Below are 288,358 nucleotides of genomic sequence, written 5' to 3' on the forward strand. Positions count from 1 at the left end.
TGGTCCATTGAAATTTGAACACTTACTAACAAGTAAAGAAAATGAGATGACACTTCAACGGGGTCGACGAATTTCTATTCGTACACTCCAAGCAGTTGTGTTCCTCCAGGACCACCGACTATGCCGTCAGTTAGTCTGAAACGTCGGAGAGGAAGACGACCTCTGTCAAAAAGTGCATACTAGAGCCGGAGGAGTTAAAGAAAACAGCCCAGGCCAATCCCCTCAAGTCCCTGAGGGGTCATGCAAGAAATCTCGAGGTTTCACACTAGACTATTTAAAGAGCTATAAAAAAAGTAGGTGGAAAGATCCTTCTGAGGGTGGAGAGGCTACTTTTGACACCAGACATGATAGAAACCCATATCCTCCATTGCAAGACTATTTTTAATCAGTTTTAAATAAGTCTTTTGTGTTCTTTTGAAATCTTTTTTTACAGTTTTGGCGCCCTCACAGAACTGATACCAAACCTCTTGATAATACCTTTTGTGTTAATTTTAAAGGGAAGGCCTGTTAATCAAACATCCAAACCCTCAAAGCTTTTTTTTGGGTAGGAGGGATAAAAAAGAAGTTATCAGGTAAGATGTATCCCTCTTCAACTTATTTTTGACTCTTTATACTAATATGGGCTTGAATCTTGATCAGGATCTATTGACAGGGGATAAATTAAATAATGACTACGTCATAAAAAATAACCTTACATTTTATTATCCATCAGTAACATTTAGTCTAAAAAGTGGGGGATTTTTATGTTTCTGATGGCACTGATATAGACAATCAGGGGTTGTGCACTGTACATAAAATTGAGAAACTAGTCATCGAAAAATAACTTGAGTTGCCTTTGAGATAAAGTACTACCACAGTAAAGAATTTTAATTACATTCAAACGGCATGCTACTTTGTTATGTTTATATAATGATCATTTATTAATAAAGTTTGTTAAATTATATTATTCCACAAAAAATACGCTATTAATTTACCTATATGGGATGACACATTTCTATTGTACTATGTATAGTAAGTTAGTAAAGCTAAGAGTTTTAGAAAAATATATATTTATCATAATATCGATTTAAATTGAATTTAAATATGGAACGGCATAAATAAATAAATATGCAAAATGTCCAAAATTGTTCATCATTAATTTTTTTTTTAAATAGTCCTTGAACCAAATATTTCATAGTGTCTAATTAATTCATTAGATCAGGTGGATGTTTCTTTTTAGTGGGTGGATTTTCTTTTACTCTATATTGATTGTGAATATAATTAAAACCTCTTTTGAATATCCTAAAAAAATACTTCTTGCCAGGATTTTGGAGGATAAAAGTCAAAGGAGGTTGTATGTGGCGTAGGAGAAGTTATAGTATTTATATTTTTTTGAGGACAACCCTTTTTATACATAGTATGATATTTTGTACTGTTGATTAGGTCTTGTTACAAAATTTATGAAAAAACTTTCTGCGTCCGCCAATGTTTATATATTTTGACAACATGTCATTCAAATAAATCAATGACCATCAAACTAATAAGAGATACGAGCAGAGAGATCAACTGCTGACAATCAATACATAAAACCCCTTCCAATAAACAAATCTTGTGGTCGCCCTTGTAAAAATATTTTTACAATATAACACTCAAGTTAAGAAATCAACAATCATCATACTTAAAAGAGACAACAACTTAGGGGGGTAGACAGCGAAGAAAAAAATACTTTAGAATGGTTGGTGGTTAAAATTCCTTGGTACTTTAACTCATCCAACATTTGAGGAAATTCTCAAAAATCGACGGAGCTCGAATGTTGATATATTGAACTAGACTCGATCCAGAACAAAAAAAAAAAAATCAAACTCAACCGAATTCAAAAACTTTCTATCAAATGCAGCACCCAGATATTTAGTACACTAAATACCAATTTAACTGGATTTCAAGATATTCTACACTGAAGATCTGGCTTATTGGGGTTTAGTCTATTTAGTATCCAGGTATTTCATAACGTTGGATTCAATATTAAGTTTTCGAGTTCGGTTCCACTTTATCAAAGTAATTATATACTCTATTTTAAATAATTGAGGGCATCCAATAAATGTCAACTTTAACCCGTATTTAGCATGTCCACCTTAACACCGACAATTCTTGTCAGTAGTTTTGACTTCTGAACAATTTGACATTCTTTATTTGTATAAAAAAAAGATAATTGAATCATTTTGTTATCCTTTTTACAATAATATTGCAAACATAGACCGACAGGATTTATTGCCAATCAGGAATTTAAAAAAAAGGTTTTTACATTAATCAAAGAGCCCAATTCACAAATCACAACACAATATGATTAGTTAAAATAAAAAAACTTTTTCGGCAAACAATAATAAAAAGTACATATAACTTTGTTTGAAAGTTTTTTTGCCATAATTTTTCCCTTCCAATAAAATGTGTTTCTGAGGGTATAAAAAATAATTGAAAAAATTATTTAAACGCATATAAACCCTTAGGAAAATATTTATAAACATGTCAAAATAGTGCTTCACCTCTGTATTTTTCTTTTTGATGACAAATAAATATTTTAATGTCTTAATAGAAATCTGGACACTCGCCATTAATTGGTTAAGGAAGTGTCACTGATTTTTTGGAATACGCTCGTATTTTGAAAGTTAAAAATTTAATAAAGAAATAGATTTTTTTGAAATAAAAGAATTATAATAGTTCATCTTATTTCAACTTTTTATTAATTTTTCTTTTACCATATTTGATTGATTTCCTGCTTGTACGAATATATTATATATATTTACACGAAGTAAATAATAAATGAAATTTTTTGCGAAACAATTAAAATTTTTCTGTTAGATATACCTTGATATCTATAGCTTCTAAAATATATCTAGAACATTTTCAAACAAAGACAATTAGACGAAAACTGAGCATAAGCGTTGTGTACTTATTATTATTATCAAAATGGCATACTACAAATTTGAGCAAAGATTGGTCTTTCTCTCATTTTTGAAAATTACAAATCTCAACTAAACCAATGACTAACCACGGATATCAATTCATGTTTATATTTGTAAAGAATTACCAACGAAAAATGTATTTGAATAGAAATTATTCACTAAGAACTGTAAGTGTAAAAGTATCTATTGGATGTGATAAAAATAAGTCTATAATTATTTCAAAAGATGGCTTTAGTAATGTTTATCTCGCGTTTTATAAGTGTAATCGGTTTGCACTAGATAGCTTTAGAAAGATAAGATTTCTTATTACAAGCTTATTGGACAATTTTGTAATTGTTTGAGCTGGTGTCAAAAATGGACACCATTAAAGAGAAAAATTAACATTTTTTTACAGTTTTTCTTCGATAAAGGTGTAAAGTAGGTGGCTAAAAAGGATATGGTGTTTAAGATCCTAATACTGTAACAACTAATTGTTGGTTTTTTTGCGTTAATATAGATGTCAAAAGATGCAATGCCCTCTGAAAGGCTGCTTGTCGAAAATGTAGATAAAAGAATGGAAACCGTCGAGTCTGGCCGTCATTTAAACACTGTTTTGATTGCTAAAGAGATAAAAAATTACTAAGGGAGGGAGAAACCCATTCAAATAATGGACTTCTTCTTACTTAACTTATTATCAGAATATGGATCTATGACAAAATGACGCCGATTGACTTCCATGTATCTAGAACTCCATGGCTCACGATATTTGGGCTATAGTCGTATACAAAAAGATGAAATGAATAGAATAGCGTAGCTCAATGGACAGCACACATAGGAACAATCATGAACACAATAAGTGTATGTTCGTGCCTCAGTTGTTCCGGCAATATACTTATATATATGGACTTCAAAGAAGATTCATAGGCCACATTGAGTAAATGTAATAATAATTTTTACTTATACTTAATCAGTGCAACTCCATTTGGCAATTAAAGGAGTTTATTAAAATATATATACACCAATATATATATTTTTTAAATTAAATTATATGAGAATGATAAAAAAAGGATAAAAACGTAGAATATTTTATTTCTCTCATTTGTTGTAGCATTGGGTTATCAATTATAAGAAGATCACAATTCAAATAATAGAAGTTTATATTTAAATCAAACTTTGTTTCTATCAAATCTATAAACACTATTATATTCTATTATTATTTATCGGCAACTGCTATGTCTCAACGTGCCCAGAGCTCTTTCAAAAATGGCCACCATGAGGTACAATTAATATTGGTTTCTAAATTAACATTATCTCTATTATCCAAATGGTTGGATATTGTTGTTAGCCTTGTCAATTATCCCTTCTACAGGCTGAGTAATGTTCCAAAAAATAAATTTCATGTCAACTAGTCCAAGGACTACTAAAGAAAACGAGAGCGCCCCTAAATAGCGAGTATACAAACTCAGGGCTATATTTTAAAATAATAAGGAAAAAGGTAATTAGTAATGAAGCGTAGTAATTTGCTCAAGATAATTCATAAAAATATATTATTTTTATAGCATATTTCTTAATGTTAGACTTCGGTCTTGAAATCTTAGACCGGTCTGAGACCATTAAATTTTTTGTTGGACCGAACTAATTCAGTTTAACAAAAGGTTCTATCTAGACCGGTCAAATTCGGTCTAGATCAGTCCAAAGGAAAAATTCGGTCTAGTTCGATTACAAAAAATATAATCGGTCTAGACCTATTTTACATATAAATTGCTTATAACATGTCATAATGTGTTTTTTCAAGTACAATGACTATATACAAAGTTTAAACAGCGATAGCTCGGATTAATTTTCCTCCCGGCGTGACTTATATGTATACAGTAATGGTACTCTGAAGTTGGTTCCTATCGGTCATTTGGTGGAAGAATGAGATATTTTGGCTAATGTAGAAAGTATTCTCGGTCTTTTTAAGTAAATTCCCGATGATGATCCTTAGAACATGGATGAACCATAACGGATTCGAATTTTTCATTGATCTTATAAGAGTATCTCTCAATTTTGCAATACATAATAAATAATAATGTGAACCACGTGCTTCTCAACGTGTTCAATCAAACATTTTAATAAACAAAGAAACAAAAAACAGCTATATACAATAATTTACTTTATGCCTAAATTCGTAGAAATAAAAAGGAGAAACCACTCTGTCTTCCTATTAAATGTTCTTGACAGGCCTTTATTAAATTATATATTTCCAAGTATTAGAAATAGTTCAATTTTTATTTAAATTTTGAATAAAAAAAGTTAAGTATTCATGCAAATGATACATTCCTTATTTATATAAAGTGTTTTCCAATAATTCCTCCTATTTTCATATTAAAATAAGAATGGCATTTTTTTAGATAAATGATCAAGTGTTTATTTCAATATAAAGAGAAAGGTATGCTATTAATAATGGAAAACAATCTCAGCCAAATACCCGCCAGAAGTGGCTGTTTTATGCCCTAAAATAGCTTCACGAATTCCATCTTTGAGGTCTATAAACGACGCTTGGCTGTTGGAGTAGGCCTTATTTTTCACATGTCAAGTTGCAAGGTGTTAAATCATAAGATATCGGTGGCCAATTGCGATCACCTCTTCGAGATATAACAAGGTTTAGAACAATTTCCCGTAATAGAACGATGGTTTTGTTTTACGTGCCATGTGTGGCACGTAGCACCATCTCGTTGAAAGTAAACATTGACAACTTATTCGAAAACGAGGCTGGAGCAACAGGTACGGTGCTTGGTTTGTGCTATCGAGCGATGATTAATGATTTTTTATGTCCGGAATTGGATGGTATTGATCTGGACGACGTTTACTTTACCACCTTGCGACTTTTTCTTTTGGGACCACGTGAAAGATAAGCCCTACGTCAATAGCACAGCGTCAAAATGGAGTTGGTATTAATTTTTATATTATTCGACAAATAAGAAATTGTTATTTCTATCAACATATTATTCTAATTAATCCTTTGAAGGCGTCGCAAATTCCACTTAAAATTGCATAAGTTAATCGTCACATACAATTAAAGAGTTATAAATTGAAGCTTCTATTTGGAATATAATATCAGAAAAAAACAAAGTCTCATAAACCAAATGAAAGTTATAAGTCATATTTTAACTCATCTAACAAACATGAATACAAAGTGTGAATATAATATTAAGCTGTATTTTTATATCCTCAAAAAAATAAATTGGACTTTTCAACTTTTATTGATTTTTTTTTGTTAACACATAATATATAAATTTTTTGCCAACAGTTTGAAAACTTTTCAAAGGGATAAAAATTATATTAACAAATATCAATCTTTATTTTGTACAACGATTAATCCCTATAGGAAAATAAAATACCATTACTGTATACAAATAATAATACTGAACATGAAAGTTTCATTATAATTTGTTAAAAATAGTAACTACGTCATACAAATATTGTATCCTACTTTACCTATTCAACAGCACTCGTAAATATCAATTAAAATGCATAAAGAAACTTGTTTGTATATAAGACAGCAAGAAAAAATAAAGTTTTTTTTTTTGTAAATAATCCTTAAAATATGAGCTATAATATTTATATTATTCATTTAGTAAAAACTTTTTTATTGTATTGAAAAATATTTACGAAATTTTTAATTCTTAATACAAATTTCGAAAAATCAAATTAGTTACACATCATTGTATTTTATCATTAATATTAGCAACATTATCGAATATTCGTAACTACAATTGTCCTTCTCATTCATAGAGATAAATAATTTTTTATTTCCATTGCCTCAGTCCTCACATAAAAAAAAATAACAATCCAAAAATAAACTTTTATTAATTGCAGACCCATTTTTTAAATTTGTTGTGGGGTCTTATGTATACATAATATATGAATGTATATATATGTTTGTTATTAGTATAAATATTATAAGGTCATTCAAAAAATAAAACATTAACTAATTTAAAAAAAGTTGAAAGGAAAAATCAAAGAACGACTTTTATCTCAAATAAAAAAGTTAATTAAATTAATTAAAACTCGATTTAAATGGATATATATATGAATAAATCCTACACAAGGGATTATCAAGTTAATATAGAATGAACACTAGGTAGAGCACCAATCTCCACCTATGGTCTTTTTCCTAAATTGGAGTTTCATGATATGAAGCAACTTAATTAAACCTACACAATGACACCAATTTGAGCTCTGTAGAGTAATATGTCCCAGAGTAATGGTCGATTATGCATTTTTAACGTTTTGAGCTACTTCCACTCTGACATCTCGGTAGTAGGTTAAAACGTCGACCAACAGAACGTTGATCGTCAGAGTGTCGAATGGACAAAACGTCGACCAGAATATATTACATTTCAAAATATGAAAAACAGTAGTTGCGTTGGATTTCATCCCATTTTGGGACTCGGTGGCATCCCAAAACAACCCCCAACATTTGGGGTGTAATTGAGAGTTTGTGAGGGTGGTCTTAGTGGTTCCTTAAATTGTGGTGGTGGGGTTTATACCATTTTTTGGCCAGGCTGTACCCAAAAACAGCCCCACCATCTTGGTTGTGTAAGGGGGTTGGGAGGGGCCCTTACTGGTAGTCTATACAGGAAGGGTGGTGTTGGGGGCTATGTTTCAGGAGGTAAATGTCTGAATGGGATATATTGCAACACCATTTTAAATTTTATGGTCACCGTTTTGTCCACGTGCCTACATCTCAGTTAGATCAGAATTAATTTGAAACTTTGTAGTAAATATGATGGCAAACTGACAAAAAACAGAGGTAATAACATATTATCCGTTCAATTTCGTTGGGGAGGTATTAAAGTGGTGTATATAATCTAATATAATGTTGCATGAGCATATTGAAAATTACTAGTGATTAATTGTAGCTTCAAAGGAATAAAATACATTTTTATAAGGCTTGGGGTGTTTTATATTCCAGTTTATTAACACAAGGTTAAAAATAGCTCTGCTATTTGTTCGCCATGTACACCAAAAAAAGAAAAAGAAGGTGGAGTTGTTCGAAGTTTGAAAGGCTGTAAAAACACAATAGAAATCAGATTATTCTTTTTCAGCCGAAAAAACATTCACTATGAACCTAGTTGTTTGCTTTGACAGTACCACAGGAGGGTCCTCAGGGGGGAGCTGGAGGCCCTGTAGCCCCCCTTCAAATTGAGGATTTTTTTTCCAAAGTATTTAATATTTCTAATTTAATTATTTAAATTTTTTTTTACAAAAAAAAATATTTTTATTCTAAAAATCAAGCCCTCCCCAAAATATATTCCTGTGGACGCCCTTGTACCAGCAACAACATTAAGACTGTCATCTAAACCATGCAACTGTCCTTTGTGGTGATTTGAGAGATAAGAGCCTCAATAGTAAAGAAATCTTGGTTTTCCTGGCACTTACCAAAACGGCTTTGTAAAATCATATTTCTTCCAACTATATATTATTTTGCTGCTTTTCATTATATTCTATATATTCAAACTAGTTTAAACATTAATTTTTTTATTTATTTTCTTTTGCTAACGACGCTCAAGATGATTTATATAATATCATATCATATTTGTATTTTTCTTAAATGTAAAGTACTTTTAAACACTGATATTTGTAGCTTTTTTCATGGGATTTCCCTAAAAAATAGTGGGCCTGAATGTATATAGGATACTTCTTTTTTTTTTTTTTTTTTTTTTTTTTTTGAAACATGAATAATTATTTTACAAGTTCTATTTTTAGTTGTACTTTTTATTAACTATAAATTGGGTTTAACAAAAAAAAGTTATTTTTGTTTTATAATCATAAAAATTTCTTTATTTTAAAACAAAGATACATTTACACTGGTCTAAAATAGATCAATATTTGTGGTATTCTTAGCTAGTACATTTTTCACAGGGATATGTTGGCTAGTGGCTAACTTTAACGACCGTTAAGCCCTGGAGTACCATTACCTTCGTCCTGAAATTAGTGCTAAAATTAGTTAAATATTATTTAAAGCAAAGCAGATCTCAACATCACTTTTACATTCAAGCTGAATACCAAATATAGCAAAAAGTGAAAAATGTGTCCACAAGCTCCCTCATTTCTATATTTAGATAAAAGATAAATATAGCTCATCAGATTTTAATCAAAAAAGAAACATTATTTTGAGTGATATATTTTTCTCCTTTGATAAAAATTTGCTTTCACTTTTTTAAATCATATTTTTGAATCTAACTCCATTATAGTCCTCGTATAGTTGGGAGGGAGTTAAAGCAAATAAAAAGACCCATGTGGAACGAAGAGACTACTATAGTGTACTAAATACTACTGTTTCTACAATAACAATAACAAAAAAGCAAAGAAGGAGAATAGAAGGAGCAAAATCCGAAAAAAAAGAAAGGCATTTTTTTTCCATTCTATAACGACTCAACTCACTACCATATATATATATATTAAAGGGGCTCTGGAAAAAAATACTGCAGTTGAATGACGGAGCTCCATCAAGGGACAAGAAAAAGCTCTCATGACATGAATGTCATCATTTACGTACTCTATAGTGTTAGTGGTAATGAACAATAACTTTATTGATTGATTGATCACATTATAAGTGAATAAAGAGAGATACAGAGTGAAAGACGTATAGAAAGAAGAAAAAATAAAACCCCCCAAAAAACAAGCAATAAAACTGTGTAAAAATATTGTGATGCTGATTTCCGGATCCTTTTCCAAGTGTAGTTTATAGGTATGGAGATCCCCATTCCACATTTACCCCACAGCAGCACTGCTCAAGGAGATTCCACGTTTGGAAAGCTATCTTCACAGGATCGAGCCTTTTTTGGAAGCTTTTGGACGTCAAGAGGCCCAAGAGCTACATGGAGTTCCACGTCCAAGCCCTGTGGATCCTACAAGTCTATTAGGACAGCTTGAGCAAGTGACTGTGAGTGGATATCGTGCATTTAGGCCAAATGTCCCTGGATCGACTTCTTCTACTTCCGGATCTGAGCCTTCATCTGTGAATAATTCAAGTCAACCACGGAGGCATGATGTTGTTTGCGAATTAGCTGCAGAGGAGGTAGGACTTTATATCCTTGCATTTTTTTATTTTTTTTGTGTGTGTGTGCATTCCTCATGATGATTATCATGAATTATTTTTACATTCCTCTTCTCCCACTGTTTCCTCCTTTACTCCCACGTCTCTCATAAAGCATGAAGGCAGAAAAAAGCAAATCGTTCTCCTTAGAAAGCAGGTAAACATGTTCCCTTTAGTGACCCATTCGTTTCATGTTTATGTTGGACATATACATGTATACCTTTCAAAAATATATTATCTATTTACTTACACATGAGGATACAATATGAACAAACCCAAACACTTTAAGCTCTCGCCCATTCAGAAAGAAAGCCTTTTTTCAATAGTCTTTATTTTCTCCCTCTTCTTGCTATGGGTATTTTTATTCATTTATGTGCAAACACCCCCATAAAAAAACTGATTTTTATCTTTAAATATTATGTACCTACTAGTTAGGTTTAGTATTTTTAGTTCTTGCATAGTAGGAAAACACATATATACAAATACATACTGCTTTTATCAACTTTTATCGAATTAAAGTTAATCCCATGACACAAACCCATTAGGAATCAATCATCTACTTTTTTTTTAGAATTAAAAAAAAAATCAATTACTACCCAAGATAATTACCTACCTCACACAAAAGTTCAATAAATTATTTTGACTTTTTAATGGGCCCACCTAGTCTCCAAAGACTTTATACATCACATATTTCTCAAAAAGTCTCTTGTCTGAAATATATATGTTGACAAACTCACGTTAGTTCCGGCTAGTACTATCCTTTAAAGAGTACATTGCATTCAATTCTGACTGTTAGTTTAGAGGATACAGTTGTTTTAGTTAACCTAGTTTTGTAATTTTCAAGACAATGGATATAAATGGATTTTGAGTGTTGATTAAACAATGCTTTTTACTAGGGAAAAAACTGTTAAAGCCAAATGGTGGCTGCATAACTATTATTTGGACTCTACAGCATGGAATTAATCTATTATGGACTTTAACTTTGCGGAATTTAAACATAGTTGCACAAGTACAAAAATTTCTGAATACTCTCGACCCCCAAAATCGTGAGTTATTTTGGAAAACAAATTTCATGGCCAAAAGATATTGTTAAAAAACTGTTAAATTGAGTTGTGTAAGGTAGCTGATATTTTGAAGGTCAAAAGTTTGTGTAGTTACAATTTTAAATAAAAATATTGTTACATTTTTTTTCCTCAATAAATTTGATCACAATCTATCATGTTTTATTATTTTCAATCTTGTTATTTATGTAATATTTACCCATAGCCATCATTAGTAGACTAATTGATTATTTGGATCATGATATGAGTATATGCAATAGCAAATCAAACATAATGAAAATGTTTTTTCTTCACTAGTAAACGGCCAATATACACATCATTAAGATAATGATTTTTAGACTATTTTACAGAATTAATTTCCCGTACATCCAATATTTACATTGTAACCATTTATTGACAACAAATACCTTTGTTGCATTTGAATATACCAGAAAGTCAGGCATACACTGTTTTAAAGATAATTGATCAAGCATATTAATAAAATATTATCAAATTTTCTTAGTGCGTATTTAAAACACATGAGTTGAGAAGTCCCGGGCTTAAAAAAGAAATTAACTTTTTTTTGGGTTCAAGATTAAGATTTGTAATATTATCATTAATATTATTCTATTTATGGAGAAAAGTCTCACAACCCTTTTCAAACCATAATTACTTATGAAATAAACAGTATATGGGGAATTTTTTATATTTTCTTTTCTTGTAGAGATTTTTTTGTACAGACAAACTAAATATATCTGCTTATAACATGAATATTTTTATGTGTAACGTTTTTCTCTTAAATCACTTACAAAATAAAATGTTATTCAAATTATACATACAATTAATTTAAAAATGACTCAGGAATATGAGATTGTAAAAAAAGAACTCCTTTAATTCTATATTTATGTTTGCCTATATCTATATACATAATAAAACGCTTGGCTTGATATTTGTTTGATGTTAATTTAAATCAAATTGTTTATATTATATTTTGACCATGAAATACGAAATTGTGTGTGTGTTTTCTTGTTGTTACAAAACTTTATTAAAATATAGTATTTTTTCTCTTTTTCGCATAATGTTATATGTACAATAAATACTGTACAACGTACATTAAATTTGTATGAATAATGATTTTAGAGGGAGATAAATTTCTTATGTATTAATACAACATAAAAATAGCCTTAAAATACATTTTGTGTAGGTATACAATGCGAGATGCGAAAAAGAGAAATTCCAGGCGAGTGAGGTTTAGTGTGCAAGATGTATAAAAAGAAATCTATTTTCCAAATAGATAGTTTTAGTAATGTGTATCTCGCGCTATATAAGAATAATTGGATTATGCTAGATGGTACTAGAAAGATAATATTTCGTACCAAGAATATTTTTTAATCCGTTTTATAATTATTGCACTCAGGTTTGTTTAAGCGGACGTTATAGATGGACACCAGCAACGAGAAAATAAGATACATTTGACGATTTTTCTATTATAAAGGCCACGATGTAAGCTCGCTAACATATCAGCTGATATATTATCTTTCAGAGGTAGTATATTATTTATGACATCCTTTCGAAAATGTTTTCAAATAAAAAGCAGTATTGACTATTTTTCACATCTCTATAAATAAATAATAATAGAAATGAAATCAATTGACATTTAAATACTCTGCCTGTTGAAAGTTTGCATTTCCTAATTTGCAAACGTCATAAATAATAAATGCGATATTTGTAAGGGAAAAAAAGTAATTTCAAATAGATGTACAATTATAATCTTACATTGAATTTATAGCTATACAGTAAATGGAGGTTGGTAATCCTGACAATTTGAGAAAAGACCAACTTAGGAGTCATGATGTTTCCTTAGATTAGCTACAATCAGCTATGAGAGAAGGAAATAAACACAAATTAGCCTCTCTCTATCTAATTAAGACATGGTTAGAAATTGGTGCATGGACAAAACGTCAACTGATAAAACGTCTACCGACAGAACGTCGACCATAGAATATAAAATAAGGGGCTCCTTCAAATTTTGTTGTGATATATCCCATTAAGACATTTCCAACACAGAAACATACCACCACTCTATATAAACTACCAGTAAGGGCCCTTCTACACCCTCTTATACAACTCGAATGTTGAGGCTGTTTGTTTTCGATTACTGTCGGCCCCCAAAATGGAATGAAACCCACTGACGCAACTTAAATTAATCCCCCCTCCATTTATCCTACAATGGGGCCCCTGGAAATTTGAGACTGTTTCGGATTTCCTTTAATTATGGCAGTTGGCGGTGTACAATGCAGTCACAACTTCCTGGATTTAAATTGAGGTGTTGAGAGTGGGGTTTGATGGTAACTTATCTATTGGTGATGGGTTTCCTCCCTTTTTGGGACCCGGCGATATATGAAAACATCCCAATTTTTGCGTTATAATTGGTAGGGGTTGAGGTGTCATTAATGTTATTTATGTAAAGGGGGGGGGATGTATCTTTTATATGTATAGGAAAATAACAGAATAAATAAGAATATTTAATGTGTATTTACAAAATAACTAATTACTTTTTGTGGAAAAAATTAGGGTGTTGAGAGGGTCCTTTAAAAGTAATCTAATTAACAGCAGTAGGTTTCATCTCATTTTGTAGCCCAGCTGTACCCGAAATGGCTAAAAAATAGGAAGTATAAATGGGGGTTTGTTTACTTAAGTAGAAGTGGTGGTGATAATATCTATCTAGGGCGGGAAATGTCTGGAGTGAAATGTTGTATAAACTGTTTTTCATTTTTTGGAATGTAATATTTTTTTGCTCGACGTTTTATCGTTCGACATTCTGCCGGTTGACGTTTTGTCTTTCGAGTTTTTGACCTTCTACAGAATCTAAGAAGTGATTCCTTTATACAAAGATATTCTATTATCATTTATGAAAGACTAATTACATCAGTTTAAGAAGAAAAAAAAAACATTGTCCAGAATAATCTCGCACGCAAGAACATAATTAGAATTTACAATTCTTTGTTAGATATAGAACTGGCTTGGACATGGATACAAACTACTCGGGAACGGTATAAGTAAACGTGAATTTTCCGAAAAGATCTGTGATATTTGTTTTGATATTTTTAAAGCCTGTAAGACTAATGATGTCAGCCTAAGAATATATATGACAATCATTGTCTACAAATATCTTGCACACATGAACATAATTAAAGTTTACGACTCTATGTTAGATATAGAACGGATCTTGAACCCGGATCCGAAGTACTCGGGAACGGTATAAGTAAACGTATCTTATCTGAAAAGATGTGTGATATTTGTTTTGATCGTAAAAGCCTAGAAAGACTAATGATGTAAGCTTAAGAAAATTTAAAGACAAACATTATCAAGAAAAATCTCGCACGCGATAATATAATTAAAATTGAAAGCTCTTTGTTGGATATAGAACGGGGTTTGAATCCGAAGAACTTTGGTACGGTGTAAGTAGACGTTTATTATCCGAAAGGATATGTGATATTTGTTTTGGATCTTAAAAATCCTAAAATATTGGCTTATAAAGATTGGGCGGGTCTTACTACATATGATCCAAAGTACTCTGGGGGTTGTGTAAGTAAATTTGTATTATTCGCGACTCTAACAGTTTTCAGGTCCTTTAACTTTTACGGATCTTAAAAAGCGTTTAGCAATGCTTAATATTTTAATCCAAGTTATAAAAAATAACACTTTGCAAATCAAATAAAGCATCTCTATTTATCTTGTTTAGTGCTTGGAGTTACATTTACATAAGCAATTGCATCACGTGGCTATTCTAATGTTATTATGACATTAATTCTAATAATAACGTATGATTATTTTCTAACAGTTATAATATTGGGTTATTCTTTGTTTCAGCCTCAATTATAAATAAAAATGTAATCCTTGTTTATTTAGGTCCAAAATTTTTGGTTCAATACTGATAAAATTTGAGACAACTATCTGTTTAACATTGGTTTCGGATCTGAATCCAAAAGTTCTGGTACCCAAAATTTGACAAAATATTTACAAGTAAAGATCTGAACCTACCCGGAACATGTGTATCCGTCTTATCTTTACTCTGTGTCTATTAGGACTATGCACATAGAGGGTGCGATAAATTGGGACTATCTGAAAATTCAACCTGCTTGATAAAAATGGAATTTGGAGTGTATTTGTTAATATGAAAAAGTTAGACATGATATTAAACAATAATCAACATGTCCTCCCTCAGCAGCCACCATCTTCTCCATCCTACCCCTAAAGGATTTGCATGCCCAGATGACTTCTGCAGAATCGACAGCATTCCACTCCCTCGTAATGGAGCCCTTCAGGGCTGCGATGCTCTTGTGGCTGACCTTGCACACCTCCCTCTCCAACTTCCCCTACCAGTAGTAATCACACAGATTGAGGTCGGGTGAGTTGGAAGGCTAGGTGTTGCGATCCCAGAAAGAGATGTCGAGGGAATTGAAGAGGTTAATGGTCCTCATGGGGATGTGTGCGGGCGCTGAGTCTTGTTGGAATATGAACTCCCTCCCAGCAGCTGTATCCTTCATCCAGGGGATGAAGAACTCCTCAATGACTTCGCAGTACCTTATCAAGTTAACCCTTTCCTTGGGATTGAAGAAGAAAGGGGGCATCACCTCACCGGTGCTGCAGATTACACCCAGGGTCGTCACGGAGGCCGGGAACTTTGTGTTGAAACCCGCAGGGACCTCTTCTCTCTCCTTGGCAAGCCACCTGTCATTCTGGAAGTTGTAGCTTCTATCGACAGTCCAGTTCTTCTCGTTGGAGAAGAAGATGATTCTTCCTCCATGACTCTTCAAGTCATTGAGGAGACGCCTGGTGGCCTTCATGGATGCTGTGAGGATGTGTTGTTGAGCCATTCGGTATGACCTGTACCCGAGGTCCTCATTCACAGCCTTGGAGACCAGCTGCTTGCTCACTCTACGATTCTGGGCCAACCTGGACAAGGAAGTCCCCGGCGAAGCCTTGATGGAGTTCCGGAGGCCTTCAAGGAAGCGGGAGTGCGGATTCGGTCACTTCTCATGTTGTGGGCCTTGCGGCAGACCTTCACCTCAACCTCCCAGGCATTGAAGATCCGGTACACTGTGGTTTTGGGGTAGTTAAGAAGCTTGTAGATAGCAGAGGGCTTGTGTCCTGCGCGAGCCAATTCGAGGATGGCGTCTCTCCTTGCTTGTTCCATGACGACTATTGTTTGTTGTCAAAACAAGTGTGGTGGAAGTTATAGTGTATTGTTCACAAAACCTTTTATATTAGTATGATTTAACCCCGACTATCCACATTATGGATCGGGATGAAGTTTAAAGTAGTTCCAATTTATCGTGGACACCCTGTAGATCATTAAATTTGATAATTTGCATTATTCCTTATTTCTTAAATATTGAAATTATGAGTTTTTCTCCTCCTACTACGCAAAGAATGAACTGATATATCCAACTATACGTATAATCAGTTTCCTACGTATAATCAGTTTCCTACGTTTAATCTATAAAATACACATATACGAATAAGGGGGAATGCCTTCAACCCATATGCAGTATACAACCATAGATGGAGAAATGTCAATATAAATTATCATGAATTACTCGTTTATTCAATTTCAATCTATTTTTTTGTTTTCCTTGGAAAAGTTTCTTACATAAGTATGGAAATAAAAAAAAAGAAACATCAGATATAAAACTTTAATTTAAGCTTCTAGATTATCAGCATTTTACATTAAACTTACCTACTACATAGTATTCTGTGTGTTGAATAAAAAATACTACATATAAATCAATCCCTACGTTAGTTTCCCTTCAAAATCCTAACATGAATAAATTTCTGGGAGTTTCACTACCCCAACAGAATGTAACTATCTGAACCATGGATTTCCAACCCGTTGTATATAGTCTGCATTGAAACCTGTTTAATGTTTAATACTACTGATTCTTAATACAAGTGGCAAAATTGTCAAAATATCATAGAAACGCCTAATACGTACAAACATTGAAAAATATTTCAAGTAGCAATATCCCCGTTATATTAGAAAATCCTAATATTGAACTTTTACTTCGTATTTCGTGTAATATGACAAGGTTGGACATCCCAGAACTAGACAAAATATTGTGTTAGCTGATTTTGAGATACTAGTTCCATATATGTATATATATATACATATACATTTTGTTAGTTTCAGTGTTTTTTTCAACATATAAATACATACCCAAAGGCTAAACTTTCGCTATAATATAAATACGTAGGTACATAAACGATTTAATAATTAATAAATGTGGCAAGAATTCATAAAGTTTGATGCAGTTGTACCTACATAATTAAAACACAAAAAAAGCAAGGTAATTATTCTATAAATATTTTCTATTTGATCTAATGAGAAGATAACGTTTAGTAATTTAATTGATTTTTGTTAGACCAGTCACAATGATAAAGAAAAGGATAAAACATATTAAAGGTTCCCCATGATTTCTTGAACCGAAGTGAATATATTGCATTCTCTACAGTTGGACAGTGAATGAAGTAATGACCATTTGGACATAGTAATAGTAATGTGAAAACGTTCTTGGGGGTTTCCCTACCCCAACATCCAAAAAACATATTAGAATATTTTAAAAAAGGAGTTTTCTTGACAAGATAACATTGTATTTGTATTGACATAATTTTAATTTATTATCTCATTTCATTTTGATAAAAATGTTTTGTTTTTTTTAAATATATAATACTATGCAAATATTAATACAATATTTAAAATTGCCTTCAATTTAAGGGTTTCCTACTTTTTTTGATTAAATAGATAGACGTAATGGTTGCTAAACTTTTAAATGAGTTGTAATTTTAAAACTAATTCCATAATTTATTAAGAAGTTCTTTGTGTATATTATTATTTTCCACTTTCACCTTTTTTAACAAGCAACAACATTAATTATACTGAAATATTATATATATACATTTTTCACAAATTCTCAACCAGAAAGAGAATGGATAGGGCTAGTCAACAAAATTTATAAACTTTTTTTTGCCCTTGGGTTTGCATAATGTTAACATGAAAACGATCTTTATAAGACGAAATTTCAAGTGGTGTGGCATACAAAGTGATTTTTGTATGTGTTTAGTTACCAAGGCTTATTGATACAACATAAAATGTTGCTCTCGGTAGACCACAAAAACATAAATGAGCAAGAAAACACTATTTAATCCGAAAGGAGGAAATTTTGTTGACCACAGTAATCAATAATCCTATAATAAAGAAAACTATATGTACAATATCAACATAAAAGTAAGCAAGAATGACTTTTTTAAATGACGTTTGCTTCATATATATTAAACAGATCTCATTCTAATATTTTATTATTATATAAAAAAAAATACAATTTCCAATTATTAATTATGGTCATTAAAATATATTTAAAAAAACACATCTATATTCATTTTTTGTAAAAAAAAATAGGCATAACAGGAAAGAAGACGGGAGATAAATAATAGGAGCAGAGGGTGAGAAGGCGCACCCGAAGCCTTGATGCCAAATATTTCTGTCAAAGTTATTTATATAAATTATTCTTCGTTTTTTTTCCTCCTGCACAGACTATGTATTTGTCCTCCATCCTCACCTTACATAATACATAAACCCACAGACTGACAATATTAATGCATAATATAAACAGTAGGGCGAGCCGGACGTAAACAAGACTAGAGACACACTAATTATCATTAAACAGGACCTGGTCACATCTGGTTCTTCGAAGGGGAACCCAGAATCCTCGAAATTCTTTACTATGTCTATCTGGTGAGACACGCGAGCTTCTAGGCATGATGGATTTTTTCTTCCACCAACCTTCATCGCATACATAATTACCTGGACTTCAAAGTTTCGTTATGCTTGGAGGATGTTGGAATAAGCAATTGCGGGTCGCAAGACCACGTTATAAGCTCCAGAAATCATACCCTTGACCATTCCAATAAGGGGAAGTATTTCCGGGCAGTAAAAGAGAAGATGGAAAAACGTTTCCAGCTCCGATTTACACAAGTGCTCCTTGACACCAACATTTGGTATATTTGTATAAAGAAAGGATGTGGAAATTATATACCGCAACCATTTCTGTGTGAGTCAGTGAACGGGTTCAGTGAAGGATTTTTCTTAAAATTGAGCATAAGTTACATTTTTATTTTTGGAGAAATCATCGACAATTTATAGAAGAAAAATATTTTATTAATCCTATGAGAGCGATGCAAATCTCACTTAAAGCAGAAAAAGTTGATTTTTACAATAAAAGAATTAATATTGATTGATTTTATTTGCAAGGGCCCTATCGGGGCCATTATAAGTTTCATAAGTCAAATAAAGATTCTCAACTAAAGCTAATATTCTCGAGTATCTCACTTCATCCCACAAAATTGAATATAGAATATTTTGCTTGTATGTGAATATGAAGAAAAAAATATTTTTTGATTGTGTAAAATTGTTTTTATGTTCACAAACTGGGGTCCCAAAGACTCCAGGAACGTATTAAAGTCGTTTTTTTAAATATACTTTGCTGATAGTAGATTATTGGATATTATGAGTACCATTAAAGTCATTTGTTACTTTAAATTCCTCTAGTGGGTTCAAAAGTTTAACATTTTTTCGAGATTCTTTCAATAAGTTTGCATATTCAATTATGTTACCATCATATGTATATTTTAGTTGGCCTGTTTTTTTTTGGAATTGTTAATGTGAAGAAATAGCTTTCATTTCTTTAGGTGTTGTCATTAGTATTTAACTCTTGAGTAGTTAATTCCCCTTTCTTACAACCTTCAATTATATTCAAAACCTGATTGAACATTTGTGTGTCCTCATAAAAGGCAGAGAGTAAACTTGAGGGTTTTACTGCAGAGTTATAATTGTAAGTCCTTTTTGGACTCAAAGTAGTGTTTAGGATCGAAATCGGAGTAATTCTTTCAATGTTCTTGTTTATTTCATTGTCTCCCTTCTCCCTTGTCACAGCTGAATGTAGCTGATCTAATGAAATGCCATAACAGCTAACCTGCTTTCCTTCAAAACATTTTTCTAATTATCAATGTTACCAAGTTTATTGACGGTTTGTTTTTTTAACATGCTCAAAAATACGCAGGATTTTTATCACGTCGACGAAGAGCAGTTCCAATTAACTTGATTTAGGTTTTGCATTATTTTAAAGACTTTTTTTCTTATAAAAACATTTGTATCATTTTCTAAAAAAAATAATTTTTAAGCTAACTGGGAATTCCTCACTTTCACATTTCGAAGTTTAAGCAATGTGATTGATCAATACAAAATTGATTCAATTGGTACAAAGTGAAAAACCAACTCAAAACGGAAATAATCTATATAAAACATGACAATACTATCTCCAGTTTAATATTTATGAATATATGAAGGTAACTGTAATTGGTTATATATATGTATATATAGAATAAAAGGGCATTGTATCCAGGGATACGGAAAACTGGAACTTACTCTGTTACCAATAAATTATTACTTTTATTGAAAAGAAAACGAAACATTTCCTAACTCATTATGAGAGTTTCATTTGTTTGTATAAGAGTACAGAAAATGACTTTAGGCAGATGATTGTTCTCTACCGAGTGCTCATTCTATTTATTTATTTTCTTTTTTACAAGAAAGAATCATTTTGGGATAAAATTATTAAATAACTTTTGAAAGATTGGTTCATTATATTAAAAAGTTATTCTCTATAAATTGATCTATTTTGACTTATATTGACTATTTGCGGGTATAAGTGCTATACAAATTATGAAATTATTTTAACTTCAATGGCCCTGCCCAATCTCTAAGCAGCTATCCATATTACTTAATCTTTAAATTGCTTCATTTTTTAACAAAAGAGAAAATGTTCAAACTATGTCTGAGGAACATTTCAGAAAAAAACTTAAGAACTTTTCTAATAGACAAATAATATTGTTATTATATCTACAAAATGACACTTATTTGATTTATTTATAAGTAAAACAATAATATTAATACCTGGATTTATACTCATATTGTAGAATCGTACTAACCAAGTCAATATTTACTTGAGAACACCTACCTACTTCAATCAATCATTGAATAGCACACTTTAAGCAATACGAGTTTACTTTGATTAAAAATACATAGTCATGTAATTAACTATTGTTAAGATATTCGTCCTTAATATGATATTTCAAATTCCTTATTGTTCATCTATACGGAGGATCCTAGTCGTGAAGGGAATGACAGGGCTGTGAATACCAGGAAAGAGGGGTGTCAAAAAGGCGGCAATCCTTCCTAGTGTGGGCTCGGGGAGGGGAAGTGAAAGAAAATAGGAGGCAGTATGTCCCACAACTTGTGTGCACGCTAGTTTCCTTGAGAAGAACTTTGTTGTCCAATTTGTTAAAATATAAAGTATGCTGTCAAGATTTTTTTTTAACAAATTACTTTATGTTGAATTAACAACAAGTTCTAGATTTTTGATTTTGTGTCAAAGTTTAAAATAATTATTTTGTTTCAAATAAAGTAATTTCAAAAATATTGCATTAATAAAAACCATTGTCAAATCTATTATAGTTTTGTCAAAAAATATTTAAATTATTCATCCTTTTGTTAAAGTAATCACAATTGCTCATGAATGACACGGAGTGTAATACTGAATGTGGATTTGTATTGGAGTTATAAGTCAAAGTCCTTGTTGTTTAAAGGAATAAATATATATGGTATCTTCCCTTTTCTTCCCGGTCAAAATGGTGCGAATCTTTCCTAGTTAGGGCTTGTGGGTGGGGGTGGGGGAGATTGCAAAGGTGAAGTGGTTTAATATGATAAATACACGGTTGTATATATATATATATGTGTGTGTTTGAATTGGCTTAATTTAATTAATACTTTGAAACCATATATTATGATTTATAGATATAAATACAAGTGCTAATAATTAAATAAGGTTGAAATCCTCACCCAAAAAGTATATATATATATATACTAATTATATTTTATTGAGCTTCTTCATATTTATCAAATATTGATTTGTGTTTATTATTGAAAAAAGTATGGTACTTTATGATTAAATAATTGGTGGAAGAGTAGGATGTTTCAATAGATCTGCTTCAAGCATCTTATCTAATGAAACATTATAACAGCTGCGGTACTCTAAAAAATTATTAGTGACTGTCTCAAATATCCCAATATATTTTAAAGTAAATTATCTTGAAATTTAATTTTCCCATAATAACTATTTTCATGACATAGAGCTGCAACACATAAAAACGATTGTAAAATGTAATAAAATAAATAACATATTTGGCCATGTAGTTTACCTCACAACATAACTTAATATTCTTCATTACCAAAATTCTTTAACATACTTACATATTTTTTTATATAACTGGTGTAAATGAATGAAATATGTATATATATATATATATTTTACATCGTCAAGGAAGAGCTGGGTATAAGATATGTGTATATACAAACATCTACATCGAGCCTTTCTTTAATGGTTGTGATATAAGTAGTAATAAATATATACTATGGATAAGAATATTCTACCATTGCTTAAATAAAACCTTGTTCAACTGCACTAGTGAACAAAATTTCAACTTTTCAGTACCCTTGAATTGAGATGAACACTCTTGATTACTTTTACGTTCTTTAAATATTTTCACAGCACTCAGTATTACAGTCCTGGTAGCTCTTGATATGTAAATTAAAAAAAAAAATGATATTTGAGACATGAATAGTGTTTTTATAATATTGTAGAGCTGTTCTTGAGGAGGAAACGTTTAAATATAAAGTAATCACAAGTGAGGGTCATGAATGACGTAGAGTAACAGTGAGGATTTGCAGTGGAGTTATAAGTTGTAAGTGTTTGTTCTACTTGGAGTAGAATATAAAATCGACATTGGAGGCATTCATGCCTATGGCATTGCTATGTACGGAATTGGATTTGTGTATATTTCCTTCCCATCATAGCAGCTTCCAGCTAATCTAATCAAACATTATTACGAAAACAAACCAGGTATTTGTATGGAAATTGTTTTTTTGTGAAGATATTTTTTCTAATAGCTACATGACTTTCGATTACTTTATATTTTGATATATCTAAATATAAGAAAAAAACTATGTATATAATTTGTAGATACATGTTGACAGAGTTCAAAAAATATTGTAATTACTCCATGCATTTGTTCTGAATGTCATTAAACCGATTTTTTTATAATGTAGCATAAATAAAACAGTTTGGAAATTGTATGCTAATTTTAACATTTGTCTATATTTTTTCTTTATATGAGGCCATCTAATCCTGATAAAATACAGTTTAATGATCTAATAAACTTCTACATGATTTGTCGAGAATTCACGTCTAGACTTTTGACATCTTTTTAAACCAAAAGAGTATATTTGAAGGGTAAAAAAATGTCAAATTAGACTTATAGATATATCTTGAGATTATGATCACCCGAATTATAGTGTTAGATCGGGCTGAGATCTTATTGCCTAATTAGTCTACCCCCGCCCCAATCTTTCAGTCTTGTCTTTATCAGATTCAATCTTTTTTTTTAGTCCTATGGTCCTAGTTAACTTTATAACTGTTCATCTCTCGTAGCTAGGATTGTTGATAAAATGAAGAAATTAATAAATGATAGCTAGAACGTAAAAATATAACACACTTCCTACTTTTAACTTCAGGTATATTCTTTTGAAACAGGTTATGTTGAACAGCTTAAATGATGTATTTAATAACTATGCCATTTAAACTGTTGTAGTTATCATAAAAGACTGACAAATTTTATTAGGACTGACCTAATAGGACTGTTGTCTTTTTCAAACGATCCCGCAATACCTAAATACAATTTTTCTTCAAATACGAGCTGTATTCTTAGCAAAAATTTGAATTGATGGACGAGTTTTTTGGGGTGTTTTTTAAGATACGAGCTATTGGACAGTCTTTTAAATTTTTTTTACTTATTAATTACGGTATATGTCGTTTTTCTTATCATTTAATTTAAAAAGCTCAAAACTATTTTTATCAAAAAAGATCACATAAAATTGAAATAAATAATACATAATCACTTAGATAAGATCTCTCATTTAGAGATTTGTAATCACATAAAGTCACAATATATATTTCCTGTGCAGTTTTCAAATGATATTAAAAAATATATATATTTTTAACATATCATCGGTGTTACCCTACGTTTTTCATGAACACACTCACACGTAGTTATAACACTCAATAGTTGAACATTCTCTCCTCAAGATAAAAAAAATATGAAAACAGATTAAGAAAAAAAAATAAGTATGCTTAGATGAGCCCTTGAGTACTTTAGCTGGTTACTAAACCACAACTAAAGTCGCATTATATACAAAGTACTTCCAGTTTTTTCTCTTATTAAATATGAGTTGGACTGAACGCCTGCAAAATTTCATTTATTTTATACGGTGCTTCCTGTATAATATACACATTTTATTTTCATTACACTAATTTCTGTAAAAATATTTCAAGTGGCAATCCGCTCAATTATATTAAAAGGTTGGACATCTCTGCTTGAGAAACTTTAAAACTGTCAGGCCGTTATAGATACAACCTTGATTACCGTTTCTTAGTCCCTTTTCCTCCCACCCTGTAAACACCCCTAACATATATATATATATATCTATTTGAAATTTAGATATTCTAAATTTTTTATATTCATAAATGTGATTACTAGTTTTTTTTTTTTTTTTTTAATAACACAAAGTTTCACTTCTGTGTATTAGAGCGGTTTGAATATCAATTTTTTTTGAATTTCGATTACATGTAGTGCGAATAAGTTATCATATGCTATAAAAATTACCTATGCAAGATTACATTGTACTAAGAATTCATCTTTAGGTTACACATCTCAATCAAATTATGAAAAAAAAGTAAAAACGGTTATCCTTTCAAAAGTACACAATAGAAATATCTATATTATAACGTCAAAAAATATTTTTTTTTTACACGATTAATCCATCCTGTACTTTTAAATCAAAGATACTTCTTTGATTCAAAGTACTTTGCTGGACAGTAGTGATTATCTTCAGAAATGACGTTATTTTTATGTTGATTTTGGAAGTCAAGGATGTCAAGAAATTGATGGTCGTAAATCCATACTTCCAAATTAGTGAATAATCTAATTAAATTATCAGTGGTAGGTCAAGGATTGAATAATTCGTTTCAAGTTAAAAATCCTTGCATAATTAACCTAACTCAATTGTGTTATAAACATGTCCTTTTGAAAGGCTTATTTGAGTATAAAGCATTTTCCTCGTCCTCACGAAAATGAAACCAAATTAATTTACAGTGGTGTTGCGATGTCTCGAATTGCAAGCCAAGTTGAAAAAATGATAGAAAAAGATGTATCAGATTCTGAGGATGAATATGATTTTTATAACGGTAATATGTTTGATAAAAAAAAAATTGATCATTAAAAAATTAACAATTTATATTCTCCACTATAAGTCATCACAATGAGACTTGGTTATAATTTAGATAATTGCAAGGGCGCACACAAAGGAGAGAGGGGGCACAAGAGGGGAAAAACCATTTAGATTGCACCCCTTATTGAGATTATGTTCATGCAATTTCAATGATCAATTTATTTTCAATAAAGAGTATTGTTATATTCACAGAGTGCAGAGAGGGAGGAAGGGGGACAATTGACTCTCTTGCCCTTCTAAATTTTAGAAAACCATCCCTATAAGTGCCTTTTGTGACCTTTTTTACCAGGTTCTTTTATAGTTTTTGCTCCTGCCCTTCAAAAAGTCTGTGGACGCTAGTGATTATATTAGTAAAATCACAAAATATATATAGCTATGATAAAATTTTATAGGAAGTGATGAGGAATTTGTGGAATCAGTAACGCAAACACGGCATTGAATTTATTATGCGAAGACGACCACACTGATGAAGAAGAGTTACCCCCATTTGTACCTTCTTCAAAATCCACTAAAAAGGAAGATAGAACTACAATTATGTGGAAGCTCATGAAAGATTACTCTGGAAGAGAAATTCTATAATTGAAAGGACAGCTCGGAGATGTGGGCGATGTTCGCTTTCCCATCGAATGCTTTCAAGATTTCTTTGATGATACTTTTCTTACTTATATGGTGGAGCAAAGTAATCTTTCTTCCAGTCAAATCAACATCAATAAACCATTGCAGCTGAAACAAGCAGAAATCGAGCAATTCATTGTAACACTCCTGATTATGAGTCTTCAAAACCCATGTAGAATAAGAAACTATTAGAGCAGAGATTTTTTTAGCTTTAAAGGAAATACGAGAAACTTTTTCTAGCGATAAATGGGAAAAAATAAAAAGATGTATCATTTAGTTAAAAATGAAGAAATGCCATCAAGGAATCGCCCAGAGTATGACAAGATTTTCAAAATTAGACCATTTGTTTCTCATCTCCAAAAAAAGTTTCGAAATATTAAAAAAGATCAAATGGTTTGTTTAGATGAACAAATGGTTCCGTTCAAAGGAAGACATGTCATTAAGTAGTATATTCCATGTAAGCCGCAAAAATGGGGTTTTAAATTTTTGTCTTGTGCAGAGCTGATGGTATCCAACATGATTTTGAAATTTATGATGGATCCATTCTACCGGTTAAGGTAGAACATGACTTAGGAACTAGCTTCGATATTGTCTTGAAGCACCAAGGGGACTAAATCCCCTCTTGTATTTCGATAATTGGTTTACAAGTGTTCCCCTCATGTTAGAACTAGGATAGAAGGAAATATATTCTCATGGAACTGTGAGAATCAATCGAGTTCCAGGTGTGCCACATATTCTACGATCTGACAAAGAGCTAATGAAGGAAGAAAGAGGATCATATGTCGAATTATCTTAATTTTCAACAGAAATAAGGCTTGTAAAATGGTTTGACAATAGATATGTGAACATTATTTCCACCTTTACTTCAGCTCAACCAATTAGTGAAGTCAAACGGTAGATCAGAAAACGCACAGAGTTTGCAACTGTGCCATCCCCTCCATCATAAAGACTTACTATACATTGCGAGAGGACTTATTTTCTAAGAATTGCCCCAAATAAAAAAGGAGCCAAGCCTCCATCAATTAGCAATCTAGAAATTCAATTTATAAATAGAAGGAAACGACTTGGTAATAGAGTCAAAGCAATATCTCAACCAAAAATGCTTTTAGACTTAGTATCTCATTTTCCTGAACCCCTTTCTAGACGACAATGTTGTAAAATACCAAAATGCTGTATGAAAACGAAAGGGCAATGCAGTAAATGCAAAATCCCATTATGCTTAGTTGCAGAATGGCTTTGCTTCGTTAAATTTCATAGTGAATAGTTTAATTGTAAATCAATATTTTTTAAAGTCACCAAATTTACAATTAACAGCCAATATATTTATTTAAAATAAATAGAAAGTTAAATAACGTTACTTTTACCATTTTTGATATACGCATGGATATTATGAAATTAAAAAAATGTTCTTTATAATCGAATTGTACTTTTAAAAGGACACCAATGAAAATCCTTGATAGGAAGATCAAAATATCTTTTCAAAATAATATTTTTTTTAATGGGGTTTATACTAAGTAAATTTTTTTTCAAAAATTGTCTTATTGACCAAAAATATAGGAATAAGTTAGGAAAATTTTAAAATCTGTTTATAATGTGCATCTTTTTTTTTTCCATTTTCCGAAAGGTAAGATGAAATTTTTTAATGGTATTCTCTCGTTTTGCTCCATAGTCTAGCTTTCATAAAAAAACATAATTACCTAGTTTATAGGTATCTATAAAATCCAATATCATTGATTTAGGGAAAATATGGACTTATATAAACTATATTTTAATCTTAATTGACGAAGTAAAGAACTTATGTCTTCTTTCAAAGATTGAACTAGATGTGCTGCCTAAAGATGACATTTTGCATAGGTTATTTCCTTACCACATTCCAACTGTTCCCAACTATCTGTAATTTAATTTCAAAAAAAGTAGAAGAACAAAAGGTCCTACTGGGTATGCATAATAACATCAACTCCTACTTTCTTTAATCTGAAAGTATGTTCCATTAAGGGAATTAGGGCATAACGTTATGTAACCATGAGATACAATTGAAGTTTCAGTGAGTTAATACAATTTGACTAAATTGAGGGAAGCATATATTCTTTTGTAAAACATCTCCTGATTTGTAATGAAAATTTACTTCAAAAGTAGAATTATTTCAACTTATGAGCCATCTAGCGAATAAAGAATTATGTTTGTATGAAAATATGTCATTTTCACGTACATTTTTTTTGATTTTAGAAATAGTGATGTATTCATATTAATGAAATCTTCCAGGCATGTTACATGTAGCATCCAAGGTGTGCAGCAAGGGCTCAGCCATGTAGTCCTCTTGAGACTAAAGTACTCCCTGGCTCAACAGTCATAACATCATTTGTTATCATTATTATTTTTTTGGCAGGCTATAATTAATATTCTATCATTCTTGGGGAGATAACTTCAATCATCAAGGTATTGAGTAACTACGTCTGAGTGTATCATGAAAAAAACGGTGAGTAATACTAACGATTTTTTGGGTAGTTAACTTATATTTTTTACGTAAAGTTTTTCTGTAATTTATACCTGTAGATAATAACTCCAATCAGTCCCGAGTATTACAGCTAGTATATAATGATATACCTTTAGCACAAATACAATGAATTTTTTGTAAAAGTGACAAAAACTATAAAATTACTTTTACGGTGTGTTTGAATATTAATACTAATTTTTTTTTAATAATAGATATCTCTTAAAGATAAAATCTGCCTCTAAAAAAGTATTAAAATAATTTATGGGTGTGTCTAATTTTCATTTATCACCCTTGGAAAAAAAATGATAATTTTTTTTTCTAAAATAGAGACATATTTTAGACATAAAGTAAAAGTTGTTCAGAAAATTCATTTATGTTCCATTTAAATCAGAACAGATTCCTGAGCTCTGAAAGGCAATTTTATTTTTTCTCTAATTGTTGATATTTTTCATAAAAAAAGATCAATTCCCTGCATTTCAAAGAGTTTTTTTAACTTGAGGGTTGTCGATTAAAAATATACAAAAAAAATTAAAAATCCAAAAAATGTTTTTTTGTAATAACGGAAAAAGGGAGAACGTATATTAAATACGAATTAAAAAAGAGAATTAGGTATATGAATAACAAAATATTAGCGAGTTAGTCTTAGTATGTATCTTCTTTATGGTTGAAGAAGGAACAAGCCAAGTTAGCAATGGCAATAAAAATAAATATATCACCAGGTCAAACATTTGAAAAAATTGCTTTATATTTACTAAATTCAGTATTTTCACATGGTAAATTATAGGTTTCATTTTCAAGTGTGTCATAAAGGGGCGCAGATTTGATTATATTTGCATCAAGTGGACAAAAAACAACAAAAATGTTGTATACAAGGAGGTTTTACAATAGAATTTTACCTATTATATATTTATAGTTTATAGTAGATCGTTTTATATTGGAATTTTAATATAAACAAGCTAAATATAAATAAAATCTTTTTAATTTTTCATTAACTATCACTAAGATAGGGTCTTGGCACTATTATGAAGTAAAACTAACTATTAATAGATTGTGCAAAGTCAATGAACAACAAAAATTGACCTTCCTTTGAATTCTCATCATTTTCTGGGTTATAAATAGTAATTTTTTGGAAAAATCAGATAGATATTTTCTAATCATTGTATCTTAATTTAAAGGTATATATAAAATTTAAAAAAATATATGACTTATTCAAAAACTAAAAAATGTTATTTTTGTAGTTTTGCTTCGGAGTAATATATTTCAATTAAATGAAATTGAAAAAATATATTTGAAAAGTCCTTACATTGTACAAAAAAAAAGTTTTGTATTATCCTTCAAAATTTAGTAATTGGTTGGGAAACAGCCTTACAAAAATATATCTCACGAAATTTTTTATACAAATGTTACATAATAAATATATGTACAAAAAACATATTCTACTTTTAAATAGACTCTCGGTTCTTTTATAACATACAAAAAAATATCATAAATATTGTCTTACATAATTACTTTTTGGATATAACCGCATGTCTATGTTCATTTGCTTTTTAAGTCTTTTTGTTTTTTATGAATGATTTATCTGTATATAAAGCTTTAATCAAAGCTTATCAAAGATCTTGAGTAGTTGAATTTATATTTTATTTGTTAAACCATGAACACTTATTAAATAATTTATTGGTACATATTTACAAGTAACAGGGAAATTAATTTTACTTAAGAGCCACTCTTCATAATGGTACATAATTTATTTTTTATTGTTTTCTTTCATTCTTTAAAGAGTTAATCCTCTATTAGTGAACTGGGTTATTATACACTCCTAGGCTTATAAAAATGTTTCATATTTTTATGAATTTATTGCTGCTAGTCGAAATAAATAAATAAATTTCAAAAATTGAGTTATTCATTAACACTAAATATTGTTCAGCTAATTCTGAACAGCATGTAAAATAATTTTAATAATTTTAAGCGTCTTGTCAACTTATATCAATTCAAAACTAATTTGTATTTATATATTATAAAAATAATATAAATTAAGTAGCTACAAGATCTTCAAATTTATCGGGAATCAATTAGCTAAATGTTTGGTATCCCGTTAGTAAATAATAACGAGAAGTTTTAAGCTAGATTTGACCATACATCATCAATTCTCATGTTCTTTAATTTTTATAATTATGACTAATAGTCATATGGCTGAAATTATTTTTGAAAGCTCACAAATCCGGCTTATTAAATTCAGTAAACTGATCCGACCCGCAACAAAAAAAAATTAAAAATTAAGTAATGAACAAACCAATTTTTGGTGGATTATATATATAATTAAATAAGACTTATATTATAATATTTCGTGTAAAATACAGGTAAGACGGGTTTCTAGGATCCCTACAGAGAACCACTATTACCTATGAATGGCCACTGTCCAGCTGATGATTTAATTCAATTAAATACTTTCAGTTTGTACTTTATATGTCGTTTTGCAGAGATTTTTATTAACGGTGAAACTGTGGCATTTATAACAAAACTGTGGTAAATGTCTAATCCGTCTCCACAGAGTTGAGAAACACTTAAATAGAAAGTTTGATTAATTAGAAAATCACAGACAGACAACCCACCCACAAAACTCCAAAAATGTAATGCTGTTTAGTGATAAAAATCAAGCCACGTCGATAAAATATGAAGTTGATAGAGGTTTTTTTTCGAATTTACAAATGAACTTACCACTAGAGTCGAGTCAGGACAAAAATAATAATTTTTACATTACTCTCATCAATAGTATTGGGGTTTTTATTACTTTTAATTATCTCAATATTTTATCTTTTAATTAATAGCTTTAAAAAAAATTTTAAAAGGAATAAAATTATATTTTTCCCCTCGAGAACATATTTTGTAGTAAAGTAGCAAAATATAAATTTGAATCATTGGAGCATTAAAGTGAGAACTAGTATATGTAGTACATACTAAATTAACATTATCAGAATTATATGTAAACCCTGGATGGGTTTTTTTTTTTTACTTGGCCGTAGTTACTTTCAAATTGAATGATTGTATAGAACCAAAATATGACAAAACAAGCAGGATTATTATATTCTATATTTTGATAAAAAGTTGTCTCATTAATTAATTCATCTTTTTTTTATAATGTAATAAATTATCTGTTTTTGCTCAAAAGTTTCATGCTTTTGTGCTTATGCTATTACCTCATCAGTAGACTTAGAATTTGTGAGGAATCGTTCAATTGCTCATTTTAACCAAATTTTGAGAGAAATTGCTTGTTTGACCCTCTTTTATGTTAAAATTGCTCATTTTTTAGACTAGTATGAATTATATAGAGAAAATTTGAATTATAGTTAAATGACACAAAGCCTTTGATTATATTTTTTGGGGTAAAATCTACTTGCAATTTTTTTAAAAATTAGACTAGAAAATGTTCTCTCTTTTTGGAGGTAAAACTATGTATATGATGCAATCAAGTTTATGATTGGATATGTGGGAGCCCGAATATTCTCAACAGAAAGGGAAAATCTGCCCCAAATTGATCTTTGAGTAAAGGTGAAATACTTTTGGCTCAATTGCAAAATCCTTAACTTCAAAATGTAAAAGTTTGGACAAATAATTATCGGGCTTGATGATGATGAGGGGATTTCGTCTAAAAATACTTCTGAATATCTCGCCCACTTCCAATTTGTTCAAACTACTAATGTGGATGTTGAACTGTTTTTTATAATGTTTTTCCTATCAATACTGACCCAAAGCGAAAATAACCGGATAAAAATCTTTCTAAAATCTGGATTTTGTCCATATAATATATTGCAAAATTTATCAATAAATTATGATAAATATAAAAAAGCACAAATTACGTAATATTTTCCTTATAAAACAATATTTTTCTTTACATACCAACAGCACAATTTTGATATTTTTGGTGCTCATTTAAAAAAAAAAATTATCACTTTGACTCAAAAATTGCTCAAAAGTCTAGACATAAGAAACTATGGCTTGACATTGTGTTGCAAAAGTACCGTATTCTTTACTTTTAAAGGTTCTTTGTAATTGAGCAGCAAATTCCTTACAGGATTTTGTAAATTTAGTTCTACCCGAGTCTGAAGTTCCATTACCTGGTTTAAAAAAATAACCAAGTCCCAATCCTAGTTTTCAAGTATTGGGAAATTGGTCCTAGAAAAATTAAGTTTCATAATTATTGTTGAGTAGAGAGCAATATATTTGTCGGGCGTAAGACATTTCAATCTATTACGAAATAAGCTTTCTATTCCAGAATTATTATGGTTATATAATAATAAAAGCAATCTAATTTCATTATTTTAATTTATGTAATATAGATTAATAGCGTTTCCATCTGTGTAATTTAATAAATAAATGATAAATGAAAAAATATATAATATAAATTTGTCAATTGAAAGTCAATCGCATATATTTTCTTACTGATGACTATTTTTTGAGGATATATTCTAAATTTGTTGGAACTGCTATCCTATTACATCTGATAAAGTCCGTATTTTTCTAAGTTTTGCTAATAATGAACTCTACCTTAAGGATTTGGATTAGTAGGCACTACCCCATTTGTCTCTAAAGTCCTTTATTCTTACATCGCACAGTTTTCATTACCTTGTTAAATACTGTGCGATTCACACTTCTTTGTGGCTTATACTATATATTGGTATAACAATTAATAATGTGTCAATGCTTTAAGGTAGTCAATAAAATCATTCTTACCGTTAAAAAAAAATTGACCTAAACGCTTGTGAGTTTTTTTCTAGTTGGCAATCAGAAGAGTTTTCATTTTATTTTCCAAATCTATTATTATTTTTTCATTCTTGAGAAGAGAATATCTGAGTATAGAGCATCAAAGTGATCAAGAAAGACGTAAAGTAAGATTGGGATTTCTGTTTATTTCATGTGTATCATAGATAAAGAAGGGATTTATGTCATAAAAACTAAGTTGAGAAATTAGAAAAGCAAAAACATTATTAGGTGTGCTCTTTCTTCTTTTTTCTTAATTGTATAATAGGTTGTCGGTGTGTTAACCTCTCCCTCTGAAGTAATCATTATTTCCTATTTTTGGTGTAAGTTCTTTTAAAATACGTAATAAAGCAAATATTAATGAATTACATTACATAAAAGACAACATATATTAACAAGGGTCTTAATTTAGTAATAACAAATGGCTCGCTCCCGCCTTGTCCTCGCACTCTAACAAAAATTCATCTCTAATCATAGCTTCTTAAAGCTAATCAATGAAACAGAATGACATTTAAGCGAAAATTCTTCAAAGTGTCAGGGGTTCTTTTATTTAGAAATAGGTCATATTTTAAAGAACCATAAGAATTCCTTTTAAATATATTATGAACTTATTTTGACCTCGGTCTACGTAATCTGTTTAACCAATATATAACATATTTTGCTAAGTTTTCCCTAGAACATTAAGTTGCAAACGAAATTATTCCTTGTTCATCTTTGTTTTAATGCATTCACAAATAAAACTTTGTTTGTTTATAACTGTACATCATATTTATTTATTTAAGTATGAAATGTTCTTTTAACATACATAGATTGAGAGGTCTATGAATATGTCTTAATCATATCTATATAAACATATGATAGAGTTTGTGTGAGTGTTCCCACGCCGTTGGGCCTAGGAAGCTGAATCTTTGTGTGGGTACCTTTTTTGAGCCTGGTCAGGCTTAGACAGGTGTGCCAATTTTCGAGGGGTCATATAAGGGGATTATTCTATAGCCAAAACGCAAAAATTGATTTTTGGAGGGGAAGGAGACTAGATAGGGAGATGAGTTATAAATCAAAGAGTGACTAGCGTCTCAAAAAACATTTTTTTCTCAATGTAAATTTTCAATTTTTCAGAAGAAACGCCACAGAATGATGCATTTTTGACATAAAAGTTTAAACCTCAGCAATAATTTAGAGTATTCTCCATTTCCAGAATATTTTTCTTTATAACTTTTGCAATATTTGCAAAACTGAACCAGTTATTGAGTGTTATTTTTTAGAAGACAATCTTGGTAGGATTATGTTCCTCTTTACATCAACAATAAATACTATTAACTACTCTTTTAGAAAAAAAAAAATACAAAACAGTTTTGTGCAAAATTTTGATTTGGCAATTTTTGACAAAAGAAAAGATAGACTTCTCAACTAGACAAAATTTTATCCTGCATTTGAATGTTCTTATATTATTTGAAGTTTATATTCAATTAATTCATTTAATTCATAATAATACATTTAAATTAATATACAGCCACTACCTATATAATAATTCTTACCCGCACCAAAGGAGTCTAAACATTATTTAGAAATTGACCATGATGAGAATACAAGGGAAAATTGTCACTAATGAAATAGTGTATATTGCAAAATAATATATTTGCTTTATATTGAGTATTTAGTGTTATTTTATTTGAGATAATTTTATGGAATAATTACGAAACGAATTTTTATTTTGCCGTAACTTTGGAGCTCTTGTTTTGTTATTTATCTGCCTGTCTACCGATTTCATTTTGATATAGTTGTGTTATAATGTATTTTTAAATTAAATGTATGCAACAAATAAAGGCAAAAAAAAATGTTGATAATACAAAGTTTTTATCTAATTAAAAACAATTGACGAGTAAATAATTTAATCTCATTTGTTCAAATTTATTAAGACCACAGAAGATATCTAATAATTATTTTAAAATAACGACTTGTAAACGAATTAAATTTTTACAAATAACTGCATTAGTGTGAAAGAAAATGCGTTGATGTACGTTTTAAAATTTTCAAGTCAAAGTTATCAAGCAAAAGTACACGCACGGCAACATTGGGAACTATTTAATTACAGTTTTATATAATCAAAAAACCCAACACTTTTGGTAAGTTTGTTATTTTTGAAATTATGTTCATTCTTTATTAAATTTTTGAAATGATTAAATCTTAGTTGTCTTAAAAAAAGAATTAGATATTTATCCTTTGGAGTAGATTTTGCCATAACTGCATAATGAAATTGTAATAGCATATATTAAATACGAGTACATCTATCTTTTATGCAGCAGGTTAAGATTTTATACAAGTTACCATTTATTCGTCTTTTAATGCATACTATAAATTAATGATAGCATTAAAATCCTATCTATTAAAATCACTTATTTATTATTTATTTACGATCAATTTATGAGGTCATTTGAACTTTATAATGTGCCACTCATAGATAAATAAAAATATTGAGGCAAAAAGCTGATTTTTGGTTGGCAGTTTGGATAGTAAGGCTGCAATAGCTTAAAAGCTTCAATTCGTAGCAATGAACAGCAGCTATGCTGTAAATGCAAAATCATTTGAATGTCAGCTAAAGTAAAGAATTTGATGTTTTAAGTATAGACAACAGCATCAGAGTCAGCCAGAGTTATATATTTTTCTTTAGTTTGGACTTTTGATTATTATATCAATGAAGTTCATTAAGAAAAAAAAGGGTGACTTCACGCTTCAAAACTATTTTTTTTTTTTCATCTAAAGTATTGTGCTCAATCATTTGCTTAAGTTTTCATATCTATGTATTTCCTTGATTTGGTGTTACCTTATACTAACAATGAGTCATGTTCATCAAAAATTGAAAAGCACACTCATATATATCAATCGTTTAATGGGATTTTAGTCATGATATGATATCTATTACAAGTACTAGTAATAAATAACACTATGCAAGAGCATCTTTGCTCGCCGACTAAAACTAACAATTACTATTGTTGGTTAATCCATAGAACACAAAAATGATCAGTAAAACCATAAATGTCGGCATATTTGGCCTTTAAAGCCTGTTTTAAATCACGTTTTTTGTAGTGTAATTTCAATTCATAGCCATTATTATGTTAATAATTAGTATTGTAAATCACGTGTAATTTATAACTAGCCCATTATTTTGGAATATTAATTTGAAGAATGAATTTTCTTTTCCTTAGCCGTTGTCATTATTATTTAACTCTTACTACATTCAATTATATTCCAAACCTGATTGAACATTCGTGTCATATAAGAGGTAGTGTTACCTTCAGGATTTGTTGCGGAGTAATAATTGTAAGCCCTTGTTGTCCTCAGAGTAGAATTGTGGATCGACGTCAGAGTGAGGTTTGTCCTTGTTAATTGTTTTCTCACTTTCCTCCTTTGTTTCAGCAGATCGAATGAAACGCAAAGGCAGTTAAGCTCTTGATTTTCGGTTTTCTTTCTTTTAGCATGCCCAAAAAACACAAGATTCTCAACACTAATTATAGTCATAAATAGGTTGGTCCTTATTTAGGACTGAACACTACAGTCCCGTCCAGTTCTATCTCGGTCACATTAAGTCCTGCATGTCAGTCCAAAAACTTTCTTTGGTGATGTTACTCAACTTTTTTTTTTTTTTTTTTTTTTTTTAATCAATTCCAGTACCAACAGTTCCAAGGAATGACTGATCCCAAGGACTGATAGGACCGGTTCGTACGACTGGGCTGCACCGAGTAAACAAGTGATGACAAAACTCTAATTATATATTTAAAATGCTTAATTGTTTTTTGGGTGTATTTTGTTGTTGCAAATAATAAAAATAGCAACTTCCACACAGCATATGTACTGTATTTATGTATAAAAATATCATTTTATTATTCGCAAATGCAATTTTAATTGTGGAAGGTTTTCCTCATTATATAACTATTAGGTAACTAATTAATTTTCCTCCTTTCAAAATCCGTGGTATAATGGACGGCAGTCAACAAAAGTCTATAATAAATATGAGTAATAGAAAAAGAGTGAAATCCAAAAGTTTTCATATAGCACGTCTATGATATTTAGTAAAAACGTTAAAGCAGCAAATTTATACCCATTGGGATTTCAACCCTTTTTCACATCCATAAACTTAAATAGAAATGTAAAAAATTACAAATCTCTGAAAGGATATTCTTTTACAAAAATGTTTTAGTTGGTAATTAGCAAAGTAGATATATTTACATAAAACATATATTAAAATCTTTCCCTATTTTGACAAGTAAAAGTTCATTAGCAGGCAAGGAGCAATAACAGAAATATTGTCTCACTAAGGTTTAATACTTTTTTATGACTTGTTTCATATATTCTAAGCATTTAATCTCAAGTGAAGTTGTCTGTAGTTGTCAATTTTAATAGTATTTTACTCTTTTTTCCCCAAAGATGGTGATATTATTAAAGACCATAATTCTTGAAAAGAGAACATCTTAGAAATAAAGTAACCAAGACTACGTGAGCTCAAAAAAGATGATGTGTAACAAAGAGGATTGTTGAGAAGTTATACTTGTAGGTACATGTTGGACTAGACCAAGAGTATAATTAAAGATTGCAACGGGGTAATTTCTGTCGATGGCATTTTTAAAACAGAGTGGGGTTTGTTTTTATTAAATTTAAATGACGACTGCTTGCAGCTAATTTAATTAAACGTCATGACAGTTAAGCTGCTCTTCTTCCAAACATTATTCAAATTGTCAGGGTTAGATTGTCATTTTTTGCTTTCTTTTATTAAACATTTTATTTAGCATTCAGTACTTCAAATATTATTTATAAGATTATCTCTGTGGTTATATGCACACATCAGGCTTTGACCTTTTTAAACTCAAAGTGCATAATTATCAATCCCGCTTTCTTGGTGTACTCTACAAAAGTTATGTGATTCTATCAGTATAATGTATTTCTCAATATTCTTCCTTGCAAAAAAAAAAAAATTAATAAAAAAACCAATACATCATTTTTCTTATATATAATAAGGCCGATGTTAAATAAAGATTACATTGTTGTAATTCCTTTCCTACAGCCTTCAACTTGCAGTGCATTACAAATAAACAAACAAAACAATGCATGAATAGATATTGTTCGTATTATTTTGATGAATGTGGAATACCAAAGTAAATTTATCAATGTAGTAGGTAGAACTAACCTCATTCATTGTTACAAGGATATTAATTATAAATGCGTATTCACTAACCGTTTTCACAAAAAAATCCTCTATTATTTGATAATGCAACATACTCGTATAGGTATAAAGATTGTCATCATGAAAATGGCCGCTATTAATAAAACAAATTACAATACAAAGATTTGTTTTGTGTGTCCTTATATTAGATACATAATAAATGTTAATGCTATCAAGATATCCTTATTTTCGTACTGGTTCTGGTACTAAAATTGGTAATTTGATACTTTTTCGTAGTGTTGTATCTGTTCTTAAAATGGAGTTTAAAATTGGTCACGTTCAACTTCCAGTTCCGCCTCGTGTCCAAATTTTAATGTGCCCTCTCGAAGGCATCATATTCACTAATATTATAGTAAGGTATCTTAATTTACTATTGAAATTAGCTCTGTAAAACTTTAAGTATCATAAAGCACATGGGCACTACAAGGATAACTGTCACTGGGAAAATTACCCGTGGGCAGATTCCCCCGGAGAAAATTGATCATTTTTTGTTCAAACTTCATGATGAATAATATCACATTATAAATTCGCTAAATATTATTTATGACAAATATCTAAATTTATTTATTTGTTCCATCCCCCAAGGGAGTACCTTGAAGTGTGAGTAATATTATTCCAATATAGGAGGAGGAGAGGGGGTGATAAATAGCTTAGGCCCCCTAAAAATATATAATAATCCAGGGATTGCCCAGTGTTCTAGGGATAGTGTGGAATTGTTAAAAACCGCCGCCAATTCATACAATATATCCAAGGAGGTCCTGTAACACAACAAACTAGTTCAAAACCCTCGGGTTGGCCGGGGTCCGGGAGTAGTGTGGTATATATAAAAAAATCGCCAATGCATTTTTTTTAATATGAATGAATTGTGTCCCACAATGAGATGATTTCATATCTGTATCTCAATTTGTTCAAAAATGTTGGTCGATTATGCTTTTTGACCTTTTGTGTGACCTTGAGTTTGGATTTTTTTTGCTATCTAAAATATCTTTATTATATCTACAAAATAGCACCAATTTGAGCTCTCCATCTCAAAATGTTTCAAAGTTATTGTCAATTATGTATTTCTTACGTTTTGTACTACATTTACTTTTTACCACAACCCCTAAAAATTTAATGCCCCTTTACATTGACCTTAGATAATCTTCCTATCAAGTAGCATCAAAATCGATTTCCAACTTTTTCGTAATCCTGGTGACTAACAAATAAACTAAGGCAAACTTGCTTGGCGGAGCTTAAAAGCACACATTTGAAAACAGAATACAATTTTGCAAAAAATATTTACTAACTTTTATGTGCATTCTTGATTTTTTCAAAGTCAAAAGTTGTATAAAATCTATAAAAAGGGTAAAACTTTATGATAACCAAATGCTTTAGCACTCTAGAACCACTATGCATAGATCCGGTAAACCAAACAAAACTAAAACATATTCAAGTCTTTTCTTCCATTCAGTATCTCAAATTACCAATGATCATACATAACATTATGTAGATACAATGTACAAGGCTTTCATTGTGGTTATTCCTATTCTTTGCCAAGATATTTTATTAATAAGAAGAATTATTGTCACATAATATATGAATTACCATTAATAATAAAGAACAAAACTAAGTTGCGTAATTTTATATATAACTATTAGTTACATATATAACTATTTTTCCTTCTTAATAATTATGGATTAAGACAATTTTCGATAAAAGTAATAATAATAATATATAATAGGTTTGGTGAAAAAGTAATTTCGTATTTTTGCTTTACTTCAATGCTTTACAATAAGTTTTACAATCATCCAATTTAAGCCAAGTATGCCGCGTTCTCTTCGATAAATTGTTATCAACAAGAATCAAACTTCATAATGGCCTTCTCGTAGAAGCTCTTGTCCTTTTGGCAAAAAACCTAGACAATTAATTTCTTACAGGACTCTATTGAGACCGAATTTGTATCCAGAAGCTGATTGAAACATTCCTTGTGGTTCTGAAAGGGTTAAGAATTAATTATTGTTAGTTAAGCATTCAATGCGACATAAGTATCTGAAGTTGGAAAGTAATTAATGATCAAGTTTTTTGATGCAGTTAAGGCAACAAAAACCCAGAGAAATAAACCTTTGACAGCTTTTCAAGAAAATATTAAAATTTCGTGATGTTAAATAACAAATTGTGATAACTCTTGCATTTTGTAAGGTATCAAAAGTTGGATACTTTTTTTAATTTAAAAAATAAAACAAGCTGAATAATATATAGGGTTTCTCATTTCGTGGGAAATTGTCTTTGATTAGGACTCTAGAACTAATAAGAATGCCGTATGTAAATACTAATAATGTGTTTCTTAAACATTCATTTTTATAGTTTAATGTGAAATAATTCATTTTAGGCTAGTCGTACCTGTCACATATTCTCAATTCACAAGTTTTTTTTTTAATCATATCACTAATTGTGCAAGAGAAACACGATCCAACTCGTAAAAAAATTAAATAGTAATTGGTGAACAAGCTTGTCTTTGGTGAATTATGTTATTAAATGAAATTTGTATGTCAAAATAGTTAAATAAGGGATTTCCCTAGAATCGGCTGTAATTATAAAACCCCAAAAAATCTTGGAAAATGGGACCCTGGAGAGAAATCCCAATATGTACTTTATTATAATACTATTGAAAAGGATGCTATGTAGAGGGTGCTTTAAAAATTTAGTCGTTTTTCTGGAGCCAATAATAGTGACGGGACTGGATTGGACGGGCCCGTTTTATGTCTTAGATTACGGACTGATACAATCCTGTTCATTAATACATATTAGGGAACAATCAAAATAAAAAAAATAATCATAGAAGTCTATTATATCTTTATTTTTCAATCACTTCATCTAATTGAAAAATTATAAAAATATTTTCTTTTTTTGTAGATGTTGATTGAATCACAATAACATTATCAAATCTACCTACAAACATGGATATTTTTACAAATTGTCATTATCTTAATGTGATAATTAATCATTTCTCCCAATTTTATAAAAAATAAAAGAAAATTATACCATTTCTTTGTAAAATATAGATACATCACTATAAAGGGTGGTTTATCTAAACGTACACAACCCGAGAAATAAAAGTAAAACGCTGTTGTGACTTTATTTCTTAACTGATTTTATTAAAATTTTCACAAAAGTCAACATTATAACTAGATATTAACGAAGCTTCGGAATGGCCGAAGGAAAACGAGTTTCTTCTGAATCCAAAGTTTTTTTAGCGCCTCTTCCAGTGCCCCCAAGTCGATTATGAAATATGTATATCATATCATAGAAAAAAAATATTCAGCTTCTCTTTATATCCATAAAAAATATTAATAATTTTGAATATCGAATTTTTCTTTCTAAGAATCTCCCATTCTTCAACTACGACTATTAAGGACTATTGATATGGAACTTTTTATTATCATTTTTGTATGGGAATTTATATATATATATTGATGTATTTCTGTAATTCCAACTTCTTATTAAAATTTATTTATATATATCATATATTCTGTCAAAAAATAAAAAAATGTTTTATATATTGTTAACAAAACATATACTTAAATTCACTTAACGTCATTTATTATCCTATTTGGTCATTTATTGGAGGCTGTTTTTATATTATGTCACCTTCGGCATCATCCAGAGGTGAGCCTGAACTTAGACCTTAAGCCTTACTTTGGTTGACCCTCCTTCGGTCTATCTCTAATTATAACATAAAATTGCACATTTAATGAATTTATCGACATTAACTCGGAATACACGTTCACAACGTCTCCAAAAACATCCCAGTGCCTTCTTGAACGTCCCACTGGGTAAAGTACAGAATGGCCCCTTTATTCCAGTTCTCAGGGATCTTATGATGCTGTAAGGACCTTCATTGGAAACTCGTCCAACATTGCCCCAGACAAAATAGTAAAAAGGGTTCAGTTTCAACGAGTTAGGTAGCCAAAAATATTGCAGGATGTACATCACATTCTCAGAATCAAGAAAATCGAGTGTTCTTTTGCTGGTTTGATAGGGTTTCCCCTCTTGCTGCCAGATCCTAGGGCTGTCTTTTATAATGCTGCAGATGCAGGGGAAGACTTTGGTGAGCAGAATACTGATGGTGACTTTGGTGTCGACCTTCAGGTCATGCTTGAGGATGAAAGATGGCATAACATGACCTTTGCTGAGAAACAACGCAACAATGCATTCACATTTGAGAATAACCAGACAAGATCTTTGACGGGATCTTATCTTGATCAAAGCCTTGGTTCGGGTGACTCTTTTCTCCCTGATTGACGGAGTTAGATGTTCTTCCTTGCAACGTGCATAGCTGTGGTACTGTATGTCTTCATTGATGACAAGATAGACAGTTGAACGGGACGCAACATCGATGCTGTCAGCGATTGCATTCATCAATTGGCCGGGACTCTATTAATTTTTTTTGCCTATTTTCTTCAACAAACCAGGACTTCGTACGGTTTCGGGCGCTTCTGGGTCACAAGGCTATCAGGAAATCATAATTAGTAGGTTGTCACTATCCGGCTTTACACGTTTTCTGAACTTATGGACAAATCGTGTTGTGCAATTGACCGCTTTAGCTAAAAACGCGTTGTCAAATTTATCATTTAAATTATGCAACAGCGCACAAGGTTTTTTTTTCTTGATTAAAAGAAGACAGGTGTATATTCTCGTAAAAAAACATAATGAGTATCTGATGTGGTAGTTTGAGTAACATTCGTACCAAAATAACTTTTCATTAGTGTATGTTTGTAATAAACCCGATTTTTAGGGGGATTGTATGAGGGCATCGAAAATTGCAAAGGTATAAAAGAACTACTCTTTAAATTAATATTTATAAAATATAAGCCACTAATATATTGACCCTATATTATAGGTTTAATAACTTGAATAATTAGTGTCGTTTATTATTGGCACTACTTCAGGAGTCTGTTATTTTGTATAAATCCCTGGACAAAAAATTGTAGTCAAATTTTTCAAAAAATGTCTTTAAAAAAAAAAATGGTTCTTTTCAAACTTTTAATAATTTTGTTGAACAATGAAACTTTGCTGTGAAAATATTTAACAACAGCATCAACTTTTTCTTTGGCCAAAATCCAAAATATATTGATATTATAAATATGAAAAAGTTAGATTAAGGATATCAACGTCATTCCTAAAAATATTTAGAAAGATTATGTAAAAAATATGCAATATAAAAAAAGTCATTTTTAAATTTTCCAGTAAAAAAATATACAGCTATATTTAAGTTCATCTTGGTTGAGTCAAAGTCTTCATGCTCTGAGTCCATGTTGTAATCGCACCAAAGTGATACATTGCCCCTCGCCAAATTTAAAATAAATGTACAAAAATAAAAATTTATTCCGCTAAAATTGCATAGTTGTGACCAAAGTTGTAAATGTATTTAATGAATATTAAATAAATCGTCATTTCTAAAAAGGACAAATAATTTTGTAATTTTATGTGAAAAAGGCACAAACACAGAACTGGCCTCTCAAAGGAGATTGGTAATTTTGTAGATTATTGTTATTTTCGTCATGCTAAAATATAAATTGAAAATGTAATTTGAATGAAGAGTAGCTTAGCTGTCCTGACATTTCATTAAACTGGATGGAAGCACCTGTGAGAGGCGGGAAACAAAAACGAGTCTCACTCTATGTCTAGCATGGAAATAGGTAGGGATTAATCCGATGTCGATCCTCAACAACTCCATGCCCAAGTCCAACCAGGACTTACACTTGTGAATAAATCCACAGCAAATCCAAATTATTTCTATAACTACTGCACTTCTGATTACATTATACTTAGACGTTATCTCCTCAAGAATGATAACAACTTTAGAAAAAATAAACAAACCCCTGGTTGCCAATAACTCGGCTTAATATTTAGAGACCTAGATATAGTTCTGGTTACAGGAGTAGTCCAAATCACACTGCTCTAAGTCCTAGTCAATAATGATTTCCTTTGATTTTGAGTTTAAGTACATAAAATAATGTTTGAAGTTGTTTTTATCTCTGAGCTGTACATAAAGTATCCCTTACATAAAATAATCTTAAGCCAATCACAATAAACGACTGGTAGATTCATTAAAAATAAAGGAATTAAGAGACAAAGAGATTAGTACAAACTCTTTATTATTCAAAGAATATATAATTTTACACCTTCACAATTGAGAAAAACAGCAATAAAACTTTGAACATTAACAAAATATTAAAGTTGTATCTCATATGAATTCATTAAAGAAATTTAATCTTTTATTTTTGTTCAAAAATAATACTTTTTATTTAAATAAATGCAATTTGAATTTTTATTACCTTGTTGCCTTCTTTTATAATACATATTTTACATTATAGTGAGTTTAAAAAAAAATCTTTTTACAAAATGTTAAAGGATACAGTGCAAAATTGTTCCTTTTGTTCAAAAATGAAGAAAAATTAAGTTTGAGCAATATTCATTCATGTTTAGATGTTGAAATTTCGAAAGTTAATCACTTTCAGAAAAAATACCAGTTTTACCAGAAAAAATAATCAATCTATGTCAAAATAAAGTATTTTGTAAATAATTTTTATTCTAGATAATGACTTAATCTTTCAAAAGTTCAAAAGTCAAACTTCCCCAAAATGATTATTTCTTATACAAAAAAATAACATATAAAGTATTTCTGTACTGCGTATAACCTGATTTTATTTTGTCCTTTTAGTATTTTACAGCACAAAGGCGGGTTACCCCACCTATTGTGCGTATGAGTATATATGTAAACTAGTATATATACACTTACATGTGTACATGCTCGATAGATTTGGTAATCTGCCTTCTGTTTGTATTTTTTTAAACGTTTTTTAAAGTAAAAAGCGCATATTTTTATAAAATATATACTTTATGACATCCCGCCCAGTAAAGTACAACTATCCGGGACAGCTAAATTGTATTAATCAGAATTAGAATTATGGTACATACAGACTGTACCATAATTTTGATTCGTATTTAGTGTATTTTAGCTCTCTTATTAGTGATCTGATTGAACTATAAATGAGATCATTAGGAAGAACAGAGGCAAACCATTTTCAAGAAGGTTTTTTTTTAAATCAAGGGAGAAGTAATCTTTTTTTTTAATAATAAAAACTACCTGATTACCTTGTGGATGCTCTTTATATAATACCCAATAGACATAGAGATCTAGCTGTCACTTTTCCCTATCTCAGATATAACATTAATGACTGCACGATTGGTCCACACTTTAAATTATTGCTCTTGGGAGTCACAAGTGTATACTAAAAATGACCAAAATCACTAAATGACTTGTCACACGTGCAATACTAGGACTCATTTGAAAGTCAATGATTTTTTCTTTAATTTAATTATACTTATATTCACACATCTAAAGAACATCTAAAACGAAAACAGTGCAGTTTTCCCTTCCTTCTTTTCATTTCTACGAACTCAGGGTATAAGTTGCTTATTATCTCTTCTCATTTTTGTTTATTATAATGTTTTATTAATTGCAACAAATGTCCAATGGGAACCTACTTAGAATCGTCACTCAAAAGAAAGATTGAACATAATAATCGTTACTCCTTACTTTTTGTGCAGCTCAACGTCAGACATTTATTCGTGGAGACATAATACTCCAGTTTACATTTTGTATATATATTTAAAACAGTGAGATAAGTCCACTTTTCTGGGACATACGAGATTTAATAAGATAACGTTTTATTTGATTACATAAATTCAGTACATACAGGGTCTGAATTCTTTGTTGGTTCCAAGTTGTAATACAAATATTAATTCGATTGACATTTGCCTTTTTATATACTTAATACTTGCATATGAAATTACTTAGACCAGCCAGCCAATATATGTACATGAAACTATTTTAAATTATAAGTATGCTATAAAAATGATAGATTTATTTAGTTTATCCTTAGTAAATGACGTTGCTTGTTATTTATTATTCATCTCCCTTTCAAAATATGAGCCTTACATTGTATACTCACTATTTAAGTACGCGTTCATTTTCTCTAGTACTTTTGGCCTAACTCAGTAATATTGTGTTGCACTAGTGTTTACATACAAGGTTTGGGATTCCATGTTCAATACTTCCTGTGCAAATACAAATTGTTATGGGGTCCCCTTTATAACTAAAAAGCCCTTCTACGTCATCCCCTCTAATATTTTATGCCTTTACCTCTGGAATAACTATAATATCCGCTACTCTTATGATTAAAGAAAGAGGTACACGTATCCATTTTGATTAAAATATATATATTTATTTACTTTAAAAATGCTTTTCTAAAAAAGTTTAAAAATTATCTTATATTAAAGAGCAAAAAAGTGTGTACTACACGCTGTACACCTTCACTTTTTATCCTTTTTTTAGAATAAATAATTATTTTAGTGGAAAATTTATTTTATAATGTGGATAAATTGTATATCTATCTAAAAAAATAATTTAAAAAAAAAAACAGCTCTATTTTAACTTATGATGTTTATTTTCAGGTAAGAATTATATTTATTGTTTTCATATACTATCCGAACAATTTCTAACCATTGAACAATATGGACACAATGGATATTTCTTCAGTTTTTATTCAGAGAAAACTTTTTCGAGTAAGCACCTCCAACATTTGGGGGAAAATAAATGAAACGACGTAGCTTAATGGAGAACGTGCTCATGAAAAATTATTCTCTTTGACTCATTGTGTGTAGGTTCCCGCCAGGTTATTTCTAGTATGTAAAGTAATATATATTATGTATATGGACTTCAAATAAGATTCCTATATCAAATGGAATAAATGTAATAATAATAATTTTTACTTATAATTAATCAGTGCAACTCCATCAGACCAATTTAAGGAACATTAAAAAAAATACATGTGGTTCTGAAGTTTTCTGATTTCCTAATTAATATTGTCTTCGAAATGGATCTTGTTAGAATATATTAAATAATTTGAATATAAAAACAAGTTATTATTTTTATATTTTTCGAAGAAGGAATAAATTTTATACTAGACGTACCCAGGACCGTTGCGACAGAGGTGGGCACCCCGATACGGTGTATGGTGTATCAGAGGAGAAAAAAATATTTTGTCACTTGGACATTATTATATTGACTTTTAAATATAATAGAAATGAAGGCCCTTTACAAAAAATATATATTAAATCTTTTTCTTGAAATACATTAAGAAGTGTTACTTTTTAAAAAACAAATTAAATTAAATCTCGACACTATATGATTCAAATTGAACCAAATGACACGGGGGAACAATTATAGGATGAAATTTTCTACCAATAGATTGAATATAAATGATTATCCATCTCAAGAGATGCTCTTATTCGATAGGATAAAAATTATTGGGACGAAACCTCTGAGGCTTCATAAATGAGCAGAGTCGACTCCTTCATTGGGAAGAAGATTCCAGGATTGCAACAATGAATAGATACATTCACGATGAGTAGGGAATATACATTAAGGTCTATGACGTCATTATTTTTACATTAAAAGAGTAAACATTATTAAAAAAAGGTTGCTAGTACACCCCAATATAAAATAAGATCAGTCAAAAAAAATACAAAATCGAATCAAAATCCTTGAATATGCATATTTTTAAAATAGGTCTTCTATTTTTAATAAAACATGAAATACTTTTTTATAATATTGGCTATGATATTTCTTATGACTATGAATGATGAATAAGTTATAAGGATCTAAATAAGTTTTTCAGAGTTTTTTATCCTAAAAATAAAAATATGAGGTGTATTTGCTTATAATATCTCATTTGAAAGATGACAAGAGGAGATTGTCATTAATGTGCCCAAGTTATTATTGAATTCTTTACACCCTACAAAAATTCACTATCCCGTACATACAATTAAATCCGGGATTTCCCTTGAAATCCTTATAGGTGTAAAACTCTGATAAATCCCAGAAAAAAAATCCCTTGTATACATTTAAAAACCAGTCATAATACATACTACATCAATTAAACACAAAGAAAAACCAAGTTTTCTTTATGCATGATTTAGCTATCCATAATATAGTCGTATAATATACATTTTGTTCATGATGATGAAAAATAAATGAGTAGGAGTTAAAATAGGAACAAAAGAGTTCTTCGTAGGATGGATAATGAATAATTTATACCTTTTTTTCAACAAACGTAAAACTATATAACTATCATATATAAAAATAATTCCTAGGAAATCAGTAAACGGATTAAAATCCCTTTTCATTGTTATATCTACTTTTATTTACCCTCGAGTTCTATACTTTATGATTATTTTATAAGAAAGATATATCATCTTCAGGGCCGTCCACTGGGGTTGGGATTTAGTCCTCTCCCCCAAATTAAGTATTTTTTGCTATTTACTAAAAAATTTAATGTTTGAAAATCTTTTCCAAAAATTTGATATTGGAATTTGTTATCAAAATAATTTAATTTTTTGAGAATAGACGTGATTTTTTTATATTATTTGCAAAAAGTTTAATATTTGAAATTTAATTGATGTAACAGCTTTTTTCAAAAGCTATTATTTTTTTATTAGCCATGAATTTTTTTCCCAAAAACTTATTTTTTGGTGAACAGCTGTAAATTTTAAACAAAATCCAAATAATTTTGATATGTTAAGTTATTTTTCAAAAAATTTCATTGTATAATTTTTTTGAATAGGTTCGTACTTTAGAAATTCCAAATTTTTTTTTCTAAAAAATTATTTTTTTAGAAAAAAATTATGAATTTAGGAATAGCTTTCGATTTTTCAAATTCCTCATTTCCCAAAAAAAATTATATTTCATATTTTATTTCTTTTTTCCAAAAATTAATTTTTTGGTAAACTGCTATGGATTTTTTTTCTATAAGTTTAATTTTTTGTGAATGGCTTTGGATTTTTGAAATTCCAAATTTTCCAGAAAATTTAACATTTGAAATTTGATTTAGGATTTTTTTCCAATTTTTTTGTAAACAAGTATGGATTTTGGATTTTTTTTTCAAATAGTTTATTTTTATGAATAACTGTGGATTTTTGAAATCATTCCCAAAAAGTTTAATATTTGAAATTTAATTTTTTCCAAAAAAATTTTTATTTGTAACTTTAAATTTTCAATTTTTTTTCCAAAAAGCTCAAAATGGGACACCCAACAATTCGAAGAATGTTTTGGAGGAGAGAAATAACATTGTTCCTCACGTTTCATTAGATCAGCTACAACCAGCAGCTACAAGGGAGGAAAGAGAAAAGATTATCAACAAGGACATTTGGTACAATTACTCTGATATCGATCTTCAATTGTACTCTGAGTCCAATAAGGGCTTAAAATTATAACTCCAGGGTTACGTTACTTTTTTATGAGCACACACGAATGTTCAATGAGGATTTGCATATGATAGAATCTATTATGGAAAGGATGTTCACTTCTCAGGAATTAAATAATAATTCCAACTGCTAAGGAAAAGAAAATTCATTCTTCAGATTACCAATTTTTTTAAAAAGAAAAAAAAATACAACGTATTTTCATCACTTTGTATTAAGGTGTATTGTTTGTATTTTTTAGCTGGTCAGCTTTCATAGAATCGTTATTCTAAAGAATGAATTTTAAGTTCCTCCTCAGTTTTTAGTATTGTTTAACTCCTTTTTTCTACTACATTCAATTAAATTTAAAACATGATTGAACATTTGTGTCTGCACATAAAAGACAGAGAGTAACTTTGAGGATTTCTTGGCGAGCTATAATTGTAAGTCCGTGTTGAGACTCTAAGTAGAATTCAGGATCGACATCGAGTAATTCTTCAAGAGTTTATTTCATTCTCTCCCTTCTCCCTTGTCACAGCTGATTGTAGCTGATCTAATGAAATGTCATAACAGCTAACCTGCTTTCCTTCAAAACATTTTTCAAATAGTCATGGTTACAATGTTGATTTTCAGTTGATTTTTTAACACTCCCAAAATACACACGATTTTCATTCCTCTTTATTGTGGGTGTAGTCAATATTAAGGCTGCATAAAATAATATTCTTTTAAACCTCGTTAATGAATTCTGGAAATTGTAAATAACTCAGAAACTAATGAAATAACGTCCTAGAAAAATTAGAAAGAAGAAGTATGCATTAAATATACAAGAGCAAAAATTAATTTACAAAATATATTACACTATTACAGTCTCTCAGCTGGATGCACACCTCCATAAGAGTAATGGAGAGTTGTTGTATATTAATCATGAAAAATAGTTCACTAAATAGCAGATACATCCATACTTTTCTGATGCTCTAATACATCCAGAGAATGAGTGTTAATGAGTAAAACGAAAATTACAAATAGATAAATGCTTCAATAACCCTTTTGATGACTAGAGTTTTTGGAATGATTTATAAGGATGTTTTTCTACGCATTGAACCATCTTATAATTATAAACAACCATTCAAAACAGATAATATTACTGCAGTACGAATGAATAGGATTGCTCTGCCTCTTGCTAATTAAAAATAGTATCATTAAAAGATAAATATTTTTTATATAAATGAACATTGAATATGCTTATGTAAATATTCACGGCATAACTTTATCTTATGTATGTAGAGAGTGGTACAAAATTAGACTCCCATTAATTTTAACTACATTAAATTAAAAGTGTTGTTTGAAGAGATTTTCTTACCTAAGTAAGAAATATTGCACCAATATTTTGCCGGAAAAACTATAACTGTGTAGCCCTAGTCCACATTGGAGTTCTAGAATGTTGCAAAGACTTTTTCAGCACTTTTGGTCTCTCTCATACCCTGATCTGAATTTGACTTTGGAATGTAGGGTATTGGCGAAGAGAGCCCCATAAATAAAGCTTTAGAAAACTCCCTAATGGTAGTCGAAATGATTGTGGGAGATTTTTTAAAATACGTTATGTATACAAGATACAAAATAATTAATCATTAGGGATGGAATTTTTGTTGAGAACAGGATACAGTTTAGCGATTAGGAAAGAAAAAACTGTAGGTGGGTCAGCTTTTTTTTGCCTGTTTTGTTTAATTTCATAATATATCATCCTGGTGTTAACATTTACTCTTGAAAGAAGAATTCCTGTTTATCTTTGATATAATGGTCAAAATGTCCCTTATGGTCTGTTGGCGAAATTTTCGTTCGTCAAATTGTTATTTGTTAAAATTTATATTAAAGAAAAATGTCTTATGGCAAAAATGCCTTCTGCTAATAAACTAAAACCCTTTTAGAAGCTTATTTTTAACAAGGAACTCTTTACAAATATTCAAAAAATAAAGAGACAGAAAATTGAGGGGTTTTGAGGTACGAGCAGGGATGGGATTTTCTAGTCAAAAAGCATAGTATACACATTAGGAAAAAAACAGGCGATTCGTAGTCTCTTTTTTTTTTTTTTTTTTTCATTCTTTAATACGTCGTTGTGGTGTTAACATCTCCCTCTGAAAGAATAATTATTGCCCATCTTTGGTGTAAATTGTTTTGAAAATAAGTAATTATTTAAATAACATGTATTCTCTCTTTACCCCCCCTTCCAATAATATAACTGGCAATTTATCTTAACAAATATCTTAATTAAGCGATCAGTCTCGCTCACTCCTTCTCTTTGTTCTCTACAAAATTCCCATCCCTAGTGATGAGGCGTCTTTGCTAAGTTGCTCAGAATAAGAATAAAATATTGATTAAAAAACTATTTGTAAAAGGATAATCCAACACAAACCCTAATTTGTGGTTACTTAATTATTTTTTTTAGTACGACAATAATTCACGACCATTGTCTTTACGACTTAATTTATTCTATTAATGCATATTTGAATACCCATTGCCCCATTAAATAGTAACAAACCCAAAAAATTTATGTTCCATATAGTAATCCGCTCTTTGTAACTGAGTAAACATGGACGATTCAACTTTTTTGAAGCGTTGAAAAATTAATAGATTTGCTGAATTAAAGTAAAATCATTAAATAAAATCTTTCAAAGATAATAATGTACTCCATTCTTTGTGTGCATTCTAAAGCAGTGGTTCTCATCCTTTATGCAATATTTTCCCAATTTCAAAATAGAAACATTTTTATTCAAAAATTTTATGACCTTTTCACATAAAAGTCAATAAATTCACCGACTTTTTTTAAACAATTATTCAAAAAAAGAATCATTTTATATTATTGACGTTCTTATTAGAAAATAAGTTATTATGACCTTTCTTTACCAATGTTTTAATACCTTTGTCTTTACATGGTCTTTTTGACCTCAATTCTTCCTCTGGGTTTCTCTCATTTTGGTTGTATGTATTTAAAATTAAATTTGTTTCAAAAGATGTTGACCGACATTTATTTTATATATGACTTTTGTTGAATAAAATTGGTAAATAAAAACACAAACTTGATCTAAATAAATAGTATCTCATTAAATTAAAAAGTTTAATATTTGAAATTTAATTTATGTAACAGCTTTTTTCAAAAGCTATTATTTTTTATTAGCCATGAATTTTTTCCCCAAAAACTTATTTTTTGGTGAACAGCTGTAAATTTTAAACAAAATCCAAATAATTTGATATGTTCAGTTATTTTTCAAAAAAATTCATTGTATAATTTTTTTGAAAAGGTTCGGATTTTAAAAATTCCAAATTTCCCAAAAATTTGATTTTTTTTTTTTTTTCTAAAAATTATTTTTTTAGAAAAAAATTATGAATTTAGGAATAGCTTTCGATTTTCAAATTCCTCATTTTCCAAAAATTTTGTTGAATAAAATTGGTAAATAAAAACACAAACTTGATCTAAATAAATAGTATCTCATTAAATTACCTTCATTTGTTTTCAAAGATCTTTTGTTAATAATACAGTTTTTGATAAATAATCTAATTATCATTTGTTTTTGATTTATTTTGTATACAAAGTAGAGACTCAAATATTTGCAGTAGGATAATTCTATTACAAAAAATGTGATTAAATTAAGGAAAAGACAACTCCAAAGTCAATTTTTGATATATTTAAGCACTATATGTAGAAATGTATCTTTTATTCAATATATCTTCCTTCAATTGCAATAACAGCCTCTACATGCCGACAAACCGATTGGCAGCTCTAGACGATGAAGGCCGTATCCATGGTGTCCCATGCTGTTAGGATGTCAGGTAGGAGCGAATCCAAATCTGGATGAAAGGTGTGAAGATATCCTTTCCTAGACGCTTCAAACTTTTAAGGAAAAAATACAACACGCGTTTAGATTATATTTATACAACTCTATATACACATGTTCCTACTGACGTCATTTGTAAATAAATAGTACTTTATTTTTATTAGTTTTTCCTTTAATGGCGTTAAAACATATCCATATTTGATACTTGTAAAAACGGCAATATAAGTAAATAACCTTGGAAGAAAAGGCCTACTTCTATATAAACTTAAAATGATGATTATTTTTTACAAAATCAATAGAATACTCCTCTACTTTGACATTAGCTTTAATGTTTGTGTATAGATGCCGTTTGTAGTTAAGTAAATGATTATTTACTTTTATATTTGTTATTTCTTAATCATTTATAAAATAGATTATTATTTAATATATTTATGATGCTACAAAATAGCTATATATATATATGGCATTAAACCATAGACTTTCCTCAGTTACAACGCTGACTAGTAAAATAAATTAATAATTTGGCTTTATATGATCTCATTTAATTATTCTTCTACCGAGTTACAGTATCCACATAATTTATATATATATGTATATGTTGTGTACAATTTGCGATTTCGAATATCCAATGGATGATCCATATATTAATGGTGTAGTTTTTGACTATATTATAACAAATTATTAAATACTAAGATATAAGTATTATACAGCACATTATAAAGTTTAAATACCCAAAGTTGTAATAATTCTAAATACATAATAACCATGTACCTTTAATAGATCAAAATGTTATGATAGTATTAATGTACTGTTGGTTATTGGAATCCTCAATTTTGCAATTAAATATTACATTTTAAGGCTAAGAAATTGCAGCTTAAAAAAATTTGCTTATACAAGTTGCATCTTGTACAGACATCCCAACTTGTATACAAAATATATATACATTTTCAAGTCAAATCTACTTAAATAATAGTAATCAATCTTGGTAAAAACATGACTCAAATGTTATATTTGAATAAACAATTTGCAAATAATATATTAAAAATTTATCGGACTGGTCAACAATTTTTAATCTGAAGACCATATAACTCGAGATTACTATGTCATCATAAAGATTCCATAGGTTATTTATTTAGGTTTTATTTTTGGTTCGGTCATAATGATTTAAACCGATATTTGGATGTGAATCGGTCTACGAAAGAAGATGCAAATATAATCGCAAAGACATCGAATTGAAACCCTATAAAACTTTGTATGAAACTTAATCATTTGAAATTCCAATTATTGTCAATAACAGTTCATTTAAATATTGATCAAGGGCAAGGTTATAAATGAAAGTAAGAAATTTTTAATACAATCGATTCAAATCAATCATGTTCTCATGATAACTAAATAACTACAGTATAGTATTGCTCTAGAATTTTTGGACATAATCATAGCACAATTTAAATGTATAGTTCCTGCATCAATTTAAATTATATCACTCAACCTTTCCTTCAAAACGTAGAACAGAAATGGTTAAAGTCAGTTGGTTCTTTGCCAATTATCGGGGGCGTCCGTAAAGGGTGTGCTGGAATTGCTGTAGCCCCTCCTCCCAATATCCAAATTTCCAAAAAAAAAAACCTTAAATATTTTTTCCAAAAAAAAAAACAATTAATATTTTGTAAATAGCTATGGATTTTTAAATTTGTTTCAAAAAATTAAGCTTCTTATCTGTGGATTTAAAAAATAAAATCCAAATAATTAAATTTTTTATGAATTTTTGATAGTTTGTAAGCAACTGTGGATTTTTAACTTTTTTTTCGAACAATGTAATATATGGAATTTTTTGCTGGCAGTAAATTTTTGCAATTTTTTGCAAAAAAGTTTTTTTTCTGGATTTTTTTATAAAAATTCAATTTTTTTGCCAATATCTATGAATTTTTGAATTTAAAAGGATTTTTTTTTTAAATCAAAATTTATATTTGTAATTGAATTTTTAAATTTTTTTTCCAAAAATTTCAATATTTGAATTTTTTTGTGAATAGCTATGAATTTTTGAATTTATTTTTCATCGGAATTTAATCTTTTGATTTTTTTTTTCAAAAACCAAGTCCCCACCCCCCCAAAAAAAAAAAAATAGTAGAGATCCCCTGTACATCCTTGATTACATACTTCATTCTACCTCCTATTATTGAACTATTAATTGATTAGGCTCTAACATGTCAACCATGTTGTAATACGAAGACCATGTAATCAATATTTGTTCAAACATAAATGACTAAGCGAGAACCTTTTCTCTCGATTGAGTTAACTTGAATATTACTCCTGAACTTAAAAGGCAACCTACAAAAATTCACCCTCTTGACTGAATTAAGAAGGTAAATTCTGCATATGGAAGACAAATTTGTATTCCTCTTTGAGGAAAAGGACAAAAAATGATAATATGACGTCATCTGTGGTATCGTAAAAAGTGACATATTTCGTGCGGCGAATAAGACGAGGAAATTACTTGATCTTGTAAGATCGTTTCTCCACTTTTTTTAATGGTGTTGGTAATACTTAGTTATTTTTCATGAAAATCTCATCATAAAATTTCGTTCTTCTATCAGGATTTTTCCTTATTTGTAATAATTAATCAAATACACAATTTATTCCCCTTGCAAAAAAAAAAACATAATAAAAATTATATCAATGTTTGTTCATTTTTAAAAATTAATATCCTCGTCTTTTTTTGAGCACATATTAATAGATAGCTATATCTTATCTAGACATGAAAGATTGTTTTATGACATGCATTTATTTTACATAACAATGATGATCCAACATTATATCAAATGTTAGTATGTACTTTTATAAGCTGTTGTTTTTCTCATCTTGCATCTCATTTTGTTATGATCATTGATATGTATGTATTGAGCACTTTTGTTGGATCAGTCCCCTTTCAGTCCTTTTTTTTTATCGGTCGGATTTTTTTAACCATAGCTGGGTTTTACAAGGTTGTGGGTTTATCTAGGTGATCGGTCACCATTCTTCCTCGTACTGGACGTTCATTTGAATCACAAAATCAAAACGGTGAAAAATAAATTGCTGCAATATAGAGATCCCATTACTTATAGTTCAGGATCATGTCAAAGACTTCTACAAAAAAAAAAGCTTCGTTACAAAAATGCAACTTCTATGCTCACAAATAAATCCATGATAGACTATGTTTTCTGTCGAAAAGAGATTAAAAAATTTCCTCCCATCTACCTATTTTATTATTGTCACAATGTAACTCAGGTAATAGAAAAGGTAGAGAGTTGAATAAGAAGTTAATACTACCGGGCCGTGCAAAATTATTTACCGATGATGTAAATATACTTTTTAATAGGTTTTGTGGCAACCAATCTGATTGTATCGTATTTTTACTGTTAAAATAAACAAAAATCCTTCCTGTGAGACCTTAACAACTTCCACACGTGAGACCATGTCCAATCAGGAAACAAAGAGGATCGAAATTGCAGCCCTCCTCCGAGCGGGAGTGCCTCATAACAACATTAAGGAACAGGTTGGGGCATCGTTGAAGACAATTTACAACGTTTCCAAGCGCTTGGAGGCTGGGGTGATCTCAAGCATTCCCTTGGGCTGGCAGGAAGCCCACTGTCTCAACAAGGCAAGTAAAGGCAGTGTTCAAGAGGACTCCCAACAGGTCCATTGCCGACATGGCCAGAAAGATGGAAACGTCGAGATCAACTGTTTCAAGGGCATTGAAAAGAGCTGGAGGAAAGTCCCTGAGGCGTACTGAACGCCCTCTGCTAACTGAACGTCAGCGAGAAGTCAGACTTGAGCGTGCCAAGAAAATCTTAATGATATCAAGAGCTCATCTGGACGCATCATCATTTTTTCAGATGAGAAAACTTTTACGGTCGATCCTGTTTTCAACAGGCAAAATGACCGTGTTGTGAGCTTTGGAGATGTGCAAGATCACCGAGAATGCCATGAAGCTGGTATGGTTTCCCACTGGCTACAGAAGAGGGATTATGTGAAGATTCCGGCGTCCAAGGTCCTTCCGTGGATCAAATCCATAGTCGGGTTTTTCAACAAGATGGAGCACCCGCCCACGCTTCCAAGAAAGCTTAGGAGTGGCTCAAGGAACACATGAACTTTTGGCCCAAGGACTACTGGCCCCCTCAGAGCCCAGATCTGGACCCACTAGACTTCTCTATCTAGGCGCATGTGGAGACCAAGGCCTGCAAAAAACGATACAAGAATATAAATGCCTTAAAGGCTGCTGTCAACAAGGCCTGGGCCTCCATGGACGCCGAGTACATCCAGCCCAGCAAGTCTGTGGCAGCTTCAGACGTCGCCTGACCAGTGTCATTGAGTCAAATGGTGGCTACATTGATTAAATTTGATCACAAACTATTTTATTATTCTAAAAATGTATGAATAAATTGTTTCTCAAGTCATTCGAAATGTCATTATTGTCCGCGATATGTTCTGAACAAAAATCGGTAAATAATTCTGCACGGCCCTGTACCTAAATCTTACTCGGTCTTATGGGTTTATCACTACATCCCCAAGATACGGGAAGTCAGTAAGGATTGAGTGCCTCAAATCAAAAGTGCAGGGGATCCTTTATGCTGCAAGTGTTAAACTGAGTCCCGTTTCCTGTGGTCTAGAAAAGTCAGTTTCGAGGTCTATTAAAACGTACAATGATAGCTATGTTACTTTACATACATAATTTATTCCGGACACGTAAATAATTTGATAATCATAGTTAAATAGTAGAATTGAAGATCAACATTGGAGTTATTCTTGTTCATACCTTTGTTTATTTTCCCCTTCCCAATCTCCCTTGTCACAGGAGATTGAAGATAATCTAATGAAACGTCATCAAAGTTAAGCGGCTCTCCTCCAAAACATTCTCCAGATTGTAAGGGGTACTATATTGATTTTTCGTCATTTGTAGTGATGAAAATCCTGTGTATAATGGACATTTTACAAAAACAACCGCTAAACAACAGTGTACCCCAGACAATTTAAAGGATGTTTTGGAGGAGATTAGCTACAATCAGCTGTTACAAGGGAGATAATGAAATAAACAAAAAACATTGGCAAGAACTACTACGATGTCGATCCCCGAATCTAAGTACAACAAGAACTTACAATTATAACATGGCTGAAAATCCCCAAGGCTACTCTCCGTCTTTGATGACCACATACAAATGTTCAATCAGATTTTGAATATAATTGAATCTATTTGAGAAAGGATATTCACTACTCAGAAATTGAATAATATTGACAACTACTAGGGTAAAGAAAATCCATTCTTCAGATTACCAATTCCAAAATAACAGGCCAGATAAAAATTCACACCATTACATCACTGGTCATATGTGTTTTAGAGAAAAAAAGCAAGGTGTGGGTGACAAATGTTCAAGTGATGACCTGCTCGCCTTTGATATAGATCATTAATTGTTTGGATTAAATAATTATTATTATAAAAAGGAGTATTTATTATCTGTGAATTTGTCTTAAAATTTTGTATTAAACTATTACCAATAATTTAAAAAAAAAACAGAACGAAAGAATAAATATGTCAAAAAACAATACCAACTAAGAAAAAAAATACATGCGAATAAGTGCATATTTTTACAGCACTACATCTATCAAACAAGCCATTTCAACTGAATTTAATATCATATCATATACATAAATAAAACTTCATTAGTATTAATGCATTGTTAGACTTTCGTGCCTAATCGTTTATGATTACGTATATTGTGCAATGCAGTTTTATTTCATGTAAAAATATAATCACTTCTGCTGAGCATGATATAGAGTGTATATTATTAGTAAATTTGTCATGCATACATAACAGTAGTACCATATACAATAAATATATTGTTAGTATCAAATCCATTCTGTAAAATAATGATAAATTGAGTCTTTATGTAAATACATACTTATCATGCTCTTAATGTAAGTTTTACATACAGTCTACAACAACATATACATAGTGATGACGATGTAATAACACACACATTGATACAAAAATGGGGCTTGTTAGTGTTGGATTTGAGTACTACTCAAACTCGAAAAAAAAAAATCAGCTTTAATATATACATTGGGGGAAAAAAATCGTGTTTCAGGTACAGTTTGAGCTATTAGTAAAGAATGAAAAATGCACATTAGGATGTCAATGCATTATTAAATTCCATATGAGAGTAGTTGTGGTGATGACAAAGAAGAAGTTCAGCATTAGATTTGTAAAAAAATATGACCAAAGATGAGCGGGATACTTTTGGGAAAGTATTTTATGAAGATTGTATAATCTTACCCACATGTCATACTTTCTTTTTCTATCCAAAAATTCGATACAGTGACACCGGATAGCTTAAATTCAATTATCAAAACCTTTTTAATAATAAGAAAGCAACTTTGCATACCAAAGAATATTTTATTGGATGATGAGGAGAGGGATCTCAACTCAGTCGATCCGAATTGCTCGAATGAGTTTCCACGTTGAATTGGACATCATTGGAGCTTGTACGATTTATTTATACTTATGTAAGCTTATAGTAATTTTCTGTTTCATGAGTTAATGGCCTTGAATATATCGAACATCCTTCTTGATGAGAGAACATATAAGTATAAAGTGTAACCACAAGGGTTTTTGTTCATGAATGACGGGGAGTAAGACTATGGATTTGCTGCAGAGTTATAAGTGTTAGTCTCTGTTGGACTCAGAGTAGAATTAAGGTTTGGTATTAGAGTAGGACTCCTGAGCACGGAGAGTAATTAACTTGTTAAAATATAAATTTATTAACAACTAAGTATGACTGATAAATTAATAAAAAATTAAACATTAAAAAAGTTAACAATTTTTTATTTATTTTATGAAATTCCATTTTACATAATAAGGAATCTGCATCCAAATATTAATTGGAACCTGAATTGACTAAAATTTATAAAGTCAATTGTTATAACCAAATCATTAGTGCTACTTTAGAAAACACGAGTACACTCCACCTCACAGCACCCTTTTTGTGTAGACTATCTTACTCCTCCTCGTTTTTATAATGAGAGGTATATATTTCTTCTACAATCCAGTGATTATTTAATATCTTGCCATTTTTTTCTTCTGATGAGGAAAGTGCTATTTCTTTTGTTCATCTGAAATGTGAGCGCTTTCTCTCTCATGAATCTTGAGCCCCACTCACTAATGCTTTGTTTATAACTAGAGATGTGAAAATCCGTGTGAATTGACACAATTGTTCAATTTGCCAGCATAAGTCATTATAGCCCATTAGTAACTTGTACAATTGCATCCTTGCACGCTAAGAAAATGCGCACATTTTAATGTCTTCATTTATAGCTCAATCCCGCAGTAGTTTTTTTTTTTTTTTTTTATTGAGGTCGTTTAATTATATTACACTAAAAAATTCTAATGGATTGTGGAAAAAAAAAATTCCTTACTATACAGAAGCAGTAAATGAATACATATTACGAATGTTTTGTTTTTTTAAATTATGTTTTCCACGAATAGTTTTGGAATATTTTTTTGCTTTTTTATTTCATCATTTCAGAAGGGGAATCCAAGTTTCAATGAAGCTACTACCTCCATGGTATTAAATAAATGCTCATATAAAGAGAAAACTTTTTATTTTTTATATTTTTAAAGTGTCATTTACAAATACATCTTATTTCATGAGCTTATTTTTATATTCTACTTTTTGATTCTTATATGTATATAGCTTGTCCCAGCTGTATCAATTCTATTTGTATTTGTTTTTTATAATGTTCTTTAGTTGGTGAGATATTGTTGCACTGATTCAGTATAACTAAACGATATAGTATTAAATCTACTCCATCTTACCTAGGAATTTTGTGTGGTTTGTGTATATAGTATAATTATTTATCTAAGAAGGATCGGGGCGCAGACCTACTTACATTGAATTCAAGAGAATAATTTCTCCTAAGCCCATGTTACATTGAGCTACATCGATTCCATATGTACCTATTCGACTTGATCTTCTACTGGGAACTCATGAAGGGACTGAATTCATATGCAAGTTTACTCAACAACCCTAAGGGCCAAAAAAATTATCGTTTAGCCAACAATAATTGGACAAATTTTGATTTTACTGGGGGACCATTGAAGTCTGAACACTTATTAAATATTTACTCATACTTAAATATTTTAAGGATAAGCAAATAATTACAAAACAAAACAAACTTGAGCTCTCTAGGTTACGTACAAGTGAGAAAATGACACTTCAACGTTATTGACGAATTTTTATCCGCAGACTTCAAGCACTTGGGCGTCTCCAGGACTACCTTCTACGCCATCAGCAAGTCCGAAACGTTGGAGAGGATTAAGGGATCTGTCAAAAACTGCCAAACTGAAACTGGAGGAGTTAAAGAAACCCGTACACGCTAATTATCTCAAGTCCATGAGGGCCCATGCAAGAGATATCTGGGTTTCACAATCGAGAAAGCTATCAAAAAATGGAGGGATAGAACCTTGCAAAGATGGAGAGACCTGGACATCAGCAATGGAAGAACCCCATCTCCTCCATAATAAGACTCTTTTGAATTAGTCTTTTGAACTCTTTTTTGACACTTTTGGTCGCCTTCAGCCCTGAGGCCGAACCCTTTGTCTACACCTTTTGGGTGCATGTACAGGAGTAGGCCTGCAGTGTTTGTCATCCTAACACCGATATTTATTTGCCTAACAGATAACTTTTTTCCCGCAATATGTTGCTCTTTTGTTGTAGAGTTGATATATGTGTAATGACAAAAAGTGCGCAAAGAGAAGGCGGGAGCGAGACATGCTAAATACGACTGAATTTAGAATCTTGTTGATATCAGATGTTTGTTATATGATTTTGGGGAAGAAAATGATTTACTGCTTTAAAGAGAAGAACCTTCTGCATTTTAATAAGCATTAGTGCAGAGAAAATATTATAATTATACTTAAGTTCATTATATGGTTCTTTTTATATATTTTTAAAACAATTTACAACAAAGATAGGCGAGAATTCTTCTTTCAGAGGGAGATGCTCACAACACGATCACACACAACAACAGTTTTTCCTTTTCTAATTTTAAAAGTTGTTTATTTTACGACAAACTAATCTACTTCACTTATATGGTACATACTTTTAGGTAAATTATTTAGTCGGATACACGGTTATTTCTTCATTTTTCCTCTTTAAAAATGCAACTTTTCTTCCTTTTGCAGAATTCACCTTGTTAAAAGAGAAATTCATGTAGGTTGCGTAGTTGGATGTAGAATAATTTATGGCACACCCTTTATAGACAAAAAAAAATCCTATTATAGCAAAAAAAAATTGTACATAACTTAAGCACGTAGTCTTTGTTCCATAACTTTTTTGATAGGTTTTTTTTTAACTGAGCTTATTGTAAAAAGAAAAAATGAAAATTTAATGGTATATGACGTCGTTTTAAACACAATCTTTTTGGAAAATGTTGCAGTATAATTCTTGATCAGGACGTATAACGTGTATTTATGGAAATCTAAATTTGATATTCAAGATACTTTATAGGAGTAACAGATGATAATAATAAGGTTGTATTTTTATTGCTAGGAATTTTATATGAATTTAAAGACAGTGGGACTATCACCATCTATTAAAACATTGTGTGATATTCTATTACAGGGAAATAATTTTAAGGACTTTAAAAATATATATATACTGTAGTTGCAAAGCTGTTATGTTGTTGTTGCTTTTTATATTGAAAATAGAGCATCCAAGTATAAATTAATCTCTAGTGTGTAAAAGACAAAGAGTAACACTCACGATTTCTTGAGGAGTCATTTGTGTAAGTCCCTGTTAGACTCAGCTACGATATAGTGCTATTGTTCGTGTGAGAAACTTGAAGGAGGGAAAAGGAAAATGTATACGGTGAGTGGTATGATTAAAAATTAAACATCTACACCCAATTGGATAAAACCCATCAAACCATCAACACTTTCCTTCCAGTCAAAATGGCGGCGATTTTTCCTACTCTGGGCTTGGGGGAGGGGAAGTGAAAGAAAAAGGGAAGCATTATGTCCGACAAAATATTATATATATGTTGATTTGATGATTTTATTGAGCTGGTTTATTATTACATAATATTAATATGGGGTTTATTATTGTATGAGGTATAGTATTTTATGAATAAACATACAATGAGGGGGGTAGGAATTTTGAGATGAGTATTCTTTCAAGTTTCACCCATAAAATAAGTTTTTTAAATAGACTTTGGTTTAACCCCTCGATATAAGATCCAACTCAGTCCCAAATGGCGGTACTGACAATGATTATCTCAGATCCTGTTCATAGGCTCTGAAAATAGAATCGTGATCGATATCAAAGTAATTCCTGTCTATGTCCTTCATTTTCTAGCTGTGCTTAGCTAATGTTATAAAAGACATGACAGCTAAACTAATCTCCATCAAAACATTCTTCAAATTGTCAGAGTTACCGTGTTGATTTTTGGGTTTTTATAAGCATATGGCAGATCATATTTCTTACAACTATACTTTATGTATATTGACTTCAAAGAAATTCCTAGATCAAATGGAATAATTAAGATACACAAATGTTTACTTATACTTTGTCGATGCAACTCTAACTTATCAGGAACATTTAAAAAATAAGAATTTTATGATCCTCAAAAATTCTACCTTTATCCCTCAAAAACTGATTTTATTCAATATCAACAGAATAATTGAAATAAATTATTTATTTTTTCACAATAATTTGCGAAATATTATTCAATTATGATGTACAAGGTGTGCAAGCTATCAATTCTGCCAATTTGGCCCACTTTCTTAGGCAAACTCGGGCACGCAGACAGTTGATTTTATTTTGTTAGATACCTTTTTCAAACCAGTACCAGTTGGGAAAAAATGGAATCAAATGATGAATTCGTTGTCCACAATATTTGGAAAAGGCACGAGAGCGTCCCTTGAATCTACAACGGGAGCGACAACATAATAATAACCTCCACGTGCTAGAGACCAAAGTGAATCCTGGATCTGCATAGTTGCCAATAGGAGGCGTTATATGTGGCAGCATGACTCAGCTCCCTGCCACACCTAAAAAAAGTCTCAAATGCCTCCAAGACCATTTGGATGAATTCATCTCGTCGTACTTTTGGCCTCCAAACTCGCTGAATCTAATAGATTTTTTTGTGTGGGGTGCGATCGAACAAGACACCAACTGAATCCATTGTAAAACCAAAGACTAACTTATCGGCCGGATCAAGATAGAATTCCAGGAATCCAGAAAAACTAAGTGGGGAAGGCATGCGGCCTGTTATAGAGACTGTAATTTGATAACTGGTTGGAGAAAAAATTGTGTTTGGAAAAAAAAATCCTATAGGTATACGGCCCTGATGGCTTGCATACCCAGGCAATGTTATGACTGAAGGCTTGATATGATAGAAAAAGGGACATTATCAAATGTTCCGTTTTGCAACTATCCCAATCTCACTCTACTTATGCACCATGTAGACAAAAAAGTAACATCCAAGCGACAAAGGCAACACGGACCTGTGGAATCTATTTTTCATGTCATTTATACAAATTTTTTTTTTTTAGATTACACTAATTGAAACTTATTTTACACCGCGTGTAACAAATCCTTTCAACATTAAAAAAAATTATTTTTCACAGACATAAAACAGAATATAATAAAAGTTTAAAAAAATATATAGAAAGACATGCACAGGTTTCATTATTTCTTAAAAAACATATCCTTTTTTTTTCATATGTAGATAGTACCTTGAACTTAGGTATATGAATAATTCAAATAAATGTACGTAACATAAAAACGTCATATTTTTCTCAATTATAATTTTAACATGTGTACATCATTTAAAAACTACAAGGGTCATATGAATTATGATATTATTAAAAGTTGAAAGTATATTAAGAATATAATTTTTATGTAAAAAAATTCTACAAATTGAATAACTTTTCAATTTCTATCAAAGTATTTTTAAATTTGGAAACTCCTATCAATAACACAAGTCAACAAAAAAAAGTTTCAAGAATCTAATTGTAAATAACCCGTTATCAAGTATCTATTATTAATTTTTTTGTATTAAATATTATTTTTGAGAATTTTCTTATTGTAGTACGAAGTACTTTTACTTTTTTAGGTTTAAGTAATTTTTAATTCAGAAAAAAATCAATAATCTACATCAAGATTAATAAATTTTTAGAGAAATTTTATGTCAATTTTAATTGTAGACTTTTTTTTTTTTCAAGTAGAATTATCCAAAGAAACATTTAAAAAAATTAAAACAAAAAAAAATATATAATTTTTGTTGTGCGTGTGAACACTGGATAAAGATAAAGTTGTATAAAATATGAAATAAACGTGTGCAATATTTTTTGAGTTGGTAATCTGAAAAGTGTTTCCTCATTTTCCAATGCTCCAATCATTACTCTTTCATACTTGGGAACGGAGCACCAAAGTGTAAATTCCGTGTTCTTATGAATAACGAAGTGTAATAGCGATGAGTTGGGAGTTATACGTTTAAGCCCGTTTTGGACTCAGAGAATATTTGAGGATTGAAATCTGAGTAAAATATCTGAAAAAAAAGAGCCGAATTTATCTTCATTTCCTTTTTCGTTCTCTCATAAATCCTTCCAGATAATCTAAGAAAGCCTCTTGACAGTTTAGCTGCTCTTCTACAAAACATTCTTCAAACTGTCAGGGCTATCAAGTCATTTTTGGTTTCTTTTAGTTTTACATACACACAGGTCATATTTTACACAGTCCTATGAATAATAGAGTTGTATAAATTATGAAAAATAACTTCTTTTTTTTCGAAACTGTTCTCATTATGTTATAATTCTTGAAAAGGGAATATCAAAGTAAATAGTTATGACTAGTGTTTGTGTGTTCATTAAAACAGAGAGTAGCACATATGATTTGTTGAGGAGGCATAAATATAAGTCCTTCTTATACTTGGACAAGAGTAATCAGAGTCATTCCTACCCATATCACTGTTATACAGAGTGGTCTATTAAAATCTGAAAACTTTGAATTTTAAACTTCAACAAAATTAATACCTTATAAATCTGATCTCTCTTAATCATTCCTGTAGATACCCTTAGCGGCGATGATGGCTTCTAAGTGGTGGTGGAAGGTGTGGTCCCCGCTACAGATGTATTACTATGCCATGACGTCTAAGTGCAGGCTGACTGTGGCTTCAAAGGCCACGGCGTTTGTATGACGGATGCCACAGGACTTCCCATCGACATGCACCTAAAAGGTGAAGTCGAGGGGGTTGGTATTAGGGCTTTAGGGAGACTAAAATGTATAAAACCTTTCCACCCTCATAAGGCTCTTTCCCACACACTTTCTCGATAGTTCTATGAAAGGTCTAGTTTAAAACCCTGAAATCTCTTGCATAGGCCCTCATGGACTTGAAGAGATGGGACTGGGCTATTTGCTTTAACTCTTCCGGATCCAGTTTGGCCTTTTTGACAAAGCCCTTCTTCATTTGCAACGTTTTAGACTATCTGACGGTGTAGACGGTGGCCCTGGAGATACCTGAAGTGGCATTTTATAGACATAAGATAGAGAGCTCAGGGTTTTTTGTAACTAATTGTTTATGTTTTAATATATAAAATATGAACTGTATTGCATTAGTAAGTGTTCAGATTTCAATGGACAACCCAGTATAAGGAGTGTAATTGAAATTTATTTCCTACCTATCATGGCTGATTGCAGCTTATTTAATAAAACTTTATGATAAGTAATCTGCTCTTCACTCAAACATTGTGGATGAACTATTATTTTATTTTTTAGTTTATTTTATTTTTATACAACTCTGGTTATAGATAATCAAAGAACCTTCAAGTAGGATGGGATTTTTCTATGGAACATTTAATAATTTATTAAAAATACTGGGACAGCCATATATGATATGATTTCTATACAAATTTCTGATTTATCACTTTGATACATATTCGATCATTCTCCTTCAACTAATTCCACAGCTGGTATACTAAACTAAATTTCAGAAACCTAATTCTCCAATCCCACTTTTTGAACAACCATGAAAACTTTATAGATGGTTTCCTTTTTAAAAACTCAATCGTTTTTCCAGATGAAAAAGTATTAACTTTTTTAAATCTTCTAGAACATATTTTAATACTTTCATATATTTGATTTAAAACTTGTAAATAAATTATATTTAATTTAAAGATTACTATATAATATAGTATATAATATTAATAATTGAATTATATTTACTTATTTGTATAATAAATAGGAATGATTTAAAATTATATTTGAAAGAAAATATATTTATATACATATCTTCAATGAAAATGAGTAACTACCTCTTTTTCCCCGTTAGTAAACAATAAATGCTATGAAATTTTAGTAATGGTTGGGTAAAAAGTAATTTCGTATTTATTGCTTTATTTCGATCCTTTATGGGAAGTGTTACAATCGTTCAATTTAAGCGAAATATGTCCCGGTCTATTTGATAACTTGTTGCCACATTAATGCTACTTGAAAATGCTTTTATCGTAGAAGCCCTTGTCCCTATTGGCAAAAAACTCGAACAACCCATTTTCACATGTCTCTTTTTAGAGCAAATTGGTACCCCCAATTGGTACACCTCGCTTTGGACGCGTTTTTCCCTTTCAGATAGTAAAAATGATGAATTTCTTCTTTTGAGACCTCCATACTCAACGCACGATAATTCACGACTGAACCAGCCAAGCGCAATACTGTCAAAAAAAATGTTGTAGTATACACTCACACTTTTACAGCACGTTATCGTCTGATAGCTCCAGAGATGGTTTTGATAACAATGGCGGCCTTAAAATATTATTTTTCCAAAAACAAACTTTTTGTCAAACAAACTACTTCCTCATATAAAACAAAAAATAAGAACTTTAAAATTCTTAGAATTATTCTTTCTCATGTTGATATGTATCTCGTCACACTTTTTTTAAAGGAAAATATACGGTTTAAAGAAGACAATAAAGCAGTGAGACTAAGAGAAAGGATTTTTGACAATAAGAAGAAAGTTGAGGGAACAACAACTTGAATATTTTTTTCTTCTTTGAATCTTATAATTTCTTTTTTTTAAGTGTGCAAAGGTACATACCAACAACATGTAGCGAGAATCATTTTTAAAATTTTACCGTTTTATGTTTTGTTTATATCAACCAGAAGAGTTCAAAATTAATTTTAATTTCTTAATGTGCCGGGCAATACCGGACAAACCTAATCTAGTTATCATTAAACGTGCGAAAGTTAGTTTTTCTTTAAAATAACATATTTAATTTATTCTCTGTACATTAATTTCATATACCTGTACAGTCAAAAAATACATAGCAACTTCATCACATACTGACAATCATTTGTTTTTCATTGTGCAAACAAACTAAATATGAGCATGGTTAAATGAAAAAAGCTAACAACGTCTTAACAAAAATCTGCTACATAATTTTATTAAAAAAAAAAAACTACCATAAGACAATCCCATTTCCATTCATATCGAGCCTTTCCAGCACTTTGTTGGATCTTAAGAGGAGACTAGTTGCTATACAAGTGTGCTTCTTCTCACAGGTAGAGAATAAATAGCACCTTAGTTATTAAGTATTCTATTTTGAAGTGAAATCTATGTTTAGGCCGTGACATTAGAAGCCATCTCCAATCGTTATTTGTGAATTGTAGTATTTCTTCAAAAACTCAGTGATCAGGTTCACAATGTTAACCACTTTTGGGCAATCCCAAAACAACTGCCTTGAACTCTCTAAACTGGACTTTTTTAACCACTTGTCTTTTGAGTCCAGTAAAGGGATGTAAAATAATTTTTTTTGAGTTTATCAGTACATCTTCCGACGGTTTACAACCTAACCGAAGGAAGCGTTTACGCACCAAGTCAGCCGGAGAACCCACCATTTGTTTTTCAATGACTTCCTTACAGACAAGTTGTTTATTTAGATCCTACAGGTACAGTTTTTTAAATTATTAAACCCGATACAATCTGAAAAAAATAAATTAAATAGTAAGTAATTAACAAACTAATTTCTGGTGGATTATATATAATTGAATGAAACATTTGTTATTAAGTAATAAAAAGTGGGATTTTCTAGCAAAAGAAATATTTCCCGAAAATCTATTGTAAGGTAAACCCCTGAGAAATTCCGATAAAATGGGATCCTGATAGAGAAACCCAACTATATATGGAGTGAAATTTATGTTTATTTCCTACCCCCCAACATTATAGCTACTTCTAGCTAAACTAATAAAACGTAATGACAGATAAGCTTACAACTGTACATATATGTAGAATAGACTCTTTAATATTGTCGATTTGAATGCAGATACAGGATTTTTATTTTTTAAGTATTATAGATGAAATATAAATTCTACAATAACATTTTTATAACATTTCTCCAACTGGCCTCATGGTATGAGTATTTTAGTTCCAAAAATACTGCCACTAAATAAATATTATCATTTGGTATCTCGTATTATGCGCATTTATTTCGACATTTCTCTTCATTTTTACTACTCAAACCTCCTTTTTTGATATCAAGTGTCTATTATATTGGTACCAAATATAATATTATATTTTATAATATATAAATATATATTCTCAATTTATTGGGTTGATTTGCTTTTATTTAAGTATATTTTTATATTCTATAAACTTTATATTTTTCAATTATTAAGAATATTTAATACGTTTTTTTTTTTTTTTGTTTTTTGATAAGCTTTCAAAAAGAAACTATGAATGAATAAATGGTTCTAACTATTTTTTTAAATGCTATCAGTTACTTTGAGAAAATTATGTATGACTTTTAAATAAGTACAATACTACATCTTTGATGGCTGACGTTCTTCCACTTACTACATGGAAACGAGCAAATGATAATCTTATAACAAACGCTATCTGTACAAGTGATGGTTATTGTAGGAGACTTTATGTGTATAAAATAACGAAATTTGAGAAGTTAAAATGAAAAGAAACATCCAAATAAATGCGTCGTTTTAAAAAAAAAACATAAAATGTCCTCTCTTTTTTTTTTTTGAAATTTAAAGATTTTCAAATCAAAACGAGACCATGAAGGAACAATTTGACTGGACGTTTGAAGATGTTTTTTTTTTAAAGGAATAAAATGCAAAATAAAAAATATTTGGAGATACCAACTTTTGTCATTACGGTACAGTCTAACGTACATACATATGTTGAAAAATCTTAATGCGGAGAACCGTAAATAATATTGTACCTAAATATTAAATGAATAAATGGTTTTTTATCATCATTTTCTGAATTGATGAAAGGATATCTTTTTTTTTATTAATGTATTTTTGAAGATGTTCTTTGTATACTTGAAATTTGTGTATATACATAAATTGTTAATATAAAAAAAATATCTTATTATATATCATCTACCAAATGGAAATAACTAGGTAAGTAGATTCATATTATTTGAGAAAATTTTTGTGTAAGGAAAATATATATTCTACCTAAAAAGTAAAGTTCCTGCGGATGGTCAATTTCATATTTTATCAACTAATTTGTTTGCACATTCTACAATAAATAAACCTTTAGTATAAATATAAATACGTACAAAAAAATTATTAAGTAGGGCCTTTTTTGATATTAAATAACTTTAACAAAATGCTCAAATAGCAACATACTAACGTGCGTACTAAATACAGAATAATTCCAAGGTTGTCTCTTGTTTTGATTGATTTGCCACCCTAAAAAGGACTCATTTTTAGCAATGAGCGTCTATAACAATATTTTAAATAATTTAGAATAACGAATGTGATCATAAATGTGGTTTAGCAACTAGCGTATGTGTAGCTGGATCTTCACGAGGGAGCCGGCTAGAGCCCAAAGTAATTCCTTGCTCATCACGTCATATCAAAAAAGGAAAGCAATCGGAAGAACATAAATAAAATAATGTAAAAAGTTGACAAAGTATAGCAACAAGCGCGTATGTGTAGCTAAAGCTACACTAGGGAGCGCTCAAGAGACTAAAGTACTCCCTGGCTCATTACGTCATATTAAAAAGAAAGGAAAATAGGAGTATACATATTTTAGTTATAAACACTGTGTATTTTTTTTAGTTTTTGGAAACTTAAACAGTGTTTTTTTTTTTAAGGTGTTATTGATATGTTTTTATCCTTGAGAGTTTAAGCTACGTGTGAGTGTGATTGTGAAAAACGGAGGGGAAAAATCTGAGGATTCGAAGGGGTGTTATTGAAGCAAAGTTTGTCCTTTTGTTGACACCTAATTACTCCGGCCAATGCCTGGTACTTCTGATGGTTAAGAATAAAGATGTAGTGAAGGAGGTCAGAAGGCAGAAAATTCAATTTAGTCTACATATGATTTGACTACTCCACTTAAATGATGAGTCCATCTTCAAATTTGAAAGACCATATTTTATTGAGTAGACTTGATTTTTATCACTTATTCACAATTTTGTAGAGGCGCTGTTCCTAATTGATTGTCTAATCTATGAAAACTCATAATTAGGTATTTTCATTTCTAACAAGACAATCTGGACTTGTTTTTCTGAATAGATTAATTTGATGCAGAGGTTTGGTGATTTTTAAATAATCTCCTTGTTGCTCAAACATAAGCAACTACAAAGATAATTATTCACTCTTAATAATAAAGTTACTTTGAAGTTTGTGAAGTGTTAAGTGGCAATTTATCATAAACAGAAAGAAACTTTCTTCAAGAGGAGTTTCTAACTTAAATTTCTACAACTTACAGAATCAAATGACTACGATAAGCAGCAAACAATCACCTATACCTATAATATTCCGTGGTATTGCAGAAGTTCCGTTGGTTTGTTGTTCGATCATGCCCCACACAAAAAAAATATCCATCATATTCAGATCATGGAGGTCAAAAGTCCGAATGAAGTCGTCAAAATTGTCGTGGAGCCATGTAATACTTTTTTTGATGTGAGTTTATTAGAGACCTCAAATTTCCCTGTAATATTATGAACAAAAGTTTCGCTGAGTACCAGAATTCGAGCAATTGTTATATTGTCGCATCCTGTACGGGCTCTAAGGAAGGCTTTGTTCATTTTTCAAATATTTTGGACGACAAATTCGTGCATTGATTACATTTTTATCAAACTAGTAAAGGTTTGAATAAGTTAACTAAAAGAAAAAAATCAACTGCCTATGTGCCAGCGTTTACAAAGAAATCACACCAAAGTGTCCGTATAGATCGTTTGAGCACCCTGTATGTAACTAAAGAAACAAAGACTCTCTAGTGAATACTTCCATTCTTAGCACATTAGTTTTATAATCCTCAAATGGTTTTTAATCATGTCCAACTTTCTATGTACGTATGTAGTATACTATATACGATGATGATAAAACATTTGGTCACATCTTAATTAGATTCTCATTAAAAACAAAGGATGGTTCATTATCATGTAGGTCGATTCAAATGGTTTTATATACATAGATTTGTAGAAAATATTTCCTTAGACGAGTGCTTTTATTTTATTTTCCAAAGCATTTATGTTTATTTATATTATTTGGTTGGTATGGACTAGTGGCTAAAAAAACAACAATATTGTTGATTATTCTTTTAAAGTCTCTTAAAATCGTAAAGTGAAGACGTTCTTCTCTTCGGGGAGACTGTTTCATATTCGTATAGTTCGATTAAAAAAGCTAGGTATGAGGTATATAGTATTTGCTGATGGCTGAAGTAATTAAAAATCGGAAGACGACCTAGTGTTGTACACCTTAAATTGTGTTTGTCAAAAAAGTTTCTCACTTCCGAATTCATTATTTTCTCCATTAGTCGAGAGATCTGGCTTGTGATGAAATCAAAAAAAGTTTCTCACTTCCGAATTCATTATTTTCTCCATTAGTCGAGAGATCTGGCTTGTGATGGAAATTGGTCGGTAATTACGAACATCCTTACTGCTTCCTTTTTTGTGTATTGGCATAATATTGGGGCATTTCCAGTCAAACGACACCACTCCCTCCTGCATCGACTTGTTGAATATCATTGCAAGAGGGAAGTAAATAACGTTACAAAGCTTCTTGAAGAAGAAAGCACTAATACCATCCGGACCCGACGAAAAAGAACTATGGAGGGAGGAAATGGATTTTAGGACAACTAATTGTGCAAAGAAAATCTTGAATATGTGAGGACGGTTATCTAGGGGTGGTTCATCAATGTAGGGAGTCTCAGAATCTGTTGAGCAAACTGAGTGAAAGAAGTCGTTAAAAAGATTTGCAATGCTATGGTCATCGGTCATTCGAGTACCGTCATTCAATTCAAATTCGTTAAAAGTTATATTGAGCAGCCCAGATGTGTGTTTCAGATAAGAAAAAATAGGCTTGAGGTTATTTTTATCAAAGTTAACTAACAATTTATCTTCAAATTTACGTCTACTCGAAAACACCAGAAGTTTAACAGCATTTTGGACAGCTTTATACTTTTCTAAGTTTTTGAGGACATGGGAATTTTGTATTGACACCAGGGATTTAGATCCGGGGAGCTGGGAGGTCACATTTATTTAGCCCCTTTCCTTCAGGAAGTCTAAAGGGCTTCTTTTTTTTTTTTTTTTTTTTTTTTTTTTTTTTTATCAGAAAGACCATGAGTCTTACTAACAGATATTTCCGACCCATTAGACTCCTTAAAAGCCGTGGTAACATCATAGACTGTTGATTTGGGAATCTTAGTTAACTGCATAATCTCATTTAGCGTGCGCCGGCACTGAAGCACACAATAACGGTCTTTGTATTCGGAGGACATCTAAGTGATTATGATATATACAGTTTTGTCATTCTGATTCATTTTGATTCAGAGGAGCACAATTTCATAAGTACAGATCTCGGTGTTGCCAATATAGTGAGATCTAAACTTGTTCCGGATTTTAAATTCCCACCCTGTAAAAAATTCAATAATTTTTCCTCACTAAAATTAATATTAATGATTTATTTTATTTTGCCAACAAAAGGTTTATTGAACCAACTTAAAGTAATGCCTATAAATAAAAAAGATCCCGTTACTATTAATGATGTTATATGTGAAAACTCGACGGGAGGATGGCATGAGAAATATTAACACAAATTATGACCAAAGTCTAAAATATTCACTTACCAGCGGTCCCATTTCGAATGTATATTACTTCTCTGACTTTCAAAGACATTAAAAACAATCGTTTGACAGACAAATGTGTAGTTTTTCAAAGGGTGGCAAATAGAAAAGGAATCAAAACTTGTTCTGTAAAGATGATTGATGAATCATCTTTACAGAACTCATATTTAAACTCTGCCAAAGAATGGAATAGGGGTCAAGTTCTTTCTAGGGTTTTAGAAGTGTCTAATGTACATTTTCCCAAATATACATTGTGGGAATTCTGCAAGGCTTCTTCTAAGAGGATATTCCATCCTTTGTGGGAATTTCCAAAACTCCAAGGAACTATTGAGTCTACTGTAATTAACCTAAAGACACTTTATTAGGTTGCTAGAAAAAAGATTTTTTGGCATGTTCTCTTGGGGAAAATAAAATGAAAGTTGAGGCTACCACTACAAAGATAGGACAATTATTTTACACACAGAAATGTAATAAAGACAAATAAATCATGCAATTACATATTCGGGGATCCGAAGTGCTTGGGTACGGTATAAGTAAACTTGTATTATATGAGATCCGGATAGTAAAATGCCTCGCGTACTCCGATTTTTACAGATCTGAAAAAAATATATAAATGAAAGCGTGAACCTGATTTAAAAAAAAGAGTTTAACACTTCAACCTACTTTTTATATTTTATTCCTCCGAGTGCTTTAATTAGAAAAAATAATTAGAAAGTAGAATAATTAAATGGTCAACCCTAATAGAAAATACATTACTAACTATAGGAAGTGTTACGTTACATCAAAGCTATAGGTGAAGTAGGACTCATTAGATTAATTACATTAAATTAATTATACACTCGTATGTTTCTAGAATGGTATTATTAGAATTCATACATAGGGGCATAAAGGCTATAATTAGTTAAAGGTAAATGCAAGTGTATATTATGCAGAAGGGATCAACATTAAAAAACTAATGGATAGGTGTACTTCTCTTTTACTATTGTTGAGACTCGGTTCGAAACTAGTTATTTATTTATTTTTAACTTAAAGTGATTTTTAGACTGATTTGGAGCAATAGTTTGGCTGAGCCAGATATCTAAGACTAGTGACGGAGGATTTCGGTACCTAGTTTTAATTTCATCCTAGCAACTGGTCCAACATGAACTTTTACCTGATGTTTTCCGTCTCAATCCGCCATACCCATGTGCCAGAAATCGGCATGCATAAATGACAAAAATTTGTTCAGGAATAATTTGCATCAATTAACCGTCCGTTGTATGCAACATAGCTAACTCCTGTGTGGATTTCCTTATTGGAAACTATTAAGAAAAAAATGAAGGACAGGTTAAATAATATGAAAAATGGAATAAAGTTAAAGGCAAAACTATTTAACCTACTCAAAACTATCACCGTCATCCCTACTACTTAGATCAAAATCTTACAATTGAAAACGAAAGCTATGTTTTTGAATGGAGCTCTCAATAACCAGTTTTTTTTTGTTTTTTTTCCAATATTTTCTACTTTTATGTTACGGGAAAGGGATCCGGTAGACTGTTTAATCATGTTGAATAAGCGTTCATTCTTGCACTGGATGTCTTTTTCTCTGTCTGTCTCTCTGTATATATACCTCTCATCTCTATCTTCTTCTTTTCCCCTTTTTCTTCTCCTTTTTTCCCCTGTTTTTATTTTCCTTTTTCTTTTTCTAAGAGTGCCGAACAGTGTGACAGCCACAAAAGCCAAGGCAGCATTGAGTAGTGTACTCGGACCACAACCGGTCAACGCCCAATATAAAAAAATCTTTCTAAGCTCCAAAATTTAATGTTTTTAACAAGAGTGTGCGTAAGCAAATCGCCAATTAAAGCTCCATAGAGCCATTATTACTCACAATCAATGTTTGGTTATTAAAAATAAATTGTCCCAAAATTACTCAGCTTTCCTACACTGTATAATTGGTTGCAACACGTGAACAAACAGCGACATTGGATGACAAAAAAAAAATCCTAGTCCTAGTGATATAGGATAATAGATGGTGGACTACCAGGCAAAGAGATTAAGTAAATCTACAAACAACGATACAGACAATAAAGAAGGTCCATAGGGTTATAAGCCATAGTTCTACTTTGTCTATAGCTCCACCAAAATCACATATCTTTATTTAAAACTTTTGAACCATAGGATAATCTTAAAGCAATTTTCTTGTAGAAAAATACTTCTTACAAATGATATATAAAAAAAAATTTATAATTAATAAATAACAATCTTTTCACAAAGGATATCCTTATTTAGATATGAACACTTATGTCCAATTTCTGCTTGATAAATAGAGGCATAAAAAACCTCTTTCGCCCCTGGCATATTTCCTAACTTCACCTATACACTTTTTAAAAATGTTTTCAACATTTTACTGTCAATAATCCTGTCAAAACAATGATCTTCTTTAACATAAAATTGTAGGAAAATCAAGGAAAGACACATTTGGGGAAAAGAAAAAAAATATTCTTCTTCCTTTCGTATCAATCATCATTTAACAAAATATATTTTGATATCATCTTTCTTCGTTAAAGAAGTTATATTTATATAAAAATTTATTTAGGTATATGAATAAAAACTAAAAAGAACACTTAATAGGCAATAAATGATATATTTCCCCCCCCCCTCCTTTCGAAGCTTGAATATCGTGGCTTAATTGTTATTTTGTCATAAGAAGATGCTATATGATATAAAAATATTTCTTGAGGCAAACCTATTGAATTTCTTAAAGTTATTACCAGGGTGTTTGCCATCACATAATTTCCCAATAAAATCTGTAACGTGACTTTTATAGGCTTTTTATTTTATACAAGGATCAATTACAATCTTACAAAAACAAATATAGCTAATATCTATTATAAATGTATAAGGGCTATTTGATACCCTACAATTACCTACAAATTGTAATTATAATCATCAATTAGCAGAGGCGTCCGCAGGGTTATATATATTTTTTTTGGGGGGGATTTTTTATTTTTTTGTTAAATTAAAACTTTTAAAATTTCAAAAAATAAATTTTATAAGTAGATTATTTGAAAAAAAAATTTAATATGAAACTTTTCGTAATTTATTTTTCCGATAGTTCAATGTTATTCAAAAAATCATAGTTATCTACTAAAAAATAAAATGTTTTGGGAAAAAAATCTCAAAACAAAATTTTAAACATTAAACTATTTGAAAAAAATTTTGAATATTAAACTTTTGGGAATTTTTCGTTCTCAAAAAATCACAGTTATTCATAAAAACTTAATTTTTTTTTTGAAAAAAAATTCAAATATTAAATTTATTGGAATTTCTTTTTTGCGAAAATCCATAGATATTCACAAAAATTCCTTTATTTTTATTGGGGGGGGGGCTACAACTTTTCCACTTGCGGACGACCCTGATTTGTGTGTTACATTATTTGGGGGTGGGGAATGTCAGTGTTCATTTTGTCAATTATCACTTCCAAATCCTTTTTGAGCCACTGATGCTGTAAAAAAAAGTACACATTGTATATGGCCATTCTCTACAAATGGTACAAACTTTGATTTCATCCAGATCTTGCACAAATATATTGTGGCGATTTTTTTAACATATATATTTTGTAGCGCAGTAGTGGGCCTCAACCACTTCCTCAATTCTCCCACGGATTTTCATAAAGGAAAATATTAATATTTCATAAAAGGTCCCAAAGATAGTAATATTGATTTTATAATCAAATTATGTTTATAGCATTGGTGAATCTTTTCAATTGTACTTTGAAACATTGTTGAAAACCTTATTGCTGACAGCTACAATGTTGAATGTCATTTTCCCGAACAAACACATTGGTGAATTTCCCCATTACCGAATGACACTTTACTGGAAAAAGTAAATTTATTTATTTAGTAATAATTCATGCTGCAATTCTATGTAATTACTATTCCCTTCATTTTATACCAATTTTAAATGATGAAACCAAGAAAATAGTAATTCGTATAATTAGTAAGTTGTGTCCCAAAATATTTGCAAATACTTTATAAAAAGATATGGTTATGTATATATAAATTTAATTATTAAATGTGACCCATATGACTTAGGACAACTTCAACAGCCAAGAGAGTAAACAAATATTTATTTCTCGAAACATCTTTTTACGCCATTGCAATCAGCTTAAATTTTCTTTCAAAAGTGTGCCTTTTCATTCCACATGGTTACTACCATTTGCGGCAAATTCAGCTCTCAGACGCGACAAATTGTTCCATGCTGACACTATGGCGGCCTTCAAGTCATCAACACTGCGGTAGAAAGTCACACTAACCTCCCGTTTCAGAATGGACTATTTGGAGAATTCCATTACGTTGAGATCTGGAGAAGAAGGGACAATATGTCATTACTCCAAAAGTGATCGAAAGTGGCACTGTCCCGCTGGATGTAGTAAAACCCTTTCTACTCCTGCTTCTGGAACTAAGAAAGTACTTGGGACTGTTACATGTCCAGGTAGACACTCTGAGCTCGTTCAGAGGAAAATCCTTGATGCCCAAAACAATCACCTGTTCGTTGTGGTTGTTGCAAGCCAGCTCTACGGTGAAGATCTTCTCGTCAGTCCAAATTATTGAAACGTGCGTACAAGAATTGAGTAATTTCAGAAGCACCTTTTTCAAAGGCAGCCTCTTGGGCATTGTGGCCGGTCGCTTTTGTAGATTCTACGGATCATTCATAGGTTTTCCCTGACCATCTTTCGCAGCGTTTTTCAAGACACACCAGCCTCATGAACCATCATTCTAATGGAGTGTTCATTTTGCAGTTGATCTGTGATACCTCGATCAACCTAGGTGTCCTCATCAATCTCGGGCGACCCCTTGTTGGCCTATTATCAATACTCCTGGTATCCTGCAAAGCTTGATCGAGTAGTGGACCGATGGCTTGGACACATTGAAGTCTTTCAGGGCCATGTTAACGGCCCTTCAGCTCTTCTGTTCCCAAGGAAACGAAATGATGGCGCGCTCTCGGTAAATAATGTCTTTGTTAGAGGCTCAAACACACGTTTTAGAAAAAAAGTTTTTTAACAAGAAACAAAGATGAAGATTGCATAAATCACACCTATTGTAGTTTAAGAATTATATTAATATATGTATAAATGAAGGGATTTAGTTTGGATATACTATAAAGAATACTAATGAGAAAATGTTGGATTTAATGTTAGAAACTAGACAGGAAACATCAATATGCCATGAATTGACATATTTTCAGATTATCCATTTTTTCATTTATTCTTGAAGCTTTGGTAAAGAACAACAATATGAAAATGTAATTGTATGAAAATGATAAAAAAATCTTGGTAAACATACTTAGTGATAATCAATATGAAATACATTAAATCATATTTTATTTACATTATATTGGAGGTAGAATTGGAGCAGGTCAACGTAAATTATTTATATATAATGCGGATGGTCACAGGGACATCCGACACGAGACTCAAGGAAGAATTTCTGAAACATCTAGATCCAATCCAAAACAAGTCCAAAAGTGAGGGAAAATGAAATAATTGTTTATTGATGAAAAGAATATGATCATGGTAGAAGGAAGGGCTTTTTGCAGTTGCTGTACAGGTGTTTATTTTTATTTTCCAAAGCTGTAATCATTATTCTTCAAGAGAGAACATATAAGTATTAAGCAATCATTGCTACATAAAAGACGAACAGCAATTTGAATTTCGAGTATGGATTTGTTGTGGAGTTATAATTGCATTTCCTCTTTGGACTCTGAGTAGAATTGATTATCGACACTGCAGTCATTCTTGTCCATTATCATTGTTGAATACGGAGTAGTGTTCGTGATTATTTATTTCATCTCATAGCTGTTCTCATTTAATTAAAGGAAACATCATGACAGCTGAGCTGTTTTTTCCTCCCAAATATTCTTCAAGCCACGTTTATCTTCGTTTATTTATTTTTTTCATAATAAATTAATAATTATAAAGTAAAAACAGAACAATTAAAATTGGAAACACAATAGTAATTTATTACATCATTTCCTTAAAAACTTCAAACACTCTTGTGTGAGATAATAATTAAAAAAAAAAAACATAAGTAAGAAACAACAGGTAGTGAAGGAGAAGCCTAATCCGTGTGTGTAAAATAAATGTTACTAAAATTAATCAGACGACATAACAAGCAATGTGCATCAAAGAAGGGTCATCATGTTAATATAATTTTCTAATGTGTTTACTAAGAGTGGGCTGGAACAGCTGCTTCTCTGTTTATGTTAATAAATTAATAGTAGGAAGTCTGATATGATGCTCTCCAACTTCATATTTTCTTCCTATGCCGGGCTCATCATTATGAGACAGTCGATCTCCGAAAACATCACTCCAAAAGTACTGTACACTAAACCCTTACGGAAGGGGACCACCCTAGGGCAACTATAGAATAGATGGCGAGAGGACTCCTTTTTGATTCTACAGAATGTACAATATTTGTCCGTGAGTTCGGTCTTATTATTTTTAAATAATGACCCAGTAGCTCATTTATAGCGAAGTTTGTGTAGGGATTTTGAAGGATCCGTCCCGCCTTATTTAGAATAGGGTGGTCGGGGGAGATACGTCTTCTCCAGACGTCTTTTTATTAAATATCTTGGGTTATTCTCCAGGATTCTCCCAGAAATGGCTCTCCTAACTCTGCTGATGCTCAATGTCGACTACGTTTATCTTCGTTTATTTTTTACCATACTGGCAGGTCATATTATTTTCAACTATACACATTACAAACTAATTTATTGCCCCTTTCCTTTCTCTTGTAAGAGAAGAGATTGAAATATTCAATGATGGTCGCTATTTTATATCTTTATAGAAGTCTTATAAATATTTTATTACCCATCTATGTCTTTCTCGCCTCCGGCACATATGTACAGGGTTAGACTTTGACAAATTTATCCTTACTGTTGAAAAAAATAGTCAAAATAATTAGGGTTAGTATTCAAAATATTGAAATGTTTTATTGATAAGTTGTATCAAGAGTAAATATTCAATTTTGAGCCTCCATTGGCGACACATTTTCCTAGCCGGAGATGGAAACTTGAATATACCTGATCAATTATTTTTAGATAAACTAACCCACAATCATACTCAACGGAGGCATTGAGGATGTTGCAACAAGGATGAAAGGTTACCAAAGCTTCTGTCATTATTATGCCTCAAAACCCGTAATGGAGGAGATAAAGGTCTGGGTATGAGGGAAGTCAAACACCTTTCAGCTGTAACTAATTTCAGTTGATGGAACTTAATTTTGAACTTGTTTTGTAAATATGAGATGGGTTGCGTTGTGCTATAAAAAAACTCAATTTGGATAATTTTCTTCGAACCAGACTAGGACAACGTCGCCCATTATTATTGTGATGAACTTATTGTGCGTAGGTTCTACTCAAGGTGGCTCCTAGAGAAAGGAATATACATTATGTATTTGGACTTCAAAGATAATTCCTATGTGATATGGACATATTGTCAGTAATGCTGATCGGTTGGATTAATCAGTTCTTTTCCTTAATGGATATCTAACCTCCCCCGCCCCCTTTTTAAAAAAGAACTTTGTTTTTTAATGTCATACATAAAAAGATTTTTGAAGTTTTTTTCCAAAAAAATTAATTTCTTCAGAATACCTATGGATTTAAAAAAAAAAATTCAAAGAATTTAATTTTGTCGAAATAGCTCAGGAATTTGGTTTTTTTTTTTCCAAAAATTTAATTCGGTATTGATAGCTTTGGATTTATGATATTGTTTTTTTTACAAGAATTTTAATATTTGATTTTTTTTTTTAATTTACGCCCATGTTATATGTTCTCCACTGCAACCTCCTTGAGTTGATCCCCCATGTTTTGTAATGGTCTAAAGTTTGCAAAAGGAACCAAGAGGCGTGGAGTAAATTTACCAATCCTGTATTAACTCTTCATCTAAAAGTCAAATATAGTATACTGCACCTTTATCAAAAGCTTAAATCTTCACCTATGATGTGACCTCATTTGGCAATTAGGTGTGATTATTATAAAGGGTTGTAAAATATCGTAAACCCACGGGGAAAAATGTCATACCTCCACTCTGTACATATAAAAGCATCAATAAAATAAACAATTTCAAGAGACGTTTGAAAAGTGACATTTATTAGTGAATGTCCCAGTTTTATGTCTTTGTATTTTATTACGAGTTAATTTTTTTCCTCCGCTTCCACTCTTCTTATTATTGTCTTTGATAAAGGGGATATCAAATTAACTGTAATTGAGGAGAAAATGGGTTAACTATAAAACTATAATAAGAAAAAAAATATGTAACGAATTTTTTTTCCACTATTTGACATTCATTATTAAGTGAAGCAGTTGTCATGCTACATACTAAGTTTTTTCTCTCGAGCTCCGGTTTTCCCGGTATTTCTTGGAGTTTAAAACCTACGGGAATTTCTAGGAAAGTCTCATTTTTAACTATTTCATAATAACAACTTATTTTTATTATAGAATTAATTTAATCAAACGCCTCGTGCTTTTTGTTAACTTTTGATGGATTTTCTTATCTATTCTTTCAAATGTGACACTTAGTAATAGAAACGTGTATGCAAAAAATCAACAAAAATTGGATGTGATCCTGGATGGCCATCGAACACTTAAATATAGTCAAATCCGGATGTTAGAATAAGTCGCTTATAGTCAACTTTCTCTCAGATAACAATTTTTTACTTCGTAAAAAACTTTGGAAAGGAGATATTAGAATTAAAAATCAGCACATCATCTACACAAAGTCTTAAGTTTAAGTTAAAAGTTTAAGAAAGAAGAATTCCCAAGAGGATCTTGCCTAATTTATAGATTTAACATTTTTTTTTACTGTATGCTTCGTTCTAAATCCCTTGCAAATTATTTTTCAATCACATTTCAGAGAATAAATTAAACATCCAAGAATATAAGGTGTTTAATGCTATCAAATATCCAACTATAATGATAATATAATTGCTATTTTCGCAAAAGGTGGTTTTTTCCCAGGTTCTAAAAAACCAACAAAACAATTCTTAAATTTCAAAGTATATATTATTTATTAATGGGATCCCGAAATTTAGAATTTTGTTTCCCGGGTCATCTCTCAAAGACAATTTCCTTTTCCCGGGAAGTGAGAAACTCTACTCTATACATACAATCCTTTCTATAAAATTCAATATTCAATAAAGTGCATTCTTATATGAATTAATGATATTTTTCTCATAAAACTTTCATTTGTTCATAGTGAAGTCTAAAGATTTTCTTTATATTAAAATAAGTTTTATGAGGTCATTTCTTTTCATGATTCAAGTTGGTAGTATAATCTTAATGAGAAACATTTGAAATCAAAATTAGTGTTTGTTGAAAGTTTTCTTCGTATATAATTTGATATAAAATTTATAAAACTATGATTTTATTCATTTGTTTCATAGAATTTTTTGAGAACTCCTTCACCCTACAGCCCTGATAATTAAAGATGATACCTATAGAAGAATTACAGCAACTTCTTGTCTGGAGCTTTTGGCTGTCAAAAAGTCTACAGAGGTCTTCACACCATCAAGAAGTCCTGAATCGACTCCATCGTCCTGGAATACTACCATTTAGATTGGGCTTTAGTTTTCAGGACTTGTTGACAGTTCAGGATTCGAATTGAAGACTTTATTGAGACCAACGGAAGCTACATTGAGTGATATATATTTTTAATGATTGCATCAGTTTTTGGATAAATATTTATAAAGGACCATTTTATGTGAATTTAAAATAGATAGATCAAAACCGATGGATTTCGTTATTATACTTGGTATGTGTATGTACTATCATAAAGGTATATTGTCCTCGAATAACTTCTGGGCCACTTTTGAGATGCAAACTAAAACTTTCTGTTTTTTATGGTTCTGGAGATTGTCATCTTGGAAAAATAAAAGTTATCTGCATGGGTCCACATACTCATTAGTAAGAACGCCCTGACAGCCTCCTCACAATATTTAGTTCTAATTTACACTAACTGTCAGAATCAAAGCGTATATGATCCTTTTTTTGACAAATTAAACGATCCTCTTGGTTGTTTCTAGCCACTTGATAACTCTAAGGACGTAGTTTTTGCGTGTATAAATGTTTCATTACAGATTTCTATGTAGCGTTCTTTGGGCATCATTGATCATTTTTGTATGACTAAATATTTACTTAAATGCCTCATCCTTAAATAATTTTTAGGAAGTTTCAAGTAAAAAATAACTTGCACTTTGCAAAAAGAGAGTGTAAAATTTATTTGATTTGTTTCCTTAAAATATATTCTGCAATAAAATTGATTAGTATACTTTCTTAATTATATTAGCATTTTTTTATAATATATGGCGTTAATATTAATCAAAATTCGGAAGAGAAATAGGCAATGTCGATCAGGAAATTAATCGTCTATTTATAAACAACACTTTTCTAGTTAATCAATATTTTATTTTCTTTAAATTGTTTCTTTAGTGAGTAATTTATATGTCATAATAGAGAAAATGTATAAATGCGTGTGCGGAACACTGTCCTGGAGAAAATTGCCAGTGGAAGATTGCCCTGGGGAAAATTGTCATGGAGGACAATTGCTCTTATTTTATTCAAACATCATAATGAATGATAACACATTATAAACTAGCTTAATATTATTTATGACAAATATCTAAATACATTTGTTTGTTCCATCTTCCAAGAGAGTAACTTCAAGTGTGAGTAATATTGTTGCAATATAGGAGGATATGGGACTTAATAGCTTGGGGCCACATAAAATATGGGTCAATACTCTCCACCTTTAGTATTAAGGGGTTCTTTTGATTTACGTGATGCTTTGGTGTTGGTTTTTAAGGATCCAGGGGTCCCCAAATACCCACACGCAACTCAAGGCATTGTAACTATTTTTTGGTATTAGAGGGGTTCCTTGGATGTATTGGGTGAATTGGTGTTGGTTTTTAGCAATCCCACTCTACCCCTGGGGAAATCTGAGGGTGAAGGGTATTCAACCATATTTTAAGAGGTCCTAAGCTATTTAAATTTCCCTCCCTCATTTCTTTCAATCCTCTCGATCCATTTTTTAGAAGATTAGATTGAATTTGAAAAAATGAAAGGAAATTGTATTGCAATCATATTACTCACACTTGAAGGTACTCCCTTGGAGGATGGAACAAACGAATAGGTTTAGATATTTATCATAAATAAGGTTAAGTGAAGTTTGAACAAAATACGGGCAATTTTCCTCCATAGCAACTTTCTCCAGAGCAATTTTCCACAGGCAATTTTCCCCGGGTATTTTTCCTAGTACCTATAAGTTCACGGCCTGACAATGAAAGACCGCTACTTTTTTTTTATTATGTCCCATTAATTGGTCAGGTGGAATTGCACTGATTAAGTATCAGTAAACATTAAAGTATTACATTAACTCCATCTGACCTAGGAATCTTCTTTGAAGTCAATTTACATTATGTATACTTCATTCTCTAGGAAGGACCTGGGCACAAAACTACGCACATTGAGTTCAAGAGAATAAATTCTCCAGAGATCGTTGTCCATTGAGCTACATTGTTCCATACTTTTGTCTGCAGATACGTTGTCATGGTGAAAGATGTTTTTTTATTCTTTAAGCCAGGCTTCGTGAGTTTTGGCATCCAGATGGGCAAAAAGGTTGGAAGAATATTCGTTTGTAATTTTTCGGCCATTTTCAAGATAATTTTCGGTGTGGTTGTAGTTTTTTGCAAACTACAATCCAAAATACAAGGGTCTTCAAGACGATGTTTGATCAAAGGAGCTCGGAAATCAGAAGGTGGATTGAGTTACATATCTAAAATTTCGTTTTAAGTGTCCCAATTAAAGGTTCATTGACCAATTAAATTTTATTCAAATCGAACGGGGAAAAAAATTACATTTTCATGGAATAACCCATAGATATTAGGTACTGAAATGTTCAAAATTCAAATTGAAATATAAATCCACATTTTTCATATATATACAATGTATATAACTTAAAGCTATACCTAAAATATATACTTTAAAAAAAGAACCTTCATAAATATGATTCAAATCTACTGTAAAAAGAAAATTTAAAAAAGAAGAAAAACAAAACCGCCTCCAATTTTCAAGAATAAACACAATCCTTTAGAAAATGTTTTTTTAACAAGATAAAAATATAGATCATTAAATATTAATGTCTTAAGAAAATATTTAAAGAGTGAGGAAAATGCAGTATTTTCTTTTCTAACTTTATCTCAAAAATACTTATTTGATATTTTAATACTTTATTATTGATAAAATCTGCATTTTGTTTTATTCATTTTTGATAGTGTGCAAATCAAAGTTGCAGATAATTTTTTGCAGTAAATAAAATCTGCAATATATATGTAATTTGTATTTGAATATCTGCAATTCTAATCATAGAAATTTAATACTGTGTTTTTGACACATTATAACCATTAGTTACCATGCTTTGAAGTAGGTAGGAATGTGCTTTTGGTGTCGAAAATATATATTGCAAAATGTGATTTGACAGAATATTTTATAAAATTAAAATAATTTTAGTGTAGTTGCCGATTTTTAATTGTTGCAATTAATGAAAATCAGTTATTTTCTTTAATGTCTGATATACAAAAACGATTTTTTCTATTCATTTTCATAATTTGAAATTTGCAAAAAAAATTGTGGCAAGAAATTCCACTGATAAATATGATAGAGAGTTAAAAATGTATCATCATATCTTGTGTCATACCAAAACTTTAAAATTTTACAATTAGTTTAAATCAGGTATATTGAACTAGATTTATTTTGGACAAAAATAACTTTTTTGAGACCTTTGCAAAAACGTCAATACCTATATCATTTGAATATCAAATGATCCCCAACTGTGACACAAGATCGGTTGCTTATTTAATTTTGAATAACATGACCATCCCTTTAAAACATCTCTATAAAAAGTTAGTTATACATTTTTTTAATGTTCTTCTAATTCGTCAGATGGAGTTGCACTGATTAAGTAAACATTACGATATTACACTTTCTCATTCTGACCTAGAAATCTTCCTTGAAGTCCATATACATCATGAATATTTCCTTCTTTAGTAACGCCCAGGGCGCAAAACTACGCACATTGAGGTCAAGAGAATAATATCCCCCAAGCACTCTTTCCATTGAGATACGTCCTGAAAAGTTATTGAAATAAAAAGGGCTTGTAGCACCCGTCCTAATATTAGACTGGACCAAATAAATGAGGACTAACGCAACACTACTGACAAAAAAAAATACTTTATACTCGGAAGTTCCCACCTCAAGAACGGAATAATAATGATAACAGCTTTGGAAAATAAAAAGATTTGTTCATGTTTGTCAACTGGAAAAAAATATCCAATGCGTGTATGTTATATTTTACACCACTCTATTGATTAGTGTCATACACATTAAGAAAAAAAGGTAGAGCTGGTTCTATCAAAATTTTAGAATTTCTTGGGACAACAACATCCTAATCAATGTATCTGCTATAATAAATACATAGACGTGTTTGCTCTTCCTTAAAAAAAATAATGTAAAATCGTAGTTAATATCATCCTTGTCCAATGTCCATACACGGACTAGGTCAGAAATTATAACGTGCAGTCCATTAATATCTGAGTACATTGAATTTTAAACTACAACAAAACATAATTTATTAATTAACAATAGAATTACAACAAAATTAATACTATAAATAGATGTGTGTCTGGGCTATCTAAATCATTAATGTGTAATTATGTCTCCTAGGTGGGGGCGGAAGGCCTGGCAGTATCTACAGATGTAGTACTCTGTCATGGTATTCCAGTGCTAGCTTACAGTGGATTGGAGGGCCTCTGTATTTGGATGACAGACACTGCACCCCTTCGCTTCGAACACCTTGTGGTTGCATGTCGAAGGGTTGCCATCAGTACTAAATGGGGGCAATATTGTCTAAAAAGAGGTCCAAAGAACGCAAAAGAGTCTTGCATCGGAGGAGATGCGTTTATTTCATTGCTGGTGTTAAAAGTGGCCTTTATTCCCTCACAAAGCTTTTTCCGACCACTTTTGTGATAGCTCTATGATCCATCTGGTGTGAAACCACAAGGTCTCTTGCTGGGGCCGTCATGGACTTGAGGGATTGGCCTCGGATTTTTCTTTAACTCATCTGGGCTCAGCTTGGCCTTTTTGTCAGAGCCCTTCCTCCTCTCCAATATTTTGGACTTGATTACGGCGTAGAATGGGGTCCTGAAGACGCCCAACTTCTTGGAATACTCGAGTGTCAAGTGTAATTTTCTGGACTTGTACGTAAACTAGAGAGCGCATGTTTTTTCTATCCAATTGTTTATGCAATAATATATCGAAATATGAATCAATTCCAATCACTCAGTCTTCGTGAATGATTGAATTACTAAGTGTTCAGATTTCAATGAACCATCCTGTAGTTAAGCCCACGGCTCCCTTTTTGAAATATACAAAGATGTAGCGTATTTTCCTTTCATCCTTCTTCATTAATTTTTTATATGTTGACTTTTGTGCAAGTCCTAGGAAATATAAATATATTTCAATGTACATATGTGTTCATTAGGTCCAAACACTGTACCAAAAAAAAAGGTTAGCCTTCCTTGGACAAAGCAAGTCGGGGTATCTTCCTCACCCAAACATATATATTACATGGATCAAAGTGAATTTATTACTATAAGAGCCATAACTACGAAAATATATATATACAAGAAAAAATTAATATATTTTTTTGTGAAAAAGGAGCACCTATATAAGTACCCTTAAGTAATATAAGAGCTATGTACAATGATAGGGGCCTTTTCCGCTTTTGAGGCTTTAAATCAACATTAATATATTACATGAAATTGTCAAAGAGAGTTATAGGAACCAAGACAAACTTAATCTCAAATTAATAAGGTCAAGTTGTTTTTCTATTGGATTCTTTCTAGCATGGAGGGAGAGGGGGGAATACTAACTATGCGCTTGCTTTTAACAAGTGGTCCATTAAAATCTGAACACTTTGAATTTTAAACTTAAACAAGATATAATTTATTAATTAATTATAGAATATCAATAAAATAATTATTATTTTGTGATGTGTTTCTGAGCTCCCTTAATCATTAATGTAGCCGCCCTTAGCGGAAATGATGGCGAGGGGAAGGAAATGAAGTTGTCTTCCACGGCTGGGAATTGGGGGTACCTGGATCCTGTACCCAAAAGGTGTAGTCGAGGGGGTTGTCATCAGGGCTGTAGGGTTGTGGGGCGGGAGCAAAATTGTCGAAAAAGAGTTCAAAAGATCTCAAAACAGTCATTCTAAAGAGTCTTTCAAACGTAGGAGATTTGTTTATATCATTGCTGGTATCAAAAGTGGTCTTTCAACTCTCACAAGGCTCTTTCTCCCCACTTTTCGATATATCTCTGGGCAGTCAGTTGTGAAATCCCGAGATCTCTTGCATGGGCTCTCATGGACTTGAGGGGATTAGCTTGTGTGGTTTTCTTTAACTACTCTGGGTCCAGTTTTCCTTTTTGACAGAGTTCTTCTTCCTCTCCAACGTTTTGGACTTGCTAACAGCGTAGACGGTAGTCCTGAAGATACCCATCTACTTGGAGTGCGCGAATGGAAATTCGTCGATCATGTCAATATGTCATTTTCTCGACTTGTACCTAAGCTAGAAAAGTCAGGTTTGTTGTGTTCTGTAATTAATTGCTGATGCTTCAATATATCAAAATATGAATTAATTTCAATTACTCAACCTTCTTTAATCATTGAATTTGTAAGTATTCGAATTTAAATGGACCATCCGGTAGTTAAACGCACAGCTTCCTTCTTGAAATATATAAAGATGACGTTTATTTTCCTTTCGGCCTTTCTTCATTATTTTTTTATAAATTGGCCTTTGTATTATTTAAAACATCTGACTCTATGTATTATGACGGAAAAAATGTATTAGATAGGTTTTGTATTTATATATTAATTTATATCAATTTTATAATGAACAATTATTCTCTAAATTATTATAAACTGTTCACAACAAGAAAAATACAGAAGACTTCTACTAAATGTACATTCAAATTTTTCCTTTCATTTTTTGACAGTCGAGGTTGAGAGATGATAAAAAAAGCTATGATGCAAATTTTGAACTTTAGTCTTATTTCCTCCTTTTATATAAAATGTTTTTTGTTAAAGAATATAGGTGATAAAATAAAACTTTTTCGTCATTGAAAAAAAAATGTAATTAACTTTTTTGATTTTACATAATATAAACGAAAATAAAAACTTTGATTTTAATTTTTGTATATTTTTATTCTTGAAAGATTTAAGTTATATGTCATCCCCATAAGGAAAAGATTATATTCAATATAAAATTATTTGTTACATGAATAAATATATCTTACATATTTTGTGGTAATATGAGGAAGGAAATCCATTTAATGGATTTTTTATTTTATTTCCATTAATAGTGACGGTCGAACTCGACTGTTTCCATTAGTTTATCGTCCTTTTCGAAAATGGCCCTTCCTGAGAGTAGTGTATAATTAACATCAAAATTACCAGAACGGAATCGACGAAACCATAAACCAAGTTTAACCATCTGCCTTCCTTTTCACCGTCATTGAACAAAAGCTGTAAAATATAGGCTATTTTCTCTTTACAGGTGTTCATTTTTGAACTACGCTCAAACAAACCTGAGTCCAACATTACAAAACTCTGCAAATAGTTTTTTGTAGAACGAAATTTTTCTCTTTCTGACGTAAACGGATCATATTTATACAACGCAAAATACACATTACAAAAGCCATCTATTGGAAAAATAGCCTATTATATTTGTTATTTTTGACAGGTTTGATCTTATCAATCATCTTAAAAAAAATATAGGCATACAAATTGTTTATATAGTAGGCTTTTTAAGAGTAATTTAGTTAATAAATCATGTTACTACAAGATTCATGTACTTATGATTAATCTTTCAAACAACAATATCATTAGTCATAATATAGGATTTGAGTGATTCTTATAAATCAGGAAAGAAAGGAAATTATTTATTAAGCTGACTAGGATTTTCCTTGAATATATTTTCTTTTCCATGATTATCTCTCATTATATAATTAAACACGAGTATACAAATGCACTGTGTTTGTGTATAACCTAAACAAACGTAGACTATCCTTTAGTTTAGGGGGAGAAACATTGCAGACATATGCCAAAGTCATTAAAAAAACATAATTAAAAAATTGTCAAAAAATTGGAACTTTTTTATATCTAAAAAACGATTAATCATGTGATTAAAAAAATCCTGTTACAATTCCTGCCTTATATGTATAAGCTTTGGCTCTGATTTTAAGTGTAAGAACTCCTAAATTACATACATAAAAGGCCTGGCACGTCTTTTTATATTTTTACATAATTAAGAAAATGTATATTTTGTATGTAGTATTCAAGCTCTAATATTTTTTTTAAATCTCACGATCTCACTATTTGACTAACTAAAGAAGCAATAAAAAAATTAAACAAAAATCAATATAACCATTTTGGTGGTACAATAAAGTTGTTTTTTTTCTTCCTTTGTGAGTCATGATTATAATGTGAATACAGGGTGACGTACAGAAATTTCCCCCTATCCATTTCTTTAGAAAGTCAATATAATTAAGATGTTTAATCAAAATATAATATTTTTTTACGAAAAAGGTATGTTCATTTACTAATCAAAAGTATTCATACAAAGTTTGAGCCTCCAGCAATGACTCTTTTCTCTAGCACTGGAGCAGAAGTTCGAACATAAGGAATTAATTTCTTCCTGAATAACTAAATCCCACTCATGCTCAATAGAGGTCGGTGGTATTGGGTTGGCGGACTCGATCAACCTTCTTATTCATTACAATCTAGAAAAAATCATCGTAGGGATTATGATCACGGAATGAGAGTGACCAAACCTTATTTATTCATAACTTTTCAAAGCTGTGAAAAAGATAACTTTATGACTTTTCCTGCAGGTGTGGAATGAGATAATCATACTCATTATTTAATAATTTTCTTTCATCAAGCATAAAATACCTTCTTGGAGGACCATAAGTAAAAATTGGAGTTAGTTTTTAGCCTTATTTGCTGCTTCCCTCTCACCTGAATCATCCCTTCCGAGGGATCCCAACATCAACATTTTAAGGGTCACAACCCTGATTTCCTTTTCTAAAATGGATAAAAGGGCAAGGAGAAGGATCAATAACTATTTGTCAATAGCTTGTTCAAAAACCCAAGTCTAGGTAATTGTAAGTAAATTATTTATTGCTAGAGTAATAATAAAAATGGTGTTCACTTAAATTAAATTTCCTATTAAATAAATAGAACAATGACTGTTATAGAATGTTAAAATAAAGTGATTTTATTTTTGTAGCAATGATGGACTTTAACTTCATAATGTTGATTGAGGGCAAAATTTTGTAATTTTTGTTCAAAGATAGAAAGATACATTTTTCATTTCACCTATTTTTAATTCATGAGAGAAAGGGTTAAACATTTGTGCATTTTACATCTCAAGTTATATGCTATTTTTAAAGGATTGAGATTAATTTAGTATTCTGTTTGTCTTTTAGTGCGAAAAAATATATGTTATATAAAATAGCGAATAAATATTGCAAATGTATGTACATATGTACGAAAATATATTACTTTTAGTATTCGTTTTGTATACTTTATAATAAAGATATCTAGAGTATTATAACAAGTATATAAATCGATTTGAAAATGATTAAATTTAATTTTTTATTCGTTTGTGCAGTGTTTCTTAACCCTTTTATCTACATTGTGAGACATTAAAATCTCAATATAGAAGTTAGTTAGTTAGTTAAATATCTATTACTGCTTACCATACATACATAAAATAAAATTTTACAAAGATAATGCAACGAACACGACCACACAACGGAGTATTTGTTCCACTACAGCAGACTCTAAAACCTAGTTTACGTTAAAATCATGTTCAAAAATATGTTCTATTTTTTTACATTTCATAAATTTTAATATACGAAAGACTTTGTTTTCCTCCTTCATTGCTTATTGCCTCTCGTAAAATGGGGGGGCATCTTTTGGTGAGATGTTCTGCACTTTGCAGTTCTTCCATACAGACATTGCACGTTGAACTTATGTCTTTCCACTTGCTTAGGTGGGCTAGAAAAGAGAAGTACAATCCAGTGAAGGCTTGTACAATGAGTCTCAATTTTTCTCTTCAGAGCTTGATACACTTTGACTTCGGCTTATTAAGCATAGTATGCGTATGTTGCATACTTTGATCTTTTTTATATCGGTCACACCAATATTGATAGAAGAAGTCATGGATTACCTTCTCTATGTAGCTTGGAGGCGTCCCAATAGTAAGCTGGTTTTGGATTTAAGTACCCCTCTCCGTACGATGGTCGGCATATTCATTTCTACCTTTTTTGGCAGAAAACTTACTTTAATTTCTCTTCAGTATCTTTGTCTACATCCAGTTATGAGGATGACTTTATGAAGTTCTGAGATATAGGCGACGATACTGTCCCCAACTTGTTGCAGTACAACTGGTTTCAGTTCAACAGATCCTGAGCTTTTGTATGAGCCAAAGGAGTTAAATGATTCCCTGACCTTGTTGCTATCCAAGGAATCAATGTTAAAATCATTTACTTGCATGGATGTTGCAGAAGACGTACTGAGTCTACATTGTGGAAATGAGTTTCTATGAGTATTTTTAGTGATTGGGCAGGTGATTGCAAGTAACGATTCTGCACACTCATCAATAACATTTGGGTTTGAACCTATAACCGGTAATTACCCCAATTTAATAACCTTTTTATATAGAAAGAAATGTTTCATTCTTAAATATATTTGCCAATATATTCATTCTAAATGCGAATTTCAAATGACGTATTTATAAAAAAAAAGTATAAATGTCTTCCCCAGTTAAGAATCACGCTAAGATTAGCTGTAAGATACAGCTAAAGGTAGTCGGGGTTTACCTGAACGACCCGATAATTTTTACTTTCCATCTACATCCCTCATCATCAAATTACTATATCGAGAGTAATATTGTATTTTTTACCTTCTTTCATTGTGAATTAACACCTAAAGATGTAATAAATAAGTAAAACTTTCTTATTGTTTTTTTTTAAACTATTCCTGATCTATTCCAACCCTTAAATGTATTTGCTTTCTTTCAAAGCATTTCTGAACATATTTGTAAAAAAAAATGAACTGTTTTGAATAGACTAAGTAGTTATGTATTTTATGTTTTCAATGTTCATCTTATCTGCCCTATCTTGGCTAAATATCTTACTTGCATACATAGAAAACTGGTAAAATAAATTATTTCGTGAGAACAAAAGATAACATAATCTTTTTTTACATTTTCTACTATTTTTGGAAAATAATTAACGTTTTTTGGTTTAAAGTAATGTTGCATCAACCTGAGTCAAGTCCAGTTGAGTTGGTAAGGTGGGACTTGAGTTGATAAATTGGAAAAGGGATAAAAAGAATTATCTACACAAGCTTAGGAATGGGCATTTGTAGAGCACGAGGAGAGGTGTGGACTATTGAATTAAGACCCTTGTTAACATCCCCTTCCTTATTTATAATTTTGATTGGTAAAATAGGTAGTAGAAACTTCAACATTTAAAATAGTATTAGTGGGAGGAAAACATTGTAAAATTATTATTTAACAAATATATTATTACTTTAATAAGCATTTTTAGAACCACAACCAATGTTATTTTAACAAAGTTAGTCATCAACTACCTTTAGTTATTAATGAAAATTAATTAGCTGTTAGAAATACTGTTAGTGTGTCACACGACCATGTTTAATTACTTACTTCTTCTCATGTACTTTTTTTTTTACTGTATGACCATGAGATTTTTTATGTTGTAACTGTGAAGACTCTGGTAAACCACACAAAGTCTGTCTCCACTAAAGCTTAAAATGGGAATGAAAAATGTAGTTATGTAGCTATTATAAGAAGATCATTCATAGCTGATTAAATCAACTTATCAACCTTTCCTTTTAATTTTGTAATCCCTTGGATCTAGTTCTGAATAGAAGGACCAGGTCGATAAAACCATAATTTTCTTCTTCTTGAGGGGGTTCTAGTAGGTAGAACAGTTCTATTAACTCTACCAAATAATATTATATCTGCTCTGCCTTTTGAATAGAAGAAAGCCGGAGATGTAAATAGACGATATGATGATGAACAAAGCCTAGTTAGACATATTAGGAACATTTCTATGTTTTATTGATTTTTTAGACAGGCTAATTATAAACAAAACTTTTGACGTGAGTTTCTTATTTCTTGCAGGGTCATTTCATATCAAAAACCACATGTTTCAGAATTAAATGATAAAAAAGATTCTTTTATAGGATGTATAGACTACAGGGTGGTCCAGATAAATTGGAAAAATATCATAAGGCTTATAACGAACGAATTAGATAAGGTAGAGCCATAATTTTTTTCTAAAAGCTACATTTAATGACATTCAATTATACATAAGGAGATCCGCCTCTCTTGATAACCTTGGCCACAAAGGGTATGAATCTTTGACAGGCCTGGGTGAACTCGTGCATATCCAGTTTTGCCATTGTATGGTTAATAGACTTCTTCAGGGACTCCACAGGCTTCATATTTGCCCTCACCCTGAGATAGAAATCGCATGGACTCTGCGATTTTTGCATGCCAAAAGCCCATACTCCAAAAGTAAGGAAGCTTTGTGGCCAAACATCATGCATTTTTTTAGCCTTGCAATGTCTTGTATTAAGATTTAATTTCTTCCTTGGGCTACTCCATCTATCCAAGGAATGTAAAAGAAAGTTTTTTTTTATGGTTTTTGGTTACAGTATTTTAAAATCTTGATTTTAAAGGAAGGATTTTGTAGATAAAAATATAGAGAGTTCTTAGAAATTACAAAAGGTTAAAGGAGATAAAAACAAGCCCTAATTACCTCATTCTTATCTCTCACAATATGTTACACGAATACTTCTTTTTTACAGCATGATGTAATCGTATAATTGTACAAAAAAAAATGAAGAGTAGTAAAAAAAACTTGAGAAAACAACGTCATTGTTTGATAACAATCAATGAACTTTAGGCTTTTCCTTCTTTTTTCTTACACTTTTGGAAGGGAAAGGCGGAGAGGTCTAATTTATGTACTTAGGGTGCTGTTGTGACACATTTTTCATATATAAAATACAAAATCAACTACCCAGTGTATGACAAAAGCAAATCTAAACATTATTTTATAAAAAAGATACAGAGTTGTTTTTTTATTTGAAAATTTTTTACAACTAATTTTGTACAAAATTCTATTGTTTTATAAAGAAATAATATTCATTATTTATTTGTTGTGATATTGTGTAAGACTAAAAGCAACAGCGAACTTGAGAGTTCATTTTTACACCCACAATCTTACAACTTGATTATTCTAATAGTAGTACCTATGTTGTATTGAATGTGAAACAACTACACTGGAATAATTGTCTTGATAAATTTGTAAATATTATTTATATTTATTTAAAATCTCCTACAAGTGTACAGAATAGTTCAAATACCCATTTTAAAATGTTTAACTCATCATAAGAGTATTTTTTTAGAAAAGATTTATTAATTAATGAAAATGAACCTTTGTGAGATTCATATTTTTTATACTCAACTGCGAGGGTGGATTAAATTACCCCTATGCCCTTGTAAAACCAACCCTGCACGAATGAATAAATTGGTCATTGATCCCCTGAACTCGATTTTATCTTCCATAAGATACATAATTGTACTTATTGACCATATGAAGAATTCAAACATTTGGCTTGAATGACGTACACAATTTGTTTTCTAAAAAATAATTTTGAACCTTTTTTACTATTTATTTTTTATGGAAAGGTTGAGTGATGCAATGAATAATTTTATTTTGAATTAATAGTGTCAAAGTCATAATTGTTAATTACATATTTATAGCCATTAAGGTACAAGGGGGTGGGGCTTTTTCAGAAGAGGAAAAATTTCTTAAGAATATTTAAGTGTTAAAATGTTTGGAAGGCACTAAATTTGAACGAACAACCATCTATGACATTTAAAATAGATAAAACGATAGTTTATTAAAATTCAAGTTAGAAAAATTTCTTAATTTGTTACAACCCCTCTAACCACCCCCTTCTGCGGATGTCCCTAAGGGAGCCATTTATCCCATTTTTTGTAAACTAAAAAATATTTGGGCAATCACTTAGTGGAATCTCGAGCGTTATTTCCTTCATGACCTCTGTCAGAAGGTGGCAGAGTCCTCGTGTATGAGGATAATCCCTAGTTTCTTTTTCCAGCCCTCCTGATGGTAACAAATTACTCAACAAAATCTAATTAAACTTGAAAATACATTTAAAGGGTCTAAATATAACTAAATAACTTATAACTTCAAGAAATTATATTAAAAAGCATGTGGATATGCTTCAGCAAAAAAATAACTTTACTTACATATATTTTTTTTCTATTTTTGTAATAAGACTTGATTTTTTAAGAATTTAGATTTCAATCCCGTAAGGTATTTGTGAAGAAACAAAAATACTCTCTAGAGATCACTATAAAATGTTGTTTTTAATTTGTATAGTTACCTGTAAATGCATATATTATTAACCTATATAGACATGTATAATTAATATAACGTACTTGTTGAATGGAAGTAAATAGTTTGACATATTTGGACATGTGACGAGACGTCGTAAAATACATATAAAATGAGATCACACAACTATTATTGACATTTTGATGTTCCATTAACATTCAACATTTGCCGGGGGTTCGTGGAACATTAAGAAATTAAAATTAATCAATAATTTTTCTGCTGAATATAAAACCAAAAATAAAGACCGTAAAATTTTAAGAATGATTCTCGCTACATGTTGGTATATTTTCAATCTTTTTATATGGAGACTGAGTAAGCTGAATTTTCTCGAGACATTAACAATTAAAAATGTATTCAAAACGCTTCTGTTTTGATTAAAAAAGAGATTATAAGGTTTAGAGTACAAAAATAGTATAAAAAATATTAAAGTTGAACTATCATTCCTCATCTTTCATATTATTGTCAAAAAATCATTTGTTTTAATTCACTCCTCCTTTTTTTCTTGTCAAAATCTTTTAATCTCCATTTTTTTAAATTGTGCTTTGATACATATTTTTTTTGTTTTAAATAAAATAGTCGTTTGTTTTTCAAAATTTGTTTTTTTAGAAAAATGTTATTTAAAGGCCGCCATGTCCATGAAGGCTAAAAAAATTATTATCAACCCCATATCTTGAGCTTTAAGAACCTACATCATAAATTTCAACAATCACACACAAACCAATTAACTGATAATTGGTTTGAGTGTAATTCCCGGACAAACACACACATACATTTGCATTTAATATATAGATATGATAGAGCTAAATCAATTTATTAGAGTAAAAATCTTTGTAGACACCTAATTTAGTCAATTGTCTAATATTTGGAGTTCATTGTAAGTTTTAGCTAACTATCATCTAATCTTTATATATATATCTTTTTGGAGAAGAGGTTGAGATATTAAATTAAAATGATATTTGTTTAATAGTTGAATAATTAATATTTATTTCCTCTTTATTTCAATCTACCATATTAATTTATGAATAATAGCAACATCCTTTTCAAAATGAAATAAAAAAATCTAGTACATGAATTATCATAATGTATATATTTAAGATTATGTATAGTGCCTAGTATATAGTTTTCTCTCAAGATAGAACCAAGCAATAAATACATTTCCACTCTGCATTATTTATTTTTAGTATACTTAATAATAATACATGTATGTATGCTTGGGTATTACATAGAAATAAATGAAGTAGCCTGCTCACATGTTCCCATTTTTACATAATATACATACAGAAGTTGAATTGTCCCAACATTAATCTGGTAGAAAATCTTAATTTACAATGCTTGGAAATATATTTCATTTCCCTGCTACCATTCATATACTTTTCTCCAAAAACAATATACCATACCTAAAATACTCCATAATTACAGGATTGATCTTATCTAGTGGTATACATTCTAATATTTTCAATTTTTCTAAAAGAAAAATGTAAACCAAAGATTTTGTGAAGAAATGTATTTAATTAAATAATCTGAAAATAGTTCTCGGCACAACTATTATTCAATTCTTAATGATAGAACATCTAAATATAAATTAAAGACAAGTATGTGAAATACAGGAGTATTTTTTGGACTCAAAGTAGAATAGAGAATTCAAAGCAGAGTAATTCTGGCCTATGTCTTTTCTTTACCAAATGGTTCTTTAAAAACTGAACACTTTGAATTTTAAACATTAACAAGATATGATTTAATAAAGAAAAATATAATTTCAATAATATTAATAACATAATAAATGTGTGCCTGGGCTCTGTTAATCATAAAAGTAGCCACCCTTATTGGCAATGATGGTTTCCAGGCAGTGGAAGGCCTGGCACCCCCTTTGGATTTAAACCTCTGTTATGGCATGCAAGTACTGGCTTACTTAGATGACGGACACTGTAGTACTTCCTCTCGACATGCACCTCAAAGCTGTAGGGGATCAAAAGGGTAGAAATAGAGTTCAAAAGAGTGTTGAGAGGAGATGCATTTATTTCATTGCTGGTGTCAAAAGTGACCTCTACATCCCCACAAAGCTGTTTCCAGCCACTTTTGGGATATCTCTATGAACAGTCTGATGTGAAATCCAGAGATCTCTTGCATGGTCCCTCATGGACTTTAGGGGATTGGCCTGGGTTATTTTCTTAAGCTCCTCAGGGTCCAGTTTGGTATTTTTGTCAGAGCCCTTCTTCCTCTCCGACATTTTGGACTGGCTGACGCCGTAGACCGTGACCCTGGTGGCGCCCAACTGCTTGGGGTGTGCGAATGTAAATTTGTGGATCACGACAATGTGTCATTTTCTTGACTTGAACGTAAGCTAGAAGATTCTGATTTGATTTTTTTATAAGTCATTGCTTTTGCTTTAATTTGCTTTAACAATTGAAAAAATTTAACTGAGAAAATATTGATTAATAGGTATTCTTAGTAGTCAATTATTTTTATTTCATCTCACGTCATATATTATTCACTAAAATATAATCCCAATATTATGCTATACTCAGATAAATACCCACATTTGATCACATCTTCAATTATGTGGATATCAAAAAAGAAGATATTATTGACTAATATATTCCCAAGGGCTCATGAATACATAAAAATATACATAGTATTATTATATTTTTAGTCCCTGGATAATGGATAATCCTTCCCATCATAGCCTCATTAATTTATATTAATATGATTGTTTAAATAATTAATGATAGGGGTGTATCAGTTCTGAAAACGCTACTTAAAATCGACCCATCCTTTAAAAAATTTCAAATTTTGGAATGTTCTCTATATATCATCATTTTCACTAATATTGTAGTAAAAAAAAACAGTTTTGTACAACTTTCAGTACCTTTCAAGCACGATAATACTTTGTCAATATTCTTAATTTAGGCCTAATTAATAAGTATACAGTTATTCTTACAAATATCTTATCTTTGACAGTCGAGATTAATTGATGATGACTGACTGAAATCTAGGAAGTATTAATTCGACCTACTACATTTTTAAAAGTAGGAATAATTAGCTTCACTTTATAAACATTACACCTCTAGAACCAGAAAATCCCATTTTTTATTAATTACATTTATTTATATCAACAATATACGAGTGTACTGTGACTATTGTCAGGGTTACCATGTTGATTTTCAGTTTCATTGTTTAACATGACCAAAATACACACGACTTTCATCACTACTTATAACTACCTAACAAAATCCTGAGAGCTACTCTACATCAATTATGAGCAAAAAACTCGTGATTGCACTTTATACTTATATTACCTCAATTCAAGAATGAAAGAAAAGAATAACAGCCTTGGAATAAAAAATGTACTGTTCAGATTGCAACTAAAAAATACTCCTCCGCAATAAAATGCTTAGGATTTACAACTCTACGAATGAACGAATATATATTTATTTTTTTTTCAATTGACCGAATATTTGTGATTAGTATTTTTGAAAAATATTTTCTTGACTTTTCTTTTAGAAAAGTCATTCCTTAATGACCTTTTTAAAAAATTTTTAAAGGAATATATTTCATGTTGAAATAATAAAGTATGACATTGCCCGAATAAACAACAAAAACTTGATAATTTTCTCATAAACTGGGAAGGTTACAATCATTTTTTATTTCTTAGCCATTTGGTGGTGAGTTAATACAATAATTCCAATAAATCCTTCGGGTTGTATTGCACGACAGTGGTTTTAGCAGTTTATCTCCCGCTCAATTCTGTCTTCTACTGTGAACAACTCGACCATTTCAAGCTGGCAATCGAACAGAAGAACCCAGCATTGGTGAATAGGGGACAACCATACATCATCAAGATAACACCAGGCTGCATATATCTTTAATGGCGCGCCAGAAGCTCCGGGAGCTCGGATGGAAAGTTATTATGCATCCAACTTGGCTTAAATTGGATGATTATAACACTTATTACAAAGTATCATAATAAAGCAAAAAAATACGAAATTACTTTTTCCCCCGACTTATTATATAAAGTAATGTTCTCTGTAGACAACAAAAACAGATATTAAAGACTAGAAATGTCATTATTTTGTTTCTTTAGGTAACGGCAATCAAAAAAAAACTTTTTCAAACCAAATCCCACTTGTCTTTAATATTACCGATTGATAAATTAATTATGCAAATATTTGAGCCCTATTATTTTTCATTGGATCTTTGTGATAATTCGAAATATCTTTTTAATATTAAGCTCCCCTTAATTGTATTTTTCTAAGCAATTTTTTTCATAACTTTAAAGTTATTTTATTTTAATGTTAACTGAAAGTTGTTTTTATATCACACGTCAAAAAATGTTAAATAATTTAATGACTTCCGCATTTCCGCTTTATGGTTTCTCACATTTTAAAACAAACAAGAAAAAACTTTTGTTATTATACACATACCTTTTTTGGGATGACTTATTCATCTGTCACAATTCTAGGAAACCAAGTTTTCCTTTTTTTTCTTTTGGCCTTTCATCCATGAGATTTTTCTTTTAATATTTAATAGACATGAATTTCTAAGAATCTACAACTATAATTTTTAAGATGTCATGGTTTTTCAAATACCATTTGTAAATATAAAGTAAATGCCTGCACTACAGGGGGGAGTACATCTACCTAATTATAATTTTGTTGTCAAATTTATAGCAAAAAAAAAGTATTTGTCCAAAAAGATTAGCATGTTGTCAATATTTTTTTTTTTTTTTTTTTGGTCTTTTTATAAAAAAGTTACTTGAAACTATCTTTTTTAAAAAATAGATATAGTGACGTAGCTTAATGGACAACGCACTCCAGAGAAAAAATTATTCTTTTGAACTCGATCTGAGTAGGTTAGAATCCTAATCACTCCTAGAGAAGGAAATATACTTTATGTACATATATGGACTTCAAAGGTCGTTTCAGATGGAGGAATTTTAATACTATAATGTTTACAAGTATTTATTCTGAGCTACTCAATCTGTTCAATTAAAAAACAAAAACACACCTTATGTCAAAATAGTCAATGATTAGACAAAATAGCCCCCAAAAAAAAAAAAAAAAAAAAAAAAAAGAAAGTGTGGATATTATAATAATAGCAAAAATTATTTTTCACAAACAAAAAATGATAAATAAATTGTAACATTCAAATGTATTTTTTTGAACCAGCACTGAGCGCACGTTATAGAGGGACATGTTTCCCCCCTCCCAAGTTTTACACAATTTTTGTAGTTACACCCTTGACAGATCCTTTCCGGTGTAAAAATCGTAACTGCCCCTCTTAATTCAGCTATTGAATTGACTAGTTTTCTATTACTCACTTGTCATAAGTGTTCTAAACATTTATTTAATGATTTTGAATTGCCTCTTTTAAATTCTATAACGCAATATGTACAAATCAAAACTGGATGCTTGAGTTGTCAAACTCTCCCTTTGATCAATACTATCAATTGATTTTTGGCCTTTTGTTTTGCTTCATTTTAAAGGAAAGGTTTTGAGAAACAAAAAAGATGACTAATGACGAAATTAGTTATCTACAATAGTATATTCGAACATTCTATTTGTCTCTGCGAATCGTTAACGAATTTTCCCATACCCAACTTTATAAAGATTCTTTCGTATAAATAATTATTAAGACAATGATACTTGATATTTTTTTTTTAACTTATATATAAAAAAATCTCAAAGTGGACACCATTGGACTCCACAATGGCCTCAATCCTAGCCCTGAAGAGCTTGCAGGTCTTTTTCACGTTTTTCTCCGACTTGTCAACCCACTCCTTCTCCACGACGGCCTTTAAGACATCGAGGTGGCACAGGCTCTCCTTTCGATGGTACACTAGATTTGATAGTCGGGGTTGCAGTCTTGGGAGGAAAGAGGTCACATTGACCAACCCCAAAAATTTGCCCAGTTATATTCACAACATTTTTGAGTTTCTTTAGGATTGTGGCTTCCAGCCTTCCTTTAAATGTATTTTTTGTCGTTTTCTAGTTTTTTTGATCTAGGGAATGATACCTTTGGAGCAGGGAACGATGCGGTAGATCTTGTCATGATTTCTTTCCGTTTCAAGAATCGCTGACACACTATTATTTTTGGCCTCCATTTCAGTTCTATGATCTGATAAATAAATTTGTATCAAAAGATGTCAAATGTCAAATGTTTGTTTTGATTGCTCTACCGGTTGATACTACTGGGAAAAATTACTAAACTATTTATTATGCCAATGAAAATATCCAAAATTTAATTTACAATTTACTGGGACACGCTGTATATATACAATAATGGTACTTTTGTAACATAGAAAAAAATAAAAAATATTTGGTACGTTTAATTAAAAACGTTATAGACCATTTTTATGGGATTTTATCTTTGCAAATGCTAAAGAGTGTAGTCTGAATGATTCAAAGTGATTGTTGTCGTTACAAATTGTACGTTAATATGTACATATGTGACCTAATTTCATTTTGCAAAGACGTAGGAATTTTCTTTAGCAACCAATTGAATATTTTTACAATGCATACATACCAAATTGTATGATCAATACAATGTAATATTTATTGTATTGCAGAAAAAGCTATGGATATAGATCAAACTATAGTTACAAGGTGTTTTTTTTGGGTTTTTTTTGTCTAAAACATAGCTATTTAACTCTTCTGATCTTTCCTTCAAATCCTATAAAATCCAATAAAAATGGATATTATAGCCATCTAAAATTATAGTTTCACTCTGTATATATTATATGATTTTTGTAAAGAAAATATGGGAAAAGTAAAAACGGTTGCACCAACCGTTTCCTCTTTTTCTTTTTGTTCATTCTTTTATGGATCATTGTGGTGTTAACATCTCCCTGTGAAAAATGAATTATCGCATATGACTGGTGCAAATTGTTGAAAAAATGCATTTTAAATTAAACATATATAAATATAATTATAATATTTTCATTTCCTCATAACCCAGACCCACCCCTCAGTCATATCAGATTACATTGATATAATAATTTAGCAAATAAAATATATCATTAAAAAAACTACACGCTCATTCTAATCACCATTGGTAATAAATAATGTACTAAAATACAAATTTACCTTTCAATCATCAAAACCGTCGATAGATTCATGACCATAAAATAATAATTAACAAATAATCCTATTCAAAGTCCTAAAATACAATCTTAATATAGGTACAATGCCATCAAAGTTATCGTCCTTGTAGTGCGCAATTTGTATATTATATACTGACCCTTTGCAATAATTGTGACGATGTTTTCGTCGTTTGCTGTTGATAAAAAATCATTTTTTGCAAGTTTGAGGGCAAACCCCTTTTCAATGATGATTTGTACGCCACTGTAGATAGTTGTAATATCTTTGTTAGTATCTGCTGCCTCTATAATGACTATAGGGGGGGGGGAATTAATCACTTTGGATTATGGATTTTTAAGACATTCCACAACAAAAATAAGGCAGAATACTTACTTTAGAATGAGAAGTTAAAACCACGACTACTTAAACAATGAACACAAAAGAAGAAGGAGGACACACAACAACTGTTTTTCCTTTTCCAATTTCTAAATTTAGTTTTTTCTTTACAAAAATGGCATCCTTAATAATACCATATGTCCCGCTCTTGCCTTCTCCTCGTGCTCAGGGAGCACCTACCTACTGAAGGAATAAATTGAATACTTTTGTAACTATAAATTAGTGATGTCAAAATACCAATATTTTGTACCAGTTCCGGTACCAATACGGATACTTTTGAAAATTTATTTGACTCAAGATATTAACCAACTTTTTTGTAAAGAGCAATTCACATCCATTAATAAGGACATCCGCAGGATTTTTTGTTTGTCTATGAACTAGTTTAGAAATTTGAGGACTTTTAATAGAGGCAATTTTGATTCTCCCTTGTTTCGTAAAGGACAACTTTGTTTGGAGTGAGGAGAGGGCTCAGAAATTTGAGGGGAACGTTATCGGCAGGCCAATGTTTTACGACAAAGTGGCCTTATAAGTAGGTGTTCTAGTACCAATTTTGTATAGCACGCACCTATATCCCTGTATAGTACCGGGTACCAAAAACTAATACTAAAACATAAAATAACATAAATAAATAACACATAATACTAAAACATAATCTATATGAAACTGTAGTACAGGAAATAACTTATTTATAAATTATTATCAAACAAGACATGTTCTATACAAAATAACACTTCTCCCATTTTCCTTTCATGTTCATTTTTGAATTCATTGTTGGAGCAGATTAAAGGAGTTCAGGGAAAGAGCTGAATTAACAACTACAGCATAAATCTGAAAGAAAGAAACATGCTCCTCATCTAATATTTATTGCACGAACCGATATAATTAAACTGTTATTTTATGACTAATGACTTCTAATTGTTGTTTTCAAATAAATGCATTCTTAATATTTATATTTTTTTGTAAGTTGACCCCTTATAGATAGATACATATTAAAAGCTCAATTTATAAATTAAATACCTGGGTACATACACAATTGAATAGTTAATAAATATAGTAAGAATGAATAAAGTTTGATGCAATTTTACCTGTATAATTAAGACAGAAAAAAACGTTTTGTTAATTAAAGATTCGTAGAGAGGTTAAACGGAATTTCCCTATGGGTATGAATTTTAGATGGAGTTAGGGGCTTTTGTGATCTGGGATCAGATGATCTTGCCTCCTTGATTTGTGTATATGCAGGTAGTGTTGTACATATATGGAAAGGAGATTATTTAATTATATTAAATAATTAAGTTAAGTGATATGTGACGTAAATAGAACGCCCTCAAGACCTTTCAATTAGGAATATATGACAGCTGACTATGTTAAGGCAATCAGGAAGGAGAAGGAAAAAATATGCCTTCCATCTGCTGATTTTTCCCTTGAGTCCTCGATAATTAATTTCAAAATTTGTTAGTAAAAGTACATTTTATAGCGCGATTAGAGGACTGGATACAAAGTAAACTCAGGAAAATGAAATATATATTTAATTACATGATAAATAGTGAAACGAATATAATAATCACGTCATTTTAATTTTGTATTATTATTTTACCCATTCAATTCATTTTGCTTGCACCCGTGAATATCAATTAAAATGCTAAAAATTCTTGTATCAATATATAACATAGAAAAATATATTTTTTATTATCCCAACATGAGTATAATTTGTTATTCATATACTAAAAACATTAAATTACTATATTTTCGATAAAAAATTTTATAAAATATTCATTACTTTATACGAATTTTTGAGAATCAAAATAGTGCCTATCAGTATTTGATGAGGTTGCGTGAATTATATGAGGTAATAGCTACAATATGATATTTTTGTGTGAACAATTGTATCCCTAAATCCTCACATTAAAAATAATGAAAGATCCAAGAAATCAAAAGGAAATTTTATCACATTCACTAAACCTCCATTCAACATTTCTAATTATACGAATTATTATTAAACAAGGCATTATCAAGATAAATAAATAATTGTGTACGTTCAGATTTGATATTTTTCAGAGCATACTATAAGTAGTGATGGGAGGATTCATCGAATCGGAGAATCTGGGTTTTTTTCCTGGAAGTACTCGGGACTGGCATGGTGGAAAATAATATTTAATTTGCAATTCCGATTCTTATTTATTACTAGTATTTAATTATTTATTACTTTTCAAAATGATGAAAGAAAATAGCCTCCCCCCTCTCCCCTCCAAATGAAGGAATTCATGCTCTTTACAAGAAAATTTAATATTTGAAATTATTTTCCAAAAATTTTCTTTTTGTGTACACCTGTGGATTTTGGAAACTTATCTCAAAAAAATTTCAAAAAAATTAATTTTTTGAGAATAGCCATGATTTTGTGAAATTTTTTATTTGGTTTGGCTTTTGGATTTTTCTTTTTTAATCCAAAAAACAAAGCCCCCCCCCACACACACACACCAAAAAAATAAAAGATCGTGTGGATGCCCCTGATCAAAAAAATAGTATTTTTAACTATTATTTAAATTATTTAAGAATCGGATTCGGTAATTTTTACTAGAATCGGATTGGAATCACCATAGGGATTATTTTTTTGTAATCGTCCTATCACTACACAAAAGTATTGACGATTAACTTAATCAATCTCTGCGTGTATAATATCCCAGTTTACTAACGGAGGGTTAACAAATCAGAAACATCCCAAGAAAATTAATATGTATGATACACAGAAGATATTTAAGGATATCTAAATATCTGTGTTGGATAAACAATCCAAAGAAGGTACAAAGTATTCAAAAGCTTTGCGTACATAATTGATATACATTATATATGCATATGTTCATTTAAGGAAAAGTGTTGGTGATTAACAAGAAAGTGGATCCTATATTTATTGCTATTTAGAAATAGATACTAAATTACTCTTTACTCAGAGTAAGCAATAAATAACAATAAATAAAAAATAGAACAAACAAACTTTTATAAAAAGATGCAAAAATTGTTTTGATACTTGTAGTTATACCAGGTTGTCTATTGATCCCTAAATACTTACTAATTCAAAAATTAATGAAGGTTGAGTTATTAAAATTAATTCATATCTCAATATATTAAAGCATAAACAAAAAATTTACAAAATTTTAAAAAAATTCAGCTCTCTAGCTTAAGTACAAGTAGAGAATATGACAAATGAACGTGATTGACAAATTACCATTAGCAAACTCTTTGACACTGGACGTCTCCGAAATTACTGTTTACGCCGTCAACAAGTCCAAAACATTGGAGAGGATTAAGGGCTCTGTCAAAAAGACAAACTAGACGTGGAGGAGTTAAAGAAAACAGACTAGGCGAATCCCCTCCAGTCCATGATTGACCATGGAAGAGATCTCAAGATATCACACCAGACTATCCAGAGAGCTATCAAAAAAGTGGATTGAAAGAGCCTATTGAGAGTGAAGAGGCCACTTCGAGCAATGAAATAAACGCATTTGGTACGTTGCTAAACTCTTTTGAGTATTTTTGAACTCTTTTTTTGTTACAATTTTGGCCTCCCTATAGCCCTGATACCAACACCCTCGGCAACACTTTTTGGGCTCATATCAAGAGGAAGGCCTGCAGTACTTCCTCCTTTCATTCGGCAAAATCGTTGTTCTTCTATTTCTAGCTTTATACATATTTAATCCGCATTCCTTTCTCATTAAAACTCTACAACTTTGACAAGAATCTCTTGACTTTCTTCTCCATCCCTTCAGGTATTGTTTGTATTTTTGGTATCAAGACGAACTTTTCTGAGTGACTTTACCCTGTTAAAAAGTTAGCCAATCACCCTTCGTGATTCTGCAGTTCCATTGTTTCTGTACCACCCCTTCACTCTATTAATTAATTTATAAACAGACGGGTATAGGAAGAAAAGGTGTTTGGAATTTTCAACAGCCAGGGTATAGACAGTGCAGTATTTATTTTCTTCAACTGATTTGTCAGTTGAAAGTGAGGTCATTCGAAATGGGATCCACTTATCTTCATAGGAAGTTAAATAATAAAAAATTATTTGAGTTAATAACAAATTACGGAATAAATTGTCGAGGTTTCAAAGAATTTTTTTCATGTATTTTTATTATTTGTTGTCCCCAATTATGAAAATCAAAAAATATTTATTGAAAAAGAGTAAGAAATGTCTTATTGTATATAGTATATCTGTAAAATAACTTATTAATTTAGAAGTAATCTATCCTCTTTAGCAGGGCTCACCAAGCCCATGCCCTCGAGCACCAGGTAGCCGTTTGGCTTGATCTAAAAATAGTGTATGCTTTTGATTTCTTGATTTCTTTATACATATTTTATGAGCTGGTATGCCTCAAGGCGTATGAGAATCTTAAAGTAGCCATCAAATTTAGAAAGGTAGGTCACCCTTACTCAAAATACAGTCTACAAAAAATTTAAATTAACTTATATTTTGGACTATGAATTCAAAGGTATAAAATATCATTGTAAAAAAGTACTTAATTTGTTTACTGATTTTGATAGATTCATGTATAAAAACTTCTCGGGACAAATTAATTTATGTATTGATAAATTTTCTTTTTAAACACCCTTAAAAAGTAATTATTAGTATTTAAAGTAAAGTAATAGAAATTTAAAATTATCTATCTTATTTTTTTATTTTAACTTGTATAATTTAATAGTTCACAACATTTACATAATTTTTCTTTATAGTTTTGTTATTTAGTTGTAGGTAAATGGAAAAAGGAATAACTAATTATTTAGTTATGTTCCTCAAAATGTACTTAGGTGTTCATATTTCTAATCTATTACGTGTATCAACGCTCTTAATTTTGTTGTAACGGTCATTAGAGCGAATAATTAATATAAAAACGTGGTAATTAATCATAATGTTGAATTTGTAATATGTAAGTAAAAAAGAAAAGTTCAGTTGAACCCAAGGGGGGTTGGGTTGGAGGCTCTATGTAAAGTTTTTGGATTTTGAAATTTTTTCCAAAAAATATCATTTTTCTAAACAGCTGTGAATGTTTATTTAATATTTGAAATTTAATTTTTTTTAAATTTGCAAAAACCGTGCCCCCTTCCCCATGCAGACACAAAAAAAGTTAATCCTGAGGACTTCCCTGCACCCTTCTCCTAAAACCTATCATTCTTTTTCAAAATTATATTGCTAATATTGCTGAAAATTGACATAAAAAGTAGTCGTGAAGGCAGCCTTATAGCTTGTGACTTTAAGCCTACTTTAATAGAAAAGTAATCTATATAATAATTTTAAATGAGTGCCGTGGCTCGTGGGTAAAATATACAAAACTATTCTGTCATTTTAAAACACATAAAATATTTTAAATTTAAAACTTATCAATATCAAATATACAAAAAAAAAACTCAATAAAAATTATGAGTATAAAATTGTGTGGGAAAAAATCAGAGAGGCCCAGTTATCAGAATTACTACAATTTAAATTCATTAACGAGAAAAATTTGCGGGAAAGTCTAATGCCAGAAGCCTTATAATTCCATCTGTAATAGCATATACTCAAGTTATTGTGGTCAAAAGTTTGTAGTGGGTCCATATACGGAAATATATTGACCTATTATATCCTTTATAAAAATCTTAAATCAATATGGAATAAGAAATAAGTTTTTTTCTTAAATTAATGTTGAATTATAATTAATAGATTTTTTTCTTTCAATTTGCACTTGTAAAATGTTTTCTTCTGAAGTCGAATTTAGGGTTAAATACAAGAAACCTCTTTCATGCTCGTAAATTTGTAACTGTTTCTAACCCATAGTTTGTGTTGAAACTTACTTTTTGTTTTCAAACTAGTGTGAAATATAATTTATTCTTAAAATGTTAGTTAAATATCCCTATAAGAAGGATGTACTAATGAGTTCCTCATTCTTTTCCTGTCTTTCAGGTACGATGGTTTTACAAAAGAGAAGTGGAAAAGGATTGGAGACCTTTTATGGGCTATGACTCTCTCCGTATCGAACTTCGCTACCGTCACATATGGCAAACAAAATGGAGTGATGTTGATCGGAGAACAAATACACTTCGTGAGGAGTACCATAATTCCCATAGAGCCTCAGTTCGAACCATGATCAACAATGCTCATCAACAGCGTCGAGCACGTAGCCTTAGTCGAGTCCATTATGATCGTGCAACAGGTCCACATACAGCCATGCTCATGAATGGATACGTTGATGACTCCTCACAATCATCACCCATGTCACATCCCTCTCAGTCTCTACATCATGGGGGTCCTCCCATGCACCATCAACACATTCCAAGAACCCATCCTGCAGCACAAGAAGACTACTACGACTCAGGAGAGTATGAAACTGCTTCAGGAGGGGTTGGCGGGGGATCTGCAAATCAATCAGGAATCCGACCTTCAACTGCAGGAAATAATTACAATCCTTATTCTCAGCGTGGGCCTCACTATTCCACTCGAGGAAGACAGAAATCATATAGACACTATCGATCCTCGGATAATTTCATCAATGATGATAGGGAGATGCGGATCGTTGTTCGTGGAGGTGTGTATGAGGTGGATCTTGTCGAATGGAAATGTCACTCAATTTATTGGCCAGGAGAAGCCTTTGATATACTTCGTGGAACGTGGTTTCATGAAACGACTTGGCAGCCCGTGCAATGTGAACATGCTGATAGAATTGAGAGAGAACATCTTTCACGGTTTTTGAACCATAAGATGGCGGACTATGTGTGGGATCCAACAACTAGTTCAAGACTTGAGAAACAAGTAAGTTTTGGGTAATATTGGGAATAATGAGTGAGCTTTCTTTTTATATATGAATCATGTATCTAGAGCAGTGATTCTCAAACTATGGTCCGATAAATCCCTTTAGCATTATATAGAGGTTTTAGTAGGGAAAGGTACTTACATCTACCACGAACAAATTTTATTGTAAAATTAAGAAATATATTTCTTTAAATATGTCAAAAAATGTCGTTATACTATTTTTGCACAACATTATGTCGATCATTTTCAAATATTAAAAGTTATCAATAACAGCAGTACTTGAATATCCTGATTATTTATCAAGCAGTACACAATATAAAACGTTTGAGAACCATTAATCTAGAGAACTCTCTCCTCCTAAATTTAAAAAAAAAAACCTTTCCAAGTAATATAAAAAGCCATTTTTTATTAATTTCATATCGTAAACAACATAGTATTCGCATAAAATATTCATCTATGACATTTAATTTATCTATTCTTACGTCAAAGTTTTATTTGCTTGTAGAATGAATAAGATTGAATATTTTATGATATTTTTAACTTAATTATTAAACCACTACTGGATAGATATCATACAATAAATAATAACGCTGACACTAAATGCTTAAATGTTCAGATGTTAATAAATAATTTATCGAATATAGTACAATCTTAAATGCATGATTAATAGATATTACTTTTTAAACTTGTTAATCAAATAGAACATACAATTGGATGTTTGATATTATAATTGATTTATTTCTTAATGTGAGTTTCTACATCTGTCACACGTTTACGCACACATATACAACGTGTATAATTTTGGAGTAGTAAAATAAAGAAGACTTGGCCTTTCCTTAAATAGTTGATTAAAAAATTATTAAACAAGGCCTCTTTTCTTTTCTTTTATAAAAAGTTCGTTTAAAAAAGAGACCCGCATTTATTTTATAAGTAATTAAAATATATTTTTTATATTAAACTTTCAGTGCGTGATTTAAGCCTCGTACAATTTGTTTCCCATAGGACCCTTCCATAGCTAAGGCCGGCCTCTGAATCTTTCCATGCTATTTTTTCTTCGCCATTCAATAAAAAAGCAATAAATCACAGAACTTATTTATTTTGTAAAGGAAATTGTTGAAGGTTGAAGATTATTACATGAAGAGTTAAAAAAAAAGGTGCCCAATGCCCGTTTGCATGAAAACGTATGATAGATGCAGACACCCACCTTCAAGTTTTTTTGTTTTTTTTTTCAAACTACTTTAATAAAACATGTTCGCTATATATTCCACATTATCAGTGCTTTGAACGTTGATTGGTTGAATTCAAATGAGTTATTGTTACGACTGTAAACAATTATCAAGATTTATTGAATGAATATTTCATAGTTGGAATAATTGGCTAACTTCTACCAGCTGATTTTAGGCTCCTTCTTTCCGCAAGAAAAGTTGCAAGGCATATTAAAAGTAACGATGTAAAAAGTTGTTTCTTTCAACAATCTTTGCTAAATGACGTCATAATGAATCAATCTTCAACATTTTGTATAAGAATAATAAATACTTAAAATATTCCTAAGTTAAAAATAATGTCTATATATTCTCGCTTGAAAGATATTTAAACTTTTACATAACTTATTCAATTAGTAAACTGTGGAACTCATTAGTGAAAATGATGCATTCATAAGAGTGCTCCATAATTTGAGACGTTCATAAGGACTGATAACAAGGACGAGACGGAACTGAGTTTAAGTCCTATATCAAGGACTCATACAGCTTAAACAAGAATTTAATTCTTTAAGTTAGTATTTGTTTTTTTTAAATAATTCTGATTACTAAAAGGAACTTTGTAAAGGTATTTTGCTTTTCTCTTATTAAGCTTTCAATGTCCATTATTACGGGTGTCAACTGTCTACAATCATACCTTTGGCAATGACGGCCAAGTGTTGTACTCCATACAATATGCACTTCTAAATTAGTCTAATAATTAAATATGATTTTCTCAAAATGGTCATTGGAAGGCTGTCAAGGGCCTTGACAACCTCTATTTTGACAAAATTATGTTTTATCTATTCCAGTAATTTAGTCGTGAGTATGGTATAGTTGAGTGCCTAGATTAAATAATTTAAAAAAACTTTCCCGCACTTTAATCTAATAATTCTATTGTTATGTAATATTGTTATTAACCGTTGGACAGTCAGATTCTTTCTTGATCGCCTGTCCCACCCAAAGCTATGAACCGAATACCAAAACAAAGACCACACAATTAATATTTATACAAATGTATGTTGGCATAGTGAGTATACATAAATGTTACCCAAGAATTAACTATTATATAACCTTCATAATTTCACCGTTTAAACTGAATTAACTAGGTGAATTGTGTGACGGAAGAAGTGGTTGCTTCTATCATGGCGGAAAATGAAACAGTAAAGTCATCTATTTTAACATAAAGAGTGACACCTTGCCTAGGAATAATAGGTTAATAAGACAAAAGTTCTACTCAAGCTAACAGGTATCTTTGCTACTTAGAGCCATAGCTTTGGTCTGACTGCCCGTTGAAGTTTTAGAATGACCGTTGACACTCCTGCATTATAATCATCTAATTGTAGTTATTCATTCTATAATATATTAATTTTAAATATATTTGTTATCTGACAAAAATCTTTACAATATATTTAATCTCAATTAGCATGATTAGATTTTTTTATAGATTCTTGTAAAAGAGGTATCATGTAATCTTTTTCTTCGTTGCAGGTCACACACGCACATGAGTTTAAAGGATAATGATATTATTATTTTATGAAAAAAAAAGCAAATATTTGTTATTGTATTTTCTTGTTCCTCAAGGCATACATAAATGTTATCGTAGGTACATGAAACGAATATATTTTCAACAGTATTATTTCTCCTGTATCAGCCATTGTTGAGGAGACATTTTCTATTAGTTGTATGATTATTTAATTTATTATCACATAAATTAGATAGGATATGAGTAAGTATCTACTTAATTTTACAAGTAGGGTCTAACGTGAGAGAGACCTGGGGCAAAGATAAATTTGTTGGCCCTTTTACTAATGTCATTTTTTTTAAATTTTCTTAGCAAACTAAAAAAATAATACCCCTTAGTTGGTGTGATAGTAAGAAGGGTCTTACCTCGCTAACACAAAAATATACATTGCATTTTGTTGTCAGCTGTTGATGTGTCTACTTCTGTTCTTCTAATCAGTGCTCTGAACTTTGATTAGTTCAATTGTAATAACCTATTGTAAAGCTGGGAATAATTCCAACAATAATAGAAAAATAGTTCCATATTTGAGAAGAATAGACAAACCACCAACTTATTTTAACTCTTTTTTATATTTTTTTTTAGATTAGGTTGCCTGTTACAATAAACGTAACAACTCGTTTATAGTTTAGGTCTACAAAATAAATAAATTAAAAAAGATATTCATTTTTAATATATTTTTCTTACCCCCCAAATACAATTTGGAATTTGGAATCATCAAATAATAACATCATTCATGGAGTTTAATTATTTTCTCGCAAGATGGTGACACTCACTATTCTTTTGTAAACAAACTAATATAAGTAAATAACGTTCATGCCTCATATAAACACGTTTTATAGGGCATGGATAATAAAGAAGGGATCTATGTAAAGAAAAAACTAAGTATAGTGATTGGAAAAGAAAAAACGATTGTCGCGTGTACTCTTTCTTCTTCTTTGTTCATTATTTAATAAGTCGTGGGCGTGTTAACATCTCCCTCTAAAAGAAGAATTATCGCCTATCTTTGGTACAAATTGATTTAAGAATGCATAATAAATTAAATATATAGAATAGTCACGCAAGCAACTAAGCTTGTTTTTCTTTATTTCCACTCCTAAAGGAATTGAGTAAAAAATGAGGTTGAATCTTTTCTTTTTTAAAACCAATCACTACTTTTATATTTCCCTCACGTAGGAATAAATATTCTGCATTATTATTCGAGTTTTCTATAATTCCATGCAAAAGGGTAATACAATGGGGAAAAATTGTATAAAGTAAAGAAATATGAAGCTTTACATCTAGGGTAAATACTACATTACAGTTACATAAAAACTATCATAACACCGTCAATTAAAAATATAATACTTTATATTCAGGTATAAAAGAAACTTATGTGAAAGTGAGATACGCTCAAGTCTTTAACAATGATCAGAGATGAACATTACAACGACGGATCTGTTTGACTATATCCAGAAATATTCGAAAAGTCCTATATTTTTAATTTAAGCTAACATAATAGTTTTTGATAGGTAATGATTTGATTGCACATTTGCAATATAAGAAAAAAGGGCCATAAATATTTTACATAATATGTAAAAATTCAATATATATTATATAATTAAAAAATATGATTTATTTATGTTAATATTCATAGCATACTATATATTACTAAAATAATTAATAATTAATTCCCTTATAATTATTGAGCTATTAAAATTTAGCCTATTGAAGCAGGTAACGGTTCCAACCTAACTGGTTCGTGATATCGAATATTGTTTTCTTATAGTTGCAAACTGATTTTTTTTTTTTATTATTCGAAGCTGTTACCATTATTCCATATTCTTGAAGAGAGAATAATAAGTATAAAGTAGTCACGAGTGCGTGAAAAAATTGAGAATTTGTTGCGGAGTTGTATGTGTAAGTCATTTGTGAGTAACTCTTATCTATATGATAGCTAGATACAGAGTGTAATTTTTGTTCATTTCCCTTTTATCATAGCCGCTTGCAGCTAAACTAATTAGACGTAAAAACATCTAAGATCCTCGCCTCCGATATATTCTTCAAATTGTGAAGTTGACTATGTTAATTTTCGGTGGGGGTTTTAGTATACCGACATATCATAATATTTCCATCACTGAAAATTACCTAAAGAGTGGTGTGCTGATGAACACATCAGACTAATATATACTCACGCTAAGCAACATGATTCGTCAACATATAAAATAAGTTACAGCTTGACACATTTTTGTTGAATATAATATTAAATAGGTGTTTTGTCGGTCTATTTTACAATTACAACATTAAGCATTATGGGTTAAATAATGTCACTTTTAATTATAGAAAATAAAATGAGGACTACTCGGAAATATTTTTTCCCTATAGTCTGGTGTTAGAAAATAATCTTTATTTGAGAAAGGAAAATTCTCATTTCATATGGAACGACAATATTTTCAAAAAGCTTATCATAAATTAAAGAAATAATTAAATTTCTTTAAGTCTACCGGATCAGGGGAAATACTCCTTATATGCTATCTTTTTTTCTATTGCCGGAAAAGTACATAAAATCTTATTTTATTTCATCAATACAGTTGTAAATCTTAAGTTTTTTTTAATACGGCAGTTTTTTTATGTAGGCAACCTTTTCTTGGCGCTTTTATGATTAATTCTTGGATTTAGAACCTGAAATATAAAGTAATAATCACTTGTGCGTGAAAGACATAGAGTAAAGTTCCAAAATTGCGACTCGGCGTCTCTCCATATTATCGCCTGTTGTTTCACTGTTGCTATTTAAATTTTGCTGCAGGTTTGCTTATAACTAGTCAAGACCCTTATCTCGAAGTGTAAACCAGTTTCAACTCAATAAAGTCACGAATATGTGCATGGCGTAAAATTTAAAGGAGTGTTCAGTTTTAGACGCGCACACCTGTATGTTTTTGTGTTAAAATAACTTTTATAATTTTTTAGGGCATAATTATGACTCATATACTTTGAATTAGGGTTTTAATTAATAGTTAAGGTTTATAGTTAGATACAAAGAAAAATACATAGCCTTGTCCAAAACGTTGACTTCTATTATATTCCATTAGATGAATCCCAGTCAAAAGACGTGATAACAATGAACTGTGCACAAGAAGTTCAAAGTGCATTAATAAATTTTTGATGAATCAGAATTAGAGATTAAAAAAGATTTTTGATTGGTATACATGACTCCTCTTTCCCTTATAGTCTCTTTAGCTATGAGAAGAAGGAAATAAACACAAATCCCACTCCGAATCTAGCAGCTACAATTGCAGGAATTTTCTAAGATATTGATCCTCAATTCCACTCCATGTTCAACAAAGACATAATACTTATAATTCCTAAACCAATCACCAGCGTTACTCTTCGTTAATTATGAGCACATGCACTTAATGTTATCTCTTCAAGAATGATAGTAGCTTTAGAAAATAAAAAACTCGGTTTAGATTGCCAATATATATAACTATACATCTTTGCAACTCCAGTCATTACTATATATGGTTTATTTTATACATACCAAAAGTGCTTACGATTTACAATCATTAATATGCTCTCTATAGATCTCTATAAAAGCAGCACGGATTCTGATCTCTTTTTTCTATTGGCATGAAAGTGCATATTTCTTATTTATTCATTAACATACTTGAATGCACATGTAATTAACATATTATAATAATGAAAGGCGCCTATACCATATTGGGCATTCATAAAAGTACTATAATCGTCGCCTAATAAACAATATTTTATAGCATTTTCTTGCATATTGATAATTATTTTTTTTAACAATGACAAATAATTTAGTAATGGGCCTGATTGCTTATTTTTACTGCCCCAGACACAGCTCCTTGATTTTTCATGTTAAAAAAGACAACATTTGTAATATCCAACGATTATTCTGTATAAATGTGATGAGTAGAGGAATAGTTTCTTTACAGCCATAGATAAAGTTGTAAATTGTTTGCATGTTTGGTATGTAAAAAAAAAAATAATTAATATGGTAACCCCGACAATCAGACTAATAACTTGGTAGATACTGATTTGAATTTGTGTTTATATCTTAAATATTACAGCTGTTTGCAGCTGTTCTAATATAACGTTATGACAGAGAGGTGCTCTCATTCAACACATTCTTCAAATCATTAAGATGGTGCATATCGAGGTTATGTTTAGTTAGTAGCATCTCTTGGAAGAACACATGCCAACTGTCAGCCAGATCGGTCTATTAATTTATGTTTGGTATTCGTTTGAATCGAGAAAGTGGAGTGATTTTCAAAAAATGGAGAAATAAGAATTTCATGTAATGGTTAAACAATACTTTATGAAAGTCAAAACCCCTTAAGTGACTAAAAACAAGCTTGATAAACATTATACGGACGCTGAACTTCCGGTTAGAATAGTTTATAAGTGGTTTCAAAATTTTCGGAGTTGCCATATGGGAACAACTGACGCTGAACGTTCTGGACGCCCTGTTGAGGTGACTCCTCTTGAAATCATTGATAAAATCCATGATACAGTGATAGATGACACAAGAGTGAAGAGTGAAGATGAGTGAGATTGCTCGGGATGTAGGCATCTCAAGTTGTAATCCGATTTCCATTAATTTAATTTTGCTACCACAACTGCTAAAGTGTATTTGTATTATTTATTTTTTCGGGGGGGGGAGGAATTTTGTTGAAATAAAAAATTTAAAAATCCATTGCTAATTAAAGAAAATCAAATTTTTTGGAAAAAAATTCGAATATTATTTTTTTGCTCTGCTGCATAAATTGAACAAATGATCTTTTCTTAAAGGAAAAAAAATTGCCCAACTTCTTGTAAAGTTTTTTCATCCTGTGTAAAAAACAAAATTTATTTCATTTGGGGAGGCTACAACTCCTCTTGCCTAACCCTTGTGGGCGCCTCTACCATCAGGTTGGAGGGTATGTACTAAATTTTATAACAGTTAAACATCATATTTGGTAGGACTGTCTATTTTCTGTGAGCTCATAGTCTATTGACGATAAGTTGTCGAAGAATACAAATATAATCCAGGGTCGTTTTTATAAAAATAATAATCCAGGATCGTTTTTAATAAAAATAATTTTAGCTTGTTTTTGTGTAGTCCACATATATGACTTTTTGGAGTAGTTTATACATAACAAACGCAATTTCATCATTTAATTTTCCCTATTAATCAATCAAAAATAGAACAATGAAGGTAAAATAACTTTAAACTATATGTAAAGTTCCGTTGTTACTCCATACGCACGTTTTATATTTTAAATACCTGATTCTTGAATATTTTATTTATGTAAAACTAAATATTTATACAAAAATTTAATATAATTAGATTTTTCCTCTCAACAAATTACCTTGTAATGAGTTATTATGAGTAAGAAACAAAAAAAAAAGTGTTGTTTTTTTTCAATAGTAGAAATTAAAAAAAATTAAGCCCTCTTTAATTTATATAAAATACTAAATAATTACTATCCTGGGGTGTTTGGCTACACCAAAGTTGAAAAGGATATTTTAGAAAAGTTGTCACATAGGTACTATGTGTATCAGTGAAGAAATTGAATATTTTTTTTACCAGTATATTTTATAAATTTTGTAAAAAAACTTATTCAACAAAAATTTAAAAAATAATATAATTTATTACTTAAATATACATAGAGGACAATAATTGTTATAAGTAACTGCATGAATTGTAGGCTTTGTATTTAAATTTCTCAGAGAAGCAATGATACACCAGAAATTTAGATATAATTTATAACTTTTATTTGATTAAAAAAACTAATATTGGCCTGATATGCTCCCTTGCAAATAAATACAATTGTGACGGTCAACTTTGGCTTCTTTAAATGCAATTTGCGGCACATCCAAAGGGTCTATAACAATAATTTGTTGATAGAAATGGACGATAGTTTGTATATGAATTTACAGACAATTTTGAGAAAAACCCATTTTAGTTCGTTTTTGTGTTGAGGGGCCACATATTGATAATCTCTCATTGTAGTTGGAGAAAAGAAGAGTATATTTTGCAGACTGTAGAACAGTAACTTTTTTAGGGTTACCCCGAAATAACTTGTAGTAAAATTAATTCACAGCAAGTTTGTGGCATGCTGTTTTTTTGTTTTTTTTCGCTTCCTTCACTTAAAGCATCCACTCCCATTGACATCAAAAATGTTCTTAACTACCCCATTTGGAGTAATTGACCCCTATTACCCGACCATTGATGTAGAGGATATACTATTCTCGAGCATGGCATATCTTATACAGAATAAGATATCTCCCAGTCATATTACATCTCTTGTTTCTTATTCCTCGTCAGGTTAGTAGATAAATAATAAGAAAGTACAAAAACAAGTTTTAGAACGAATTAAGAAATGTGTTTATTCGTATAGTTGTTTCTTGAGACATTTTTGTACATGCAAAATAATCCTCATTTTAACCCCGACAATATGAAGAATGTTTTGAAGGAGAGCAGCCTAGTTATCATGACGTTTCATCAAATCAGCTTCAATCAGCTGTGACGAGAGGGAGAGAATAATAAAGAAGGACAAAGGTCAATGAGTTATAGTTATAACTAGTGATACAAAATCGTTTATATTTTGGAACTGTTAAAAAAACAAAAATCAACATGGCAGCCCTGACAATTTGATGAATATTTTGTAGGAGAGCAGTTCAGTTGTCATGACGTTCAATTGAATTAGCTACAAGCAGCTATCGCGAGGAGGAGAGGGAAATAAACATGGACATTGTCAAGGATTACTCCGTTGTCGATTCCCAATTTTACTGTGATTTTAACAAGGACTTACAATTATAACTATGCAACAGTTCCTCAAGATTAGTTTCTGTCTTTTATGAGTACACTTAATGGTTCAATCTGGTTTCGTATATAAAAGAAAGAAGTTATCTTCTCAGGAAGTATATAATACAAAAACAAAAAAACGGGCGAGATAATAAAATACAACCGAAGAGCATCACCAAAGATAGAAATACTCAAAAAAAAATATGATGAAAGAAAATAGCAGACCTTTAAGCATTTTTAAAAATATATTGTAATACAATTGTTCGAGGGGAATGTCATCTGGAGATGTTTGAGTTCTAATAAGAATACGTTATACTACTTTTGACTTTTTATAACAGCTATTAAAACTTTTAATATACTAATTATTAAGTCATTATTCAAATATTAATGTTGAATTGCGTGTAAAGTATAAAGTAATTCATGGTTATTTTCATTGAACCACGAAGTATTCTGATATAAATCAACATCACCCATCCTTCTCCTTCCTAGGTCTTCATATTTTTACCATTTGGAGGATACCCAATCCATACGACTTCAAAACCTCTCTTCGACTTCATTTTCAGTTTCAAGGATCTCATTTCTATGTGTTTCATGTTTTTATAGATCTCCTTTTTTCCCCATAACTTTACTAATTTTGAATAAATGTAGAAAACATTGTATAGACGACAGTCTTTTTTTGATTTATAACTCAACCCCCAATCCAATCTCTTCGAGCTCTAAAAAACATTTTTTGTGCTTTGAGTAAAGAATAAGACACCGTTATATGACGCCTCTCCCCCTCCAAAAAAAAAATTGTCACCCCTGTTTTGGCCTAACCAGGTTCAATAAAGACACCAATGCAAAGTTTCAGCCTCCTAGACTCAAAGGTCTGGGCACCCATTAAAGACGGTACATTTATATTATATATATATAGATTAATAGCTGACATGCCAATCCAAAAGTATTACCATACATTTTTTAAATACTCAAAGGCGTGCTATTCGCGCCCACCTTATTTTTTCCAGTATTTCCATCTTAGAGCAATACTGTTGATAATCTAACCTTTAGTGTCTTAATGAGTAATATGCTGGATTTGAAGAGTTGAAAACCAAGATCCCTTTATCTTTATTAAAGAAAAGTTGACTGTTATATAATGAATTAACATTGAGTATATATCTCCTTAAAGTTTATGACACAAAGGTTAATTACCAACGAATTAATCTTGCAGTGAGAGAGATTTATGCTCGAGAAGATTTGAGTTATCAAGTAATACATATGCTATATACATATATAATATTAATGTTGTATATATATATGGATATAGTATACACAATGTGCAGTCTTTCCCAAACTTTTTACCGTATTTCTCATAGATCTAAAATCATCCTCATTTGCATAATATACAAAATAGTCAATCAAGCATGTATTTATTGATCTAACTATAACTCTTGCAAAATAATGAATAATGTATGTACATGAGTAAAAGAATATATATATATATATTAACGATGTATCTGTCCCAAAAGCCGTTCCAGGGAACAATCTTTCAGAAATGAAGTCATCATTGATATCTACTAGTGACGTTATCATAAATCAATCAAATTTAATAAAGCTATATTTTAGAGATATAATGTTCCTTAAATGTTGACGTCCCGTCCAAAATTTTAACAAAGTGTCCGAATCAGACGTAAAAGCTGTCCCATAGACCAATATTTCATAAATTACGTTTCCATAAATATTTACCTATGACGTCATCATAAATAAATCAATTTAATAAATATATGTAGACTTAAATTAGTTCTTATAGAATAAAAATAACATATTAATGAATCTTCTCATTTTCATAAGGGATTTTTATTTTTTTTCGTCTATTTTCTTACAAATTACAGGGACAAACAACGTTTTATTGTGCTCTGGAAGTGACGGATTTAACTTTAAGAGTAACTTAGATCAAACACAAAGACATTCTTTTAAATAATTTAAACTTTTTATTTATAAGATAAAAAATAATTACTTCATATTATCCTGGGCAAATGCATTTGAATGTAATGGTTTTTATTTACCAGGGGGAACTTTTGATATACCTAAGCCCTAGAAAGCTCAATTTTGGATTTCGGTGAGGCCCCTTATGGACAGTGCTTTCTTTTTTTCCTTCATTTTTTTACACAACTAAAAACTACTTCTTATATATATATTTTTTAGTGTGAATGAGAGAGTTGAATTAAAACAATCGTGTAATGAATAAAAACCTCTTATTTTTATTAATCAACTAGCGGTATTACCCGGCATTGCTCAGAGTTATAAGTCGTATACGAACAGACAAACTTTGTTTTATTAATATATAAGATAACTCATCAACAAAACCTCAGAGCAACTCACCGTTATACATGAGTACACATAGATGTGAACTCCTCAATATCAAAATAATACTGATTATAATTTATAACAGCGTATTAGAAGGAAAAATCTATTTAGGTTGCTATCAATATAAAAACACAACCCCTAAAAAAGCTTAGTATTTACAATCCTCTATATTTACTCCCCTTTTCTTTTTTATTATGATGCCCACACCTTTATCAACACATGCTCATTACTAAAGCTGGAGAGGCCACTTTTCACACTCATTACTCCAATTATTTAGAGATGATTGGGATTAGACATACTATATTTGCAAATCTTAACCCTTAACATTCATATAATATCATCACCGCACACTAAACAAAATAACCATGAGAATATATACACGTATGAGCAATTACTTAATAATGGGAGCTCTGTTATACTAAGGAGAAACACGACAGGATTGAGTTTTCGGGTAGCCACTGTTAACATTTCTAACACAACAGTGTCACTTTTATACAAATACGAATTGCAATACCTCATACATTGCTGTTTTTTTTATTAAAACATTCTGTAAATGGTTGTGATTTGAGATTTGGTTGAAATTGGTGAAATTTTGAGGCAGTGGTTCTTCCAGTTGACAAATCATTCCCCCCTTTGGCAACTCTGCCATTCCTCTAACAGAGAATTACCCACAGGTTAAGAATAACTTTCCTAGAGAGAGAAAAAAATAAATTTATAGCCCTTGTGACAATCCAACTTACAATTATTTGTAAATAATTATTGAAACACTTTCACGTCTAAGAAAAGACAATACCTACATATAATATAGATTTATGACCATAGATAAATAACCATTTATGTTGGAAAAACTATAAGAAATAATTTTTAGTTTTTTTTAGATAATATTTCACATATTATATATGTGTGAGGGCCTATTTCTTCATGATATTTAAAATGCACTCACAGACAGAAGAATAAAAATAAATTAGATATTATTAAATTGTCATAAAAAAAGAATAATATTTATATTTATGTACAAATAAGAAGATAAAAGGCATGCTTTGTAAATTATAAGCATTTGCTCACAAATGAAATTATTTGTAGTAGGCAATCCAAATTGTACTTTATTTTATTAAGCTCCTATCATTATTATTTTATTCCTGAAGGGAGAAAATCAAGTTATAAAGTAGTTAGGCATGTCTGTTCTTATGAAAGACACTGAATCACACTGAAGATTTGTAGAGGAGTAATACTGAGTGCTCCATTAAAATCTGAACACTTTTAATTTCAAAATATAAGATACACGATATAATTTATTAATTGGCAATAAAATTTCAACAAAACTAATACTATAAGTGGATATGTGTCTGAGCATTAATATAACCTCCCTTAGCAGCAATGATGGCTTCCAGGAGGAGGCGGAAGGCCTGGCACCCGCTGTGGATGTATTCATCTGTCATGGCGTCCCAGTACTGGCTGACAGTGGCTTTGATGGCCTTGGTGTTTGAATGACAAAAACTGCAGGCCATTCCCTCGATATGCACCCAAAAAGTGTAGTCGAGGGAGTTGGCATCAGGACTATAGAGGGCACCAAATGTGTCAAAAAAGACTTCTTAAAACTCATTCAAAAGAGTATTTTAAGGAAGAAGATGAGTTTCTTTCATTGCTGGTGTGAAAAGTGGCCTCTCCACCTTCACAAGGTTCTTTCCACCCAATTTTTTTATAGGTCTCTGGACAGTTTGGTTTGAACCCCAAGATCTCTGGGATTTGGGAGTTGGCCTGAACTTTTTTTTAACTCCTCCGGATCCAGTTTGGCCTTTTGATAGAGCCCTTCTTCCTCTCCAACGTTTTGGACTTGCTGACGGCGTAGACGTTGGTTTTCCTAGAGAGCTCAGGTTTGTTTCGTTTTGTAATTAGAGTAATTCCTCCATACGCTTCTGGTAGATACGTAGTGTTGCTTGTGGGCATTTCCTTTCTCTTATATCCTCCTCGCAAGCAATGTAATAGAATGTAATGACGTCTAAGCAAAAACATTATTCAAATTGTCAGGATTACCACGTTAATTTTCGATTTCTTTTATTCTAGCCTATCGGCAGATCATCCTTTACACAACTCAATTAATGAGATTACCAAAACGATAGTGCACGCCATTGAGCTAGAATTGGAGTCCCATTAATTTAATATAATTTAATTGAGAGTATAGTGTATAAAGATATCGTTACACAAGTTATAAAAAATATTGCAGGGAGGGCTACGACCTACATCTTAAAGAAAGTGGAAGAAAAGTTCAAAGACAATTTTGAGGACTTTTGAACTCTCTTTTTTTGTTATATCTTAACCTTCTAGACCTTGCAATGTAGAGTATGGTTCAAGGGGCTTGGGAATACAGTTTCCAGGTCCAGTAAGGACTAAGTGATGACAGCCGGGGAGGTCGTTTGGGTTGAAATTCGGAAAGACGTTGTGCATGACGTCTCCGCCAAGTTTTCAAAAAAAGAACAAGAAATTGAAATGAGGTATTTGTCCATTGTAAAGCAATATTAAACTTGTAAAAAAGTATTAATATATAATTTGATTCAAAATATAATTTGAGACTAATTCCCATTTCATTGATAATAATCTAATAAAGGATTACTCTGTTTTATTGTAAAGTAAGCACAAGTAAGTGTGCTTGGGAAAGACGGAAAGTCCTACTGAGGATGTGTTGGAGAGTTCTAAGCAAAGATGGATAAAATGAGGTGTGTGTCAATTTTACAACAATTCCAAAGAAGATCTGGAAGAATTGTTGTATTCTTCAGCATGGAGACTATAGTTGAAGAGGCACATACCTTCTTGTGAAGGGGGTCTGGACAATTAAGGATCCTTCCATGAAAAGAGATGAGATCCACGGAGTGAGGTACAAAGAATCGACATCCGTAGAGTCGAAAGGAGGATCAGAAGTCGTGGGAGTTGGATATCCCCCAAATGACAAAAAATATGAACTTCTATGAGGGGGATGGAGGAGTAGATGCAGATCCATATATCTGAAATCTTCGTGATTAAGATAAATATAAATCACCATGAATTAATATATACTTTACACGCAGTTCAACATTAATAGTTGAACAATGACTTAATAAGTCGTTTATTAATAATGTTAATAGCTATTATAAATAGTCAGCAGTTGTATGACGTTTTTTGATTCCTACTCAAACATCAACAGCTGACATTCCACTCTAACAATGTTAACATATATTTTTCTAAATATTCAAAGGCGTCCCATATTTTTTTCAATATTTTGATCTTTGGTTATAAGTTTAGTTCATTTTTGGAGTACGACTAGAATTGAAGATCGACAAGGAAGTAATTCCTACCTATGTCTTTCCTAAATAAGGAGTGGGATTTCCGTGCATTCCCTTCTCTCATTTATCCTTGTAACTAATATAATAAAACGTCACAATGAAAGAATTGGAAATTTAAAGATTTTTTTTTTTTTTTTAAATGATATATCGGAGCCAAATAAAGTCTCATAAATAAAATAAATATAATTTTAAACTACAGTTAATATTTCTAGATGCTTCAAATCATTCCAAAAATTTGAATATAAAGTCAATAATTGACGTCAAGTCCCTATAAAATATTGGGTTGTATTTAATGTAGGGTGTAAAAATAATTTGCGTATTTCTCCCATTCCCATGATTTTTTTTTTTCAAGATTGTTTTTATTCTAACTCACCACATACATATTTAATTATTTATTTATTTGCCCTCATTTGTAGAAGAGTTTTGCGGTTTGACACTGCATAAAAGCTGCTTTTCTTGGAAAAGTAGCTTTTATGCCTGTTTATGCCTAAGTAACATACAATATAATATAAACCCTACGTTTCCTGTTAGCTATTTTATATGGTTCATCAAATATTCATAGGACTACCAATACCCCTCCTTCTCCAAATATTTTTATAAATAATATCATAATGTAATTATATTTTGACTCGGTTAAAACGTTTTTAAAGTTTTACAATATATATTTTTTTTTATTCGGAAAGAGGTCCTCTATAGATAAACACTGTACGTGTTTGTTTAAGTGAAAAAGATCATTCATATTTTAGGTAGGTAAATGCATATACATTCAGAGAAAATTATATCTAAAATAGTGATGTGATGGATTTGGAGTCCGAACCAGTACGAGATCACTAAACGAAGAAAAGCAGGTAACCCGCGAACCCTTCTTCAAAAATATGTAAAAGAACCGATTCTTGCGATATGAGCCAGTTCGTGAACCTTAAATTATGGATATCCTATAAGAAGATATCCACTGGATATTCCATATATACAAGGTTGTGCCCTTAGCAGTCTTACGATTCTAACAGTTCCGTGTCTTGAACCGTTAGAACTGGAACCGTCAAAGTCGAGCCAAGACCGGAACAGAGACCGCAATATATAGCTTATTGGTATCGATTCTTGTGGTTTTGTTCCTATATAGAATACATAAAGAAAAGAAAATATATATTATAAAAAATAAATTAGCTTTAATCAATAAGTCAATTTTCAGACTTTTTTTAATTTTTTTTTTTTTGTGCAATTGTTCAAAGAGGTTTTCCAATTTTTTTTTTTTTACGTTGCCTGGGTGAAACAGTTGTATCTGAGTTCCAAATAGCTAAGGGCTTCTAATGGATCTGGTAAAGGGGTTATAGCCAGCAGAAAGTGTAAATGCAAGAGGGAAGGGGTGGGGTAGATTATGGATCCAGGTATGGCACTAAACTTGTCGGGCCTTATAAAAGGATAACTATAATATTTCTTAAGCCAGGTTTTCCCAAACTTTACTATACCAAGGCTCCCTTAACTAATACATTAATAGATTAGGCCCCTTTATACGAGTTTTCAGGGCCCCTGTTGGAACTTGGGGTACTACACACACCGTATAAGGTAGCTGCGGCCCTGTTTGTATAGAATATCATTTCCAGGGTCCGAATTTTCTAATGACCAACCTTGTTTTATGTGCCTGTTACCAGAGTGATCATGTATTAAAAAGAAACAAGACCAAAAACCAGGAAAAATTTCAAAAATCAACAGCTGTTCACAAAAAGAAAAAAATTGGCAAAAAATTCAAATATTAATTTTTTTCGAAAAAAAAAAACTCAAAAATCTTTAGCTATAGCTATTCACAGAAAATTAAATATTTTGGAAACAAATTTAAAAAATCCCCAGCTATTCAAAATTATTTTTTTTTTTTATTCCAATATAACATTTTTTGAAAAAAAGATTCAAAAATCCATGACTATTCACAGAAAATTAAATTTGTATGAAAAAAAATTAAATTAAATTTTTTGCTCTGCTGCATAATTTCCCCGAATCAAAAAAAAATGTTCTCCTACTTTTCCATAAAAATTTATTTATCCTCACCAAAAATAAATCCAGGAAAAAGCAAAAATTCCTGGAAGTTATGGGAGAGTTCTGCTGCCCCTCCGCTCCACCCCCTGTGGACGACCCTGGTTACATCACTAACGATTTAAACGAGGGATTCTTGACCTTTTGCAATGGAAGGCACACTTATGATTGTCACATCAATTCAAAAGGACACTTTCCCGAATAAATGACTACAAAATCTAACATGTTTATACAACAAACGATAAACTGTCCTCTAGATATATGTTGTGCCGTTGTCAGCTGAAATGACCAAAAATACATATACTGCTTACCCTCAGTGCGATACTTGGGTTTCCCCTGAGATTAATTCATGGTCGGATGGGTGAGAGGCTGACACAGAGAGTAGCATTCTAAGTTGTTTACAGTTTGTTTTTTACCTTTGATTTTGTGCCTTTCACAATGGAAAACACTGACGCACATAAGTAGGTGGTGGTGAGAGCAACATCATTTGATTGCCTGTTTTGAGAGAAAGGGATATTAACAGACAATCAGTATACAAATAGAAGGCACTAGGTACTTTCGGCTTAAAGTATTTTGCCTAGGAACATTTTCCCTTATACAACTTTACTTTAGAACATTTTGCCAAAAAGCCATTTTGTCTCAAGGATATTTTGCCTTTATCTATATATATAAATAAATTAGGCTTATAAGTTTTTATAACATATTTTTAGTTAAAATTGATATTATCTTTTAATTTTTAATGAAAATATGGCATGTGTATTTGTATAACAAGTAATTGAAGGGTTGATTTCGGTTTAAAAGTTTATGGAATTATACTCCAAAATTTTAATTGAAATCAAAATAAGTAATAAAATTAGTTAATTAAGGAAAATAAATAAACACGACAAAGATTCGAATGGAAGAACTGATAATCGTTTCTTAGACATGATGGATTAAAATCCATGTTATAAAAGACTCCTGTATTGACAAAAAAACATAATATTAGACAAAAGCATAATTTCATCATTATTTCAATAGAAAAAAAAACCATTTAATGTATTTTTTTTAGTAACTAACATTACATATTTTGATTAAAAAGTTCAAAGGGAACATCAATTTCAACCAAAAAATAAAATAACGACGTATAAATATCACTTATTTTCAGGGTTGATCTTATCTAGTGATATACATTATATTTTTTCAATTTTTAAGGAGTAAAATTTGAACAAGAGGTTTTGTGGGGACATTTATTGAACAAAATCATCTGAAAATAGTACTCAACAGAACTTCTAATCAATATGTGATCCCTCAGCTCTAATAATTGCATCAATACGAGGCCTATATCCCTTGCAGGACCTTGACTATGTAGTCAGGGACGAGTTTGGTCACCTCCTTCTTGATGGAAGCCTCTAGAGACAGTTTACTCCTAATAGGAGTAGCACACACCCTCTCCTCCAGATGTACCTTGATAGAATAGTCCGAGAGGAGGTGCTGAGGTCCCAAAAGTCCGAAAAGTTGTATCTCAGGGAGGCTTGGGTCTCAGCGGTGCCAAGACACGGAGCTCCGTCTTGAGTGAAAACAAATTTGTCCCCAAACTTTTCTCTGGCCCAAGGTAATACTTTATTACCCAGAAATTCAATTTAAGCATCTGCATTGAGCCCCTCCTTCCTCTCCACTAAAATAGAGGGCAGACTCCACAAACGCACAAGACTATGACTCCGACTGGATTTTTTGTTCTAAAGACATGTCTCACTGAATCTGAGACATTGAATGGATGTTCGGCTGTGAGTAGCAGCAGTTCTGCTTATCCAAAGTGCATCAGCTGTGAAATTTTTTTTATCAGAAAAGAGCAAAACTTTACCCAAACTTTGTTGGCCTTGAGAAAATTTAGAATCCTCTTTGCTCCTTCTAACCATCTCAGCTTTTTCTGTTCAAAGATAATATCTCTTATTGCCCTCCTCCGTGATTTTGAACCAATGACTTTTCAGATTGAAAATAATAAAATGTGTACTAGATAAGATCAATCCTGTATATATTAAGGGAAAATATCATTGAGGTAAAATGGCTTTAAGGCAAAATAGTTTAAGGCGAGAGTACCGGGCACCAGAATAAAATACCTATTAACTTAGCAAAATAAATAATTATGTACAACTGCCCCACAGCACATTGGTTGAGAATCCCTGATCTAAACCATGGAAAAAAATACATATGATCCTGAATGCTTTCAAAGTGTGTTTTTTTGTTTTTTGTGTTTGTTTTTTGCATGTTAGTAGTGCATTAACTGATTTAAAAATTGCTAGGAAATAGGTATAACCTCACGATTTAACCACATATATATCATAAATAAATAAGAACGATTATACAGTCAAATATACCTATATATAATACCATACATATTTGCATAAATATGGATTTATATTACCTTAAAACTTTGTTTATTTAAATATGTAAATCAATTTATGAATTAACAAGTATGGTGCACTATAATTCAATCATAAATAAACCATGCATCAAAAACCACTTAAAAACAATAGAAAGTTATTGATTGAAAGATTATGGTTGTATTTGTATATTATAGGCATAGGGTTTAATGCAGGTAAACGTTTTTGGTGAAGCAATACAGAGATCAATATAATACAAATTGTTAGTGATGGGACGAATCAAAGTAAAACCCAGAGCCGATTCCGATGCAATTATTGTATAAAATTCCCGATGCTGATTACGACTCTTTAACCTTTAAATAATAGTTAAAAATACCATTTTTCTATCAGGGGCGTCCATTGTATTATATTTTTTTTTAGGGGAGGGGGCAGACTTGGTTTTTGGAATTTTTTTGGAAAAAAATCCTAAAAATATATATCAAAAATCCACAACTGTTCACAAAAAAACAAATTTTTTTGGAAAAAAATTCCAAAATTACATAGGTATTCACAGAAAATTAAATTTTATTGGAAAAAAACTGAAAAATGTATTGTTTTGAAAAAACAATATAAAAAATTAAAGTAAAAGAAAAAATTATTTTAAAAGGGGAGCTATTTTCTTCCTAACTTAGAAAAGTAATAAATAGTTAAATGCCATTAATAAATAAGAATCGGAATAGTAAATTAAACATCATTTTCCCGATGCAGATTCTATAAAAAAACGATTTACCGATTCCAATTGATCGTCACATCACTACAAATTATCATTACACAAGACAACAATATTTGATTATTTTTTTAAATATTTTAACACTAGAATGGTGATAGTATCATTTTGGAAGCCATTTTAGACTTGCTTTAAAATAATGTCTAATGTTCAAACCCTAGCTTTACAAGATAATTGTATTTTATTAAGGATCTGATCACTACGTCCAGACTAGTGATTGGCAATTAGTATCTCTTTCAACCTGTTGCTAAATTGTTCTGTTTATGGACCAAATACAGTATCAAATGCAGCAGCAAAGTGGTGGTTCTAACGATTCCGTTAAAAAAAAATAATCAAAAATTTGATTTTTCGTGGAGCACTGGGAAAAAAATCGTTTTTCATGATTTGATTTCATAGTTCAATTTAATATAGAATTTGAAAGGTACTTTTTTGTTGACTATTGTTATTCATTGCAGAAATTATGAGGATTAATATAATATAAATAATTTGTTTCATTAATTACTCAAATATGTCTGAAATATTTGGCAGTATAATAAAAGAATAAATCGGGATTTTCTCCATTTTTATTTTTTTTGTTCAAGAATGTTCGTATGTTGACACAGGTATTGAATATTTTCCTTATGACAAGCACGTAGCATAGTACATTCCTCTAGTATGGCAAAATTGTATTCCACGTTGTAGGAGTATCTCCTAAGTAAATCAGAGATGGTTCTAAATAAAAACCTATCTTCACCCAATCTTTCATGTCTTTATGACATCAATAGTTATATTATTTGTAATAAATTTCAAAGGATTTTATGTGCAGTTAGATTCTTCCTTGAAAATATGACCTTCTTCATCTTTAAAAAGGCTTTTAAAAAAAGTTTAGAACTCATGTTATGCAGAAAGGACAAAAAAGTGCGCCCTATACCTTGTACAACAATATTTTATTTGTCAATTTTTACAAAAAAAAATATTTAGGATAAAATTTTATTTTATTTTATTTGAAAGATTGTTTATTTATCTAAAATAACTATTTTTAACAGATTGCTCTATATTGACTATTTTCAGGTAAACTGCTATTTTATTCTACAAATTATGAAATTTTGAAACTTCAAATGTTGTGTGTAATTTCTAAACATCGATGAATACTTTTTAAACTTTAAATTTCTTTATTTAATAACTAAAGGACTATGTCCCTACAACATTTCAGGAAAAATACACTTTAAGAACCATTATATTGTTCATAGGTATATGAAAAGAAAAATTCTACTTGGAGCTATATTGTTCATATTTATAGTAGATTTCAACCTCTAAAAATACCTCATTTTTTTTTTTTTCATTTTTTTGTTCACATCAAAGAATAATTTAACTATATTTTTTTACATATAGGTTCATCATACAATTAATTTCCCAGAATTCCACGTGGACTGGCTCTCACCCGAAGAAGTATACCTTCATCGAGAGAATGCCAGCTCTCAGATCTATCGAGGAATATCCGCCTCTCTGGGCTTTAAAAAGCCTACAGGCACAAGGCTCTTTCGTGGCTATAGGGAACTCAGCTCTCATTCAGACAAACTGGCAGATATTTCTCATATAGTTTTTGTTATACATGGAGTTGGACAAGTTGTGGACGATACGACGATACTGAGGAACACAAATATTCTAAGAGATAATGTTCATGCAATGATTGAGAAGCATTTTAAGTCCTACCAAAATGAGACTGGGCAAAGGATTGAGTTCTTCCCTGTAGAATGGAGGAGCTCATTAACTCTAGATGAAGGGATTGTGAATATCATTACACCACAGAGGATCATGGGCCTTCGTAACTTACTTAATTCATCGGCAATGGACATCATGTACTATACTAGCCCTCTATATAGGTAAGAAATATGAAATAATTGAGTAGTAGACTGGTCTGGTTTTAGAGGCAACTTTTTATCAAATTTAAAAATATACAATGAGAAGATATTCCTACCAAAACAGCATAAAAACAGTATTAAATTATGTAAAAAGTTCTGAGCGTTTTATGCTAGAAGTCTTTAGTGAGCTATAAATCACGATTAATACATTGCATAAAAAAGAAGCATAAAGTATGCTTAAAGATTAAGTGTACAATTTTTGAAAAGTTCATTCACAGTTTTGTGTTTGGTCAAATCAGTCGTATGTTACAGGGTTCCAAAATGAAAGTAAAAAAAGAGAAAGTTCAAAACATTCTTCAGTGTCACTACGACCAAGTTGAAAAGGTGGAGGCAGACGGCCAAAAAACTGTAGATAAAATAATGGAAATGGTTGAGTTGAACTGACATGGGAGTATTTATTCTACTGGTCAGGAACTGAAGATTAGCTGGAAAACCGTTTGGAACCATTTTCATAAGATTGATCCTAACTATGTTAAGTTATTATCAAAATAATGCAAAAAAATGAACAGAACTTTTTACTTCACCTATGATTTTCTAATAAAAGGTTATTTTAAGAAAGTAAATAAAAATTGCTTTCTAAAATAAATTAAATAGGCACTCAATAAATTAAAAAAAGCCATAAAATAAAAAAGGAAGGATATTTTCATCAAAAATACTCATTCAAAAATATATTCTTTTCTGCCTTATAATTTTAATGTTTTCATAAAAAAATATTTTTTATATTAAAAAGTGAAATTATTTTAGAAAAAGGAAAAAAAACAAATGGGCCCCACACATGTATCCTTGCCTCAGGGCCCACTCACGCTAAAACAATCCCTCATACTAGATATCTATTTTTAGTGTGTCCCAGTTGAGTCATAAAAATATTTTATATACATTTATTTATTCCTGACATATATCAAAATCGTTATGTAAATTAATTTGATTAATAGTAAAAAATATTGACATATTCTAACATAAAAAACATGATATTTTATAAAACTAATCTTTCTTTAAATATTTCAATAAGTAGATTGTTTTATTTTAAAATATTTAGTTAGAAATATTTAATGTTATGTTACTATAACAGTTTATTGCAATATTTAAGTCTTTTTTAATTATGATATAATTATTTTACGAACATTTTCTAGGGCCTGTTTTAGCGTGTGGAGAAAAAGTATTTTTTTACCATATATTTCATTAATAAGCCATCTAATTCAGACTGGTTTCTATGACTCAACTTGAACGAGCGCACTTTTTCGTTTAAATTCCTTGGCTTATAAATACATATTATTAGTGAACAAATTAACCAGAAAATGAATTGAATATTCAATTTTATTTTACAGAATGGAGATTTGGAGCGCTCTACAGGAAGAACTGAACCGTATATATGAAATGTTTGTCCAGCGCAATCCCTATTTCGAAGCTAATGGAGGCAAAGTCTCCATAACAGCACATTCACTAGGATGTGTCGTCACCTACGATATTTTAACAGGTTGGACCCAGGATGTTGAGCACTCTTGGTACTCTCTACAGGCTCATAGTATGAGTCACCATCCTGCTAATCATGGAAGAGGTCGAGGGCGCCCAGCACCAATGAACGAACATAGACAAACCCCAATGAATGCTGCACAATCTGGATTGCTATTTAGAATAGAAAATTTTTTCTGTTTAGGTTCGCCCCTGTCTGTCTTTCTGACTCTACGGTGGAGAGATCCACAAAACACGGAGTATCATGATTACATCCTTCCAAGATCGCTTTGTAAATACCTTTATAACATTTACCATCCTTGTGATCCTGTAGCTTATAGAGTCGAGCCCATATTTATGAAATTTTATGCACAAATTGAACCTGTTCATCTATACTCTGAGAATGATCCTAACAAAAGCCCGTACGATAAAATACCTCTCCAGCCTCTTCAAGGAGCAAGAAAAGAAAATGTGGAAGGTTACAGCTCTGATTTCACCGATTCAATGCTTCCCCTTAATATTGCAAATGGAAGCATTAATATATCCGTTGGAAAAATGGCTGCTGGCATAGGTAATCCAGCAAAAGATTTGTCTAATAAAATCCCATCAATGACTCCTTCTATTTCATTACCTAAAATCCCAACTTCTGTTCCCCACATTCCAGGACTACAAGCAGCAAGCAGTGGTGTAAGTGGAGCTTTAAATGGATCATCGGTAGGTCAAGCAGCCGGGGGATGATGGGAGGGTTATTTGGTTTTGTAAAAGATGCAGCTGCAGCTGTCACTCCAGGCTCTGAACATTCTGCTGGATCCACTACAAGTACAACACATTCATCCTCTTACACCTCCCATCAACAAAATAGACCTGGAATGCCATCTGTCCTTCCAACGACCTCTAGTGGAATTCACGGATACAACTATGCATCCCAAATGAACAAAATTAGTAATCATAACGTTCACCATCAATCAAATACCCATCCCCCAGCCAAATCCTCAATGGCGACCCATCATCAAGAAGTCAAACTCCCAGACGGTCAAAGACTTGCTTATCGAATGGATTATGTTCTTCGAGAAACAGGGAACACATATATTGCGGCTGTTACGTCACATACAGCATACTGGTCCAATGCTGATGTTGCTTATTTTATGGTTAAAAAGCTATACCCGGATTTGGAGCAATATGAATCTGGGAATGGGGGACTGGCTTCAAATGTTCCTCAAGTCTATCCTAACACAACCTCTCTCCAACAACAGCAATTACAACAGCAACAACAATCCACAAACCCATGACAAAGTCTTAGATAATCCTTTTCTTAGAGAAAAATTTAACAATTTTAACGTTTAGCAGTTTAAATATATTATGGTGATATTTATTATAAATAATTATTAATATTTCAATCAAAGTATTGCAATGGAGGAGATATTTTATGATATTGTTATATTTTTACAGTTTAAAAAAACATAAAAACATTTGTTATATTCAATCCTAACACTACATATTATATGTAGAAAAATTTACTAACATTTAATATTTATACACATATTGTTTTCTCAAGTCAATTTTCATTCAACTGATATTAACTAATTTATATTCATCTTTATACATACATTTCCAGTAGGAGGGTTTGTTTTTCAACTTTGTTCGATTTTTGATAAAGGGGCTATTACAGAAAAGTTGCTATGTGTTAAGAAAATAACCTATGCAAAACTTCCTTGTAATACAAAGTCATTTTTAGGTCGCACATCTCGCTCAAACTAAGAAAAAAAAAGTTAAAAATAATTTACTTTAACAATAAATATCATTCAAAACCTTATTCGTTACTTTGGAAAGAATAATTTTGATAGACATTTTTCTAACTAATAAAAAATTATAAAATATTTGTTTTAAAGTCAACTGATGGAACAAGAGGGAAAAAAAACCTAAGAACATTTCCTTTCTGAAAAAGATATACAGAACATTTTACCCCCCTTTTGATCAAAAGGTGACTTTATAAAATAACTTTGTAAATAAAATGTCTATCAAAATAATTTTATGTTAAATATCCAAAAGTGCTTCAATTTAATCTTAATGGTCCAAATAAAGATGGATTGTTTTTTATCGAACTTTGATCAAGATGGGTGATCTAAAGATGAAATCATCGTAGAACAGCAATTTCCAACCTTTTCATCATTGAGGAACCCTTAGGCATTTGTAGGAAGAATCTAAAATTTTCCGAATATTTGGGTTTAGGATTTTTTTTTTGGTCATTTTTTTAGAAAAGACCATTTTTCTCCATTACTTCTTTTTTATTAAATATATTTAATGATTACCTTGATAATCTTGCGGAGCGCTTGACGATGCACTGCAGAGCTTTGTCCTCCGCGGAGCCCCAGTTGGGAATAATGTCGTCATTAATTTAGGGTAAATATGTATTTGGGTCTATAATTTTTTATTACCTATTTTTAGAAAATACTATTCTCGATTACTTTTTTTACACAAGACATTTATTGATAATCTTTTTTGTAAAAAACAACAACATTTATTGATAACCTCACGAAACCTTAGACACTGCAAAGCTTTTGTGCTCTACAGAGTCCCAGTTGGGAAGCACTGTCGTAACTTTTTTTTTTGCCGAATATTTATGTCTTGTATTTATTATGACCTTATTTTAGAAAATTCCATTCTCAATTATCTTTTTTATAAAAATACATTACTTGCGGAGGCTTGAACAATTGCCTACGTGGCTCTTTGCTCCGCCAAGCTCCGGTTTGGAATCACTGTCGCAGAAGCATGTAATTTTTCATAGGTTATTTTCATTCCACACCGAAATAACTTTTCTTAACAAACCGTAATGGAAATTCGAAAAAAGTTGACGACCAAACCGTCCTAATTAGTGTTGATTCGCTCCTTATTTAGGACCAAGGACTGTGGTCCAGTCCAGTCTGGTCCCATCTAGTCCAGTCCCACTATTCGGTCCTAATCAATGTAAAATCTATCCCTCGTAACCTCGTGGGTGGTTTTCTTATTTTTTTAAATATTCCGTTATATATTAGAATAAATTATATAACTAAGTAACAATATAATATATTTGTATTATAATGAAAAAATAAGATATTTTTTGGAAGACACGTGCAATGGTCTTAATATTATGTCTCATATATCTTATTTGGATTTATGAAACATCGATATTTTTTATTTTTTTTAAATCCAGGACCTACATTTAAGGAGCGGTCCCAAGGAACTATAGGACCGGTCTTAACACTGGACCAGACCGACACATCACTAGTCCTAATATACACATTTTAATGTAGTATTAAGCTTCCCTGTTTTTAGGTTTCGATATTAATACCTACATACATTTGAATGTGAGAGTCTGACTGTTGTATGTTTGTAATTGTTAAACGATTTATTTATTTTTCATCATCCTTCTTCAATGCCGCCTCACTTCAAAAAACAATCATGGGAAAAATCCAGCGTGAATAGAACTACAAGATTTATAACATGTTCATTTCTTTCATATTACCAACATACATACATTGTTTAATTATTATGCTTTTGTTTTATAAATTGCAAATAAATTGTGTCTTAATTTGATTTCACATATAATAATTACCTAAAGTCTACATATTATTATATTCATAAAATTAGTCCAGAGAGTCAAAAACATAAAACACTTTGAAAATTGTACTTTGGGAAAATTGCCAGTATGGATAATGCGTTTATCTACTTAAGGGATACTTTAAGCATGGAGTGCACAAAATTTCTTGCCTTATTTTTGACCTCCTAAAGTAGGGATGTCCAAGCCGTGGCCTGGTGGTGGCATTGGGGCCTGTTTAAAGTTTAATTGCGCCCCACTACTCATTCTTACTTCAAGTATTATTTTTTTTAGCAAAACTGTTACAATATCATCAAAACGCGTAGAACGCGCATAGTTCTTACGAATATTGAAAAATATTTACCAAATTAAGGAATTTTCGTAAAATTATCACTCTGGGAAAAAGTTTTTAATGAGAAAATAGAGAGAAAAGTTTGAGCAAATTTTAATTTTTACAAAAAATTCACCCCCACCCTCCAAAAAAGTATATGACGCCCTGAACAGGGTTTTAAGATTGGTCTTTATTTGGCAATACATTATATTGAAAGGTTCGACATCCCTGTCCTATAGGTTATATCTTACTAGGATAAAAAAATATGACCTTAACGTGTGTGTGATTTTATTTCTGGTTGGCAATCTGAAGTTGTTGTTTTTTCATTGTCCAAAGCTGTTATCATTATTCTTTAATCCTTAAAAAGGGAACGTCTAAATATAAAGTAATCACTAGTAAGTAGTTTGTGTCACATTGACAATGGTCAATATTATTTTGTCTTTATGTTTAGATACATTTGGTGAAGGCGAGCATTAAAATATATGTATTATTATAAATATATAAATAAATTGCGTTAGGAACTTCAAATAATATACCTACATATATACGTGAAAAAATTGTCTAGATTTATTATTTTTGTCGAGAAATTGCCAAATCGAAATTCTTGAAGAAAATTGTAAAAAAAGTAGTAACAAACATTTATTGCCATTGTAAAGAGAAACACACTCCTAGTAATATTTTTTTCGTACTTACAAAAACAAAAAACAAATCTCCAGAGAAATTTCCAAAAACTTTATTTGAATCCAATATACCATTAGAAATTCTTATTTTATTTTTTTTGCACCTAAACAAAACATATCTGCATTTTTCTGCGATTTCTTTTCTAGACCACAATTTTTTTGATTTTGAATAAATTTAAAAAACGTATAGTTGTTTTTTGGGACGCCAATTACTTTTTAATTTATAATTCAACCCCCTATTTAGTATTGTTGAGCTCCAAAAAAACAGGTTTTTTTTTGTTTTAGGTATAGAATCAGTCCCCCTTATATGACCCCCAATCGACACACCCGTCTTAGTCTTACCAGACTTGATAAAAAAGAATAAACAAAAGAATCACTAATGCTAAATTTCATCCTCCTAGGTTCAACAGTGTGGGCACCCATAACGGACACACACAAACTCTATTTTATATATCGTATATACAGATTACAATGAAAATGCAAATATTTAATAAACCATCGGATTTTTTTGGAAAAATTTAACAGTTAAGGACCTATCTCAAGGACAAACAGTCCTAAAGAATGATAAACCCGGTCCGGACTAGAAATGCACTGAATAAATAAGACCAATACACTACTAATAGAGAGGATGCTCATGAATGATGGACAGTAACACTGAAGATTTGTTGAGGAGTTTTAAGTCTGCCTTGGACTAAGAGGATTTATGATTGAGGACCAACATCCGAGTAATTCCTGTTTATGCCCTTGCTAACTTTAAAATGGTATTTTTGTATAGGTCCCTACCTACAGTAAATCTATTAAAACGTAATAGCAGCTAAGCTGCTGTTCTTCCAAACAATCATCAAATTGTTTGGGTTATCTGATCATTGTTTTGGTTTCTTTTAATTTGACATACTCACAGATCATATTTTATAGAACTCTCAGAATATGTATAGACTGAAACAATTGTGTAAGGAAAAAATGTCTTTGGGAATTTGAAAAAAAAAAAGATAACTAATTATTATTAATATAATAGTTCTAAATTAAGCTGTTATTCCTAATTCTTTCATTCTTGAAGATGCAACATGATAATAGTATCTTAATTGCGGTGAGTGCACGCCTGACGTAAATATCAGATATAATATCGTACTTTGAGAGACGACACTTGATTTTAGAGATCACTATAAAGTAATGTCCTCCTTACGTACTAATACGTAGTATTGTAGAAAAAATATGAAATAGAAAGCAGAAGATATTTTTTGTAATTGCTTCTTTCAGAAAATGTATTTAAAGTAATGCTATTTGATCATTCTACTATTAATAGTAGGGTGAACAATCGTACACGTTTTCCGTGAGCAGTCTCATTTTTTGGTGGTGGGCTTCTGGTTATACGTGCCCCAAGAAAGGTCCCCCCTTTCAGTGGCATATTTAGCCTTATTGATCATCCCTTTCGGTTAGTAATGACGTCATGCAAGAAACAATTATTTTTAATAATGTTTATTGATCCTAGTTAGTTCCGATGTGACTAAAGGGAGAGAAATACTAGTATCTTATTGGTTTAAATAATAGTTCCCATCAATTGTATGTGTTGTATAGAATCATCATATACTTCTTACTCATCTTCATTTAAAGATCAAATAATTGACTTTGGGAAGCATTTGGGCCTTCGGACGCCTAACCTTTTCCTGTATTTTGGATTCTGCATTCAAAAAATAGCAGGCACATATAATTATAGGCTTGGATTTTTCAAGCTTCGAAGTGAAAATTCCTACCAATCTGAAAGCTTGGGCTTGTCTGGACTTTAACAAAAGCTGAACGACAGCTGAAACAAAAATAAACAAGTTTTGTTTTTATCAAATGTCTCTAAGTGTAGAATTGTCGGAGCATCAACAAAAAAGGCAACACGTGTTCCATCTCCTCTGAGTCAGTGTGAGTGCCCAGAAGGCTACAGAGACTGTTGCCATCTTCATCCAGACTACCTACAACATCAAGAAGTCATTTACAGTCTCATACAGGTAAAAAGAACTAAAAAATATGCAGTAACAATATAGCTGACTACAAGCCTGCCTCCATGTGGCCCTCCTCCCCCCTTGACCTTAGCCCCCCTGGACTTTGCAGTTTGGAGTGTCTTGGAGAAGAATGTCTGCAGAACCTATAATCCAAATTTGGATTCGCTGACATCTTGACAGTATGGTAAACCATGGACAACGGTATTCATCGTTAAAGGATGATAATTCGTTCACCGGGGTGTCAAGGCTGTTATTGCATTTTAAGAAGGCAATTTTGGATACAAAAATTAGCTAAATATAGTATTTAAACAAATTGCAAATTGGTTTTGAGTTTTCTTTTCTTGATTCCATAAAAATCCAATTTTTTGTAATTCAATCATGCTACTGCAATTTTTGAGTACCCACTCTGTCCTTTACAAAGATTTGTAGTAAAGGAGGTTATATATTTGACAAGCATTATATTGTGATTTGATATTAGAACTTGTACCAAAACATGAACAACTCCTATGTTAGGATTTTCTACTTTTTTAGCCCCTTATTAGCGTTTTTAATGTTGATTATCAGACCATGAACTAATTTTTGTTAAGCGGTGAACAATTTCCAACTATTAACTTAAGAATAGATCCCTAGTTGTGAAGAATTGCCTAACCACTAACTGATTTTGAGCATCAATATATCTCTTTTTGGAGAATAAAAGGTTGAGATATACAATGAAGATTACTGTGTCTATGAATAATGTTGATAGCAGTTTACCAACACATTGTTAACTCACTCATCATTCGATTTTCGACATTGTTTCCTCTTATTAGAGAGCCGTAATCACTGGGGTGTCAGAAACTCCATTATTTTTTTTTTCAATAATAGTATTTAATGGCCTATTAATGGTGAGTCATCCAAAGTACCTCCACATGGGTATTTGCAGCTGAAATTAAGGAATTTCTACCTTTTACTAGATTTTTTTTTTGTCATTTGGACAAATTATGCTGCAGATTTAATATTTCTAATTTTTTTCCAAAAAATTAAATTTTTGTTAATAGCTATGTATTTTTTTTTTTTTTTCAAAAACCTTTTATTTTCTATAAGTAGCTATAGATTTTGGAAAAAACCTTCCAAAAAGATTAATATTTTAAATTAATTTTGGATTTTTTTTGTCCGACAAAATTAATTTTTTGTTAATATCTATGGATTTTTGGAATTTTTTTCCAAAAAATTTAACTTTTCACTTTTTTTTTTAAATTTAATTTTCTGGGGGTAGTTATAGATTTTTGAAATGTTTCCCCAAAAAATTAATATTCGAAGTTTAATTGTTGAATTTTTTTTCCAAGAAATTCAATTGTTTTTCAAAAATTTAATTTTTTGTGAATAGCTATGGATTTTTAAAATTTCTTTCAATACAAATCCAAAAAACAAGTCCCTTCGCTCCAAAAAAATATGTAATTCTGCTAAAGCCCCTATTCTAATTAGTCAATCCCACTCCCCCATAACAAAGCCGTCATAACGGCACTGATCAGCGTTAATTGGCTAACTACCAACTGATATTAGTCCATGTTTTGCTTTCTTTTTAACAGAAAGGTTGCGATATAAAATATGGGATTACCATAAGATCAATTAAACAATGTAAAATGTTATCTGGTAATAAAAATTAATATGCAATTTAATTCTTTTCAATTTCTCACGCGTGTTCTCTATATCATATAATACAATATAATAATAATACTGAGAGATGCTCTATGACGTCAGAGCGTCGTAAGATTAGGGATGAGGCGATAGCTCACGAGCCGAGCTCTTAACGTCTATCCTCACATAGAATAAAGGTTTACATTACATTAACGCAATAATGCGGTAATTGCCCGATTACCAACTAATTTCAGACCTCTACCAATGAAGTTGAACAGAAGTCAAGTTTTTTCCTCAGTTTGTTTGCAATACTAAAAAAGTTATTGATCGATTTTGGTAAAAATTTGTAGAAAGGTTATTTATGGTAATAGTACGACCCCATTAAATTTTGAGATATCAAGGTCACACAAGATGTTATTTTTTTATTTCTAACGCGGGATTATTAATACAATGACAAATGGACTTGAGTGAAATTTTCTAGGAAAGTTATACAATATACATGTTAACAATAAAAGGTCATTAAATCTTGAGATGTCAAGCTCAAAGGTCAAAGCCACAAAATATAAAAAACGCAAAATCAACAACAAATTGAGATCAATAACTCAAATTAGTGTAATTTATTATTAATTTGTAGAAGAACACATTTTAAATGGACACTGCTGCATGTACATTGTAGGTTAATTCTAGGTTAGTCTCTAGACTATTATCATCTTAAAAAAAGAATATAGGTACATTATTAAAAAAAACTGTTAATGCACTTTATTGTAATTAAACCTTGTACATATTGTGTACAGATATACCTATTGAGCAACAAAATTACATACATACATATAGAGTTAGTATATAATTAGCTATACTACACATATTTGTATATAGTTATACAACAGTTTAATTTGTATAAATCTAACACCAACAATAAAGATAATTTTTTTAATGACAATATTTTTTAGTGTTGTGCCGAGGTAAGTTCAGTCTGTAAGGATTTATTCAAGTCTTTAAATAAGGAAAAGACTAAAAACCTAGTAGCTACTTGTGTTGGAACTCGGTCCAATACTGGATTTTTTTTCGGTTCGATCTGACTTTATACTTTCGAATACATTTTTAAAGAACTAAGGGTTTCTCCTAAGGTTAATACAAATACAAGTTTATACAGTCATGAAATCGGGATTACTAGAATCTTCAATTTGATGTACAAATAATATTTTTTGCAAGATATGTGATATAATCTTAATACATATTTCATATAATCTCTTATTTGGCTTAATAAACCATCGCTATTTATATGAAAGTTCCAAGGACCGACAGTTTATAGGAACAGTTCCAATGATCGACAGTCCTTAGGACCAGTCCTAAGGCTAGACTGGACTGAATAAATAACTACCGACACAAACCTAGCATCAAAATATACTCTTTGACGTCACTATTAAAAACCGTGGAGGAAGTCAAACATCAGTCGGAAAAGCGTTATGGTTAATAAAATAATTATACAAGTTGAAACGCAGTTTATTGCCTTTCAAAAGGTTTGAGACAAAAGATAAAATTTTGAATAGGTCTAATGTATCCACTAACATTTTACTCCCTATAAAAATAAATAGCAACCATACAACCAACAGTTCAATATTTTAACAACTTCACAAAACATTTATTAATTTCCCCTTATGATATAGGTGTTAATGAGGTTTCAGACTTCTCTTAACGTCATCATTTGTCACTGCAATTTATTTAAACCTATTATGGCAAATATGACTTTTTCAATTATAGGCATAAATTAAGATTATTCCATTAAGAATATTCACTATCATTTTTTGCATACTCATAGCGTACGAGTAAGTTAAACTTCCTAAAAAAAAGTTAGTAAAATCAAAATAGAAGCTTGGTGGTCGCAATAATGTTTGCAGCTTATTTTTTGCACAAATATTATTTTTTAATATAAAAAAATTAAAGGACGTACCTTTTTTTATTATTTTAAAGCAAAACTTTGTGAAATCAGTTGAGTTTGAGTGGAGTTATGTCGAAGGGTGATAATTTTGGTAAGAATAGAAAAGCGTGCAAGCAGAAGAGAAGAAATACTTATGGCATCATTGATTAAATAATATACATCTTCTTCTATCAATCAAGAACGTTATCATTCCCGCCTTTATTATTCAATATTAATATAATATTAGATGGTGATAGTCGATAGAGAACTGAATAAAATGCCTAAAATAACGTCGCCTTCTGTCTGGATTTCTGAAAATGGAGGCCCAGGAATTTGGGAATTACTTACCAGATGAGAAACAGATGGTTTGTCGGATTTGTCGATATAAATGTGCCTTTAGTCCCCTGTCTAGAATTACACGCCACTCAATATCCTCATCTCATAACAAGATTCATCTATAAAATCAAGTTAACGATGAATACATCAAGTCAGACTTTAACTCTGATCTCACAAAGATGATTATTGCATGTAATATAACCTTATCAATTGCTAATCATCCATGTTCAAAAAAATTTATGGAGAAATACACGAGTAAACCTATCCCTTCCCGAGGAGCCATCATTAAATTAATGGAGGATGTTGGTACTGATGTCATTTATAGAAATACATATAAAAATGTTTTGAGTCGTCCACACCAAATGACGATCAAGTTATCAGTAAAAAGTATAAAATATTTACTAATTTCGAAATGAAACTCTGAATTTTGTACTATCTAACAGTAAGTATTCAATCTTTTTTTTTTAAATCTAACCCTAAAATATAATTCTATTTTAGCTAAACATATCAAGAATTATGATACACAACTCATTAAATAGTAAAAACAACTGCTTAAATGGTCACAACAACGGGGGTAGTAGCTATGGATGGTTCGCAACTAGTTTGTCTGAGACTAGTTTCTTCACTTAAAGACTTGGGTATGATCATTAGGTTTTCCAATATTACATAGTCAATAAATAATACTTTTTCATCACTTAAGGCTTAGCTATGGTAGATAGGCTCCAAGAAATGCCGTTCAGCAAACTCATAAAAGGCAAAAACAACTTCTTAAATGGTCACAACAACGGGGGTAGTTGCATTGGGTGTAGCATTATAATTACCAATTTTGTATATATGTTGTTATATAAGCATAAATAGTGGAGAAAAAATCTTTTTTGATGCTCTTAATAAGGAGTAATATCGCCGGACATTACTACATAATTAGCTTTTGCTCTAAATCTTTACGATGTCATGTTAGAAAACTGCAATAAGTCAAGAATGGTTGCCTGAATTGTCTTATCAGTTAAATTTGACTGCATGGATTAACTTTTCTTTTTTTAGATAAATATGAAATAAATGAAAGTGGGATTCTAAAAGCTGTTCTTACTAAGATTGGAAGAAGATATGGATTGAAATCTAACATTATTTTATGATTTACTTTATTATTAATAATTATTAAAATCTCATCGGTAGAAATATATCTATCCTGTGCACAATTGTATATGCAACTTGCACATAAGGAAAAAAGGTGATGATCTTTTGATTAAACTCCACGTCTGGCTTGTATTTTGCAACCTCAAGTTATGAAATACTGAACTGAATTCCGATGTTAGAACAAGAAGATATTATTTGGATCAATCTATTATTTCAATATTCTGTATTTATAATTTATTGTTATTATTAGTTATATGATTCTAATTGTTTAATTTTGTATATTTAACTTAAATGTATGATGGTTTATTTTTTAGAATGTAGATTATATTTAATTTAAGCCTTCTAAATACTCTTATTTTGTCGTTTTATTAGTTATTTTTCTGAGAATATGGTTCACAATAAATTACTATTTCATGGAGTGTGACGTTTCCAAATCTACTGTAACGGATAAAAATCGTCTAAGTCAATTATACGTAGTATATCTTCATTAAACATTTTGCTAATAAATACTTTCGTTATACCCTCAAAAATCATAATAAAGCAGACAGCTGATAAATACTGATGTGATTATCACTGATAATCACATCAGTATTTTAAACAATGATACCATTAGTCTTTCAGAATTAAAGGCTGACAAGTCTAATTCTACTTCGCTGGATTGACGATTCTTACAATCCGGTGGTAAGAGAACGTTTATCGTTGCAATTACATCACTTTTTTTTTTCCATCAACGATGTATTTGGGCAAAACATTTTGCCTTCAAAATGTTTTTGACAAATTAGTGAGGTTGGAGCTGGTTTTTTAGAGGAAAATAATAAATTTCAATAATAAAGAGGAATATTAAGGTTATATAACCTTTGTCTTCTTCTAGTTAGTTATTTTTTATTTTTTGGAAAAGGAAATCTAAAGAACTGTATGTTTCCATGATTTTTGTATTGGGATACAGTTCGGCTCATCCTTCCGATTCAAAATCAACATCTTGTAAGGAAAAATGGCAACCCGGGTGCACTGATTTTTACAGGCTAGCTGCCTGGATGCGCTCAACTTTCTTTTAACGCTTTAGTCTAATCTTGTATTTCTATTAACCTTGCTTTCTATATACGGAGTGGGATTTCTGTTTATTTCCTTCTTCTGAGGGTTCCTTGCAGCTGATCTAATAAACCGTCAGGACAGCTAAGCTACTCTTCTCCCAAACATTATTTTAAGTGTCAGGATTATCATGTTCAATTTGGGTTTATCTTATTTTTACACACGGGTAGGACATGTTTTATGGATGATTATTATCAGATTTTAAGATGGCAATCCGTTTGATATATTTGATACATCTAATAATCTGGATCTAAGAATTGCGAAAAATCCGTTTGCACAAATTTATCTTTTGAATTTGTATTGGAAAGTTTGAACCATCTCCAAGTAATTGTCAAAAGGTCTGGCAAAAAATAGACTACTCCAAGTATCTTGGACATGGCAACACATATAGTAAAGTCAGAGCTTGTCAATATAAGTTTACTAGAGAGAGTACTCTGCATTGGTTGGAGGCATTACGCGTCAATGATCATTGTTCAATGAATACTCCATTTTCTATTATTTAAAATATTAAGGAAGCAAACTAGAATGAATTTTATCAAAATTGAGTGTGGATTACATTCATATTCATCGATAAATTATCATCCATTTTTATCAACAAATTATTTGTTATTAACTCTGCGTGTGCTGCAAAGTGTACTTAAAGTAGCCTAAATTGATTGTAATAATAAAATAATGTGAAATTGATAGATTTTATTTCAAATACCATATTCGGGACTAATTCAAGTATTTTAAATCAAACAAAGGTTTTAAACTATAATTCAAATTCTTAGGTATTTTTAATATAGGTAAATTAATTAGTGTTCTATTTGCAGATTTTTTTCTTTATTAATTATATTCATTAATGGCCATTACATAAAAACAGATTATTTTATGTTGGTTCAAATGTTCTTTTTATTTGATATGATCCGTTTATGTAAAAACGTTGCTTAAAATCTTATTTAAATCAATATCAATAATTTATTGTTTAAAAATTAGTTAGAACCAAATTATTAGTTTATATCTTATTAGTTAATAATTTTCAACATCAGACTAAAAGTCTAGATATTTATTCATGAAAAATATGAGCATGTAAAAATATAATAAAAACAATATTGACTCATAATTTAACCTAGACAAATTGATAAAAATTTTTGGAGGATGTAAAAAAATATACAAAGACGTTTAAAACAACATGGAGAATAAGCCAGTACCGCCGAAAAATATTTTTGAAGGGTTCCAAAAATTATTTATAATCATCTCTTTAAGAAGTTGGTTGAAGCTCTTCTTGGCAAAATTGATATTTTTTTGTCGTTTATCTTACAGTGTGGTATACTATTTCACTAATACAATTCCAGGCACATAATTGACCCAGTTGTGTTATTGTCACTGCCATAATTAGTGTAAAAGGTTTTCCTTCCTTTTTGGAATCTTTTAAAAACTAGATGTTCAGGGAAAATGATTTGTAATATTCCAGACATGCTCTATTGAGTCTTTTTTCTAAAATATGATATTTCTTTAAAAGTAACCTATTTGGTGATTCTGAATATTTTGATGATATGAAATATCCAAAGCCATTTTCTGCATCCTTTTGGAGTGAATCAATCATTTTCAGACAAATACTACTTCATTTTTTAATCTTCTTTAAAATAAGGGCATTTTATCCCGAAGCCATGGATCTTGATGTGTTTATTCTCCCTAACACCAAACGAGTATTTTAAGTTTATGAGAAGTGTAAAATCTTTTTAGTTCAAATTTATAACATACGTTTCTAGAATTTTTTAAAGTTTTTGGAAATGTTTTTGTTTTTTTAATCAAAATATCAACAATCTTTGATTCAGTAAGAAACCTGATGAAACTTTTCAAGAACAAAAAGGAGATCCATTGAAACGAATTAAAGCTAATCTCCAAGAATTACACACTTTCAAGTCTCCCATGATTATCATCTTCAGTCTGAGATTTTTAAAATAGAGAACAGTTCTAGAGACTTTGAATCTTTTCTATATCCAGTTTATCAGATGACAAAAGGTCATTTACATTTTATATTATATTATAGGACAATTAAAGGAAAAAATAATTGTTAAAAGATTGAAAACAAATTGAAAAAGTATCAGGAAAAGATGACAATCACCATGTATTTAAAATTAATATTGAAAAATAAGATCCACATTAGGACGATCATTCATGACGGAAAAAAGTTTTTCTTCAATAAAACATACCTCTTAGCACAATAGAGCAGAGGACATATGTTTTAAAAGAAACAAGGTTGTCCTTTTACTGTGTAATTTATAGCCTATATATTGTAATTTAATTAATTGCATCAACACCTCATTATTTAAAGATCAGGAAATCTTCTTTACCCAGTTGTTTAATGAACTAACCAATTATAACGTCCCCATAAATTTTAGAAATAAAGATTAGATTCCCCAAAATATGATTTGTTTCTTTTGAACATTGACAGAAAAAGCAACTCCCTTATTCGTTATCAAAAATACTTGGAAACCTCGAGAGAATATTCTGATTTAAACCATCTTCCATAGCAAATTAAAAATATTGTGAAACTGAACTTTCATTTTAATGTTTATCTGAAACTAAAATTGTTGAATTTAGGTTTTTGAAATACACATAACGGTTTCTCAAGAAAGTTTTTGATATCAAATGAATGTCTAAAATAAGAGGACGTTTTAAATTGTTTGTTCCGAAAATATAATTAATAAAAGAACATAAATTTGCATTTTATTCATTAGCTTCTGTATCAAGATTAACATCTGCAGCAAATCTTTATTTTTAATGATAGAATTTATTATGTTCAATGCAAAATCCTGATTCAATTGGCATCTCCCATCGTAAAGAATATTCAAACTTTTTAACTACTTCAGTAGCACCATCACAAAAAAATTTAAATTGCTTTATTAAAATATTTGACAACACGTTAAAAACATGACAAAAGTCCCAAATTGTTTTAAGGAAATGCCAGGTGGTTTTTTTAAATTTGGCATATAAAAAATTCTGTCAAAATTGTCAAAGAGACCTATTCCATTTCAATGAAAAATCTTAAGTCAAATTTTGGGGATCATTAATCCCAACTGAATCTTTATCTAAAATATTAATATAATGAATGGTATAATTAATGACTACATGGACTTAAACTAGTTTTCATCAAAGGAAATAGTTGCATCCGTGGGGATAAGGATAAGAGAAACTTTCATCAGTAGTATTTTGCATCTTTTTTGTCGTTGTAGTAATATATTTAATGACAGTTGATTCATTTTCCTCTTGAGTTCCGACTGGTGTCTTCAATGCCTAAAATAGTTGTTTTAGATGAAAACAAGATATAATAATGAAAAATCTGAGGGGTTATTCAGTAATAAGTTATTCTTCTGTAATAACGAAAATGGAAGATTTTTGACACTGAATGGACTCAAGCAATTCCACGGTCTAGTTGAAACCAAGTTGACATCAACAGGACTAATTTGACTAAATTCATTTCAATCCCTCTAACTATGAAGTTTACTGATCTCAGGGAACATACGAGGCGGAAAAATTTTTTCTACCGTCGACTCATCAAGAAGGACTGAAATTAATAATGCGATACCATCCAATTTTTCAGGTTTGAATATAAACTACAGGTGGGCTAGAAAATCGCATATGTGATTTTTTTCCTGATATCCAGTTCAATAGTTTTAAAGCTAAAAAGTCTTATCGATGGAATTTCATTTACCTTTTGATTTATATATTATATATTTTTGTGACAAAGCGTCATGTTTTACGCCCTTGCAAATTGAACCTACGTCCATTCAGTTTTTTGAAATGAAAGATGCGTGGTTATAAGCCATTTTATGCTTGAGCACCGGCTATTTTATCATCCGAAAACCAATTGATCTGCAGACTAAATCACTATGAGGGAAACATATGATTGAAATGATCCATCATTATGTTCCATTGACTTATTGATAATAAATTTGGAAAATATCGATAGCAGCTTAAATTCCATCGTTACTTTTTTAGTGAGCAGATTAATTTTGTTTTTCAAAAGAGAACATAAAAATTTTAGTCTTCCCAAAGCACGTTCTTGGTAAATAGGTTGTTAATTTAATTCATAATAAATGTAACGCTTTTAATTTTCAGCAATGGCTCTTATTTAGACAAAAATGCCATCAACATCTTTGTACAAACTCATATAGAATTTGATTAATCTATTCAATTTTAAAAAGCTCTCAAGCTGCTTTTCAGTCGATAACAGGACTTAGTCATCAAACCGTCAAATATGTGGAACAAAGTCAATAATCGTTACTTTTTTAACCATTATTATGGATGAAATAATTGGGTAAGCTGCAAGAAATTCAAGGCACTTCAATACCAAATTTATAGCTTTTTCATTTCAGGCCAAAAGTTTTTGAGTATACAGGAGGGGAATTTGACGGCATTGAACAAGGAGGGGATACAACAACCCAGACTTTAGCTTGTGTGATGATCAAGAGCTTAAGTAACAAATATGAAGACACTATTGCAATGGTACCTTTGACAAAATTAGATTGTAAAATTATGAGAAGATTATTACTAAGTTGTAAAAGTAATTCAGGAAACAGAAAATTCTACACTCAAGAGCTTTGCAACAGCACATTTGATATGGATATAGTCAACCCTTGTAATAGTGAAAAAAAGTTATTTTGCTATCTGATTCAGAGCATATACAACAACTTATTGGGAAGAAAGTTTTTAAAATGCCCTTCGTTTTATGGTGAAGAAATTATTGCTGAATTTATCCATTTAAAAAAGTTCGAGTTTCATCTAGAGGAAACAAAACCTCGACCTGTGAAGTATGCACACAAATTGAATGACAAAGTTCTTAACCATAACCCGATTGAAAAAAAAAAATAAATGTCAACCTAGCAGATGCCTTCTTCCATGAGAGTACCATTTATGGTCTTGAATTTTATGCAAAGAATGGTTACCCTGAATTCCAAACAACAGCAAACTTTGTTAAGCTTATTAGGCGCTGGTGGAATTTATTCAACTACATGCCTTTGAAAAAGAAAGATCCCAATCGTGAACCAATAACACCATTTAATTTTGAACTAAAGAATTCTTTGCAAAAAAATTATTAATTGTTTGGAGAATTTTCGAACTAACTCATCAAAAGAAATTTGTTTTAGTGCTGAGACATTTTTAACATGAATCCAAACAACTTCTGCTATGATGCACTTGACTCAATATTTAATTTTCAATAAAATTTTAGTCATGTTTTAACTGGACAAATTCAGTCAGGCCCATTGGAACGAAAGTTTGGTTTCTATCGATATAGTAGTGGATGCAACTATTACACGAGTGTGAGGCAGTTCCTCTAAACAGAAAAATATGTACGATTATCTTCACTTCACTTCAAGTTTAGCAAAATGAGATTGGTCATTTAATAAGTGAAGAGGACAACTCATGAATGTAACCTATTTTTCAATGCTATCTCTGTTTGACGAAATCAATAACCACACCCTTGAATAACATAAGGATTTTATCAGAAATATCTCGAGAGGATCTATTTATATTGATTCAGGAAGCCTGAAAATTTTATGTATCTATTTTTCAATGTATTGAAATAAAAGTACTTTTAAATCATTTCAACCAACGAAATTTCTTTGTTGAAAGTTTCATTCAGCACTTAAAAAAGAAGTCTAGTTTTTTTGTTTTTTTTGGCCGACAATGTGAGAATGGTCATCCGTTCAAAAATATTTGAGGCATGGTTTATTTAAGTTATTTAATATCATGAGCAAAATTAATATAACATAATTCATGAAAACGAAAGAGACATGCAAAAAGGGAAATAAAAATAATTTCGGATAAGGTAAAGAAGTTGAGATCTGAGAAAAAATGAGTTCGATGAAATATATATATTTATTTTATAATAACTGATTGTATGACTTATTATTTCTTAATAAGTCTCAGAATTTAAGTGCATAGCTTGAGGTCTATATATCTAGTATTTTTCATATTTGTAACTAATTTATATTTTATTTTACTAAAATGTTGATAAAATTAATGATATTCAGACTTATTTATACTCATCCTAGCTTTAGGAGTGGTCCCCCCCCCCTAATGTACAAGATATTTTTTATAGTTATTGTAGTTATATAGTGTGTATCAAGGTTAATAGAAATAACCTTGGTGTGTATATATGGTAGTCGTAGTCATTGGATAATGATAAACCATCACTGTCTGTAAATGCACGGAACTAATGTGCATAAAATCTTCACGCAACGCCGTCGAGAGGGGGTAAAAAAACAGAAAAATATAGACAAGAGATCCAGAAATGCAGATTTTCCAGTCCTAGATCCAACGTCTTCCAAATATTTGGGTTACAACCACATATATAGGAAAATAAGTTTGGATTATTAAAGTACATACGTGGAGAAGTATTTGTTGAGACTATTCTGATCTTATGAAAAGGATGACAAAATCACGACAAAATAAAATACAAATGACCAAGAAATTTATTAATAATATAAGAAGGTTGAATGAAAAATACTTTAGAGATTAGATACTTCTAGATCATTGTCATGTATAGTTTATGATTTTAAATTATCTGAAATAACAATATTTGAACTTGTAGCAGCAAAACATATATTTATATATCTTCTCGTGGAAAAAAATAATAATTAATTAGATACTGTTTTCAAAATTGCAATTTGGTATTGCTTTTAATATATCTATGATATTTTTATCATTCTATGATTAATAAATTTCACATAATAGCAGAAAAAAATTATTGGCTTTGGGATTTATATAATTTCTATAAAATATGGAATACAGTATTATTTTGAACCGGATTGAGACTTCTTTCAAAAATAATATTCTCAGGTATACCATAAAATAATCAAAAATCATCATTAAGGACATCAGGCAATTTCTATATAAGCATAAATAAGCACAATCTGAACTAACAATATTTAAAATAATATTGTTCCTAGATCATTGAGGGCAACCTTATTTAACAATAAAAGCTTGTAGTATATAAGTCATTTTAAAGCAGGTTTGCCATTGAACAATAGGTGGAGTAACAGTTCAGAAGGAGGTAAAATAGCTATACTATTATTGAATTTGTGTATATTTTAAATGTTACTAATTGTTGTTTCTCACAAATGACTCGTCATACGATTGGGAATTCAGTGAAGATTTTAACTAATGTATGTTATTACTTAGCATTTGATGATTCAGAGGCGAAGATCAAAATGTTTACACAAACTCAACTGTAAATTTTCAAGCAGATCCTGTTTGACGTCTCATTTGAAAATCTTCTTTACAAATTTTTTTATGTGTTTATTTTTTAATGTTTCAATGGATACCAATTATGTTTTATTTTTTCCAATTTCAGAATATATGTGTTATAATTTTAAACCTTTGATTTTCTAAAAATAAGATATCTATTTTGGTCATCAAATACATATATCAAAGTAAGTATGAATGATTAGGAAATGTTATTAATTAAATTAATACCTAGATTTAAATATTTTCATTTTATATAAGAGGAATGATCTTTTTTGGTTCTAACCAAATGGTATCTTATTCTGTTTTCCCATGGTCCATTGACTTAAAACTAGTCTACAAGAATTATGAACTTCTTGAGGTGCCTATGATTGATCTTGATTTTCCATTGGCATTTTTAAAATAGACCAAGTTAGCTTTCTGAGTTGAAGAATTTATAAATTATATCATTCCTCTGATCCAAGGTTAATAGAAATAAAAGGTTATACCCAAGGATAGCTATAGACTGGGATACACGCCGATTTTTAACCTGTTCAAGTGTAGTACCAAAAACAAAAAAGAGATTAATAAAGTCAATAGTGCTGAAATATCATCAAAAATATATGAATAACCAAATGTTATATGTTTGAGCAGTATTTTTTTATATATTTATTCCCTTAGATTGAGACCTTTTAATAATACAACGTAAGGTGTCATTCTGCATAATCAATGATAAAAAAAATGAATAACAAATATTAATCTTAATGAAAATGTGGAATGTATTCAAATAATACATAAAATATTCAAATAAAGTTCTTTTTCGGAAGACACAGATGATAATTTAGCAGCTGTTCATCGTTGATATGATGTTGATTCTTTTTTCCGCTTCAAAATAATCATTTCTTGAACTTACAAAGTTCCTGATATTGACATTGAAAACTTTGCAGGGAATCTTCCTCAATAAATCCTGGTACTAGTAACCAGATTAATATTTTTTTTATTTTAGCAGTCAGAATACACTTTCATCGCCATTAATTCTTTGGATCATCGTACAATTGAAAATATTAGTAGCAGATGAAGAGTTGAACAACTTTTTGATTTAATCTCGGATCTTCAAATGCTACTTAGGAAGTTGTTTATGTAGCAAATTGACAAAAGAGCACATTAGAAGGGGTAATAAGTCCTCCTCTATTAATAAACTAAATTAAACTGTTTTATCAGCTTCTTCTTCGGTGGTAGCTTGAATATTATTGACATCGAAGGAATAATTATTATTAACTAAAAAATCTTCGAACATCTTTAGTAAAAAATATTGAAATTATTTTGCCATCATTTTTTGGGGAAGGAAGACATTTATGAAACCATATTGTTTCTGTAAAACATCTTCAAAAACTGGTAGAGTTAGAAAAAGTTCAGGAATTGAAAATTGTTCCAAAGCTTTCTGAAAGTGTCATAAACCCCAGCCACTTTTCAAAAATGAATGTTGCTGATGCAATAACTTTTTCCCCCATGCAACAAGTGAGGGCCTGACATATTCGACAATCCAGGAGTCTGATGGGTCAATCTTATTAATGGCAGAATTTATTGATCTGATTCGTTCCTGGTTCGAACTCATGACCTTTCAATCACCGATGATGGCTTTAAGTCATACAAATCTTGACAAATATAATAAAGCTATTCAGACTTTAAAAAAGGTAATCGAAGTCATTCGTCAATGTCATGTAGGGGAAAAAGATTTTTGGAAGCCATGGCAAACTGGTATCATTTTGTCCACAACTTCCATCCTTCTGTTGCACAAGGAACTCGTTGATGAAGGATTTTCATTCCTTTTAACTGGAAGATTTACTCAAGATGACGTGGAAAATATATTCAGCATTATTAGGTACAAGAACCCAACTCCAACATCATTGTAGGCTCAAAACAATCTAAGAGTAATTGCTTTAAGTCAGTTCATGAAGGAAAAGTGATATTCCAATTATCAATATGGTGATGGCAAATATCTAATCGATTTCTTAGATGATTTAAAAGAAGGAAGGAATAAACCTGACGAACCGGATAATCCATCTTTTCTTCAAGAACTAACTCCTCAGCTAAAAGAAGATACTGTGTTGTCTGAACAACAAACTTATGTTTTATATTATATTACAGGCTATATTTTAAACCAAATTAAGATATATCAGTTTGTTTATTCGGATTGTCACAGTTTTGTTATTTTGGATACTAATGATGGTGGCCTAATGATCAAAGCTCCTTCTAAAAAATTATACCGGCCAATCTTTATGCCGCTGTATCAAGGAAATCTTTGAAAGTATATTCATTGCAGCCGAGAAGCGATTTCGCAACTTTATTAAAACTAAAAAAATTAATGATTTAAAAAATATAACAAAAATCCTGCAAGATATAATTGAAAAATAAATAACAAATATATCCCTACCCGATTGTCATAATATTAAGACTAAAATTATTAAAAATATTGCCAAGTTCGCGTTAATATGTTTGCAAAACTTTATCGAAAGAGACGAACAGAGTAAGGAGGAACAATGTACGGGCTAGCAGAAGTGCAAGTATTCATGAAATTGTGCAACACATTTCTTGATAATTGGCCATATTTGATTATATGTATACTTTATATTTATTTAAAAAAGAAAAAATTCTTTAATATAGATAATTAAAAAATATTAACAACTATTTTATAAAAAATCATGAGAGAATAACAATTAATATCAGTCGGTGCAATAGCTGTAGATGACCTTATTTCTTTCTTTTATATTTTTGTTGTTGATTTTTTGTTTGTCCTCTCTTTTCCTTAAGTCCTTTATTAACAGCCAACAAAAAAATCCTGATGACATCATCATATCTAATTTGCAAAACATGCAAACAATTTCGGCATTGTTGTCCTAGATTCGAAATTACGTAAGAAAAAGCTACTAAGACTTTGTGTGAACAAAACAGTAGCGGTGGAACATAGGGGCTATTGCCTCGCCCACTTTTCCAGAATTTTTATATTTATCACAATAAAAAAAATTCATATTGTCTAAAAAAGTTTATATGTCATAATTTTCTAGAAAAAAAATATCAATTTCTGGCTTTAAAAAAAATAATAATAAAAATTCCTTTTGTCTAAAAATTTTTATCGATAATAATTTTTGTTTAAATTTAAATAAACAAAAATATATGACAAATTTAGCATTCGTAAAAAAAAAAACTTTTCAGTCAAAATTGTTAAAAAGTCCCCCCCCAAAAAAATCATGTAATTCACTTAAAAATATATTCCTGGTGTAAAATATTTGTGATATTGGATTATATAAATTATCAATATATATAATTAATTATGAAACAAAGTCGAGGTAATTTAGCTAGAGAAGTAATTCATATAAGAGTCTTTTAGCTAATGTGAAGTTGTTGGAAAAGAACCGTTTCATCACTAATCCTAACAAAATATAAATATTTATTATTTTGATTCACGTTTACCTCAAAATAAACATTAACTGTTAGAAGCGTGGCCGATCACACTCTTGATTCTTCAAGAATCGTTGTACAATGTTAGAATATGAAGGATGTTACCAATTAAGAACAAGGTTGGTTCTTTCCACACTCAGTGGCAGATCTGTTCGTATCCGAAATATTCGTTCTGATGAAGACGCGCCGGGTCTCAAGGAATTTGAGGCTAATTTAATACGTCTTTTCGACAAACTCACAAATGGATCCAAGTTTGAAGTGAATGAGACAGGAACGGCTCTGACATATCGACCCGGACTCCTAACCGGAGGGAAAATTGTTCACGACACATGTGCGGAGCGTGGAGTTGGATATTACTTGGAGCCATTACTTATGTTGGGGATATTTTGTAAAAATCCTTTAGAACTTACTCTGAGGGGTGTGACCAATCATCCCTCAGATCCCTCTCCTGACTTATTAAGGTCATATTAATTGGCTACCTACGCAATCATTATTAATAATTCATATGTTTTATATTTGTAGGTCATCCGCGCTTCCCGTCCTTAAAAAATTCCTTCTCATTGATCACGGAATCGAAATCAAAGTTGAGAAACGAGGAGCATATCCCAAAGGAGGAGGTCAAGTTCTCTTTAAATTACCCATTCGCAAAAAACTTAAATCCATACAATTCACGGATCAAGGGAAAATAAAAAGAATACGAGGCGTTGCATGGGCGACTCGCGTCTCTCCAGCAGTCTCCAACAGATTGGTTGAATCTGCGAAAAGTATTTGTTTAAAATTCATTCCAGATGTGTATATTAATACGGATCACCTAACGGGGAACAAGTCCGGCTCTTCTCCCGGCTTTGGTATTGTATTACAAGCTGAAACTAATACGGGAACTATTCTTACTGCTGAAGTGACGTCCAGTGCTGGTGAAGATAATAAGCCCACTGTGCCTGAAGATTTGGGCATTGAAGGTGCTCATGCTCTGCTCGAAGAAATTTTTCGAGGTGGATGTGTGGATTCTACTAGTCAAACATTGGCGTTATTACTCATGAGTTTGAGTCAGCGAGACGTCTCTAAAATTGTTACTGGGCCTCTCTCAGACTATACAGTGCATTTTTTGAGGCATTTAAGAGACTTTTTTCAAATGACATTCAAATTAGAAACTTTTGAAGATGAGGAAAGTGAGGATTTAAAAATGGGAGCTGACAAAGTTGTACTGACTTGTGTTGGAACTGGATTCTCAAATATTGCCAAAAGGACTACATAATAATTAAGTTTATAATTACATATTCTTAAATGCATCGTCTCATGAGGAGTTTCGTTTCTTACTTAAGAATAATTTTCTAGGCAATTGTTATCTTTATCCAAGGAACTATAATATATGACGTATGATTCTAAATCTACATTTTTAATGATTTTTGTTTCTATCTCCTTATCAAGCTCCTCGTTTTTCGAATCATGTTGGTCCTTACTATCATGGCAATCGAACTATATACTTACAATAATTGTAATATGTAATTTATTTGAAGATGTCTTGTAAAATTTGATAACTATCTAAATACAATGATTGCCTCATAACACTTCTTAATTTAATTCATTGAAAGATAACGCTAGATTTTGATTAAATATTACTCATATTCTGTTAAAAATGTAATGAATATTTACAATAATAGATTAATTGCCGCTGTTAAAGTTTCATTAGTTCTTTTAATGTCTTAATCTGGTCTAATTACATTGCTATATCTTTATATATAAGTAATTTTATTACTCTATTTAATATGATCAATTTAAACTTATGGAGAAGGAGGGTAATTATAATCAGGCAAATAAGTGGAGCTTACAATGAAAATTAATTATGTATTCCTGTACTACTAGGATGCTTGAGCAATTTTTATTGCTTTTACAAAGTAATAAATGGATTCCGTTGATTTATTATTGAATATTAGTTGGGAGTGACGTCAGTAGGTGTCGCTGTATTAGAAAAGATAAAATTATGAGAAGCAAGTACGTACGTATTTGCTGTTTTGACAGTTCTTTAGTTTTTGATTGCTCCGTACATACTATTTAAGTCAATGGGAATTCAAGTAAATTTTTGAGTGATAAAGGATGTCATCATATATGGTCTGGGCAGCGGAGATATCCACGGGCGTCTCCGTAATGACGGTTTTAGTCATGGCTGCTCTCACCGTGTTGTTTTTAACAAAATGCCTACGACAGGATCTTTTGTATGACTCTGGAACTGCTCTTACGCGCGTTGATTACAATCCTCCATTAAATCTTTTAAATAAATTATCTTTGCCTCTAAATTTGAGCTTAAATTCTCATTCTGATAAAAGGCTAGTTTAATATTCAAAGATATGTTTTTTGGGGGGTTTTAATGGAATTTAATGATAAAATAATTGAAACGTTGGAGCAATTTTTACTTTCAAAATCAATTTTTTAAATTACATATTTATTTTTTTGTACAATTAAATTTATAAAGTATCATTAAATTAAATGATTGACCATTCATTGTTGGGAAACATGTTATGGATCGAGAACTCTTTAAGTATTAAACTAGTTGTAATTCTTCGCTTAAACCCAGAATGAAATTTAAACTAGAGTTCAAGGACTCATACACCCTTGACAATGCGGAATTGGGATTTTATTGGAGAGTACCTATCGCTACATTTCATCATGTGCTTCGAGCTCCTAAAGATTGGCTTATAAGAACATTTTCCGATAGTTCAACGCGCTCTTTATTATTTGGTGAATCCATACACAACTTCAGCTCAAGCTTTGATAAGACTGATGATAGTTCTATTTTTTCCATATCTGAGGATTGTACAACCTGGGATAAGGAAGAGCCTTTACCACGGAATTATTACCCTTTGATTGTCGTTATTTCACTTTCGAATAATGCATATATTCATGTCGTTCACATCCAAGATGATGTTTTACAAATCCCTAGTCGTATTTTAAATTTTTATATAAAGTTTTGGGACGGAAGATCCGTTGATATGCGTCCTCTATTCAGTCAAGATAATGGAGAATGTGTTGTTTGTCAAGAAAATCCCATTACTCGAGCATTTCTACCTTGTCGACACGCATGTAGCTGCTCTGATTGCTTTAAAAGAATCAAAAATAAATGTCCCATGTGTCGAACATTTATTCATTCGTATTTTCTCGTTGGGGACGAAGCAAGCCAAAGTCAAAAATAGTGATTGAAAATCGTATAGATTACGAACATAATATTATGTATATTCATTTTTTGTATAATTGTTAAGGAATTAATTATGGTCAATGTTCATGTTTAAGTACTTTAATTCATTCGTTTAGATATAATTTAGTCTCTATTTTCTTTATTTCATTTAGTTAAGGCTTTGAATTTTAGGGATCCTAATATTGTCTTTGACTCACAATCAAGAAGGAAAAAAAGTGGTCCAAATTATGAAGAATAATTTCTTGTTAATACGTATTAGAATTATAAATTTTATTCTTCTCTTTTTTTACACTACTTACAAAAGAATATTTGATATTAGTGAATTATTCGTAGATCCGTTTACAAACTTGATTATTAACTTAATTATACTAAGAAAGCAATTGTATTTTTCAATGAATCATAACGATCTAAAATATATACTTTCTTAATTTAACGTGAAAGTAAATAGAGTTAACGCGCCAAAAGCCAATTAATTTATTTCAAATTCTATATTTAATTATATGCAAATATTAATTCTTATAAAACCAAAAATTGATCATTAATCTTTCACAAACCATTTTGTTTTTTTTATTTGCATAAGATAAAAAAATCATAAATAAAAAACAGCTCTAAGAGATCATAGACATAAAAGGTATTCTTTATAATAACCACTCAATTGTATTAATCTTGTGTGAAAACAACAGTAATTCCCATTTCGAAGATGCAATAACAATTCCCAAGGCATTATAAAAAAGCAAATTCCAGAAAGAGAAAAACAACAACATTTATTTGGCATTGCTTATTCAGGATTCATATTTAGCGAGAGTAACAAGATCGCAATTGTTAAATATATAATTAAACAATATCAGAATACTCTAAAAATTAAGCGTTGAAAATGAACAGATTATAAAATAAAACAAAATTGAAAAAAATAAGCCCATTTGGTCATGAATCATACAGTCTGTCGAGGGCATATTTAATACGTTTGACATAGTAATATTTAATCTATTTGAGACCATTTGAACATTCCTACAAAAATATAAAAAAATTATAGGCAATCGCAGAAGTTTAATTAAATATCATAAAAAATATAAATAGATGAAGTGATTTAGTATCAAAATCAACATAAAAAAATCATTTATTATCCCAATTCATGAGCTCATCTAATAGAGCATCCAGGAGAGGATTTCCACCCAGACGATGAACTTCAGTTCGAGCTTTACTATCAAGATCTTTTAAAACATTCTTCGTGTACTCAAAGGACCCACATTGTTCTAATAAGTGAATACAGTGTTTTTTGATAGAATCTTCTGTGGTGCGCTTGCGAAGAATATTTATTATTTGATTATCCTCTTCATTGGTCCTGGAAAAAAAAAAGGCGAGGATTTGGATTTTAAAAAATTATACTAATTTTTAATACTTTATGGCATGCACAAAAAGGAAACTGAATTTTCCTTCAGTCAAATCCTCAGCGAAGCCCTTGGAGAAATGATACTCGCTCATCACCAAACCAGCATAATCATCACGTACTTGAAAATAAAGACCAAGTAGATCGACTAGTTCCAGATAATTGCTTTTACTTTCTGAAAAAAGTTGCATGAGTCTAACTCCAAGTGCAAATAACCCTCCAGTTTTCCGGATACTCATTTTACGATACTCTTCCTCTGTAGGACACTGATAGCTATCCCTCCAATAAATTTCCATGCCTTGCCCACGATGAAGTTCTATAAGCTGTTCAGAGAATATCTTAGAAGCTAAAGGATGATTAAGCTCGATAACTCTTTCCAATGCAATAAACATTGCATAATTTGCACAATTTATAGTACGAGGTTCACCATATATTTTATGAGATGTCGGGATACCTTAAGCAGAATAAAAATATGAACTCAAATAAAAGTATGAACACAGCCAATTACAACCTCTTCGAAGAATTCCATTATCTTCAATATCATCTAGAAGAAGACTCGCGTTATGAAGGATTTGAATAATCTCGATAATTTTATTTAGTTTGTCGGTGGGAATATTCAGCCATTTGTTGAATGCCGTAAGCATTTTTTTCCTTATATTCTTACCCTTTGCTTGGAGTAAATATGTATAAGGCTCTAACAAGAGTTTATCTTCCTTTTCATCACAGTCTTTGCTAAATGGAATGTTAGAGTGTTGGAGGTTCATCTAAAATATAAATCAAACAAATTAAATTTTTGTCTTATTTTCACAACAGACTGTAATTCAGATCATATTCAAGTGTAATTTTCACAAATCATACAAGTAATAATATTTAAACCATATAAATGAATAGATATTTTGTATCTTTTGAAGATAATATTTAAGTTAATTACTAAAGTATTAAATTCAACGAGAGTCAGTGAAGATAATAAGTTTGAATTATAATAACCATCATTTTGCTTTATTTTCTGAGTCCAATCATATTTCTAACAGTAGAAGCTACTCCAAAAACGGCATCTGGAATATTACAAATCCCAGAAGTAACACTTTCTACTTTTTCAATGTCTTGTATACGCCTTTCTAAAAACATCCATGTATCGAAATAATCAGGTGATGTATCATTTATCATGGCCATTTCTGTTGACTTATATAATAAACCAAGAGATAACCTTTTAGAATACCAGTTAAAGTCCACTGATTTATCCCCCATAACGTTACAGAAAATATCCATAAGATCAAGACTATAATGAAAAGATTTACATGGCGACTCCACAGTCATTATAGCAAGAGCTTCAGACCACCTGGTTGCATAAGGGATATTCATTCGAAGACGAGTCTCGATACTTCTTTTTAAAAAGGACTGAGTATCTGTTCTTATATTATTTTTGACATTTAATCTCATAACTTTTTCGATTTTGTTGTTTGATTGCTCAACGTGATGGTGAATAAGTTCAATTCCGGGATTTTGAATAATTCCAGACATAGTAGAAGGATATCCTAGTTCTTGAATACCGGCATGTACGGATTCATAGCTCCAACCTAGTTTAGGAACATGATTTAGACTCGCATCAAGTATTTTATATCTCATTTCTTCATCTGCATCGTCAACATTTTGAGCATTACTAGTATTTGTATTGGCAAATTTGGTTTCATTAACATCTTTATGACAAAATCGAAATCTGGAAGAAGGTCCAATTAAAGAGCGAAAAAAACGAGGATTACGAATCATTACGAGTCAGTTTCTGTAAAAAATAACATAATTTAAATGTTAAATAGGTAAAATAAGTAATGGTCTGGAGGTGACTGAAGTAAGACATTTTTTATGTATATTCATTATACTTTTAAGTAAGTTCAAATTTATTTAAAAGTCTGTCTATGGCTTTTGAAACTTGTTTTCGAGTGAAAGAGACGTCCCATAGTGAACAAAATACGACATGAGCATGAGACACCAGCTTTTTATTTGTCAATTGCGAATCAATACGACGACCCGCTTCTTCTTCCGTTTTCCCATCTCTTTGTACAATACGCTTTACTGCTTCACTTCTGGGTACCATAGAAACCCATATTTGAGAGCAAATATGATGCCAATTAGCAGATATCAAAACTGCAGCATCTAATATCACGACCTTGAAAAAAATAAAATATGAAAGATAAATGATTCAATAGACCAAATATTATTAAAATATATCATTAAGAGAGCTAATTAATTACCTTTTTCCCTTGCTCCTTAAATTTTTTGATATTTTCGGCTGTTTGTTCAAGAATGTATGGCCAAACGATCCTCTCAAGCTTTTCTTTATTAGAAGGATCTTTGAATACTTTAGAACCCAAAATCTGTCGATCAATTTCCCGAGTTTCCTTATTCACAACATCTTCTCCAAATGCATCTATAACTTCGTGGTAGCACTTAGTTCCCTTCAAATAGGCCAAATGGCCAAGCTTGTCGCAATCCACAACACCAACCATATCACTATATTCTTCCTTCAAAAAATTTGCAATACTTGTCTTCCCAGAGGCACTTCCTCCAGTTAAGCCAATTATATATGGCTCGCTTATACCAGGAGATGTTGGCTTAATTTCTTCTCCTAACAATCTCATTCTCGCAGAAGAGGAGGATACCTTATCTTCCTCGTATATTTCATGTATAGGATCCTCTAAAATCGAAATGATAGCAATATCCATTTCGTTCAACTTTGAATCCTTTCTTATTTCATTTATTTTGAGGCAGCCCTTCTCAGTTTCTTGACTAGCAATGATTAGCTCAAAATCTGGATTCGTTATAGACGGTCCAAATGGATCGTTGATCTCAATTATGTCATATTTTAAAAAAGTGTCTTGATCTCTCACAAAGTCAGAAACATTTTTTATCCTGACATGGAGAGGCTGAATAAGTTCGCTTAAAATTTTTGATTGAGTCATTATATCGCCGGTAACGCCAATAGTAAGAGTTTTCTTTGTTCTCAAAATTGCTTCAGACAGTAAAATTTTATGACCAGAATGTAGACGATCAAACGTGCCCCCTAATACGACATGTTCGTACAATTTATCGTATTTCAATTTACTATCTATATTAAATTTGGAAATACATTAACTTTTCTACAAGTATGTACTTTTTTCTAAAAAAAAATCATAATAATTTAGGTAAAAGATTGTTCCTTAAGTACTTATAGTTAAATAAAAATGATAACTTTAATTTTTGAAATGAAAAAGTCAGTAAAAAAGTTAATGCATTCCCTTGTAAACCAGAATGAGCACTGCTCTGATCCTCATTCACAGTCTCTTCCATATCCTTAGTTAAGATAATTCTATTAATATTTTGATTTTCAGGAATTCCATTCATATAGCCATGAACAACTCTACCAAAAGATGATTTTTCAAAAAACACATTTTTGACAGGATGAGCTAACTTTAAGTGTATGGGATTAAGGTTAGGCTTTATTCCATTTAGAAGAACACGGACGTCCAAGTTTGGAGAAACAGTTATTGTATGTGAATATATTCGGCGTATAACACTGGCATAATCCGACATTTGAATAGGCAATCGTTTTGGGGGCCACGTGTTGACTCCTGGAAGAAGATGAACGTAAAGAAGGCCCTCAGAATGCCTCAACAACTCTGGAAGTGAGGCTTTATAACGTGTCAATATTTGTTGAAATGGACTCGTTAAAACGAAAATACCATTAGAGCACATGCTGAAAAATGAATTTAGGCAAGTTATTAACTAATAATATAGCTACACAATACTTTATTTACAATTACAAATTAAATTATATTTTCTAAATAAGTAAATCACTTCCTCGAAATATTTATATGTAAATTTATAAATTTACACTTAGCCATTATGTAATTCAAATTAATAATTGAAAATACAACGCGATGAAAGATCATACCGTCACACCAAACTCTTTTCAAATTACATTCAAATCATTAGATCCATTACTAGGATAACAAACATAAATTCCATACTAAGATTGATAATAAAAGTTCTTAATATAATTCTGGCCACCAAGATGGGATTTCGGCTCTACAAACAAGCCCATTACATTCAAATTTGGGAGATTCCAACACATCTTTGATTCGTACAAGCCCTAATGCTCTTCCAGACGGAGATATTTCTGAGCGCAATTTTCCAACACTTTTTCCATTTGTGTTCTTTAGAGGCGAATCCAATGCAACACCATCAGAGCATTGCTTATCAAACAATAAAGGCATAATCCTTTTTCTAATTACACCAGTATGATGTGTTCTTGCCGTTAGCTCTTGTCCAACATAGCAGCCTTTATTGAAGGATATTGCCTCTCCTGGAAGTATATCACCATTATATTCCAGCGGAAAACACATTCCAGGAGGTATTTCATTCCTTCCTTCGGCCCAACCATGCTGTAAGCGCATCTCATTGTATATTTCGGCATCTTCTTCACGTGAATCGTTGTCAAGGTGGTTTAAAAGTCCTCTAAATAAATGTATATTTGTATTTTCTGTTCTAGGATCTTGGATAAGTAACTCCTCTGGTTTTGAACTAACAAAAACGCCTAGTGAATGATCCACATTAAGTTCTACTTTTTTACGGAGGCGATGCTGTTTAAAGTGTTTTAGTGCGAGCTCAGTTGTGGAGTCAGAGTCCAGATCCAATGCATAAGAATTCGAATTATCCTTAAAAAATGAAAATCCCTCATTTCAGACAATATATGTAGTGTGTCAACATAAAAATAATCTTGAACAAAACAAAGAAAATCCCAATTTATTTTTCTACTTTAAATATGGGGCAACTGGAGTAATATGGGCTCCTAGGTAATATAATACACTCTAATATACACTTTACTATTTATTCTAGAGTTACTTTCGTTTGATATGTGACATTAAATGACATCTTTAAGCCATATTGCATGCAAGGTAATCGTGCCCCCCCCATGTGAAGAATGTATGTATTTATTATTAAACAATTTTTCACATATTTTTTAATTTTTTCAATGACTTTCTAATAGTGGATTAAATTTGTTGTAAACACAAGGATAAAATAGTAAATATAGAATACAATGTGGAAGCTGATGTGTTACTAAGCATTAATTTCTAAGATTATACATTTTTAGCAACATAATAATATATATGAAATTCCTCTGTGGAGTAGTGTGTATGGAACACACTAATTGGGGTAATATGGTCCATGACTTTGTGGATGTTTCTGATATTGTCATAAGGTCATCCAGTCCTGGGACAACTCTGGTGATCTGTATTACCATGAGCTTTCTGTAAAATGGGCCTATTACTGGTTTTCCAAAAAGGGTTCTAATTTTATTGTTGTGTGTTGGAGATAAGTAGCATAATTTTTAATCCACGACATGAAGGTGCATCTACTCTGAAGGTTCTAGCTACATGACTATGATAGATTAAAAAATATAGGAGCTTTGTAAAAGTGTCTCATATTACCTAAGTTACCACTACATACAGCCAAATATTTCATATATATATTTGAGTCAATTATAGGCTTTGTATTCCAATTTATGAGATGAAGTAAGATATGCAAGAATTTTAGCAATAGTTTATAATCTTTAATTGATTTGACTTATATTGGCCCTGATATCTCCCTTTTCAACCATAAAATATATCAATTTCTCATTTTTTCATTGTCATGAGGAATTTAGCCTACTTTAAGTGTAGTTTGCGGGTCAAACCAAGGGCGAATAAAACTAATTTGATGATGGAAACTGACGATAATTCGTTCAAGAATACATTTAAAAGAGAAAATCTCAGTTTTTTTTCTTCATAAATATGTACATACAACTCAATAATTCCAGGGCATGTTTAAGTCAATTATAGGCTTTGTATTCAAATTTCTGGGAGGGGTTAAGATACACAAGAATTTTAGCAATAGTTGTGAACCTATATTTGACTTAAGAAACTTGAATTGTGCCCGATGTGGCCCTTTTCAACAATAAGATCAATCAATTTGTAATAGAAATTGAGGATAATTCGTCGTTGAAGAATACAAATGTAATTCACACTCAATTTTGAGAAATATCCTTTTAGTTTGGTTTTATGTTGACGGGCTATTGGTTCATAGAATATATTACATCAAAGTTGGTTTAATTATAATTAAAAACACATGGAAAGAATAGGAGGGAGTTTTTACTCTTTGAGAATCAAGTTTAGAAAATTAAAAATCCCATCTTACGTCGTCGCCTCGGGAAGATCCTTGAAGAGAATGAAAGAAAAAATCAAACAAGATTCGGCCTCTCACATCCAACGCATAGCCGTAGGCTGAAGTCTTCTTTAAAATATTGGGAGTGACAAGCCCTTGCAAAAGATTTAGACTATCTGGGCCCTTGAGTCGTAAAACGCTGCGATACCTCAAGGCTATTTTCTTCGACAACATGATCAACTACAAAATTATTCTTTCATTCAATAGAAATGATGATGACGTCATTTCAACTGTTGCGGAACTCATAGCCCTCCCTCTTTACAGCTGTGTTTTTTATAAATATATATTATGTAAATTATGTTATATCTTTCATTATCATTATGATTAATTTAGCGTATTTCGGATACGTGTAATAATATTATATAAGTATTTGTTCTATTCATGTTTAAAACATCCACTTATGAAAATATTTAGACAGGATATATTATTATTAATGTGTTATCAGTTATCACTTATCTCGCTGGGTTAAAATGATCAGTATTTATTACCAATGCGTACTCCTATTGTATTTGATATTTGTAGTGAAGGAACATATAATTTTGTTCTAATAATTTGTAATATTATTACAGTATATAAATATTGACGGATAATATCAATTGAAAATAGATAAAAATATTTTTTATCATAACAGGAATATAATTTTTCTTGCAATGCTGAAATATTTTTCTCCAATTTATAGTCGTAGGGAAGGCTGAGCAGAGTTGCAGCCCTTTGGCTCAATTACTCTAAGCTGGGATAACTATAACTCGCCAAATTTTAAAACAATACCCCTACATATATTTTCAATTGTTGAAATCTAATTAAAGGCCATTCTGGTAATATTTTTTCCAAACTGTAAGGGTATTAAATGGATAAGGAGTCGAGTGTCAGAGATATTGTTTGAGAGATACAAAGTTACATTAAGGGTAAATCATTTTCGTCTGATCTATATCAAGGTTAATAGAAATACATTTACCTTGATCTATATTAGCCTGTCTAATATAGATGAAGCCCCCCATCAAAAAATTATTAATTTTACCATTATAAAAATAGCAAGCATGCTTTATAAATGCAGAAATACGAAGACTCCTTTACCAATTCCCATGATTTAATAAAATTAAAAAATGTAATTTATAAATGTATAAGTAAGAAAAATTAAACAAGAATAAAGTTGTGCCTAGGTAAAAAAAGGCATTTGAATGCGAATCATCAAATGCTGCAACTGTTGCCGTAGCCAAGGACGGTTGTACTGCTTAACAAATATCGCATTTGAAACAATATTATTTTAGATGAATAAATAACTAAACTTTTTGTCTTCTATTTGAATCATTAAATTTCAATGTATAATATTAGATTACGATATAATAAGATTTGTATTATTATTTATGCTCAGTATTATATATTGGATAAATGTAAACTCAAAAAACTCTTCAGGAAAAAAGACATGATTGATGTCAAGTGTAATTATTGTAAAATAATAAAGAAAAATATACAAGTGACCTAATTAATTATGAGTGACTCAAGACTGCAGTTCCTTCTAGTTCTAACACGGTCCGGTCCAGTTCAGTACAGCATATCAGTCTCTAAAATAGGGGGGTAGCCCAACTTTTTACATGACAATAGTATTTTAGTTAGAACTCCCCCTGGTTCCTCAAGAATTACTTTTTCACCCATGAATGTGTATTTTTTATTACTATTTTCAAAGTAATAAGTTGCGAATTTCATGATTATTTATGATTTTATACTTAAAGCAGTAGTTATGTAACATTTTAAACTAATAAAATACAGTTTCGAGGTCATATAAAAGGTAAAAGTTCACAAACAAGTTCAACTTCTTCTAAATTTTGATTTTTTAAATTTTGGCCGGAAAGAAGAAAATTTTTTCTATAAAGTGCTTCAAAGATGTTCATGCATCCCAAAAGTAAAGCTAAAATTGAATTTGATTTTAACACTCTTTCCTACTAAACACTTATTAAGTTCGGTTCTTGGTGACGTCAAAAACTTTTTTTCTTTTTTTTTTGTCAGTTCTACTATTGACAATCCGAAGGACCGACTGTATTAAGTATATACAACACAAGCTGCCAGTGACCCCTCCCCAATCTTGGGGTTCATCTTAGGTTATTGGGTTTTAGTTTATAAAATCTTCAGGTTTTCGTATATAATTAGTTAATAAAGAACAGTTACTATGTTATTTTAATAGAAATATATTTTATTTACTTATTTGATTCAAGCGTATATAGTGGATACAATCACATTTGAAACCCTTTCAAATGTGTTTGTTTTAAAACGTTTTGAACACGTTTAAACATTCAATGAAACGTTTTCAATCTATAATGAGGTTATTGCCACAGTGCTGCCACATGTTTTAGATTTCCAGAAATGATACTACTGTCAGCACTTTGTTCGTTATTCATCTGCTGAAACTAATAAATATAATCTAACTAACAAATTGTTCATACTAAGCTTATGCAATAATTAATCCTCATCAATATGACTGATGAAAACAGACTTTGCCTATGAAAAGAAAGTTGTTTATGCAATGTTGCAATGGTTAATTGTACTTGAATTTAAAGATTGGCCATTTCAATATAAAAAACTATTCTGATTCTAATTTTTCTAAGTGTTGTGGTTTTGTTCTAAAAGAAGCAAATATATTCACTTTTATGATACATAAAAATTTTGTGCAATATAAAAAGTAGTCTAAATATGTATAGCTCAATTTATAGCCCAAAAATATCCCGAAAACTAACAAACTGCAAAGAGTGAAGTATCACTATCACTCTGCATATTTTGCTGAATACAATAATATTCCAGTAGTTAGTATAAGTGTAAAAAAATTGAAAAAGACTGCAGCCCTATCAGTGCGGTTCTAATAAAATATGTCAGCCCTAAGACCGGTACTTATTGCGTTCTTTTTGGAAACTTCATCAGCTGAAATGACGTAGATAGTAACTACGTCATTTCAATAATTTAAGTTTAATCATAATCTGTTTTTATAGACAATATATCTTATGTTTACAATAGGCTCGTCGTTACCTTTATTGTATCACCCAACCTTTCCTCCAAAGAAACAGAAAAAAGGCCCGAAATCATCTGGTAGTTAGCCAAACTTTCTTCATATGAATAATAAAATGGCCAATATATAGAATATTATATAAACGACAAAGTATCAACAAGAAATTGTATTCCTATTCTTTTGGAAACAGAGCATAAGTACGGAATAGCTTATAACTTTGTGTAATTATCGAAAAGAATACATTTTGAAATAGCCCTGACTTATCAAGTGAGATGAGGGAATCGACAGCTCACAACAAAAGACATTGGGTACTTTGCTGTCAGCTTTCGATTCCCTCACCTCGCTTGACATGTTATGACTGGGACAGTCCATGTAAATCCGATGTGTTTTTTAGTTGGCCCGATAGTTTATAATTGGTAGTATAAAGCAAGGTTGATAGAAATACAATCTTAGACCATCATATAATTGGGCTTGCTAGAATTTTCAATTTGATGTATCGTACCGTCTCCAAAGCAAGATAGGCAGATTTTGACAAAAAATGCAACCACTCATAGTCTATGAGGTCTCTATTGTTAGAATGTTCAATTTTATGTATGGTACCGCTTGTTGGATAAGAAACACAGATTTTGAGAAAACATGCAACCCCTCATACACTATGACGTCCATTTTTAAAAGCGTGGTGGAAGTCAAACATCAGTCATACAGGCGTTATAACCTTGTATTTCTATTAACCTTGGCATAAAGAATGAATTTTATTTCCTTAGCAGTTGTCATTATTATTTAATTCCTTAGTAGTAAACGTCCTTTCCTATCTAGATTCAATTATATTCAAACCCTGTTTGAACGTTCGTGTGTGCTCATAAAAGACGGAGCATAAATCAGAGGATTTGTTGCAGAGGTATAATTGTAAGTCCTTGTTGGACTCAAAGTAGAATTAGGGATCGAAATCAAATTGATAGTAGCAAATTTTGTTATTTATATCCTTTTTTTCTCCCTCTCTTGTCACAGCTGATCTAATGAAACGTCATGAGCATGATTCTTTCTCCCCTCTAAAACATTCTTCAAATTGTTAGGGTTGCCATGTTAATATTCGGTTTCTTTTTTTAACATGCCCATTCCACACTGGATTTTCACCTTTGGCTGGGACATATAAAATATGTCATTATAAACATTGGGTTATGGCTATTTCATAATTTATTATTTTTAATAAATACACAAAGTAATAAACCTTTTTATACTTATGCTCCGTTTCCAATAAGGACAGGAATAAATTTCTTGTTGATCCCTCTGGGCTTATATAATATACAGGGTGCAGCTTTACAATTAAGAATTTTCAAGACCAGGACCTTTTTATTTCTTCAATTAGTAGAGATATTTAAAAATCCATTTATATACAAACGTAGGGATCCTCCATGAACCTAATCATTAAATCCAACCACCCTCAACCACGGACTCCAACCTGGTGCAGAACCTGCTGCACGCCTTGATCAGGTGATCTTTATTCATATTGTTCACATCCTCAATAACGGAGGCTCTCAGGGAAGCCAAATTGTTGTGAGCACACTTGTTGGACTCCCTCTCTAAGACACCCAACACGAAATAGTCCAAAGGTTAACAGTCTGGGGAGCCACATTTCCTTAGACCAGAACATCTCCAAATTGTCCGAAAGCCAATTTTGTAGGTAGATCGATCTACCTTCTTCCTTACTGGTGTTCCCATCCCTCCAGACTCCTTGAACTCCTTTACGACTTTGTACATGGTAGCAGATGACAACTTGAGAAAGTCGAGGATCTCTTTGGGCACACAGCCTGTACGGAGGGCGACAATGATCGCTGCACGACGGGGGTACTCGGAGGACATTTTCAACGTTTTGTTAACAAAACTTATACAAAATTGTCTACTGAATCTGATAAACTAGTTTTTAAAGCTGTAAGACTAAGGGTTCCCAAAAAACCGGTTTAAAAAAATCTTAATTGTAAAACCGTACCCTGTATATTACTGTAAAAAAATACAGAAGGGGGGGACTGATTAGGACATCAGTCCTAGAACCGATCCAAAACTAGTTAGTTGGAAGATTCAATGTCGAATGGCTCTGATGAAGGAAAATCTCTGGTCGATTGTTAACGAAAATAAGCAAGCACCTACTGTTGTGTAATACTTGACGAAGTATAAAATCAGAGAGGATAAGGGACTGGCAATTCTTGTTCAGGCTAACAAGAATTGCCAGTCCCTTATCCTCTCTGATTTTATACTTTGTCAAGTATTCTACCACTTTGTGGAGAATCGTTTCCAAATAGTAAAATAACGAATATTAATATTCTTGTAGGCATGCAAGGTTGATAGAAATACAAGGTTATACCATAATGCTTTTCCTACAATGTTTGACTTCCACGACGCTCTTTAATAGTGACATCAAAGAGTATAACCGTTACCTAGAGTAGCTATATATTGCCTTCCTTGACTATTACTGTTAGAGTACTGCGGTTATACTCTATGACGTCATATCTTTCTGTCTTGCCCAGCAGTCAGTTCAGTACATCAAATTGAAAATTCTGGGATACCTGATTACATGATGGTATAAAATTGTATTTCTATTAACATTGGTAGACGGTTTTTTAAAAATCTTGGTCTATATAGCGATACATTTGGGCTTTTGTGGAAACTTTCACTGGCAGTCCTAGTTACAACATCTCCAATTTCTCCTCACTCAGATAATTTTAGTTTGATAATTTTTTTGTCTCAATAATTTACAGTACGAGTATGTTGTACAATTGATATGTAAATTCTATGATTGTAGTTTTTTTTTACTGGAGCAAAAGGGGCATTTGGAACTGTACCCGGTCTTCGTATATTATTTATATCAATGTAAAGTACATGATTTATTTAAATATAATAGCATTCATTTATCTGTTTACAAACAAATGCTGTAAAAATATGTTTTCTAAAATAATGATCGAGCAATATATTATGTAATATCAAATATTTATGAACTATGAAATGTTGTCGTAATTTTTTTCACGATGAGTATTGAATTTCATAATTTAAGTAATTTGATAGGATGAGTTCAAATTAGTATTATGCATATTTGATACAGGGGGCGGCAACATAACTTCCTTTTTTGTAATGCGTGGCAATCAGTCTGTATAAGTAGTAGTGGAGTGGGCGTGGTTTCATTCTAGAGTCGAGATTTTAAAGTTTTCTTAGAAATACAGCCATTTGCTATTATGCGTTGGAGTAGTGATTAGGGGGGGGGGAGAGTTGTGTAAAAATCAAATTCAATTTTAGCCCAACTTTACGGGTGCAACAGCATCTTTTAAGTACTCTAGAAAAACTAATTTTAATTTTCCACTTAATTTTGCTTGTATATCCTTGGGCTACAATTTGTATTGTTTTTTCAAAATAAAAAATAAGGATTAGAGACATTGTGAATCGCCTTCCTCAAGGCCCCAGTCTGCTCCCGGATGGCCTTCTGGGGTAATCTTGGGTGGACGAGGCAGATATTTCAATCCTCTTCTCGTACTCTGTGCTCATTGCAGCGACTCCGACAAAGCTTTTCTTTGCAATTGATAGCTGATGGTGTGTTCTACAGCATTGTTCATAGGAAAATTGTAAACGAATGACTCTTGATTTCTCAAAATTTGCATAATAAAGATGAGTAAATGATAACGGTTGGCTCGGTATGTATGCAAAATAGGGCGGTTTTTTTTTTTAACTTTTTTCAAATTTCGATGACGGGTATTTAGGGAAAGGTGGGATTTGGTAAGGAAATAATGTATGCAGAATTTCATTTTCCTACGAGGTCATCTTCAATTAGTACATCTAGTTCAAAGTTTGAAAGAAGTTAAAAGTTTTTAAAAAAAGATTATCAAAATTATTTAATCCAAAATAACTAAAAATGTATTTAATATTTACTAAGTAAAGGATTCTGTCTTTTTTCATAATTTAATCGATATGTTCGACATACAGATGACCTCTTGGGAGAATGCAATAGGTAATTTTCACAACATATCACAACTTTTCTGCACTAGCCTAGGGGCGTCTGCAGGATTATATATATATATTTTTTTTTTTGGGTGGGGAGGGCTTGGATTCTGAATTTTTTTGGAAAAAAATTCAAAAATCCATAGCTACTCATAAAAGATTAAAAAAACTATAGCTATTTACTGAAAATTAAATTTTTTGAAAAAAAAAAAAATGAAAAATATATACCTATTTACAAAATATTGATTTTTTTTTTGGCAAAAATATTCAAGTATTAAATTTTTTGCTCTGCTCCGTAATTTGCCCAAATTACCTTATTTAAAAAAAACAAAACACTGAGGATAAATAACTGAGCATTTCTTGAAAAGTTATCTTATATATTATTAAAACAAAATTTCATTGTTCCTCCACACCTAATTACTCAGGTAATCCTGGTTACTATTGCTGGTAAAATAATAAAAGTCTCCTCACTGAATGATTTCCGAATTTTGACATAGTTACATCAACTGATAGCAAAATAATCAATAATTCAAAGTTTATCAGCTACAGAAAAAAGAATAAAAAACTAGCTACGTTATCATAAAAATATTAATCCACTTAAAAAAATACTTTGAGCCCTAAAAATTAGTTTTTATCCATTCTCTTGAAGAAAACTTGACCAAGAAAGTATTTTTTTCCCCACAATTATTTGCATTCGTGTCCAATCATTTGGGCGTGCATCTTTTTTAGCGAGGCTCTTTTCAGTGAGGATCATTTTTGCTAGATTCTTTTTGGCGTAGCATCATTTCGGCCGTGTCCACTCATTTGGGTGCGCCTTTTTGGGTGTGTATCTTTTTAGTGAGGCTCTTTTCAGCGCAGGTCATTTTAGCTTGCTTCTATTTGGCGTAGTATCATTTCGGCGCATCATATTTATACTCAAAGCGTGAGTTTATTTATACTATATTGGTATTACTTTCAATCAAAAGGTTAGGATTATGTCATCACTAGTATTCCTATAACAATACAATATATTATCCACTTGTTGATACTAAGCAAGGACGGAGTCTTCAGATAAGGAGTAGCTTTCCATTTACTTAGTATATGGCATGCAGTATGCCTGCATTGAGCCTTGAAATAGACTCTCCTATTATGTCGGAGGAGTCTTACCCAACGCAATGACCAAAAGAGGGGTTGAACCAACGTGTTGGAAAAGCGGAAAAGCTTTTGCTCTTCTAATATGCTGAGACTGTTTGAAGTTAAATATCGCCCAAGGTCTTAAGAGAAGAAATGGAGTGCAAAGTGAGATGGTGAAAAGTTGATTCTTCACGGAGGAGATCCTGTTCTGGAGATTTGTCCTGGACGACGAAGAGTCTTTCGATCACAATTTGGCAGGTTGAAAAGGTTTTCTATTTTATCACCCTCAGTGGAATAGCTTATCAAATATTGCATATCCTCATAACCAAGAACCATAATTAATCAATTGAATAATGTATTATTTTTTCTATATCTAGCTTCCTCGCTTGTTTGTGGTAAATCTCCTTTTGAGATGTTAAAGGAATAAACGATGTGAACAAAGCTCGATGGTTAACTCCTTGAACTATGAAGATCCCTGGAGTCTTCAACTCTTACCTGAATTTAGTTGATCTATGATGTACTAGAATAAAATCCTTTATTATTTTATATACTTCGTGTACTCCGCCTCTATGGGATGTTACGTTCAAAGATGAGACCCCGTACTTCATTCTTTAAACACTTGTCTTATACTATCTCCTCCAACACTAAACTCCTTTAACTTTCTCTTCAGTCAACTATATCATTCATTCTTTCCATCTCTATTATTGACTTCGGTATGCCATACTTAAACTCTACAATATATTTTTTTTCTATTCCGACTCTTCTAAGATTTGGTGCTTGATAAAATAAGGTCAGAAAATTGATGCTTTGGACTCTTGTTAAATTTGTTTATAACTCAAGAATACTTATACTCTGACTCGTCAAAAGCATATTCTAATATAGAACAAACTTCTTAAACTTATTCTCAGAAAAATGAGCACAAAAGCTGTTGAGAGGACTGGAAAGCCATATGCCACGACTCAACAGAATTATTAGTCCTTGGCAATCCCTGTGCCACAAAAACATTATTTTTTTTAATACTAGGAATATTTTTGTCATCAAAATCGTGGATAAATAATTAAAATATTCAGAATAATCTGATATTATGTAATAAACATGAAAGGATCATTTCTAAAACAAACTAATAATAAGATTAATTTGTCATTTATGCTGAATATAATAAATATAGAGCTTAATATGATGATCTTGCTAACATAACTGAATATGATGTCTTAAGTAAGCCTAAGGATTTTTACTATTTTTTCTTTAAAACTATATATATATTTGCAAATATTTAAATGATACTCAGTAAATAAAATTTTCTAAGGCATACCTATATTCATATTGCTTGAACAGTTTGTAACACAGACCAACATAATAGTTCTACAACTGATAACAGTAAAAATTTTGACAACTTGCATGTCTAAAATTACAATAATTAAATAGCATTTTTCTATCAAAATAAAGTTGAAGGAATCAATATGATACAAAAATAAAATAATAGATAATTCATAAATAGGAATTAAATTTTGAGGAATATCTTTTATGTTTTAATTTATTTGTCCAACCTAATCGTATTATTATATTGTTACATTTTAACTATTGTCTTAAATAAAACACATTATAATTAGTTCTTATGGAAAACATTTAGTTGTTATCTATAATAAATTTATTAGTGTGGAGATCCTAGATCTTTGCAAGAGTAATATTCCAATATGGTGAGAGGCTGTTTTGAAAAGGATTCCTGACTTAATAAACTTGGGAATTTGCTATGACATTCAGATATTCCAATTGAAGTATGCATAAGTTAAGAGGTCACTTATACTTTTTTAAAACGCATAATCACTTAAAAGTTCTCAATAACAATTTAGGTATACTAATATGACAGAATAGAATTATCTTTCACATGTTTTCCAATGAAAAAATAGACTCAAAAGTAATAAAGGGTGAGCTTGAAGTGTTCAGGTTATATAATTAGCCCTATAGACCGTACATCATAAACTCCATCTTATAAATGGAATTATATCAATGTGATAGATATGAATGATTTCTGCGTTTCAGGACACTGAAGGACTCTTATCAATGCATGTTTTCATAGAGTAGGTGACGAATCAGAGTTGCCTTAAGGAGGAATGGACTCAATAATTTGATTGAATGAGCTGTGGATGGAGGATGATTATTCTGTGTCTATTCCTCACTGGATTATATCTTAAAAGATCTAGAGGAATTGATGTGTTCTTGAGCATAGAGGCGATGATTCACAAGATCAGAAGTCAGTATTCACTATAAAAGATCTTGATGTGAAGGGACATCTCCACAATGAACGATCCCTCCATTAAAGGAGACAAGTTCCCTTGAACAATACATGAAGTTGGAGTAAGGATCAGAAGGCATAAGACTAGATATCCAAAAAGAAAGATACTAATGATTAAGAATGGAAACGATGGTCCAGTATAACCGAATGCTTCGTAGGAAAGAACCATCTAACTTCGTTTGTTTATTGCAATGTAAACCCTCGTTGTTGTGACCATTTAAACAGTTGTTTTGCCTTTTATTCTTTCGATGTTAGGAATACAACGGCAATTTTGATAAATTCAAACGGATTATATTGCCATTTTCTAGCTAAAATTGGAACAAAATATGGAATATTTTGACTAGATTTTGGAAATTAAGTAACGTACAATATATATAAATATAGCTTAGGTTAACAATATTGTATTAATGTATTCATTTAAGCAAGAAAGTCAACATAAATAAGGAAGATTTTGATGGGGCTAAAAAGAGCTATAGGGAAAAGAAGCGCGCCGAAAGGAAGCTGTGCTGTAAAAAGTGCGCCCAAAAGAGCCCTGCTGAAAAATATCACTCTGAAATGTATAACCACCATTTGCATTATATGCTGTTTGAGAATAAATGCATGATGCAATTGTACTTGGTCTCCTCCACATAATAAGAGGCATAAACAAATTTATATCAGGGGACATCGAAATGAAACTTAAAAATATTTCAAAACATTATAATGCATAAGAATGTATAATTATACATTCTTATCTACTCAGCCTTATTAAAATAACGATTTTGTATCTCTACCAAGCCAACAACTCCTTCCCACTTATTAACCTTATCACGTAGCTATATGGTATATTTTGTAATCGTAAGATGTTTGTGCTATAAAAGGGCAAAAGAAGTGACAATAGGCAAAATAAGGCACTAAATATCTAAGTCATAAATAAAATAAGGACTTTCCCAAGATACACACCCAATTCCTTGTCATTAATTATCAAATCATAACCTTTATTGTACCCTACAACCTTTCATGTAAAAAGAAACAGAAAAAAGACCCAGTAGATAGAAGTCAACTGATTCTTTCAAACTATGTGATTATTATTCAACTAGTAAGAGTACCCGCGCGACGTCTCAAACAGAGAAAAGACAGACAAATTTTGCTTTAATAATATAGTTCAAAATATGCTAAAAAATAAAACCAAAAATTAACTTGGTCACCCAAACAATTTGAATAATGTTTGGGAGAAGAGCAGCGCAGCTGTCATAACTTTACATTAAATTAGCTGCAAGCAGCTATAAGATGAAGGAATACACACAAAAACAACTCCGTATGTATCCATGATATAGGCAGTAAATATTCTGATGTTGATCCTCACTTCTACTCCGAGTACAACAAGGACTTAAAATTATAATTCTGCAACAAATCCATAGTGTTAGTTTTTGTTTTTCATGAACTAAGCATTATTTTATAGTTATATGCAAGGTTGTCCCCATATCGGTCTAGCGTTTCAAGTGGTTCCGGCTTTTGAACTGCTAGAACTGGAACCGACCAAGTCGAACTGAGACCACAATATATTGCATAACGGACTTGATTCTTGTGTTTATATTCGTTTGTTGTATTTTTTGGTATATTTATCTGGAAAAGGGGGTTTAGGCACCAGACGGTGTAAATAAAAGAGGGAAAGGTGTAGGGTAGATTATGGATGCAGACCCGCTACTAAGCTTGTCGGAGCACTAGGATATGTATTAAGCCAGGGGTTTGCAAACTTTACTATGGCAAGGCCACCTTACACTAATACAATTTTAGCTGAGTCCCCCTTTATACAAAGCCTTTGTAGTATGAATGCAAAGACTAAAAGCAATCCTCCATTTTCCATCTTCCTGAGCAACACTTCTTCTATGTACGTGGCTTTGTTAGACTTCTTCATGGTCTGGGTAATCTATGGGGCATCTATTTTCCTTCAACACCATTAAGTTGTCGGCTGCAGGTAACCAGAATCCTACAGGAAACGAAATCGGATACATTTTTACTTCAATTGATGCCACAAGCTCCAATATCATCACAAAGGCCGTATGTTTGGTCTTGGTGACGGTCTTGATGTTGTTGGCAGCCTTGCCAAAGCACACCACCCCATAATTTTGACGAGGTCAACGGTAAAGGTCTTTTCATCAGAAAACAAAATTACCCGGTTGCTGTTGTGCTTCAGATCATTCAAGAGTTGTTGACCTGCTAGAGACAGAGTTTTTTTTTGTGTTTGGAACGGGAGTGGCCTCTCAATCTTTCTAACCGACCTTCCTCCAGGCTTTCAGATGGCCTTGCCCACAGTAGACCGATGCAACTTCTTCTTCTTAGCGTACTCTGACATCTTCGTCGTTGGATTGAACTTAAAGGCCTCCATGATGTCTCCAGACTTCACATTGGTGAGTCTTTTTACTCTTGGGTATGTCCTTTAGGTTGTCCCCATCAGCCAAACGATTTCTTATCCGACAGACTATCGCCTTGCTGACGTTTAAGGCCTTCATGATGTCCGAAGTGACCCTTCCAGCACGGATTATTGCATATGATTGCTCTTCTTGCATCCACCGCGACATATACAGAATTTTTTTGTACAACATTTACATCAATCAAAGGCTTAGAATCTAAGCTATTCAAAAATAATGTGAACTTTCAGATTTAATCAACAACACCTATTTAAAATTGTATTTTAGAAGGTCTCATTACTTTTTCTACACCTGTTAAAAAATACCTATTTAGGTAGCAACTACATAAAGCAACTCCCTCTTCCATTATTTTCAACTACGAATTTACGTATGTCTAGTGTTTTAAATCCCGTGATATTTTTTAGGTAGCCCATTTTTTTTTTTTTTTTTTTTTTGACTTTGTAATCTGAAGAATCAAAACAATGAAGAGCTTCCTACTTTAATTTTGGAAGTTGGGCTTGAGTTATAATTAAAATCGCAGTAGTAAGAAAATTAATCTTTTTTCTATAATTATGACTATTTATTTATATATTTGTGATGGTGGAAAGGGGGGATCGTAGGTGAAAGAATATTAGTATCTAATGATTAGAGTATGAGCCAAAAAAATCTTAAGTATTATCCTTCAAATGTATACGGAGCATGTCAGAATCACATAACCTACTCATTTGAAAATCCCCAAAATTCTAGGTGCAAAATTTCTATGGAATTTTTCGGAAACTTTCCAGAAATTTACCTGAAACTTTCCACCTCTTTGCAACTCTAGTTGTGAGTTGTAAAAAGTATGACTGTCGGTATGTTAAACAAAAAAAAAAAGAAGGGATTTGATATCATAAATACAAAATTATCTTATATTTAAGCCTAATAACCTTGTCCTATATAACGAGTTCTGACATATTTTCGCTTCTTTATTTGTATACCTACCCGAAGCGCTAATGATTTAAATCTCTTGAATAAGGGGACCATGCAGATTGCCCAATATAATTTTTATTATTATTTTACACGCACTGGAAAAAGTTATGACTTACATCCTTAAGATGGCGCAGATGTATTAAGCTGTATTAACAAACAAATCTAAAAAAAAGCAATAATAAACGCAAGACTGTTCTTGGCTATGCAAAAAAGAAACTATAACTAATTAATCAACGTTCATGCTTCATTCCAAGAGTGAACTCATTAGTTAATTATAGAGTCGACCCCCCTTGCGGACAAAAAGTATTTACTTTGCAACTAAATTAGATTCAAAATTTCTTAAGTTGTCATCGTTTCACCTATTGACTTGTAGTTTTGGGTATAACAACAGATAAAAGTGAGTGCATAAAGAGAATACGTGATCAAAAGACCTTAAAATTGAATAATTAAGGTTTATCTTTATTCTATTCGAACAAAAACCTTCCACTCCAGTTGGCCGTTCCTATTTAACTTTCATTTTTAGTTCATGCTTTTTATTTTCTTACCACTGTATCAGTGCAGCTGTCGTTTCTCACTTATTTTATGACATGGTGTTACCTAACTTGCACCAAAATGTACATTCTACACTGAAAAATATTGTCAGCTGTCGATATTTCTGCTTCTCCATATCTGTTCTGAACGTTGATGATTGTTTTAATCAGAATCAGCTCTTGTTAAAGAACTGTAAAATTTTTCCAACATCTACTGAATAATAATTCTTTAGTTAGAAATATAAATTTGCTATTTGCCAACTGAATTTAGGCTTTTTCCATCTGTTTCTTTTCGGAGGAAAAGTAACGAGATACAATAAAGTTAAGTATATGGACGGAGTCTTGTTCTGTTTGAGTTATATTATTTTTATCCCTTTTAAAATTATTCAATTTTCTATAAATAGTATTATACCTAAATGATGATATTACAAAGAAAAACTCAAGATATTTATGAGGAAACTACTCAACAAGCCGAATGTAGGTAATTAAAATAAACAAGGCATGAAAGCATTATATTATGTGCATGTATTCATATTATTTGAACATAATGCTTACTTTGTTCTTTCACTATGATTCCATCATATAATTTACAATTTATGTGATATTATTTTCTATTGGAGGAGAATGAATTAGCTTTTAACTCGGATATTTAACTTTACTTTATCTCTTGGAGAAAATAATATAAAGAATTGTGTTTGATTTTCTTATCGTATTAGTATAAAAGTGTGGCCTAAGTAAGTTATTTTTATCTTTTAAAATAGCATAATGGGTATAGTCCATTTGTAGACTAACATAGGTTAAAATTGGCTCTGTGCATGCCGAAAATCACTTATTCAGTAATTACTTTTGCCAACAAAGTTGAGCAGAGTTCTTGTCTCTGTCTGTTTGTTTGTTTTGTCACTAGGATTAGGACAAAACTTACTGACCGATTTTGATCAAACTTGGTACGAAGATTATTAATGTCCACAGTAACATGCCATTAAATTTTGAGAGATCAATGTCAAGATAACATTGGAGCTAGAGTAGAGTAACATAATTTTCGAAAAAATATAACATCAAAATGACAGTTCAAACTCAAAAGCTGTGACATCTGGCCTTCAGATTCTGTTGAGTTGTCAACTTTGCAATTTCTAAATATGGAAAAAAATATGATTTTAAACCACCTACAAAATGGTTTTTCCAATTTGTTAAAGCTTCTGTTCGCAATGTGATTAAACATTTTATGGCATATTATGATCTTATCTTGTAGATATCACTCTCAGCTCTCTAAATTGATATAAAAACCCACATTTAGCATCGTTCTCACACACTTAGATGTATGCATTAATAAAATATCTCTTGCACTCTTATGCCGATTACTCAATTTTACTTTCGGATTTGTACTATCCTTATTATTGTATAATAATTTTTAACAAATTTTAAACATATTAGGAATATTTTATTTTGACTGAGTATTTAGAACTGTTGATTACAAGTATTTAATGACTAGTAGAAACTAAATTACAAATTCTGACTATTGAACATGACTATTGTTTGAGAATCCTATTATTTATCCTATATTATTCAAGTATTCTGAATGACCTTCCTCTCTCTTGACTCTGCTGAAGATGTAAGTGAATGCATGACGAAATGACTCACAAACCTGTTCGCTGAAGTAGCCGAGTCCTCTTCCCTTCTTCACACAGAAATCAGCGAATGGATAAGATTGTGTGGATTTTTGGAGTGATATCCATTCCAAGCTGTGTGTTGGCTCTCCCAAAATGATTGATTTCCTTCCTGAAGGTGTGGAGGAGACTTTGTTCAAAGCAAAAGCTTGTCACGGCATTCAGGAGTGCCATGACTTCAGTATAGCGATGATGCTTAGAACAGCAAAGCTAAATTCAAAAGACAATGTTGCACATCTTGAAGTCCATCAAGGGTAATGAAGTCCAAAGAAGAGAGGCTTACGGCAGAAATGAGGGAGAATTGTCTTTCTGTATCACATTGATGCAAACCTTATAGAAATCTCCCCGTCCATTCATTTCCAGCTTGATGTAATAGTCTCTAGTAATGTTCCTACTACTTACAATGAACTGTATGAAGCTGTTGACATCCTTCCAGATTGTAACAAGCCTTTTCTAAAGCTCAGTAGATCCATCCTTCTGTTCTTTCCTCAACTCCAGCTCTCTCAAGTAAACAAAATCCCAGCATTAAACTCCTCTCTTTGTCAAGATACTCTGAAGGTTGCGATCAACTCAAAGCCTACCGAGATCCCCTATCAAAGATTTGGCAACCTGTAGGGGTCTGGCGACCTGACAGATTGGCAGAATACTGAGTAAAAAGGAACGTTTGAGCAGAGATCAGGATTGAAGTAAGCTTGCAATCATCTGATCGTGGGATGGATGTCCAGGTCACTCAGTGCAGCATTGACAAATTGACCTTTTCCTTTAGGTGACATTTTTGTGATAATTTAGAAGACCTAGCTATTAGATGGCAGGTATGTCTAATCCGTTTTCCGAACTCTCGTTTGCATTTGGAACAGGTCTGTAGAACCTTCAGAGATTTGCCATGTATGGTTTTGGGTTGGGTCTTCGTAGTGGAACAGACGAATCAAGATACTTTTTCTTTGACTTGCCGACCTCACAAATGTAACGGTAAAGGTCGTCGTTTTGTTTGGGGTTGGCCTTTGCGGGAATGGGAAGGTTGTTGAAGTAATCTATAACCTCCAAGAACTAAAAAACCGCTGCAATTGCTTGTGGGTTTGAGTTAGAACTTCCCTGTTCAGCCTGCTTCCTCAGGAAGAAACGGCATGAATTGGAGATCGAAGATGGAAGACAGTAATTATGGTCCATGCAGCTACTGAAAAGAAAATTGTAAGCCTTTAGCTTTTGTTCCTCTAAGAGAAGACTCAAGTTAGCTTTTCTCCAATATGTCCCACAACCCTTGGCACAATGTGCCTTGTGATCTCCTCTTGGAGGGAACTTGTTGCTTAGTGGTTACTACATTCTCCAAAAAACAATCAAATAATATGGCATGTAATACGCCTATTTATTCATTTAAAATCGAATTAACACGTTCCTTCACTTCCAGTGCGCATCAACTATGCAATATGATGGCTTGAGATGACATTTCTAATTGATAATGCAATAACATAGGAACAAAGGATATTAATTGTCCACATTTAGTATCCTTTGTTTTGTTTTGAATTGATATAAAACCCCACATGTGAGATTTTATAGTAATTCAGAGACCTGAGATTGATATTTATAAGATAATAGGATTATATGCGGAAAAATATAAAATCATATGACGACCAGAAGCTTCAACAAATTGGCAAAAAAAAACATGTTGTAGGCGGTTTAAAGTCATATTTTTGAAATTGCAAAGTTGACGACTATATTTCATTTGCTGAATATTTTATTCTCAATGGATTTTGAATCCAAGATGTCACAGCTTTTGAGTTTTGGGTGTCATTTTGATGGTATATATATATTTTGTTCAAAAATATGCTGTTCCAGCTCTCTGTGAGGCAACACTAACATAAAAATACATAATCGACCATAACTTTAAAACAAATTGAGATACATAACTCAATTTAAGTTCTACACTCTACCAAGTGCCCATTTTAGTTTAACTTATTTCATTTGGGATAAATTTATTTGACTTATATGTTTTTTGACTAACGAGCTCAGTCCAGGAACGAATTAAACTCCTATGTCAAGGTATTACAGTAAATATGTAAAAAAATTGTTTAATTTTGTATATTTAACATAAATGTATGATGGCTTATTTTTTAGTATGTAGATTATATTTAATTTAAGCCTTCTTTTTAAACTTGGAACTTCATATATATTTTGAAATACTCTACTTTGTCGTTTCATTAGTTATTATTCTGAGAATATGGTTCATAATGAATTACAATTTCATGGAGTGTGACGTTTTCAAATCTACTATAACGGACAAAAAACGTCTAAGTCAATTATACGTAGTATATCTTCATTAGACATTTTGCTAATAAATACTTTCGTTATACCCTCAAAATCATAATAAAGCAGGAATATGATAATCCCACCAGTATTTTAAACAATGATACCATAAGTCTTTCCCCCTTTTCCTCGTACGCGTTTTTCTCTAGATTATCAACTTTGTGTATATCCAGCAAGGGGCCCCAATCTTGAGCAGTTCCTAAAGCGAGAGCTCTTAGTGTCTCCATAAAGTCGTCCCTAGCCCTTCTTCTCGAATAAATAAAATAAATATGTTACAATGATTGAATTAGTAATTGTAGATTTAAATTGATAAAAAAAGTACAAAGGAAAAGTTTTTTCGAAGAATTTCGCTATATTGAATAGCCAAATTAAATCGTAAAAGATTAATATATTATATCTCCCATGAATGAATTTTAAAATAATCATATATTTTCCTTTGTAAATATATAATAAAAAGGGATTCAAAATATTAGTTTTTTGAACATATCTAATTAATCTAGGTACATACAGTGAGACCTGACTCATTCACGGTTCGTTATTTAAGGTTTTAGGTTAGATATATAAATACTTATTATTTGCATTTTCTTTTTCATTAGATACATATTATCAATGGAGTTTGTATATTTTTGCAAGCTTTAATAAAAAATCTTGGTTACCTATACTTTTCTACAAAAACAGCTTAGACAATTGATGTCGATTTTTTTTGAAAAAGGTAAAAAATCGTTGGATTTCAAAAGATTTGATTTCACATACCAATAGCCCATCGGACTAATTCAAGTATAAAAATATACTATCCGCTAGGTGGTGTAACAGTCTGTAGCTTGTTGTTTTAAAAAAAATGGAGCATGCTGACAATTATTTTTGCAGGAATGGAATGACGTAGCTCAATGGACAACGTGATCGGGAGAAATCATTGTCCCAAGCTCAATGTGCTTAGCTTCGCGTTTCGGTCGTTCCTAGAGGAACAAATATACTTAATGTATATGGACATCAAAGACAATTCCTAGGTCTTACGGAGTATTTGTAACAGTCTAATGTTTACTTATACTTAGTCAAGAAAACTCCATCTGATCTATTAAAGGAAGATTAAATAAAAAACAGAAAAATAAAATTAACCAATCAGAGCGATGCATTACATATTATTCTCATTCAGAGAGTTGTATTATTTTGTTGCAAGACGGCGCCACTCACTTTGTTTACAAACTAATTCAAGTAAACTACGAGCCATCCTCCAAAGAAAAATCTTAGTTACTTCCGTGTGTTGATATTCTGATGTGCATTTGTTATGGAAATCTAGAATATCATTATTTGATAATATGATCTTCATTTATTTGAGTTGGGGTCATAGACAAACAAACGTTGTCATTAGGGATGGGGGTCCAGCCTAAAACAACGTCTATCTTTATTGGGGAGAAAGGGGGCTTATTAAAATCCCGTATACTTTACTAACGTACCAAAATGGTATAAATGGCGATATACGGAATAACCTGAAAAAATATTAATAGAATGTTGTCTAAAAACCGTCATTAAATAATATAGAACAAAACTTTTAAAATGACCATAAGAAGTTATTGTCTTAACTAAGAAAAGGTCAGTTTTTAAATAAAATATAACAATCTTGCTTAAAAAATAACGTCATTAAATGAAATACGGGAGATTGGAATAATTAAAGGTTGTGCAGATGAATTTTTGTGGCCGGGGAAGGTTAAACTTCTGCGACACCGCTTCCCTGAGCATCAAGGAATACTAGATGCTTGCAATGACGTTGCTTCACGATGATATTATCCCTAATAATATTATTTCACAATGACAATATATACCAAAATTTTATTACCCATCGATTTTGCATCAACAATTTTGTCCGCAACCTTTTTACCAAAATCATTTTAAAGTTTTTACAGAATAGCTTAAAATTTATTCTTTTTCTTGAAAATGGAACAAAGTACTTAATTTTTTTTTGTATTTATTAATCGCCATTCGTGCAAATATAGCTTTTCGTAAGGCATCTTGGTCCCTCTCATTGGTTGGCATCAACTTCCACCCTTGTTGTCATTATTATTATGTAGTGTAGATAGTGTTGGATAGGTCTAAAAAGTATGCAATCCAACTAGCCCGGTCTTAATACCTCATAGGATTTGAAACCATAATGATAGCTAGGAGTAAAAAAGAAATTAAAAAAAGCTAGGACCGTAGGAATGAAGGACCGACGTATCGGTCTTGACGACAGTTGAATGGTACAAAAGATCGTACCGATAAAGAAAGACTTGAAGGGAAAAAAAGTATGATTATGAAATCAGTCCTTGGACCGATCTAAGACAACTGTCACGACTTGTCAGCTGATGTGAGGCACTAGTATCGCAGCAAAACCTCATAGGATTTGAAACGATAATGATAGCTAGGAGTTAAAATATAAAAAGAAAGGTGGGACCGTATGAATGAAGGACTGACGTATGGCTCCTAATGGCCATTGAATTGTAAAAAAGATAAACCGATAAAAAAATGTGAAAGGCGGCGAAAAAAAGACTGATTAGCAAATCAGTCATATAACCGATCCAACACTAAGAGTAGAAAATATTGTGCTTTTCTTGTAAATAAAATAAGGGTGATTAAAAAAAAGTTTAAGCCAACATTAAAGGGAAGAAATAAAATATCTTACATAACATATGCTCCTCCGAGCCGGATTAGGGGATCCGATTTATTATGTTTGGTATAAAAAAGATTGAGATTGCTTCGTGATGAAGGTTTATCAGAAGAAAACTGACGAAATACATTTTATATTTGTGTTCGTCTGTTGAGTTCTGAGAGATTGGATTAGGAAAACTATAAATTAGGTAAACATCTCTAAAAAAGTAGCAGGATTGCTCAAAACCCCAATGTACTGGGAAATGAGTAAACGTAGTATCCACTCTGTTCATACAAAATTTAAGCTCATTCATTAGTACTTAAACTTAGTGGAAGTTTCAATGATTCGCAATAGGTTCTGGTCTATATCAACCGCGAATAACAAGGGCTCACTGTAATATGTATATTTTTGGTAGATAAGTCGTATTAAATATTTATTCGTATTTATTATTTACCTTTGAATATAATTGAAATACTCTTGGTGCCAAAACGTTCTTTAACATAATTTGGATGTCATGTCGAATTCTTCAAACTAATACTAAGCAACTTATTTATTTTTTCACTCTTAAAAGTGTATTTTTTTAGTTTCATTATACTCGTATAAACATAATATTTGAAGGAGGAAAAGAAGAATTAAGTTCTTAATCTGAAAAGATATATTACAAAAAAAAAAAGGCAAATTTCGTTGAGGGGAATAAAATTAACTCCAGATTTAATCTATTTGAATATCTAGGCCATATGTGTATATATCTATGAAATTTGATAGTTAAGTTATTAATACATGCCGGCTCATACTTAAAAGGAATTTGTTAATATCCTTTTTGGCCATAGAGTGGTAATAGTTGGAGTTGTAAAAATATATTCCTCACAGTTTAAAGTATGCTTAAAAAGAGAGTAGCTTAGCTTTCAAAATGTCTCATTAGATAATTTGCAACGATCTATGAGGTCAAAAAATATAAACATATCTCACTCCGTAACTAGCATGAACATAGGTAATAATTACTCCGATGTCGATCTATATTTTCTTTGATCATAACCTGGTATACTCAAAGAACGAGTTTGAGAGTGGACAATTTATTTCTAAAGATTTTATAGGGACTCTTTAAGTCCGGCACGTAGTGTTGGATTCGTTAAAAAACAACTAAAATTTCCGTCCTATCAGTGATGTCCTAATCAAATTTGTCTGTCGAAGGACCCGTCCTTATATGCATTTTATGGTAACTGCAACAGCTGAAATGATGTATTTACTAACTACATTATTTTGGTTCGGGAAGTTTGATCCTAACCTCTTTCAAGGAGACGAATTACCTGAAATTTAAAGTAGGAGGCGTGGGACTAGAAATTATTATTATACGTTTTAGATATCCTTCATTATTTTCTTCGTTTTTAGTTTCATCAACACTAGCTATCGGTCCTTAAGACAGTTGAATGGTATAAAATAAATGCCTGATAAAGAAACTGCATAGGAAATCCGTTCTAGGACTGATCAAACACTACCGGAACGTCTTGTTAGCAGATATGAGGTACTAGTATCGAGGCAAAACCTCAGAGGATTTGAAGTGATAATGATGTCTAAAAAACTATAAAATATGAAAAAATCCAAGCTCAGTGCAAACTTTCTAGCACAAGAAAATGATGCCACGGAATAATTTTGAATTTTTCTAACAGAAATTTCGACTACTTCGTAGCGTTTACAACTTGATATTAGGTCAAGTTTTGATTGGATAGATGACACCCTTGTGGCAATTCTTGTACATAGAACAGTCCCTATATAATATATATGCATAATGCAGTAACAACCTTAATTAAGTTTTTTGCAAATGGTAACTGCCAATGAGGATTTGATGGGATATTCAGTTCCAAAGGAAAACATACAAGAAAATGCTCAGTATCACTAGAAAAAAGTATCATTATATAAAAGAACCATACAGTACGGTAAAACAGCATTTTTTAGGTTTACACCAAACCCTAGCCAAGAAATATTTTTTAAAATATTATAATAAACCAAGAATGTATGTCCAAAGATTCATTTCTAATTAATCCATTAAAAAAAAATCACTAAAATATAGAAATATGACTAATTTTCCAGAAAAAACTTAAATGCTCATCCTAACTTCTATTAAGAATGGTAACCTCATTTAATTGGGAGCTACAGCTGATTTAATATTTATAGTTAAGAAAAAAATTGCTCCTATCTAAAACTTTTTTCAAAATACAATTTTAGCACAATTTGGCTCTCAACCAACGATATCATAATCTTTAAACTTAAACAATTCTCCCTTTCAAAATGTGAAGGTCCTGTGATTTAAAATATTTCTTGTCTGGAAGAGAAATCGTGTCATTATAAATATCATAACCTCTTCATTTTGAAAGGGACAATTTGAAATTTTAATAGACTCATTAAAAATTTATTTTCTATCCAGAATTTTTTTACATCTTTGCAGATAAATTGGGAATTTGTCAAATTGCAATATATAGGCTCTGAATTTTACAATAAAAGTTACTTTGATGCGACTGGATGAATTATCTATTTCATATTTCATTTCAATAGGACTTTATTTATGGAAAAGGCAAAGGATATAAAAGCTGATGGCTGGCTTTTGACAGTGTTTTGATGGCTTCAAAAGTAATTGTGCATGTCGATGATAATTTCTTATAGGTGTACACAGAAATTAATCGGCGAAATATAATTGCCCATCAGCTTCAAAGTCCAAGAATCCGGCCGGAGTCATGCTTTTTGGAGCTCTGGTCAGCAATGATTCCGTCATGCAACTACATTTCATCGAGGCTGGATTTCAACACAGCTGACTACCTGAATATCCCGAAGGATGTCTTGCTACCTTGTGAAGTCTAACCTGAGAGGGTCTCCTTTTTGTGGAGGCTGAAATCTGATTTGAACATTCTCGATTACTATGCACGGGGCATCCTTCCAGAACTGGTCAAAAAAGCTCCTACAGCAGTGTTAGGTCCCTAAAGGCTAGTACAACCAAGAACTGAAGGAAGATCCTAGCCGATCATGTAATCAATGCTGCAGTACGATACATACCAAGGACCAAAAAGGTTTTTGAAGCTAGAGGAGGTCACATGGAATGAATAAGCCCACGCTATCACTGGCAACAACTTTACCAATTTTATTAGATTTGATCAATAAGTGACCCTCCTATAAATATTATCATTTCGGAGAATAAGTTCCGATTTGATCTGCAAAGTCCTGTACATAATTTCGTGAAGGACGACTCTTTCTTCTTGTAATCAAAAATTATATTCTATAGATACCTGCCTATGTTACATATATAAAATGTAGCAGGTATAATTCAAATGATAATTCCCCAAAGAATAGACACAAACATTGCTTTGAAGTTATTTTTCATGAAAGGCACTATATAAATTGATTTAAAAAAGACACCTACAGTCCCATTGTAAGCTTATGTAATGGGTAGTATTCATTAAATATTACTATTAACGTTTTTTTTTTTTTTTTTGTAAAAAGGAACGTATTATACATTTTTAATTTTGTAATTAGTGTTAACACAGATCCATAAAAACGTTTGTTACGAAAAATACGTAGAAAAATCTAATGAAGTTTAGAAGGAAACAAAAATATATATACAATGTATATATTAGTGTTGAGTTTCGGTCTGAGACTGTACAAATTTTTGTTGCACTGAGCTAATTCAGTCCATAAACACTAGAACGGCCACTGTTGCATACAAAATACTCTGTAAACCATGTGATGTCATTTGGACATCACTCATAAAAATCAATAACATGAGGAGACACTCATAAACCGTGTGGCCACCTAGGAGTAAAGGTAGGACAGATTCACATTATCTTGGATCTGGGTCGGTTTGAATCTTCAGACCTAAATATTCGAGTAAATTCTGAGTACCTGAACTTTTGGATCTAGATCCGAAACCAAAATTAGATGGATGTAAATTATATATAAAAGTTCGGACCTTAATAAAAAAGGTACGGATTAAGGTTGCATTTTTACTGATTACCTCCAGGACCAAATATCCAGCTCAGGTAATGGTCCTTGACATCGTGGCGTCCAATAGCAGCAAAATGCCTCTCTACTTCTTCAAGGCCAACAAAAAAGTCAACACGGACGTCTACTACAAGGTTCTCAGCTCTGGTAGCCTTGGTTCAAGAACACGTTCCCATGAGAAAACTATGTATTTACCCAAGACGGCGCCCCGGCATACACGTCCAAGAAGGTGCAGCATTTCTACAGGGAGAAAATGGGTGCCTTCTGGACGGCAGACTTCGTGCTCACCCGACGCGAACCCCCTGAACTTCGCTGTTTGGTGCAGCTTGGTTTGTTTGCACCTTGGAGAGCAAGACAAACAAGACTTTTCACCCGAATGTCGATGACCTGAAGGCCGTGATTGCGGAGGAGTGGAACAACTTGTCCTCGGACTTTATTAAGGCCAGCTGTGCTTCTGTGCGTCCCCGTATTGAAGCCATCATTCAGAATAGAGGGGGACATATTGAATAAAAGGTGTAGAAGATTGTTGAATTACCAACTTTTGATTCGAAACTTTGCCATAAAAATGGCAAAAAATAAATAAATATGGAGAAGTCTGTTTTTTGATTCCTCACCCTGTACAGTCTACAATTTTGTGTTTGTGAGCTAGGTAACACTGTGTGTAATAACCACACGATGCTATTCTTTATGTAGATGTCGCTCCAAGCACTAGTCAAGATAAATAGAGAGTCCGTTCGATATAAATATCATCTTTTTTTTATAACTATGATTAAATATTAAACAATACCATAAGGTTTGAAAAATCTTTGAGATTTTTTTATCATCCGTAAAAGTTCGAGTACCGGAGGCCGGTTCGGGTCTTTGGTTCTTTTCAGATAGAACAATTCTACTTATATCGTACTACGGATCCGACTCCAAGACCCGTCCTATCTTCTTAGAAAGGAGGTGGTGGGTAAGGCCTAAAACCATGTCCATACTTGTTGGGAGGGGTCAACTAGGTTTTACGCTCACCGTCATTTATTCAATATTTCCATTCTTACTAATAAAAAAACATCTCAGCTTACCTGATCTTCTCCTAAACATTCTTCAAATTGGTAGAGTTTTTTTTTTTACATGACGGGAGGTAATATTTTTTTAAAACTATGTATTGCCTCGTAAAAAAGACATTTTCATTGCGTATTTCTCATAGTACACTCTTACATACAAGACCGAACTGATAAAAAAATCGGTCTTGAACCAAGTCTCAACACTAGCTTGTATATTTGTTTTTCAAACTATTCTATCGTAATAATTTGAGTTTCTTCATGAGAACAAAGAAAGTCATAATTTTGAGTAAATTTATACTTTTTTTTTTCATCTCAAAGAAAAGATAATTAAGAAGAAATATATATCTAATATTTGTACAAGGACACAAACATACATATGTCTAGCTGTAAGTACATATATCAATAGGTAGGTATGTTTTACTTGTTAATGAATCCTAGAATTAATTAATAAAAATTTGTTTATTTCAAATAGATCTTTTTCCGTCTAATCATCATCTCACAGTACTTTTTAGAATAAGGTCTTTGCCAAAAAAATAATTGAATATTTTTACAGAATATTTTATGTAGTCTACACATTGTACGGCGTTTAGATATATCATCAATTCTGTACAAGGACAGGGGGACAGAACTTGCAGTAACATGACTGAATTACGACAAACCTGATTTTTATTAAATAAAAAAAAAGACAACTCAAAAAGTATATTTGTGATATGTTTAAATACTATATTTTGTATTCAATAAGTCCCGCCCCCCCTTCACAAGAAATAACAGCCTATACACGCCGGTGAACAGATTGGCAGCTCTTGACGATGAAAGCCGTGTCCTTGGCATACCAGACTGTCAGGATTATTGATGTTAATCCTCTGAATTTTTTAGCTCGTACATTTTTTTGGAATTGGTAATCGGAAAATAAATTTTCTTTTCCTTTGAGTTGTCATAATGATTTATTAGTCAACTTCCATTCCTACTACATTCAAAATCTGATTGAATATTCTTGTGTGCGAATAAAAGACGGAGGGTAACCTTAGGATTTGTTGTGGAGTTATAATTGTAAGTCCTTGTTGGACTCAGAGTACAATTGGAGATCGACATTGGAGTAGTTCGTGCTAATGCCCTTGTTTATTTTCTTCTTCCCCTTCTTCCTTGTCACAGCTTATAGTAACTGATCTTCTCCAAAACATTCTTCAATTTGTCAGGGTTATTATGTTGATTTTCGCTTTTTTTTTTTAAACATGCCCAAAGATGAAAAATCCAGTGTGGAAGGGGCATGTTAAAAAAAAAAAAAAATCAAAATGGTAACCATAACAATTTGAAGAATGTTTTGGAGGAGAAAAAGGATAATACTCATGAAGTTTCATTGGATCATCTACAATCAGCTGTGACAAGTGCGGAAGGAAAAAAGGATATAAACAATGACATTTGCTAGTATTACTCCAATATCGATCCCTAATTTTACTCTGTGTCCAACAAGGACTTACAATTATATCTCTGTAACAAATCCTCGTATTTATGCTCCGTCTTTTATGAGCACACACGAACGTTCAAACAGGGTTTGAATATAATTGAATATAGATAGGAAAGGACGTTTACTACTAAGGAATTAAATAATAATGACAACTGCTAAGGAAAATAAAATTCGTTCTTCATACTACCCATTACAAATTAATGGGCCAGCTAAAAAATATACCAGATTAAGATGTTTGAACATACCCATTATACACACAATTTTCATCACTGGTCATGATGGTAGTTCAGAGTTAATCTAAATTTGGATGATAGGTGCGACAGACATTCCTCTCCGAGACACGCCAAACTGTAAATACCAGGGAGTTGAGTTTGGTTGCCTAATGGAATCTCGTAATTAAAAATTATGGGGATAAAAGCGTAAGTAAATGCTACTGCAAGTTTTGGGTCCCTACTCTGTACATAGTAAGGTTTTTATATCAAGGAAATTTTTTTAAAGTACAGAATCCGGGGAAATATCTGGTTCCCATTAGTAAATAATAAATATTCTTGCATATATTTCTCTTTGAAGTATAACTCTAAGTTTGGTTGAATATTTATCAAATAGTTTAGTTTTGATGTATTTATGTTTCACTTAAAAATTACCACATCTCTTTTCTGAATGATCTGAGAACAAAGAGAAGCCGCCGTAAATCCCTATATAAAAAGTTATCATTCGAAGGAGATTTAAAGGAAATTAAACAAACTTATTTCCACGCAAGTGGTTTGAAAGATTTTGAAACGATTCAAGGGGACTGGCGCCACTGGAACTTTAGGACAAAATAAATCACAAATTTGACTAAACAGGACACGGATGTGATAAAAGGTTTTAAGATAAGAATTTTTCGAAATCCAAAAATGGCTAAATATATGAATATGTCTCAAGATTCTATTCTCCTAGGAAAAGTTAGCCCATGTAAGATTGATCTTTTGCTTCAGCGGATCGAGGTTGCTTTGGTATGTACAACCAAATCTAAAATTTTGTTCAGTATACTTAAGTAATTCCTTGCTCCCTGATAAAACTAGTGTATTTTTAAAAAGCTTCGTTCTTGAAGAAAAAACATCTAAGTATAAAGTGTAACCACAAGTATGTCTCCTCATTAATGACGGTGAGCAGCGTTGAAGATTTGATGAGTGTTATAAGGGTATGCCCTTAATGGAATTAGAGTAGAATTGAGGATTAAGAAAGGAGTAATTCCTGCATGTCTCCTTGCTATATATGAAGTGGGATTAGCAGGGACTTCCACATTAAATACATTGCTATTCACAAAAAAATCTTTATTAAATTTTTATCCTTATTTTATACAAAAAATTATTTCATTCTCACAAAAAAATTTATAATAAAATTAAAAATTCCTCAATTGGCGTACGTCCCTCATTTGTGTTCATTTATTACATTGCAAAAATGCGTACGATATACAATTCTAGTCACAGTTGTAGGGATACATATTCAGGACATTGCAAATAATTATCCTGACCGATTGCTGTATTTATGGGACATAAAATACGAAAAGGGGCTGTGAAAATATAAAATTCTTATTGTAGTGAAATTTTATTATTAGAACCATTTTGGTACATCCTTGGGTATTTTTTCTTACTATCGATGTTTCATTTATGGCTAGAGAAAGGACGGATCTTAGATCCGGATCCCGAAGTATCCGGATGCAGAATAACTAACCGTTTATTATCCGAAAAGATCCAATACCTGAACTTTTATGGGTCATAATACAATTTTCGAGGGATTTTCCAGATCTTAAAAATTACTTAAGCAAGTATTGCTTAATTCTTAAATCTAATTATAAACAAAATATTTTATCTGGATTAGTGATTAGTGCAACATCTACATATACAGTTGCATGGAGTGTTTATTCCTTACGTCCTTATCTCACACGTCCTTAAATTTATTATATTTTTCTCAACCACTGGATAGTTATTGAAATCTAAACAATTAATGATTCAATAATTAATGCTCACAAACACTCAAATGTGTAGTGTATCTGGTTGTTAGCTGCCAAAGTTTCTTCTTCTTTTCTATTAATCCGGTTGGATACAAATTAGTTCTTATTAAGCTTTGAACAATTATTAACTATATATATGGAAGAATTGGCCAATCACAAACATATTTCAATTCTTTTTCTCCCCCCCCCCTAATGAGAGGTTGCGAGATATAATAAAAGTAATGGCGTGTCAAATATTATTTTAAAAATAGTATAAATTTGTTATCCATTATTTTGGAATCAGTAAAAATGTCACCTTAATCATGATCCTATATTATTTAAGTCCGAACTTTGCGTAAAATCCATATAAATTTGAGACAAGTATCCGTTTGATTTTAGTTTTGGACCTGGATCCAAAAATACCTGAACCGACCTAGATCTGAGAAAATGTGTATCCGTCCTGTATCTATATACCGCATCATTTGCAAAGCATAAATCGTAAAAACTTAAAACAGATTAAATAGAACATAATTCTTTAATATGAATCTAATATTCAATTTAATGAACTAAGTATATATAGTAATAAGAAACTTATATCTTGAAATAATAAAATGCCGGATATTAGTAGTAAAACACGAATTAATATCGGTAAAATAGGATCCCAGGAGAGAAACCCTAATACACACATACTTCTTCATTTATCTATTTGAAAATACACTTAGGTAAAATAAACATTCTATGCGCATATGTCCTAAAATAACAAAATCAATGTGGGCTGTAAATACAATATACATTAAACCATAGTGTGTCCTACTTTCTCTCCTGAATTCCAAAGATTACACATGAAATGTTGTGACGACGAGGACAGAAAACAAAAGATGGAACCATAGTGAGTTACGGTTTTTTTTATTTTTTTAGGATCTTGACTCACTTTTTTAAATAATACCTTTTTGTTTATTATTGTGAAACTCTATGACTTTTATGTATGTGGATTTGATGTTTGCGCATGGTTGTACATAGTAGACTTGTGGTAGTAAGGAATCCTAAGAATTGTAGTTCCGTTCTTGGATTATTTATTAAAAAATAGATTAAAAAAAGGGCTGAAATGAACTGAAAGTTAACGATCAATCACGCAGAACTGTAGGACTTGAATACACATAAAGTTGATACATTTTTTATGAACTTGGACTTGGCTTAGCTGAGTATCAAAGGACTCGAGCTTGGAACCATATAGACTCAAAATTGTAGTGTAAGGCTCATAGTTGTTATTGAATAGCTCACATTTAAAAAGGTTGATGGGGACCCAAAACTTGCAGTGACATTTAACTTTAATTTTATCATCGTTGTTTTGAGCTACAAGGTTTTCTTCAGCAGAAATTAAATGATAGTTGAAACAAAAATAAACATTATTATTTTTGTCCCATGTCTCTAAGTGTAAATATGTCGGAGCAACAACAAAAAAGGCAGTGCATGTACGATCCCCTCCGCGCCTCTTCATTGCCGAGAAGGCTGTAAAGACCGTTGGCATCTCCATCCTAACTGCCTACAATATCAATAAGTCCATTATAGCTCCATACAGCCAAGAAGAACCAAAACTTATGAAGCAACAGTATAGCTGAATTCTGACCTGTCTTTATTTGGGCCTCCTCAAGGCTTGACCTCAACCACCTGGACTTTAAAGTTAGGAGCCTCTTGAAGAAGAATATCTTCCGCAGCTCTCATCCAAATTGGGATTCGTTTCGAGCTGCCATCATGACAGCGTGGTACGCTCTGGATACAACCTTCATCGTCAAGAGGTTCCAATCTGTTTGCCGACGTGTCGTAGCTGTTATTGCTTGTGAAGGAGGACATATTGAATACAAAATATAGCTAAATATATAGTATTTAAACTAGTGATATGCTGCGAGCTGTATTTTGGTCCATGAGCATTTTCGAGTTTCTATAAAAAACACTCGAGGAATTATGAGCTTTACTTGTTGATCGGTTGAATACTCGTAACTCGCCTGAATAGTAGTTATTCACCCTAACACTTTTGCTTGGTAAAAAACTCGTCTGCCGAAAAATCATCATTTAAAAAAAAAAATTGAAACTTCTAAGTTAAATATTTAATTCGTAATTAATTTTCCCAAATTAACATAAAAGCTAGTTTAACATATTTGAATCGTGGTCATAAGCGTAATTTCAACAGTTCATATTGTCTACAAGTCAATATTTTTCTATTATAGCTAATATTTATTTTTTACATATTCATCCTTAAAGAGGGAAAATAAGTCACATTACGGTATGATGAGGACTTTGAATGTGTGCTTAATAAACTGCATAATTCCAAGCAATGTCGATTACTCTCGCTAATCTATAAAAATCAAACAAAGATTACTTTTCAAACAAACTGGGATTAATAGTACACATTGCACAAAGGCCAACATGTTTCTACATAGTGTAGCCTATGGGAAAACATAAATTTCTAAATTTCACGAAGAAAGGACGTCAGTACAGGAATATTTACATGTTATAACAGAGAATCCCAAGTTTTGACGAGTTCTGAGGATTTGACAGGTTCCGAGTTTTTGACGAGATCCGATTAACACTCGACTTTTTATGCCTAGAAGCCAAGTTTTATGTGTCGTTTTTCATTTACTTCATACAACTCGAGTTGCAATTTGCAAGTTTTGCTCGTGGTACATGACGAATTTAAACATATCATAAATTGGGGTTGAGTTGTATTTCCTTTATTCCATAAAAATCAAGTTTTCGTAATTTGGTAATACTTTTGTGTCTTCACTTTGTATAGATGAGGTTTCGTGAATTGCCAAGAGTAAGAGTTGTTCTATGAGTCTTTGGTAACAAAAGGACAGCTAGTTCATGCATACATACGTACCTGCACATGATGTGCATATTTAGCAACAAAGGAAGGTAATTGCATTGATCTTTGTATGAGAAAACGAATCTTCATAAGTAATGAGTAAGTCATTATAAACTAATTACTTAAATAACTTCATAACTTATATTTATCTACCTATAATTATACATGATGCAGTTTTCAAGATTGGTTTTTGTCTTGATACCCATTTGTAAAGGTATTGGTGTATTTTTTTCGTGTCAACCCATTAAAGTATTGGTCTAATTATCATGACCACGCTCAAATTGAGTGCATCAAAATTTTCTTTAATATAAAAAAAAATAAAAAAATATATTCATAAATAAAAAACCCATAAAAATATCCCTTTAAAAAAAGGAGGAAAATACTTTTTTATTTAGTGAGAAAGGATGAGGCACAAGCAGTGATGAGTCTTAGAAGGAGCGTACTATCTCTAGGACCAATATATAAACGTTAAGGATTAAAAGATCCGCACATTGTACATATTATGATTTAAATGGTGAAGTATTTATAATACTTTGTATAAATAACAGTGATATTATTTTGTTGTCAAATTAATTATTTATTATTTAACAACAGATTCTTGTCAAAATTAGAAACAATTCGGAGCTAGTCAAGAACTATTCTGGTCACGTCCAAGAAATGACCTTGCATTTTGTCTTTGTCTCATGTCCTGCTCATGACACAACTGGCTTTGAGTGCACACAGAAGCACTGACCTACTCACATTTTCAAGATTTCACCTTTTTTTAAATTATAAATAACTATATATAGGGCTCTGTTATTGCATAAAATTATGCCGGAGTTTGCTAAGGGAACTTTATGCAATATAAAGTATTAAAATCAATATAACATAAGGCAAAGTAAAAAAAAAACCAACCAGCAACGGCTCCCAAGCCTTTAAGTATGACTTCATCATCTTGAAGGTCCTTGATGTGTAAATAAAATGGAGAAGAGATATTTATAATACAATTGATTTTTTCTTACGTATTTGATTATACTATATTATTTGAGATATATAAGACATGAGCATTTGCTAGTGATGAAAAATGCCCAGTTGCCATATTTCGATTAAGGCGCCTTATCGTCGATAACAAAAGTTAACAAGGGGCCTGTGATATTTTACAGACACCCATAGGCTATTCCAATGGAAATAAAACTTGTTTATATTCTCCAAGAGCCTGTAAACTCACGACCAAATATTAACGCGGATAGTATCGGCTCATCACCATTGCTAATTTGTCTCAGCACTTCATATTGCTGGCGTGACAATGCACAGGTTTCCCAGGCCAGGGACCAGTCCGTATATTTCAAATTAACTATAGTATTATATCACATAGCAATGACCGATTTTTTCATTTTGCTACCTCGATCAACAAATTATTTATTCCACAAACTTGATTTGTCCTTCTTGCAATCCGCGCTAGACGAGACAATATTGTGATTGCCAACTTCTTAAACTCTAAACAGTCAGAAAGGAACTTGAAGAGTGTGGAGGTGATTACAAATCAACAGCAAAAGATGCTGATCACAAGATGAAGTCAGACTTCCAGAAGGATCAGAATTTTATTTCATATTTTCAAAAAGATCATTGATGATGAGCTATCCCAATTGATGAGGGCCATTGGCAGAGTTCTTAATTGTTGTGTAAGGCTAATCAGGATGTGAGCTGGCAAATGATTTGCTCTTTACCCCACAACAAAGAAAACGTTGACCTTGTTGTCAGTTTTTTTTTAAAAACTTTGTTGGACAGAGTGTTTGGCCTCCAAGCTCACCAGACCTCAACATCATGACTTCTTTCTGTGGTGTGCAGTGTAGCGACATCAATAGATTCTCCTGTAGCACAAAAGCTGAGCTAATGTCCAGTATCCGGGAGTGATTCCTAAAATCTACCAAGGGAGACTCTCATCAATACCTGCTCCCGTTCCAAGGTCAAGTTAAGCCCGTTATTGACGCCATAGGCGATCATACTGAAGAATAATATTTTTTTTTTTACATCAGTTTTCATTTGCATTGGTTTTTATAAAATTCACATGTTAAGTTTAGGAGAAAATCTCTTTTTAAAAAGTTGTGTTGGTTGTTAAATAGGGGTCGCACTCTGTACATACTAATGACATATACTATTAGAAAATAATTATTAAATATTACCAGGAAGAATACGAAATATTGAGTTATGCGTGAATATTTCACAAAGGGAAGAATGAAACAACTTACATTTTATTTCCATGGGCCTATTTTGTATAATTACCATTAAAGAATAACAAATATACGCGTATGATGTTATTAATATAAAAAAAAAAGAATAATAATTATCATTATTCTATTTTTAAGAAGTCAGCAAAGATACACAAAACATAAAATATGAAAAAATCTAAGTAAAAAAAGGTAGTTAATTAAAAAATAATAAACAGACACAAAAAAACATGATTTGCTATTTCCATGGATCGTTAATTATGAAAGAGCTACAACCATATGATTTATAGCTATCAAAAACCAATTACTTAAACAACAGAACGATACGATACCACAACAAAGTACACACATACCTATCTACAAATGCAACATACAGCACGGAGTTAACTTACTCATACAAAAATATACATTGTAATTATTGTCAGCTGTCAATGTTTCTGCTTTTTCCCCTTAATCAGTGGTTTGAACATTGATTTGTTCATTTCGAATTAGCTCTTGTTAAGCTATGAAAGGATAATAATCATGGTTTAACCCTTCTAATATGATATTATGCCCCCTCCCTGAGCCGCAAGGAACCCCTCCAATTTCACAAAATACACCCTGGTCTTATGTGTTTAAAAATTATATTTATTTTTTTTTTTTATCGATTTTTTTATATAGGACTACCAAAGACTTTATATAGTTTTCCTTTGTTTGGATTAAAACGTTAAGCATGAAGATATCAAATGGATTTGGCCTCGCATACACCGTAGGCCGGGGTGTATTACAGTATATTAGAAGGGTTCCTTGGTGCTTAGGTGGTGGAGTTTAAACTGATTTGGAGCCCAGAACTTCACCTGAGGGTTGGGCTATATTTTGGAATATTAGAAGGGTTCCTAACTGCTCAGGGAAGCGGCGACAGATAAATTTAACTTGCCTTGGTGACCAGCAGTTCACCTACACAATCTGAGGGTAATGATTTTATCACGCAACTTTTTTACCACAATCATTTTACAGTGAGCCAATAACCATAACAGGATAATTGATAATTTGACAGGCTGTAAAGGAATGGTGATTAGTGTTGTCTTGGTTCTTATTCATTCGGTTCTGTTCAGTTTAGTCTTAGGACCGGTCCTTAGAACTCTCAGTAGTATAACTAATTATGCAAAGAAGAAATGAAGTTTATGGACGTCATCAAGAACCAAAATTTATTATTTTTTAATATTGATATGCAGGACCAAGACTGAACAGGACTGGACTACAATTTTCAGTCCAAAATAAGGTCTGAGACAACACTGAGAAGGAATAATAAGATCCGGTTTGTTACAAATATTATATGACCAACGCCTAGTGTTGGATCTGTCCTAGGACTGATTACCTAATCAGCTTCCCCATCATCTTTCAACTTTTTTTTTATAAGTCTGATTTTTTTTTTGTCATTCAATAGTCCTAAGGACCGATTAGTTTGTCCTACATCCCTGCAATACTAGCTTTCTTTTTATTTTCACACTCCCTAGCATATAATGCTAGAAACCTGTAAGTTACTGCAATGTCATAACTTGAGATGGAATTTGTGTAAGAACACGAGGAGAAGGCGAGAGACACACATATTGTATTACTGAATTAAGAGCCTCGTTAATATCAACTGTCCGTTATACGATTTTGCGGGGAGAAAATGAATTACTGCTATAAAATAGAGAACCTTTCACATATAAACAGCGTTAGTGCAGGGAAAATATCATAATGATACTTATTTCATTATGGATTTTTAAATCAATTTACACCAAAGATAGACAAGGATTCTTCTATTAGAGGGAGATGTTCACGCCTCACGACTTATTAAATAATGAATAAAAAAGAAGAAAGAGCACACGCATCAAACGTTTTTCCTTTTTTAATCGCTATACATAGTTTTTTCTTTACGCACATCCCTTCTTTAAACATAACATAAGTTCAAAAGGCCATTTGTCATATTTTTATGTAAAAACGTTTTTATTATACATATACCTTTATTAATAAAAAAATGCTTTTGAAATTCATTTATCACAGTTTTAATGAAATTATGTAATTCAAGTGTTTATTTCCATAAAAATATGACAAATGATTGACAAATCGCCTTTTGAACTTATGTGATGTCATTATAGTAATTTCTCAGTTCTTCTACCCCATTTATAGTGGGCGGGCTTGAGCCTTTGTTTACAGGTTTCTAGTACTATATGTCAGGAGCGTCTTGAGGGTTTTTGCAAGGTTTGGTCTGGAGGGGCTGTATTAGTTTTTGAACCCCAAATTTAAAATTTTTTTTATAAAAGCTCTAAAAACCTGATATTTGGGGTTTTTGCTTTTTACTAGAAAATTGAATATTTGAAATTTAACTTCATTTTAAAAAAATAAAATTTTCTTAATTTTTTTCAAAAATTTCTCAAGATTCTTTTTTAAGTTATTTTTTTTACTTTATTATATTACATCTTCAATTTTAAAAACAATTTATAAAATAATTATTATAATTCTTTTATTGATGCCCAATAAACAAAACTGACACTAAAATTTGACTGTTTAACCATTTATTCCTCTCAATCAATTAAAATGTCAAAATATATTCTTATAAGTGAAACTTTTTCCATTTTAAATAAAAAAACCACTAAAAAAACATTGTTAATTACATTCCCTTTCTCCCAATGGTTTGTAGTATCATGTCCCGTTTGTTAAGAAACAATATTTAGGCACAATGGCCTAGATGAGGTTCCAATTCTGCAAATTTAGCCGAACAAATTTGAAATTATGTGAACAAATATTTAAATTTGAACTTTTTGTTTGAGGCACTAGCCCCATTTGGAGCGTATGGCCTTGACGTAAGTTGAATTATTGGATCGAAATCAGAAAACCGATATAATCGCCAAATACCAAATATCTGTGTCATACTAGTATCAGAGAAAATTCATAGAAATTTCCATATTGGCTCCTATTTTTTCTATGATTAGTTGTTATTCAATTTTTGAAGCCAGGTAATCCTTCAAATCCAGAACACTCACATTTATATGAATACGTTTTTTAAGACTAGAGATGTGAAAATTGTTGAGATACTCGAGAGTATGCATTTAAAAAAGTATATGTTGTTAATGTTTGCTCTTATTAATTATTTGTGAGCAAGGAGCAGTTTTCATAGTGATCTCTGTGAGCAAAAATTATGTCGTCTATCAAAATTGCCAATACATTTTTTCTTTCTGATTTACACTCACGAGGATTTAAAGAGTTTTTACATCTCTAGTTTTGCCTTATACACTTCTTAAAAAGAATGCGTTTACATTAGGTAAAAAATTCAAGATAGGATTTTTGTATTACTAAGGCTAGTCAAGTATGTCTTTCATAAAAATTACTCTTTTATTAGTAATACGCGCATCTTGCTAATTCATTACGAAACGGGGATAAAATGATTTAATCCGAAGTTTGTAACCGAAATAACTCAAAACTATTTTCGAGTGATCAAACTAGTGATATGAAAATTTTCTAAGCATAAAAAATGCTGTCAGATGATTCACGACTGATCAATTCATTGCTATATTACATATTATCATGGCTGAATATATATCTCTTCAGCTAGAGATACCTCGTGACTGAAAAGAAACCAATAATTATTTATTTTGGATTTCTTATAAAAACTTGTATCCTTAGGATATGAATCGGTTAGCAAACGATATGAACCAATAGTGAGAAAACTAATGCTCTCTGGGATTAAGAGTCATTTAATTTATAAAATATGAGATTGGAAAAATATTTATTTAATTATATTGGATTGAAAATTATTTACATATCAGGTAATATCTAGAAAGATCTAGTAGTGTCCTCATATTTCCGGGACTGTTCTTAGTTTAGTTTTAAACGAGCCCGAGTCAGGTCCAATTGCATAAAGGTTTGAGTACAGTTCTATATGTTTATTTGAAGGCCAAGTCATATCCGTCCAAGTACATATGGTTCCAAAACGATGTCAATTCTGTGTCCATAAATAATGACTTGAGTCTTTTATTCATCACCACTTTGCCAGTTACCATGGACTATTCGTAGTATTTTGTATATTCTTCATTTCGACTAAAGACTTAGGTGCTTTGCTTTTAAAAAAATCTAAGAAATTCTTAAGAAAAAATAAAAACAAAAATGTGTTACTAAATAACTATGATAAATATTTATAGTTAGTTAACCATTTAAAATAAAAAGGTTAAAAGCATTCATTCAAGGTCTTTAATGTCGAGTAAAAAGTGCTTTTAAGGTAATGACAATTATTATAAATCTTGTTGAGCCCACAATGTATTCCTTATAATTTTTTATTACATAATTATGACAAGTATATACTGTCATCATGGTTCCTTCCATTTGCACTTCCTGACTTTTTGATCCTTATTATGTCGTAAGTACATTGCATCAGGGTTTGGCAAAGGAATTAGTTTGCGGTTTACACCTATAACTTGACTATATATATTAGTGATGGGTGTCAGTAGACTGTTCCTTAAACTGTTTTGAAAATTTTATCATTTTTGTTGGACTTAACTAATTTTTTCCTTTAAAAAAGTTGAATCTTGATTGGAAACATAGAAATAGGTTTTGTTTATAGTTTGGTGTAGACCAATTTCATAGATAAATTGTCAATGATGTAATGTGTTACTTAGCTGACTGACAATTAGTTATGACATATTACATAATTGATGTGTTTGTAAAAATAATTTTTAAATATCAAGGTGTTTCTGATGCCTCCAGACTTTTTTTGACATAAAAAAACATCAACGACCAAAGCAGTCTATAGAGATTGGATAGTCACTAGAATTTTGTTTAAAAGGGGGGTTAATTTTTTACAATTTGTGATGAAATTGTATTGAAAAGACTTATTTTTAAAATAACTTTTTTTAGAAATATACAGGGTGTAACAATGGCGCTTCAGATTTCTGGATTTCCCTGGCATATATGATGACGAAATTGTGTAATACTTTTTTTTTGTGGTGAATTAAAAATCACAGATACACTGTTGCAATGATTTTGGTTAACAACAATCAGGATATTAGCAATACTGAGGTCTCAAAGATAACAAGGATTGGCAGGAGAAGGGTTGTGGAGTTCACACCTCCGAAACGACTCAGGAATGGCTCTAAGATCACAACTACGACTAGATTTTTAAAGATATTTGAACTTCTAGGTCCCCTGACATGAATCTGATAGATTATTTTGTCTGGAGTTAGCTTGAGTCATGGATCAACAGAGGTCCTAGAAGTCTCTGATTGAATGCATTTTCCTAAAATGCAAGAATTCAGATAGGGATCTGGTTTCAAGGGCCCAAATTGAGGCCGTTATTGAGGCCTACAGAGGTTACATTGAGTGAGATATATTCTCAATGAATGTATCTTCTAGTCAGTTTTTGTTTTTGAACAAATCTTAAAAATAGGATCATTTTATGTTATTTTAAATTTGATAGTTAAAAAATGCGGGTTTTTGTTGTTATACACTTTATACTCTAAATTTGTCACAACAAACAGTGACTTACCCCTCCCTCCCCCCACCCCAAAAAAAAAAAATTACATATTTTCGTAGTGATTTATATATTTTTTAATTTGCATATGTAACCCTCAATCCCAACTACCCACAGTTTCAAAAGGATTACATTTCGAATCCATGCTGTCAGATCTTGGTCCTGATCGAACAATCAGTTTAAAGCGTTCTGAAATCATTCAATTAAGACCGAACTTAAATAATAAATAAGTCTTGGAGCAAGTTTCATCACTAATAAGTACAAAAGAATCCATTTAGAAATGATGTCATGGCTACATAATAATACGTAATATTATGCAGCTCATATCATTTGTTAAGTATTTCCTATCACATGTGGGGATTCGTGGAATTTCGGAGGGAGGACGGGAGGCGTGGGAGGAAAGAAATGACAACATTAAGGCGACCTTCTTAGAACAAATGTTATCTACATACACCTATGGGCTATATATGTATATTAGACTATCCCGTCATTGCATTAATATATTTAAATTAATTAGATTCATAGGTCGTTTTTTGTTATTTTTGGTTAAAACTGATGTTTCTTTTGAATTTTTTAATCAAAATATGTAATTTGTATTACTGTAAAATGCATTAAATGGGTTGTTTTCTGTTGGAAAAATGATGGAATCCACCCCCTAATTTCCATTTTCAATTTTTGTTCCTTTAATCAAAAGGTTTTTCTACAGAGAAGACAAATATTAACTCAAAAACGGGGGATTCTAATGTTTATGACTAACTAAGTAAATATTCTTGACAGATAAAAGATGAGAGGTGAAAAGGGTAGGTTTCATTAATATCATAACTATTCTATGATTGTAGAACTGACTATAATTTGAACATATGTATGTTTGGTGTGGTTGGATTTAATTAAAAACAATAGGGCACAGATGTGTGAACAGAATTTTAATGTAATTTCACTCTGTACATAATAAATTATGATAAGTAAACAAAGTACTCGTACAAACCATTCAATAGTATGGTTTGTATACCTACAAAGGCAATACTAGTATCTAACGTGAATTGAAGAGGTAAAGAAGAGAGAAAGAGGAATGCCAACTATATCAAAGTTTGTAAGTATTTCAAGCAGCAATGCATTGAATAATAAATAGCACTTTAAATCAATGTGAGTCTTTAAAAAATACAATCAAAATTACATGTTATACAGCGTGCGAGAGGGAATTTTTACTGGAAGTTTTATTTGGTTCTAGTAATTTCTTACAAATGAATTAACATAAAATACAATCGGTTGACAAATTTAGAATAACATAACTGCAGGGAAAATATGATAATTATATATAAAATCATTCATATTTATTTTATTATACTCTTTTAAAAGAATTTATACCAAAGATAGACGATAATGCTTACTCCAGAGTGAGAAGTCAACAAGAAAGAGCATACACAATAACTGTTTTTTCGGTTTTAAATTTTAAAAGTAGATTTTTTATTACCAATTTGTCTACTCTACTGCTGTTTGATCTTGTGAACTCTGAAATGATCTCGGTAAAAGAAGATATTCACTGATTTAAACCTAAACCACCAAAAGGAATAATTACAGAATCACACAAAGACGTTATAGGGACCTTATGAACAAGTATTTAGCTGTTAAGATGATATTCTAGCAGTTGTAGTGTTTAATGACAAGGAGATGGACCCATTTTTCTTCAAGCACAAGAAAAATCCAGATGCTGAGGCCTACTACAAAGTTTTGTATTTCCGAGATTGAAGGCCAATTTCTCTGAGATGAATTATGTATGGACTCGGGAATATGCTTCATATCATACATTTTCCATTTCAAATTTAGAATTGTTACAAAATAATAAGCCTGCTTTAAGTGGTCACCTGCACTTATCGGCAATTTTTCAGTTTCCTTTGACTGACCAATTAATATAATTTCGACTGTTTAAGGGTGTGAGATGAACTCTCTAACATATATTGAATGCCAATTACCTGGAGGGAAGTTATTCATGGGACTCTATCTCCCAAAGCCCAAAACCTTTCCCTGGAAAATTTTGCCACTTTCATGGCAAGTCCTTCTGCGACCATCATCACCTGAATATCAATCCTCTACACTACAGTGTAGCATTGTGGAGGTCAAAGTTGTTAAGAGCTCTCACAGCAATGTGGACGAGTTGACACAGGGCAAATGAAAATCTCAATATTTTTTTATTTTTTCCGAGGTGACTTCAAAAAAAAAAAAAAAGATTTGGCCTTTCAATGTTTCCATAAATAGTATTTTTGATAAATAATTTGGTTCATTTTTAATCAAATCACGTCTTTTGATAGAAGGGTGTTGACTAATATTATCTTTTATAACTTTGTTTGGGGTTCTGGCCCTCATCATGGAACCCTAGAAGCAGATGTCTAAGGAATACATTCATAAGACTTGCACCAGGATTCATTATCACGTAATACCGATTGTTCATGACGTCATTGTTTTCCTTGTTCCAAATATTCCATAATATAACTGAATAAATTAAATGACTAAGTAAAAATATAATTTTATATGTTGAAATATATTTACAAAAGGGATATTTTTTTTGCAAGATATTTGCAATGTTCTTTATACATATCTCATATATCTTGTTTGGTTCAATAAACCCTCGATATTTATAGGAAAAAGTACAGCAACTGACAGTTGAAAGGGGCGTCCAAAAAATAAATGCTTTTTTTTATCTTGACAAAGAAAGAATTATTGATTGTAAAGAAAATTTTTTATGGAGAAACCCAAATTTAAAATTTTGAAAAACGCAGAATATTTTTTTTTTAAGCAGTGAAGAAAATTTTTTAAAGATAATGGAAAAATGAGGATTTTTTTGATGAAATCCTCGGACGAACAACAATTATATTGGGAAAACATATTTTTTGTTTGCTTATACAAACCTAGTCTCTGTCCGCAGGTATATAATCCTACGGACGCTCCGCCCCTGATTAAGGACTGGTCCTTAGACTGAACTGATCCGAATAAATAAAGACTGACACAACACAATACTACTCAAAACATAGATGCACCTTTTTTCTCTCTGTCTAAATTCAACGCTTATTATTTTTTGAAAATTACAAAAATTGTCATATCTCAAAAAATATAACCAAATTTGGAAAATTTAATTCATAAATACAATCAAAGGAAACCTTATTCACATTCTCAATCAATGTAGCCGCACTTTTCCTTAATGACCAGTTCCAACCTAACGTGGAACTTTGCTCAGCAGTTCTTTACAAAGCTCGGCGCAGCAGTGATAATGGCAGCCTTCATTTGGACCTTTGTTGTGTATTAACCTCCCAAAAGCTTTCCTTTGAGATGTTCAAAAATACTAAAGTACAAGAGGGGCTGTTGGGAGGCCAAGAGTCTTATTCTTCAGCTTGTTGAGTATGATTTTGCAGGATCACAGGCGTTACTCTATCCAAAGACTTCAAACCCTGAAGATGAGTTCTGACGTAGGTATTCAGGCTTAAGTCTTGCTCTGCCAAGTAGTGCCATGTGGTCTGGCTGGTATCAAATTCGCAAACAAGGCCATTGACAGTCAATTTGCCTCTTCTTTCTTCAATGGTGGCTTTAACTACGCAATCAATTGTTTTGACCTCTTTTGCTCTGATCTGGAGCTTGCGGAAGCTTTTGGCGTTCCCTTCGCGGACACCCCGTACACAGTAGAGTGGTCACAGCACAGCACTTTAAAGATCTCTGATAATGATTTTCCATGTGCAAATAAGTCCAGAATTACAGATCCGCGTTGCTCCATGTTTTTCGATTATGCCGCTATTATTTCTTAGTATAATTTGCTTATTTTTGTTAAAAGTTTCTTCAGATAATTGTTTACAATAAATTATTTGGGATAAACATTGAATTTATAACAAATAGTAGAAAGGCGTGTCATTTAAAAAGTATTGCATTTTAGACGGAGGGGCTCGTTGAATATAGTACCTGTTTTTAAAATGATTAATTTTTGGTCAAATATCCTCGCACACCCTGTATGTATGTATATATGTAGAATGTACACGTTAGATCCCTCCCTAATGTTCATTCATGATTCTTGGGATGTCAGATGATAAATGTACGATATTGTTTTTCATGGATTTTTAAGTAAGGTTTTACACACTTACTTAAGAGGTCATTAGGAATATTAATTCTTGCTCAGTTACATACAAACATAGGTATTACCTATGGGGCTTGTACATATGTATGTGCCTACTACATAAATACATAGTTCCTTCTCGAGAAGGTTCAAGGAAGTGCCCTCTTATCTATATATCATTGACATTTGTGTTAATAACAAACTATGTACATTACAGAGATGGAGTTGTAAAAAAATATGATGTTGGACTAGACGGATTCTTTTTGTGGTTGCAACATGTGAAGTATTATCTTTCCAATGCTGTTATGAATATTACTTTAATCTTGAAAAATGAGTGAAGGAGTGAAAAGAAAAGAATAAGGGCGGAACATAGTCTTCCTTGTTTTTAGATTGAATTGTTCATTTTTCCCTTGACGTCTCTTTTTCCTAGAGTCCATTACATCCCCCTAACTTTTTGTCTTTTTTGAAATTGTCTGAATGACGTCGTGTAGTTTAGCTATATTATCGATCTATAACCGTAATTTTTCCCCCAAAATTATCTCAATAATTATGCATAGGTATCGGTGGAATTGGCATTATTTCCAATACTAAAACAAATTGCCAATGCATCGACCACCACCAATAATTTGTTATAATCATTTGCTTATTTCTTGAAGAGAGTATATACAAGTATAAAGTAGTCTCTAGGGCGTGTGCCATGAAAGATGTTGAGTAAAATTGAGGATTAGTTGGGGAGTTTTAAGTGGGTTCAGAGTAGAATTTAATATCCATATTGTAGTAATTCCTACCCATGTCCTTGTTTTATACAAAATTATAAAACAGCTGGATTTTCTGTAGGACCACAACCAAAATAACATAACGCTGTAAGTTTTACACTTGAAACTTTCTTCGAGTCTCATTGTCTCCAATCACCCCCCTAAGAAAGGGAAGAACTAACAGCTGATAAATAAGCTCAGGGCTTTCACTAAGTATCATAATTATTCGTTATTTTTTTACTCATTTCACCTTTTATAGAAGTAAAAAAAAGTTTTAATTAATCATATATGTTGCGTCAACATTTGAACAATCTTGAACACAAATAACGAAAAAGAAACAATGTCAAATAGTTTTTTTAGTTCATATAAATGCACAATGTACTCGTATATACTGAGTGGTCCATTAAAATCTGAACACTTTGGATTTTATACATCAACAAAATATATAATTTATTAATTAACAATAAATTTTCAAAAAAATTAATACCTTAAATAGATGTGTGTCTGTGCTCTCGTACTCATTAATGTAGCCGTACTTAGGGGGTAATGACAACTTCCAGGCAGAGGCAGAAGGCCTGGCACCCGGTCTTTTGTCATGGATTTTCAGTGCCGGTTGACAGTGGCTTTGAGGGCCTCAGTGTTTGGATGACGGGCACTTCAGGCCTTTCACCTGATATGCACTCAAAATGTGCATTCGATGGGGTTGGCATCAGGGCTGTAGGTGAGCCAAAAGTGTCAAAAAAAAATTCATCAAAACTCAAAAGACGCATTCAAAAGAGTTTTGCAACGGAGAGCAAATATTTTCTATAAACCAATTGTTTATGCCCTAATATCTCAAAATATGAATTAATATCAATCACTTAAACTTTATTAATTATTGAATTAGTAAGAGTCCAGATTTCCATGGACCACACTGTACAGGCCATTAATTCATAGCTATATTTCAATCAATTATAGCCTTTTTATTCAAATTTATGGGAAGGATTAGGATACCAAGAATTTTAAGTATAATTTAAAGCTTTTGTTTGATTTATAAGAATTATTTTGAGCCCTTATATAGCCTTTCAAACAAAGTTTATAAATTTCTCATTATTTTATTGTCAATCAATTATGGCTATTTATGTGCAATTTACGGAGCCTACAAAGGTTTAATAAAAGTAATTTGGTAACGAATATTGACAGTAATTCGAGGAAGAATACAAATGTAGTCACACTCAATTTTGAGAAGAAGAATTTGTGCTTCCTTTTGTGTTGATGGGCCACATATATTAAACACACTCCTAGTGAGTCTCTATATTTTAAAATAAAAATTGTCATTCCAATCTCTTGAATCAAACTTTTATCATATATATTTATAAAAATCTTGTTAGTAATGAATTTCGTTCACAAAATAGATAATTTTGTTCACACAGATGGTGATAATGAGTCATATATAAAATAAAGATCATTTTTGTATATTGACGCTTGCATTTCAGAGCTAATAACATGGAGTTTGATGTTTATGGAAAAAAAGTGACGGGTAACTTTTATAATAATGACGTGTGATATAAATTTTAAAAAGTATGTTATGTCAGGGCGTCCGCAGGATTTTATATATATACATTTTTTTTTTGGGAGGGTTTTTTGGTTTTTTACATTTTTTTTGGAAAAACCGATTTTTGAGAAAAAAAAATTCAAAAATCCACAGCTCTTCACATAAAACTTCATTTTTTGAAAAACGTTTTAAATATTGAATTTCAAATACTAATTTTTTTGGAAACAAATTTCAAATACTAAAAATTTCAAATAAAGCTAAATTTTTTTTGAAACAAACAAAATATTACATATTTTGAAAAAAAAAAAAAAATGAATACTAAATATTTTAGAAAAAAATTTCAAACATAATTTACAAAAATCCACAGTTATTCACAATAAATTTCAAAAATTAAATTTCAAATAATAAATTTTTTGAATATTATATTTTTGCAGAAAATTTTAAAAATCTAAAGCTATTCAAAGAAAATTAAATTTTTTGAAAAAAATGAAATTTTTTTTTAAATTTTTAAAACAAAAATTCAAAAAGTTAAATTTTTTGAAACCAAAATTTAAATATTATATTTTCTAGCAAAAATAAAAAAATCCTTTATTTGGGGTGTGTTACAGCCCATCCAGCCTACCTCATGTAGACGCCGCTGTATGTAGAAAATAATATTGGGACATGGCCCCTCTACAACCCCTTCCTTGAGCCAACATTAGAAAGTAAACCATCAAGCCATTAATAAGTAAGACAAATAACATTCTAGCATGCTTTTTTTTTTTTTTTTTGATGAAACCGTTCACACAAAGGTTGGAGACCCTTCTGCCCTACAACCGCAAAATAATCCAATTAACATTTTTGGTGAAATTGGGTTATATAGTGGGACGAATAAAGTGAGCCATGTTACACATATAAAATAAAATTAATAATCAGGAACCGCAGAGTAATTAGGATGTCAAAAGGAACCAACTCCATAGTCAATGACAACAGACCATGACTGACAGACACGATTTTCGTAAATCCTTTTATTCATCAACTTCACAAATGTCAAATGGCGTCACTCTAATAGACTTATTTAAAGCAACTAACAAAGGCTTCTCCAAAATCACTTTTCCTTCAATAACTTACAACTAGCAAAATGTCATTTGAGTCCTTTTGTCGTGGCATGCCAGGCTATGTTCCAGAAGGCATCCTTTTCACTAGTATTATAGTTCAGCATCTTAGTTTAATCTTAGTTTAGTACAACACTAAGTATCCTTCATGCATGATAATGGCCTACCATTATTTTTAATACAGGCTTAAGTAATATATTTTTTATTCTTATAAAAATTGGTAAAGTTTGATACACGATGACGTCATCAAGCAAGGATTGTTCTATGGGACAGATTATGCGTCCGATTCGGACACATCCTTAAGATTTAGATGGCATAGGACAGCACGGTGTTAGTTCACTAACACAATAACTAATTAATATTTTATTGTAACCTGTCGAATTTCTGACTTTTTTTCCTCTAGTCAGTGTTCTGAACGTTGATTGGTTGAATTTGAATTAGCTCTTGATATGGTACTGTGAACAATTATCATCAATAATTATAGGATTATTATGTATTTTGAAAGAATTGGTTTACTACTAAGTAATTATGGTGCTTTTTTCTGTTTGTTTGTTTTTTTAAATAAAAAGTTTGCAAGATAAATAAAGCTAACGACGTGAGGATTTTTGAGCATTGAAGACCCCTACATTTTTTACAAAATGTCTTTACGATTTGTTTATATCTGTGGAATGTACATAGACATTAAACACATTAAAACTTTCCTCAACATCAAACTCCAATCATCATCATAGATCTAGAACATTAAACGACATCATTAAAACAAAGCAGAGGAAGTACATTAATGCCTCAGGAAACATTCCCTCAAACATCAATTTAATTTATTTATTTCCAACTAAAACAAAGTAGTCATAAGCCGATGATGATTGCCTTGGACATAAACAAACAAGCACCTATGTTTGTTTTAGTTTGCAATTCCAACAGGCTATATTTCCGAATCTGCTATCATTACTATTTAATTATTGAAGACAGCCCATCTATGTATAAAGTAATAACTAGTGGGTGTGTTTATGAATTACGAAGAGTAATACTGAGGGTTTGCTCATCGAGAGTTAAAAGTGTGTGTCTTTGACGGCTGCTCGCAGCTAATATAATAAAATGTCATGACAACTAATCTGTTCTCCTCCAAAACATTCTTCATATTGTCGGGATTAACATATTCATTTTCGTTTTTTTTTATTTATACTTAACGGCGGAACACAAAGATTACGCATCTCTTCCTTCAGCACCGCTAACAGATAAAAAATTATTCTCTTAGACAGCTGAATTCGGTGGCATAACTAAAGAAGGAAGTCACTAATGGTTTGTGCTCCCAAATAGATGCTATGCTCTAAATAGAATTTATACATCATTTAACATTTAGTGTGATTAACAATTCATTTTTGGTTTCTTTTATTTTTACATACCGATAGGGCATATTTTATGCAACGCTATTAATGTGGTTCCGTTTCCCTTTTAAATAATATCAAGACTTCTTTTAATAAGACAAGAACGTTCGAAGTAGTCTTTTTTACTGTCCTATTGATAGTGATGAAAATCCAGTATATTTTTAAGCTCACCCGGTTTTTTTTGGAATTGGAAATCTGAAGCATGAATTTTCTTTTCTTTAGCTGTTGTCATTATTATTCGAATCCAGAGTAGTAAACTTCCTTTTCCACTACATTCAATTATATTCAAAACCTGATTAAACATTCGTATGTACCCAAAAGACGGAGAGTGGTCTTCAGGATTTGCTGTGGAATTATAATTGTAAGTCCTTTTTGGACTCAGAGTAGAATTGAGGATCGACATTGGTGTAATTCCAGCAAATGTCCTTGTAGATTTTCTTACTCCTTCCTCACAGCTGATTGTAGCGGATATAATACAACGTCATGACAGCCATGTTGATTTTCGGTTTCTTTTTTTTACCATTCCCAAAATACACACGATTTTAATCACTACCTATTGAGGAGTTAAGCCATAAATTAGACTAATCTTACTCCAATGGTTCGATAATTTTTGATTACAATTGGAGTTTAAGTAAAAAAAATTCGGGTGCGTTTGAGAGTAATTTACAGAAAATTATTTACTTTACTACTAAAGTCGAGTTTTCTCCCAAGTTCGACTAAGAATCGAATCCAACACTATTATTATACATATATACCTCTTATATTGTATTCTGTTTAATGCCATTGGGTTAACTGTTCATATTATCTATGACTTTGATATATGTTTATTCTTATGAAAATGGGGCCTCAAAACACATTAAAAAATTTTTTATGTAGAATTCATATAAAATATTTTTGATTTATGAAAATGTTCTAAGGATTTGTTTATATCCCTTATAGTTTATACGATTAAGATCAACGCTGATGAGGACAATCAATAAATATCCCCTTTCAGAGTAAGTACCTTTTCTCATACGGATATATACGTTTAATTCAATGCATTGATCACTATCCAAGGTTGTTCAACTTATCTCCAAACACTAGTTCTTGAGACCAACTTTTGAAGGTCTCGACTCCTTAATGATTAAATGCCTTTTTAGTGGACTAATAATTTTTTGGGCCTCGATCCCTAAAACAAACGATTACCGTCCCGGTAAGAACATTCGAGTGTCCCAACTAGGGGCCGTTTTACCAAGAAGTTAAGGCAAAGATAAAATTGTTTTTGTTTAGAACAAAATCCGCCTATTTTTTATATTAAAGTGGGAAAACTAGAAAGGGCTAGTTTTGCTGGGCACATAGACAATCATTGGGTGAAATTTTAACATAATGCTGTGCCTAAACTACTTTTATTTAGAAAATACCCTTAACAACTTTTGTATACAGCGGGTAATTTCCAAACTATTGATGTAATCCTTCGAACGAATTTTTGAAGGTTCCGACTCCTGAATGATGAACTACCTTTTATAGCTTTCAATACTAATTAATTAATATTTTCCTTGGTCCTTACCCCTCAAAGCATCCAATTATCGTCCCGGAGCAATTTTTTGAATGACACAGCCTAGGCAAAAGGAGAATATTATCATTCTAATATCAACTGATGATTCCTAGTTAGGGTGATCCAAGGAATACTTATAGAGAAGGGAACTGGAGAACGAATTGAGTCTGTTGTTTACTTAAGGCTGAAAACTCGTTGCACTTAATTGTTCATTATTGCTTTTTCTTATTGATCTTTATTCATATCATATATGTAGATATATATACAAATATATACAAAACATGAAATAATATAATATGAATTATTAGGAGGAATTGATTTACATTAACATGAATAAGCATTTTAGCTTAAAATTTGACCCCAAGATATTATTGTTTGATACGTTAATAAAGTGCTAACAAATATACTTATTTATTGACTTAAAATGTTTCTTCCAAAGAATAGTTGAAGCCCAGAGCCGGCCTTAGCTATTGCTGGCAACTATAGGAAAAGGATGGTAGAGGGCTCAAATCCCAGTCTGAGTAAGAATAAGGAACCAAATCAATATGTGGGGTTATGGCCATCATTAACCAGAGTGGTGCTCTTAGTTATACTATTCAAGAAGAAAATTTGAAAGTTCCAATCATTTGAATAATTAAGAAATGACTAAACGATTCAATCCATTTCTATTTTGTTAGCACCAAAATCCCGTGAATGTTAGAAAAAGACCATTCTTTATCAGGAGATGGTTATGTAGATTCAACTGTCCTAACAAACTTTGAAAATCCTACTTATGAGCCTAGAGGAAAGGATTCCATAACTAAATTTCATCATAGACGTAATTCTAATCTTCCGTACCTAGTGCCGTGTGTCTCCTTATTCATTCGGTCCATTCCAGTCTAGTCTTTGAAACGGTTCTATCGGTCATTCGAATTTTTTCTAAAAATTTCGATGGTATATTGTACCTAATAAGATATATGACATACGTATTAAGAGCATTGCACAATTCTTGCAAAAAAAATATTCCTGTTTTTATTAAAATGCAATACAATACAAACATATAAAATTATATTTTTTACCTAGTTATATAATTAAAATAAGGGAAACACTCTCAATGATACCACAAGAGATGAATTTTTCCTTCTTTAAGTACCGAAAAGTGGGATTTGACTGAACCATAGTCCTGGATTCTAGATAAGGACTAGTGTATGTACTCCGCACAGCCATTTTTGATCGTATCTTAGGACTTTGAAGATACTTGATTTAAAAAATACCAATGCAATGGAGTGTATGCGTCACATTAAGAAAGAAATGGTAGTATATATTCAGGGGTGTCCACAGGCGGCGGGCTGGAGGGGCTAGAGCAAATTAAGGAATTTTTCCTTTTCACTAAAAAATAGAATATATGATTTTTTTTTTAAATTCTAATATTTGATGCTTGATATAACTGTTCAAATTTATAACTAAAAAAAATTTTTTCTTTCTGACAAAATATGAAGTTTAAAGTTTTTTTCCCCAAAAAATTTAATATTTGAAATTTGATGGAAAAAAACATTTATACCAAATTCAAATTTAATTTATGAATTTTTTTCAAAAATTAAATGATTAGTGAACAGTTTTTTTTGAAAAAAAAAAAAAAAAATATAAATTTTTTATAAATAACTGGGTTTTTTAATATAGTTGTTGATTTTCGAATTTTTTTTCCAAAAAATCAAATATTTAATTTTTTTTTCCGAAAGTTTAACATTTCATTTTTGAAATTTTTTTGGAAAAATTTAATTTTTCAGGCTTATTTTCCAAAAAGTCTAATTTTTAAAATTATTTTCCAAGAAATTAAGCCCTCTCCCCCCCCAAAAAAAAAAATATATATTTATAAAATCTTGCGGACCCCCTGATATATATAGTTATATATAAACTATATTTAAAAATGAATAACATTTCGCAGGCGTTTAGATCAATCCTTTTATGTATAGAGCTGTATAAAATATGAGTTAAGAACTTACTATAATCAACCATCGTGTGTAGCTTAAGCTAATTTTAAAAAAAAAAACGATAAGTTCATATATATTTGTTTGTAAATCTTAAGCATTTTCTAGCGTGCCATTTATATTCTTGTTGGCAACCTAAGAAATGTTTCTATTTTTTCAAGTTTATTATTTCGATCATGAAGAGAAAAGTATTGAGTAACAACGTGTGAGTGTCCTCTTGAAAAACGTAGATTAACATGAATTAATCTTTTTGGGGTTATTTTCTTTATTAATAAAGCAAGCTGCGTCCTTTCGTTGACCCCTAATAACTCCGTGCAATGCCAGAGACTACCTCTATTATATCAATTATCCAAGACAGTCTAGAGAACAGTTTGATTTGCTCTAAAATGGATGCAGTAATTCCTGCATAATTTGATTGTTATTTTGATTTTGTACAATAAAGGGTTTACATTTTCATATCGTTAAAAAACTGATGAATGATTTAAAAGGTTCTGCGATTTCTTTTGCATCTTTCTTTCTTTGAATGTATGCCCATATGAGAAATCGAATGGAATATTTGGACTACAATAGAATGTAACTACTTCGATATACCTATATATATATAGGCATATAATAATATATGCATGAATGCGTATATTATATACATATAAAGCTACTTCTTGAATATAAGAGGAATGAGGGATTATAGAAATTTATAAATTATTAGACATTATTCAAAATGGAGGAGAATGCGATTAGTTCCTTTTTTCTTCTCTTTGGGAGATTTGAATAAAGGTGCGGGAGATTTCTTATAATAATTTATAAAAAGGATTCCATTCAGAGTCAAATTTATTCTTCATAACTTATAAAAAGATTATTTTACTATCTTTGATTTAGTTGTGTAGCCTGGTGTACCGGTAAAACAATTTACCGGGGAACTGACTTATTTAATTGATATTGCAACGGTAATTGCAGCACCAATACGTCATAAAACCTCACTTATGACGCAATCCCCATAATTTATTTAACTTTCTCACGGTATTTCCTTTTTGCATCTCGCAACCTCTCCTTTCTAAAAAAAAAAGAAGAGGGACAAAAGGACCCAAAATCAGTTGTTTATAAAGCATGAACGTTGTTTACTCAATTAGTTTGTGAAAAAAGAGAGAAATAGTCACTTTGTCTTGGGGCAAAAGAATACAATTCTCTGAATGATGATATTATTTAATACAAAATATGTTACTCATTTATGCTATGACCCCAAGCTACAGACTGTATAGCCATCTTGCGGATAATATAAATATATATCATTTTGCTCATGACCTATTGGTTATTTATTCCCAACTATAAAATTATTATTCAACAATTATTCAATGCCGCTTAACTAGATTCAAAACCATTTGAACACGGGTGTATGTCTTTGTAAATTGCCTAGTATTTAAAAAAATATTTTTGTGGAAAAAGTATCGAAAAATAATAATAAAATTTGTATTGGAACCTGTATAAAAGTATAAATATTGTAAAATACGAGGTGGTTGGTTTGTTCGTTATACAGATATCATATCTGTATCGGGATACTGAGCTATTTAAATGCATAAAAAAAATTGCACTTAATTACATTTTTTTTGGTATATTTCTAGCCTAAACCACAACGTATATTGGTACAGGAACCAGTATAAGGGTATTCATACCCTAACACCACTAGCATATAGAGGGTTTCAATCATAAACCATGTTCTTTATATAAAAAAATTACAACCTCATGGAACCACATGTAGACTAAGAGCCCTTTCATGAACTTTTAGAAGAGGAAAAACATACTTTTTACAATAATTATCTAAGGACATTTTCTTTTTTTAGATAACTAATATTTCATTCTATTTCTAAAATAAAAAATTGTTTTTCTTATTCTACTTCTTCGAATTGTTGCCCCTTGTTCCATAAAACGTTATGTATGCCAACCTATCATATTATTTAAGTCCACGAGGTTTTAAGTTTACCCCCCTCTACCATTAAGCCCTGACTTGGTTTTTTAATGTTCCCAAAGGTGTGTATATAGTTAGTGTCATTCAGTTCTGAATAATAATATGATAATATTCTTCCCTAATGCTATTTTAGATATGGGAAAGTACCAAAAAACCAAGTACTATATTCAAATACTTTATTATTGGGACAAAACTAGGCACGTCATAACCTTTATTACATCATGCAACCTTTAATACAAAAATATACTTAAAAAAACGGGTCAAAAAAGGTTGATAGTTAATCAAATCTTTCTATACTGCAAGCACTGTATATGGGGGGCTGAACCATCGACAGTTGACAATGAAGTTCATTGTATATTTTTGTCTTAGTGAAGAAACGCCGTCTAGAATATAGTTTAAATTAGGATTCTTCCTTCAAATCCTCATTTTTTTTCATAACTAAATTATCTTGGTATTCATTAAGGTCTGATTTTTCTTAATTTCTCTTCTATAGCTATATACATAGTATATACCTATATATGCTTACAAATGCTTAAAGCAATTTTACTCTTTTTTCCTTTTACATAATATCATATTATACTTCCTTCATACAATATATTATATGCTAAAAAATAATATATAAATATGATACTGCTATGTACTCGGGGGAGCGTTTCTGCCCAAAGCAAAAAATAGGTAAAAAAAAAAAAATGATCACGGATCTTAACCATTAACAGAGCAAAAATACTCTAAATACCTGTTTCTTCACATGACTACTAGTACTACTACAGTACTCAAAAAAATATGATGACATTTTTTATACATACATACATATATATGAAGGTACATTTCATGGGTACTATAACGTATAAGATGAAGACAATTTGAGCTCACTTATTAGTTTTAATCAGTGAGCATTTCGTAGGCTATGACTAGAAAAAAATATGTGGCTTGTCAACACCAAAGCAAGCTGAAATGATTTATCTCAAAATTGAGGTTGGATTACATTGTCAATTTCTATCAACAAATTATTCATATTCACCCTTTGGGTGCGTCTTGAATTGCACTCAAAGTACCACAAATATATTGTCAAAATAAAATCAAAAGACAAATTGACATATTATATTTAGGATTGTGTCAGTCTTAAGACTGGTCATTAACTATCGGACCTTGGATTTTACCCTAAGGATGTCGATGGTTTATTAATCCAACTAAGATAAATGAAATAAGTATTATGATTAATCCTTATTTATTCGGTCTAGTCCAGTCATAGGACAAGTTCTTAAGACCATGGGTCCTTCGGAATGACAGTACTTGAACTGATTAAAAAAGAAAAGAAGAAATTTAGTTGAATAATGCTTCAAGGAGCGAACTTTTATGAGTCTTAGGATGGATATGCAGGACTGAACTTGACTAAGACTGAATTGAACTAGATCTTCAGTCATAAATTAGGGCCGACACACCACTACTTATAGTTGAAAGGAGCCAAATCTTGGAAATTATAAGTCACATAAATCAAATAAAGAATTTTAACTTTAGCTGACATTCTTGGCTATCTTAACTCATCCCAAAAAATTGAATAGTAAGCCTATAATTGACACAAATATGTGTATGATATATTGGGATTTTATATATATAGACCTTTATGTCTTTCTAGATTGTTTTTATGTTGATCCCCCACAAGTATTTTGTTAATGAATGTTTTTGCATGGACAAAACATTTTTTTTTGTTGAACTAAAACAAATCTTTTTATTTATCGACATATATTGTACTTCAACGTTATCTTTTTAATATAAGTTGGACTTAATGCCTATGATATTTCATTCATATAAAATAAACCCTTATCCTTATATATAATAATCTCTTTTTGTATTGATACATAATATGCATCAGGGAGCACTATATACAAAACATCCTGTGGCTGTTTTTCATGCACTCAGATAAACCTTGTTTTATTAATGTAGATTTTTTTATATTTATTACCGATTTGTGTATTCAAATTCAAAATTGTATATCAGACATTTTTACATTTTTATGCTTTTACTAGATAATTTAATATTGAAATTACGGGCATGTTCGGGAAAGGGTCAAGGAAGGCTATGGAGTAACAGTGAGGGAGAAGAACTGGCTTTTCTTGATGTCTCCAGGAGCTGACGAAGACATGAAAAATGAGACACTTATTTCGGGGATCCTCTTTAATGTTTACAAAAATAAATGCCACGGAGTCCAGTTAAACAGTTCAATAATATCGGAATGGATTAAGGAATAAATGTGTGCACGCTCACTGCTACGTAAATACTGTCAGAAATTAATTCGAATATATAGAATATAATTAAATGAAAAAAAAAATATAGTGAAATTTATTTTCAAAAAGTTTAATATTTTAATTTTTACTTAATTATTATTTTTTTTTCCAAAAAATTAATTTTCTGTGAATGGCTATGAATTTTGAAATTTTTTTTTCCAAAAAATTAAATTTTCTGTAAATAACTATGCGTTTTTGAATTTTTTCTCAAAAAAACTTAATATTTGGAATTTAATTTTTGAGAATCGCTATAGATTTGTCAAATTATTCAAAAAAAAAAAAAAATGTGCACAGTTTTGGATTTTTGAATATTTTTTCCATAAAATGTAATATTTTGAAATTTAATTTTTGAAATTTTTTTTAAAAAAATTTCATAAATCAAGCCTTCCCCAATAAATAACCTGTTACTTTTATTGAATCATGCAACCTTTGCTCCAACAAAAAGAGAAAAAAAGGCCCAAAATCTGTTGTTAGTTAGCCAAATAAGTCCATCATAACAGCTGCTATTTAACTCAGTACTCACAGAAAATCATTGTCTTTTTGTTTATGGTATAATTTTTATATTATTGAGAGTGAAAAAAAGATCAACTCAAAAATGTACCAGTCTACCCTACATAATAATATGTACATTCCTGTTCATATACTTAGGTATAAATGCATGAGAGATTTACAAATATACATTGATTTAAGATGTGGTTACTGCATGTCCAATGTCCATGAACCAACTGATGATCCGGAGTGAGTGACTGATAGCCTCCAACCATTTCACATTCTAGAAAATATTTTCTCTTCCTCACCATTTTACCCAAATTCTTAAACTTTTATTTATTATTATTATTTTTTAAATAAAAAGCGACCACACTGGTTTGACGGGTTGCATGAAGTAGTTGTAGCAGGAAAGACATTCTTAAAGGGCTCTTTATTTTGCGGAATTTTGTAGTATAGAGAATCATAATATGGTTTTGTAAATGCAACCATTGATACTAGAGAGTTTACCTACTTCCGGAAGGGAATATCTATGACCCACAGGATTTCTCTCATCATCAGACATCATATACTGGATGAATTAATCAATTATAAGAAATCCATTACTTACATCCTTCTAAGAGAGGTACTTATTTTCAAGCAACAGAGATGAAACGACCTTGCATAATATTATTAACTGATGAATCATCCATACAAGAACCATCTCTGCAATTTTATTGCACTATTAAATCAATTTTATGGCAAGTTTGGGGGTTGTATTAGTGATGGAACGATTAATGGGAATCGGAAATCCCTTTTGTTACTTTTCTAAGAAATGAAAAAAGTCCCCCCCCTCAAATTTGGGGGAATTTGTGCTTTATAAAAAGAAAATTAAATATATCAATTTTTTTTCCACAAAATTTAATTTTCTGTAAATAACTACGTATTTTTGAAATTTTTCCAATATTTCAAATCCAAAAATGTATTATTTGACTTTTTTTTTCAAAAAAATTTTAATTAGAAATTTAATTTTCTGAATTTTTTTTTCCAAAAATTTAATTTTTTGGGAATATCCATGGGCTTAAATTTTTGTTCCAAAAAATTTAATTTTTTGTAAACAGCTTTGGATTTTTTAAACTTTTCTTTAAAAAAATTAATATCTTGAGTTTTGTTTTTTTTCAAAACAATTTTATGTTATAAATTTATTTTTAAAAAACAGCTCTGGAAATTTTTTCCAAAAGTTTTATATTAGAAATTTAATTTTGTAAATGTTTTTTTCTAAAAAAATTAATTTTTTGAGAATAGCCCTGTGCTTTTAAATTTTTTTTTCCTAAAAATTTAATTTTTTGTAAACAGCTATGTATTTTTGAAACTTTTCTCCAAAAACATTAATATTTGATTTTTATTCAAAACAATCTTATTTTGGGAAAACAGCTGTTAAATTTTTTACGAAAAAATTAATTATTTGGGAACAATTGTAAATTTTTGAAACTTTTCGAGAATAGTTATGAGTTTTCGATTTTTTTTTCCCAAACATTTTAATTTTTAAATATTTGAAATTTCATTTTTCAAAAAAATTCCAAAAACCAAGCTCCCCCTCTTAAAATATAATCCTCTGGACGCTATGATAGCAAAATAGTATTTTTTAAATATCATTTAAAATTTAAAAGAATCAGCGTCAAGATATTTTTTTTTTTGGAATTGTCCTATCACTAGTTTTTATATGATGATACTGTTTTATTTATTTCTTTGTTTGATAAAAGTAAAAGCTGGAGTCCAATGGGATCAATAAATCAATGGGATGGAGGATGTCCATAACATCTGCCTTTTTCTTACTCCATATGGTTGCAAAATACGTAAGACTAAATAATATATCATTTATTTGGCAACAGGCCTATATGATGAATTCCCCCACTTTATATTGCATGTTCGTACATTGTAAATATTTAGAGAAGTAAAAGAATATGCCATCTCTGTATGTTTATATAAAAAGAAACCGAACATAAATCCTAATTTATTCGGTCCTTTCCAGTTCTAAGACCGGTACTATCAGTCCTGGGAACTGTCGGTCCTTAGGACTGACAGTACTAGAACTGATTAAAAAAAAAAAATAAAGTTGAACAACGTCATAAGGACTTTACAAGTTTTTATATCTGATATGCAGGACTGAACTGGACCAGACCGAGACTAAACTGGGTGGGACTGCAGATTTCAGTCCTAAATAAGAACTGACACATCACTAGTCACCCTGACAATTTGAAGAATTAGCTAAGCTGTCATGCCTAAGGTTGTGCCCGCTTCAAATTCAGCTATTTTATCGGTCCAGTATCAGTTCCTTCATTTCAACGGATTCAGATTCGGTCCAGCTTTATTGGTCTCAGTTCCGGTCTTCATTTTCGTTTCTTTTTTATACAGTCTCTGTTTAGTAACAAGCACTTAAAACAAGGGGCGTCGCTAGAGAATTTGGGCCCAGGAGAATATATTAGATACAAACAGAGCCAGAGCTACCTTATAAGCAGAGTCAGTATTGCCCCAAGTTCCAGAAGTGCCCAAAAAACTAAAGTTGCTTTAGATAATGATTTTCAAAGTGGGGCCGTGAGGGGAGGTTAGAGGTTAGAGAGGAAGGATGCAGGAAAATGAGAACTGAGAAATGCTTTCAGTCTACACATACATAGTATACATGTTTCGTATAAAGGGGGTCTCAGTTAAAAATTTATTAGTGTAGGGGGACCTTGGCATAGAAAAGTTTGGGAAACCCTCGCTTAGGAAATATTATAGTTATCATATTAATGGGGCCTGACAAGATTAATGGCGGACCTGGAGTCATAATCTACCCACCGTTTCCCTCTTTTATTTACACCTTCCGGTGCCTAAAACTACTTTTCCAGATCTATAAGAAGCCCTCAACTATTTGTAACTCTGATACGACAGTATCACTCTGGCGACATAAAAAATCATTGCAGAATACTGTAATTACATAAAAAATAACCTCTGAAAATTAAATCTAATTATTTTTTTAATAATTTATATTGTATTAGCTTTATATATTTTATATAGGAACAAAAGCACAAGAACCGAGACCTATAATCAATATTTTGCAGTCTCAAAAATCGGAACTGATTTAATTGCTAGATAGATAAGAGGACAACCATGGTCATGACGTTTCATAAGATCAACTACAGATAGCTATGAGAGAAGATAAATAAATCCAAATCCAACTACGGATCTAATAATGCTATCTAGGGGCCGAAATCACCGTTGTAGTTTGGCAAATAAGTTAATCATACCAACTGCTATTTATGCCTTAAGTACTTCTTGACTATCATTATCATATTATTTCTCCACAATTTTTAAAATGAATTACATATTTATTAAGTTTAAAATCATACATCGTATTGTATTCCATACTGTATCATCATTTTGCAAAATAATGTTTTATTAAAAGCGTGACTGTATACTTGTAATTGTATATGATAAACACAATTTATTCATAGAAAGAGTACAAATATATAAAACGAGGGATCAACAAAAAATTATATTCCTGTCCTTTTGGAAATGGAGTATAAATTAAATATATTATAACTAGGGATGTGATTTTCGTAAGAACAGGAGAAGAAGGCGGAAGTGATAGAAATTGTATTACTGAATTGAGACACTTGATTATATCAGCAGCCTGTTATATGATTTTGGGATGAGAAAATGAATTTTTGCAATAATGAGGTGAATCTTCTATATATAAATTAGCACTTGTCAAGGGAAAATATCATAATTATAATCAAACTCATTTTTATATGCATTTTTAAAACAATTTACATCAAAGATAGACAATAGTGCTTACTTCAGCGAGAGAAATAAACATCACGATGTTCTATTATATAATTCAAATAATAAAAAAGAGAACACGGAACAACCATTTTTCTGTTCTAATTTTTAAACATAGGTTGTTCATGACTAAAATGTCAACTCTAGTGATGTCTAATCTTGTGAACGATGAAATGATCCCAAGGAAAAAGAGAGTAGCTACTGAACCAAGTCCTAAGCCGCCAAAATGGATACTTCATCGCAGGATCATACGAATCCGTTAAGGAACCTTCAGAGCGAAGTATCCAGCTGTTGAGTTCATATTTCTGGACTTATTAGCGTATTATGACAAGAAAACGAACCCACATTTCTGAAAGCTTGAGGGAAAAGTAGATACTGAGGCCTACTCTATGGTTCTTAGGTAGACGGACTTACCAAGATTGAAGGCTAATTTCCCTTAGCAAAATTAGGTATGTACTCGGGATGAGGATCCATCTCATATACTTCCAATTTCAAATATAGAATTGTTAGAAATGAGGAAAACAAGGAACAAATAAATTACGAAACAATTCACACCAAAGATAGGCGAGAATGCTTACTTTAAAGGGGTAAGTTAACAACAAGAAGACCCATTAAATAATGAAAACAAAAGAGCACATGCAATAAACTTTTTTCAATTTCTAGACAGGAACAACGTTATAAGCTAAAGTGGGGAAAAAGATGAGTACTAGATAATTTCTTGTATAAATTTAATTTGTTTACAGAATACTTTTTTTCCGCTAGGAGGGGCTCATAATCTAATAAATATATAGCCACGCAACTTCCATAAATCTACCCTTTTAATTGAAGATAAACTCTGCAAAGAGATGAAAAAATAACCAAAGCAATAAACCAAACAAAACAAAGAGCACGTGATCAATATTTGTCTATTTACAGATGGCTAGGTGACAAATATTTTGTTCTCTTGGGCGCGCGTATTTTGAATATAAATATAACTAACTATGTGACCTTCATGAATTCACCCCTTTGATTGAATTAACAAGGTGAACTTTGCACATATTATAAAAAGTTGTATAAGTCATGAGGGACATCTTATACGGATACATTTTGCCAACTTTAAAATCAGGAGACAAGCTAGGGAAATTAAAAAAAAGTCTCAGTAAAAAATTTGATATATATAATAAGCTGTTTTTTGAAACTCCATATAAAGTTAAGATTAACCAATAGCAGGTAAAGTTATTAATAATCAAGGAATACCTATCTGGCAACATTTTAATGTGAGTTTACCCCCACTCTCGCCTTACAAATTAAATATTTTAAAAAACCTCAAAAAATTTCAAATGAAATATACTCAAACAAACTATGCGCTTGAGTTGAAAGATATATGGGCAAGGTTGTAGTTTTTTTATTGTTGCGTTTTTTGTTGTAGGACATACATATTATCTACCTATAATACTAATCAGGATCAAGGCTATTCATTAGTAGTAGCCACTATTAATAATCTTTTGGGCTGTAAATCCTGTGGAGCCAAAAATTTTATTTTTGAAATTTTTTATAAAAAATTTCAAAAACTACCTGACCATAAATCATGAATATTACTCTCCATTATTCGTAAGCCCACAAACGTACGATTACACTTTATGATTAGAAGCTCTGTCCTTGAGAATGAAATAATTATGATTTAACAGCTTTCGAAACTAGTAGGTTTTTCAACTCTAGCTGAAGTGTACATTATGATTATTTCCACAAATTAAAAGCAAACAGATAATGTTAGCTAATCATTGACCAAGTGTGCAAAAAGATGTGCACATGATTATTTTTACCCAAACTTATTTTGCTGCAAGAATAGCCTTTGTCTGCTATGGGTAGGGTGGGGGGGAACTGTAGATCCCATATGAATAATTATCTACACAACCTCCATAAATTCAGCGTTTTAATTAAAGTAACAATGTCTTTTTTTTTGGCTGTAATGTGCCTAACTTCAACCAAATATACGCCTACTTTTTTATGGCGATTTTCTGCTTATGTAAGAAGAAAGGGTTATCAAATTTTGATTTCCCAAGAGAGGATTTATGATAATTGTAAATTATAGAAATTCTGGCCCAAGGCCTCACTTGCTTCTCTTCTTTCGAGGGCAGTAGAACACTTGGCATAGGGTAGAGAGAGTTAAGAGTTTGAAAATTATTTTTACTAATGTGGAAAATATATTTTTGCCTTTTTTTTTTTTACAAAAGATCATTTCAATTTCAAATTTTTGTTTGTTAAATAAATTATTTTGTATTTGTGTCTTTTGAAGCTTTTTACAAGGCAAGCTTTTGGAATTTCAAAAGTCTCCTGCATGCGTACGTATATTGTACATAGACCCAATATTTAATTTAAATTATATTTTTTATTTGAAACAATTTTTAATATTCATCCTTCGTAAGTCCGGAGATTTAATGAATTTAAAAAAGAGTACTCGGGCGCTCTGAACAGGATGTAAACAGAAAACATGTTTGGAGAGTAGAGAACACTTGGTCAATTGTACATAAGAACCAAAGGTGCTAAAAAGTCCTTATATTATAAGTCCAAGTCACTGCTCATAGTTCCAAGTTCAGTTGGACTCCTTCCATATTTTTGTCGAGTTGAGTTGGAAAATTTCAGTTTATATCCACAGTTATATCGGAAAAAAAACCCCCACAAAATTTTGACAATATACTTACATTTTTTAAAGAAAAACACTGTATTTTTGGAAAATTTAACATCAAACTTTTAGTCACAGGGAATGTAAAATCCCCATACTCCATCGTAATTATGGGTCTCTTCATATCAAGAACATAATTAGAATAGGGGGCTTTGAGAATAAATGGGTAGTAATATTATTATCTGCAAATTATAATATTTAAAGCAAATTCATTTATTAATCAAATCTAATGAAAATTAGTGGAGAGTGACTGAGTTGCCTTAAATCCATGTATCACATTATTCAGGCCAAAATTACAGTGTAGCAAGACGTCCTTCACGATTTTCAGCTGTATTTCTCTTAAATCCAGCCTCAATGAAATGTTGTTTTAATTGAGCATCGTTGACCACAGCTCTAAAAACCATGACTACAGCCGGATTCTAGGACTTCAAAACTGGCGTGACTTCAGTTGGATCATAGGCGAGGACTCTTGCATTTTGCCAATTAATTTTTGCATCCACGATAATGTTTTTCTCATCGACGTACACAATGACTTTTGAAACCCCCTTGTGCTTACAGTAGTTCAAAAGCTTTGTACAGCGCTCAACTCTTGTAGCCTTTGCCTTCTCTGTAAACAAAGTATTATATGAAAGAGATTATTCAGCCAGTCATAGCAAAGTATTTTATGGCCGAAATTCTTAGTGGGAGCTGATATATGTATAGCCATTTGAAAAATTCCCAATTTATCTGCAAACCCCTGTATAGGGGTCCATATTGGTAAAACCTTTTTTAAGTTGAATATAAATTAGCTATCAAGTCCAAGTTGGGTTGCAAGTCTTAGCTATTGAGTCAAAGCATCGATTCCCACTCCCCACCGCTGATAAAAACCCTTTTTTGTTTTGTAAATAGGATTGAAAACTTTTATCAAACTCTATGGCAATAAAGGGGAGATTATAGAGGAATAGAGTCATTGAGTCTTATCCATGATGGGCTCATAATAACATTATACATATGTATAAAGGAAGAAAATAAAAAAAATTGACGTCACACTGATATTTTAATTTATTTTACAATATGAAAATAAAACAACAAAAAAAAATGAATAGATTTGATGTTGAGCACGATATTATTATGTTATTGGATATTACATATTATTAGGTATTCCTTTAGATGTGTATCATTAAAGCCTAAAAGCTTATTCTTGATTTGAAGCAAAACATCCCATAATATATAGTGCTGTGTCGACTTGAGTCGAGTAATTAATTACTCTAGTTGATATTATTTTCTATTAGAGGGGAAATTAAGTAGCTACCAGGGCCGTATCTAGTTATGATGTCATCAAGGAATGAACAACACACATTTTTTCCCCTGAGTTTTGGATCACCAAATATGTCCAACTAAATCAAATATAAAACTTTTTTATATTTTGTATTAAAACAAGTTTATAAATTGTAGTAAACTTTAGATTTGTGTCAGTTCTTATTTTTTCTGTACAGTTCATTCCCAGGACAGGTCCTATAAGTTCTTGCCAACGGTCTTTGTTACCGTTAGTACTGCCATTATTAGAACTGATTAAAAAGAAAGAAATAAAGTTGAGTGATATCCTCAAGGATCGAACTTTATAAGTTTTTAGGACCTATATGCAGGACTGAAATGGACGGGACAACAGGTGTTTTCAAGCTTAAATAATCACTAACACAACACTAGTAAACATCGATAAGGATGGATCAACCTTATAGGCAAATCAGTGCATTTGTATGAGGGACCTAGCCTATTTCAAAATTCTGTCAAGTTATATATTTTTACGTTATGTACTTTTTGTTTGACCCCATAGAACGGTTATAAAAGTATTGATGCTGAACTTGAGTCGATAAGGGTCGAATTTGGTCGATCAACTAGAAAACGAAGGAGAAAGAAAAATTAACTAGTTACTTATGTTGTCGCAATTTTGTATCTCTATCAAAATTGGCATTTTGTTTCTTTTGATAATTTTTCAACAATTCGTTGACCTAGCATGAAAATATACTATCTGTACAAAAGCTTGAACTGAGATATTTAACTTTCAATATTTAGATGACTATATCTTCCCCAATATTGAAGCTAGGACATTTTAATTTTACTATAATCATTGGCATAATCTAGTTACTAGATAGTAAGTTATTTAATTATTTATGCATGTAATAAATACCAAATTTGAACAATGCATTTACCAGATGGTACATTTTTGCAGGCAAAGTATTTGGTTTATATTGTATAATAAAGTTTACATTTCAAGGATAGACAACTATTTTATTAAACTAAAAGAGTTTACAGTTAACTAAAAATGTAGCTATTGGAGTTAAAAGCTAGTTAAAAAAACAACTGTAGCTAATAATCAGTGTAAAATAGTCACAATTTCTTTGAAGGAATGCAACCCTGCTGTTCAGATGGGATTATTAAAGACACATAGCCTAGCTTTGCACTGAATACATTCATACCACATTGCACTTAGAATATTGTCACCTCTGAAATATGATTTTATGTAACAAAAAAAATGACTGAATAAAAATTTCATTCGATGGTTAATCCAAAAAGTTAATAAAATCATCTTTAATATTTTTGCTTTGGGTGAACTACCAGGTATCTTCATTGAGATCTGAAGACTTGATAATTCAATAAATAATGAAGGTTGCATAATTTAAGTTAATTTATATTATATTAAAGTATAAACAATTAGTTACAAAATGAAACAAATTTGAGCTCTCCAGCTTACCTACAAGTCGAGAAAATGACAATTAAATGTTATCGACAATGCACTTCCAGCAGTTGGGCGTCTCCGGGACCACCGTCTACGCCGTCAGCAAGTCTGAAACGTCGGAAATCCTGTGCAAAAAGACCAAAATGGACCTTGAGGAGTAACAAAAAATGGCTTAAAGAAACCAATCTTCTACGTTGCAATATTCTATTGAATGAGTCTTTTGTGTTCTTTTCAAATCTTTTTTGACACTTTTGGTCCCCTACAGTCCTGATGCAAACACCCTCGGCCATACCTTTTGAGTACATGTCAAGGGGAAGGCCTGAAGTCATCTAAACACCGAGGCCCTCAAAGCCACTCTCAGTCTGCACTGGGACCCCATGACAGATGACTATATCTGTAGCGTGTTCCAGGCCTTCTCCTCAGCCTGGAAGCCATCATTTACGCTAAGGGCGGCTACATTAATGATTAAGAGAGCGGAGACACATGTACATCTATTTATAGTATTAATTTTGCGGAAATTATATTATTAATTAATAAATCACATCTTGTTAAAGCTTAAAATTCAAAGTGTTTAGCTTTTAATGTAATTTTGGATAAAACACAAAGATGTATTTCATCTCAATTCAGGAATTTTTTGTCTGGGAGTTGAAGAATAGCTCAGAAATTTGATTATATTTTTGTTGTACATGAAAAGTTTGTTTGGAAGATTGGATTACGTCATTCGGGTCAATATTTTTATCACGTAATGTTGATTGAATACGAATTTAGTACAGTAGAGTTTTAAATGCGTCAATACTCTAGTATCAGTATACCGAACAAAATTAGTAGGTATGCATGCCCATTTATCAATTTGTCTATTATTAACACTTACTTTTCATATGGTAATATTACATCGTTGTTTTTTTTCTTTATGAGTGCTAATGAGATAATATTTTATATATAGTAAATGTGAGATCGTGCAATTCGGTACCAAACGTAGAATATTGTCTAGTCCGTCTCCTCAGAAATGACAAGAATAACCTTATTAGATATTGTGATTGATTAAAAAATCACTTGAAGACAGGACCAATTTTAGTTTGCATGGGGACTTTTTTTTCTCTTTTCCCTTTTATAAAATTTGATTGATTAAATATAAAATAATTTCAGTTTTCTAGAATAACCTATTTTTAATTTCTTATTTATTTATATTATTTTTTTAGACATTTCTTTTTAGTGTCCAAATTTAAGTTCTTAAAAATTACATCTGGGACTGGGCACCCAGTCAACAGCGTCGCCTGGATCAAGTGCCGCCTAAAACCGACACTACCCACAAAACTTAAAACATTTGATTAGGAAGTTAGTGATAAAAATCCCGCCGACTCGATAAAATATATATGATTTGTTGATTTTTCGAATTCGATCCACTACTATTTGAGTCGAGTCAAACCGACAGTACTCCAGACAACACTTCCCATATACTTTTTTTTTCTGCTCACCCCTCCTTATCCTCGACCTCTTTCTCTCTTCCAACTTTTTCTCAAAAAAGAAGCTGAAGAAATCCCCAAATCAGTTATTAGTTAGCCTATTCTTCTCAATTATACAATAATAACTTTGTATAGCTCACAGCTTAACAAGAGATAATTCAAATTCAACAAGGCAAAATTCAGAACACTAATTAGGGGAGGGGAAAGCAAAAACGTTAACAGCTGACAGTGTATATTTGCGTGTAAGCGAGGTAACACCGTGACAACTTTGTTAAATTATAATTCATTTTTCTACACAATTTTCATTATTTAAAAATACTTTTTTTTTTTTTTAGAATGACCTTTTTTTGGAAATTTCTTCTCAGTGTCTATATATATTTTTTTTAATTATATCCGGCATGGGACACCCAGTCAAGAGCTTGGCCTGGATCAAAAGCCTCTCAAGCCCGGTATTTTCTACGAAATTTAAAACATTTTATGAATTGGTTAATTATCAAAATCATGGCAACTCCATAAAATGTATATGCGACTGACTTTTTTTTAAATTCGATTCCACCCTCAACTTTTAATATGCTGCATTACGTATCACACAACCTTTCCTTTAAAAAAAATAGAAAAATAAAAGAGCCAAAATCAGTTGGTAGTTAGCCAATTCTTCCCAAGTATGTGTTTGTTGAGGGGATGGGATACAGTCTCTCCAGCCAACCTCCTGTGAATGCCCCTGACAGGAACTAATTAGAATAGAAAAGAATCAAGGTTCGAAACACTGATTAGAAAAAATAAGCAAAATCATGGACAAAATTGACAGTGTATATTTGTTTGTTTGACAGGTAACGTCCTGATATATATATTTGTGTTCAAATTTGAGTAAATTATTTAAGAATAATTTTGCCAATTTTAATGATTTTTATAGATCAGGTCCAATCCTTTAATATTTTAAAGGGTTTTTGCAGAAATTTCATCTGATTACCTCTTTTAATATAATTCCGGTGCTGGGAGTCAATAATTTTTTGAGTCGACACAACACTACCCATTCCCTTCTTCTTCCTCTGCTTACTCCTCCCTATCCTCGAATTTTAATATTCTATGTATATTTATATCAGTATGTACATAATATTAAAATTTTGGCAATCAGTAAACAACATCAATAAAGAACAAGAAAAAAAACACAAATTAAATATTGCATGACCGAATTTTTCTTGTTGTTGCTCCTGTTTTTTCAAAGGCAGTTTATTATTTTATTTCTCTTATGTTATATGTACAAGCTATTCATTTATTATTAAATTATGTATGTAATTAGATTATGAGTGAGGGAATTTATAATTAAAACATGATCTCATGCCTTAACTCAGAGAGAGAGGCTCAAAAAGTCTTTTTCTTAGAGTATCCACCCAATTAATGACTCTAATATAATATGTACACGATAACATCATTAGTATCAATTATTAATAGTATTAACTCCTTGAAAACATGACGCAGGGAACGACAACGTATTATATTATATTCTCATCGGAGTCCATGCGTAACCCAAGAGTTTTTGTCAACAGTTCAAATCCCCATCAACTTCTCCATGTATACCTTTTTCAAAAATAAACAAATATCTTAAGTCTTCTCCTTACAACTTCAAATAATCATTTGTCAGAGTTTTTTATAATATAAAATATTTAGATTAACACTCTTTCTTTAATTTGTATTTTCTTACAAAGTTTGAAATTTTGAGTCCTTCTGCTTTAAAATTGATCTTATATTCACACATGGGTTATTTTTATATAAAAAAAAGAAAAAAAAAACAATAATAAAATCATTTTTGTTCTTTTTCCTTCTTTTTGACATCACAAGAAGAAGAAGAAGAAGAAAAAGCGGGCTCTCCTTCACCTTAGGTCTAAGCAGTCGTAGCCTACACAGGCATCCATAGTAGTAGTATTGGAGCGTCAACTCTTGGGTCACCCCTCCAGGAATACCCATTATTACATATTACTTGACTCTTCCTCGCACGCGGGTAGATATCATTATTCCGGGGATAAATAAATCACTTCTCGGTCCGTATTAGTGCTCTTCCCGCTCAATAAACAACCTGTACCGGATTGTATATGCTTCGTACCTCCTCTCTACATAGAGGCGAGCGCTTCTTGAGTGTGTGTGTGAGGCTCAATTTCTAAAAGAAGAATACTCAAGATATCTTGTCTTAGGTCGTTCAATGTATGTATCATCCTTCAAGTCAGTCTCTACCTATGCTACCCAGTAGGGTGGTGGTGTTTTTTTTTTTGCCATGAAAGAGCGTTTATCCAGAATTATTCACAATCTGATTATGTAGTGTGCCATGTTTTTCTATTCATTATTAATAATTGATTTTCCGAATAGGATTTGTTAAATACATAGTGTGAATTCAGTGTGTCGAGTTAGTTTTGAGTACTCTTCGGAAAGAGTTTTTTTTTGGCATTTTTCCCTTAAAAATTAAGTAATTTCATATTCTGCTCCTTTTCCTTCCTCTTCCTTCCTTCGTGAGAGAAAGAGAGAACAGAACATCTCCTTTCTCGTTCGTATATGTATTATAATCATCAAACTTACATACGAATATCATAAAAAAATACGCGCGTTTCAAACGCCGATTTCTCTCTACTTTATTAGTTTTTCCTCCCCCCTCTTTTCCTACCTTTACACACAATCAACGTATATATTGTTAAGATTACAACAGCTACAAAAACAAGTAATATTAATACTACAATTTAGACAGCCAGTCAGTCAACAAAAAACAGCAAGGAAGCGAAAAACCCTCGTAGTGTATTCATGTCCCTGTGACAAAAAATTGATTACTCTCCATCTATGTACGAAGTACACCATATGAATGCATGAGTGCCGTGCCTAAGTGAAATAATAAATATTATTAAAAAAACAAACATTGTGAATCAGAGGAGCCATGAACAATAGTGGGATGTCAAAAGGAGGGATTATCCTTGGAGATGGATCCTGGAATTTGACCATTTTTGTGACTAATCTTCAAATAGAGAAAAATCTCCGTGTTCGGAGTGATTTGCACATTGGTGGGCTCATGATTCGTTTAGTGGATGAGTTAGGTAAGACAGTTTATTTTTATTTTGGGTGAGGGGTTCATTCCCAGGGCGAGTTTTGATGTAAATTCATACAACACTAATTTATCGTAAAGTTCATAGCAAGTAACTTACTGAAATACACAAATGAGTACATTGTATTAATTAAAATGTTTTTTAAAGGGGGATAAAAAGTAGATTATCAATGATCAAAATGACTACTTCATGCTTTCAATACCCATTAAGCAATGCAATTTGTACAGGTTTCATAGTTTTTGAGGCCCTCTAAATCTAGGCCAAGGATACTCAAATACCTACAAATCTTTAAAAACCACAAATATGTTTTTATCGTTGATGCAAATATCAAAAAAATAAAAAAAACGCATGTAAAAATAATTGATTCAGAGGCCGGATATGCCCCAAGAGCCGCTAATTGAATATCCTTGTCCTATGTAGTGCCTCAAGGTGTATACATAGTGTTTATTTACTATGTAGGGTCAGGGGCTTCCAAAAGATAATATATATATATATTTTTTGGGGCGAGGAGGGCTTAAAATCCGTTCTGTCCCTATTATTGACAATTAAAAAAGTCACATATTTTAGAACGCCCTTCACATGCCATTATTATCGTAAATACTAAATTATAGTTGGTTGTCAATTTACCAATTGAATTTGTTCTGGTAAACCCCAAGCATCTTTCATAAGTGGGAATATTTAGTAATTGTTATTACATATTTAAATCTAAATGAAATTATATAGCGTTCTTATAAACATTAACTTTGTTAAAACTAAATATAACCTAGATATATCCATGATTGGGCAACTTGGTTATATCTATTGTGACATCATCGAGCAAAAATGATTCCATAGGACGTCTGTTGTACATATATTACAAAAAAATTCAAAAATGTAATAGGCCTAAAGCTACAAAACCTCCAGCAAAAGACCTTAATAGGGGTCACGGAGATTACAAAAAATTACATTTAAAAAAAAATATCAAAAATCCACAAAAAATGTAATTTTTTGGAAAAGAAATTCAAAAATTAAATTTCAAATATAAATTTTTGTAGTCAAAAGCAAAAGTACTTAATTTGGGGAGGGCTACACCCTCTCCAGCCCCCCTTGACACAACACTAGTTATATATATTAGCAAAGAATGTTCTTTGGGACATCTTTTGTGTCCGGTTCGGAACGTCCTTAAGATTTATTACGGAGCCTTACGGAAATAAAAAATAAATTGGGACTGATATTACATCTGTAGAATATACAACATATGAAAAAAAAAAAAACACACACACACAACGAATTGTATTGTACAAAAGTGGGCGTCAATGTTAAATGTATTTATGTATGTAAAGTGAAAATTTAATTTTGTGCCCTAGCTGTTTCTATAATTAATATACCTATACCTATGTTGGTACGCAATATATGGCCCGTCAACACAAATGCAAACTAGAATTATTTTAATCAAAATTTTATGTGGATTAAATTTGTATACTTCGACAACGAATTATCCTCAATTTCTATCAAAAATTATTCTTATTAAGTTGCAAATTACACTTAAAGTAGACAAAATTAATCTTTGCAATAGAAAAAAGATAAATTAATGCATTTAATTTGAAAGGCGCCATATTGGGTGTAATATAAGTATCTTAATTCAAATAAAGACACTGAACCATAGCAATTTTTTGCTTTTTACTAGAAAAGTTTTATTTTTAAAAATTTAATATTTATTTCTTTTTTTTAATTTTTCTAAAAAATTAACTTTTCAAAAAAAAAATGGCAATTTTTTTCTAAAAATATTTAATTTTATGTGAATAGCAGTGGATATTTAAAATATTTAGAATTTTTTTTTCAAAAATTTAATATTTGAAACTTTTTTTCAAAAAATTTAATTTTTTCTGAACAGCTGTAGAATTTTGATCAAAAATTAAATTATTGTAAATAACTGCGGATTTTTTAAATTTTTTATATAATGTTATAAAATTTATTTTTAATAAATTAAATTTATTGCCAAAATCTGTGGATTTTTTAAACTTTTTTTCCAAAAATATCTTTTTAATATTTGAAATTTTTAAAGAAGAGAATAAATTCTTGATTTTTTTTCCAATATACTTAGTTTTTTTAATAGCTATGGATTTCTTCATTTTTTTCCAAAAAATATAATATTTAAAACTTTTTGAGACACCCCTGGGTGCTGCAAATAGCACTTAAAGTTGTCAAAATTGATCCCCTCAAAAAAGGAAGGAGAAATTTACTGATTATATTTTATTGGGAAACATCAGGGACGTCTTTTAAGTCAAAAAAAGTTTATCGACTATATCGAATGTTCTTGGGCATTTTAAATCATCCCAGAAATTTAAATATAAAACCTATAATTAACTCAAATATGTCTATTAAATATTTGGGTGTATAAATTAGGATTTTCTCCTTCCCTGATTTTTATTCAAGATTGTTTTTATGTAGACATCTTGCAAATTAGAAATTCCATTCTATAACGAATATAAAGTAGTATTGGACTCCAGATCCCCATTGTTGAGACTTGTAACAACATTAAATACCGACTAAATAATCACAGTTTTCTACTTATGCATGCAATGTTAAGTATTCCTAATAGAATTTGTGTCTTTTGGTTAATCAAGGTCAACTTATTAGTCAAAGAAGGGAGGTCTCCTCTCTTTGACTGCCTATCCATGTATATTATATTCATAAGAGTGAGTGTGTAGCAAGCAAGCAAACCGGTTTATGTTTAAATATTTCAAAATCCATGAAAAAAATCTCTTGAGGCTGAAAGGTTTATATATATATATTTTTTTTTTTGCTAAAGACAGTCATTGAATAGATGAACTTCTTCGTTAGTTGCACATTTTATACTTTTTTTTTTGTACTTTCGGCAATGAGTCCTAAGGTCCTTTATTCTTCTTCATTGAGTCAATGTACAATATACCCGTTGTTGGGTTTTGGTATATAAATCCTTTATAATTTTAACCAATTCAGCCTTGATTGGAGCTTGATTTTTATGGTCGACAATTACACATTTTGATTGACAATTGAAGCCCATAAACCTTCCATTTTACCAAAGTCCTTACGCTTCCTTTCATCTCCATGGTTCTTGATTGTAAAGTCAGAGAATGTCCTTTTATCTCCTCTGGACGGGTGGGTCATTGGCTCATAATCTCCAGATAGATTATTAAACTGTATGTAAATCTTCGAAAAAAATGATTTCCTGTTTTCAATGATTGTGGGTTTCCCTCGCTTCAACACAAACTGTGGTCTTGACTAAATGTCCATTGTGCAATACATGCTAGTGAAATTCAAGACCGGCAAAGACTGTAATAGTTTTAACTAATTCAGTCTGGATCGGTCTTGAAGTAAAATTCGATCTCTATCTGTCCCAAGGTTGGCTTCAGGATACTAAAACTACTGCAATTAGAGTGGGCCCTGCACTTTGATTGATGATGGAAAAAAGAAATAAGAAATTTTGTTTTAAAAAAGGCCATTTGAATGTACAATATTTAAAATGGAAAGAAACGTTACAGAAGTATGGATACAATTGATTAAAAAATACCACATGAAGGCTTGGCCTTTCCTTTAAATAGGATCAATTTGATTCTGAAAATAAAGCATTATATCCGCTACGAATATCATCCTTATCCCTACCCAGATTGGAATGAATTTAGGCCTCGAGCAATTCTTTTCCTATGGGGTCTGCAATAGCTAAGGCCTGACCTGATTGGTCCTACAAAAATAAAAAGATGTTCCTTTAGAAAAATAATCTGCAAAAATTATAAATGATGTTTACGGATCAGTTAGAAAAAAATCCCAGAAGACCGAACCGAAAAAAACAATTCGGTCTCGGACCAAGTTTCAACACAAATACAACATACCTATTGGTATCACGAATGTTTAGGTGGTTTATTGGGGAAAATTGCATCATGATATGAGCATACTTTATTTATGAAATTAAATTCATGAGTTTATTTAAAGTCAACACCCAAAAAAATCGTGTTTCAAACCATTTATAATATTATATTTTTTTCCAATTATCAAATGAAGTTCATTCCAATTCTCATAATACATATGTATTGGTGTTGGGTGACGGTTTGAAAATACTAACCCGCTAAACTCATAATTAAGGAGTGCCGAAAAAATCGGTCCATAGGTATTGAGAATAAAAACATCAGTCCACGATTTAAAAAATGAGTAAATTTCATTTTATGTCCTGGACCAAAATATTGACACAAATTTTTGTTAGAAAAAAAACCTATATTTAGATATTATTGGGAACAAAATATTGGTAGTTCTCTCCTATTCTAATTTATGAATTGTGCAAATAGGATTACTGCAAAACATTTAGCTTCATATGACTTTATTGTGGGTGGATGTTCACCATTTTGAAACATAACTGACGTCATCAACAATTCATCAATAGAACAATATTTTGTCGTTTTCAAATTGGGGAACGATTTTTTCCCTTCTCCAGATTTATAGTGTTGTGTCAGTCTGCATCCTGCAGACGCCTCTGATGTATGTATGTAGTTGTCCTTTGTAAAGATCCAGGGCGGGTCCTCCACACATTTAGATATTCATGATGATTTTAAAACATATCATGTTTTTTTTTTTTTTGCAATTTAATCACATATTCTATTATTTGTTAAACAATAATAATAAAAACATGTCTTGGAAACAGAAGAGAATTCAAGATATGACTCTTACCCAAGCCTCCCTATCTCATCTTTTATTTATACAACAATTTATTAGTTGTAATTTTTCATGTAATAATAAAATTATTATTTCATAAACACTCCAAGCAACCCAATTGAGGAGATTTCATTTATGGCCTGTATAATTATTGCAGCATTATTATTATTAAGTATAATAAATTGAAATAAATAACACCAAATGTATGTTAGTATTTCATAAATACATGGGATATAGTTGTAAAAAATATGATATTAGTTGCAAACTGAGAAGTGTTTTATTTTTATTTTACAAAGATGATATAAATATTCTTAAGAAAGAACATAGAAGTATAAAGTGCGTAACAGACGTAGAGTATCACAATTAGTTTGTTGTGGAGTTATAAGGTTAGTTCTTATTTGACTCAGAGTATAATTGAAAGGGGCGTCCGCAGGTTACGGGATGGAGCGGATGGAGCCCTCCCCAAATTAAGGAATTTTTGCTTTTTACAAAAAAATGTATTATTATATTTTTTTCCACCAAAATATATTATTTGAAATTTTTTTTCCAAAAAAAATATTATTTGAAATTTAATTTTTGAAATTTTTATTCAAAAATGTAACTTTTTTAAATAAGTGGGGCCGAAATTTTAGAAAAAATTTAATAATTTGAATTCATTTTTCAAAAATTTTAATGTTTGTAAAAAGCTGCGAATTTAAAAAAAAAAATTCCCGGAAAAATATTATTGGAAATTTAATTTTGAAATTTTTATTCAAAAATGTAATTTTTTTAAATAGCTGTGGTTTTTGAATTGTTTTTCCAATAGTTTAATATTTGAATTTTTTTTTCAAAAATTAAATTTTTGTATGTGGTTTGGAATTTTTAAAAAAAATTCGAAAAAATTTAATAATTTAAACTTTTTTTTCAAAAAATTCAATTTATGAATTTTAATTTAAAATTTACAATTTTCTAATGGTCAGAGTTGACAACATTATTTATTATTATTTTTTTTACATACCGATAAGTCATATATCTTACAACTACATATATATTACAATCATCATTTAATCACTCGACCTTTCCTGCTCAAAAAAGATGAAACAGAGAATTAAAATAAATGCCTTAAATCACTTGGTAGCTTATGTTAACCAATAGTTTAGCCAAGAACAGAGGCATTATTCCTTCCCTGCTCTTAACAAGAGTTCATTCGTATTCAACCAATCACGTCCGAAGTACTAATAAAGAGTAAGTTGAAATATACAAAATCATCACCTAACCAAAAATATATTACGTAGGAGCTGTCATAAGTGTAGGAGACAGAGATTTTAGGCATACCTAATAATATTCAAACGATTAATTGCGTTTATTTGGAAAACATGTGGTCTTTCATTTATAAATATAAGTTATTAAAAAATGTCTTCTATAAAAAAATCCTAGTGCCAAATATTCTGGCAAAATTATTTGTGGATTTTTTCTGCTTTCCCTTTCTTTATCTGTGTTTTGACCGTTGATTGGTTAAATACGAATGAACTCTTACTAAGCAGCTGCGCACAATGATCAAAAATCATGAAATAGTCCTTCCATAGTTGGGAATACGACTAGTTTACACTAATTGAGTTTCGGGTTACATATATTTTCTGCAACCTTTTCGAGAAAAGGTTGCAAAGTACAAGGGTAATATATACTCATGCCCCTTCCTTCCTTTATTTCTCATGATCTTTTAATGGGGAGGTTGACCTTAAATGCTCCTTTCTAAAGAGATTTTCTTTTCTTTTTGGGCAAATATATTTTGATGATGTATTTGAGTGTTTTATTATTAAAAGGTTATGTTAATAATGATGTTGTTGGGGAATGCCTATAATTACATATATTACATTTACCTGCAAAAGATGCAGCCCCCCTCCTCCTACAAATATATTCGACCTTGAAGAGCCAAGTTGGCCTCTTATACAGATATGTATTCACTCACTGGAGTAGAAGGAGAGAACGAGAGGAACGACAAGGCTGCTTCTTCGTGTTCATCAAGATGAGTAGTAAATCCTACGCAAAATGAGATACAATATATGAGTAAAACATGGAATGGCATAAAAACAAATGTTTGCATTGTGATGTCCAAATATATTCGGAGTAAGTAAGTGATTATAATAACGACTAACAATAAGACAGGAACCGCTTTCAAATGACATTTCGAAATGATTCGTTTCCCTCATCCTACGCTGAAAGGACATGCCTTCTGATGTCCTACCATCATCTACCAAGGCGTTATCAATCCAATAGTCTATGTATACATATTGTAAGTTTTCTGTCAGCTGTGAAAATGTCTACACTGTCTCCAGGTGCGGTATATATGTATATATATTGTAGACCATATATATATTTTTTTGGAGGGGAAATATTTTTTTAAAAAGTTTCTTTAATTTTTAACATTTTTGAGAGTCCCTCAAATCGCCTATGTCTTGTCTCCTACCTATGAAATATCTCCACAACAGCAACAACTTTTATGTATTTTATAATCAGCTGTGTATTTATCTACTCTTTTTCTTTATTAGTCTTCTGAACGTTGATTTTTAGTATTTGAATATATATATATATATTTGCAATTTTTATAAATAATGAACATATGTCTACCAGTGACGTGACCTATGAAGAAGACTTTGAAGGGTGGCAAATTGAAAAAATTAAATGCAATTCTAAAAAAGAGCAAAATCAATTTAAAAAATGTTAAAAGTCGAGCCAAGCCACCATTCATCCCTAACACTATAGAATATAAAATAGTCCAACAGTTGGTGGATCCAATGAAATCATCATTATGATGGCATCATTAGGTATTGGTTCTGATTAGTGTCAGGAACGTGGTATTGTGGAACAGTCGTTTGTTCAGCTATTAACAATTCCCATGTATTTACCATGACTAATAGTACAATAGTTGCCAATTATAATTAATAGCCAATTTAGTATAATTTTTCTTTCATTTTTCGGAAATATAAATGCTGACAATAGAAATCATAAAAATTTATAACTCCAGCCTCACAAAGCAAAGCCCCACCATATCTTATCTTTTTCAACGTAAAATGTCAATATGATTAAATATAATTATTGACACTGATTACATATTATGAAGCTGAGCAAATAATTACCTATATATTTATATACGTAACACATGTAGGGCTATCAATAACCCTTTGGACCTCCTTATCTCTGAGACGTTTGTTCCTTCAATGTTCACACACCTCCTGTAGATCGATATACAGTCAAACCTCTATTAATCAATTGGTAATGGAAACTGCAGAACCTTTTATTTTAACCAAAGTTTCGTTATATTGTAATCGTTCTTTATATGAAAACTGGATATGCCTGCTTAGTGCCGTGACACGCTTAAAACAGGTGGCTGTAAGACCAGGTTTGACGTTTAGAAAAAGGGTATTTGCTTCCTTAGTTCGTTCTTATTGACTTATTGCTCCTTCATTCGAATGATTTTTTTACATTCCTGCTTTTTTGCAACAACTCTGCGGGTCATAACAAAAGGAGAGGGTTCAAGGGTCATGTGCAATTATCGTTATTGATATGTTCCTCAAACAATACATCTTTTTATTATTATTATTTCTTTGCAAAAAAGGAATGAAAAAGGTTTCCAGGATCCTCATTATTGTTTAAAAAAGGCTCCTTCATCATACAATATGGCGGTGTCAGACATTATATAATGTTTAAAAAAAAAAAAAAAAATAGCAATAGACTTTCTTGTAGGTGTTGTAGCGTAAACTAAAACTCATTTTTTCAACTTGTATGTTCATTAACATTTACTTGGGTATGTAATTTGAAACTTTTTTTTCTTTTTTTGACAAGCTACACTACGAAACAAAACAAAAAAACAAGGTTTTTTTTTTCCTTTTTCATGTGTAGGCTGATAAAGGGCAGAGAGTTACTTAGGTAATCAACCTTTTTACATTCTTCTTCTACAATGTAACATCTGTTTGTTTACCAAACTATTATTTATTTTTTTTCAAAAAAAAAAAAAAATAATAATAATATAAAAAAACAAAATTTTAACTGCATTTAGGACGTAGGCTTTGAATCACGTGAATATGAGCTTTCAGAAATAAATAAATAAATGAATACAGGGCTCTTCTACTATGAAAATATAACTTTTTGGCTTCAGTTTTGGGTGTGAAAAACCTAGACTCGTCTGAAACCGTCCTGATGACTTATTCGGTCCTTGTAAGAAGTTCGGTCCGGATCCCTCTCATTTTACTATTCAATCCATAGCGAATCTATTAATAAATTGTCGATGACGTCATGCGTGTTTCAAAATTGTGGGAACCAACTTACAATAACGTCATATCCTGGGATGAGACACAAATGGTCGTATCTCGTATATGTACTTTAGAGAATTAAGCCTGAAAAATCCATTATGAATAATGGTGTTTTCCAATTTTCCGAATAGAATGGATCTGATAAATTCATTTAAATAGTCTGAATTTCTCTGTTTTGAAGAATTAATATTGTATATTAAACTTTGAAAATGACATAATATGACATGAATGAAAAGTGTCCAACCTCCACGTAAAGATGGTAGCTCTCGTAAATAAAAGCTAGTCATATCCATCAACCATCTCTTTAAAGTTACTCACTAAAGTTTCAGCCATTTTGGACGGTTAGTTGTTATGTAACAGTCGTTTGAGTGAGTGGATAAAAGTGTTTTTTTGAAAATGGACAAAATTGAGTATAGAGCTGTCATTAAATATTTGCTTTTGATATAGTAACCTTTAAATGGATTCAAACAAGGCATGTTGAATTTTAAATTTGATAAATTCAACACAACTTGAAGTAACTGATTCAAAATATTTGAACGGGTTACAGGGATGGGTACATCGCTTCGAGAAGTTTGTAGACCATGTTGAAAAATAAAATAAACAAATCAGAAGAAATGTCTTGTATCTTGGTTAGGTCAGAAAAATTTCAGAAACCCCTGTATGGACACTACCACTAATATTTAATTTTTGAGTAACGAGAATTTGGTCCTCAACCTTTTTTTTATTAACTACTTCATTTTACTACAATTAATAACAAAATAAAATACCTGGAGAAATTGCATTATAACAATATAAATAAAAAATTAAGTTTAAAATTAGAACTTCAGAGATAGATCAATTTTTCCGTTCTCAAAAATTCTATAAAAGTATAAAGTGTTCAATGAATAATATTGAAAGCAAAAATAAGAATTAAAAGAATTAAAAAAATATTGAAATATGGACACAAATAAAACGTTAAAAGTGATAATAAAAATTTCCATAGCTATAACTTATCCAAAGGACGATGATGTTTTCTAAAAATATTCGCAATATGTTTTCAAATTTTTCAGGTGACATTCTGATTCAGAGGGTATGCACCTCAGTATGTCAGAATCAAAGTCCCAAAACTTTCCATAGACTCTTGATTTTTTGATACTAAAAGCAATAATTCTTCCTTTCGTATTTATTAAAATGCCTCTAAAATCTTCTACTCTGATCGACTCTCTCAAAGTAAGTTTTTTATGTATGCCTTGAAATTTAAATGTCCATAGTAGAGTGCCTTGGTTTTTGGAGTTGAATTTCTTCTCACAGATAATCCAAAAAGAATAATGACTGATAGATCAATTAAGTTTGTATTTATGAGACCCTTCATATTTAGAGATACAAATTGTCTAAGTATTTACAGACGGGGGTACTCAGCAAATGCGTGGATGACCTAATTATACATTTTCCTAGTCTTTATATGGTCCATAAAAGGAAATACATCCTGCCAAGATCTGTAACTGAGTCGTAAATTTACGACCGTCCAAGATTCAACATGTGGATCTTAGTCTCGATTTTAAGTTATGTCTGTTATATATCAGTTTTGTAGAACTCATAGATTAGGATAGAGAAAAAAATCAGTAGATAGATTGAGACTGAATATAAAAAAAAATCGGTCTATACGAGTATAATGAGACCAAAATAAAATCGGTTCAGGATTTGAAAACGATTCAATTTCGGATCACGGTCTCGACAGAAATATTTTTGCAAATCGGAGAAGAAAAAATCACTTAAGACAAACTCAACACTAACTATTACTCGTGTTTGTATGTTGTTTAGAGAGCAAATATTATGCAATGAATTTAAAGGTCAGCACTACTTACTTATCTCTCTCATTCATCGTCCTGACTACACACAGATGAATGCCAAGTTATTATTATTTTTTTTTTGTTATAACTTTTCACTTTTCTATTCATATTTCTTAATTATAAATATGATTTTTCGTTGTTTATAATATATGTAAACAAGGAGAAAAGGGGAAATAATTCAAGGGACCATAGCCTGATCTCCAAAAATAGGACTCGTGGTCCAACCAATGATGTTTTTAAGGGCTTAAAGGAAAGAGAGTGTGTTTCTATATTATTTGAACATAAATACAAATTAAAAATACTTAAAAAAGTTTTACTTATATTTTAAGTCGAATTAAATTCGACTTATCCTACATAAAAACAGACATATCATGAATTTTTGTAAGAATTTTTGTATAGGTTGTAGGACAATACGTCCAAGAAAGAAGACGATCGATCTTCACTCTAGCATAGACGAAACACGTCGTTTCGCCACGTTTAATTTTTAATCATGGAAAGAGATAGGGTCACAACAATTGATATTGTAACTGCCGATCCCAACGGTCTTTAGGACTGTCTATTCTTAAGAAGATCAATGCTGAACTTAGCTTTTAATTGGTATAACTGAATTATTAGGAATGTCTACCATGAAAATGGTGATAAGATATTCATTACATCTCTTAACCTTTATCCTCCCAAAAGGTTTAAGATAACATACTCGAAATTAACTGTTAATTACCAATGTTATTAATTACTTACATCCCCAAATCTTGGGTTTTTTTTTTTTATAATTTTTTAATATGATCAGCTTAGCAATACTTAATAATGTTCAAAACGCTAAATATTTTGAGTATATTTTTTGTTTGTGGTATCATTTCGTGTAAAAAGTTGAAGCCATTACTACGTTATGCGTTATAATAAAGACATCAGGGTCTCTTTTATCCCAAACTTAATGGAATCATATCATATAAGAATGTAACAATTACAAAAAAATAGAAATTTGTCTTCAATATATCAAAAACTGAATTTTAAAGCAGATATAATCTAGTAATAACTGTATTGTACTAAGTTAACTGATATTTTGTTTTGCTATATTTACAAACAACTATCAGAAAAGAGCGAAAATCGAATTGTGAGGACCTTTTTTGACCTTTGACTCAAGGTCGCTTTGGACAACATAATCCTTCAGATAAGGGTAGAGCTTGGAGGCCAAATATCAGATGTTCAGGAACCTTCTTCTTTGTGATAACTCCTCTGGGGTCCTTGTTTTACGGCAGGGCCTTTCTTAACTTTGCAACCCTTCTCGTGCCAATCCCCGTCATCATTGAGACCTCAGCATTGCTAATATCCACATCGTTGCTCACTAAAATCATCTCAACAGCACAAATACGTTCTGCCTCTGTTAATATATTAAGCTTGAAATCTTCTGTTGTTGACTCTATAGAAGTGTTTTGGGTACCTAATGAAACATTTATATGTATATTTTACCACAAAAAAATTGTGCAATTTCCTAATCATACATATCTTTTTATTTGCTGTATAAACCAGGGCTAAGTTGTCGGATTCGGTGCCTTTTTTGGTAGAGTCAAAGTCAGGAGTAGGTAAATTTGTACTTCCTCCAACTTATAAGTTTATTTCACAAATTTCAAACATGCTCTATGGTCTCTATACAATCACAATTCCAGAACATCTCTTAAGCCTTAATTGTAAATAGACAATATCATCAGAGTAAAGTGTAACGTTGCAGTGAGATGTTGTGTGTATTATCGTTCCTTGGTTACGAGTGCATAAATTATGCTCAGAAACTTATGAATATATTAGCAATCGAAGTCAAAATACTAGAGTGAACGTCGGGCATTTTAAGTACCGATATTTGTTCTTAGAAATGCAAAAGCCTTATAATTCAAAAAATAAGAAATTTCTGAGTATACACACATTAACCTAGTGGTTGTTATAGGATAAACTAACAAGATTATAGTAGTGATGAATTGTTTCATCTATATTTTTTAGTGATAGTCAAGCTTGTATCCATACTACATTTACTAACAGAGACAGAGAGAGAACGATTAAAAAAGTAATTAAAATAAGACAATCAAGGAAGTCACTTTTTGTATTTATGAATAAAAAAATCATTTGACGTGTATCAAATATTGAATTCATAATAATAGTTCACCTCTCCTCTCATCTGTGTATAACTTGTGTGTCATGGATATTTAGAAGCTCCTTTTATGAAATGAAATCCCCTTGAAAAAGAAATAAAATAAAATAAGGAAGAGAATAACGATACTATGTGGGCTGATTACGTAAAAGTAGCCCCAAATAATGGTATTGATATTCATATATTATTGTTACAATAGTAGAAGAAATGGAGGTGGTGTTGATGACGTAATATGTTTTGTGTGGATTTCGTACACCTCTTGTGCATTTTTATGTGTAAAATTTGTAGCATATGTACTTAATTATACACTAAAATGTGTTCAATATGGCGTTACCTCTCTACACAAAAATGTACCTAGTATTTCATTGTCAACTTTTGATTTTTCTGCTTCTACAAGGATTGGTTGAAAAAGAATTATCTCCTTTTAAGCTGTGTATAATTATTCCATAGTTTGGCTGACTATCAACTGTGATGGGGCTTTTTCTGTCTCTTTTGTAGGAAAGGTTGCGTCATAAATTAAAGACTGTTTGGTTATACTCCTACCCACGTCATAAATGTAAAGAATATCTCTATTTTACTCGGAGTAATTACTCGTCCGTTTAGTGGAATTTAATAAAAGTATTTGAATCTCTATTTATTGGGGGTAACTTTCTTATTTATTTATTGTCTTTCAAAAAGTTGAAAGGGCCCTGATCACCTCTATTCCGGCTTATATCCTCAGTATTCATCACTAACTGAGATGTATTAATCTATACTTCAACAAATAATTATGTGTAATTATACTGTTGCGTTTTCGTCTCTGAGGCCCATATAATTTATGTTGAACCAAACGAATACAGCCCTTTAAAAGTGGTTCGGTCTCATTTAAAATTCGGTATCGACAGATTTTATTGATAAGTTCTTGATGACGTCATATTTGTTTCTAAATTGTGAACATCGGTACAATGAGGTCATATAAAGTATACAGTCTTTCATATATATGTGTGACGTTTATCTTTTTTATACACTCGCAATCCCAACTGTCATAAGGGAAAGGAAATATTCAAAAAACTATCAAATATTGTTTGGATATATTATACACTGAATTGAATACTTTATCAGTCTAAGAAATAATGACTGAGTGATATGAAATGAAACGAAGGTCCTTGATTTATATTAACTTTGTCGCCTCCATGTACAGAGTGCACACTCTATCTGTGTAAAAAATGTTTATTAATTTCTCCTTTTCTTTATTTGTGTTTAAGAGTGTTTTTATGTTTACACATCACATATATTAAAAGTTACATGAATGTATTTGGTACTGTAGTACGTAACGTATAAATTCTTGGGACTCAAACTTGTTTTCCCTTCTTTTTACATACCTAGTTATGAAGGATGTACTGATATTATTATTATGTATGTATGCACAGGGTGCGGGACGAATATTGTCCTAAAATTAATCAATTTAAGAACCTCGAGGAGGATTGAGATCAGATGAGGATGATGCCATAAGGACATGCCTTAGAAAGAGACAAAGCTATCTAAAAAAAGCCTTTGGGCCTTGGGAGATGGATCCCCATTAATACCTTCTCTCGAGGTAATTGACCTTCAAAACAGTCCCCCTCAAACCCTTATACAGTCAAACCTTTATTAAATTGTCATGCGAGGGAAACTGAAAAACCAACTGCTCAGTGGAGGGGATTTTTTAAACTAGGTTTCTTATTTTGTGACCATTCTTAAGTTGAAGAATGGATAAGGAGGCTAAGTGTTGTAACATGGATGAAACAGGTGTCTGCGATACAAGGGTTGACTTTAGTAAGCTTTTGCATCAAATTTTTCTTCGTCCTTCAAGAAGTGTGTGTTCCTTTTATTCTCATCAGACGCTACGAGGCCCAGGCAAATATACTTAGCCTTCAACCTCGGTGAGGCAATCCCTATCAAGCCCTGTCTACAGTCCAACCTATATTAAATACACAGGCAAGAAAAACTGAAATAGCAATCCCATATTGCTTATTTTTTAAACCAGGTTTTCATTTTTTGTAACAATTTTAAATTTGAAAACTGAAAATGGTCGCTTAGTCTCATAACATTTTTGAAACAGATGGCTACAAGATCAGGTTTGACGATAGTATGCTTCGGCATCAACTATTTCTTTGTGGTTGAAAAAATATGGGTTCATCTTCAAGGCTTTACATTGACTTAAAAAAATCTTTTTATTACAGTTTGAAAATTTGTGCCTTACGCATGCTTGAAAATAAAGCAGGAAATAATTGCTGTCAATATAAATTTGTTAAAATAAAGCAAAATCCAATGATTATACGATAATATAACTATGTCCTTTATCAAAACAAAGTTTGTGTGCATTAATTGAGAGCACTGTCCGTTCGGACAGTATGTAGACTAGATTAACTTGTCCGACAGACAATGAAACCTGTCTCGGATGGTCAAACAAGTCTTAATGCAAAGCCCTGATCTTCTTGTAATCAGAAATTATAAGATCCAGGAATATCCAGCTTAATACTTTCTTCTGAAGGTCCCTTCTATGTTCTCAGATCCTCCTGCAATGGATTCCTCATTTTTGACGATTTTTGCGATAATTTGTCGTCTGATTTCAAAGAATTTAAATTTGAGGGACTCGGAGAAAAAGCTAATTTATCAGCTGATTGTATTTTTTTCATATTTTATTGCTCTGGATAATGCTTCAATCAAATGATCCAGCGCGTTAAAATTAACTCCTGCACTCTGTAGAGGAATTCATTATACATTGTGTAAGTACAACAACGTTCCAAGAAGTGCTGGTCATTCCAGATCCGAAAATTATACTACTACTACAACTTATTATAATATCTTCATACCTCAAAAAAGGAAAATCATATTTCTTTTTATTTTTGATCAAAGAAAAAGTACAACTCATTCAATTTACATGCCTACATAATATGTAAGGTATAAGAAGGATCTGCAAATTTAAAATAAAAAAACCATAATATTTCAACATAGTACTGATATAATTAGGGAAGACTGGTATCAGTTGTAACAATTTTTGTTTTTGGTTCAATTAATTGCAGGGCCGACTTTAGGATGAAATACCGGGTGGTCCATTGAAATCTAAACACTTACTCAATCCATAATTAATGAAGATTGAGTGATTCAACCTTTCGATATATCAAAGCATAACCAATTAGTTACAAAACAAAACAAATCTGAGCTCTCTAGTTGTCGAACTAGTCGAGAAAATGACGCTGGAATGGGATTCGTCTATTTCAAGCAGTTTGGCGTCTCCAAGACTACCGTCTACGCTGTCAACAAGTCCAAAACGTTGGAGAGGAAGATGGGCTCAAAAATAGTTTTATCCAATATCTCAAAGAAAGTTGACATAAATTATTTATTTTTGGCTACAATTTGATGCATATTATATGGCTGTAACTTTTGATATTCTGCCGAAATATACATATACAGTGCAATTAAAAAAAAAAACCGTGTAAAATTTACCTGTCCACGAAAATTGCCCATTTCTTGAAAACTCAAAGAGCTATTAGGCCAATTCATACTTTACATACAAGAGCTTCAATAGATCTTTCAAATAATGATTCTTTAACCCAAAAATAAAACTCCATATATTTGACTAGATGAAGTTGAACTATTTTTTCACCCGGGTTTATTTCAACACCCTGTATATATAATAATGGGGTTGCAAAATGTGATGCCCATAAATTCACCAATGTATTGTTATTAGTCCTCATCGTTTATGCCTACAATATAGAGAATAGGTAAATTAATATGACATGAAGTTTTGAGGTGTGTTTCATCGATAAGGAAGTAGTCGTTTATGATGATGTACTTATTTTGTAAGTTTTATCTAATCAGTGGTTCCCAAACTTTTTACATTGTCTACCACTGTCACATTTTGTCTCGTTTATATTTCTTCAAGAAAATAAAATATTTATTTTAATCAGACGTAACATTCAAAAAATTTGTTTTCAACTTCGTCTTGTCATTGTCATCTAAAAAAAAAAACGTTTGTTGGCTAATACATTTCGTCGAGTCATAGCTGAAGAAACAAACGTCATTGCGTATTACTACCTGAGAAATTATCAGGATCTTCAAGTACGTACATTCCACCTTTATTTAAAACTTTTAAAATTTGACAATTTTTGATAAAATGTTATGTAATATTTTTTGGATGATCTTTTTTTATGAGACATATTAGATGACTTTTTAAGACCCTTTCTTAATGAAATACATGGTTTTTCATATTGTGAGAAATTTTAAAAGTATATTTTTAAAACTAAAAGCTTTACGACTCTGTTTTATATTTAAAAAAAACACAAGAAGTGATAGTATTTAGTCTTGATAAGGAATTTGATGTTTTTGAGGGGACTGGAGAAGAAACAGATAATAATGGACACATTAAAAGCTTATTGGAATTGTGGAATCAGAAAAAAACTTTTTCGGAAGTTGGATCATTTGTCTAGTGTCTGAGAATGCGTTTAAGGGATAAATGTGTGATTGTTGGATTTAGTGTAAAATTACATAGTTATTCCTAACCATATATTTGCTTGGTACGGAGTAGGAGTATGTTTTTACTTCCTTTATGTCATAGCTTCTCGCAGCTGATTTAATGAAACGTCAAGACGGCTCAGCTGCTCTTCTCAAATTGTCAGGATGACCCCTTTAATTTTTTATTTCTTTTTACATACCGAAAATCCTTACAATTTACAATTCTACCAAGAATACCCGGTGGTCCATTGAAATCTGAACACTTACTAATTCAATAATTTACAAAGGTTAAGTGATTGAAATTACTTAATATTTAGATATATTAAAGGATTAAAAATTTGTCAAAATCAAAACATATCTGAGCCCTCTAGCTTCTAGTTGAGGCAATGACACTTGAACAGATCGGTAAATTTCCATTCCTGCACTGGAAACAGTTGGGGGTCTCCAGAATCACCATCTAAGCTATCAGAAAGTCTGAAACGTTGGCAAGGATAAAGGACTCTATCAAAAAGACAAAACTGGATCCGGAGGAGTTAAAAAAAACAGTCCAGGACAATTCCCTCAAGTCCATGAGGACCCATGCAAGATATCTCGGAGTTTCACATCAGACTATCCAAAGAGCTATAAATAATGTTTCTAGAAAGAGCCTTGTGAGGGTGGAGAGACCATTTTTGACTGGAACAGCGTAAGAAACCCATCTCCTCCGTCGCAAGACTCCTTTGAATGAGTCTTTTGTGTTCTTTTCAACTCTTTTTGACAACTTTAGCTCTATAATTTTTGGTTGTATTTCAAGGGAATGGTCTGGAGTGTCCGTCATCCAAACATCAAGGTCTTCAAATCCACTGTCAACCAGCACTTGGACTCCATGATAGAGGACTACATCCTCAGGAGGTGGGAAGCCTTCCACTTCCACCCGGAAACCATCATTGGCACTTAGGGTAGTTCCATAAATGACAAAGGGAGCTCAGACCCAAATATATTTATAGTATTAATTTTTTTGAAATTATATTGCTAAGTAGTATTTTGTTGAAGTTTAAAATTCAAATTGTTCATTTTTTATTGGACCACTCGGTAAAATCACAATCCCTTTTGTGCACATATTTGAGGAGTGAATCCTTTCTGAGCTATGAATGAGAAATAACTTTCCCTCCAAAAGTCTTTTGTCTAGATTCTATGCTTGAGTGGTAGATATTACTACATAGTTGTAGAGTCATTACAGTCTTTGGAGAAATAAGGACCAACTGACAAGACATATTATTTTTGAAGCTACTCATATTACTCTAAAATATTTGTTGCTTCTTATTTTACTTACTTAACCCGCTTATCTCGTCTAAATCCATAAATTCTTTAGAGCTTTAATGCATACTTCTGACTGAATTATTATTACCTATATTATTAATTGAAGATACATCGATGTAATAGAGGTGCCATGTGCGATTCTAGACTGACATTTTTTTTTTGTTGAGGGAACTTTTTTAAATAAAATTTATAAAGAGCGTTGTTACTTATGTCACGAATGAAAAGACAATGCCACCAAGCTTGATGATATTAACTACATTTAAAAGCTAATACACTTCCAGTTCATTGGGATTTCTATTCATTGTGACGTAACTTGAAAACCCTTTACTATTTAGACAGTTTATAGTGGGTAAATTTATAAGCATTATGTGAATATTTCTACCCATGTTAAAAGGGCATTGAAGGTCATTTTGCACATATAGAAAAAAAGAGTTAGATCGGATGGATTAATTGTATTTCTATAATCTTCACTTACATCTAATCAATGCAACTCCATCTGACCAATAGGAATTTAGAAAGAAAATAGTGAATACTTTTCTTTTCAGTAAATCATCTTTAAAATAAAAATAAAAGATACGAGAATATTTTTTTCTCCAAAAAAAAAAGAATGCAGCTTTTGTGTGAGGAAAAAGTCCAAAAGAAGAGTCAACTTCTTGTGAAAATAATTTGAGAAACTTTAAACTGAGAACGAATGAAAAAATGTAAATCGGTTCAACTTATATTCAGCGGAATCTCTTTGAGCCAGTGAAGATATGAGATTTGGAGAGTTAAGCAGTTCGATAATTTTTAAATAGTTCCTTAAATGTAATTAAAATTGCATAAAGGAAATAAAAAAACTGATTCTTTAAAAATTTTTGTCTAGAAGTGTACCTGGTTTTCATGTCCTCTCAAGGCCTCTGATCCTGGAAAATGTTAACGCTGCTACTATAAATAAGTAAACATTCTATGTGACATGAGGTACATAATGTATGTCCTAAAAGGCAGGGCCGGCTTTTTCTAGTTTGCAATCTCAACAGGCTTTTTTATTTTCCAAAACTGTTGTGTCATTATTATTTAATTCTTGATGAGAGAACAACTAACTATAATGTAATAACTAAAGCGTGCTCTCATGAAAGACAGAGAGTAACAATGAGGGCGTGCTCGGAAGTTATAAGTGTAAGTCTTTGTTACGGAGTGGGATTTTTGTTCATTTCCTTCCTCTCCCGGCTGATCGTAGCTAATCTAATGAAACGACATGAGAGCTAAGCTTCTCTCCTTCCAAACATTTTTCAAATTGTGAGGGATTTATTCATCAGTGAACGTTGTTTACTTATTAGTAATTTGAATATATAACCAAAGGTAATGGCTCCTATAAAAAGTATACTTAGTCATTTAATGCGGATATTGATGTATTTTTCCATTTGCTCAAGCCTATAAAATAATGAGGTAATAATGAAATGCATAAATAATTATCAATGAAATGAGGATAAATAAAATTTCTTCTCCTATTCAATTGCCACACATTAAAAGGCATTAACATAAAATAATAAAATATTCATTATTCATACAGTATGCTAATTCCTAGTGTAATTATGCATTTATAATGGGTGAACAATTATTCAAATAAGACCATTTCAGATAATACATAACGTTGGTTTTTGTATTTAGTGTCTAAATTTACCTTAGAGTGATCATTATTTTCTTAATAAAATAGTATGAAGGTGCCAAAGGAAAAGAAAATTGTTTTGTGTTCACTCTATAAGTCTTTCCAAAACTAATCAAGGACAGATTTTGGCTAATTTTAGTATGTCATAATAGATTGATTTGAGATATTAGTCCAAACAAATTACCTTTGCAGTACAATAACAAATTCAACAAAACAAATCAACAACTCACAAATGATCAAAAATTCAATCATCAATTATGAAAATATCTCAAGAAAGAAAATATATTTCGAATGGTATAAATTCAATTGAAACAAGATGTACTTTTGTTTTTTCTGGATAAAGTTATGTCCTTCATGACGTCACTCAACTTCATTTCTTCTTTTTAATCAATTCTAGTACTGACAGTCCGAAGGACGGATGGTCTTAAGGATCAAACCACACACTCCACTGGATCAAATGAATAATTAATGACACAGCACTAGTCTTGAGTAGTTTTGGAAAGACATTGAGGGAAGCCAAAAGGTATTAAGATACCATATTCGTGCTTGAAATAGCAGGAATGTTTATACTGAACGATTTTTGTTTTGTAATAGAAAAAAAAGGTCATTGGAATTTTGAAATATTCAAAAACAAAAGCCCTCCCCAACAAACATAATCTTGTGGACGCCCTGAAATGGGGAACCTCTTACAATTTCATTAGAAAAATAATTATCACTCTAACCTACCTATACCTTATTCAACCTTGACAAGATGAAAATAAAAGGTTTTCCTTACTTGGATGATCCATAAAAAATCACTCAAAGATTTGCAACTATATCGGTAGTGCATACTTTTACTATAAAGAGATAGTATTATTTGAAGGATAAAGTCAAGTTCTTCCTCCACAACCTTCTACTTATCATCACTAACTTTTATTAAACCATTTTTTTTTGCTCACAACCAATTTGAAAAAATAGTAAATATTCAATGTGTATCAGAGCTATAAGCATCGAATGGCAAAACAAAGACCACGTGATCAATATTTGCAAAATGTAGTCGGCTATGCGACTACTTTTTTCTCCGTAGAGAGAAGGGACGACGATTATGAAGTCAAAATGCGCGCATTTTTAAGCGTGAAAAGTTACAATTTGCTTGTAAAAGCTACAGATTGTCCAATTATGATGGGCATATACATATTGTAAAGTATATGGACTTCAAAGAAGATTCCTAGGTTAGATAGAGTAAATGTAATACTATAACGTTTTCTTACAACTAATCCCTGTAACTCCAATTGAACAACTAAAGGGACATTAAAAAAAAAATAAAAAAGAGGTCCTCCAAATCAGACGCAAAAACCGTTTTAGGGAACATATTTGGCTAAATGACGTCACCATAGATATCAACCAGTGGCGCGATAAAACAATTTTCGTCCAGTTTTGTAAAATTAACAAATCCCTTTAATTAGACAGTAATTAAATATAATGTCTCACTCTTTGCGTTTTTGAAAGGTATTTAAAGTTTTACCAAACTATTTTATTTGGTGAGTTGAGGTACCTTAATATAATAATCCAGGGTGTTCTAAAATTCGAGACACTTTTCAAACATTGATAACAGGGGTGGGACAGATTTAATATGCCATGTTAATATCCCTAATGAGTGGCAACTCCAAATAGAAATGATATTTGTTTTCAATGATGTATTTAAATTGTATATGGCAAACCAGTTTCCTCGGAGTCTTTCTGTATATTATTATACTTGATTCAAACTACAAATATAAATCAGTTCTATAGTTTCGACACGATGATCAAAAAAAAATTGGTCTCACTTGTTTTATGACGCCAAAAATTTTCTCTTTGTAGTCCCTCAATATTGCCAACACGAATAATCGTTTATTGTATTAAATAACTGACATATTTTATCCAAATATATGGAAAAATATTAGCAAATATATATTCATAATTTTAACATAAGAAATGAGATCAGAATTTAATATTTTATGAGGTATTAAGGATTTGGAAGTACAATATTGTTATGATTTAGAAAAGAAATTTTTAGGAATTAAGCATAAAATGAGTCAATATAATTATTTATTCAGGTTCTGTGATTAAAAATCGAGCCAATTTTAACAATAATGAGTTGACTTCAGGTTTCTTGAAAATTGACGTACAATTTCAATATGGTTGAAAAATTAACAATTACAAGTTGAGTCGAATGCAAATTTTTTTTTTGGATTGGCTCAGTCCTAATATAAAGTTAATAATGCGATGCGTATTATGGCATTTCCAATATAATATATTTATCTTTTTTCTATAATAGATCGATGATTATATATAATAGCAAAGAAGATTTTATGAAGAATCTATGCAGAAAGTTGTAGAATTGAGGATTACTTTCAGTTTACACATACATCGTTCAAATGTTTAATATAAAGGGGGCCTCAGCTAAAAATGGTAAAGTTTGGGAAACTCTGGATTAAGAAATATCAAGCATTGTAGCGGACCTGGATCCATAATCTACCCCACCCCTTCCCTCATTTATTTACACCTTCTGGTACCTAAGACGACTTTTACAGATCCATAAAACGCCCTTAGCTATTTGAAACTCAGATACAAGTGTATAACCCTAGCGACGTATTCAGCCCGAATAGCAATATATTGTGGTCTCGGGCTGACTTTGTCGATTCCAGTTCCAGCAATTCTAGAACCGGAACCTGTTGATCCGCTAGAACAGTTAGATCGATAAAGGCACAACCTTGTGGGATTCACCCAACAATAATAAATAAATAAATAGTTGTTTAAAAAACAAATTAATTTAAAACTACATAATATTAGTAACGGACTTTGCTTTACAAGTTTTACGAAGCAGATCCTGCCGTATAAATACTACACCTATCGATAGCTTCCTATACATACACAAACATATTAATAACTATGTACGTACGATTATACTCTTCACTTTGCATTGTTATTGAAAGAGAGGTGATTTTTATCTTTTAACTTATGCGTAGTAGTATTTTTATCAACTGCATATCTTTTCACGATATTTTTAAAATATTCTTTATTTTTTATCTCTTTTTAAAGCATTGATCTATATTTTGAAAACGTAGGTATGTATTTTTTCCAACTTCCAAGGTCCTTGATCTCAACCTTCTTTCTTTCCGTCTTAAAAAGAAAAGATGGGAATCTCATAAATAATAATAATATTACCATTACATAAAAGCAATCTATATGACGTATACTTTACCTATTAAATATATGTATCAATATAGATGATACATATATATAAATAAAATACGTAGAGTACCATATATTATGTACTTAAATGAACCAAATGGTGTTTTTATTGAGGTTGTCATAAAGAGGTTAAGAATCAGATAGACATTAAATAATAATGAAACATTGACATACAAAGGAAGAGTCTGATAACTTTCTCTAACTATGTAGTTATTCTCAAATACGTAATAATGTACATATCTAGAGACTGGGGACTCAAAACTTGCAGTGGGATGACTAAATTACGAAAAAGCTGATACTTATGAAGTAAAAAAAACTACTCATATCGTCAATGCATGATATAATTAAATACTGGTTGTAGCTAATAACTAATGTGTCCTTCTTCACAAGCAATAACATCTTGTAGAACCGGCAAACTGGTTGACAGCTCTTGACGATGAAAGCCGTGTACATGGTGCACCACACTGTATTTTGACAGTAGCTCGGAGATAATCCAAATTTGTATTAGAGGTGCGGCAGACTGTCTTCTCCAAGACTCCTTAAATTGCAAAGCTCAGGGGGTGGAGGAGGCCTACATGGAAGTAGGCCGGAAGTCAGTCATATGCTTGCTTCAGAAGTTTTGGTTCTTATGGGTTTGTTATGAACTTCCCGATGTTGTAGGCAGTCCGGAAGGAGATACTAATGGTATCTGCAGCCGGCTCGGCAATGACACTATGGAGATTGGACACGCGTTGCCTATTCTGTTGTCACTTTGATTACGTCTGCTTTATTTCATGGATGTAGGCCAGAATTCAGCCATATGGTTGCTTCAGAAGTTTTAGTTGTATGGGGCTCTCTAATGGACTTCTTATTTTTAAAGAAATTCTGAATGAAAATGTTAATGGTCTCTGCATTCAGCTCGGCACTGACACCGTTGCGGAAGGGATTGCCTAAGTGTTGCCATTTTGTTGTTGTTGTTCTGACATTTTTACACTTAAAGTCATGGGATACCAACAAATCTTGTTTATTTTTGTTTCAGCTGTCATTACGTCACGTAAAGAAATTTTTAATAAATGCTTCTTCATTTTTGGCTCCACAGTATGTATTGATGTTTGTCTTTGGTCTGGATATCCTAGACCAGTCTGAGAACGTTATAATTTTAATTCGGACTGGATTAACCTTTTACATACATAGAGTTAATGCGTGTTCTTGGGTTTATTATAATCTTGAAATTATTATTATTGTACATTACAAAGAATAAAACAAGTTTTTTGACCGTTTTGGTAAGAAATTGACGTTTCGAAAAGATGTTTTATTTATTTTATTCGGATTCGAATACTCTAAATCTATACAGTCTAGAAAATAACTTTTTATGGCGTTGCAAGGAACGGTACTTATATAAATTTAGTATAGTACCATTTTAAATGTAGCTCGATTAATGGGCTTTCAGGAGTACTTTTGAAGATTTAAAGGGTGTTTGCAACAATATTTGCATCAAAGAGAGTAGATCTGAAATAATAGAAATACGGCCCCACGTATAAGTATAAAGACAAAAAAAAAAAATCAGTCTATAGAGTGAAAAATAAATTGGTCCATAATGTAGAAATTGTTAAACTTAGGTGCACAGTCTGATATCACGGGTTTCATCCGAATATTTGTGCAAATAGATCTAAATATTAAAATATTGAACAAAAAAAAAATCAAGTACTTATATACTAAACTATCTAATTTATTTCAGACATTGCAATGGACTGGTCTGACCATGCCATGTGGTGGCCAGCGCGAAATAAATGGTTGGACAATACTCGATATACCCTGGATCAGTATAATATAACCGCTGATGCAATTATACATTTTACTCCTATGCACAAAATGGTCAGAATTCAACTACCAGACTTAAGGTTCCTAGATTGCTCTTTGGATTTCTCTGTTACTACATTTAATGCCTCCAAAAATCTATGTAGAGAACTCGGTAAGAAACTTCATTATTATTTTCATTTTATTTTTTTATTAAAAGGTTCATCAAGAGAAGGTTCATATATGACTATGAGTACCTATAGAGCCTTTCATGTAACGTTAGCCATTTTAGAGGTCTACACAACCAAATTTTATAAGAATAAAACTATTTTCTCAATAATATTTAAGAAAATATTTGACAATTGGGTGTCAAAAGGGGTCAACAAACAAAAGGGTTTTTACCTCTCTGTTTATCAGAAACATATCCTCTATCGTCTAGTTGTATCATATTATCATACCCAAATAATATGTTTTGATTCCATGTCAAATAAACGAGGGCATGTCACCCGACCTTTTTAGATTTAGATGATTTTTGTGAAACAAGCTCAAATTCTTAAGTAAATTAAGTGTGCCAAATTTTAGTACATTTAAGTAAATTTCAGTTTTAGAAATATAGATACTCGTCACAGACCAAAATTTTCAACGTCACTTTAATTTCTTTTTACCCGACGCTTCTTTTTCCTCTGTGTTTTTTGATTTCAAAAGAGCTAACCTTTTGAAATTTGGTACTTAGCTATATTGAAGTGTGAGGATTCCAAAAATGAAATCAAAAGTAGAATATTTAAATATCTTATGACCCCAATTTTGATTTAAAAAAAAAGCTGAAATACACTAGCAAGCACTTGAACAACAATAAATAGAAATTGCCCAACTTTTATGAATATAAAACTTTAGGAACAGGTTTTACATAAATAGGGGTATCACTGTGCCAAAAATCGTTTTTGCTTTTACTCTTAGGGTGGGATCTCAAAGTTAGGTTACTTTTCTCCGGAAATTTGGTCAATTTTACTTAGGTTTTTGTATCTTAAACTTATTTTATGATTTCTATAGACTGAAAAAAGAAAACGGAACTACATTAATTCATATTATTGATTAGAGGTTAAAAAATTAAAAAAATATATATATGAGTAATTTAAAGTATATGACTTGTTTATAAAGTTAAACATAACGTTAAAATAGTTTGTTCATTCTTTTTTTAGACTTTGAACTGCTGTCCTTTGCTCTTGCCGCTGTTGTTATCACAATGACGTCGATTACCCCTTTTAGGGGTTTAAAGTCCCCCCCAAGTGTTTCGTATTTTTCGCTCTATTTGAATGCTCTATAAGAAGTGTAACAATCATCCAATTTAAGCAAAATATATCCCGGTCTATTCGATAACTTGTTGCCAATGATAATCCTACTTCATAATGCCTTTATCGTAGAAGCCCTTATCCCTATTGGCAAAAAACTCGCACAACCAATTTATTAGGCCTCCATTGAGGCCAAATTTGTACCCCCAAGCAAGTAGACCATAGACAGGAACAGTTGGGAGTCACTTGGTGCGTCATCAAATATGTGATCAGCCTGGCGTTGTCTTGATGATGTCTTGTTATCTCCTATTCACCAATGTTGAACGTTTCTGTGCAATCGCTTTAACGGTCGAGTTGTTCACAGTAGAGGGTAGAATTGAGCGGGGAAAAAATAGGTTCGAACCACTGTTGTGAACACGAACCAAAAGAGTATCATACATTGCAAATTTTCTTGGTCACTTTCGACCTGTTTTCCCTTTCAGGTAGTAAAATATGGATAATTTCTTCCTTTGATACCTACACTACTCGACGCACGATAATTCACGGATGAACCGACCAAGCGAAAAACAGTCCGAAAATCGTTTGTAGCATACATTTAAAATTTTAAAACCCTTTATCGTAAATTCTGGTTTGACCAATAATGAACAAGATATACTTAGTTTTAAAAAAAGGGGGAAATACGAAATTATTTTTTTCCCAACTCTAAACATGTTATTACATCATTTTACAATCTTACTTCCATAGTGTAGACAATAAATCAACTATTACTTTTGCAATATCGTCCCTAATAAACCCCTTAATAAGGATTTTTTGTACATATTGGTTCGATGTTGTTCAAATATAACTGTCAATCATTGGCATCAAGTTGTATTAAATCTTTCTTTTATTCCATAAGACACTTGATGAAGCTTCATCAAGATTTATATTTAGTTTAAAATTCAAAACGTTACAATTTTAATGTACCACTCGGTATATAGTAAAAATATCAGTCCCCATGATGGATTACCTTCAATTATGGTGCTATTAATGACGTCAGTGCAAGCGCTCTATATTGAAGATGTCTTCATTTAATCTTCAAGCCACTGAATACTAACCATTCAAATCCTATTTCCCTCGCATCAATTATCTGTAAATTGAAATAGATCTTTGTTCTCATACAATCAAAGCATATATTTGGCTTCAAAATACATCATTTATATATATTTTTATGAACATCATTGTATTCACTGGCGTGAATAAATAAACTTTTGAACAGATGTCTCATCATATTAAAAATAATCATCCGCGTGGGCTTCCTTCTACAGTGATGTCCAAACCCCATGTGCATAGATGGTATACTACATATGTATATATGTTGGTACCTATAATATGCTCAATATATTCTCATTCATGTTATGATTATTATTTATTTTGTACTGATTACTCCCTACAAAAGTGGAGGAGGAATGTATAATATATGAGAGTAGGGGGGTTACCTCAAATGAGTTGGCGTTACTGCTCTTATTGGCTCTTGCACCCCCGCCTACAAATGAAGTTGTAAATTCTAATTAGTGATGGGACGATTAATCTGGAATCGGAGAATGGGGTATTTTTTCAGGAATCAATATCTGGAAAATAATGTTTATTTTGCGATTCTAATTTATAATTATTATTAATTACTGGTATTCAACTATTTATTACTTTTTCCTGAGTTATGAAAAATAGCCCCCCTTATTTTTTCTTAGTTTTTTACTAGAAAATTTCATATTTGAAATTATATTTAATTTTTCAAACTCTTTTATGTTTATCCATTAATTTTTTTTCAAAAAATTTTATATTAAAAATTTAATTTTTCAAATTATTTCGTAATTTGTGACATCACCTGAGGATTCTCGAATTTTTTTGTAAAAAAATTTATTTTTGTGTGAACAGATGGTAGATTTTTGAAATTTTACTCCAAAAAAATTAATTTTTGATTAGCTGTGGATTTTTGAAATTTTTCTTGAAACTTTTTTGAGAATAGCCATGAGTTTTTGACACTTTTTTCCCCAAAATTTAATTTTTCAAATTCCAAAAACCAAAGCCCCCTTACCCCCTTGTGGACGCCCCTGAAAGCAAAATTATATATTTTAACTATTTTTTAAGATATTAAAGAATCGGAATCAGGAATTTGTATAAGATTTTTTTTTGAGTCGTTCCATCACTAATTCTAATCACTGTCAGTGTATGTATATTAAAAAAAGAGAGCCGAAAATTGATATGGTAACCTAGACCATTTCAATAACATTAAGGAGGGGATCTGACATAGCTCTGTCATGACGTTTTACTAGATTCGCTGAAATCAGTTTTGACGGGGAAGATAAATAAATAGACACAAATACAACTTTGTATCTTGCAAGGACATAAACAGGAATTACTCTGTTGTCAATCTGTATACTAGAGTTGTGAATCATATGTTCTGCAGGTATATTTAATTATAAAACCTAGAAAAATAGGGCGGTTATTTTTTCAATTTTTTTTCGAATGTCGTTTAAAATTACTGAGGTAAAGTTGTCATGTGATAAGAATAAATAATTGTACGATGTCACCTTTAAGTTACGCTTTTTTCGGTGAAAGTTTGAAAAAGATCGAAAATATTTATTTTGTATATAAGGATTAAAAAAACAATATTAGTTATTTTTGCAGAATACGTTATTGATAAACTTTTTTCGAACCTACAAAACATATTGCTAAAGTTTTTCAGAAACGATGTTAGGGAGCAAAAAAAGAAAATAACTTTAGAAAACTTGAACCTATATATTTTGATCTTTCCGTTACAGAAAACGAAAAAAAAAAAAAAAAAAAAAAAATGCCCGCTATACGCGGATCATCAAAATTCAAAATTTCCTTTCGTTATTCTTTCTTTTTGCTCCATTGGAGGACTATAGAAAAAATGTTATTTATACTTTTTAAAGCATAGAAACATGATAATCAAAATTGTTGAATACAAAATAATGAATAATGCCTTGTTTAAAAAATTATTGACTAGGAATGTTTTCCTTATTTCAAACTTTGATTTAGATGACAGACCTAAGTCTGATATCTTAGAACAATGAAATTTTGCAGAGATTATTATCTTTCCATGTGAAAATGAAAAATAAAATCACTACTCACACGCGAGAAAATGTTTAGAACTTACAAACTCAACCTATATCTATGGTTACAACTTTTGTTAAGGTGTGTGAGCACACTGTCAATGACTAATTGGTTCCTTTGTTTCCTTTTATAAGCTGCTTGTTATTGACAATAAATATTAAACCAAAAGGATATAACTGATCAAAGTACAATCTGTTTTTTCCTTAAGCTCATCCTTATCTCAACATTTCTCCCAACCCTACATTTAAAAATACTTAATAACTTTTATTTTTCCATGCAGGAATTCGCTATGGTGAAGAGTTATCCCTTTGTAAACCCTTAGAGCCCGAACATTTAAAACAAAACTACCAAGAAACCACGCCCCGGAAGAAAGCCCAACACCCACCCACGAAGGATGGGCGCTACAACGAAAGAGTCGACACAAATACATTCATTCCGTCTTCATCCTCTACTCCCAGTGGGAAGAGTCGCATTTCTCACAGTAATGGGGGTAGTTTAAATGGAACACTTCGAACCCCTGCTAAAACTAATGGAGCTTATCACAGTCATCCGGTATGAAAATTATATTTCTTTAATGAATTGTTTTGACAGCCTTTATTATTGTTGAACATGTTTATGACGAATTTGTTATTTATTACTAAGAAAATATGTATCAAAATGTATTTACGTATGAGGTGTAGCTAGGAATAGTTAGGCAGAACTAATTGCTTGCCTTTGTTTCTTCGTTATTGTTATAATGATTCTGATATAATTAATTATGTGCTTTATTCCAATTCAACCTTTTCTTTACTTATAATGCATCTTTTTGGAATATCCAATAATACATTTTAACAAATCAATTAATTCTCCCTAGTTGAATTGTCGTTGGAATTTAATGGAAATATATATCTTGACCCAAGAGCACCGTTAGCCCTTTTCTAAAAGGGCTTGAGCCCCCTAAAAGTTTATCAATCTCTCAAGGAAGTCCTTTAATAGTTAGTAACTACGATAATTTATCTGTTCTAGTTACCATAAAAGACTGATAAGGATTGGTCCTATGTTTGATCATTTTAAATAGGACCGGACTTTTTAGTTTTTAGAGCGATCCAACTCTAATACCAGCACAAAAACAAAGCATATTATGGGATTGGAATATGGGTACAATGGGCCCATTAGAACCTTATAAAGTAGTATGAGTTATCATATTTACAATGAATAAAGGTAAACTATTTCAAACATTCGTCCAAATAAGCTAGATTAGTTTTGTTACTTTTCCAATAAGTAATTGGCTACAAATACTCAGGAAAACAAAAGAATATTCTTTAATAGCGCATTTTTTGAATATAAATTGGTTAATTCATAAAATATGAAATGATGAAGTTACTAACTACATTATTTCAGCTGTTGAAATATTATCAAAACTTTTTTCTTAGAGACGACATACCTGAGGTTTAAAGTAGGTGTTATGGAGCATTCTTTTTTCGTTTTGATGTTCCTTAATTCTAAGTAGGAGTGAAAAATATCACTCGGATTTTTTTAAAATTACAAAATATAGCTAACGCTATGTAGTACTCAAGGACGAACTCATGGGTCCTTGGAGCTGATGAATGCTAAAAAATGACTTTGAAAGTATTATCAAAAATACTTAAAGGGGGAGCAAGCGTGAAGAAAAAAGACTGTTTAGGGAGGCACTCCTAGGCCCGAACCGGATACATTCCTAAGAAGGACACCATGTAATAAAACCCATATTTTGCGATGACGGTATAAAAAGATGCAAAAGAGTAAATATAGAGGACATACGTGGAGTAAATTGTCTGATATTTGAAGGGTTAAAATCGTCATTATCCACTATAATTCTGGTTTACCAAACAACACTAATATGTACAATGCAAGGGATTTGGTTATAAATATAATCAATTAAGAATATAGATAGCCGTCATATAACATTAAGATAAAACATAGTATCTAATTAATTATATCAATTAGGACCATGTTTGATTTTGATATTAGATTGTTAATGATTGCTTATAGAGGGTATAAACATTCAACTAGCATGCTACACACAAGTATAATTAGTGAGATATTTACACAGAAGAAAATGTGCTTTTAACGCTCACTTAGAGACAAAGTAGTGATTAACAAATTAATGTTATGTATGTACATAGTACATACACCTTTTTACTAAGTATGTAGTGTTAAAAGCCAGGATCTAATTTCATAAAAAATAGGCTATAATTTATGTAATACAAGTGGGGAACATTATATATGAATGTACTTACATGAAGGAATAATGCCTTACCACATAAAATATGCAAAATCTTCCTTCAATACATGCAACAACAGACATTTTGGAGTCAATTAATATCAATTCATTTCAGGGTACCCTTCGAAATGGAAACTACTCTCCATACTCAAATGGACTCTCACCCGCATCCCACTTTCTCAAGTCCACAAATATATCCTCTACTATGTTTAATGATAGTGAAATCTCCCTAACTCATTCTCCAACTCCCTCACCCGAAATACGGAATTCCCAACTTCATCCAAGAAGTCTCGTCGAAAGAGCCCGAATGAATGTGGGTTGGCTGGATTCAACACTCTCCATCATGGAGCAGAGAGTTCAGGAAATGGACGTATTGACACTCCGTTTCAAATATTATAACTTTTATGACATCAATCCTAAATACGACTCTGTTAGAATTAATCAAATTTTTGAGCAAGCCAAATGGCAAATCCTTAATGAGGCCATTGACTGTACAGAAGAAGAAATGCTTCTTTTTGCTGCATTGCAGGTAAGGGATTCATAAATATGTATGTGGAAGGACTTAGAAATGGGTAGTGTAGTAAACAAGATATTGATTTTTGGCCCCATTACCCTAACCCGTGATACAATATTTTCTCCTGAGAATACTATTTGAAACATTACTCTGACAAGGAGGGGGGGGGCTACTACTTTGCACGTTAAACTCCTGGATCAAAATAATAAATCGTGGGACTAAGATGAAAAATGCCATTTTGTTTGTTGTACCGATCACGACTGATTTTTTCTAAATAGAACTTGGACTGAATTAGATTGTTCTTACAAAACTTATAACGCTCTGGTCTAAGATTTAGATACCGAAGCCCATTACTAATATTTAACACATGGGTTGAAAAGGCCCGATCTTAACAAAGAAAATACGGGGTTTTTCGTTCAAAATTGGCTTTTTGTAAGTTTTTATTAATATTTTTTTTCAATCTTAATTTATTCACTTTTTGGAGTGGAGTACCTCTAATATTTTTCAAGCCATTGCTTAGCTTGAACGGTTTTTTTTTTCTTCTATTAAGAAGCAGAGTAAAATTAGTACACGAAATTATTTTTGATCCATTGTTTTGGAAATAACAAAAGTATTGTCACTCTTAGCACAATAACCCACCAACTAAAGAACAGATTGTCGAGAAATTTTGACAGGTGTCTTTTGAGGAGTGATACAAACTGAAAATGAGGTGAATTAAAAATAAAAAGGGCCCTATTTGTGTGAAGCCTAATTTTATGTCTACATAATACATATTCTCTATCTCCAGCTCCAAGTTGGCCTTCAATCCAATGTTCCTCAACCCCACGAAGTATTTGAAGAGGATGACGATGTTGATGCAGCTTTAAATGATCTACAAGTTACTTTGGAAGGCTCAGTCAGAAGAAATGGAGATCTTACCACTGTTCCACAGCTTGCTGACTATTTAAGATATCTAAAGTAAGTTCATATATTTTTTTGCATAGATTTGCATATTTTGAAAGTTTGTTTTATAAAATTGTATCTATATAATTATAAATGCTCCAATTTTCAGACCCAAACGCTTTACACTCAAATCCTTTAAACGCCATTACTTTGTTCTACAAGATTTGAACTTATTGACCTATAGAAATGTGGAAGATGTGGCAAGTGCTGAACCTCTGATGGATGTTGGGTTAAAAGGGTGTGAAGTCACTCCGGAAATCAATATTAGCCAAAACAAATACCAAATCAAATTAGAAGTTCCCTCAGCAGATGGGATGTCGGAAATTCTTCTAAGATGTGAATGGGTAATTATTTTCTTCTTTCTTGATCTGGATAAGACTTACTATTATTTTTTTTATCCCCTAAAGGAGGAGCAATATGCTAAATGGATGGCAGCCTTGCGACTCGCAGCGAGAGGTAAAACCATGGCAGATATCAGCTATGAATCAGAAGTCAAGTCCATCATGGCATTTTTGTCCATGCAACGCCCTGCTGAAGCACCTGTCATAAATCCTGCTACTCTCGACATCAATCTCGAGGAATATGTTGCACCACGCTTTTTAAGGAAATTACGGTCCAAAGTAAGGATTACTTTTATAATTTTTTTATGATTATTTTTTACCTACAAATGAATATGGAGCCAATACTATGTTGAATTAGAGTAAAAGGCAGTTTTTTGGTCGTTTATAAATATACTAGATGTTGACTTAAAACTTAGAATTTAACTGAAGGCTCTGTATCTCTCTTAATACTTATATTTTGAGGTTGTTTAAAAAAAAAAACATTTAAAAGCTCTGATATTCCATTTTTTGTTAATGCAAATAAAATTCAACTAAATTATAAATTGTATGAACAAGAGCAAAAAAGAAAACGTGTGTCGGATTTGCAACGTGCACAAGTGGCCACAAAAACAGCGGAAGACATTGTAGACGTGTTTTTGGCCACAGTTTACAGCTCAGGACATCTCCGGATTAAGGTAAAGGTGTGAACAGACAGTTAGGAAGCGGTGGAGTAAATAAAAGTCCAAGAGTTTTGTATCTGGAATATGACCAATATGTGGTCTTCTTACTTCTGGTCCATTAATAGTGCCGATCTTGATATATTGAATTATGCTGTGTGAGAAGGATTAGAGTCCACGACCAATATGCCCACTCTTTGAAGTCCGTCATCACCAAGGAGTGGAACAATTCCTCCACCACTTTATCACTAACAGCTGATTAAACCTCAGACCTCGTCTGGAAGCTGAGATTTAAGCAAAAGGGAGACATACTGAATAAAAGTTATGCCTAAAGCATACCTCTATACGTTTTATAAAAGTCGTGTATCTCTTCAACCGTTACTATATGCCATATTTTCCCCAACAATAAAGTTATAAAAAGTTCTAAGTTTTACTTCCACACACTGTAATATTCTACATAAAAATAGAAGGAAGTATATGTATGTTATATATGACTTCTATATGGGGCTTTTCAAATTTCCTACCTTATTAAATTGATTTATGAGTGTAATGATAGGGTTATGGATGTGTGGATGCCATGCGTTTGTCAGGAAAACGATTTTCTTTTCAACTTTTCCCCTTGTGGAATGATTTATACATCTATGCTTCATACATTAGCGTAATATCTATGTATATAAATATAAAACTCACGGAAATGGTACTCGTCAACTATTTATATCATGGATTGGGAAGGAGGGGCATGATCAATGCTTTTGGTTAGATACCCGCGGATAGTAACAACATCTTGGATTTATTATTGTTTATTACATCAACTGAGTACATCTGCGCCATCTTGCAGATATTTATGGTTGCTTTTAGTTTGCCCATGTCCTTAAGGGGTTATGTAAGCCTAAAGTACACCCTCTAAAACTTACATAATCAATGCAGTGACCCACTTGAATGGCTCTCTTTAGTTTAAAAATCCTAACTGCACCCCTTATATAAGGGTTATGTGCAAGTTGAAACTTGTATAAGTAAATTGTACAAGTTCGATTTCATCGTCTTAAAAATCCCTATTTAATTACGACATTGTTCATTCTAAAAACCAACTATTAATTTGTATTATTATTATATCATTTTAATGTATTAAAAATACATGGTTATTATGTATTTATGTGTAGTATAACTTTGGGTATTTAAACTTTATACTGTGCCACAGAATATTTATATTTTAGTAATTTTTATTTGAATAGTCAAAAATTACACCATCCTTCATTCATAAATATTCATTTCATTTTTTGGTCGCAACTTGTACAATTTGCTTATATGTACATGTTACAACTTGTACACACAAATTTAAATAATTCCTTCGATGAGGGTTTCCCCATAGTTTGTAATAATTTGTGCCAATGTGATCTTGTGAGTTAGTAAGTAATACTAGGCTTTCTGTGTTTAGTATAAGGCCAGTTTCAGGACAATTTTATAGATCGTGCCTGACTTCCATGTGCTCAAATACTGTGCAGGTTGTGCTTGAGGAGGCTTTAATCTACTCAGCAGTCTCCCTTGAATAAATCTCAATTTATTTTACGTATTGCTCAGCTATTTCTTGATTCCACCAAACAATTTTAGTATATACAATAAATAAAAATTAGCTCTTCTTTGAAAACTTTTATAAAGTTGACAAGAAACATCTTTAAATTGCAAGATCGTGAGACAGCTTTATGCAATTTCCAATATAATTGCATAAACTAGTTTTAGTATTAAACAAGAATCTCAAAGAGAATTAATAATTTTTTCGTTGGAATAATTTTGATGCTGTTTATAGCATCAAAAAATTAAAACCTTAGCTGTGCCTTAGTTATATATGTACATTCAAGCCTTGTCTAACGGCCACTTGTTTTAATTTTGTAACTGTTCTAAGCAGCCATATCAAATTTTAAAATTTATAATGGTTAAAAAATTGGAAACCTTGTTTAAGAGGTCACCTATACTATATAAACAGTCGCTTTTTCAATTTCCCTTGCCTAACCGCTTGACGCAGGTTTGAATGTATATATTAGATTCACAACATTTTTTAATTTGGAAACCTATATTGTGATATTGCCTGGCAAGTTCAAAATATGCTTAAATATTAGTTAGAGGAGTCACATAATTCGCTACGACTATTTTTGATCAAATTTCGGATTTTCATCGCCCACTTTTCTATATTTGCTAACTGTCACCATCTTTTCTCTAATCAAGATACCAATGATGTGTACATGAAGAGTACTTTACTGGATTAAATCAGTTGAGCAATTTATTCATTCATCTAACTCAGTTTTTCTCTCAAACTGTGTACCACGGCACAAAAGTGCACCTCGAATTATAGTCACATGCAAAAATTTAGATTTCTATTATTTATAAGTAAAGAAGGGATCTATGTAAAGAAAAAACTAAGTTCAGCGATAAGACAAGGAAAAACTGTTATTGTGTGTGCTCATTCTTCTTTTTTTGTTCATGATTTATTAGATCGTCGTGCTGTAAGTTCGTGTAAGCATTCTCGCCTATCTTTGGTGTAAATTGTCTTAAAATGCATTATCAAATAATACATCTGTAAGAATTTAAAGGAAATACAATATTTTCCCTAATCTAATGGAATTTAGAAAGGTTCTTTTCTTTATAACAGTTACTCATTTTTCCCTCCCAAAATCATATAAAAAATTGCGGATATTCAAAACAGTCTTAATTCAGTAGTAACATATCGATAAGTAGGGATGGTATTTTTGTAGGGTTCGTGCATAAGGCGGGAACCAGACATATGATATTTCTGAATTAAGAGTCTATTTAATATCAGCTGCCTATTATATGATTTTGGGAAGAAAATGAATGATTGTTATAAAAAGAAGAACCTTCTACATTAAAAATGGCATTAATAAAAGTGAAATATTATAACTTTAATAAATTCCTATTTATTTATTTTATTATGCATTTTTAAATCAATAAACACCAAAGATAGGAGAGAATTCTTCCTTACGAGGGAAATGTTAGCATTTATTAAAAAATTAACAAACAAGAAAAAGAACACCCGCATCATCTGTTTTTTTCTTTTCTAATACCTAAGCTAAGTTTTTTCTTTACAGATATCCCTCCCTTATCCCCTTTATAACCTGAGATAAAAAGGTTTGAGAAGCACCTGTATATTTTTACAATCAATGATGAGAATATGATTTTATGTAATTTCCAATTTAATGGCATAGAATAGTGGCTTTATTCTCCCAATATATGCTTATTCACAGAATAACGAATTATAACAACATGCAATCAATTAATTAATCAATCCTTTTTTCAGGACAAATCATGTGGGTGTCGTCCGGCTTGTCTTCCAGATAAATCGGTAAACTATCCCCTCCCAGTATATATTAAAGCTGTGTATTTTTGCTTAGGGTTCAATACAGTATCTGAATAACTACTTATACATAATTACTTGATCGATTGCTCCTTGAAATTATAGTTACATACATCAACTATAAATTTCCCAATTTGCCTCTCATTATAATTGACTTTTACATACATAAATAATAAAAAAAAACGCCAAATTGACTTTTTCATTTATTTTAAATGACTAATTTTGATGACTTCAGGACTTTTGAAACCTTTTCTAATTCAATACAAATGGATTAATAATAAGTTACCTTGCTTGTATAATTATGCTTGTGGGATTTTTAAAATTATGTTTAAATAGTAGTTTACATATATTACGTTATGAACGTTAGACTGGTTCTTAAATAAGTCTTTTTATTGAGGGCGGATAACAAGTTCCAAAAATGATCATATTTGGTAAAAAATATATAATTTACCCCATATTTGATGCATGTTTAAGGATTTAAGAATTAAGAATTGATGTACTTCTTTACTTAAAAATATACTTGTCAATAAAAATTAGATTTTAAGTTAAACATAGAGAGGAAAAAGTGTACGCTATACACGGTACATTAATACACTAAATGTCATTTTTCATAAAAAATAATTAATTTAATGGACAATTATAAACATACGTATCAAAGATTATTTTTCATCTAAAATTGATATTCCTTACATAATGCTTTATTATGACTCAAAGGGGCTATTTTAAAGAAAACATAATATTTTTCCTAAAATTGACTAAATTTTTAACCTTATAGGACCTTGCATAGATCCTAAACATTGATCAATATGGCCCAAAACTTATATTTATTTATATTTTACGTAAATCAATAATTTTAGAATATATGGCTACAACATTTTGAAAAATACAAATTTATGATCCAGTCTAATGTATACTGGGTAAATTCTAAATACTGCAAGAAATGTTAAACTTACTTACACTTATTATAACTCATACAGGCTTAGGGATATCATTCTATACAATTTAGTCATAAATTATTGAAAAATTGTCAAAAAAAATTTGCTTATACCAATTTTTCATGATCCTTTAGTTAGAAAAAAAAAAAGCTAATGAATACCTCAGATGTATATTTTTTAAATAAATCTTTTTTAAATTATACATTGAATATTTTTCTGTGATATTTCTTTTACCACTATGTATTATGAATAAATCATAAGAGTCTAAAGAAGATTTTCGTTTTCATCATTTTTCACCCTAATAATGGAAATATATCGAGTTTTGAACAAGATACGTAATAAAAAAACATTTTATAATCATAAAACACACTTTTACATAGGTTTTATAAATCTTATTTTTAATTTCGTGATTGTTTTAAGGGTAAAAATGACTATGAACGATAATAATCCAAGATTACTATAATACAAAATATTTCAGAATTTGGATGAATGAAATAAAAACTGAGATCAGTTTTGGATTCTGCGCTCAAAGATTTTTTTTTGGCTTGAATTAATTTGTACAAAATGAGTGTTCCTGATACCTTGTTAAATAGACTCAAGGCTGCAGTTTCTATAAAAGATAACCATTTTGAATAATTTTTGTATCCTGTAGTTTTTAATAGTAGATATAAAATTTATTCGCAATTATTCACTCTACAGTATTTAGAGTCCACCCTGTATTTGTATTTATACAAAGAACAATGCCATATTTATTTATAAGTATTCATGATGAGCTCTCACTTGAGAAATATTTATTTTGTTTTAATAGTTATAATAATAAAAATAATTTTGGCCTTATCATTATACATAACTATGACTAAATTTTGAAGAAAATGATTTAGTTGCTTGGTCATTGCATTCCTTTTTGAGCTTTTTGACAATATTTTCTTTAGTTACTTATATATGTACATTAAATACACACATGACTCAATTATGTTAGTCGACACAATCTCAACTTTGTTTTGCTCTTGGATTGAGATGATGTTCGTCTAATTAGGTTTATATTTGAAGAAACATTAAAATGACCTTTATAACCTGAAATTTCTGCTAATGGGACCAGGGACAGTTTTAGGGTGAACGGGGCCTGAAGTAAAGATCAATATCTTGAGTTCTTTGCCTTTCTTAGTTTTCTTTTTATGCTTTTTTCCAATATGCTGGATTGTCCTTTTTTTAATAAACTTTTTTTTAGCAGTTTACCTGGAATTGCATGTTTTGTTTTTTTAAACCAAGCCTTCTTATCAGCTTTTATATAAAATATTTCATTTTTCATTTAATGACGTTGTTTACAAAATTGTTATTTGTTAAGGAAAAGGTCATTCGTTGTCAAAAACAATTTAGATCTATCCTTTTTCTATTTTTATGAGAAAAAATTATTCTTAGAGTATAAGTTTACATTTCCAGAGTGGGAACTTCACTCAAGAGCGGGGCTTTAAGCAAATACCCCTATTTAAAAACGACTCTGGTTGGGAACTACATAGTGGTATTTTGATTTTTTTAAACAATATTTATGTAATTGAGCATTCGTTTTCGCCTTGAAGGTTACAAATAAATGAAAAAACAACAACAACATCAAGTTTAGTTTTCTGATACATGTTTCCACATTCTCAAGATATATTAATCACTTTAGTATCTCTTTCTCAATCAGAGAAAATACGTTTTAAGATTAAAAACAAAACAAAAAATGAACAAAAAAAACAAAACTACTTTTTTTTTTCAATGATAAAAACCAATGTCTTTTTTACCAAGAAAAAAAAAGTATAATATTTTAAAAGTTACAATTTGCTGTTCCGACAAATATTTTTTTGTATATATTACAACTTTACATATTATGACTGTATATGAAACATTTTTTACTGCAAAAGAAACACAATTTGGGGTTTAAAGGTTACTTTCTTGTTTCTCGAGGTGAAGCAATCAGAGGTCTAAATCTCAATCCAAGGACAAAAATTTGTTGACCTATAGAGTGGAATATATAATTATCTCCCAATAATCTATTCATTGCAAGTATCCTACAATATGTATATTAATCTCTCCTATAACCAACGCCCCTGAGTTTGCCCTTTTGCAACCCTTTGGAGGTCCTTTACAAACACCAAAATAAATATTGTCGTTCAACTTTTTTAATTTAGTGCTTTATTTTCAGCTTCGTCAAAGGATATTGGAAGCTCATACCAATGTTAAGGACTTGAACCTCCTAGAAGCAAAAATGAACTTCATAAAAGCCTGGCAGTCTCTTCCTGACTATGGAGTCTCCTTGTTTGTAGTTAAATTTTTCAAAGAAAAGAAGGAAGAACTTCTTGGAATTGCTGCCAATAAAATCATGAGGATAGCACTTTCTACAGGGGATCATATTAAGAATTGGAGATATAGCACAATGAAGGTAAACAAAACTGACATGACAATAATGAAGCTATAGGGGCGTGGGAGACAGGTGGGGGGGGCAAGAAGGGAGCAATTGCGTCCCTCCTATAAGAGGGGAAAAAACAAAAACAAACACTTTTTGTGCAATATTTGACCTTTTCATTAAAAAAAAAAAAAAAATGAAACAAGAAATGCTTAGAAAAAAATTAATTATATTTCCAAATATTGGGTCAATTTTTTTTCTTCACTTCTATTGCAAGAGCATGGAACTCTAGACTCATGGAATATACACCCTTGAGTCTTAGCATGTTTTTCTTTATTTTTCTTCATAAAGGATAGAGTACAAAATGAGGTTGACTCATATTTTCCTTTCTTTTCAACCAATCCCTCATTTCCTTATGTAGCAGAGGCGTCCGCAGGGGGTGTGCTGGAGGGGCTGTAGGCCTCCCCCACCCAAATTAAGGAATTTTTGCTTCTATTAGAAAATTTAATATTATATTAAATTTTCAATAAATTAAAAATTTTATTTGACTTTTTTTTTAAAAACAAAGCTATATATTTTTTTATTTTTCTCCAAAAAAATTGAATATTTGAAATTTAATTTTTCAGTTTTTTTCCCCACAAATGGATTTGTTTGTTAACAGTTCTAAATTTTTGAATTTTTTTTTCTAAAAATTAATTTTTTGAGAATAACTGTGTATTTTTTAAATTTTTTTCCAAGGAATTTAACATTTGAAATTTAATTTCTGATTTTTTTGAGAATAGCTGTGGAATTTTGAAATTTGAAAATTTAATATTTAATTTTTGAAATTTTTTCAAAAAAAAAAAAAAATATATATATATATATAAAATTTTATAATTGAAATTTAATTTTTTGAGAATAGATGTAGATTTAAAAAAAAGTTTTGTATTTGCAATTTTTTCCAAAAAAAATTATATTTTGTCATTTGTCCCAAAAAATATAATTTAAATTTTTTTTTCAAAAATATGAAATTTTGAATTTTTTGACAAAAAATACGAAGACCAAGCCTTCCCCAAAATATAATCCTGCAGACACCCCTATGTAGTTTGCGTGAGTAGCTCATGTGTCCATAATTCCTTGACTACACCAACGAATTTACTCATGTTTTTAATGACAAACTTTCTTCCTATTTTTTACAGGCATGGAATGTCAATTGGGAATCAAAGCACATGATGATTCAATTTGAAGACGAAAAGAACGTCATTTTCAACTGCTTATCTGCGGATTGTAAAGTTGTTCATGAATTCATTGGCGGCTACATTTTCCTCTCGATGAGGAGCAAGGACAAAATCCAACAGTTAGACGACAAGGAGTTTCATAAACTAACGGGAAATTGGGAGTAATGATCCCCATCTATACTACTTCCACGGATTCTACCTTTATATTTAAAAAACAAAACAAAAAAACATTCCAAAAAGTGTTGTAAGCAAAATGGAAAGATTAAAACGATGATGTCAACCTAATTGTCTATATTGTATCATATGTATATAGCCCTAACTCTTCTTAACAGATTGTTATTTCTACGAGGAATTCCTAAGTGCCATTTTTACTAGCTTCGTTTCAAATTTATGCATTCAGTTAGCAGCTGTCTTGTCCTAGTTGTGACCTTTAATTAAAAGTAAAATCCGTCTTGGATACAGAATTAAAATACACATAATTATATTTATATTTTTGTAAATTTACATAAATCCTATTCCTTTTTGTTTGCCATTGACCTTTAAAAATGAGTTTACACATCTATTGTACGTGTACACGTAAACATGACTATAATGGCGTAAATAAGACTATAATCTACAAACCTCAACAGAGCAAATATACCCCAAAAGGGTAATTAAGAAGTATTTTGTCGTATTTCTCCTCTTAAAAAAATATACATTTAAATCACAGTTTTTGAAAAGGAGAATAAATGAGGTGTAATATATTAGGTAAAGTCCTTCTACATGAATTTTCCATTTCCATGTATACATGTTCAATAGATATGGAAGCCCATACTTAAAACATTTTGCGTCTCTTATCCAAAGGAAGCAAAATCAATTGGAATCTTTTTACATATATATATTATTTGGCTTTTAATTATATGCAAATATCTAAAAATTTAAAAGCTAGCTAATGGTGTTACACCCACAAAACATATATTTTTGTATAAATGGGCAAAGATAAATGTTCAGGGTCCTTTTTTTTTTTTAAAGAAAATCATTTTGATTTTTGTTCCATTTACTTTTTTGCGTTTTTTTCCCCGAAAAAATCCCTTTTTGAAATTTTTTTTAAATATATAAACTTCCTTTGTACAGTGCTCATATTTTCTTTAATCAAGCGCTTGTCAAATACTTAATCCGGCCCTGGATATATATATTGGTTGTGTATCATATATCAAATGGTGTGACCGTCCTGATTTAGGACTAAAAACAGCAGTTCAGTTCAGTCTTAGTCCGGTTCAGCTCAGTCCTGCATATCAGTTCTAAAAACATAAAAAGTTCGGCCCTTTATGACATCAAAAAACTTTTTTACTTTCTTTTTCTTGTACTAACTGTCCAAATGACCGAAAGTCTTAAAGACCAGCCCCAAGGACTGATAGGATTGGTCCTAAGACCGGAATGGACTGAATAGATTAGAACTGCCACAACAATATCTTTATCTATTTTCATGTTGAATCTCCAATGACTTTCTTTCATGCATATTTTTATTTGTGAGCTGTCAGGTCGACAAGCAGTTTGTATATATGTAAAAAATGTGTAGATTTGAAAACATATATAATTTTTTTTTCATGTACAGAAACTCCAACCCTTTTACAGTTTTCATAATGTCTACGTAATAATTCAATATAATCATTTAAATATATTAAAGACTTTTAGTTAACAATTTTTTCATAACTTTTCTTAAAATTTGCATGAAGTTTATTTCGTATGTAAAAAGACGGACGAAGGAAAAAAAATCATACTACTCATCAAAAAATAATTAATTTATTCTCAAACAGATGCAAAATAAAAACTAGTCTTTTATTGAAATAATCATGTAATTGATAAATATGTATATATATATCAGGACGGTTTGTACGCCAACTTTTGTCGAATTTGGATATCTCCTATTGTGGAAAAGCTGTCATGTTGTAAACAAATACTCATTGCAAAATTTTATTGTTCTATGATATCATTTTTAGGTTGCAGATGACGATCTAAGTTTGGAAAAATGAAAAAAAATAATGATTTAGTCAATAAACATTGAAAAAAACCATTTTTCGTTAATTTGCATAAAATAATTTTGATAGATATTTATCTAATCTATAAAAAATATTTGAAAGTTATTTTCTTATGCCACTCTATAGAGCAAAATGGGAGAATAATCCTCTTAACCAGTGTTCTGAACGTTAATTAGTTGAACTTTAATCAGTTCTTTGTAAGCGGTGAAAATTTCCCAATAATCATTGCGGTGAAAATTTCCAAGTGGAGAAGAAATCATCAACTGATTTTATACTTGTTCAATTCCATAGTGGAGAAGAAATACTATCAACTGATTTTGAGCCTTTTCTCACTTGTTCATATTTGGAAGGTAGGTTGCGTGGTACAATAAAGGTCACTACGTGTTTCATCTTTCCTTTCTGAGAATCTTAAAAAATTAGATTATCAAAATTTCCTTACGTTATTCCCTATTTTTTTTTCTACCTTTGATAGTTTTATAAAAAAACTTTTAATATTTTATATTTATTAGAAAATTGTCTATCAAACTTATTTCATACTTAATAGCGAATAAGGCTTTTTTAAAATATATATTGACTAAAAAAATATTTTTTCTATTTGTTCAAACTTTTGTCGACATTTGCGGCAACCTACTTAGGACATTGGGCGGACAAAACCGTTTTGCATAGGTTATTTTCTAACAAATTGATAACAACTTTTCCCTAATAGCCAGTATCGAAATTCGACAAAAGTTGAAATACAAACCATCCTAATATCTATATAAATATATATATTTGCACGCTGATATGTGCCATATTTGTAAATCTATTTATATAATATGTAACGACTTCTTAATAATTAATACCGCCCAAACACAAAAACACACACACTCTTTGTAACTTTGTCATTTCCTTTGAGCCCAGAAAAACTATGAATAGTATAAACAAATAATATATTGTCTCATAACGATATTCATATAAATATATATTATACATAAATTTCGTCCATCCATTGAATAATTAATCGTAATTATCTTTTCTCTTTTAAAAAATTATTTAATTATAGAGAACAAAATATATAAAACAATTATTGTAATTACATTGAATAATAATCTAATTTGTGTTTTATTGATTTTATACAGAAGCAGTGATTAAGGGTAGGGGAGACGTGAAAAAATTGTAAACATTGATGGTGGTATCACTAGTTGAAGGCGGGAGCAAAACTTATGGTACCATTGATAGGGTTGTAAATCATTAACGGTGTCTGGTAAAATAATTTTGGTAAAAAGATTACGGACAAGATCGTAATATCGTTTTGTGTTAAAGGTGTAATTTATCATTGTCGGACAAAATTGTTGTGGTTAATATCATCGTGAAGCAACATCATTTTAAGCAATATGATTGTGAGTAATTTCATTGCAAGATAATATTATCGTGTGTAATTAAAGTACAATTATATTATAACTTTCAAACATTGAATGAAATAAAATAAAAATAAACTGCATCTGCTTCCCTGAGCCTCATGGATCTATTTCAATATCCATAAATAGGCCCTCAGGTTGTACAGCTGAAATACTAGACATTAAAGCAGTTAAAACTCCACCGCATCTAAGCATCAAGGAACCATTACAATATGGTATAATACACTCGGCCCACGAGTTGTGTAAGTGAATAGGTGGGATCTGAGACAGGTTAAATTTATGCACCCCACTTCCTTGATCCTCAAGGAACCCTTGTAATATTCTAAAATACAGTTTGGCCTATGGTTAGTGCAGGTGAACTTCTAGGTCCCAATGCAGGTCAATCGGGGCATACGAAAAATAAATTTAAAAGTTGTTTAAAAGATATAAAACGAATTGGGGCTTAGATCTCAGTTGTTCACCTGCCCTAACCGTGGGCTAAGGTGTATTTTGGTATATTAGAAGGTTTTTTGATGATCATTGACGCGGCAGCAGAACAAATTTAAAACGATTTTGGGCCCAACAGTTTCCTTGCACATCATGTAAGCCAAACTGTATTTTAGGATATGCTTAACAACAAAATTAAGTGGATATTTGTCTCTAATTTTATGAGTATTTTACTATAAATTTTTAAATCAATAAAATATAATCTCAATTAACGTATAGTTTTTTTATAATTTACATTTACAATCAGGACATTTTTCATTCTAATATTTTTTTACAATAAATCTTTTTTCAGGGAGAAAATAACTTTAATTAGGGGTGAGGTAAAGTTCTGCCACATGACATTACTTGTTGAAAAGATATTGTTACAATGTAATCTATGGTATTACTCTACAATTTATCCTCCTAAAGGCGATATTGGTACTGAAATTAGTTGAAAAGTGATTGGGTGATGCGGGAGATACATTTACAAAGACATCCAATAAGTTAATGTAAATTAGTTTAATAACTATAAAGCTTATTTCTACAAAAAGTGGGAGGATGGCCTCTGATCCCTGCCCCTGTCGGTTCCAGAGCTGAAAAACATATTATTTACAACTCCATTGAGAAAAAATAAAATAAACAAGACTATAAAAATCAACAACTCAAAGATTAAAGTATTCTAATTTAGTATTAGGATTTAATAGACCGTAAGGGGCCTTAGAAAATTATCAGGATAAAAGGAAAAAGAAATGTCTCTTGATGTCTAAATTCTGACTCATACTTAACTTGGACTCAGAAAAGTTGGATTCATTTTCAGCTTCTGGGTTCAACTCTATCTCTCCATCACTACGAAAACTTTAAAAAAGCTAATTCATGGGCACATGAAAATTTTATAATAATTGGAAAGTGGAA

General features: G+C 31.1%; 8 protein-coding genes and 3 long non-coding RNA genes across 13 annotated transcripts; 6 read left to right on the plus strand and 5 right to left on the minus strand.

Moving 5' to 3' along the window:
• Nucleotides 1–9,348: 9,348 nt before the first annotated feature.
• LOC121115374 (phospholipase DDHD1) lies at nt 9,349–139,971 on the plus strand. 2 transcript variants are annotated; one of them, XM_071887413.1, is made up of 5 exons: nt 9,389–9,987; nt 111,824–112,669; nt 134,402–134,892; nt 136,257–136,951; nt 137,045–137,863. In XM_071887413.1, exons 2-5 carry the CDS (start codon nt 111,872–111,874, stop codon nt 137,116–137,118), a joined length of 2,058 nt encoding a protein of 685 aa, XP_071743514.1. In that variant the 5' UTR covers nt 9,389–9,987; nt 111,824–111,871; the 3' UTR covers nt 137,119–137,863. The 2 variants fall into 2 exon arrangements, with proteins under 2 accessions (XP_071743513.1, XP_071743514.1); XM_071887412.1 differs by having other exon boundaries at nt 9,349–9,987; nt 136,257–139,971.
• A 13,348-nt stretch (nt 139,972–153,319) lies between these two features.
• LOC121115154 (uncharacterized) lies at nt 153,320–153,602 on the plus strand. The gene is made up of 2 exons (XR_011779434.1): nt 153,320–153,350; nt 153,409–153,602. It is a non-coding gene; the product is annotated as an uncharacterized lncRNA (long non-coding RNA).
• A 5,906-nt stretch (nt 153,603–159,508) lies between these two features.
• On the minus strand, nt 159,509–159,883 carry LOC139905012 (uncharacterized). The gene is made up of 2 exons (XR_011779435.1): nt 159,749–159,883; nt 159,509–159,689 (listed from the first exon to the last, which is right to left on the minus strand). It is a non-coding gene; the product is annotated as an uncharacterized lncRNA (long non-coding RNA).
• Nucleotides 159,715–161,284, plus strand: Rtc1 (RNA terminal phosphate cyclase 1). Its single transcript, XM_040709340.2, has 2 exons — nt 159,715–160,179; nt 160,241–161,284. Exons 1-2 carry the CDS (start codon nt 159,800–159,802, stop codon nt 160,971–160,973), a joined length of 1,113 nt encoding a protein of 370 aa, XP_040565274.1. The 5' UTR covers nt 159,715–159,799; the 3' UTR covers nt 160,974–161,284.
• A 412-nt stretch (nt 161,285–161,696) lies between these two features.
• LOC121115158 (cell growth regulator with RING finger domain protein 1) lies at nt 161,697–163,030 on the plus strand. Its single transcript, XM_040709342.2, has 2 exons — nt 161,697–162,042; nt 162,291–163,030. The coding sequence occupies exons 1-2, from the start codon at nt 161,813–161,815 to the stop codon at nt 162,904–162,906; spliced, it is 846 nt and encodes a 281-aa protein (XP_040565276.1). The 5' UTR covers nt 161,697–161,812; the 3' UTR covers nt 162,907–163,030.
• A 625-nt stretch (nt 163,031–163,655) lies between these two features.
• Nucleotides 163,656–165,059, minus strand: qm (geranylgeranyl pyrophosphate synthase quemao). Its single transcript, XM_040709341.1, has 3 exons — nt 164,807–165,059; nt 164,308–164,749; nt 163,656–164,250 (listed from the first exon to the last, which is right to left on the minus strand). Exons 1-3 carry the CDS (start codon nt 165,057–165,059, stop codon nt 164,022–164,024), a joined length of 924 nt encoding a protein of 307 aa, XP_040565275.1. The 3' UTR covers nt 163,656–164,021.
• Coq9 (ubiquinone biosynthesis protein COQ9, mitochondrial) lies at nt 165,059–166,062 on the minus strand. Its single transcript, XM_040709343.1, has one exon. It carries the CDS (start codon nt 166,060–166,062, stop codon nt 165,295–165,297), a length of 768 nt encoding a protein of 255 aa, XP_040565277.1. The 3' UTR covers nt 165,059–165,294.
• Ppat-Dpck (Bifunctional Phosphopantetheine adenylyltransferase - Dephospho-CoA kinase) lies at nt 165,059–170,730 on the minus strand. Its single transcript, XM_040709339.2, has 4 exons — nt 170,506–170,730; nt 167,577–168,025; nt 166,545–167,398; nt 165,059–166,459 (listed from the first exon to the last, which is right to left on the minus strand). Exons 2-4 carry the CDS (start codon nt 168,022–168,024, stop codon nt 166,175–166,177), a joined length of 1,587 nt encoding a protein of 528 aa, XP_040565273.1. The 5' UTR covers nt 168,025; nt 170,506–170,730; the 3' UTR covers nt 165,059–166,174.
• On the minus strand, nt 168,321–175,387 carry LOC121115375 (putative transferase CAF17 homolog, mitochondrial). The gene is made up of 2 exons (XM_040709595.1): nt 175,235–175,387; nt 168,321–168,986 (listed from the first exon to the last, which is right to left on the minus strand). The coding sequence occupies exons 1-2, from the start codon at nt 175,385–175,387 to the stop codon at nt 168,321–168,323; spliced, it is 819 nt and encodes a 272-aa protein (XP_040565529.1).
• Nucleotides 175,388–178,296: 2,909 nt separating this feature from the next.
• Nucleotides 178,297–180,244, plus strand: LOC121113951 (uncharacterized). Its single transcript, XR_005863172.2, has 3 exons — nt 178,297–178,879; nt 178,999–179,334; nt 179,390–180,244. It is a non-coding gene; the product is annotated as an uncharacterized lncRNA (long non-coding RNA).
• A 59,458-nt stretch (nt 180,245–239,702) lies between these two features.
• On the plus strand, nt 239,703–285,376 carry LOC121115160 (unc-112-related protein). 2 transcript variants are annotated; one of them, XM_040709344.2, is made up of 10 exons: nt 239,703–241,231; nt 266,511–266,744; nt 271,253–271,524; nt 273,330–273,743; nt 274,516–274,685; nt 274,780–275,014; nt 275,078–275,290; nt 278,975–279,019; nt 282,149–282,385; nt 283,528–285,376. In XM_040709344.2, exons 1-10 carry the CDS (start codon nt 241,075–241,077, stop codon nt 283,729–283,731), a joined length of 2,181 nt encoding a protein of 726 aa, XP_040565278.1. In that variant the 5' UTR covers nt 239,703–241,074; the 3' UTR covers nt 283,732–285,376. The 2 variants fall into 2 exon arrangements, with proteins under 2 accessions (XP_040565278.1, XP_040565279.1); XM_040709345.2 differs by lacking the exon at nt 278,975–279,019.
• Nucleotides 285,377–288,358: the final 2,982 nt, after the last annotated feature.

Source organism: Lepeophtheirus salmonis, chromosome 3 (assembly GCF_016086655.4).
Source record: "Lepeophtheirus salmonis chromosome 3, UVic_Lsal_1.4, whole genome shotgun sequence".
NCBI classification, from domain to species: Eukaryota; Metazoa; Arthropoda; class Copepoda; order Siphonostomatoida; family Caligidae; genus Lepeophtheirus; species Lepeophtheirus salmonis.

Excerpts from the sequence above, each read along its gene's own strand:
- LOC121115374 (XM_071887412.1), top strand. The coding sequence starts at position 111,872 with ATGGGCTATGACTCTCTCCGTATCGAACTTCGCTACCGTCACATATGG. Across the intron at positions 112,670-134,401 it reads GTTCAAGACTTGAGAAACAA|GTTCATCATACAATTAATTT; the intron begins GTAAGTTTTGGG and ends TTTTACATATAG. Across the intron at positions 134,893-136,256 it reads TATACTAGCCCTCTATATAG|AATGGAGATTTGGAGCGCTC; the intron begins GTAAGAAATATG and ends TTTATTTTACAG.
- Rtc1 (XM_040709340.2), top strand. The coding sequence starts at position 159,800 with ATGTTAGAATATGAAGGATGTTACCAATTAAGAACAAGGTTGGTTCTT. Across the intron at positions 160,180-160,240 it reads CCCTCTCCTGACTTATTAAG|GTCATCCGCGCTTCCCGTCC; the intron begins GTCATATTAATT and ends TTATATTTGTAG.
- LOC121115158 (XM_040709342.2), top strand. The coding sequence starts at position 161,813 with ATGTCATCATATATGGTCTGGGCAGCGGAGATATCCACGGGCGTCTCC. Across the intron at positions 162,043-162,290 it reads AATTCTCATTCTGATAAAAG|AATGAAATTTAAACTAGAGT; the intron begins GCTAGTTTAATA and ends GCTTAAACCCAG.
- qm (XM_040709341.1), bottom strand. The coding sequence starts at position 165,059 with ATGAACCTCCAACACTCTAACATTCCATTTAGCAAAGACTGTGATGAA. Across the intron at positions 164,750-164,806 it reads TAATGGAATTCTTCGAAGAG|GTATCCCGACATCTCATAAA; the intron begins GTTGTAATTGGC and ends ATTCTGCTTAAG. Across the intron at positions 164,251-164,307 it reads CTTTTTGTGCATGCCATAAA|GACCAATGAAGAGGATAATC; the intron begins GTATTAAAAATT and ends TTTTTTTTCCAG.
- Coq9 (XM_040709343.1), bottom strand. The coding sequence starts at position 166,062 with ATGATTCGTAATCCTCGTTTTTTTCGCTCTTTAATTGGACCTTCTTCC.
- Ppat-Dpck (XM_040709339.2), bottom strand. The coding sequence starts at position 168,024 with ATGTGCTCTAATGGTATTTTCGTTTTAACGAGTCCATTTCAACAAATA. Across the intron at positions 167,399-167,576 it reads TCAGAGCAGTGCTCATTCTG|ATAGTAAATTGAAATACGAT; the intron begins GTTTACAAGGGA and ends AATTTAATATAG. Across the intron at positions 166,460-166,544 it reads TTAAGGAGCAAGGGAAAAAG|GTCGTGATATTAGATGCTGC; the intron begins GTAATTAATTAG and ends ATTTTTTTCAAG.
- LOC121115375 (XM_040709595.1), bottom strand. The coding sequence starts at position 175,387 with ATGTCCTCCGAGTACCCCCGTCGTGCAGCGATCATTGTCGCCCTCCGT. Across the intron at positions 168,987-175,234 it reads CTGGAGGGATGGGAACACCA|GATAATTCGAATTCTTATGC; the intron begins GTAAGGAAGAAG and ends TCATTTTTTAAG.
- LOC121115160 (XM_040709344.2), top strand. The coding sequence starts at position 241,075 with ATGAACAATAGTGGGATGTCAAAAGGAGGGATTATCCTTGGAGATGGA. Across the intron at positions 274,686-274,779 it reads GACTATTTAAGATATCTAAA|ACCCAAACGCTTTACACTCA; the intron begins GTAAGTTCATAT and ends TCCAATTTTCAG. Across the intron at positions 275,291-278,974 it reads TAAGGAAATTACGGTCCAAA|GACAAATCATGTGGGTGTCG; the intron begins GTAAGGATTACT and ends TCCTTTTTTCAG.